This window comes from Phaenicophaeus curvirostris (assembly GCF_032191515.1).
Source record: "Phaenicophaeus curvirostris isolate KB17595 chromosome Z unlocalized genomic scaffold, BPBGC_Pcur_1.0 scaffold_52, whole genome shotgun sequence".
Classification (NCBI taxonomy): Eukaryota; Metazoa; Chordata; class Aves; order Cuculiformes; family Cuculidae; genus Phaenicophaeus; species Phaenicophaeus curvirostris.
Window position 1 is genome coordinate 738,630 of NW_027206665.1, and position 288,358 is coordinate 1,026,987.

Here is a 288,358-nt window from a genome sequence, read left to right on the forward strand (position 1 = left end):
TGATTATTAATGCATAGAACCCTATTTCAAATGTCTACAGGGACAATTTTGGTTTGTTCACTGTCTTTTCATAGCCATGGAGACATCAAGCTATGCATCCATAACTGACCAGCCATTATGACTGGTAATTCCACATCTCAGACGTATGTAGCCCACACAGATTGGGTTTTCCACCTAATTCTTAGAAGTGCCCTCACATCTTAGGTGTGCAGCTCACAGCTAAGTACTTCTCCTGCTGAAGTATTAGGAAGATGCAACATACAGGCTCCGCTATCCCAATGTTTTCCTTCACAGATTAACCATACTTGTACATTATTAGTAAAGTGGCCCATTGCAGATAGTGTCCAAAGAGTCATTCTGAATACCAGTAGGAATAGTCTTAGATACGTTTTTCATGACTTCCCGCGTCTGTCTTTCTATTCAGTGCAATTGCAGGCGAGCCATTTCTAATTGTATAGCAGCTTTAGCTAGCCCCTCAAGGCACTGAGAGGTTAGTTGTCCAACCTGTTGCAGCTGGACTTGGAGGGCTTGGATATGCATGGTGTTTAGGGCAACTTCTCGTGTACCTGATATGTTTCTCTTAGTTCTTCTGTAGATGCCTTGTTCGGGGAACATGGTATGTTGAATACTTATAATAAAAGGCGCACAGGGGTATTGTATCAATTTACATTCCAGTCCCACTTGATGTGGTACTCCTTCTCTTATTGGATTGTTCCAAGTCAAGTTTGCCACTTGCCTATGGTAAACATATCAAAGGGTGGTGTTACAAATTGTGGGGTTCACCATGTTCTTTGGCAAGATAGTACTGAGGTTAATTCACTAGTGTTGGTTTCTGTTTCTTCCATTAGATAGGGTCTCATATTTAAATTTTAATCTTAGATTGTTTTGGGTACATTTATAAATGCTTGTGAAGTTGGTGGTCCAATAAAGTCTTGTCATCATACTGGTGAGAAGTCCTTTGTGTTCACTGATAAAGCCTACATACTAGGCTTCATTTTTACCTGCTCCCCTCTGGCTTCTATTCATAGAATCAAAAAATCATAGAATAGTTAGGGTTGGAAGGGACCTTAAATATCATCCAGTTCCAACCCCCCCTACAATGGGCAGGGGCACGTCCCACCACATCAGGCTGCCCAAGGCCCCATCCAATCTGGCCTTGAACACCTCCAGGGATGGGGTAGCCACAACTTCCCTGGGCAACCTGTGCCAGTGCCTCACCACTCCCATGGTGAAGAAATTCTTCCTAATGTCTAGTCTAAATCTGTCCCTCTCCAGTTTATACCCATTCCCCCTCCCCTATCACTACAAGCCTTTATGAATAGTCCCTCCCCAGCTTTCTTGTCGGCCCCCTTCAGGCACTGGAAGGTCACTATAAGATCTCCTCGGAGCCTTCTCTTCTCCAGGCTGAACAAGCCCAACTCTCTCAGCCTGTCCTCATATGGGAGGTGCTCCAGCCCTCGGATCATCTTTGTAGCCCTCCTCTGGACCCCTTCCAACAGTTCCATACTGTTCTGACAGGCTGTGAGCAAGAGTTCCCGCTGGAATATTAGGCTTCAAAACTAGCTAAGGCCTCTGATGGGAACCAGAGGTGTGATGAAAGCTCTTCAAGGGCAGAAGTATGGTGTGAGCACTAGCTGGGTTATGTCATTGCTCTGGTATGTAAACTGCTTGTGCTTAATTAGGAGTAGGTAGGGGTATCAAGGCTAAAGTAAGATAATTCTGTCCGAAAAGCATACAATGAAAATGAAATATAACCATCATGGACCAGAGTCAGAAGGGAGTTGTTGTGGGTTAACCCCGGTAGGCAGCTAAGCACCACACAACCAACCGCTGGCTCGCTCCTCACCCTCTACCCCCAGTGGGATGGGGGAAGAGGAAAAGAAGAGTGAAAGCAAGAAAACTCATGGGTCGAGATAAAAATTTATAAGCAAAGGAGCAGCGGAAGAAGTGAGGAAGAAAACAAAACAAAGCAAGTGCCCAGGAGAGCAGGCAGAGTAAGAAACAGAGAAGGCCTTGACTTTGTGCAACCACTGTTCAGCAATAGCTAAAACATGTGTGTGTTATCAGCACTGCTTTGGTCACAAATCTAAAACACAGCACCATACAAGCTGTTATGAAGATAATTAACTCCGTCCCAGCCAGACTCAGCACAGGAGTCTTGGGATGCAAGGCCACCTTAATCTAGGTAACTGTATTGGTAATGTCATAATACCATATTAGGCCAAAATTGCCTAGGTGACAGCGTTGGAAGCACCAAATTTGGGTACAGATGTAACAGATTTGGGACCAATGAGGAAAAGATAATTAGGAATGGGTTGTTTGTTTGGAACATGTTTGGGTGGAGAAAAGGAGATTGCAGGGGTGGTTAAAAGGTGTGTTTGGGAAAAGAGAAAATGGGTAATACGGGATAAAACCAGGTGGAGGACAAAGAACTGGAGGATTTTGCAGTGGTAGAAGTGCAGAGGCCTGCAAATGGTGGTGAAGCTGACCTGCAGACCCAAGCTCCCCAGGACACTAGAGGGAACCCCCTTGGACAACCTGCTGGACTCTCCATCAGGCCTTATGTCCAGAAGACTTGGTGTGGGAGGATGAATAAGAAGGAATAAGCTTGTATGGAGGGATAGACTTGTGCCTTACTACTAAGTGAAGGAGAAAAGGCAATAAAATTGCAACTTAATATCACTTATGTGTGTGTTTTATAAGTTTTCTTTATACTAATGCAACTGTGTATCAATAATGATACTACTAATAAGCAATAGAATCGTAACCCAATATTACTTGCAGTGATCTAATTGTGTACTAATATTGCTAATAATAGTGGTGAGTTTGTTAGCCAACTAAGGTATTACTAGTTTTTAAAGTTGTGTCTCTTAATCAGTAAATATAACCATCTCAATCAGCTATTTCTCAAGCCTTCAGTCTAAAAGGGGAGAGTCAGAGAGGTAAAACATGTCTAGCCTGGCCCGGGCCTGGTTGGGATGATGCCTCTCCAGTATTTACAAGCCAAGTGGCTTCTGGCAAATGAACATCCCAGTTTCTCATATCCCCTTTTCTCTGGGCTTGTAGCATTTTTTTCAGGAGTCCATTAAGCCATTCTACATTTCCCGAGGCCTGGGGTTAATAGGGAATACGGTATATCCAGTCAATTCCATGTTCCCAACTTTATAATTTCATTTTTTAAATGACAGCCATTGTCAGACTCAGTTCTTTCAGGTGTACCATGCCTCCACAAAAATTTGTTTTTCAACACTACCGTGCTTTTAGCAGTGACACGTGTCACTGGGTAAGTCGCAAGCCAGCCTGTAGTCATTTCTACCATGGCTAGGACCTATCAATGCCCCTTAGTAGTCCTGCACAAAGGTCTGGTGTAGTCTACTTGCCACGCATCTCCAAATTGGTGGTTTAAATGTCATCTTCCATGCCTCAATGTTTTTTTGCTGTTTAGCTTTTTCACTAATGCACAAATTTCAGCCCTTTGTTATTTGTATAATAGAATTTGTAGACAAGTCCACCCCTCATCTCTTGGCCAGCTATAGGTGACATCTCATCGCATATGTCCTGATGTTTCATGAGCCCATCGAGCTACAAATAGTTCCCCTTTATGTTCCCAGTCCAGGTCTTTGTCGATTGTGGTGATCTGAGCATCTTGGTCCACTTGATGGTTGCTGACTTGTTCTTCAGGGGCACTTCCCTTTGGTACATGGGTACTGTGAAACATGGACTCGAACTCCCTTCATATGCTGCTAGTATCTCTGTTTTGGGCAGGGTGTAGCAGGTTGTTCTTTCAGGCCACTCAATAGAGAGAGATCACAATCTAACTGTAACCTGGCATGTGCATTCCCCAGAAGCCCACAATGCCTGGGAAAGCTTGAGGGCTTTTTTTTTATTATTATTTGGTGGGGGCATAGCTGTTATTTTATTGATCACATCCATTGGGATATGATGATGCCCATCTTGCCATTTTATTCCTAAAAACTGAATCTCCTGTGCAGGTCCTTTGACCTTGCGTTCTTTTATGGCAAAGCCATCTTTCAGAAGGAAACACAAACATTTCCACTGCTGTGTTGCGCCACACGATGATGTCATCGATGTATTGCAGGTGTTGAGGGGCTGCGCCCTGTTCCAGCGCAGTCTGGATCAGTCCATGGCAAATGGTGGGGCTGTGCTTCCACCCCTGGGGCAGTCATTTCCAGGTGTACTGGACACTCCTCCGCCACATAAAAGCAAACTGTGGCCTGCACTCTGCTGCCAAAGGGATCAAGAAAAACACATTGGCAATATCAGTTGAGGCATACCACTTGGCTGCTTTTGACTCCAGTTCATATTGGAGTTCTAGCGTGTTCGATACGGCAGCACTCAACGGCAGCATGACTTTGTTCAGACTGCTGTAGTCCACTGTTGGCCTCCACCCTCCAACAGACGTTTGCACTGGCCATATGGGACTACTAAAGGGTGAGTGAGTCTTGCTGATCACTCCTTGGTTCTCCAGTCAATGGCAAAAAGCCCTCATGGATGGGAACCAGGGAGCCTCGGTTGGTGCGATATTGCTGCCGGTGCGCCATCATGGTAACAGTCGACACCTGCTGTTCCTCGATCCACAGCAAGCCCACGATGGAGGGATCCTCCAAGAGGCTGGGCAAAGTAGACACCGGTTTAATCTTCTCTGTACCCATGGCAGCTACACCAAAGGCCCACTGGTACCATTTTGGGTCTCTGAAGTACCCACTCCTGAGGTAGTCTATGCCAAGGATGCACGGAGACTCCAGACCCATCACAATAGGATACTTCTTATCACAGCCCACTTGAAAAGAGAGTGAGTTCTTTTTTCCCAGCACAGCGCCCGGGTAATTTAAAATCACTCAGAGGTAGAGGTGTACACTATATCTTTTACTAAATAAGATGCATGCCCTTAAAACACTGGATTCAAACGATTACACTGGATTCAAACGATCAAACAACCTGCACGGAACAGAGCACAGACAGGAAAAGCCGCACCCGCAAAAGTGACCGAAACAGCCCATCAGTGGCAACGTTTCACAACACCGTAACAATCTGCTTAACTGAGCCCCAAACAGCACTGAGAGCCCTAATGTTTCCTGGAGTCAAACCTGAAATCAAATCAAAACTGCCCACTACTGCCCACTGCAGCCGCACGCATTGCAAAGAGAAAAGGAGAAAGGCAGAAAAGGAGAAAAGCTAGGAAAGGATAAAAGAGTTACAAGAAGCAAATAGTTGCAAGAGATGAGAGGTAGTCACCACCTTAGGAGCTCCACATGTAGCAGCATGTGTTTCTTTGTCCAGTGGGTCCAGAAGATGGTGGGCGTCCACACACAACACACAAACACGAGACAAGACAAGCAGAGAGGGACAAGCAGACAGAGAGAGAGAGTTGCAGAGAGAGTTGCAGAGAGAGAGAGAGAACAGACAAACAGAGACAACAGACAAACAGAGAGAGACAAGACAAACAGACAAACAGAGATGAAATTACAGAGCGTTGCATAGAGAGTTGCAGGCTTTCGAGGGGTTTTTTGAACTCTCTGTCCCCATCCCTTACCTCGTCAGGTGGGGAGGACAGGTAACAGGCTCAGGCATGTCCCTCCTCCCTAGACAAGTTCAGACATGCTCTCCAGCACTTCCGGCCTTGCCACTGAGGCTGGGGGCATACACCTGCTTAGAGCCATTCAACCCATGCCAGGCCAGGTCCACACGCTTCTGCCACTTGTCCCCTGTTAGGCTCACCCCAGCCTCCAATACAGACAACTGTTGGGATGTCTCCGTCACTCCTGAAATCCAGATGGGTTCTGCTCCCTTGTACCCTGATGGCATTAGGGTATGCTGTGCACAGGTGTCCACCAGAGCCTTATACTCCTGTGGTTCCAATGTGCCACGCCATTGAATCTTGAATCCATATAGGCCAATAAACACAATTGTCCCTTTCTTCCACCTGGCCAGAGGCAGGGCCCTTCTGTTCCTGGTCAGAGTATCCATTATCTTACTCCTGTAACTGCAAACCAGAAGTCCCTTCATTAGGATCAGAAAAAGGATCATCCCTTCTGCTCTGCCTGGGGAATTGCTCAACAGTAACCAGAGCAGTAATCTTCCTGGATGGACCCTTTTTTGGCCACTGTTTTTCCTCGCAAGTCACTTACCTGATCTTCTAGGTTCGTCCCACTTCCTCATGTCCTCCCTGGGGTCACGCAGATAGAACCACAGGGTGGCATGAGGTGTGTGCCCACAGTACCCTTTCCTCTGAGAAGAGAAAGGCAGGCCAGTCTAGCCACAGTTGGTGCCTCGATGTCTGTCCATTCCATTAACACCAGGGTATTGGCATATGACATTGGTGCACTCTGTTCAAACTTCTGCCACGTGGATCACATGCGCTGGACTTCATCTGGGTCTTTGGATCCCTGGTCATTGTCTAGGTTGCTGTAGATCACCTCCACCGCTGCTTATTCCCTCAGATATTGCATACTTCCCTTGGTGGTGGCCCACTTGCCTCAGTAGTTTACAAGGTCTTCCTTGAGAGGCTACCTTGCCTTCACGCTCGTCAGGAGCTGCCTCCAGAGGCTGTGGATTGTTGCCCCTCTTCTGATCCCTTTGTCGATATCCCAGTCCCTAGTGAAGGATCCCAGCTGCTGGGCTTCCTTGCCCTCTAATTCCTGACTGTTGGCTCCAATATCCCAGCATTGGAGCAAACAGGAGATAATTTGCTTGCCTGGATGACAGCCAAAATCTTTCTGCATATCTCGCAGCTCACTCAGGGATAGGTACGGGGTGGTTTCTGTCTCGTTTATGATTTCAGTCTCTTTCCCCTCCTGTTCTTGCAACTGCTCTGCTGCAGAACACACTGTCTTTCTGATTCTCCCTCTCCTGCTCCCTCTTAGGAGAAGCTTCTTCCTCCCTTACTAACTGAGGTGACTTCCATTTCCATTGTTTATTCTCGACTACCAGGTGACTGATATATTTGAGGGTTGAGTCTCTGGTTTAGCCACAATGTCCATTTGTATGTCTTCAGATCCAGAGACCCTCAGAGACCCTCTCGCCCCCTTGAGGGTGCTGAACAGCGGCTCGGTTAGGCATAGGCCAGGCCCCAGCATAGTGTGAGAAGTTGTGTCTCTCTGGAATAGCCAGGGCATCCTTTTTTCAAGTGCTCTGTTGCTTCATCAGGATTCCACACTTGTTTAGAAGTGAAGTCCCAGACCATCGGAGCTGAAAACCGCTCTAGCTACCTGCCCATATTCTCCCATGCACCTTGCCACCCATGATCAGACTGCGTTAGGGCACATCCCTGTGTGATATTCCAAAATAGTCAGTTAACATTGCTTTTTCCAGAAAAGCCAGAAACAGATTCTTAACTGTACTGAATTTAGCTGGGACATTTCTTCATAGTAGCTTGTACGGGGCTACGTTTTGGATTTGTGCTGAAAACAGTCTCGATAATACAGGGATGTTTTAGTTACTGCTGAGCAGCACTTACACAGCATCAAGGCCTTTTCTACTTCCTACTGTATTGGGGTTGCGTGGTAGGGGGGCTACAGGGGTGGCTTCTGTGAGAAGCTGCTAGAAGATTCCCAATAGATTGTCTGATAGAGCTGATGCCAGCCAACTCCAAGATGGACCCGCCACTGGCCAAGGCCATGCCAATTACTGATGGTGGTAGCGCCTCAGTGACAGCATATTTAAGAAGGGAAAAAGAGAATCCAAAACCCACCAGCACAACATCAGCAGCAGACGATTGAGGACCCTGCAGACACCAAGGTCAGTGAAGAAGGAAGGGGAAGAGGTGCTCCAGGCACCTGAGCAGAGATTGCCCTGCAGCCCGTGGTAAAAACCATGGTGAGGCCGGTTGTCCCCCTGCAGGTCATGGAGGTTAACGGTGGAGCAGCTATCCACCTGCAGCCCGTGGAGGACCCTACGCCAGAGCAGGTGGGCATGCCCGAAGGAGGCTATGATCCCATGGAGAGTCCGCGCTGGAGCAGGCTCCAGGCAGGTCCTATGAAACCATGGAGAGAGAGGAGCCCACACTGGAGCAGGTTTGCTGGCAGGACTTGTAACCTTGTGGGCGATCCACAAGGGTCCCCCAGTTTGTGAAGAAATCACAGAATCATAGAATAGTTTGAGTTGGAAGGGACTTTAAAGATCATCCAGTTCCAACTCCCCTGCCATGGGCAGACATCTCCCACCAGATCAGGCTGTCCAAGGCCTCATCCAACCTGGCCTTGAACACTTACTGCTTGCGGTAAGGAGGTAGCAAAAACTGGGAGTGAAGTTGAGCCCGGGAAGATGAGAAGGGTGTGGGGAAGGCATTTTAAAAGTTAGGTTTTATTCCTCATTATCCTACTCTGATTTGACAGGCAATAAATTAAATTAATATCCCCAAGTTGAGCCTGTTTTGCCTGTGATGATAATGGCTGAGTGATCTCTCCCTGTCCTTATCTCGACCCCCAAGCATTTTGTCATCTTTTCTCTCCCATTTCCAGCTGAGGAGGGGAGTGATAGAGTGGCTTTGGTGGATACCTGACGTCCACACTTACACCGCCCCACGAGTGAGTAGGCTGGGGGTATACAAGAAGCTGGGAGGAGACACATCTGGGACAATGGGTTCAAGTAACCACCCCTTGACTTTCAAGCTCTTTGACAAGACTGTATTATGGGACTGAGAAAAATTCCTTTTGGTTCGATATTACTGTCAGTGTACTGTTTGGGTTGCCACTAGCACTGATTGAGGCGATGCCAATAGCAGTCCTACTACTGACTCTCCCCCTGAGAGACCAGTTAGTTGAGGTACCAAAGGTGTGTCTATAGGGATATGTGGAAGGAGCGTGTCTGTTCCTTTAAGGGTATCTGGTCAAAGGAGCCGCAAAGAAGAATATACAGAGACAAACAGTACAGTACTTAAGGGCAAGGGAGCCCATGAGGACAGTACTTAAGGGCAAGGGAGCCCACGAGGGCTGGGAGCTCTACAAAAAGGAAATCCTAGCAGCTCAGGAGAAAGCCATCCCCATGTTCCAGAAAAAGAGCCGGCAGGGGAGAAAAACAGCTTTGTTGAACAGAGAGATCTTGAGTGATATCAAGAAGAAGAGAAATGTTTATGGGCTCTGGAAGAGGGGACAGGCCTCTTGGGTGGACTACAGGAGGGGAGTGAGATTGTGTAGAGAAAAAATCAGAAGGGCTAAGGCTCAACTAGAAATCAGATTGGCAAAGTCTGTGAAAGATAACAAAAAATCCTTCTATGAATATATAAATAATAAAAGGAGGACTAGGGAGACCATACAGTCCCTATTGGACGCAGAAGGAACAACAGTGAGAGGGGATGAGAACAAGGCTGAGGTACTTAATGCCTTCTTTGCCTCAGTCTTTAACAGTAAGGAAAGTCGTTCCGTCTGTGTACAAACCCAGGAGCGAGAGGAGCAAAATGAGGCTCGCATGATCCAAGAGGAGGTGGTCAGAGCCTTGCTAGCCCGACTAGATACCCACAAGTCTATGGGGCCGGATGGGATTCATCCAAGGGTATTGAAGGAGCTGGCGGATGTGCTGGCCAAACCCCTTTCCATCATCTTCCAACAGTCCTGGAAGACTGGGGAAGTCCCACTGGACTGGAGGCTGGCTGATGTTGTGCCCATCTACAAGAAGGGTCGCAGGGAGGATCCAGGGAACTACAGGCCTGTCAGTCTGACCTCAGTGCCAGGGAAAATCATGGAGCAGGTGATCTTGAGTGCCATCATGAAGCACATGCAAGAGAACCGGGTGATCAGGCCCAGTCAATACGGGTTCACAAAAGGCAGGTCTTGCCAAACTAACCTGATCACCTTCCATGACAAAGTGACTCCCCTACTGGATGAGGGAAAGGCAGTGGATGTGGTCTTCCTGGACTTCAGTAAAGCCTTTGACACAGTTTCTCACAGCATTCTGCTTAGGAAAATATCAGCCTCTGGCCTGGACAGGCGCACACTCTCCTGGGTGGAAAACTGGTTGGATGGCCGGGCCCAGAGAGGGGTGGTAAAGGGAGTTGACTCCAGCTGGAGGCCAGTGACAAGTGGGGTTCCCCAGGGCTCAGTGCTGGGTCCAGCCCTGTTCAATGTCTTTATCAATGACCTGGATGAAGGCATTGAGTGCACCCTTAGCAAATTTGCGGATGACGCTAAGCTGGGTGGAAGTGTCGATCTGCTGGAGGGTAGGGAGGCTCTGCAAAGTGATCTGAACAGGCTGGACCGCTGGGCAGAGTCCAATGGCATGAGGATTAACAAGGCCAAATGCCAGGTCCTGCACTTGGGGCACAACAACCCTATGCAGTGCTACAGACTAGGAGAAGTCTGTCTAGAAAGCTGCCTGGAGGAGAGGGACCTGGGGGTGTTGGTTGACAGCCGACTGAACATGAGCCAGCAGTGTGCCCAGGTGGCCAAGAAGGCCAATGGCATCTTGGCTTGTATCAGAAACGGTGTGACCAGCAGGTCCAGGGAGCTTATTCTCCCTCTGTACTCAGCACTGGTGAGACCACTCCTCGAATCCTGTGTTCAGTTCTGGGCCCCTCACCACAAGAAGGATGTTGAGGCTCTGGAGTGAGTCCAGAGAAGAGCAACAAAGCTGGTGAGGGGGCTGAAGAACAAGTCTTACAAGGAGTGGCTGAGAGAGCTGGGGTTGTTTAGCCTGGAGAAGAGGAGGCTGAGGGGAGACCTCATTGCTCTCTATAACTACCTGAAAGAGGTTGTGGAGAAGAGGGTGCTGGCCTCTTCTCCCAAGTGACAGGGGACAGGACGAGAGGGAATGGCCTCAAGCTCCGCCAGGGGAGATTTAGGCTGGACATTAGGAAAAAATTCTTCACAGAAAGGGTGATTGGGCACTGGAACAGACTGCCCAGGGAGGTGGTTGATTCACCTTCCATGGAGGTGTTTAAGGCACGGGTGGACGAGGTGCTAAGGGGCATGGTTTAGTGTTTGATAGGAATGGTTGGACTCAATGATCCAGTGGGTCTCTTCCAACCTGGTTATTCTATGATTCTATGAAACCTGACCAACATATGATAAGGGAGGATCTGATAAGAACAAACCTGTTTAGTCCCCAGGGGGGTTAGACATAAAAGGGTATAAAAGGAGCCAGTTGCATGTAAAACGGGCCGGTCAGTATGCTTGTCTGGCTGAGCCCTGCTCCTGATCACCACAGTCTGTCCTATCTTCTTAATAAATCTTTTCTTAACACTCTGTCTGTGTTATCTCACTCCCTGTGTATGTGTGCTGCAGGGGCTAAGTGCCAGCTACTGGTGAGATCTCTGTGAGTGGATTTACTGGAGTCATTCCAAGGGTGTGGGAGCCCCTGGCCTGTGATGTCAGCTACTGGAGACTGAAGCAAGTGAGGGTCCTAGCATCAGCAATTGGAACAGCCATAGATCTCTGGATCCAGGGAGGGTCCTACTGGCTTTGAGCCTGGAGTGCCAGCATACCGAGTCTGGCTGGGGTGGAGTTAACTTTCTTCATAGAACCCGTATAGTGCTGTGCTTTGCATTTGTGGCTAAAATGGTGTTGATAACACACCAATGCGTTGGCTGTTGCTGAACAGCGCTTGCGCAGCATCAAGGCTGTCTCTCCAAACACACCCCCCCACCCCACCGCCCCAAAGTAGGCTGGAGAGTGGACAAGAGTTTGGGAGTGGACACAGGCAGGACAGCTGACGCCAACTGAACAGAGGGATATTCCATACCATATGATATCATGGCTCAGCAACAGAAGCTGTGTCCCCTCCTAACCTCTTTCTAGCTACGAATACAAAGCGCAGCACTATGAGGGCTGCTACGGAGAAAGATAACTCCGTCCCAGCCAGACCCAATAGTCTCAGAAATAAGCACTAGGTAAAGATAATATGGTTTCAGTTTCTTCCTCTTCTTCCAATGCACCTCCAGAGATGTATGGGCCACCATGATCCCTGACACTGTCATTCCCCCCCACCCCCCCATTTGCATTAATTGTTTTGTTCCCTTCATTTTCCATTGCCTAGTTTGGACTAAGGGGGCAACTCCAGTTAAGTAAGCCATTACCATGCTCCAGAGCGGCTACTTGGCTCTCTGCTTCTCACACCCGCATCTGGCCTTTACAACTCCATTGAAGGAGCTGGCGGATGTGCTGGCCAAACCCCTTTCCATCATCTTCCAACAGTCCTGGAAGACTGGGGAAGTCCCACTGGACTGGAGGCTGGCTGATGTTGTGCCCATCTACAAGAAGGGTCGCAGGGAGGACCCAGGGAACCACAGGCCTGTCAATCTGACCTCAGTGCCAGGGAAAGTCATGGAGCAGGTGATCTTGAGTGCTATCATGAAGCACATGCAAGAGAACCGGGTGATCAGGTCCAGTAAACATGGGTTCATGAAAGGCAGGTCTTGCCAAACTAACCTGATCGCCTTCTATTGCTAGGAAAGTCACACTTAAAGTAGGATAAAACACTGATCATCGACTAATCAGGAACTAAGACTGAATGTAAAATTTCATGATTCTGTTGATTTTTAGCGTATCCTAGCAACAGACCCGAGGTACTTGCTCAAAGGACCTCATGTAACAAATAGGATCCAGGTGTGCTTAGGAAAAGTACGTACTAGCTACCCTACCCAAGTAGAACATACACCTGCAACAGCCAAAAGACCATCATAAATCTTGTGAAGGACAGAAGAATAGGTTTCAAGAGGCAAGAAAGATATACCTGAGCGGTCAAGTGGAGATAAGTGCGGGTCCAGCCAAGAAAAACCGACGAGTTTGCCAAAAGAACAAGAAGTAATAAAGACAATGCGAGGAAGACTACTTACTTCATCTGAGGAAGACTACTTACTTCATCAGGACGACCACCAGAGGGGGCTACGCAGGCGCAATAGAGACTGATGTCGCAATAAGGCGATGAAGTAACCTACCTATGCATATGTATTAGATAATGAAGTAACCTGTTGAATATACAATAGATTGCGAAACTTTTAGAGAATAAAAAGCGGACGCGATGTGACGGTCTTTGGAACCAGATCTGGGTGCGTACCCCTGGTTCCCGGGGCCTCGAAATAAAGCACCACATATAACCTCCTAGTGTGGTTATGTGTTTGTCATTCTGCTAACAGTTTTTGGCGACCCAGATGGGACCTCGCGGGCATTGCTGAGGCGGCTCGCGCATCGATTCTGCTCCAGCCGGCACCGAGTGATTCTCGGGGAGCCATCGACCGCGACCGACCTCCGCTGCTCCCGACGGACCAGGGATATTGGTAAGACACGGTGCTTTATCTGGAATGGTACCATTTGGGGTCTGGTAAAGCCTGCCTGTCAGACGCGGCGAAAGCTGCGCTTGGTTGGGCTCAAGGGTCTGGTAAAGCCTGCCTGTCAGACGCGGCGAAAGCTGCGCTTGGTTGGGCTCAAGGGTCTGGTAAAGCCTGCCTGTCAGACGTGGCGAAAGCTGCGCTTGGTTGGGCTCAGGAGCTCCGACGGGAAGCCTAGGCGCCGTCCGTAAGACAGCGGCGAAAGCTCTGCAGGTTCGGCATCAGTGGTCTGGTCTGGTAATTCCGGAATTCTGGTATTTCTGGTATTTTGTAGTTTTGTTCTGCTCTCAGTAATTTATACTTTCCTGTCTAGTTAATTCATTTTAAGCTGTTTGTGGTAAAAAGAGAAAAAAAGAGAAAAAGGAAGAAAAACTAAAAAAAAAAAAAAAGAGAAAAAAACAAACAAACAAAAAAAAACCAACAAAAACTCAACCACAATGTCAATACCTAAGTCATCTCCATTAGGATGTATTTTGAGTCACTGGAAGGAGGGAGGATTTGGGCAGGATATGCAAAAAGGAAAGTTGATTGAATATTGTAATGTCTGGTGGACACAATATGAATTAGAAGACCAGGTTCATTGGCCAGAAAATGGGACTCTAGATTATAATACGATTTTTCAGTTAATGTTGTTTTGTAGACGAGAGGGAAAATGGGATGAAGTACCATATGTAGAACTGTTTTTTATTTTAAGGCGGAATGATGAATGGAAAAGAGCATGCGGACTAATGGTTGTCAGTGTAAAATCAAATGGGCAATGTGATGGTTGTGTGGCTGAGAAAAAGTGCATAAAATGTTTAGCAGTAGAAAATGCTTCACGACATCAGCAAGATGATGATTTTGATTTATTGATAACCCCCTCAGCCCCAGACCCCAGGGAGGGGGGATCGGGTAATGAGGGGAGGGACAGAAAGGGGGGGGATAGAAAATGTGAATATGAGGAGGAACAGGTTTATCCAGGTACTCCGATCTCTCATCGAACGCGGCAAAGAGAAATCCAGGGGAGGGAGGCTGAACGTCAGCCATCTAAGGCATTACTAGCACCACTGCGTCAGGGGGTCGGAGCGGAGGGTCCGGTATATGTTAAAGTGCCTTTTACGCCAGGAGATTTGATGCTTTGGAAACAGTCTGCTGGAGTTTATCGAGAAAACCCAGATAAGGTAGCAAGGGTAGTAAAAATGATTCTAAAGACTCAGAATCCTGATTGGGATGATATTCAGGTGTTATTGGACACTTTGATGGATTCTACAGAAAAGGAGATGGTGTTGAGAACTGCCCGTGAGCGGGTCAGGGAAGATATTAGACAGGGTGTTGTCACTGGGACGGTTGATCAGAACTTTCCTCTTGAAGATCCCATGTGGGATTATAATATTATGGGAGGAATGAGGAATTTGAGAAGGTACCAGGAATGGGTAGTTGTTGGAATACAGAATGCTATGCCCAAAACAATTAATTGGTCAAAGCTGTATAGTGTTAAACAGGAGAAGACGGAGTCTCCCTCTGCATTTTTAGAGCGGTTGAAAGAAGTGGCTAGGAAATTCACTGATTTGGACGTGGAGACAGAACAGGCTAAAGCCCAGTTAGCTTTGATTTTCTTAGGACAGTCGCAAGATGATATTAGAAAGAAACTGCAAAAATTAAAGGGTGCGGAGTTGCGAGACTTAGATAGATTGCTGGAAGTTGCCTGGAAGGTGTACAACAATCGTGAAAAAGATAGTGCACAAAGGCAGCAACGGCACCTATTGGCGGTGATGCAAAGTAGAGGTCAGAATGAATTTGGGAACCGAGGTAGGGGAAGAGGAATGGTACGCGGACGGGGAAGAGGATTTGGGCTCAATTATCCGGCCAGATTAGGGATCAACCAGTGCGCGTACTGCAAGCAGGAAGGACACTGGAAAAATGAATGTCCACAAAGCATAAGACAGACAGGGAGTTCATTTAGAAATGCAGAGGCAGCAAAAATGATGGTTCTGGGAAATTATGGAAACCAAAGCTGACTAGATTTAGAAAGCAGTGAACCCCTAGTGAAAATAAAATTAGGAGGGGAAGAGGTGCAATTTTTGGTGGATACTGGCGCAACATATTCAGTTTTAAATGATTTATATGGAAAAATAGGAAACAAAACTACTACAATAGTGGGGGCCACAGGGAAAGAGGAAATACGGCCATTCATGCGACCCTTAGAGTTACGATTTGGGGGAAAGGAATTAACACATGAATTCTTATATGTACCCGACTGCCCGGTTCCTCTTCTGGGACGGGACTTGTTATCTAAACTAAATGCAAAAATCAGCTTTGAAAATGGAGAATTGATTATGCAAGTCCCAGAATCGAACGTAGGAAAGATTTTAGTAGTGAAGGAAAATCCCAAACCTCAGATACCCAAGAAGGTAGAAGAGGCAGTAATCCCTACAGTTTGGGAAACAAGTATTCCGGGAAAATCAAAAACTGCTCAACTGGTAATAGTGGAGTTAAAAGAGGGAGCAAGGCCAGTACGAATAAGACAGTATCCCATAAAAATGGAAGCCCGATACGGAATAGTAGAAATCATTGAAAAATTTTTAAAATTTGGAATATTGGAGGAATGTGAGTCAGAATATAATACTCCGATCTTTCCAGTAAAGAAACCAAATGGGGAGTATAGGTTAGTACAAGATCTGAGGGCCATCAACAACATTACGAAAGATATACATCCAGTCGTAGCTAACCCATATACATTGTTGACATCTGTGAAGGAAAAATATAAATGGTTTACAGTAATTGATTTAAAAGATGCCTTCTTCTGCATTCCCCTTGACAAAGATAGTAGGAAACTTTTTGCTTTTGAGTGGGAAAACCCATATAATGGACGAAAAACGCAACTCACGTGGACGAGGCTCCCACAAGGATTCAAGAATAGCCCAACTCTTTTTGGAAACCAACTGGCGAAAGAATTGGAGATCTGGACTACGCAAGGAAAAATTCAGGTACCAAGAACACAGTATCTTTTGTTACAATATGTAGATGACATATTCCTTGCAACAGAACAAGAATCATTATGCATACAAGTGACTATTGAGATTTTAAACCAACTGGGCCTAAATGGATACAAGGTTTCAAGAGAAAAAGCTCAAATTGCATGCACAACTGTATTGTATCTTGGATGTGAGATAACACAGGGACAACGAAGGTTAGGAACGGATCGTGTTAGAGCAATTTGTGCAATTCCAGAACCCCGGAACTTGCATGAACTGAGGACATTCTTGGGAATGGCAGGGTGGTGTAGGCTGTGGATAATGGACTATGGACTTATAGCAAAACCTCTGTATGAGGCACAAAAATTGCCTAATCTCATTTGGGAGGGACCTCAAAAGGAGGCCTTTAGGAAACTAAAAGAGGCCTTGACTAAGGCACCAGCATTGGGCTTACCGGATTTAACAAAGACTTTCCAGTTGTTTGTTCACGAAAGACAACGATTAGCACTGGGTGTCTTAACACAGAAATTAGGAAGCTGGAAACGACCAGTGGGATACTTTTCTAAACAGTTGGACCCCGTTAGTGCAGGTTGGCCATCCTGCCTGAGAGCCGTAGCAGCAACTGTAATTCTGATACAAGAAGCCAGAAAATTGACTCTAGGGAAAAACATTGAAGTTTATATACCTCACATGGTGTTAACAGTCTTAGAACAAAAAGGGGGGCATTGGCTTTCCCCTAGCCGAATGATGAAGTTCCAAGCCATACTTACTGAACAGGATGATGTAAGTTTGAAAACAACTAACCTGTTAAACCCAGCAGCCTTTTTAGGTGCAGCAACAGAAGATGGTCCTTTGGAACATGATTGCATAGAAGTCATAGAACACACATATGCAACGAGAGCGGACTTGAAAGATACTCCAATCGAACAGCCTGATCAAGAGCTCTTCACAGACGGGAGTAGCTTCGTGGAGAATGGGACGCGGTATGCAGGATATGCCGTGACCACACAGAGCATGGTAATAGAAGCACAGGCCCTACCGGTGGGGACCTCAGCACAACGGGCAGAAATAATAGCCCTCACAAAGGCATTAGAATTAGGCAAAGATAAACGAGTAAACATATGGACAGATTCAAAATATGCCTTTGGAGTAGTTCATGTACACGGAGCTTTATGGAAAGAACGAGGATTATTATCCTCGCAGGGAACCAATATAAAATACCAAAAGGAAATTTTAAACTTGATATCTGCTGTGCAATTACCGGAGCAGGTAGCGATCATGCATTGCAAGGCACATCAAGGAGGAGACTCTAAGGTGGCCGAAGGAAACGCATTGGCAGATCGAACAGCTCGGCGGATAGCACGACAGGTACAGACGATGATGGCCTTGATACCTACCAAGGTAAGCCCTTTACAAGATTACCTGACACAGAAACCGAAATACTCGGAAGAGGACAAGAAATTGGCCAATTTAATGAAGGCAAACCTAAATTCTGAAGGATGGTACGTAACTACAACTGGACAAATAATTGTACCTCCTGTCATTATGCGGGCAATTCTACAGGCAGAACATCAAAAGTGCCATTGGGGAGCAGAAGCATTAGTGACTTATCTGAAACGAAGCATAATTTTGGCACAGATGTTAACAATGGCAAAATCTGTAAATTCAAAATGTGAACTTTGCTTGAGGAATAATCCTGTGGTTAGGAGGAGAGTAGAAATGGGACACATCAGAGTAGGCATGGAACCAGGAGATTATTGGCAAATAGACTTTGTAGAATTACCTAAAGCTCAAGGGTACAAATATTTGTTAGTTGGGGTCGACACTTTTTCTGGATGGCCAGAAGCCTTTCCCTGTCGCACCAATCAAGCCAAAGAAACAGTGAAATGGTTGTTGAGGGAAATTATCCCTAGGTTTGGGGTTCCCTTAGGTCTATCGTCTGATAGGGGCCCACACTTTGTAGCCACAATTGTACAAGAAGTAAGTAAGGCATTGGGAATTTCCTGGAGTCTCCATACCCCATGGAGACCACAATCTAGTGGACAAGTAGAAAAGATGAATCAGACGATAAAAAGACAGGTCAGTAAAATATGCCAAGAAGCTAAAATTCAATGGCCCCAGGCATTACCAATAGCCCTTCTAAGAATAAGGATAAAGCCTAGGAGTGGGATGGGGCTGAGTCCTTATGAAATCCTCTTCAGGAAACCATATGAGTCGCCACAACCAAACCCAAACATGCATATTAAAGGACACCAAGATGTGTACAACTATGTGTTATCTCTTGGTAGAACTTTGACACAGCTACGAAGGGCCTTGATCTGGAACCGTCCGGTGTCATTAGAGAATTCAGTACATGAAATTGAACCGGGAGACCAGGTCTACGCCCGCGATTGGAGTGAAGAGCCACTGAAGGAACGGTGGAATGGACCGTACCTGGTGCTGCTAACAACTTTCACTGCGGTAAAGGTAAAAGGAATAGACTCTTGGATCCACTACACACGAGTGAAGAAGGCACCCAAGGACTGGAGAGTCGAAGTAGTCGGACCAACGAGACTGAAGCTGAAAAGCAAGTAAAATGTCATACTTCGAGTACGGGACTTTGATTATAGTTTGGTCCTTGATACCTATAATAGGTGTCACATCTCTAGAAATTCCATGTAAGAGAGAAACAAGCAAGTATACCATTGGACAAAATGCCATTCTGTCTTGCAGGTTTCAAAGTGATGTCCCAATGAAAAGGAAATTAATTCAGATTTTTTGGGAAAAGGTGTCTGGAACTTGTGGAGCACCTGAAACAATCTATGATAGCAAAAATTCGGGGTTAGATGGTTACAAACAAGAACTACAAGGGACATGGAAACTTAAAGGGAAAGTATCGAACAAGTTTTATCCGCGAAATCCCATACGAGGTGAGACAAAACTGGAGCTGACGAATTTAACTTTGACTGACCAAGGAAAATATAGGTGTTTTGTGGGAGCAGGAAGTAATGTAGACTATGGAGAAAGAACACTGATAATAGATCCCCTTCAAGACCATGGAATAAAAGCAGGGCATACACATTATCCGGCTCCTCTGGGTAGTGAGGCACTTATTTACTGCCTCCTAGAGGACCCCCAGCCTGAGGAATTTGGATGGATAAAGGAAGGAAAAGCAGTTCTAAGTGATAAAATACACTCAATAGAATTGAGACTGGGAAGAATATTAGTCCAGATTATTAAAGGGATAAAAAGATCCGACTTGGGAACTTACAGATGCCAGTATCAAAATGCTACTACCTTTGGATATAGCGAAATCAATATTACTGAAGCCAGAGTGAAACAAGCCATAGAACTGACCCAGGCACCCCAGGAGATTTATGTTCAAAAGAAAGATGCTGAAGAAAATTTGATGATTGGGTTAATCAAGGATTTTGCTAGAATGCAAAATACAAGTAAGATTACAGCATGCTTGCCTTTACCAAAAACGGCTGGAGAACCGATAAGCTGGGGAATATTGACTTTCCCACTCCCAGAGGTAAAAGAAAATAAAACCGAATGTAAACAAATAATAACACCCATACAGGAAAAACAGAAAATAAGTATAAGAAGGGAGTGGAGAACTGCAGGAAGTCGAAGCGATTGTGAAAAATTACCAAACTATAAGTTCACACGTATCGGACGATTTAAAGATGTAGGATGGTGTTCATATGATGAAATAAAAGAAATAATGAGGGAAAGAAATACAATGGAATGGGTGTGCCAGAAAAGAAATGATACAGAACAAAATTGGGACACAGTTTGGTCAACAAGTATTTTACAAAAATTCCAATACGGAGGAGAAACATCTTGGTGTTTTAAATGGACAGGAAAACAAAGTAGTGACAAATTACCAGTAAATGGCCCGATCAGTAGAGATCCTATTGATAGCGTTCCATGGTGGAATTGTTCTAAAATTTTAGATTGTGACCTAGACCCTGAAGAGATCACCATACCTCCAGTTAAAATGGCTCTAATAGTAGGGTGTGCCTGTCGGGGATTTAAGGTCAGGGGAAAGGTAATACAAGTACCAGTTAATGGAATAGACTGTAAATATTCGACAGTACGCAGTATGGGTAATTTTGTTTGGGCATCTAATGATGGAACTTGGACTACACATTTATCAATAGAGGGTCCAGTTAAAGAAATAACTCTGGGGTTGCCTACCCTGTGCCCAATTTGGAAGCGATCCCCCTTCAGAGGTAAATTGGAAACTTTACAAATTCGTGCTAAAAGAGACATAGAAAATGATATTAGAGACATAGATGACACTTGGCAGGAGCCTGAGACAGGAGTTAAAGTGGGATGGGCATTAGAATCCCTCTTTGCCCAAATAGCGACGTATCGTAATAAATGATTTACAAACTAATTGGACAAACTGAAAGATTGGCAAAAATAACAAAGAAGGGATTTCGAGATTTAAACTTGCAACTACAGGCGACAACGAAAATGACTTTGCAGAACAGAATGGCATTAGACATGCTCTTGTTAAAAGAACATGGTGTCTGTGGATATCTCAAAGATCAAACTGATCACTGCTGTGTGCATATACCTAATGTCACAGCCGATGTGGAATATGATATCTCGCAATTGGGAAAAATAGAAGAAGAAGCTGAAAAAGAGAAAGAAGAAATTGGTCAAAATTGGGTTGGGGCATTATTTGATAGATTAGGCATCCATCTTACTGGCTGGATACACTCTCTCATTCAAACATTATTCACACTTTTGCTTATATTCCTTACAATCTATCTGGTGTATTTGTGTATCCGGAGAGAAATTACTCGCAAACAAAACTGGACACACAAAATTATTGGAGCAGTGACACGAGAATATCCACAGCACCCAATACCCCCATCAACTTACCAAGAAACAGTTACATAAAATGAAAATACTTGCTAAGGTGAAGTATTTTCAAAGGGGGGAAATGCTAGGAAAGTTACACTTAAAGTAGGATAAAACACTGATCATCGACTAATCAGGAACTAAGACTGAATGTAAAATTTCATGATTCTGTTGATTTTTAACGTATCCTAGCAACAGACCCGAGGTACTTGCTCAAAGGACCTCATGTAACAAATAGGATCCAGGTGTGCTTAGGAAAAGTACGTACTAGCTACCCTACCCAAGTAGAACATACACCTGCAACAGCCAAAAGACCATCATAAATCTTGTGAAGGACAGAAGAATAGGTTTCAAGAGGCAAGAAAGATATACCTGAGCGGTCAAGTGGAGATAAGTGCGGGTCCAGCCAAGAAAAACCGACGAGTTTGCCAAAAGAACAAGAAGTAATAAAGACAATGCGAGGAAGACTACTTACTTCATCTGAGGAAGACTACTTACTTCATCAGGACGACCACCAGAGGGGGCTACGCAGGCGCAATAGAGACTGATGTCGCAATAAGGCGATGAAGTAACCTACCTATGCATATGTATTAGATAATGAAGTAACCTGTTGAACATACAATAGATTGCGAAACTTTTAGAGAATAAAAAGCGGACGCGATGTGACGGTCTTTGGAACCAGATCTGGGTGCGTACCCCTGGTTCCCGGGGCCTCGAAATAAAGCACCACATATAACCTCCTAGTGTGGTTATGTGTTTGTCATTCTGCTAACACTATGACAAAGTGACTCGGCTGCTGGATGAGGGAAAGAATCATAGAATCATAGAATCACCACGTTGGAAAAGACCCACTGGATCATCGAGAAAGGCTGTGGATGTGGTCTTCCTGGACTTGAGTAAAGCCTTTGACACAGTTTCTCACAGCATTCTGCTTGAGAAACTGTCAGCCTCTGGCCTGGACAGGCGCACACTCTCCTGGGTGGAAAACTGGTTGGATGGCCGGGCCCAGAGAGTGGTGGGAAATGGTGTTAAATCCAGCTGGAGGCCAGTGACAAGTGGGGTTCCCCCAGGGCTCAGTGCTGGGTCCAGCCCTGTTCAATGTCTTTATCAATGACCTGGATGAAGGCATCGAGTGCACCCTTAGCAAGTTTGCGGACGATGCTAAGCTGGGTGCAAGTGTTGATCTGCTGGAGGGTAGGGAGGCTTTACAAAGGGATCTGAACAGGCTGGACCGCTGGGCAGAGTCCAATGGCATGAGGTTTAACAAGGCCAAATGCCGGGTCCTGCACTTGGGGCACAACAACCCTATGCAGTGCTACAGACTAGGACAAGTCTGTCTAGAAAGCTGCCTGGAGGAGAGGGACCTGGGTGTGTTGGTTGACAACCGACTGAATATGAGCCAGCAGTGTGCCCAGGTGGCCAAGAAGGCCAATGGCATCCTGGCTTGTATCAGAAATGGTGTGGCCAGCAGGTCCAGGGAGGTTATTCTCCCTCTGTACTCGGCACTGGTGAGACCGCTCCTTGAATCCTGTGTTCACTTCTGGGCCCCTCACCACAAGAAGGACGTTGAGGCTCTGGAACGAGTCCAGAGAAGAGCAACAAAGCTGGTGAGGGGGCTGGAGAACAGGCCTTATGAGGAGCGGCTGAGAGAGCTGAGGGGAGACCTCATTGCTCTCTATAACTCCCTGAAAGGAGGTTGTGGAGAGGAGGGTGCTGGCCTCTTCTCCCAAGTGACAGGGGACAGGACAAGAGGGAATGGCCTCAAGCTCCACCAGGGGAGATTTAGGCTGGACATTAGGAAAAAATTCTTCACAGAAAGGTTCATTGGGCACTGGAACAGGCTGCCCAGGGAGGTGGTTGAGTCACCTTCCATGGAGGTGTTTAAGGCACGGGTGGACGAGGTGCTAAGGGGCATGGTTTAGTGTTTGATAGGAATGGTCGGACTCGATGATCCGCTGGGTCTCTTCCAACCTGGTTATTCTATGATTCTATGATTAGAAGATTGCAGGGGGATAAAAATGGTTATTGACAATTTATTTTTTTTACAATATGGGTTATTAAAAGAATGTGAACCAGAATATAATACTCCAATATTGCCTGTAAAGAAACTACATTAAAAAGCCATAGTTTAGTGCAAGATTTAAGGGCCATAAATAAAATTGTAAGACGAACTACATCCAGTGTTGGCAAATCCCTGTACCTTGTCAACCAATTAAAAGATCATTTGTGGTTTACTGTACTGGATTTGAAGGATGCCTTCTTCTGCTTGATATTGGCTGAAGAAAGCAAAAAGGTGAGTTGCCTTTGAATGGGAAACCCCTGAAACTTGTAGTGAAACACAACTAACCTGAACAGTATTGCCTCAAGATATTAAGAACAGCTGAACTATTTTTGAGAACCAGCTAGCACGAGACCTGGAAACGTGGGACTGGAACCCTGCTGCAGTATGTGACCTCCTGAGAGTTACACAAACAGAAAAAGACTGCGAGCAACAGACCGTAAGTCTATTGAACTTTTGGACTGAGCAGGTATCAGGTCTTTCAGCAGGAAGGCCCAGCCTATGCAGCGACGACTTACTTACCTTGGATTCAAGATCTCCAGAGGACACAGACAGCCTGGAAGGAAGCTATTTGATTCACACTCATGCCAGGAATGGTAAAGGAGCTCAGAACCTTTCTGGGAATGACAGGTTGGTGTCGTTTATGGATATATGACTATGGACTCTTAGTGAAACCATTGTATGAACCATTGAAAGAATATCCCATGGGATCATTGAAATTGATTGGACTGGGAGGGAAGAAGGACATTTGAACAATTAAAGAAGGAATTGATGAAGGCCCCAGCTTTAGGCCTTCCCGACATTTCAAATCCATTCTGGTTATTTTCTCATGAAAGACAGGGGATGGCCCTGGGGGTGCTGACACAGCAGCTGGGCCCCTATAAAAGGGCTGTAGCCTACTTCTTCAAACAATTGGATGATGTAAGCAAGGGATGGCCTGGATGCCTACGGGCAGTTGCAGCTGTAGTTCTGAATATACAAGAAGCCCGAAAATTCACTATGGGCCAAAAGTGACTGTCATGGTGTCACACACAGTCTCAGCGGTGTTGGAGCAGAAAGGTCACTGGCTTTCCCCCTCTAGATTTTGAAGTATCAAGCCATAGTAGAGCAAGATGATGTGAATATAATCACCACTAACACTGTAAATCCAGCATCTTTCCTTAGAACCAGTGATACATGACTGCCTGAAGACAATGGAGACAGTATGCTCCAGCCGCCCGGATCTAAAGGAAAAACCTCTCATGGATGCAGAAGATTCCTGGTACACCGATGGAAGCAGCTTCGTGAAGCAAGGACATCGCAAGGCTGGATAAGCAATGGCTACCACCAGAGAAGTGATCGAGGCCAGACCATTACCCCAGGAACATCAGCCCAGAAAGCCGAAATAATGGCCTTAAGTCAAGCACTGGAATTACCAAAAGGAAGGAAGATAAATATATGGACAGATTCAAAATACGTCTTTGGAGTGGTGCATGCTCATGGTGCTATATGGAAAGAGTAAGGACTCCTTACTGCCCAAGGAAAACACATTAAACATGCAGCAGAAATTCTAAAGCTGCTGGAAGCTGTAAATCTTCCAGAAGAAGTGGCTATCACACACTACAAAGATCACCAGAGAGGTAATACTGGCCGGAAAATAGGTAACAAATTGGCAGGAGATTTTGAGGCCAGGATGGCTGCAGAAAAAGGCAGAAGTAATATCTGCTTTGATTCCAGACGGTAAACTTCAAATCCCTGATTCTGATTTAAAATTGGATAAATATTCAAGGGAAGATAGAAAATTGATTATCAATATGGCAGGAAGAGAAGTAGATGATGGGTGATTTTATGTTCCAGATGGACAAATAATAATGCCATCAGGAGTGCTATGGAAATTGGCCTTAGAAGAGTTACAAATAAAACAAAAAACCCAAAGAAAACCAAACCAAACCCTTTGGGGTGTAAATAATAGCAATGCAAATAGATCTCTCTGAACTCCCAATAAAAAGATGGGGGCACACTGGTATTCATTAGCATTAACAGATACTTTCTCAGGTTGGCCAGAAGCTTTTCCTTGCAGGACAAATAAAGCAGAAGTCACAAGAGTATTGTTGAATGAAATTATGCCTCGTTTGGAGTGCCTGCAGTAATATTGTCAGGTAGAGGTACACATTTGTGTTAAAGTGGTAAAAAGACTAGTGAAATTTTAAGAACTGATTGGCAGTTACATTCTCCATACTGACCACAGGCTAGAGGCCAGGTGGAGAAAATGAATCATTAGATTGTTGCTGATAAAACAGCAATCAGCTAAAATTTGTCAAGAGGCCAATCTATATTGGCCTTGCTTAGGTTTTGAAATAACGAAAGAAAAGTATTAGCCCTGTATACCAATTGCAGTATACAGGAGAAGATCTCACAGAATTAGGTGAGAATTTGTCTAATCAGCTAACAAAACCAGCTGAATACACTTGAGAAACAATGAGGTCACCCCTCAGCCTCCTCTTCTCCAGGCTAAACAACCCCAGCTCTCTCAGCCGCTCCTCATAAGGCCTGTTCTCCAGCCCCTTCACCAGCTTTGTTGCTCTTCTCTGGACTCGTTCCAGAGCCTCAACATCCTTCTTGTGGTGAGGGGCCCAGAACTGAACACAGGATTCAAGGAGCGGTCTCACCAGTGCTGAGTACAGAGGGAGGATAACCTCCCTGGACCTGCTGGTCACGCCGTTTCTGATCCAAGCCAAGATGCCATTGGCCTTCTTGGCCACCTGGGCACACTGCTGGCTCATATTCAGTCGGTTGTCAACCAACACACCCAGGTCCCTCTCCTCCAGGCAGCTTTCTAGACAGACTTCTCCTAGTCTGTAGCACTGCAATTTGACCAATCAGTCTCACACTGTAGGAACTTCTATAAAAATTAGTATGGCCTTCTTAACTCCGCACAAGAGTGGGAGGGTATAGATATTTCTTAGTTAAATTTCTAGCTCCTAAACTTGCCCTGGTTGAAACAATCTTTTCTCAGTGTTATAGCATTGGGACTATCAGTTTTGTTAACCCATATAGTATTTCAATGTGCATTTTGGTGTTGTCAGTGAACAGTAGGAAGTTATTAGACATGGAAAAGAAATCAGATCAGACACGCAGTAGAGTCAGGAAAATATTTTAAGAGAACCTTAAACAATAAGACCTCTTGTGACTCTTTTGCAAAAGAATTTGCAAAGGCCTTGAAAAAGGAGGGATTGAAATGATGATTTGTAACTGGTGGGATGGAACATCAACTGTAATGTGTTAGAAGCAAGATTAACTAAGATAGCCTTAATGATCCTTATCCTTTCTCACCCAGAGTCGTTGAGATTGACCGCTCAGATATGGCCACACTTTAACGACTCTGAGCTGATCTGATTTCATCCCCCCTGGATATGCAGTGAGGTTCCCGGAACAAGTATAATTTTCACTTTGAATTTGAAAACAATTCTGTGTATAAATTTTCTGTGAAATCACTGCTTGGCAGAAGCACTCTGAGGACAAATCCCGAGTCTTCTCCAGCGCTGAATAAAGTGTACCTGCCTTAATGGTTAAATTAAACTGTTAAGCCTAAGTTTCTTTGTTTCATTGTATTACAAGGAAAAAATGAATTTGCTAGGTAGACCTAAGTAGCACTTGAAAAAATATTGTAGAGCTGTCAAACAAAAAATCACAGCGCTGACCAAGCTGGCAGTCTCACAGATGAATCCCACTGAAGATACAGCCCAGAATAAAGAAGATTAAAACAGTGCTGGGATTCACCAGCTCCCTCATTCAGGGTTCCCCACACCCCCAGCACCCTCCATGTTGCTCTTGAAGGGGTCTATTTTAGAGCTCTCCTTCAGCGCATCGCACCAAGGTACCTATTTATCATAGAATCATAGAATAGTTAGGGTTGGAAGGGACCTTAAAGATCATCTACTTCCAACCCCCATGCTATGGGCAGGGACACCTTCCACTAGACCAGGTTGCTCAAAGCCTCATCCAATCTGACCTTGAACACCTCCAGGGATGGGGCTTCCACAACTTTTCTGGACAACCTGGGCCAGTGACTTATCACTCTCATAGTAAAAAATTTCTTCCTAATATCTAATTTAAATCTTTCAGCTTAAAAGCGTTCCCCCTCATCCTATCACTGCACTCCCTGATAAAGAGCCCCTTCCCAGCTTTCCTGTAGGCCCCCTTTAAGTATTGGAAGGCTGCCAGAAAGTCTCCCCGGAGCCTTCTCTTCTCCAGGCTGAACAACCCTAACACTCTCAGCCTGTCCTCATAGGGGAGGTGCTCCAGCCCTTTTCTTGGGCCTCCTCTGGACTTTCTCTAACAGATCCATGTCCTTCCTGTGCTGAGGACTCCAGAACTGGCCACAGTACTCTAGGTGACATCTCACCTGGAGCAGAGTAGAGGGGCAGAATCACCTCCCTCAACCTGCTGGCCACACTTCTTTTGATGCAGCCCAGGATACGGTTGGCTTTCTGGGCTGCAAGCACACGTTGCTGGCTCCTGTTGAGCTTCTCTTCCACCAGCACCCCCAAATCCTTCTCTTCAGTCCGCTCTCCACCCAGCCTGAAATTGTGCGTGGGATTGCCCCAACCCAAGTGCAGGACCTTGCAGTCCTGCACTTCACGAAGGACTTCAGTTTAATAAAAAGTAATCCTAATTTCTGGACTTAAACTATCACATGTTGCTGCCAAACACTATTACTGCTGTCTTCTTCAGAGAGACATCAAGAAGGAAATCCTGGCAGCACAAGAGCAAGGCATCCCCGTGTGTTAAAAAAATTAGCTGGCTGGGAAGAAAAACATCTTGGCTGAGCAGAGAGCTTTGGGTGGATAAAGCTGAGGTACTTAACACTTTCTTCCTCAAGCTTTAACAATAAAGTAAGGTGTTCTCTGAATACTCAGCCTCCTGAGCCAGAAGGCAGGAAGGAAGAGCAGAACAAAGCTCCAGTAACCAAGAGACCTGCTCAGCCGATTAGACATTCACAAGTCTATGGAGCCAGATGGGATCCACCCGAGGGTATTAAGGGAGCTGGAAAACATGGTCACCAAATCCCTTTCCATCATCTACCAGCAGTCCTGGATGACTGGGGAAGTTCCACTTGACTGGAGGCTGGAAAATGTTACACCCAGTTACAAGAAGGGTCATAGGGAGGACCCAGGGAACTACAGGCCTGTCAGTCTGACCTTGGTGCTGGGGAAAGTCATGGAGCAGGTCATCTTGAGTGCTATCACATAGCACACGTGAGACAACGAGGCAATCAGGCCCAGTCAACATGGGTTTATGAAAGGCAGGTCCTGCCAAACTAACCTGATCTCCTCCTATGAGAAGGTGACCTGCTTAATGGATGAGGGAAAGGCTGTGGACTTGGTCTACTTGGACTTCAGTAAAGACTTTGACACAGTTTCTCACAGCATTCTGCTCAGGAAGCTGGCAGCCTCTGGCCTGGACAGGCGCACCCTCTGCTGGGTAAAAACTGGCTGGATGGCCAGGCCCTAAGTGTGGTGGGAAATGGAGTTTAATCCAGCTGGAGACCGGTCACAACTGGTGTCCCCCAGGGCTCAGCACTGGGTCCAGTCCTGTTCAATATCTTTATCAATGACCTTGGTCTTTATCAGTGACCCTTGGCAAGTTCGCAGACGACACTAAGCTGGGAGGAAGTATCAATATGCTTAGGGTAGGGAGGCTCTACAGAAGAATCTGAACAGGCTGGATCGATGGGATGAGACCAACAGGATGAGGTTTAACAAGGGCAAGTACAGAATCCTGCACTTGGGACAAAACAACCCCATGCGGTGCTACAGGCTTGGGGAAGAGTGGCTGGAAAGCTGCCTGGCAGAGAAGGCCCCAGGGCGTTGGTTGACAGCTGACTTGAAGAGGGGCATTATAACATGTTTAACTATGCTTTGCTAGTTTAAGTTTTAAAGTAGCTGTTTCACTTGCATTATAACAATGCTTTGATTGTTTAAGTTTTAAGGTAGCTGTTTCGCTTACAGAAGCATATTTTGCTCTTGATAATGAACATCTGTTGTCTGTGCCTGGCCAATTAAGCCAGATAATAAGGACTAGTGCAATGATCCCACACGGTAGACTGAACATGAGGCAGCAGTGTGCCTTGGTGGCCAAGAAGACCAATAGCATCTTGGCCTTGTATCAGAAACAGTGTGGCCAACAGGGCCAGGGAAGTGATTCTGCCCCTATACTCAGCACTGATGAGGCCACACCATGAATACTGTGTTCACTTTTGGGCCCCTCATTACAAGAAAGACATTGAAGTGCCAGAGCAAGGCAACGAAGCTGGTGAAGGGGCTGGAGAACAAGTTTTATGAGGAACGGCTGACTCTCTACAACTACCTGAAAGGAGATTGTAGGGAGGTGGGTGTTGGTCTCTTCTCCCAAGCAACAAGCGCTAGTACGAGAGGAAATGAACTCAAGGTATGCCAGAGGAGATTCAGATTGGATGTTAGGAAAAAATTCTTCACCGAAAGGGTTATCAGGCACTGGAACAGGCTGCCCAGGAGGTGGTTGAGTCACCATCCCTGGAGGTTTTTAAAAGACAGAAAAAATGCAAAATTTGGGGTTCAGCAGCAATTCAGTTCACCCTTGCAGTCCTATATTTCAACAGTGATTAAACAGTTTTTCATAGCTATAGCAGCTATGACTGATACAGAGATCATAAGTCTATCTTCGCTTTCTTCTTGACAGAAGTCGTGGATTGCCTACACTTGTATTTAGCTCTGGTAATTAATTTTTTGAAGCAATCAATTAATTCTTTGGAATGCAATTAAGTTAAATGTCAGTGTCCCATCTGGTCTTCATGAAGGATAGTACTAACAGCTGATAAACAATCCATTCAAAGTATTTCACACATAACAATAGTCAGAAAAGTGCCAACCATAATTCTTTTTACAGCACCTCAATGTTAGATTAAATAATAGCTAGAAACATCTAGAGAAAGTATGATGACAGCAAGTCTTTGAAAGAGAGCTGTAAGAGGTTAGTCACTGGGCAAGTCTAAAACAATCATATGTTCTTTCACTCTTGGGAAGTCACCTCAGTGTTGTTCCTAATGCAACTGTCAAAATTTCTGTTCTCTTCTCAGAAGTTCTAAAGTTTAGATCATGAGAATTACGATCAACAACAATGCTTTTTCTTTATAATCAAATCAAGGGACTAAATCAATGACCAGAAACTCAGCATAGAGGCATTAAAAAATAGTGCATTGGGCATAATTGGGTAGGGTATGGGTAGCAGGGGACTGCAGGAGTGCTCTTTGTGGGAAGAAGCCATGAACTGCACTGTGCCAATCACAGTTAGTTCCAGCCAGCTCTGAAACGGATGTGAACAGCCTACCTTGTGCCAAAACTATAACCAGTCAGAGAGCACATGGCACCTCTGCTCAAACCTATTTAAGAAAACACAGCAGCCACTAGAGGCAGGAGATGGCATGTGTGGATGCACTAAGGAGACACAAAAGGAAAGATGCAGATGTGAGGAGGCACCAAAAGGAGATATGAGAGGAGACACAGGAGAACACACATAAGGGGACACATGAGGAGAAACGTTGAGACACATTTGGAGAAATGAAACAGAGGAGACATGTGGAAGGGGACGTTGTTGAGGACATGGCTGGAGATGCCTTCTTGGAAGGTGATGCTCCATGCTGAAGGAGGTACCTCTGAGAGGACTGCAGCCCATGGAAAAGCCACACCAGAGCAGGGACACCCCAAAATGGACTGTGGCCTGTAAAATACTCACTCTGGAGCAAAGTAAATGAGTAAGTAAAAAGAAATGAGCAGCAAAAACAAACCAGTATCCACTGACTCCAACTTCCTGTGCTGCCTATTGCCTTGCCAAAAGAATTGGGAGGGACTGAGTGTAATGTGTGGCAAAAAAAGGGGAAGTTACTCAACCAATCCCCCCAAATCCCCCAAATATATCCCTCCACTGGGGATATGAGAGTCCTGCTTTTATATTCTGCTAATATTAACACACACAAGCTATGCTACACTGTATAACACTTAGTCATTAATTGAGTGTGGCAAGATAAGTAGACTGAAGTAGTGATTTGTAAATGGTCAACTGTAATGTGTTAGAAACAAGATTAACAACTAAGATTATGATAACATAACGACCCTTATCTTCTTGTCACCCAGAGTCGTTGAGATTGACCACTCAGATATGGCCACACCTTAACGACTCTGAGCTGATCTGATTTCGTTCCCCCTGGATATGCAATGAGGTTCCAGGAATAAGGTGTACTTGTCATTTTGGGAAAAAATATGAATTTGAAAACAATTCTGTGTATAAATTTTCTGTGAAATCACTGCTTGGCAGAAGCACTCTGAGGACAAATCCTGAGTCTTCTCCAGCGCTGAATAAAGTGTACCTGCCTTAATGGTTAAATTAAACTATTAAGCGTAAGTTTCTTTCTTTCAGATGATACAAATGAAAATATATGCCATTTTGCATATCTGCCAAGTCCAGTGGTGTTGATAAAAAAAGCACCCAAAGATATCTAGATAACAAACAATCTCCAGAGATGGAAGAAAGGAGAAAAGTTATCTATGGCATTTCTGCTAGAAACATCACAAACTGAACATTTTTAGCCAGACAGCCCACTTATCTAATGCATAAGCATTTTGTTTTGTCTCCAATCTTTAAAGTATTGCATTACTTAGAATAATCAACAGTTTTGATGGCATACAGGCATGTTTATTTTACTGCATTTCTTCCCTGTTTTAATCAGAGGGAATGGTAGACTTCACATTTGAAGGTTCAAGTGAAGTCTAGATCATTAGGAATAAAAAAAATATTTCAGCTTCAAAATTAAGGCTGATATTTTCAGGTAAAGTAAACTTCGCACTGAAGAATCCAACTCATTAGTACTTTAACCTGAATTTCAAAGACGATGGTTTTAAAATAAAAAGAAAAAATCGTCCTTCAGGATTTTTATTTAGTGACAACTGTAAAAATGCATTTGCTTTCTTGCATCATGTTTATACCATATTTTATCATGTTCTACACTGGTGAAAAGTTTCTGAAGGTGTCAATAACTCCCTCTAAGTACACTTTTCCACAGTCTTTTTCAGTAGCTTTATTACAGAGAAGTTCTGCTACATGGTTTCATACAGATGGTCCTCATACACTTGGAATAACATCTTATCCTAGGGAAAAAAAAGCAGAACCAGCATACTTTCAGGATCAAAGGAGCACTTGATCCTTCCTATGAAGTTAACACAAGGGATGACTGTTCTATCATCTAATGAGCAAATGATTTTCTTTAACTTCTTTCACTGCCAACAAATCTTATGGTTCTTTCTCTAAACTAAGAAACCCTCTGAAACTGCCCATCACTATAAACTACTGTCCTAGTTTTGTCTTTGTTTCTACAATAACCTGCCATGATAAGCACCTAGTAGACCCTTTCCATGACGTTGAAAATAAAGAAATGGAAAGAACAGGAAATTTAGACTTCTCAACTGACAATTTTCTTGTAATACTAGAAAATTCTATAGAACTATGCCCAGATCACTGGATCAGTGCAAGAAATTAACAAGCCAAACATCCTCAGACTTCTATCCAATGCTTTGCCTGATTTGTGTTCAATAATAACTAAACTCATCCCTTTTTTGGAATTCTAACCGGAGAGATTATTTTGACTTTCTGACTTTCATAAAAACTGATTTAATAGTGTAGTAGCTGGCCCCAGATATCCAAGCACCCACACAGCCACTTGCTCACTCCCCTCCTCTCAGTAGGAGAGGGGAGAGCAAAGGAAGAACAAAAATTAGAAAACTCATGGGTCAAGATAATGACAGTTTCATAGGAGAAGGAAAGAGGGGATAAGAAATAAAACCAGCAAAGAAATCGTAGAATCATAGAATCACCAGGTTGGAAGAGACCCCCCGGATCACTGAGTCCAACCATGCCTATCAATCACTAAATCATGCTCCTCAGCATCTCGTCCACCCGTGCCTTAAACACCTCCAGGGAAGGTGACTCAACCACCTCCCTGGGCAGCCTCTGCCAGTGCCCAATGACCCTTTCTGTGAAAAATTTTTTCCTGATATCCAGTCTGAACCTCCCCTGATGCAGCTTGAGGCCAATCCCCCTTGTCCTGTCCCCTGTCACTTGGAAGAAGAGGCCAGCACCCTCCTCTTCACAACCTCCTTTCAGGTAGTTGTAGAGAACAATAAGGTCTCCCCTCAGCCTCTTCTTCTCAAGGCTAAACAACCCCAGCTCCCTCAGCTGCTCCTCGTAAGACTTCTTCTCCAGCCCCCTCACCAGCTTCATCGCTCTTCTCTGGACTCGCTCCAGAGCCTCAATATCCTTCTTGTACCGAGGGGCACAGAACTGAACACAGTATTCGATGCATGGTCTCACCAGTACCGAGTACAGAGGGAGAATAACCTCCCTGGACCTGCTGGTCAGGCCATTTCTAATACAAGCCAGGATGCCATTGGCCTTCTTGGCCACCTGGGCACACTGCTGGCTCATGTTCAGTCGGCTGTCAACCAACACCCCCAGGTCCCTCTCCTCCAGGCAGCTTTCTAGACAGACTTCTCCTAGTCTGTAGCACTGCATAGGGTTGTTGTGCCCCAAGTGCAGGACCGGGAACCAGGGGTACGCACCCAGATCTGGTTCCCAAGACCGTCACATCGCGTCCGCTTTTTATTCTCTAAAAGTTTCGCAATCTATTGTATATTCAACAGGTTACTTCATTATCTAATACATATGCATAGGTAGGTTGTCTAGCCTGGTCTCATCCCCCTCCCCCTTCACATCTAGTTTAAAGTTCGGTTAATGAGCTTAGCTAGGTTTTTAGCAAGGGCTTTAGCCCCACTAGGAGACACACGTGCCCCACCCCTAGTAAGAAAGCCTGGGGTGCGTGAGCCACCCCATGATCAAAGAACCCAAAGCCCCTCTCCTCACACCAGGCTCGGAGCCAGTCATTAATCATATTCTTCTTCTTGACTTCCTGCTCCTCTGTATTTAGCCTTGGAATGGAGCAAATATATAACAATGTAAATAACAATGTAAAAGGAGTCATCTGCCACCTACTAACACCCTGCCCCTTAACCAACATCGTCAGTATAGGCAGGATGGTGCCCACATTCCATATAAGGAATGATTCTCTCAAATGTCACTGCCATTCGTGGAGCCAAGGAGCGGTGTGACACTCACCTGCATTTAAAAGGCATTTGCTCCATTAGCTATTGCTGCTAGATGACCTGGACAGCAAGTGTCCCTGGCAGTCCACTGGAGCCATGTCATGGCTTATGAACCTGTGTTTGTTATTGGTGATAGGGAGCTGCTGTATGGGTGCGTCATTGCTCCTCTTTCTTACTGCCTCAGAAAAGCTTTGTTTTATAACATGTTGTCAGACTTCATTACAGTTCGTACCACACCTCCCACAAACAGATCGATACCCAGCCAGTGTCTGAGCAACAGCTACTTTAGAAAGACCAAACCCCATTTTTTATTGCTGAAGATAATATTATATAGCATGGAATATATCCTTGGCCACTTCAGGTCATCTGTCACAGCTTTGCGCACCCCTACCCTACTCACAGGGCTGGGGCCGAGTTGGAAAAAGGAAAAGCCTTGACACTCTGCAAACATCGTTCAGCAAAATCCAAAACACTGGTGTACTATCAACATTATTTTAGTCACAAAACCAAAGCACGGCACCATGTGGGCTTCTATAAGGAAAGTTAACTCCATCCCAGCCAGACTCAGTACAATTATGATGAAATTCCTGATGCCCGGTGATGCCCGAATTTGCTTCTTTCCTTTGCCTTAAACACTTTGTTTGAAGACTGACCATTTATGTCCTTGTTTAGTGGTGCTGGCAACAAATAGCAGAGGGGGTGCAGCAGCAGCAGGTGCTCCCCAAGGATGGAGTTTGGGATATCGCCTGAAGGCCTTGTCTGTAGCGCCGGGTTCAATGGAGGGGTGGTGCAGGAGTGAGCACCGCTCCCCTCGCCGGGCCAGGCTTGAGGTCCTGAGTTGGCTGCTACAGGGGGAGGTGATGCAGCGGTGGGTGCTGCCCACTCCTACCCTCTTCCTCCACCTGCCAGACTGCCCGAGCCAGACCCTCCCGAAGACACGCGGCAAGACCACGCCAACACGTGCTGAAGGGGGATGAACGGCCCTTACAAAAGAATTCGCAGAGATGCGGTGTGTTCTCCCCATCACTTCGATCAGACCAGCCTGGACCATGCGGCCTGGAAGAAGCTGCTGCAGCGATCACATGTTCCCGAGGAACTGCTGCTGCCCATCAATGTGGTGATTTCTTTCTTTTCCCTTCTCTCTCTCTTTCTCTCTGTCTCCCTCCCGTGACCTTACGGTGTGCATGTCGGATTGGATCCGAGTGACCTGGGCTGCATTCAGGGATCACATTGTGATCTAAACAGGTTAAGATTTGTTTCCTGTAACTTTGAGAAGTTGCACCCCAGTATCTCAGCTGTGCACCCGAGTATTTTGATCTGTTTATTTTTGTTGGATCCAGAATAAATATGGCTTTTGATTTTCGCACTGAGAGTGATCTTGTCGGCCTCCAGATCGCTGCACAGATAAACGAACTTCCCCCCCCCCCGCCACACACACACACACACACAGAGAGTCAGGACTGGACACGAGCGTGTGGCTTGTGGATCTAGGGGTGTGACACACTGAAAAGTTGTCAGAAATTTCTTCCCCTCCCCAATGCAATTAATGTTATCAGCCTCAATGAACACACATTGGTGGAGAACCTTAAAATGGAGGCAGCTGTAGAGTGACAACCTGCTGCCGCCCCCCCCCACCCCGCCCCAGCAAACTTCAGGAAACATCATTTATAGAAGTAGTAGTCTGCCTTTCTCAGTGGAATAAGAGAAACAGTTTTTAAGTGGATTTTAACTTCAGTGTCCATTCTAAATCTTTCTTTAAGATGCACTTGCTGAAGGGTTGGAACAGTGAGGTGAAAAATCAGTTCTTCACTGAAGATGACACCTGTAAGTCACAGACTACATGGCTATGATTCAGGCTCCATTCCCTTATTTATAGTAATCTATTGCTTTTAGGCCTAATTTATTCTTAACTATTAAGTTTTAATGCATGACTTCTGAATAACTTCTAGCACCCACCTGCCTTACTGTTACGTGATTCTACTTATCTATTAACTTTCTTCTACCTAGTGCTCCTTCTAGGGACAGAGAGGGAGCCAGTGCTGCTGAGACAGAAGAAAACACTGACTCCTCCTTTTATTTGTCTGAACACTCCTACCCTACTTAAGTAAGTATCCTTTCTGTAGTACTTGTTTGAATTGAATTTGCTCATCAGTTGGGGTACGCTTTCATTAACCTTTCTGGTTGACATACCTGCAGAATCCCTTCTTGTTATTCTTTCCATTCCTTGCCAAGTTCACCTCTGGCTGCACCTTGGCCTTCCCGACTCTATCCCTACACAACGGGGCAGAGTCCCTATACACTTCCCAGGTTCCCTGTCCCTGCTTCCACTGCCTGTGCAGTTCCCTCTTGCTCTTCAATTTGACTAGCAGGTCTCAACTCAGCCATGCTGGTCTCTTCCCTTCCTCATTTCCTACATCTGGGGACTGAGAGCTCTTGCGCATTATGGAAAACATCCTTAAATATTTGCCAGCTCTGTTCTGCTCCCTTGTCCCTGAGGACCATGTTCCAGGGAGTCCTACCAACTCTCTCCTTGAAGAGCTGGAAGTCTGCTTTCCTGAAATTTAGGGTCCTGACTATACTCCTTGCCTGTCCCTCAGGACCTTGAACTCCACCAGTGTGTGATCACTGCAGCCCAGTCTGCTTCCAATCTTGACATCACTGATGAGCTCACTTGTATTAGTCACCATCAGGTCCAGCATTGCATCCCCTCAGGTAGAGGGCCCATACCAGCACCCCATCCCTCTAACCACTGTGTGTCCTCCTGCAGCTTGTCACAGGCAAGCCTGATATTATCCCCCTTCCCCTTCACATCTAGTTTAAAGCCCTATCTATGAGCCCTGCAAGCTCCTGAGCAAAGACCCTCCTCCCCCTTTGAGAAAGGTGGCTCCCATCTGATACCTGTAAACCTGGTGCTGTGTAGGCCATCCCATTGTCAAAAACCCCAAAGTTATTACAGTGACACCCGCCACAGAGCCATGTATTAATAGACTAGGCCTGTCTGTTCCTTCTAATGTCACTGCTTGCAACTGGAAGGAGGTGGGGAAAAAAACACCTGGGCACCAGATTCTTTCACTAGCCATCCCAAAGCCCTGAAGTCTCTTTTGATCACCTTTGAGCTCTGTACTGCAGCTTCATCACCTCCCACGTGGAAGAGCAGTAATGGGTAGTAGTCTGAGGGCTCTACCAATCCTGAAGAAAGAAACAGCATTCAATTTCTTATTGGACTTGTAACACTGATAGTCACATTTCAGAAAACTTGAGAATATGCTGTTTTAGATGTTGGATTATAACTACCATTTCTATCTTTTTTCTTCTTTTATGTCAACAGAAAATACTTAATGATTTTTCACTTATTCTAAAGCAGTCAGGACTGCTGATGTTATCTGCAATTGCAAAGATTCCCTTAAAGCAAATTATACAGAGGACAGCATTTATTTTTCATATAAATAATTGATGCTTAACTTTCTTCATGGGAGAAGTTATATGAGAAATCTCCACAAGACTGTATTTGTTCTTACAGTAAAATAACTGTTTCTTCAGAATTTCCATTAAAAAATCCATGATTTTTTTCCACTTCTAAGCTATTGGACTTATGTGGGTTTCCCACAGAAGTTATGTTTCTCTCTTACCTGAAACTTCTTCAAATGAAAGGTTAGAAAAACCTCTCTGAAAACAGGTAGTTCTAGATATACATTAACTACTTATGAACTACTATATTAACTGCAATATATTAACTACTATGCTTATCTATAGTCCCCCAGAAGCCAAAACACTGTGCATGGTGTCAAGGTTAGACAGTTAATACACTTTAACATAAGCATTCCAAAACATTTCATTCTCAAATTCAGATAGTATACAGAATCATGGAATCACCAGGTTGGAAAAGGCCTCTTGGTTCGAGTCCAACCATTCCTGTCTGCCACTAAACCATGTTCCTGAGCACCTCGTCTACCCGTCTTTTAAATACATCCAGGGATGGTGGCTCAACCACCTTGCTGGGCGTCCTATAGTCTAGGATGGTTAACCAATGTACACACTATTTTAATCCTAATTAAATTCAAAGTTTTTAATAAAAATTTATTATTATCCAGCATAATAGTAATTTTCCCTTTGTTTAATTTAAGAATGTAATGTCCTTGCATACCACTAAAATCACGCTATTAAGACAAAGGTGTTCAGCTTATAGAATCTTAGAATAAGTAAGGTGGGAAGAGGCCCCTCAAAATCATGCTCAAAGCAGGGGTAGCTACAGCAAGGGAAGCTCTATAGGCAATCAGTTCCAATGTTCAAATCACCCTCACAGTAAAATAGTATTTTCTAATTTTTAAATGGAATTTCCTGTATTACTATTTCTGTGTTTCGTATTCGTGCCCATTGCCTCCTTTCCTGTCAGTGGGCATCAATGAGAAGTCTGGCTCCCTCTTCTTCATTCCTTCTTGTCTGTGTCTGGAAATGGTTTCCAGGATTAGCTGCTCCAGCACCTTCCCATGGATCAAGGTGAGGCTGATTGGCCTGTAGTCTCTCTTCTTGAAGGCAGGGGTGACATTTGCTTTTCTCCAGTCCTCAGGAACCTCTCCCAATCACCACAACCTTTCAAAGACCAATTGAGAGTAGTCCTGCAATGACATTGGCCATCTCCATTAGCACTCATGGGTGCATCCCATCAGGTCCCATGCACTTGTGCACATTTAAATTGTTTAAATGTTTTTTAACCTAATCCTCTTCCACCAAGGACGAGTCGTCTTTGCTTCAGACTTTCCCTCTGGTTTCAATAGCTGTGGTTCCTGAAGGCTGGTCTTTCCAGGAAAGACTGAGGTGAAGATAGCATTGGATATCTCAGCCTTTTCCATGCCATTTGTCATCAAGTTCCCTGCCCCATTGTCACACCCCGAAGGTAGACAGAGTAGGACCCAGAATTGTATTTAAACATTCAGTTTATTACCTATAATGTTACTATTCTATGTCAAGAATATAAGCTTAAGTCTAGACCAAAATTAGCATCCTATAAGGGTTTGGAAAGGACCATACAACCTGTACAGAGTTCAGCGATAGTCTTTAGATGTTTCCTCGAAGCTGCTGCGAGTGAAGTTTCTGCAAACGCTCCGGGTCGGTGTCCGTGGGTTGCAAACTATGTCGGGGGGGGGGGATGTCTCAGGCCAGCTGAGAGGGAGCTTCAATTTCTGCTTGCTCCTGTCAGTCTTTTATAGTTCATTCTGAACATCTGGGGTCCCAGTTGGCCCAATCTTATCAGTAGTGCCAGTGGTCTGAGAAACAATGGATTGCCGTGCAGCCCCCACCAGTGTGTATGAATACAGACAATTCCAGGGTCGTAGATCAGGATATTCCCATTGCAAGGAACTCATAAATCTTATTAATACTTTTGTTTTTGAGGACCACTTCTGAGTCTTGTTTTTTTTCACAGTTAGGATGTATATCCGCACACCTGTGTTGGTATGTTGGAGAGGGGGGTGACCATGGGCCAGTTTGGTCATTCTGATAGGCAAAATGAGTGGCAGAGACATAATCAATTTGCTCTTGCATCTTTCTGGAGCACCTGAGCCATCACAACCCCATTCTTTAAGTCATCCACAGTCTAGCATGGGGTTTCAATGTTAAATGTCTGAATCTGAAGAAGGGGGAAAAAAGAAGTTATTTTTTCTTTTACTTTTGAAAACCTTTTGGTGCTTATTTTATTTGCAGTTAGAATCATAGAATTACTAGGTTGGAAGAGACCCCCCGGATCATTGAGTCCAACCATTCCTATCAATCACTAAATCATGCTCCTCAGCATCTCGTCCACCCGTGCCTTAAACACCTCCAGGGAAGGTGACTCAACCACCTCCCTGGGCAGCCTCTGCCAGTGCCCAATGACCCTTTCTGTGAAAAATTTTTTCCTGATATCCAGTCTGAACCTCCCCTGATGCAGCTTGAGGCCAATCCCCCTTGTCCTGTCCCCTGTCACTTGGGAGAAGAGGCCAGCACCCTCCTCTCCACAACCTCCTTTCAGGTAGTTGTAGAGAACAATAAGGTCTCCCCTCAGCCTCTTCTTCTCAAGGCTAAACAACCCCAGCTCCCTCAGCTGCTCCTCGTAAGACTTCTTCTCCAGCCCCCTCACCAGCTTCATCGCTCTTCTCTGGACTCGCTCCAGAGCCTCAATATCCTTCTTGTACCGAGGGGCACAGAACTGAACACAGTATTCGATGCATGGTCTCACCAGTACCGAGTACAGAGGGAGAATAACCTCCCTGGACCTGCTGGTCAGGCCATTTCTAATACAAGCCAGGATGCCATTGGCCTTCTTGGCCACCTGGGCACACTGCTGGCTCATGTTCAGTTGGCTGTCAACCAACACCCCCAGGTCCCTCTCCTCCAGGCAGCTTTCTAGACAGACTTCTCCTAGTCTGTAGCACTGCACAGGGTTGTTGTGCCCCAAGTGCAGGACCCAGCATTTGGCCTTGTTAAACCTCATGCCACTGGACTCAGCCCAGCGGTCCAGCCTGTTCAGATGCCTTTGCAGAGCCTCCCTACCCTCCAGCAGATCGACACTTCCACCCAGCTTAGTGTCGTCTGCAAACTTGCTAAGGGCGCACTCAATGCCTTCATCCAGGTCATTGATAAAGACATTGAACAGGGCTGGACCCAGCACTGAGCCCTGGGGGACACCACTTGTGACTGGCCTCCAGCTGGGGTTAACTCCATTTACCACCACGCTTTGGTCCTGGTCATCCTATTTATGCTGTGTGATAGCACTCGAGATGACCTGCTTCCATGACCGTCCCTAGGACCAAGCTCAGACTGACAGGCCTGTAGTCCCCTGGGTACTCCTTCCAACCCTTCTTGTAAATGGGTGGAACATCAGCCAGCCTCCAGTCAAGTGGAACCTCCTCAGTCAGCCAGGACTGTTGCAAGATGATGGAAAGGGATTTGGCAAGCACATCCGCCAGCTCCTTCAATACTCTTGGGTGGATCCCATCCAGCCCCATCAACTTGTGAGTGTCTAATTGGCCAAGCAAGTCTCTAACCATCTCTTCTTGGATCATGGGAGCTTTGTTCTGCTCCTCTAATTCCTGGGGATGTACACACAGGGAACAACTTTCCTTTCTGTTAAAGACTGAAGCAAAGAAGGCATTAAGTACCTCAGCCTTATCCTCATCCTTTGTCACAGTTGTTCCCTTTGCATCCAATAAGGATGGAATACTCTCCCTGGTCCTCCTTTTACTGTTGATGTATTTATAGAAAGATTTTTTATTATCTTTCACTGACTTGGCCAATCTGAGCTCTAGCCGGGCTTTAGACCTCCTGATTTTCTCTCTGCATGTTCTCACTTCTTCCCTGTAGTCCACCCAAGATGCCTGTCCCTTCTTCCAAAGTTCATAGACATTCCTCTTCTTTTTGATGTCCACCCATATCTCTCTGCTCAAATAAGCTGGTTTTTTTCCCTGCTGGCTCATTTTCCGGCACATGGGGATGGCTTGCTCCTGAGCTGCCAGGATTTCCTTCTTGAAGAGCACCCAACCCTCTTGGGCTCCCTTGCCCTTAAGGACTGTCTCCCATGGGACTTTATCAACTAGCCTTCTGAACAGTCAAAAGTCTGCCCTCTGGAAGTCTAAGGTGGCTGTTTTGCTAACCCACCTCCTCACCTCACCTTGAACTGAGAATTCTACCATCTCATGATCGCAATCATAAGAGAAGATCAGGTTTGAGTCCATCTGAGGAACTTGAACATACACAAGTCCATGTGACATACCAAGATGCATTCCAGGGTCCTGAGACAAGTGGCAGATGTAGTTGCCAAGCTACTCTCCATCATATTTGAAAAGTCATGGCAGTCAGGGGAAGTCCTCAGTGACTGGAAGGCCTGTCAGTGGCCTTGTCAGTTGCGGGAAATAAGTCTGAATGCGGGAATAAAATCTAAGTATGGGAATGGGGCTGAATATGGGCAGAAATGGGACTGGGTGCTTCCACCTCACTTCCCCTTCCCCTACCCCCTGCCCACTTGCCATGGGCCGAGTACAAAGCCTTTAACAGAAAGGAATATGTCAAGGGCATCTGCAGTGGGGGATGAAGTGCCTGGGAACAGGCACAGTCAAGTCCTTCTACCAGAGCAAGGCCCCGCCAAGGACAAGAATCTAATTATTTTCTAAGAAGATGGATTGCAGCTGCTGTTCGGACAACTCAGCCTGTGCTCATCATTGTAATATCATTATAATACTAAAACACACCTCCACACCTAAGACTACTCGCCTCTGAGGCAAACCACTCCCATGGCCACAGCTATTGGGCTTGCGCAGTTGAGTTTTGGCATGCAAAACAAGAATTATTTCTCCGCCAGTCAGCAATTAATAGAGTGACCACATTCACTCAAGCTTCTCTGCCCCTAGGTGTAAGCTACTATAAATAATGTAAACAAAGGAAAAGTTTTGGCAGATGGGCAGGCATGAAGAAAAGAAAAATGTCACCGAAACTCTAGGGATCAGCCAACAGGCTGAACTCCATCTTCCCCTTCTCCCCCCTGCCAGGGATTTCATCAGGATAAGCAAGAGATTGGAAGGGAAAATGTGACTGAAATTTTTGGGATCAGCCGACAGGCTGGATCCCATCCCCCTCCATCCCCCCTCCCCAGATTCAATTGGGGTAACCACTTTGTGTATGCACGCTAAATATACATCTTAACATCAAGCTAATAGTTGGCATCTCTCTCTATAATCTAACCCTATCTACATGTTAACTTTACTTGCATCTGATTGGTATTGTTCTGTGTATAACATATTGCTTGTCGCGTGACTGTACATGTTCGAGTGTAGCATCATAAACTGGGTTGTTCAATGCATTTTTGCAAATGTTACCTTCTTTGCAGCTACTATCAAACCTTGTTAAGTTATGAGCTGTTATTATTAATAAAATCAACTTGTTTGTACAAGTCTCTGCAGTTTGTTATAACTGTTTAGAGGGATTAAAAGGGGAATCTCTACTTCAACCAGCTAGGCTAAATTTACTGCCTTTGCAACATTGTTGAATCTAAAGTGATTTGGAATGTGATAGGCTGGGTGATCATCAATTACCCTTGTGTGATTGTTATTGCGTATGTAGCAAACTGGGTGATTATCAATTACCCTTGTGTCATCCCTACAGTTCTGACAGGCTGGGCATCGTACCCTTGTGTCACTGTCAGTTTGGAAGACTCTGGCTAGCAAGCTGAGTGATGATATTTTCCACTCTTGTGATACTGTTAGGCAAAAAGAGAAAGATTGATAAAGTCTCCTCTTGAAGCATGTAAAGAATGTGGAAAAAATGTTAAGGGCATAGACTAGTTGGAATGTTTAAATAAATGGTCTATGGGATACTAGACTTCAGGGATACTGCTTGGTTCATCTCTATGGACCACTCCTACAGGGATAGACAAGGATCCACCTGCACAGATGCAATTTCATGATCAAGGAGTTTACTTACTATTGCTTAAGAATGATCACATGCCCAAGTACAGAATTCCTACAGATGGACAATGCCATAGAGCAGAATTAATATTTCAAGTGAAGGAATAAATCATTATGTTAAGGGAATGAATTAGCTTAAGCAATAATAAGAATAATAAGAATGAGCTTAAGCAAATCTTGGCCAGCTTGCAGTTAGAAAAAATGTGATTGTAACAGATGTTTAGCTTGTTTACTAGTTCAAACAAGCAACAAATCAAGTATTGTGTATCTTAAAGAAATTTATCTCTGACTGACACAATGATGAAGGAGATAGACAAAGACCACCAGAGGCTTCTGAAGACACAGAGAAACTGTGATACGCATACGAGAATAGTTGATAAACTATGATAATGACTTCTCAGAAAAATAATGAATATGTAATGCATTTCCTGGAATCTATATGGATATGTATGTTTAACCAGTATAAAAGTCATGTAACCAGCTTCAATAGTTGGACACATTAGGTGGAATTACCCCCTGTGTACTGTGATGTCACATTAAAAGTATACCTGCTTAATAATCAAAGTGGCATTGATTATTGAGTTTGGCTTTTTCACGGCATCACAAGTTCAAAAGTAACAATAAAGACACTCTGGCACACTAAAACCTGCTTATTCCTGTGCAGGCGTGCAGGGAATAAGCTCCTTTTTTTTCCCCAGCAGAAACAGATTTAAAGCTATGCAGACCTCTAAGTATGGAGGTTACAACTCCCCATCCTGGCCCGCAGCTTTGGTCAGGCATGGCAGGTCCACCAGGCCTCCACCAGTGCCAGAAAGACTCAAACCCATCCAAGAGTGAGGGTGTGTCCTGGGATACAGGAACTGCGGTGAGGGACAGAGACCTCAGAGCCACTGTAGAGTCACGGAGAGGAAGACCAGAAAGGATGGACAGACACGCACCACAACGGGTGCCTGGTGAGGCGGCCTAGTGGGCCCAGGCAGTCAGTGATGTAAGGAGGCTCTCTCCAAGCTCAGCTTCTTCTAGGCTTTCCATGTTGAACATAGCGGAGCACAGTGATCCTGCAGCCACCAAAGTAACTGTTATAGGCTAGATCAGTAGCCAAAGTGGTACTCGTCATCTTTTCACTCCATCTCAAGCCAGGTTGCAGTGCAGATATGTCACTACGACCTACCAAAATCTGCCCGCTGGTTCTGCCTCCGTCACTGCTACTGTGTCATACTAACAAGGGTGGGGCTAAAACTAGCAATTCAGTTATTGCAGTACACCATAGGGAGAGGGTTACTTTAATGCTCTCCTTTTGGGACTTAGGGAGAGGGGAGTTGGTGGCTCGAGATGTGGTATTGTTTGTTCAGAGGGTGAATCTGTGTTTTTTCCTGTTTACTGGGAAACCCTTTCCCTGGGCATGCGCTGTTTTGTTTTTTTTTTCCAGTTTTGGGGATAGATTTGTCTCCTGTTCTGGTCAAACCCTGCTACTGTGGGTGCCTGTTGCATTGCTCTGAGGGGACTCTTGTGGAATTGGTGTCCCAGAGCACCAACATCCTGTCCCCAGGCAGTCTCTGAACACTGGAGGACTTAATGTCTGTGGGGAAATGAAAGGGAAATAATCTCAGGGAAGTCCCTAAAGGTGGATGGAACAGAGCACTCTACTTGCCACACTCTACTAGGATTGCCTGAGCACCCTTGTGTTGACAAGCGTAAAACATGCGCTGTTGTGTCTGTATGCATATTTCAGCTGAGACACTTATTGCATGCATTTATTCTGCATAAGAGACTTTAGGAAGTCAGTAGTGATATTTAACTGATATTAGAGCACATGCCTTAGCAAACATGATGTTACGGTTACTTTTTCTTTTATAGAGTTTGCAATAGCAATTTTTGTTGATTAAAAAGTAAGTTCTTTAAGAGGGCTACAAGTCCTCTGAAGTCCTCCACAGGTTGACTACACTTGCCTTATCTCTCTCCTTTACTGTAGTCCTACAGTCTGAATGCATAAGTAGGGACTGATTAAGTGGGTCTCTGACAAGTTCCTCATAGGGTTAGGAAGGAATTTGTGCTATAATCTGACTTTCAGTAATCTCCAACTCCAACAATGTGTTTTTGTGAGGATATTGCACCCAAAAGAATCAATTACTAGTAAGTAACATAGTTTGACATGTGGAAGGATTAGCCTTAAAAAGCGGGGGGTATGAGGGGTGTTGTGTTGTCTCATCTGAGAAAGGATATTAACTTTCTCTTAGTAAGATTCAGTTTATCCACCATTAGATAATGTTTGCGGGGGGGGGGCGGGAAATTAAGGGTATGATGAACATGAGACCATTTTTTTTCATTAAGGTTATCCAGAAAAGGGACCTTTACAATGCAAAAGCAGATCATAAGTAAAGGGGGAAGAGATAAAGATCACACAGAAACACAAACCTGATAGACAAGGGATAACAGAGATAATGCCAAAGATGAAAAGTCTTCAGTCACTGATGGGATATTCAAGGGGGTCCTGTGGAATCATGCAAAACTTATTAAGGAACTTTTAGGGGAAGGGGGTGTTGTGGATAGAAATATTTTACATGGTTATGATTTATCAGCAATTTAGAACTTATTGATAAGTTAAGGTAGATCAAATAGTTGGGTCTTTAGCAGTACTTAATCATAAACCAGTTTAGTATTTAACAAGGTGATCATATGGAGTCTATTATAATCAAAATAGCAGCTTAATTACATATTTGAAAACGGTGGGATTCAGTCCTATTTAGTATATAAGCAAGCACAGAGATATAGAGATCTATGTGTACACAAAGATATATTGATATTTAAGCATAGAAGGAGTATGAATAGCCATAGTTACAAAGATATATGCATGAATTTAAGTCTAGGAATAGATAGAAAAAGGGATAGGTAGAGGGGCTAGCCTGAAGAGTTCCCTTGAGATGGGTGTGGCACCGAAAGTGTCAGCAAATAAACTCTCTAAAACTCATTTTGGAGAGCATCCTTTATTACAGCACTGGACACAAGGGGGATAATTCCACCAATCGTGAGTAACGAAACGAGAGCTGGTTACAGAATACATTTCCCATCTACATGCATATGTATAACATTTCCCAGAAATCTCATGCATATTCTATTACTTTCCAAAGACTAATTTCAATGTTATTATGAACTTCACAGCAGCCCGATCTCTGCTAATTGGGACAGTACCAGTTCTCTGTCTGACCTTACATTCTTTAGACAGAGACTATAAACAAACAAATTATTACAGAAGAAGATATATCTGTTCAGCACATATCATATGTATCACAAGAAATTATCATTTCTCAAGAGAACAGTGTCTGAAAAAAACTCACTATTTGAAAACAAGTTGTCTGAAAAACTGTCTGCAACTTTCAAAACTACACTTACTTAAATGAGACCTAGATGAAGTTCGAAAACTGATTCTACTTTAGCTCAAACCAGAATACTCCACTTTTGCAATAGTAACTACTTCTTGCATAGTGAGAAAGTGAGCGTACACACTTTCAATGAGATAGTGCAAGGTGCCCCAACTCAGGAGGAGATTGCTGGTCTCAGCCTGCTGCAATCCAGAAGAGCTCAAAGGCCCTTCTACGTAATCGCATACTTACAGGATTTTGAGATAATTTACTTTTGTCAGATATTTAAATATTCATTTTTATGTTTTAATATTAATTTTAGCTGCAAATTGGAAGACATAATTCTGATAACTTTCACCAGTTATATCAGACTACTTCACTTGGGCCATGATCCAGGTACTAGGTGTATCCAGCTGTCGGGATGACTGATGGTCAATCTCTTTCTCAGGTGATGGAGGGGTCTTTTCCCAGGCACACATGACACGTGGAATCAAGACTCTATAACTTATAAAGTAGGTATGTTTATTCAGAGCTGAGACGCACGGGAGAATTATTTCTCCAAAACAACGTGCGTACCCATCGTGGCAACTTGGCTTGGCTTTATACAGTAAACTGTTACATATTCCCAAAACCGCCTATACATATTCATAACCTTTCCCCGCTTCTTATTATAATGAGTTTGAGAAGAGTCTTCTTCCTGTTTTGTGCCTGTGCAGGGTTTTCTCAAGGATGGAGTCAGTTGTCTTAACTTCCTTTAGCTTCAATCTGCATCTGTGTTCTCCGGATCCTTGCCATCTTTATCAGTGTTGTTTTCACTCTTATCACAGGTCCAGATGACTTGTCCTGCTTATCAGAAATCTTCTAGCAACAGACCCCCTTCCTACATAGAGGCTTATAGAAATATATTGCTTTAGCTAAACAACTGTCATCCTGTGTATTCTTTAAGTGTGAGCAGCTTCTATTCTGCTATTCTTTAAGTGTCAGTTGCTTCGGCCAAATTATTACTATTCTGTTTACCCTTAAGTGTTAGTCCTTTCTTTGTGCTTATCTCAAGCGGCTAAACAATGGTTATCCTGTTCATCAATGGTTAATTCACCTAGCCCCATATCAATCCCTCCTTTTCTAGAAAGTTAGTAAATTCTTTTACTTCTTAACATGAAGATCTCTTTTCTTACATCTTATCAAAATATTTATTTGATTCTGACTTCTGGCAAAGTTGATGTTTCTTTCAAGTACTATATGTGTCTCCAGTACTTTGAAGGCACCATAGGGAACATTTGACTAAAATAAGGATCATTATTACCAAAAACCAATATGCCAGCTATCGTTGCCAACAGCTGTCTCAACCAATTTAGATTCAGGACCCAGGATGTAAGTTTTTCCCAAATGTTAGTGAATCCCCATGAGGTGTTATCCTGAGTTATCATATGTAAGTTTCTAATTTTTTCCCAAATTTGGTGTGTCTGTTTCAACCCATTTTTTTCTTGGTTTATATACCATATCCTAGGGTCAAAACCACAGTTTTCCATCTTTACAGTTCACTTTACTTTAGTTAGCCTTAATCTTTAAAAGGTGGCAGCATTCTGTTGTCCACTGGCTGGTAGGTGATTTCTTCACTAGATCTAAGTTCTTTCATCTTGATTGCTGCAAAGGCTGTTAACAATACTTGGTACAGTCTATTCCACTTTTCTTCTAGTAGTTCTCCTGTAAAATCTTTAACATAAAACTCATCCCCAGGTGTAAAATGATGTACAGATTGATCTAAACCTCTAGGCCGTGCAGCTTGATTTTGTTTTATTTTGTTTTGGCTTTTCATTTGTTTGTTTGTTTTCCTTTTTTTTTTCCCTTTTGTTGGATTTTTCTGGTTTTGTTAGCCAATTGGACTAATTCACCCAATTCTGTGAGATCTTCTCCTGTATACTGCAATTATATATACAGGGCTAATGCTTTCCTTGGACCTTGGGTTGGTTCCTAAACAAGGCCAAAGGAAGTGCTTGATATCAATATAAATTGGCTTCTTGCATTTTCTCCCCCTTGGCCACTAGCCTGTGGTCAGTATGGAGGATGTAACTGCCAATCAATTCTTAAAATTTTTACCACTTTAACACAAATAAGTACCCCTACCTGATGACATTACTGCAGGAACTCCAAAATGAGGTATAATTTCATTCAATAATACAACTGTGACTTCTGCTTTATTTGTCCTGCAAGTAAAAGCTTCTGGCCAACCTGAGAAAGTATCTGTTAATACTAATAAATACCAGTACCCCCTCCTTTTTATTGGGAGTTCAGAGAGATCTATTTTCATTCCTATTATTTATACAGAACATCTGTGCCCCAATGGGTTTGTTTTGGTATTCTCTGAGGTTTTTTGTCACTTCATTTTTAGCTCCTCTAAGGCCAATTTCCATAGCACTCCTGATGGCATTATTATTTGTCCATCTGGAACATAAAACCACCCATTAACTACTTCCCTTCCTGCCCTATTGATAATCAAGTTTCTATCTTCCCTTGAATATTTCTCCAGTTTTAAATCAGAATCAGGGATTTGAAGTTTACCATCTGGAATCAAAGCAGATATTACTTCTGTCTTTTTCTGCAGCCCTTCTGGCCGCAGAATTTCCTGCCAATTTGTTACCAGTTTTCCAGTCAGTATGTGTGTGTGATAGCCACCTCTTCTGGAAGGTGTGTGATAGCCACCTCTTCTGGAAGATTTACAGCTTCCAGCACTATTAAGATTTCTGCTGCATGTCTAACGTGTCTTCCTTGGGTGGTAAGGAGTCCATTCCAAAGCTCCAGTTAGGGTGATCATCACTGCTTTCTGGGCTGATGTTCCTGATGGCAACGGTTTTGCCTCGATCACTTCCCTAGTGGTGGTCACAGCATACCCAGTCTTGTGATGTCCTTATTTCATAAAGCTGCTTCCATCAGTGTACTAGGAATCTTCCACATGCATAAGTTGGTCTTCTTTTAGATCTGGACAGCTGTCATTCCCAGAAAGGTTCTGAGCTCCTTTACCATTCCTGGCATGTGCAGCAAATAGGTTCCTTCTGGGCTGTCCCGAACTCTTTCTGTCCTCTGGAGATCTCGAATCTAAGGTAAGTAACTTGTCTTTGCATAGACTGGGCCTTCTGTTAAAAGACCTGATACCCACTCAGACCAAAGGTTCAATAGACTTATGGTGCGTTGCTCACAGTCCTCCAGCCCCATGTTTCCAGGTCTTGAGCCAGCCGGTTCTCAAAAATAGTTCAACTGTTCTTAATACCTTGAGGCAATACTGTTCAGGTTAGTTGTGTTTTTCTACCAGTTTCAGGGTTTTCCTATTCAAAGTCAAATAATTTTTTTTTTTCAATATACTTTCTTCAGCCAATATCAAACAGAAGAAGGCATCCTTTAAATCCTGAATGGTAAACCACAACTGATCTTATAATTGTTTGGCAAAATATAGGGATTTGCCACCACTGGATGTAGTTCTTCTTACAATTTTATTCTTGGCCCTTAAATTTGGCACTAACCTATAACCTTTTATCTAGCTTCTTTACAGGCCTTATATTCTGTTTTAAATTCTTTTAGTAATCCCAGTCGTAAAAATTGTCGCTAATCATTTCTATCCCCTTGCAATCTTCTAATCGTAGAGGGTATTACCTGACATTCACAGGGGCCAATTTTACCTTTGCATGCTCTACATTTCTGGCCTTGCCAGATATCTCAGAAGCCAACATGCCTGGATAAACTTGTTCCAAAATCTCTGCTGTTACCAGTGTTCCTTTTCCACCTGTTTTAAAGACAAACTCAATACTTTGATTAGTTGATGATCTCTCACTTTAAATTTTGTACCTCCTGCTCCAAATATTATTTCTGTCTCTAACCGCTTTAATAAATCTCCTCTCAATAATGGTCTAGGGTCTCCTGACAAAAATCATATATACCTACTTGTTTTCCCAATTCACATTTAGCAGACTGCATAGAGAATGCTTTTTCAGTTTGGCCAGTAGCTCCTATTACAATCACAATATTTTATTTTTATCTGCAGGAATCATTTGCTAGTTTACACAGAGGCTCCTGTATCTATCAAAATATAACCTCTTTACCTGTATTCCCCAGCTTTATTTTAAGCAGTGGATCCTCTAGGGTAACTTCCCCAGGTCCCTGCCATTCAAGCTCAGCTACAGCACCTGGTCCTGATTCCTCTACAGTATGCACATCGATTATTTCTTAATCCCGGACCCCATTCTCTTGCCACGTTCTCTTGCTACTCCAGGTGATTTTGCAAACTGAAAAACAGATCTGCACACATTACTTCACACAATTCTCCTTACACCTCAAGAACAACATTAATTGCAACAAGGTGTTATGGCCACTTTTCCCCATAATCAAGCTTATACCCCAGTCACCACTGATTACCAAAAGTTTTTGTCAGGGTTTTTCTGTACAACCGATCCCCTTATAATCTGAGATCTTAATGATCTAAAATATATCCCAGCTGGCTTTTCTTTAAAGTGCAGCCACTCTGCCAGCCTCCCATCTTATGGGTTCTGTGTTCTGTCTCCCAACTGCAAATCACTTGCACTGTATAGGTGGATCTTTCCTTGTTGTCCCAGTCCTTATGTTCAGGACAACTCAAATCCCAACTATATCTTACCCACAGTTTCTTGTTACACCACATGCATTATGTCAGGATGCGATAAACATCCACCAGTCCTTCGTATACAATCTGGACAAAACTCACCATTATTTCTACAACAAAACAAATACAATTTTATACAAATACCCCGTTTCACTGAATGAGGGAATAAATCATGTTAAGGGTTTCCCACAGCAGGAACACAGGACAGGCCTGAAGATACAAGAAGGAGTGAGATAAGATAAAGACCAACAGAGGCAAACAGAAGACACAAAGAAACTGTGATATGCATCCCGGAAAGCAATGGACATGCAACATATAACTGCTTAACCAGCATTTCCTGAAACCCACACAAACATGCATGTTTAACCAGTATAAAAGTCATGCAGCCAATAGGGAACTCATTAGTGGGACACATTAGGTGGACTAACCCATGTGTGCTCCAGAATTGTTTATTAAAATCATCCCTGCTTAATAATCAAATTGGCATTGATTTGGCTTTAACATCACAGCATCATCACAAAAATAACACACACAACACAACAACATTAACTTGAACAAATCAAATTGGCACATAGAAACCAAATATTCACTCAAGCTTCCACATAACTCCAGTTTCTTTGGTTAATATCACCTGTTATAACCAAGACCTCCTAATCAAACTGACAGAAACCAGATATTCATATAGATCTTCAGTTACTATCAAGATGTCCACAGAGAAACCAAATATTTGCTTTTACACCCAAGACTCCTCACAGTAACTGAATATTCTCCTCTTACAATTAAGACCTAAACAACTTCAATGTATGCCTATAAGACGCTAACAGTCCAGCATACGCTCACCCTGCCTTATATAGTAATGACTTATGAGAAGCCAAACCACACAGACTGGTCCTCAAACCAGAAAAAGAAAAAAAATTTAAAGCATACCTTTTTATCTGATGGTCCTTGTCTACCCCTGCAGAGATCCAGTTGAGAAGAGGAGTCTCTCCGAAGAAATCCTCGGGGGTACCCAAGAGAGTCCTGTTCTCAATGAGTCCTGCAGCCGGGCAGAGAGGGTCCCATCTGGGTCACCAAATCTGAAACAAAGAAACTTACACTTAACAGTTTAATTTAACAATTAAGGCAGGTACACTTTATTCAGCGCTGGAGAAGACTCGGAATTTGTCCTCAGAGTGCTTCTGCCAATCAGTGATTTCAGAACTCTATATACACAAAATTATTTCCGTGTCCATATTTTCCCTGAAATGACAAGCACACTTCTTTCCTGGAACCTCATTGCATATCCAGAGGGAGATGAGATCAAACCCACCCAGAGCCATTAATGTGTGGACATATCCGAGCGGTCAATCTCAGCAACTCTATCTGACAAGACCATAAGGGTCATTATCAGTATTTTAGTTGTTAATCTTGTTTCTAATACATTGCAGTTGACATTCCGCCTCACCATTTACAAATCACCATTTCACAATATTTAGTAAGAGTCTTCTTATTCTCTGTGCCCCCAGTTCCAGCAATATCCCTTCAATGTATCAGTATGCAACCAAGGGGGCTCTTCCTTAAAATTTCTTTATTCTGAATATTACCCATTTCTGACTCCTTAAGCTGTTTCCTACTCTTTATTGCTCTCTTTCTTAGCTTCTACTCAAATCTCCTCTTACACTGTTTTAAGATTCGCTCCCAATCTTCCTCCCAAAAGTCACCAAGTATCCTTTTCCACAGATAAACTTTACTATTTCACATTTTCAAATTTTCCTTTTTACTGCACCAATGCCAATACTGTCTCTTTAACCCTTTTTTTCTCCACACATCAGCTACAGAACTGTAACCCCCCATTCTCTCTATCCCAGTCCCCGATCCTTATGTCAGGCAAACACTTGCTGAAAGCTTTTAACATTTAACTCCTGCAGACCAAAAGGGGAAAATTTCACAATCAAGGAGGAGAAGCCAGGGGAAGGGTTACCAACAGCCGCAGGCTTGGGCTTTTTCCCCGTTTTTAGGGGGGGCTGGTTTTTTTTTGGTTTGGTTTGGGTTTTTTTTTTCCCATGTCTGGCACCAAACACACAAGCAAGGCCATGCCCCTCACAGCAATACTATGTCTCAACACACACACAGTGCATTTAACACAGAATTCTCAGGCTATCACAAAATCAAACACACAAATATCACTCCAGTTAGGATCCCTCCAGCAGCTGCAAATATTACCTAGGTAACTAAGAGGTTGTGCTTACCCTTCTCCTGCTTCTCACAGTCATTAGCAGGTCTGTCCTGGCTCCCAATTGGGATGCAGCAACAACCTAGGTTTGCTCGATCTACCCTCAAGATTGCTAGCGGCTGCTCTATCTGTCAGCAAACCCCTTCAACCGGTTGGCTGCTCTATTGGCTCAGGGTATCTCCTCCAAACTAAGAGATTGTGCTTACCCTTCTCCCGCTTCTCACAGTCATTAGCAGGTCCATCCTGGCTCCCAATTGGGATGCAGCAACAAGCTCGGGTTTGCTCGATCTACCACCAAGATCACTAGCGGCCGTTCTATCGGTCAGCAAACCCCAGGTACCCTCCTTCCAGTATGGGGAACTATGCTGTACGCCAGACGTCTCTGCATGCTTTACCAGCGGCCCCAGCCACGTGTGGGCATCCCCAACGACTTACTGACCTTCCCAAACTTTCCAACCTTCCTGAACTCCTTAACCTTTGTTAAACATACCGTTTGTCTGATGCTACAGACGAGCTTTTTCTGCCCCATAGTGAATGGCTGGGAGAGGAGCTCCTCCGAGGAATAAGCTCGGGGCGCGCCTAGTATGTCCGCTCCACAGTCAGTCCCACAGCTGGCAGAAAAGTCTCCTGCCTGACTCGCCAAAACTGACACGCGGAATCAAGACTCTATAACTTATAAAGTAGGTATGTTTATTCAGAGCTGAGACGCACAGGAGAATTATTTCTCCAAAACAACGTGCATGCCCATCGTGGCAACTTGGCTTGGCTTTACAGAGTAAACTGTTACATATTTCCAAAACCGCCTATACATATTCATAACCTTTCCCCGCTTCTTATTATAATGAGTTTGAGAAGAGTCTTCTTCCTGTTTTGTGCCTGTGCAGGGTTTTCTCAAGGATGGAGTCAGTTGTCTTAACTCCCTTTAGCTTCAATCTGCGTCTGTGTTCTCCGGATCCTTGCCATCTTTATCAGTGTTGTTTTCACTCTTATCACAGGTCCAGATGACTTGTCCTGCTTATCAGAAATCTTCTAGCAACAGACCCCCTTCCTACATAGAGGCTTATAGAAATATATTGCTTTAGCTAAACAACTGTCATCCTGTGTATTCTTTAAGTGTGAGCAGCTTCTATTCTGCTATTCTTTAAGTGTCAGTTGCTTCGGCCAAATTATTACTATTCTGTTTACCCTTAAGTGTTAGTCCTTTCTTTGTGCTTATCTCAAGCGGCTAAACAATGGTTATCCTGTTCATCAATGGTTAATTCACCTAGCCCCATATCACACAGAACCCCAAGAGCACTGAGGGGATGCCCAAGTGAGCTGGATCACTGCATCGTGACAATAGGTATTCTCTCCCCAGTGTGCCTGGTTAAGATGGTCAATTATCAGTCCCCTTCTTCAAGTTATAGCAGTTTCAGGTAGGCCAAAGAAGATGCTCTGGTATACTGAGTAACTGCCTCTATACAATGTGAATTCTTCTCCCTAACAAGCCTACAGAGCCTGGCAAGTGCCCCAGAGAGGAAGGGGAGGATGTTGTTCCAAGTGAGTCAGAAGTTGTGTTGAGCCCATAAAATCTCTGTGTGTGGAGGTTTTTGCAGGCTGAAGGACACAGGGAAATGGAGGCTGTCCTTGGAAGACCTTGGCTGAGAGGAGAAACAAAGTAACAGGAAGAAACATGAAGACAGCCCGTGAACAGTTAATCTTAGCCAACCATATGCCTGGCCTAGGCACAGTGAACAAGTAGCAAAACCCAATCATTGTAAGGAAAACAGTGCTGTGTTCTTACTAGTTAACATATATAAAGGAGCCATTAAGCCTAAATAAAGGTCTTCTGCTCATCCAGCAATAGTCGGTGCCTCAATCTCCTCAAATGGTGACCCCGGTGTGATGAGTCGACATGGCATCTGGATCTGAGGAACCAGCACTGGAGGGGGAGTGGGGAACTTCAGCAGAATGGTCGTCTGGCCAGCTGGACTAAGCCGAAAATCCTACGCCTGGGCAATCATCGAATTGTGAATTCTGGTGAGCGGCTGAAGATGTAATAGTAGAGATGGGGGCCCAGATATCTGCAGAGGATAAAACTATTGTAAAGATGATAATGCATATTTTGGCAAAATGAGGAGTTAGCTATGATAAAAATAGCCTGCACCTATTATTGACATGGCTCAAAGATCATGGAGCTCTGACAGAAGCCTCTCAAGCATTTGATCTCAAAAGCTGGGAACATACAGGGGACTTAATTTGGAAACATGTCTCCCGTGGAGATGATATTGCCATGCATGTAGCAACCATGTGGCACTTAGTATTAGAGACTTTTGAAGCACTAAAAGCAGAAAAGTCCATAGCTGGGGCAGTAAAACAAACATTAGATGGCGAAGGAATGCAAAAGAACAAGAAGGTCAGGAGATTTCTGAAGTAAGCTCCTCAAGTTCGTCGGAAGACGAAGAGGAGAAATTAGCAGCGGAGGTAGAGAAGAAATGTGTAGTGAGACCCAAGAGACCCTCTCCTAAACCTCTGAAAGCTGCTTGTGAAAACATCATTGTGCATCCATCTGCTCCCCATATTTGAGAAAGAGATGGAGTCACAATATCCCTCATCGCAAGATTATAGACACAGGTGGGATGACATGTTTAAAAACATTGCGGCTGAAGGGAAGAGTGTGCCTAAAGCGGCTTGCCCAGTTCATGCACCACCTCAATGGGGAGCTTTTCAATGGGAGCTCATTAAGGAAGTCCAAAAACCAGTACAAACAAATGGTTTAAGAGCTCCATTTACACAATCATTGCTCGAGAATGTGGTTTTAGGACAAGTATTAGTCCCCTTGGATTGTAAACAGCTAGGGACTATGGTCTTAAGCCTGTGAGAATTAATTGATAAGTTTTGCTGCAGCTGGTGTGTATGTTTAATTATCTTGTATCTGTCTTGTATTGAAAGATAATATGCAGACAATCTCCAGACATGATGTTTAGTTGTCTAGCAAGATGTAGTTGTCTTAGGTCAAGTGATAACCTGAAGGGAGTCTCCGGACATGGCTGAATATTCCAAAAATATAGTCATCAATCTTGGAGAGATTTATATGGTTCTTTGTCTGAAACTAGTATATATACCCACTACTTTTGTAAGATGTTATGCCTTTTTTAGAAGGGCATCCAATTCAGTGCTGAATTGTAAAATAAAAATATTATTATTGTAAGGGTCCAGAGTCTAAGAACGACACGGGCACGGCAAGCAGGTACAAAAACAAAGTACAAAATTTATTTTCTTGCGCAAGAGGTTAAAAAACCAGACTGGCCGGCCAGGGCCGCCCTACACAGGAGAGCGACCCCGGTTGCATCTGTAGGGTTACATTTATAGTAAAAGCAGGTACGTACAAAATTATTACTTGCAAGCTCATTGGTTACTCTAGGGGTACATTCAGTGTAGCTACAGTTCGCGTTACGTTCAGATAGATTCCATGCTGCATATGCAGCAATCTCTTATCTGTGCATTGTTTTCACTCCAGGATGTGATTTCTCATCCCAGGGGGTGTCTGGCATGAACAGTTTCTAGTCCCCCACTTCTCTTTATCTACCGTCTGCTTGTTATTTTTTTAACTAGCTCTGCCCAACCCCCCTACATCCTGTCATGATGGCCCTCACAATTATCTTTGCTTCGAAGACTTTGTCCTTTGCAATATTTTACCAGTGAATGAGTGTTTCTCACAAACCCGACCGAAAAGTTGTTATGGGCATCAAAGTGGGAAGAGATCTGTGAAGAAATAATGGTAGAGAATATTAGGTAACTCCAGGTTTGCTGTAACCATGGAACAGCTAACAGGACAATGTCAGTGGTCAGACCCGAATGTGCAAGCACATTTACATCCTGATGTCTTATGGGATTCAGCCGAAGCAGCATACAGAGCCTTGTTGACAATCCCAGAAACAGGGGAGCCTGAGAAATCATTTACTAGCATTTGTCAAGGCACAACTGAACCATATATGACCTTTATTGATCGATTGTGTGATGCTATTAACAAACAGACAGACAATGAAGCTGAAAACAGGCATTAATGATGGAACTTGCGGTGGAAAATGCCAATGAGGACTGTAAAGACCTTTTGCTACGCTTGCTGCGGGGTGTAACCTTAGTGCAAATGATAGAAGCGTGTAATAGAGTGGGCTACATAAAATACCACACGCAAGCCATGGCAGAGGCAATGTCCACAGCTTGGAAGCCTAGAGAAGGGAGCAATCAATGTCCTTGTTATACCTGTGGGGCTTCGGGTCATTTAAGCTATCAGTGCAAAAGTAAAGAGCAAGGGTCAACATTGCTGGCACAGTCACAAGCCCATGATATTTGCCTGAGATGCCATCGAGGACCCCATTATGCAAATCAGTGTCGTTCCCGGTATGGTAAGGATGGGAAACTCTTACTGCCTGGGAAACTCTTACTGCCTAGAAAACAGCAGGGAAACAGACCGCAGAGCCAGTCGGGGCTGACACAAATTCCTCTGGAACAAAGATCAAGGCTCCAGGGTGCCTGGCCTGCCTCCGAGCAAGGACAACTGGAAGTGCCAGAGTGGATATCTCCACAATAGAGACAGTGACTTTGTGGAACAACAGTGTACAATGTGTTCCAGTTGACACCCACGGGCCGTTAGGATTTAGACTGAGTTAGGGTGGTCAAGTACCACATTACAGGGAATTTTTGTATTACCGGGGATGATTGATGCAGATTATGAAGGGTAAATTCAAGCCATGGTGTGGACACCCAGCCCTCCAGTAACTATTGAAAAGAGGAGCCAAATTGCCCAATTAATACCTTTTAAGGCACAAATTTATCAAGCAGAAAATGTTCACAGGGGAGAGGGAGGTTTTGGTTCTACAGGGAATGACAAAACCATTTTTTGGGAGGCACAAATAACTGCTCAAAACCCAACAATGTTAATAACAGTAACACATGTGCAATGACAGCAGCAATTGTTAATGAAAATATTGTTAGATACAGGTGCAGAGGTCACAGTTATTTCTTCACTGTTTTGGCTGAAAACATGGGAAATGACTAACCCCAATGGAGGCCTAATACGAGTTGGGGGTGTATCAGAAAGTATGCAAAGTAAATATCTAATTCAAATAAGTACAGAGGATGGGTTTACCTGTCAAATCAGGCCATACATTGCCCCCCTTCCTATGAATTTAATGGTAAGGGATGTTTTGGGGCAAATGGGATGTACACTGGCTACTAATCAGAAAAATTAGTAGTGGTGGCCACTGAGGGGCGACCAATATTCAGACTGAAGTGGAAAACAGAAAAGCCAGTTTGGGTAGATCAGTGGCCGCTAACAGAAGAGAAGGTCGCCATTTTACAAGAATTAGTCCAAGAACAGTTAGAGAAAAATCGTATCGTACCAACTACTAGTCCATGGAACACTCCAGTTTTTGTTATACCTAAAAAGACTGGAAAATGGAGGCATTTACATGACTTAAGAAAAACTAATGAAGTTACAGAGGATATGGGAGCACTACAACCCAGTCTCCCCTCACTGACAATGATGCCAAAAAAATAGAATATTTTAATCATAGATTTGAAGGATTGTTTTTTCACAATACCTCTACATGATCAAGATGCACAAAGATTTGGCTTTTCCGTGCCAAGTGTTAATAAAAGGGAACCCATGAAAAGATATCATTGGGTTGTTTTGCCACAAGGAATGAAAAACTCGCCAACCATGTGCCAAATATATGTAGATCATGCCCTATGCAGTTTTAGAGATCATCATAAAGAATTGATTGTCTATCATTATATGGATGACATTTTGCTAACTGGAAAGACAGATCTGAATATGGAACTGAAGGAGTTGCAACATTGTTTAGAGCAATATGGATTACAAATTTCTCCTGAAAAAATCCATAGAAAAGTTCCATGGAAATATTTGGGATGGAAAATTTTACAGCACACAATAGAACCTCAAAAGGTCCAACTAAAAGTAAAACTAAATACATTAAATGATGTGCAGATATTGTTGGGTAACATTAATTGGATTCGAAACTTGTTGGGGATTGACAATCAGCTATTGACACCATTACCTGAATTACTGAAAGGAGATGTTGATGTAAAAGCCCCTCGATGGCTGACAAAAGATGCTGAATATGCACTGCAGGAAATCAGTGATCATATTAGTTTAGTACAGTGTCATCGGGTCAGTTATGATTTAGCTATACAATTCATCATTTGTAATCCAAAGGAACAGCCTTTAGGGATAATTGCCCAATGGGACAAGTCAGCAAAAGATCCTTTAATGATGTTAGAATGGATATTTTTAGCCCACCAACCCAAAAAATAATATTTTGACACGAGTTGAAACGTTTGCAGAATTAGTTATTAAGGGACAGCAACGAATGGTAGACCTTCGTGGTCAGGAGCTAGAAAGTATAATTATATCTATGACAGACAATTATTTACAATGGTGTTGCCAAAATAGTCTACCACAGAATCACCGAATCACAGAATCACTAGGTTGGATCCACTGGATCATCGAGTCCAACCATTCCTATTAATCACTAAACCATGCCCCTCAGCACCTCATCCACCCGTCCTTTAAACACCTCCAGGGAAGGTGACTCAACCACCTCCCTGGGCAGCCTGTTCCAGTGCCCAATGACCCTTTCCGTGAAAAATTTTTTCCTGATGTCCAGTCTGAACCTCCCCTGGAAGAGCCTGAGGCCATTTCCTCTTGTCCTGTCCCCCGTCACTTGGGAGAAGAGGCCAGCACCCTCTTCTCCACAACCTCCTTTCAGGTAGTTGTAGAGAGCAATGAGGTCTCCCCTCAGCCTCCTCTTCTCCAGGTTAAACAACCCCAGCTCTCTCAGCCACTCCTCGTAAGACTTGTTCTCCAGCCCCTTCACCAGCTTCATTGCTCTTCTCTGGACACACTCCAGAGCCTCAAAATCCTTCTTGTGGTGAGGGGCCCAGAAGTGAACACAGTATTCAAGGAGCGGTCTCACCAGTGCTGAGTGAGCAGAGGGAGAATAACCTCCCTGGACCTGCTGGTCACGCCGTTTCTGATACAAGCCAAGATGCCATTGGCCTTCTTGGCCACCTGGGCACACTGCTGGCTCATGTTCAGTCACCTGTCAACCAACACCCTCAGGTCCCTCTCCTCCAGGCAGCTTTCTAGACAGACTTCTCCTAGTCTGTAGCACTGCATAGGGTTGTTGTGACCCGGCATTTGGCCTTGTTAAACCTCATGCCATTGGACTCTGCCCAGCGGTCCAGCCTGTTCAGATCCCTTTGCAGAGCCTCCCGACCCTCCAGCAGATCCACACTTCCACCCAGCTTAGTATCATCTGCAAACTTGCTAAGGGTGCACTCAATGCCTTCATCCAGGTCATTGATAAAGACATTGAACAGGGCTGGACCCAGCACTGAGCCCTGGGGAACCCCACTTGTCACTGGCCTCCAGCTGGATTTAACACCATTTCCCACCACTCTCTGGGCCCGGCCATCCAACCAGTTTTCCATCCAGGAGAGTGTGCGCCTGTCCAGGCCAGAGGCTGACAGTTTCTCAAGCAGAATGCTGTGAGAAACTGTTTCAAAGGCTTACCTGGGATCTGGGAATGAGAGCCTGCAGAGAAGTAGAATTTTAAAATACCTAGCAAAAAGGAAAAGGGAGAGAGAAGAAAAAAAAATGGAAAAACCCAGCCTTGAGGCTGTGTGTGTGGGGATGACCCCTTCTCTTCCCTTCCTTCCTGAATGTGAAGTATTTTTTTCCTTTCAGATTCTTCACTGAGTCTGCAAGAGATAACTGTATTATCACTGTGTCACACCCCAAAGGTAGACAGAGTAGGACCCAGAATTGTATTTAAACATTCAGTTTATTACCTATAATGTTACTATTCTATGTCAAGAATATAAGCTTAAGTCTAGACCAAAATTAGCATCCTATAAGGGTTTGGAAAGGACCATACGACCTGTACAGAGTTCAGCGATAGTCTTTAGATGTTTCCTCGAAGCTGCTGCGAGTGAAGTTTCTGCAAACGCTCCGGGTCGGTGTCCGTGGGTTGCAAACTATGTGGGGGGGGGGGGAGAGTAGGGGGGGTCTCAGGCCAGCTGAGAGGGAGCTTCAATTTCTGCTTGCTCCTGTCAGTCTTTTATAGTTCATTCTGAACATCTGGGGTCCCAGTTGGCCCAATCTTATCAGTAGTGCCAGTGGTCTGAGAAACAATGGATTGCCGTGCAGCCCCCACCAGTGTGTATGAATACAGACAATTCCAGGGTCGTAGATCAGGATATTCCCATTGTGAGGAACTCATAAATCTTATTAATACTTTTGTTTTTGAGAACCACTTCTGAGTCTTGTTTTGTTTCACAATTAAGATGTATATCCGCACACCTGTGTTGGTATGTGGGAGAGGGAGGTCTCATGGGCCAGTTTGATCATTTCTGCAGACAGTTTTATTGTGTATAATTGGGGAAAAATACATTCAGGTTTAGTATGTGTGTGCGTATATTATGTTTATCAGCAATGTAAGAAAGGTTGAACTACTGACTAATTGGCAAGGACAAAACTTAATGAAATTTAACAGAAAGTATGATCAGTAATGGAAAAGAAAGTTTGGTCCCAGAAATCTGGGACCTTGAGGGGAAAAGACCGGGAACAGGTTAAAGAACAGCGTAAAGAAAGGTTTCAGTGAAAACTGAGAAAAAAAGAGGGGAAACTAAGGAAAAGGCAAACTAAAGAAACTAAAAATGGAAAACAAAAAGAGCCCTCTGGGGTGTGTATTAACACATTGGAAGGATATTGTTGGAACTGGGGGCACTGAAAACAAAAAGACCCTTATTAAATATTGTAATCAATGGCGGCTGCTTTACGAATTCGATGATGGGGCAAAGTGGCCACTTAATGAGACAATAGATTATAACACCCTCTTACAATTAATATTGTTTTTGAGGAGAGAATGTGTCAGAAGAGATGCTGAGCAGAAAAATGACCATGAGTGCTGCTGAGCCTCTGGAGCAAGAGTGCAGAGAGCTTTGATAACCAGCGAGCCTCCAGCCTGAGAAAATTCAACATCAGTGGCAAAAACAAAAAGGCATGAAAACAATAACAGTAGTCACGAGGAGCTTGGAAGGAGAAGAACAGCTGTGGAAATTTTTATGAAGGACTTGCAGGACTGTTGTTGACATTTCACTAAGGTATAAAGATGAGCTTGTAACAATAAACTTGGTCTTAGCTTGAAATGAAAGCAGAGTCTGTGTGTGTTTAATACGCTACAAATGGCGCCCGTATCGGGTCTGAACGGAGGCTGAGTTAGGAGCACGGTCCGGTGGCGTACATCGGCAGAACATTTGGAGGGGCTGAAACGAAGCCCGGGGTGCAACGTAGGCACCTGCCTGCTGGACGGAAGGTGAGCTGCCGATAAGGGGATGGGGAACACAGTAACCCAGGAAAAGAAAGATGTAATAGAGTTATTTAAATGTATTTTAAAGAAACAAAACCGAACGCTAGATATTAATGATCTTAAAGTGCTTTTGACATGGGCTCGGGATCATGAGCCGTTTTTTGATGTTTGTTCGGCATTCGAGCATGAAACCTGGAATAAGATCAGAGTTCGACTATGGGATAAAGCGACTCGGTCAGATAAAACAGCTACTAAGTTGCTTGGTCCCTGGCGGAAAGTTTTTGAAGTGCTAAAGGCGCATGTCGGCTCTAAAAAACACAGCGATAATTCAGAGCCTAGTGCAGGATCGTCAACAACTGCACTAACCCCCCACCCCCCTAAACTGGCCGCGCTTGCCTCTGCACCCCTCGATGCGGGGGCCGACAATCCCTTTGATCCGGGTCCGATAGTCACCGAGAAGGAGCCTGATCCACCTCCCCCCTGTCCCTCAGACCGAGGGGCACAAGCCAGGAGGGAGGCGCAGCGGCGCGGGGAAGTTGAAATGTTGCAAGCTTTGCCTGTGATCTGTGCGCGGGACGGGTCCGCGCTGGGAACTAATTAGTGACGAAGAGATAAAGGAGATTCCAAAAGCTGTGAAAGAGAACGTACTAACTGCTCCGGAGCCGAGCCGCCAGGCTGAGAGGGGGCCGCCCCCCCGCCTCCCCCCCCGCCAGCTCCCGCGACCCCGACTGGAGCGGCTGGAGCAGCCCCGGGTAATTTACAGCGTCCACAGGATGGTCCTTTGGGACCGAAGGGCTGCAACAATCAGAAAGTTTAACTGCCTTCTAAGAACAGAAACACGACACACCCCTACGGCAATTAAGGGCCCCTTAGGAAGCGGACTTAGTGTACTGTTAATTGGACGATCATCTATCACAAAGCAAGGATTGTTTGTTTTATCGGGACTGATTGATGCTGATTTTACGGGAACGATACAAGTAATGGCTTGGACGCCTCTGCCTCCCTGCTTTATACCAAAGGGCGCTATAATTGCTCAGCCGATCTGGGTGGAACAGTGGCCCCTCAGCACCGAGAAACTGCACCACCTTAAAGCTTTAATGCAAGAACAATTACAAGCTGGACACATCGTACCAACTACCAGCCCGTGGAACACACCAGTGTTTGTAACACAGAAGAAAAGTGGAAAATGGTGTTTATTACAGGACTTGCGAAAAATAAATGCGATTATTTAGCCTATGGGAGCATTGCAACCAGGAATGCCCTCACCGACAATGTTACCACAAAAATGGGACTTAACTGTTATGGATTTGAAAGACAGTTTTTTTACCATTCCGTTACATTCAAAGGATGCAATCCGGTTTGCTTTTTCTATTCCTTCGATTAATAGGGCAGAACCGAGCCAATGGTATCACTGGACTGTATTGCTGCAAGGCATGTGTAACAGTCCAAGAATTTGTCAGTGGTTTGTAGCAAAAGCTTTATCACCAGTTCGTGAATTATATCCTCGAGCCCTGATTTATCATTACATGGATGATATTTTAGTTGCAGCCTCGACACCAGAACAGACGGCTAAGGCTGTAGCAGCTGTAACAGCAGCAGTTACCCAAGTAGGTCTTTGTGTCACACCAGAAAAAAAATCCAAAAAACTTCTTTGTGGAAATATTTGGGGTGGAAAATCCAAGAACAAACTATTCAACCATAGCAAGTTAAATTTTTATATTCTGTAAAGACATTGAACGATTGTTGGGAGCCATGAATTGGGTACGCCCCTTGATAGGCATCACTACAGAAGAATTACATCCTTTGTTTATGTTGTTAAAAGGGGATTCATATTTAACCTCTCCCAGGCAATTAGACAAAGATTCCTTGGTTGCATTAGACAACGTCGCTAAAAAGCTTAGTCAGAAACAAATATTTCGCAAATGGTTAAATACTCCAATTGAATTATATATTATTTCAGCCAAATTCCAACCGTTTGGAGTTTTAGCCCAATGGGTAGAAGGTGTGTCTGCCAAATTTAGACCTTTAGAATGGATATTTTTGCCACATCAGTTTTCTAAGATGATAACAACTCAGCATGAAATGTTAGCTATGTTAATTCAAAAGGGGCGCGATAGTTTATTGGAACTGGATGGAATAGATCCCTCAACCATCTATGTTCCCATGACTCAACAACAAGTAGACTGGCTTTTGCAACATTCTTTTTCTATACAAATTGCATTAGCAGACTTGAAAGGACAAATTCATTATCCTCCAAGTCCCTTTTTGAGTCTCTTTGAGTGTATAAGCTTAATTCCTACCATGAAATTAAGTCATATCCCTCTTAAGGAGGCGTTGACACTTTACAGATGGATCAGGGAAATCTGGGAAACTGGTGATTGTTTGGAGGACCAAACAAGGCATGTGGAAACCAGACATTTGTCAAGTGTCAGGATCACCTCAAATTGTGGAATTGGCTGCAGTTGTTAGATGCTTTAAGCTGTTTTCGCAGCCATAAACATTGTTACCAATTCGGCCTATGTTGTTGGCATTGTTTCATGCTTGGAGAATGCCTATTTAAAGTATGTAGACAATGGACAGCTATACGTTTTTTTAAAGGAATTGAAATATCTGTTAGACAATTGACATGAACCTTAATTTATAATGCATGTATGTTCTCATACAAATTGACACCTTTTCTACCTGCATTGTTGGCTCTGCAAATACGGGGGAACAAGCAAAAGATGTAAAAAAACATTTATTATATGCAATTGCTATTTTGGGAGTGCCAAAACCAGTAAAAGCAGACAATGGCCCAGGATATGTTATATGTTATATTATATATGGATATGTTATATGTTATATTATAAACATATAAACAAAATCGTTTTTTCAACAATGGGGAATCACACATGTCACGGGCATTCCTCACTCACTGACAGGGCAAGCCATAGTTGAACGAGCTCACGGTACATTAAAAAATATATTATTAAAACAAAAAAAGGGGGAGTGTGGGATATGCCCCTCAAGAGAGACTATTAAAAGCTATGCATGTTCTAAATTTTTTAAATCGTTGCCAAGACAATATTCCCCTGATAGAGCGACATTTTATTGCAAAATCAAATGATAACTTGAGTAAAGCTAAAGTAATGATACATGACTTAGAAATGAGACAATGGGAAGGTCCATGGCCATTAATAACATGGGAGTGAGAGTATGCTTGTGTCTCTACAGATCGTGGACCGCAATGGATGCCAGCAAGATGTGTGCGACCTGCATTGCAATAATTGTGGGAATTTCGTGTTGAGCAACCACCATTCCATGGATCTCCGCACAATCCCAAGAAAACATCTAGGTAACCCTAGCCAATGCAGCACAGCAAGATTCATTGTGTTTGTCAGTAGCAACTCCGACCAATCCATTTAACACCTGTTTAGTAAGTTTGCCGATAGATGATGTTCTTTATTAGGTGTGATAAAAGTAGATTTTAGTAAATATTTTAGTTATATAGGCAAAAATGTAACACTTATATAAAATGTTAATTCCTTACTTAGTGTGTGTTGAAATGATTTTATATGATGTAATTTCATATCTGCAGATATATCCAAATCCAACAACATCTCCCTGCAATTACCAGGAGAACTATATTTTAATTGAGGAGATAGAGCATGGGCAGGTATTCCTTCCTGTATTTCAGGAGGCCCATGTACATTAGGCAAATTTGCATTATATACTCCGAATGTTTCTATGATTTTAAACCACACTTTGGCTCACTGTCATCAAACAAATGCCACATTGGCAGCTTTATCTAATGTTTTGACATATTTATCAGACCATTCAAAATTTATACATTAAAGTATTAACACCTTAGAAAATTTAACAGAAAAATCGCAAAATGAATGGAATGCATTTGCAGGACTTTTTGTTGGAATTGGACCTTGGATTATAAAATTGGCCATGATAGGTTTTATGATTTTACTTGATTTTTTCTAGCATATTGATTTGTGTGCCTTGCTTAATCAAATTAGTGCAAAACTTGATTGATAGAGTATTAAGACAAATATTTTAGTAGTTCATGAAAACAAAAAAGGGGGAGGTGTCAGAAGAGATGCTGAGCAAAAAAATGATCATGAATGCTGCTGAGCCTCTGGAGATAAGACTGCAGAGAGCTTTGATAACCAGTGAGCCTCCAGCCTGAGAAAACTCAACATCAGTGGAAAAAACAAGAAGGCATCGAAACAATAACAGTGGTCATGAGGAGCTGGGAAGGAGAACAGCAGCTGTGGAAATTTTTATGAAGGACTTGCAGGACTGTTGTTGACATTTCGCTAAGGTATAAAGATGAGCTTGTAACAATAAATTTGGTCTTAGCTTGAAATGAAAGCAGAGTCCGTGTGTGTCTGTTAATACGCCACAAGTGGAGCCCATGTCTGGCCCTGATGGAGGGTCAATGCTAATCAAGGTACCTTTTCTACTGCCAATTTAGAAGCATGGAAAGGGTTGCCCGAGACTACCGGAATGATCCGGTAAGTGTGGCCAAAACGTTTTCAGTTTATTATAAAACAGCACAACCTGGATGAGGGCGATCTACAATTATTATTGGAGTGTTTGACAGAGACAGAGAAAGAATTAAACAGTCTTAAAGACTGTGGGGGATTTGGCCGAGGATTATTATAAACGAGAAGGGGTGGACGTTAAAGATTATTTCCCTCTTCAAGACCCAAAGTGGGATGCGAACAGGAATGCACATAAAGAAAGGCTGCAAGCATATCAGGGGTGGATTGTGGAAGGGATGGAGAGAGCCATTCCCAAAGCAATAAATTGGTCAGTATTATATGTGAAATGGTGATTTGTAAATGGTGGGATAGAACATCAACTATAATGTGTTAGAAAAAAAATTAACAACTAAGATAACTATACTGACCATTATCTTCTTGTCACCCAGAGTCGTTGAGATTGACCACTCAGATATGGCCGCACCTTAACGACTCTGAGCTGATTTGATTTCATTCCCCCAGGATATGCAATGAGGTTCCGGGAATAAGGTATACTTGTCATTTCAGGGAAAAACATGAATTTGAAAGCAATTCTGTATATAAATTTTCTGTGAAATCACTGCTTGGCAGAAGCACTCTGAGGACAAATTCCGAGTCTTCTCCAGCACTGAATAAAGTGTACCTGCCTTAATGGTTAAATTAAACTGTTAAGCCTAAGTTTCTTTGTTTCATATTTGGCACCCCAGATGGGACCCTCTCTGCCCGGCTGCAGGACCCATTTGAGATTGGGACTCTCTTGGGTACCCCTGGGGATTTCTCCAGAAAGACTCCTCTTCTCAACTGGATCTCTGCGGGGGTAGACAAGGACCATCAGATAAAAAGGTACACTTGAAAATTTTTTTCTGCTTGGGTTTGGGGATCAGTCCATTTGGTTTGGCTCCAGTTACAGTCATTACTGTATAACGCAGGGTGAGCATATGCCAGACTGCTAGCATCTTATAAGCATACATTGAAGTTGCGGAGGTCTTGGTTGTAACAGGAGTATTACTAATACCTGATTTCTGTGTTTTGTCAGTGTGGTCAGGAGGTCTTGGTTGTAGAGTGACATTAACCAAAGAAACTGAAACTATATCGCACTATATGTCGTTTTGAAGTGAATGTGTGGTCGCTATATGTCGCTTTTGAAGTGAATAAGTTAATATTGTTGTGTTGTGTGTGTGTTATTTTTGTGGTGATACTGTGAAAAGCCAAACCCAATTATCAATACCAATTCGATTATTAAGCAGGGATGATTTTAATAAACTATGCCGGGGCACACATACATGTTTGTGTGGGTTCCTGGAAATACTGATTAAACAATTATATGTTACATGTCCATTGTTTTTCGGAACTTATTAGCATACCCACTCTTGTAAGCATATCACAGTTTCGTTGCGTCTTCTGTTTGCCTCTGATGGTCTGTATCTTATCTCACCCTGTTAGCAGAGTGACAAACACATAACCACACTAGGAGGTTATATGTGGTGCTTTATTTCGAGGCCCCGGGAACCAGGGGTACGCACCCAGATCTGGTTCCAAAGACCGTCACATCGCGTCCGCTTTTTATTCTCTAAAAGTTTCGCAATCTATTGTATATTCAACAGGTTACTTCATTATCTAATACATATGCATAGGTAGGTTGCTTCATTGCCTTATTGCGACATCAGTCTCTACTGCGCCTGCGTAGCCCCCTCTGGGGGTCGTCCTGATGAAGTAAGTAGTCTTCCTCAGATGAAGTAAGTAGTCTTCCTCACATTGTCCTTTTCACTTCTTGTTCTTTTGGCAAACTCGTCAATTTTTCTTGGCTGGACCCGCACTTATCTCCACTTGACCGCTCAGGTATATCTTTCTTGCCTCCTGAAACTTATTCTTCTGTCTTTTACAAAATTTATGATGGTCTTTTGGCTGTTGCAGGTGTATGTTCTACTTGGGTAGGGTAGTTAGTACATACTTTTCCTAAGCACACCTGGATCCTATTTATGACATAAGGTCCTTTGAGCAAGTACCTTGGGGTCTGTTGCTAGGATACGTTAAGAATCAACAGAATCATGCAGTTTTTACACTCAGTCTTAGTTCTTGATTAGTCGATGATCAGTGTTTATCCTACTTTAAGTGTAACTTTCCTAACATTTCCCCCCTTTGAAAATACTTCACCTTTGCAAGTATTTTCATTCTATGTAACTGTTTCCTGGTAAGTTGGTGGGGGTATTGGGTGCTGTGGATATTCTCGTGTCACTGCTCCAATAATTTTGTGTGTCCAGTTTTGTTTGCGAGTAATTTCTCTTCGGATACACAGATACACCAGATGGATTGTAAGGAATATAAGCAAAAGTGTGAATAACATTTGAATGAGAGAGTGTATCCAGCCAGTAAGATGGATGCCTAATCCATCAAATAATGCCTTGACCCAATTTTGACCAATTTCTTCTTTCTCTTTTTCAGCCTCTTCTATTTTTCCCAATTGCGAGATATCATATTCCACATCGGCTGTGATATTAGGTATATGCACACAGCAGTGATCAGTTCAATCTTTGAGATATCCACAGACACCATGTTCTTTTAACAAGAGCATATCTAATGCCACTCTGTTCTGCAAAGTCATTTTCGTTGTCGCTTGTAGCTGAAAGTTTAAATCTCAAAATCCCTTCTTTGTTATTTTTGCCAATCTTTCAGTTTGTCCAATTAGTTTGTAAATCATTTCCCTATTACGATGTGCTGCTATTTGGGCAAAAAGGGATTCTAATGCCCACCCCACTTTAACTCCTGTTTCAGGCTCCTGCCAAGTGTCGTCTATGTCTTCAATATCATTTTCTATGTCTCTTTTAGCGTGAATTTGTAAAGTTTCCAATTTACCTCTGAAGGGGGATCGCTTCCAAATTGGGCACAGGGTAGGCAACCCCAGAGTTATTTCTTTAACTGGGCCCTCCATTGATAAATGTGTGGTCCAAGTTCCGTCATTAGTTGCTCAAACAAAATTGCCCATACTGCGTACTGTTGAATATTTACAGTCTATTCCATTAGCTGGTACTTGTATTACCTTTCCCCCGACCTTAAATCCCAGACAGGCACACCCTGCTATTAGAGCTATTTTAACTGGAGGTATGGTGATCTTTTCAGAGTCTAGGTTACAATCTAAAATTTTAGAACAATTCCACCATGGAACGCTGTCAATAGGATCTCTACTGATCGGGCCATTTGCTGGTAATTTGTCACTATTTTGTTTTCCTCTCCATTTAAAACACCAAGATGTTTCTCCTCCGTATTGGAATTTTTGTAAAATGCTTGTTGACCCAACTGTGTCCCAATTTTGTTTTGTATCATTTCTTTTCTGACATACCCATTCCATTTTATTTCTTTCCCTCACTATTTTCTTTACTTCATCATATGAGCACCATCCTACATCTTTGAATCGCCCGATACGTATAAAATTATGATTTGGTAACTTTTCACAATCGCTCCGGCTTCCTGGTGATCTCCACTGCCTTCTTACACTTATTTTCTGTTTTTCTTGTATGGGTGTTATTATTTGCTTACATTCGGTTTTATTCTCTTTTACCTCTGGGAGTGGGAAAGTCAGTATTCCCCAACTTATCGGTTCTCCAGCCATTTTTGGTAAAGGCAAGCATGCTGTAATCCTGCTTGTATTTTGCATTCTAGCAAAATCCTTGATTAACCCAATCATCAAATTTTCCTCAGGATTTCTCTTTTGAATATAAATCTCCTGGGGTGCCTGGGTTAGTTTTATGGCTTGTTTCACTCTGGCCTCAGTAATATTGATTTTGCTATATCCAAAGGTAGTAGCATTTCGATACTGGCATCTGTAAGTTCCCAAGTCGGGTCTTTTTATCCCTTTAATAATCTGGACTAACATTCCTCCCAGTCTCAATTCTATTGAATGTCTTTTATCACTTAGAACTGCTTTTCCTTCCTTTATCCATCCAAATTTCTCAGGTTGGGGGTCCTCTAGGAGGCAGTAAATAAGTGCCTCACTACCCAGAGGAGCCGGATAATGTGTATGCCCTGCTTTTATTCCATGGTCTTGAAGGGGACTTATTATCAGTGTTCTTTCCCCATAGTCTACACTACCTCCTGCTCCCACAAAACACCTATACTTTCCTTGGTCAGCCAAAGTTAAATTCGTCAGCCCCAGTTTTGTTTCACCTCGGACGGGATTTCGTGAATTAAACTTGTTCAATACCTTCCCTTTAAATTTCCATGTCCCTCGTAGTTCTTGTTTGTACCCATCTAACCCCAAACCTTTGCTATCATAGATTGTTTCAGGTGCTCCACAAGTTCAAGACACCTTTTCCCAAAAAAATCTGAATTAATTTCCTTTTCATTGGGACATCACTTTGAAACCTGCAAGACAGAATGGCATTTTGTCTAATGGTATACTTGCTTGTTTCCCTCTTATGTGAAATTTCTAAAGATGTGACACCTATTATAGGTATCAGGGACCAAACTATAATCAAAGTCCCGTACTTGAAGTATGACTTTTTACTTGCTTTTCAACTTCAGTCTCGTTGGTCCGACTACTTCGACTCTCCAGTCCTTGGGTGCCTTCTTTACCCGCGTGTAGTGGATCCAAGAGTCTATTCCTTTTACCTTTACCACAGTGAAAGTTGTTAGCAGCACCAGGTATGGTCCATTCCACCGTTCCTTCAGCGGCTCTTCACTCTAATCGCGGACGTAGACCTGGTCTCCCGGTTCAATTTCATGGACTGAATTCTCTAATGACACCGGACGGTTCCAGATCAAGGCCCTTCGTAGCTGTGTCAAAGTTCTACCAAGAGATAACGTGTAGTTATACACATCTTGGTGTCCTTTAATATGCATGTTTGGGTTTGGTTGTGGCGACTCATATGGTTTCCTGAAGAGGATTTCATAAGGACTCAGCCCCATCCCACTCCTAGGCTTTATCCTTATTCTTAGAAGGGCTATTGGTAATGCCTGGGGCCACTGAATTTTAGCTTCTTGGCATATTTTACTGACCTGTCTTTTTATCGTCTGATTCATCTTTTCTACTTGTCCACTAGATTGTGGTCTCCATGGGGTATGGAGATTCCAAGAAATTCCTAATGCCTTACTTACTTCTTGTACAATTGTGGCTACAAAGTGTGGTCCCTTATCAGACGATAGACCTAAGGGAACCCCAAACCTAGGGATAATTTCCCTCAACAACCATTTCACTGTTTCTTTGGCTTGATTGGTGCGACAGGGAAAGGCTTCTGGCCATCCAGAAAAAGTGTCGACCCCAACTAACAAATATCTGTACCCTTGAGCTTCAGGTAATTCTACAAAGTCTATTTGCCAATAATCTCCTGGTTCCATGCCTACTCTGATGTGTCCCATTTCTACTCTCCTCCTAACCACAGGATTATTCTTTAAACAAAGTTCACATTTTGAATTTACTGACTTTGCCATTGTTAACATCTGTGCCAAAATTATGCTTCGTTTCAGGTAAGTCACTAATGCTTCTGCTCCCCAGTGACACTTTTGATGTTCTGCCTGTAGAATTGCCCGCATAATGACAGGAGGTACAATTATTTGTCCAGTTGTAGTTATGTACCATCCTTCAGAATTTAGGTTAGCCTTCATTAGATTGGCCAATTTCTTGTCCTCTTCCGAGTATTTCGGTTTCTGTGTCAGGTAATCTTGTAAAGGGCTTACCTTGGTAGCTATCAAGGCCATCATAGTCTGTACCTGTCGTGCTATCCGCCGATCCGTTCGATCTGCCAATGCGTTTCCTTCAGCCACCTTAGAGTCTCCTCTTTGATGTGCCTTGCAATGCATGATCACTACCTGCTCAGGCAATTGCACAGCAGATATTAAGCTTAAAATTTCTTTTTGGTATTTTATATTGGTTCCCTGCGAGGATAATAATCCTCGTTCCTTCCATAAAGCTCCGTGTACATGGACTACTCCAAAGGCATATTTTGAATCTGTCCATATGTTTACTCGTTTACCTTTGCTTAATTCCAATGCCTTTGTGAGGGCTATTATTTCTGCCCGTTGTGCTGAGGTCCCCACCGGTAGGGCCTGTGCTTCTATTACCGTGCTCCGTGTGGTTACGGCATATCCTGCATACCGCATCCCATTCTCCATGAAGCTACTCCCGTCTGTGAAGAGCTCTTGATCAGGTTGCTCGATTGGAGTATCTTTCAAGTCCGCTCTCGTTGCATATGTGTGTTCTATAACTTCTATGCAATCATGTTCCAAAGGACCATCTTCTGTTGCTGCACCTAAAAAGGCTGCTGGGTTTAGCAGGTTAGTTGTTTTCAAACTTACATCATCCTGTTCAGTGAGTATGGCTTGGAACTTCATCATTTGGCTAGGGGAAAGCCAATGCCCCCCTTTTTGTTCTAAGACTGTTAACACCATGTGAGGTACATATACTTCAATGTTTTTCCCTAGAGTCAATTTTCTGGCTTCTTGTATTAGAATTACAGTCGCTGCTACGGCTCTCAGGCAGGATGGCCAACCTGCACTAACGGGGTCCAACTGTTTAGAAAAGTATCCCACTGGTCGTTTCCAGCTTCCTAATTTCTGTGTTAAGACCCCCAGTGCTAATCGTTGTCTTTCGTGAACGAACAACTGGAAGGTCTTTGTTAAATCTGGTAAGCCCAATGCTGGTGCCTTGGTCAAGGCCTCTTTTAGTTTCTTAAAGGCCTCCTTTTGAGGTCCCTCCCAAATGAGATTAGACAATTTCTGTGCCTCATACAGAGGTTTTGCTATAAGTCCATAGTCCATTATCCACAGCCTACACCACCCTGCCATTCCCAGGAATGTCCTCAGTTCATGCAAGTTCCGGGGTTCTGGAATAGCACAAATTGCTCTAACGCGATCCATTCCCAACCTTCATTGTCCCTGTGTTATCTCACATCCGAGATACAATACAGTTGTGCATGCAATTTGAGCTTTTTCTCTTGAAACCTTGTATCCATTTAGGCCCAGTTGGTTTAAAATCTCAATAGTCACTTGAATGCATAATGATTCTTGTTCTGTTGCAATGAATATGTCATCTACATATTGTAACAAAAGATACTGTGTTCTCGGTACCTGAATTTTTCCCTGCGTAGTCCAAACCTCCAGTTCTTTCGCCAGTTGGTTTCCAAAAAGTGTTGGGCTATTCTTGAATCCTTGCGGGAGCCTCGTCCACGTGAGTTGCGTTTTTCGTCCATTATATGGGTTTTCCCACTCAAAAGCAAAAAGTTTCCTGCTATCTTTGTCAAGGGGAATGCAGAAGAAGGCATCTTTTAAATCAATTACTGTAAACCATTTATATTTTTCCTTCACAGATGTCAACAATGTATATGGGTTAGCTACGACTGGATGTATATCTTTCGTAATATTGTTGATGGCCCTCAGATCTTGTACTAACCTATACTCCTCGTTCGGTTTCTTTACTGGAAAGATCGGAGTATTATATTCTGACTCACATTCCTCCAATATTACAAATTTTAAAAATTTTTCGATGATTTCTACTATTCCGTATCGGGCTTCCATTTTTATGGGATACTGTCTTATTCGTACTGGCCTTGCTCCCTCTTTTAACTCCACTATTACCAGTTGAGCAGTTTTTTATTTTCCCGGAATACTTGTTTCCCAAACTGTAGGGATTACTGCCTCTTCTACCTTCTTGGGTATTTGAGGTTTGGGATTTTCCTTTACTACTAAGATCTTTCCTACGTTCGATTCTGGGACTTGCGTAATCAATTCTCCGTTTTCAAAGCTAATTTTTGCATCTAGTTTAGATAACAAGTCCCGTCCCAGAAGAGGAACCGGGCAGTCGGGTACATATAAGAATTCATGTGTTAATTCCTTTCCCCCAAATCGTAATTCTAAGGGTCGCATTTCCTCTTTCCCTGTGGCTCCCACTATTGTAGTAGTTTTATTTCCTATTTTTCCATACAAATCATTTAAAACTGAATATGTTGCACCAGTATCCACCAAAAATTGCACCTCTTCCCCTCCTAATCTTATTTTTACTAGAGGTTCACTGCTATCTAGATCTAGTCAGCTTTGGTTTCCGTAATTTCCCAGAACCATCATTTTTGCTGCCTCTGCATTTCCAAATGAACTCCCTGTCTGTCTTATTCTTTGTGGACATTCATTTTTCTAGTGTCCCTCCTGCTTGCAATACGCGCACTGGTTGATCCCTAATCTGGCCGGATAATTGAGCCCAAATCCTCTTCCCCGTCCGCGCACCGTTCGTCTTCCTCTACCTCGGTTTCTAAATTCATTCTGACTTCTACCTTGCATCACCGCCAGCAGGTGCCGCTGCTGCCTTTGCGCACTATCTCTTTCACGATTGTTATAGACTTTCTAAGCTATTTCTAACAATCTGTCCAAGTCTCGCAACTCCGCGCCCTCTAATTTTTGCAACTTCTTTCTAATGTCATCTTGCGACAGTCCTAAGAATATCAGAGCTAACTGGGCTTTAGCTTGTTCTGTCTCCACGTCCAGATCCATGAATTTCCTAGCCACTTCTTACTTTAAGTGTAACTTTAATCATATTTTAAGTGTAACTTTCCTAACAACCCCCTTCTTGTGTCTTCAGGCCTGTCCTTTGTTCCTGCTTTGGGACTGTCCTTGTTTCAATTAGTAAACAAGCTAAACTAGCTAATTCATTTCCTTAACATGATTTATTCCTTCATTCAGTGAAATGGGATATTTGTACAAAATTGTATTTGTTTTGTTGTAGAAACAATGATGAATTTTGTCCAGATTGTATATGGATTACTGACGGGTGTTTATTGCATCCTGACATAATGCATGTGGTGTTGTGGGAGACTGAATCCATGCAGGTACCCTGGACAAGATCACAGACAATCAATATGATTGGAAATCAAGTCGTTCATTAGCAAGCAAGCAAGCCTTTTGTACTTTTCTGCTATCTTGTCTAATGTTTACGTAATGCTTGGCTAAATCCCAAAGTTTCCCTTAGTAGTTTTTGTACAAGTAATCTTGCACGTAGACTGCCTTCTTGTTCTCACGCTGTAGCTGCTTCTCGACCTTGATGTATTCCAAATTTCTCCCTAGCAACCTGATAAGGCCACATCGTTAGACTGTTAGGAAAGTTACACTTAAAGTAGGATAAACACTGATCATCGACTAATCAAGAACTAAGACTGAGTGTAAAAACTGCATGATTCTGTTGATTCTTAACGTATCCTAGCAACAGACCCCAAGGTACTTGCTCAAAGGACCTTATGTCATAAATAGGATCCAGGTGTGCTTAGGAAAAGTATGTACTAGCTACCCTACCCAAGTAGAACATACACCTGCAACAGCCAAAAGACCATCATAAATCTTGTGAAAGACAGAAGAATAGGTTTCAGGAGGCAAGAAAGATATACCTGAGTGGTCAAGTGGAGATAGGAGCAGATCCAGCCAAGAAAAATTGACGAGTTTGCCAAAAGAACAAGAAGTGAAAAGGACAATGTGAGGAAGACTACTTACTTCATCTGAGGAAGACTACTTACTTCATCAGGACGACCCCCAGAGGGGGCTACGCAGGCGCAACAGAGACTGATGTCGCAATAAGGCAATGAAGCAACCTACCTATGCATATGTATTAGATAATGAAGTAACCTGTTGAATATACAATAGATTGCGAAACTTTTAGAGAATAAAAAGCGGACGCGATGTGACGGTCTTTGGAACCAGATCTGGGTGCGTACCCCTGGTTCCCGGGGCCTCGAAATAAAGCACCACATATAACCTCCTAGTGTGGTTATGTGTTTGTCACTCTGCTAACAAGACCAGCATACATTCCCACATGGTGTAACAAGAAATTGTGGCTAACATATGGTGGGGATTTGAGTTGTCCTGAATGTAAGATCTGGGACAAGGAAAAATCCACCTATGCAGTGTAAGTGATTTGTGGTTGGCGAGCCAGAACACAGAACCCCTAAGATGGGAGGCTGGCAGAGTGGCTGCACTTTAAAGAAAAGCCAGCTGGGATATATTTTAGATCACTAAGATCTTAGATCATAAGGGGATCAGTGGTCCACTGAGTGGTGGACAAACAGATAAACCCTGATAAAAGCTTTGGGTAATCAGTGGTGGCTGGTGTATAAGCTTGATTATGGGGAAAAGTGGACATAACACCTTGTTGCAATTAACGTTGTTCTTGAGGTGTGAGGAGAATTGTGTGAAGTAATGTGTGCAGATATGTTTTTCAGTTTGCAAAAAGGGGGGGCACTGATATTCATTAGCATTAACAGATACTTTCTCAGATTGGCCAGAAGCTTTTCCTTGCAGGACAAATAAAGCAGAAGTCACAAGAGTATTGTTGAATGAAATTATGCCTCGTTTGGAGTGCCTGCAGTAATATCATCAGGTAGAGGCACACATTTGTGCTAAAGTGGTAAAAAAGTTAGTGAAATTTTAAGAACTGATTGGCAGTTACATTCTCCATACTGACCACAGGCTAGTGGCCGGGTGGAGAAAATGAATCATCAGACTGTTGCTAATAAACCAGCAATTAGCTAAAATATGTCAAGAAGCCAATATATATTGGCATCAAGCACTTCCTTTGGCCCTGCTTAGGATTTGAACCAACCCAAGGTCCAAGGAAAGCATTAGCCCTGTATACCAATTGCAGTATACAGGAGAAGATCTCACAGAATTAGGTGAGAATTTGTCTAATCAGCTAACAAAACCAGCTGAACTTACTTGAGAAACAAACAAAAAAACCCAACAAAAGGCAAAACAAAAACACCAACCAACCAACAAACAAAATAAACAAGCTGCATGCCTAGAGGTTTAAGATCAGCCTGTACATCCTTTTATACGTGGGGATGAGTTTTCTGTTAAAGATTTTACAGGGAAACCACTGGGAGAACAGTGGAATGGACCATACCAAGTATTGCTAACAGCCTTCACATCAATCAAGATGAAAGAACTTGGATTGAGTGAAGAAATCACCGTCCAGTCAGTGGACAACAGAACACTTAACACCTTTAAAAATTAAGGCTAACTAAAGTGAACTGTAAAGATGGAAAATTGTTAATATTATTGTTAATGTGTCCATTAGGAGAAGCCTTATTTTCCCATAAGTTGGATGCCTCTATAAACATTTGGAAAAACTGGCTTGTATAATATACAATAGTATGACCTTTTGTTTAAATGCTGTGTTTTCAGTACAACATATATTTATTCCATGTATTTTGGGAATCCCCGCAAGCATTCAAACCTTTGGAAACTATACGTGGTTGTCAGAACTGTCATATAAAGCTAAAACTGGCTTCCTTTTGACACCAGGAGTAGCTGTGCCCATGAATTATAATAATTTAAAGAGATTTATTTGTAGGTATGCAAGGAATCTCAATTATACCCCGAGCCTTGGAGGCCTTAAATCGCAATAGATTATCTGTTATTAAGACACCATAAAGGATGCTCTGATTTTGAGGGCATGAATTGTTCCAATTCAACCAATCAATCTCAGACTGTAGGAACTTCTATAAAAAATTAGTATGGCCTTCTTAACTCCATACAAGAGTGGAGGGTATAGATATTTCTTAGTAAAAATCCTAGCTCCTAAACTTGCCCTGGTTGAAACAATCTTTTCTCAGTGTTGTAGCATTGGGACTATCAGTTTTGTTAACCCATGTAGTGTTTCAATGTGCATTTTGGTGTTGACAGATAACAGTAGAAAGGTATGAGACATGGAAAAGAAATCAGATCAGACACACAGTAGAATCAGGAAAATATTTTAAGAGAACTTTTAACAATAAGACCTCTTGTGACTCTTTTGCAAAACAATTTGCAAAGGCCTAGAAAAGGGGGGATTGAAATGGTGATTTGTAAATGGTGGGATGGAACATCAACAAGATTAACAACTAAGATAACTATAACGACCCTTATCTTTTGTCACCCAGAGTCGTTGAGATTGACCACTCAGATATGGCCACACCTTAACGACTCTGAGCTGATTTGATTTCATTCCCCCTGGATATGCAGTGAGGTTCCAGGAATAAGGTGTACTTGTCATTTTGGGGAAAGATATGAATTTGAAAACAATTGTGTGTACAAATTTTCTGTGAAATCACTGCTCGGCAGAAGCACTCTGAGGACAAATCCCGAGTCTTCTCCAGCGCTGAATAAAGTGTACCTGCCTTAATGGTTAAATTAAACTGTTCAGCGTAAGTTTCTTTGTTTCATATGCAGTTAAGCAAGGTCCTTCCGAGTCACCATCTGAATTCCTGTATTGATTAAGGGATGCAATGTACCACAGCACACCGCTGGATCCTGGGTCGGAGGTAGGAATACAACAACTAGTTTCTTTGTTCTTGGGTCACTCAGCAGGGGACATCAGGCATAAATTTCAGAAGCTGCGTTCCACAGAAGATAGGAACCTGGAAGTATTGTTGGATGAGGCGAAAAAGAAATGAAAGAGAGCAGGGTAATCAGAAAGGACAGATAGTGGCCCACGTGAAGGAGGATTGATGGAGATCTGGGAAATCCACCCTAGCAGATCCTCTGGTTATAATGAAACTAGGGAAAGAGCAAGAGAAGGTAGAATTTTTAATTGATGTCAGGGCAACATATTCAGTTTTAAACCAAGCTTTGATACCCCTGGGAAATGACTACATCATGGTAAAGGGAGCAACTGGCCAAAGAGAAAAGGCATATTTTTGCAAACCTCTGTAATACAAATTGGGGAAACAATGGGGTATACACCAACTCCTGTACATGCCCAATTTCCCGAAGCCACACTTGGGGAGAGATTTATTAGAACAATTAGGGGTTGTGATTAAATTTGAAAAAGGAGAAATCACTCTGGAGGGAAATGATCAACAATATATACAAATAATGAGCTTATCTCTAGCTAGTGTGCCCACAGGAGGAAAGGTTGACGAGGAAATTACGAACCAGGTATACCCTGGGGTATGGGCCACTGATGTGCCTGGGAAAGCAAAGAATGCTCCACCTGTTGAGGTCAAATAAAAAAAGAGCAGCAGCCGGTAAGAATTAAATAAGATCCCCTAAAGAGGGAAGACAGGGAAGAAATTCGGCCAATACCTGTCTGTAAAATTCATGGATCATACCAAGTGGTCCAGGACTTATGAGCTGTAAATAAAATAACTGAAGACCTCTATCCGGTGGTGGCAAATCCATATACTCTATTGACTGTATTGACACCTGAACTAACCTAGTTTACCATTTTAGACCTGAAGGATGCCTTCTTTTGCCTCCCTCTCCTTGAGGCCAGCCAGAAAATATTTGCATTTGAAGGGGAGAATCCCAAAATCGGATGCAGAAATCAGCTTACTTGGACTGTATTACCGCAGAATTCAAAACGGCCCTACTATATCTGGCAATCAACTTGCAAAAGATCTTGAGTCCTCAGAAGCCCTGTCTGAGGAAGGAAAACTGTTACAGTACGTGGACGATATCCTGATTGCCACCAGGACAAAGGACGCTTGCATGACCTGGACGGTAATTCTATTGAATTTCCTAGGACTCCAGGGATATTGGGTATCCAAAAAGAAGGCCCTGATAATGCAGTGCGAGATGATTTACCTGGGCTACAAAGTCAGTGCTGGACAGAGTGCTTACGGGCAAGCCCAAAAAGAGGCACTATGCAAACTCCGAGACTGCAAACAGTGAGAGAGGTATGAATTTTCCTGGGAATGACTGGGTGGTACTGACAGTGGATGGACTGCTTGTTATACAGGCCTCTGAGCTACTGGAAAAGGCCCTGATGTTGGCTCCAGCCTTGGGATTCCCAGATGTGAGTAACCCTTTTTTCTCCTCTAATATTGGCACAGGATCTGGGCCTGTATCAACGAGCAGTTGCATACTTTCCCAAGCAATCGGCCGCAACTGCAAAAGGTTGGCCTGGATGCCTGCAAGTGGTTACGGCTGTAATACTAGATATCCAGGAAGCCCCAAAATTCACCCTGGGCCAGAGAATGATTATGTTGGTGTCCCATAAAATATCTGCTGTATTGGAAGTGAAAGGTGGACACTGGCTTTCTCTACAAAGGTTCTTGAAATATCAGACTGCAGTGGTAGAAAATTGTAGTTACTAACATTGTCAATCCAGCCTCTTTTCTTAGCAGAAACACAGGGGAACCAGTACATCATGACTGTCTGGAAACTATTGAGGCAACATACTCGAGTTGTCTGGACTTGAAGCGTAGTCCTATGGAAAGTGTTGAAGGTTGGTTCATGGATGGAAGCAGTTATGTCCTAAGCAGTAAAAGACATGCTGGATATGCGATTATCATCAGTCGAGGCATAACAGAGTTAGGACCTTTACCCATTAATACCTCTGCACAAAAGGCAGAGATAATTGCTATGACTCATGCCTTGGAATTGGCTAAAGGCAAAGCTGGAAATATCTATACAGATGTGAGGTATGCATTAAGAGTTGTACATGTGCATGGAGCAATCTGGAAGGAAAAAGAGTTATTGAACTCACAGGGTAAACACATCAAACATGGAGATCCTGAAACTATTGGAAGCAGGGGCATGGTTTAGTGTTTGATAGGAATGGTTGGACTCGATGATCCAGTGGGTCTCTTCCAACCTGGTTATTCTATGATTCTATATTAAAGCACACCAGAAAGTGAATTCAGAACTTGGAAGAGGAAATGAGCTGGTGGACAGAGGCAAAACAGGCAGCCAAAGGAGAGGTAAAAACAGAAGGGGCTTTGACTCCCGATGGGCGAATCTCCCTGGAAGGAGAGCCCCAATATACCAAAGAAGATCAAAAGCTCACTGCAGATTTGGAAGGGTCATATAATGAGGAGGGATGGGTTCTCACCACACAAGGTAAATTAATCATATGTTTTTTAGTAAGAGAGAAGCATAGAAAAAGGCATTGGGGAGCAGAGGCCCTGTAGAAATGCCTAATTAGAGAAATTGTAGCTAGAAATGTATACATTACTGTGAGACAAGTGACTCAGCAGTGTGATATTTGCCTCCAGACTAATCCCAAAAATACCCCCATGCTGGAAATGGGCCAAATCGGGTAAGGTAATGGGCCTGGATGACAATGGCAAATTGATTATTTTAGAACTTCCAAGAAAAGGCGGGTATTGATATTTGTGAGTACTAACCAATACCTTTTCAGGTTGGCCAGAGGCATTCCCTACCAGAACAGCCAAGGCTCGAGAGGTAACCAGAACGTTAATACAAGAGATAATACACCGTTTTGGGGTTCCAGTGACCCATCTGTCACTTTGAGATCCATCCAGACACTTATCAGTAGACTGTACTTGTATATATTGAACAAGGTTGTGTATGTTTAAGAACTGCTTGTATTTCTCTAGTAATAGACGAGACAATTATAGATAGCAGGAATCATTCTAATTTTTGCATTTGTAATTTTGTTAAGATTGTTGGGTGTGACTTTTCTTACTTAGCACCAGTCGTATCCCACCAGTTGATAAAGTCTAGTTACACTATGTATCATAAATTATCGCCTGTACCTGTTGGAATGAATCTTGCATTGGTAAAACAATTAATGAAACATCAGGATTTGATCAAAATTTTGGACGAGGTCCAAGAAAGTGGGAGAAAGACCCTGATAACAGCCCACCATGACATGGAGGAAATGAACAGGGTCCTGAACAGGGTAAGAGAAGATGTGAACCATCATTGGTGGGACATGCTATTTGGATGGTCCCCTACTGTGACTGGCATTCTAAATAAGCTTTGTCACCCCATTATTATCCTTTTGATGTTAGTTTTAGTTAGCTTTGTTTTCTCTACTGTGTTGTTTGTTTGGAATTGGAGAATGCTACAACGACTAACAATTTAGACTTCTATGTCTAATGCCCATGAAAATGCGTTGAAAAGTAATTTTCAAGCAAAATACTATCCAGTTCCCCTTCAAAAGATGGATCATGTATGAGGCAAACGAATTTGCCAGAGTTTAAAAGACAGGGGGGAATTGATGTGCGGGCATATGATATAGGGGAGAAGTTAGAAAAACTTAGAGGGCTTAGCTCACTGGAATTCGCACTGTTTGCTAGTAAAGGCCTTGAAGACCCCGGGTAAAGAAAATGTGGATGATTTGTTAATAACAACTGAAACAAGACCTGAGGGCATTAAGGAGACTGTGAGTTTGTTTAATTTTCTTGGACTAAATGGATATAGAGTCTCTCAACAGAAAGCCCAAATGGTGCAAGAACGAGTGATAAACTTGGGATATGGACTGTCCAGGGAACAACGAGAACTGGGAACTGAATGAAAGGAAGCCATTCGTCAGACTCCACTCCCACAGACAGTAAAAGAACTCAGAACCTTCTTGGGAATGACAGGTTGGTGCAGCTTATGTATTTATAATTATGGAGTGATAGTAAAGCCATTATCTGAACTTTTAAAACCAACCCTCTCCAACTGGCATGGTCTAAGGGAGTTAAAATACATTTGAGATACTTGAAAAGGCACTTTGGACCAGAAGATGCCGCATCTGGATTTCTAAAATACCAAGCCATCCTGGTCAAGTCAGATGATATCGAAATTGAAGTAACTGACATTGTGAACCCAGCTTCTTTTCTCAGTGGAACAACAACCAAACCACCAACACATGACTGTCTTGAAACATAGAAGCTGTGTATTCCAGCAGACCAGATCTGAAGGAAGAACCTCTGGAGGATGCACAAGATTCCTGATTTTCAAATACCTAGCCTTATCCGGCAAGGTACCAGGAAAGCTGGTTATGCAGTAACTACTAGTGACAAGGTAATTGAATCCCAACCATTACCTGCTGGGACTTCGACTCAAAAGGCTGAAATCATTGCCTTGACCAGAGCCTTAGAACTGGTGAAAAAAAAAATATATATGGACAGATTCTAAATATGCCTTTGGAGTCATTCATGCTCCCGGAGTGATTTGGAAAAGATCGAGGGCTATTGACAGCACAAGGAAAACAGATTAAACATACTGAAGAAACACTTTGCCTGTTGGAGGCAGTACAATTACCAACCAAAGTCGCCATCATGCACCGTTGAGGGCACCTGAGAGATAACACTGACCAGGAAACAGGTAATAGATTGGCTGATTATGAGGCTAAATGGGTGGCAGAAAGAATGCAAGAAGGACAAATTTCAGTTCTAATCCTAGATAACAGAGATGAAAACTTAGAAAATAAGGAAGATATTAGATACTCCAACTCCAATTGGGAATTAATATAAGAACTTGGAGGACAGGTCCCTTCCCAGGGGTGGGCACAACTAAAAGACGGCAGAACTATTATACCTGCCAGCTCGCTCTAGGAACTTGCAACATGATAAAACCCATTGAGAACCAGACCCTTTATATAAATTCCTAATTCAGAAATGGATAGGATTTTGTATACCATGGTTCAGCAAGTGACTCAACAGTGTGAAATATGTTTAATCGAATACAATTAGGAATAATTAGGAAAGGAAATGTGCCCAGAAAGTGTTGGCAAATTTACTTTTCTGAACTCCCAAGAAAAGGGAGGTACTGATACTTGTTAGTATTCACAGACACTTTTTCTGGACGGCCAGAGGCCTTTCCTTACAGGACAAATAAGGCAGGGGAAGTGACAAAGGTTTTGTTTAATGAAATACCCAGTTTCGGGGTACCCATGATTATTTTGTCAGATAGAGGCACTCATTTTTGTGCACAATTAGTACAACAGGTTAGTGGAGCATTAGGGATTGGTTGGCAAATACACACTCCATACTGACCACAGGCTAGTGGCCAGGTGGAGAAAATGAATCATCTGATTGTTGCTGATAAAACAATATATAATGGCATTAGAAAAACAGCTGAAACAAATAGACAACTATATTTTGGGTACCAGGGCAAGAGGCTTGGATTATCTCATCCATTCCTTTAAACCTGGAGATGGGGTATATGTTAAAAATTTTTAAGGTGAGCCACTGGCAGAAAAATGGAAAAGACCTTTACATTGGAAAGTGTAAGTACCACTAAAGGACCACTAAAGCTGTGTTTAAAGTGAACCTAATAATGTTTATATTTTATATGACTGTTTTCAATATTATAAGTGTTTTTGCTTGGAGAGAAAACGTATATCTTAATATAACTCAACAACTGGTTACCATTGCTGACTTATCTTAATGTTGGATATGTATAGAACTCCCTCGAAGAAATACAAAAATTCCTGTGTTTGGAATGGCATCTTCAAATTGGACATGGTGTCCAGAGGTGTGGTTGACCCCAATAGGGAACAAGCAATGTAAATTTGGGAAATAAATAGTGTCTAGAAAAGGGACAAGAGTTGATTTGATAATATTAAATCCCAAACAGACTCCTTTTGTAGAACAAAACAATAGAGGGGAAAATGTAGGATTTAGGAATGTTACTGGAACAGGCTGCAGTTTGGATCTTGATAATCCAGGGAAAATAACTAGCAACATTACTGCATGGGTACAGGGAGAAAGCTGCAGTTCATAAATGCCTAATCGACTTGATGTTGTAGGCGCTAATCCTATTATTGAATGACCCACTGCATTTCACGGCTTTGTAACATGTTTTTTTCCTCAACTAGGAGTAAGTGAAATAGAAAAGGCCCTAGTAAACATATCTGCTTCAATAGAAATGGCATTAAACGCCACAGCAGATGCAATTCAAGCTTTACAACAAGAAACAGGAAAATTAAGACAAATAGAAATACAAAACAGACTCGCTCTAGACTTCTTACATGCTAAAGAGGGAGGAGTATGTATGGTGATAAACAGCAGCTGTTGCACCTATAGAGACCAAAGTAACAGAATATCCAAAGATTTGGAGACAATCTGGTGTCAGACAAAATTATTGTATAAAGTAACACTAGATAATACTTTTTGGTGTTTCAAAGAACTATGGGAAAAACTAAACTCTTGGTTAACCAATTTTGCGTGGCTAAAACAATTTATAGCTTTATTATTATTAATAGTTTTTATAATTTTTACTTGTCTGTTAATCCAGTGCGCTTCTTGGTATTGTAGTGATTCAAAGGACGGAGTTTCCAAGCCCCCTTGCTTGGGGGGCAAAAAAACCCCAAAAGAACATTCCTCAAGACACATACCACTATAAGACATACTAACTTAGACAGTTGCTATTTTCTAATACACAAGCTTAAACATTTGCCGCTTATCAGTAGGAAAAGTATCAATCATTATAATGCATGGAAATCAAATTAAATCCAATACCAGAGACAGGAAAATACTTTCAGAAGGTCTCAAATGGTATCTCATAAAAAGCAAAAGAATTTGCTAAATAAAAGAAAAGGGGAAACTGATAGTTGGCAAATGTTTAAGCTTGTGTATTGATCAATAGCAATTGTCTATGCTATCCTATAGCTGTATGTGCCTTAAGAGGTGTTTTTCTAAAGGGGGACCCATTGTACAAGGAACAGGCATCCCACAAGATAAGATAAGGAAGCATAGAATCCACACTGTGGCACCAGCAGAAAAGGACTGTTTTTTTCAAAGTTTGGGCTGCATTCCCCTTAAGGTTGATAAACAAACATATAAAATATAGGGGAAGAAGCTTAGTTCATTATACGATCCACACCATTAGCAAAGGCCTTGAAAACACTGGGTGCTGATAAGAAGAAGCTGGTATGCAAACATCTGCTGATAAGAAGGAGCTGGAATGTGAACATCAGCAGCATTAAGCAGAAAACTGGCTTTACCCTGCTTTGTGGTTTGAAGTATAACCAGAAAGGGACTGCACCTGCTCACAGATTAAGGTCAGAAAAAGTTCACCCAGAGGAAGAAGAGTTACTTAAATCCCTGAGACCCCAGCCCACGACCACAGGGAGGCATTGCACAGGTGCAAGCCTGAAGAGATCTTTCTAGAACTTATTATAATAGGAAGCAGGGAAAGATCGTAAATATGTAGTAGGCATTTATGAATAGGCATGTCTTTACACTATAACTATCTGCTTGTTAGACCATATGGTGTGCGAGTTAGGTGGATGACCCCCTCACACCTGCTAGCGAATAAACACATACCTACTTTATAACCCTTAATTGAGTTATAGAGTTTGATTCTGCAAAACAATGACAACATATAAACTGTGTAAGATTGGAATAAAGATTGATAACAGAACTATGTATGTCATTCTTGTTTAATTCACGCTGTGTTTGTTTAAGAACATAAAGGTCTAGCTTGCATAATGTAGTGGGGGTGGTGGTGGAACGGAACAACTACCACCAGCAGAATTTCAGTTAGCTTTTTTACTTTTATTAACAAGCATATAATATTATTTAGCAAAACACTGGATACAAGCATCACTATCATAAAATCAAAACATGAAGCAATAATCCCAGAAGGCTTCTTCAGACCAAAACTAGCCACCAGTAGTACAAAAATCACACAGGAAACAGTATAAAAAAGTAATCTCTCAAGTGAAACCAAGACAAAAATGTGATTTTACACTGGGATGGTTTCAGTATCTTTATTATGCCACATATCGAGGATAAAGACTTAGTGACTGTACTGGTTTATTGTTCTTTAACCTTAATTTAATGTTGTTGCAGAAAAAGAATAAACCACTATTGTCCAATGAAATTACTTGGATAAAAACTTTATTAAACCAATGCTTTTTAAGTTAAAAGATACAGAAATATCAGTACGTCCTTCAAAAATTAGGACTCTTATCTTGCAGACACATCTAAGCAATTTTGTCCACATGAATGATTCCACTTCTTTCAGTGGAACCATCTAGGTTAGTTATAAAGTTACCAATGTAAGAGTTTGCAGAACTGGCCTTTTAGCCCTTATCTTGCAATCTGACCTCAGCAGATCATGATTGCCTTAAAAGGTTTCCAAGAAACCTTGAGGATCCACCCAAGTGCCTCAAACAAGAACAGAGTTTTAAATTTATGTATAGGCATATCAGATTCCATTGTAAATATATGACTGTTGGCTTCCCAACAGTGCCTGTACATGATTATAGATTTTGATGAAAGCAGACATTAAAGAGTTTTTCCATGCTGATGTTATGCACCTTAATACTCTCTGCATCTTTAAAAGGGACAGAAGTTAATACTTCTTAATCATAGGTAACTGGGTCTTATGCAAAGATTCTAGTATGCATGACATTTTTTCTTGTTATTAACTTCAGGCAGAAAAACTGAAGCATAGATTATATTAACATCTCTGGTGAAATGTCCGAACTGAATCAATTACCTGAGGAAATATGGAAACTAGATTTTTCTGTAAAATTCAGCCTTATGTACTAAATACATTTCTTAAGTACTGCTGAGAAAATGCATTTATTAAGATTAATGTGTTATTGTACAGACTAGTTGTCTCTTTCCAATTATACTTAACTCAGTGGTAAGATTCATATAATTGAAAAATAGGCTAGCTGTATAGTTCCATTTGCCATCCAGTAGGAATAAAGTGAATCTCCCAAGACTAATTTTGCTGTTCTAACAACAATAGAGCCAGATAAACTTTCAAAGGCTCATAGTCTATTGAAAAAAAATAGTATCATCATAAATGTAGTCTCAGTTTTGCAGTCCCACATTCTCAGAGGTGATAGTGTTGTGTATGTATTATTGCACAACCAATAAAAATAAATATTCTCAGGTTAGATGACAGGCAAAGATACCAGACAACAATGGCAAAACCCAAGCTTGGATAGGCTGCATCTTTTGCATATTACATCCACAATTCATACTGAAGTTTCTTGCTAGATCATCCATTTTAAAATATTGCTTATGGGTAGTTCTTGCACTTAAAGATTTTGGAAGCCCATAAAACTCCAAACTTCATTCTTAGAAAAACATAAAAAAACCCCCAACAAACCACAAATGAAAATCCCAAGCAAAAAACCACTGAATGCATATATGAAAATCCCCATCTACTTTGCTTTTCAGTTTAGAAGTAGATGCTACATTTATAGTTTAAACATATGCCTTATAAATGCATGTTTCTGACCCATTGCATAAAAGAATAAGCAAAGCTCTTTAGCCATACGTACCAAAGACATAAATAAAAGCCATTCAAACCTAATATAATGGGAAGAAGCTGTAAAAACTTTTTAGTTTTATATGCCTGCAAATAAAGCTGTATCCTTGAAACAAAAAAATACTCTAATGATAAAACAGAATGCTTAATATAATAAATAATGTTTATAAAGTTAATTTTTCTAAGCTCCCAATTCTTATTTAAATTCAATATTATATATTTTCTGTGAATTAGCTTTCTTAATGAAAACTATATCTAGTGAGATTCTAAGCCTAGGATAATTTATTCTCATTGTTGCTGAAGATAACACTACAAGCTACCTATTTACTGCAATTATTTATCAGTGTAAGTGGCTGTAAAAATTACTTCACAGTAATGCTATCTTCATTAAGATCAAAATAAATTAATCTCATGACCTCATCAGGATTCAAGAAATATCTATACTGAGCCAAACTTTCAGATTTAAAAGCTAAAAAAGAGAGAGAGAAGTCAGCATTGGTCTAGCTGATATAATCTTGACATTAAATCAATTGTTTGTTAACCTTCAAAGAAGTAAAACAGAACTTTGACCCCAAGGCTTGCCTCTGACTTGAATTTAGTTGTAGTCTAGTCTTTCTATAAAGCCAGAAATCAAACAAATACTGCAGACACCATCCCATCCCTCCCTATGGGAAACAGTTTTTGTAATGAAGATATCTATTGTGACATTATGTGAACAATAGGGTTGTGGCTAGGGGAGTGTTGTTTTGTTTTTAAAAGCACTGCTGAGGTTTCATCAGGTTTACATATTACAAAAGCAGTTACAATTATGAGCAATCATCAGCTATAGGTGTTAAAACTGGCTACAGATGGGTACCTATATAAACACATTTAAATATATTGATAAAGCACCTAACAAATCTGAGTGATTCCAAAGGTAGCTACAAGCTTGAAAACATATTCTATACTACAGACTGTTAGAGCAAGATTTAGAACTGAATGGTAGAGACCTTTCTGAATTTACATGTTTGTAACTGCTAACCTCTTTCGGTTGTAGAGCTACACAGGGAAACACTAAAATTCCAATAAACTTCAACAGCACTGCATCAACATCTGATCTAGCAATTAGCTTCCATAGTATACATATACTGAGGTAGACCAATCACAAATATATTTATTAAACCCTTAGACTGCAGCTGAACAATGAATTAGGCATTTAAATGGTCTACAGGCTTGAGCTCCATGTCTATGTCAGGTACATTAGGAGTGCATGGAGGATGAGTATTTATAACCATATCTGCACTCTCTGGAGGCCTTACTAACTGGAACCAGCCCCTGATTTACACTGGGAAGTATATGATGATAGCCACATTAAGAGCTCCAGAAAGGCCTATTATGTTAACTTATGTACACATCCATATCACCTGCATTCACTATTCTGTGAAAAACTACCAGAACCAGAGACTAATTAGATCTCACCTGTCCTCTTCTGTCACTTCTATTAATACTAAACACAGACAAAAGCCAAATCATGGTTAACTGAGTCCAGAAATAGTACAGCAAAAACAGAGCAAACTTCTAATTCCACTACATGCACATTCTCTAAGCCCTGACATAAAGAAGTCCTGACTAACCCAGGTTTTCAAATGTAATCGTCTTGTATCATCATTTGCAGAGATGGCAGTACTCCACTGGCCTTACTGTGGCTCTCTTGACCATCCCCATAGCTCAGTAGACTATCTCTTTGCATTTCTTTCAGTTTTTTCACTGTTCACCATTTAGGGCCATAAATTAAAACAAGAGCCCCATTTCCAAAAAAGTGAACTTAAAGATTCCCTCTGGCAACAGCAGAACTAGGAAAAGAAGAACTGAAAAGTTCAATTAAGAAAAGCATGGGAGATGTGCAGAGCAATGTGGGTTTTGGAATACTCAAGAAGAGACAGTAGGATTTAGAATACTCGAATAAGCCTCTTATGGAATCAACCTCCTATTATCAAGCAACATTAAGCAATGACTTCTTGCAAAGTAGGGGAGCATAGCTGGATGAAGCAGGACAGCGCTAACAGGCATGCTGATTTTCCTAGCCATTGACATTTTATGAAAGAATAAAGTGTTTGATAACTGCCATTTTCAGCTGGCAGGAAAATTCAGAGTTAATTATTGGCAGCTGGAGACTGCCAATAGTACTGCTTATCTTCTTTTCAGTTACTCAAGACCCCGTGTCAGACACACTCACATCCGTGCTATATAAAATACCATGCAGTGTACAGCTTGCAGAAGTCACTTTCAACTACTACCATACTTTTATGAAGCTGACTATTTTTAAAAGCCTTTCAATCAGTGTAGTCAACACTGCAAAGCACTACTGAAGGTGGATTCTCTAAGGTGCACGCATGTCTATACACACACATACGTATATGGTATTTTGCATCTCTCAGGTCAGACAGTGCCAGTGCGCCCGTAATCTAATCTGACCTCAAAGATAAATAGTAATTGAGCTATTAATAGCTATGGTTTCATATAGAAAACAGTAAAAGAAACACAGAATTGGTTTGCAGTTAACTGAAGAATTTTTAGCTAGTGAAATGGAAACTTGTGCAACATCAACACAAGGTGCCCAACAGCCATAGTTTTAAAAGCTAAAGAAATAGTAAATACTCCATAAAGTAAGATTTTACTTTTGCAAGCCCAAATTATATGACATATTTGCTTTAAAACAGTTTTGCAAGTTCAGCACTTATGAGCATTTGTTATGATTGGATGCAATTTATGCCATGGCAAAATATTAAGGCATATTTTTAAAAACAAGTGAACTAATTTCAAATCAACATGCAAAGGGGGGATATTAAGACATTACTGAAATACAAAATAAAGAACAAACATTGTGCAAAACTAATGAAGTAATTGGATCTCCAGACTTCTAGTAAGTTTTTAAAGCAGCATAATAAATATCACCAGTCACTATAACATTAGGTATGTTCAGTGCTCTATAGAACCGCTTGATTAAAGCTGACGATTGAGCATGCTACGGAAAACAAGAACACTTTGGAAAAACATACTGAAACAAGTCGCAAAGTTTAAAGACAAAAAAAATAACTAAACGTAGTAAATTGATTTTAAAAGCACCATTTTCACTTATTTTTGTGTAACTACAAATCAATTAATCAGGCTGAGCTCCATGGAACTGTGAACTGTTTTCACTACCTGTAAAATCAGTGCTGGTAGAATCCTTTTGAATTGTGATTTATTTCATTTGTACAAAAATAAATATATAATTTTTTTTGTCCAAAAATCCATGCAGCACATCCTTAGAAATATTCAGGACAGTCTGCTATACAAGCACTACAGTCTTCCAAAATGATTCTGCTGGTTTATGTCACGTAGGAGTTAAGTGCTGCACTAAGGTGCCAGATGATAGTCTCTGCAAAAAAAAACTGTCCAGAAGGACAATAAGGTTCTCCTACAGCAAGTCCATTTTGGGTCTGTAATGTAGCAGTAGAGGTGCTTTCTGCAAGACAGAATCATCAGACAGGTTAAGGGGCAAAATCAAGATTAATTCATATGCTTTATAAATTTTTTTTTCATAAATTAAAATTTATATAGACTATTGGAGTAGCCATATTCCAGAATTTCACCAAGATACCCCACCTATGGAGACACCTCCCCAAAGAATCCTACTTCTGTCTCAGTAATCGATCATCCTAAGAGTAGCTAACTAACACTAGCCATCTAGAATAGAACCTGTTCCCAGCAGGAGCCAATTGCAGACCCTTGGGAAAGGGCATAAGAACAGGGAAAGCAAATAGCAGTAATCTCCAGAATGCTCCCCAGTCTCAAAGAAATCAGTAATTTCCTAAGCCTTATTTTAATAGTCCTCACCCAATAATTCTTCTATGAATTTACCCATTGCTTTTTTAAAGCTATGTAAACCTTTAACATCTACAACATCCTGCTGTATAGAGTTCTACAGTTCAAGCTTACATAACATAAAGAACGATCACAAAAGCCTCTTCTGCATGAGTGTATGTTGGCTCTTTACAGAATCACAGAATAACCAGGTTGGAAGAGACCCACCGGATCATCGAGTCCAACCATTCCTATCAAACACTAAACCATATCCCTCAGCACCTCATCCACCCGTGCCTTAAACACCTCCAGGGAAGGTGACTCAACCACCTCCCTGGGCAGCCTGTTAAAGTACTTTAAGTACTTACGTACATGGATGGAGCAACAGTTACCTGAAAAGAGTAGGCCAAAGAGAAGAAAAGTACATGCTAAGAATCACAAGACTATTGAGGTTGGAAGTGACTTCTGGAGGTCATCTGGTCCAACCCCCCTGCTCAAGCACAGTCACCTAGAGCCAGTTGCCCAGGACCATGTCCAGTTGGCTTTTGAATATCTCCAAGGAGAGAGACTCTACAATCTCCCTGGGCAACCCAGTGAAAAAGTGTTTCCTAGTGTTCAGACAGAACCTCCCATGTTTTAGCTTGTGCCCCTTGCCTCTTGTCCTGTCGCTAGGCATCAATGAAAAGAGCCTGGCTCTGTCCTCTTTGCACCCTCCCTTCAGGTATTTACATACATTGATGACACACATAAACACACACACACCCCCCTTCTCTTCTCCAGTCTAAACAGTCCCAGCTCTCTCAGCCTCTCCTCATAGGAGAGATGTTCCAGTCCCTTAATCATCTTTGTGGCCTTTCATTGGATGCTCTCCATTATGTTCATGTCTCTCTTGCACTGAGGAACCCAGAACTGGACACAGGACTCCAGGTATGGCCTCAACAGTGCTGAGTAGATGGGAAGGATCGCCTCCCTTGACCTGCCACCAATGCTTTGCCTCATGCATCCCAGGACACCATTAGCCTTCTTTGCTGCCAGGGCACATTGCTGACTGTTCAACCTGGCATCCACCAAGACCCCCAGGTCCTTTTCTGCCATGTTTTAGCTATTGCTGAACAGCGCTTGCATAACATCGAGGCCTTCTGTTTCTCACACTGTCCCATCAGGAAGTAGGCTGGGGTTGCACAACAAGTTGGGATGGGACTCAATAAAAGCTGTGGGAAAGAAAGAGGAGTGGGGGGATGTTTTGACCATTATGCATGAGAAAGCCCTGCTTTCCCAGAAATGGCTAAACAGCTGCCTGCCTACAGAAAGTAGTGAATGAATTCCTTATTTTGCTCTGCTTGCACACACAGCCTTGCTTTACCCATTAAATTGTCTTTATCTCAACCCACATCTTTTCTTACTTTTACCTTTCCAATTCTCTCCCCCATTCCGCTGGGAGGGAGTGAGCAAGTGTCCGTGTGGTGCCTAGCTGCCTACTGGGGTTTAACCACAATAAACAGAATTCTTCCAAGCAAGTCCCTGGATAGACCAAAGCCTGCTCTCCTGAACTCCAGGGATGTGATCCTGCCATTTACCTTGTTCCTCTCTTTCAACACAGACCCTGGGTCCCCCCTCCATCATCACAGCTGCAGATTCAAACTCTTGTATCTCTAGGGTCTTAGAGAAAATCCTATCAATCTCCTTTACATGAACTTTGATGCCATGCAGTCTGCTGACCTTCTCTCTGCAGCACCTTTACTTCACAACAGAGATTCTCCACCAACACACATCTTCTACAGACAAAGCCATCATCTCCCCCTACTTCAGCCTTAGCAAAATACCCCAGGCATTCCATGCAGCCAAAGGCCCATCGAGATACATCTGCTGGAGCTCAGTCTGAATCAAGACCTCTGATATTCCAGACATAGTTGCTCCAGTTAGTGCTGGGGACCACGCCCCAAAGCACATCATTACTGTTGCTGAGCACACATGAACCACCTTCTGCATAGTTTCTAGCAAATTCCTACACATTCTACCGTAACAAATATAACACCAGCTCACTACTTCTATTAGTACTAAGCCCAGCAGTTATATAGGCCTTTCCCTACCACCTACTAAAAGTGTGATTCCTAATCAGAAGTCAGCTCAAAGCACCCTTTGATCAAAAACACCTGACAGAGCTCATTAGCTGCTGCTAGAACTTGCTAGAATCACATCCTCCTGTGGCTATCTTTTCCCAGCAACATCAGGCACCCTGAAGTTCCTCATAGGGGTTCCTAGGAGTTCCCTGATGATCTCAGAAGTTGTTCCTGTACCCAGAAAATCTATATGATCTAAAAGCAGAGCCCAGAAACCACTGTGCAAATTGTTGCATCTGTTGGATGTTTTTGTTAGCTGCACTAAGCCAGAAGATGGAGAATGTTTTAGGAACAAATGTGGAGTTTCTCAAACATTGGCAGGGCATGATATTTGTTGTCTATTGACCACCCTTTCCTGATGGGGTAGAAGTAGTTCCAGCTCCCCTGGCAGAAATAAGGATTAATCAGGTTCCTTGAATGGTGGATGAATTATGAGAACTAGCTGCCCAAATGCACTCCCACTACTCACAACAACTGTCCATGCAGCAAAATGCAGGGGAACCTACCTGGAATCACACAGTGTGTCATGAGATATTGGGAACTAGGTTCAGGAAAAAAGGGGAAAAATTTCTTACATGGATCAAAAAATCCCAGGGACTTGTAGTAACTGTGAAGATGGGCAATAGAAAAGACGTTGCAGAGGAAATAAGGATAAGAGAAATAGGTGCAGGAAATAGTGACAATAAAGTTAGTAAATCAGAAGAAATGGACCAAAACTGTGTAAGGCTGTGGAAAGTGTTAAAGAATTCAGGAGAAAATATGTCAAAATGCATTAGGAAGAAAAAAGAGTGATACAACAGCTGAAAATAAGAGCAGTAGCAGCAGTATAACTCAGTGTTCAAGCTATGCTGCCCTACCCCCAGTTGATGAAAACCAATAATAGGGAAGTCTGCTTTGAGCCCAGGATTACCCATACAAATTGATGCCTGTGTGCTGAATACATTGGGATCCTAGAGGGGGAACCCAAATATTTTGTATGAAGTAGAGGAAAAAAAAATACAGTATTTTCCTGGACACAGGAGTACGAATCAGCTTGTCTAAAACTTTTCTGACACAGGAAACTTTTCTGACACAGGAAAACTTTCCTGGACACAGGAGCACGAATCAGCTTGTCTAAAACTTTTCTGAACTTTGTTCAACAAGAAAATATGAAGGAAGGCTCTTTCAACAGGAAGGAAGGAAAAAGCCCTAAATATTATATTATGAATCTAATAATAGGGCAGTTAGATGTTGATATCAAGTATGAGGTTGCAAATAACAGCAAAGAACCCCTTATTTTAGGAATTGACTGGATAATGTCACCTAATCACCTCATCTAATCACCTTTTAAACACCTCCAGGGATGGTGACTCAACCACCTCCCTGGGCAGCCTATTCTTGATAACCCTTTCTGTGAAGAAATTTTTCCTAATGTCCAATATAAACTTTCCCTGGCACAGCTTAAGGCAATTCTCTCTTGTCCTATCACATATCACTTGGGAGAAGAGGCCAGCACCCACCTCTCTGCAACCTCCTTTTAGGTAGTTGTAGAGAGCAATAAGGTCTCCCCTCAGCCTCCTCTTCTCCAGGCTAAATAACCCCAGCTCCCTCAGCTGATCCTCATAAGACAGTCCTCATAAGACTTGTTCTCCAGCCCCTTCACCAACTTTATCGCTCTTCTCTGGACATGCTCCAGGACTTCAATGTCTTTCTTGTAATGAGGGGTCCAGAACTGAACACAGTATTTGAGGTGCAGCCTCACCAGTGCAGGGTACAAGGGCAGAATCACTTTCCTGGTCCTGCTGGCCACGCTGTTTCTGATACAAGCCAAGATGCTATTGGCTTTCTTGACCACCTGGGCACACTGCTGGCTCATGTTCGGTTGGCTGTCAATCAACACCCCCAGGTCCCTCTCTGCCAGGCAGCTTTCCAGCCACTCTTCACCAAGCCTGTAGCACTGCACAGGGTTGTTGTGACCCAAGTGCAGGACTCTGCACTTGGCCTTGTTAAATCTCATGCCATTGGCCTCAGCCCATCAATCCAGTCTATTCAGATCCCTCTGTAGAGCCTCCCTACCTTCCAGCAGATCAACACTTCCACCCAGCTTAGTGTCATCTGCAAACTCACTAAGGGTGCATGTGACCCTCTCATCTAAGTTGTTGATAAAGATATTGAACTGGACTAGACCCAGCACTGAGCCCTGGGGAACCCCACTTGTCACTGGCCTCCAGCTGGATTTCACACCATTTACCACCACTCTCTGGGCCCGGCCATCCAACCAGTTTTCCACCCAGTAGAGTGTGCGCCTGTCCAGGCCAGAGGCTGACAGTTTCCTAAGCAGAATGCTATGAGAAACTGTGTCAAAGGCTTTACTGAAGTCCAAGAAGACTACATCCACAGCCTTTCCCTCATCCAGTAGGCGGGTCACTTTGTCATAGATGGCGATCTGGTTAGGTCATTCCTGAATATGTCATAACTGACCACAATCTCCTACTTTCTATTTCCCAATCTGAAATTAATTATTTCTTCATAGACAGATAAAGATTGACTAGCTATTCTCATTCATCATTTCTGTTTATGCATCTGAAGGTATTACATCTTTCTACCACAGTATCTTGGGAGCTTGTGTTATGTTGCATGTCCACTATGAACACTAACCCCTCTTCAAAGTTATTACTTCCAGACTGCACACACCCAAATTCTATGGATGTGAATTGTATCCTAGATGTTCAACTTGACATTTTATGATACTTACAGCCATTTTATTTGAGTGGCCATAAATCACCAGTGATAATTTATGCTCAGTATGAATCCCCTGTCATTTACTATTTAGCTATAAGTTTTGTTGTGAGGGGTTTGGGTTTTGTTTAAAGAAAATAACATTAGTAACCCAGAGATCCATTGAACTGCTTTCCCCAGCCTTGTTTATGCCTATTAAATATTGCTACAAGTGTCTTGAACTGAAGTGGTGAGCAAAGTTACTTCATCCGCCTCCTCTAATGAGTATATTCAGCCTCTCTTCCAAACTACAGAATACGAATGTACTGAATATTTGTCTCTCCTGCATTGTAACCAGTTTCACAATCTACACAGAGTAATATTTAGTTGTATCTGACTGACATGGTTGAGAAAATATGTCCCTCTCAATGGCTTCAGATTTCTTTACCTTATATATTTTTAATTACTATCAAATTGACATGTGCCATCAACTTCCTCTTTTCCTTAAGTGTCACATTTAAATTTTCTCCCATTTTCTCTCTTTTGAATTTAAAAAGATCTATTTTTAAAGATAGTTTATTAGACATTTTAAAATATTTATTTTAACCATTTTTAAGTTATTGCAGTATAGGCCTGCATGATGTATGCTTTATGAACTTTGTTCTTTAGTCATCTAATGGTTTACATGAAAATTTTGATTGAAAGCAGTTGTGTCATACCTTAAATCTCCATCTAGTAACAACTACAAACTTGAGTGTGTGGTCCTTGCCAAGAATCTCTTCATTGCATAATATATCCAGCTGATATAAAAAGAAGAAATAATTAATTCACTGAGAACTGAGACACAGAACATGGCCTTGAAACAATACACTTCAGATAAGGCCCAATAAAAAGATCAAAGAAACAGAATTCAATTCCCATGTAAAGGCAGCTTTATCCTTTGACATGCTGTGAAAATTGTTTACAGATTACCAAGCAAGTAACTTTCTACTTTGAAAATAAATTTTTAAAAGGCTATCCCCTGCTTATGCATCACTGTTTAGGGCTTTTTGGCAGACACTTTCTAGTTGTTTTTAATTTTCTGTGTCAGCTTTGAAAGATCTTAATATTGAAACAGCAAGGGTAGGGACTCATAAGCAAATGTGAGATCATGTGACCAGCCATCAACTGAATTGCAGCAGATGATCATGCATGTGATCTTAGCCTATGTGACTGCAAGGCAACATGTACTGAAAGGATAAGTCACCATGAAAGTGGCATATGCTAATGGTACTTTACCACAACCTGAGAAAGCTAAGAATGTGCATGCAGTCCACTAACATGGCTTAGCTGACAGACAACAACTCAAACTAGGATTTGCCTACATCATTCAGCCAAGTGTTCACATCCTTAGGGCCCTCCTCCTCAAAACATATTTTTTACTAGACCTGAGACCAGGTGGGATGCATCCAAGGGTGCCCACAAGAGTTTGCTGATGTCATTGCAAGGCCACACTATCATCACTGAAAGGTCACAGAGATCAGAGAAGGTACCCAACAACTGGAGATATGTTGTACCCATCTTCAAAAAGGGCAAGAAGGACTATCTAGGGAACTAAAGTCCAGTCAGCCTCACTTTGGTGAACCCTGGGAAAGTCATGAAGTGAGTCCTCTTGAAAGCCATTTCTAGGTACATAAAGGCAAAGGTAAATCCATTCTGACTATTCCAAATCACCAAGGGAAAAAAAATCACGCTTGACCAAACTGATTGCTTTCTTTAATGAAATGGCTAGATCCATGGATGAAGAGAGAACAGTGGACGTTGTCAATCTTGGCTTAAGCAAGGCTTTCAGCATCATCTTGCACAGCAAGATCCTTGTATCCAGATTGGGACATTATGATCTGGATGTGTGGATTACATGATGGATGAAGATCCAGATGGATTGTCAGGCTCAGAGGGTAGTGGTTAATGGGTTGTACTCTATACAGAGGCCACTGACATGTGGAGTATTGCAGAGGCCTATCCTGGGACCTGTGCTGTTGAATGTCTTTATCAGTGAGCTGGAGGTGGAGACAGAATCCACCCCATCAAGGTTGTGGAAGACATCAAACTAGGGGAGTACAGTTGAAACATGTCAGGGTGGGGCTGCCATTCAGGGGGACCTAGACAGGCTAGAAGGATGAGCTGACAAGAACTTCATGAAATTCAACAAGAACAATGGTAGTCATGAGACGTTACAAGCTGGGTAGCAGCTCTGATGAAAAGGACCTGAGGGTCCTGGTTGAAAGCAAGTTGAACATGAATCAGGAGTGTACTCTGGCAGTAATGAAACCTAACAGGATAATGGGGTATATCAACAGAAGCATAGCCAGTAAACTGAAGGAAGTAAATGAAACAATGTCCAAGAAGAAACCAGTAATGAGTGGTGTCACTCAAGGGTCTGTACTGAGACCAATACTATTTAATATCTTCATCAACAACATAGACGATAGGATTGAATGCACCCTCAGCAAGTTTGCAGATTACACCAAGCTGAGTGGTGCAGTTGATATGCTCGAGGGAAGGGATGGTATCCAGAGGGACCTTGACAGGCTTGAGGAGTGGGCGCATGGGAACCTCATGAAGTTCAACAAGATCAAGTGCAGGGTCCTGTACCTGAGTCAGGGCAATCCCTGGTATCAGCACAAACTGGATGATGAGTGGATTGAGAGCAGTCATGCAGAGAAGGACGTGGGGATACAGTGGTAGATGAAAAATTGTACGTGAGCCAGCAATGTGTGTTTGCAGCCCAGAAAGCCAATTGTATCCTGGGCTGCATCAAAAGAAGCATGGCCAGAAGGTTGAGGGAGGTGATTCTCCCCCTCTACTCCACTCTGGTGAGACCCTACCTGGATGGAGTACTGCATCCAGCTCTGGGGTCACCAGTATAAGGAAGACATGGAGCTGTTGGAGCGGGTCCAAAGGAAAGGAGGGCCACAAAAATGACCAGAGGGCTGGAACACCTCTCCTATGAAGAAAGGCTGAGAGTTGGATTTACTCAGCCTGAAGAAGAGAAGGCTCCAGGGAGACCTTACTGCGGCCTTTCGATACTTAAAGGGGGCTTATAAGAAAAATGGGGAGAGACTTTACCAGGGCCTGTAGTGACAGGACAAGAGGCAACAGTTTTAAACTGAAAGAGAGTAGGTTTAGATTGGACATAAGGAAGAAATTCTTTATGATGAGGGTAGTGAGACACTGGAACAGGTTGCACAGATAAGTTGTGAATGCTCCATCCTTGGAAGTATTCGAGGTCAGGCTGGACAGGGCTTTGAGCAACCTGATTTAGTGAAAGGTGTCCCTGCCCGTGACAGGGAAGGTGGAATAGATGATCTTCAAAAGTCCCTTCCAAGCTTCCATTTTATGATTCTATGATTCTACGATTCTAAGTGATTATTTCCCTTTACTCAGCACTCATTAGACCACATCTGGAATGCTGCATCCAGCTTTGTCCCCTACAGTACAAGAAAAATGTTGATAAACTTGAGCAAGTTCAGCAGAGGCTCATCAAGATGGTTATGGTTCTTGGGCACAGGCCCTATAAGGAGAGGTTGAGGGAACTGGGCCTATTTATCTTGGAGAAGAGAAGGTTTAAAGGTGACCTAATTACAGCCTTCCAATACCTAAGAGAAGTCTGTAGAGAAGATAGAGCTAGGCTCTTTACCGTGGTTCATGGTGGGAGAATGAGAGACAGTGGTCACCAATGGAAACAGAAGTTCTGACTGGATATGAGGAGAAAAATAAAACCTCTACAAGGTTAATTAAGCACCAGAACAAGTTGTCCAAAGAGGTCATGGCATCATGAAGTTTTCAAGACAGAGATGGCAGTTTGAGACTCAGACTGGATGGAGGGGGATTGTCACTAATACTAAGAAAGAGAGAACAGAGCCTGTGTTTTCACACAGTTTTGGAATCTGAAATGACAGAACTTGCAGAGGATAGAAAAGCCTCTTTCTTCTCTTATCCTCTACCATACTTTCTTTCCATGAACAGTCCAATTATGTACTCCCTGCCAGGAATATGGTACCAGCTGATACTACACAAGGCTGAGTTTCACTCAGAGTAGAGAAGCAGAAGAAAGTATATGTGTTACTTTCCATTAAATCAATCTTTCAGTAGTGTTCAAGTGTTATAATCCATTCTCTGCACTGAGTAAAATATCTCTGATAAGGCAGTATATCTCTTAATTTAAGGGCACCAAACAAAGCATATTGCAGCAGTCAGTTTTAACACAGGTGGGAAACACATAGCCAAGACTTTTGGTATGTTTTAAAACTGGTCATGGAACAACACACTGAGCTTCACTGCCAACTCTGTATAAAGCCAAGAACCAGTAAGAGCTACATCTTGTATTGGAGGGGAACGAAAAAAGGGAAGATGACCAGTATCCTTAAATTAAAAGGGGGGGAGGTACATTTGGAGAAAACCTCATTTGTCTGCATTCAGCTCCTCAACTTAAATAGCCATTTTCTGTTCCTGTATATTAGGAAATAGTGTGTACTTCAGTTTGTTTTTTTAAATCTGGCTGGAAGGAAAGACACTGTTTTGAAAATAATCCATAAGACTCTCATTTGCAAAATAATTTTTAAACAATAAAACATTACCTCATTAAATGAAGACAGGTTAAGTTTTTTAGCAATGAACTTCTTTAGATGCAAGACTGTTGCTTGTGCTGAGCAGCGGATCCATTTTCGTTTCAATCCACGTAATTTGCTGCTATTGCATTCCAAGCAGATGCTTACCTTCAGGAGAAAAACCAAACACAATCAGGGTTAGTTGACAGAATTTTCTGTAGTCCCCATTATGCATTTCGCATACAATATTTATTAGTCCAACAAAAAGGTAAAAGTGTAGAATATGAGTATTCTTTAAAGCGGAATGTATGCAGCATCATTTAAAAAAGGTTGTCTAGTATTTTGTCAGCTTACTGTTAAGCACCATTCAACTCAGAAGGGATCCGGACAAAAGTTCAAGGCAGAACTTTAGGGCTGCCATGTTCCAGAGCTTTATTCTAACTGCAGAGGTTACAACTAGTTCAGAAGAAGCCTAGGTCACAGCCAAAGCGAGATATCTAATATAAAAACCTGTCAGGACCCTGAGCTCATTCCTCTCCCCCATGGGGATTTATTTGCCTGAGCTCAGGGCCAATTTTGATAAGCAGCTGTATGACCATGAACTGTTGTGAAGAAAGTTGTTTGAGAAAAAGCTTGAAGAACTTCTGTGTGAGCTCACTCTGCTCCACTTAGCAGCATCATTTAAGCTGAAACTCCCTTCCTTGGTTGGTCCCCCTGCATGAGCTATGTTGCAGCCATGCCCATAACTGGCCTAGACCCTGACCCACAGATTAGACTTCCTGGCTTGACCCTGGACCTGTCTCATCACTATGGACTTGGCTTGGTGATTGCTGGACTGTGTTATGACCTCAGTTACTGAGGGAATGGCCTCAAGCTCTGCCAGGGGAGGTTTAGGCTGAACATTAGGAAAAAGTTTTTCACAGAAAGGGTCATTGGGCACTGGAACAGGCTGCCCAGGGAGGTGGTTGAGTCACCTTCCCTGGAGGTGTTTAAGGCACGGGTGGATGAGGTGCTGAGGGGCATGGTTTAGTGTTTGATAGGAATGGTTGGACTCGATGATCCGGTGGGTCTCTTCCAACCTGGTTATTCTGTGATTCTGTAAAGAGCCAACATACACTCATGCAGAAGAGGCTTTTGTGATCGTTCTTTATGTTATGTAAGCTTGAACTGTAGAACTCTATACAGCAGGATGTTGTAGATGTTAAAGGTCTACATAGCTTTAAAAAAGCAATGGGTAAATTCATAGAAGAATTATTGGGTGAGGACTATTAAAATAAGGCTTAGGAAATTACTGATTTCTTTGAGACTGGGGAGCTTCTTCAGCAGCACCTGGGCTTCTTCGGCAGCACCCGGCAGCACGACGGTGAGTTCTGTGGTGGGGTGGACTTTTTGAGGCGGTGGGAGCTTCCCGGAGCCGGGAAAATCCCAGAAAAAACCCAGGCGCGGGTCCTGACAGCCCCCACACGCCGGTCCCGCGCGGTGCCTGACGGGAGGGGGCGGTCCCGGCAGCTACCGCGGGAGATTTAAACTGCGCCCCTGGGAGCATGGCGAAGAGGAGTGTGGCAGTTTGAGCAGCAGTTCGAGAAGGCAGGGTGCAGAGAGGACCTAGGGACTAGACAGAAGACACCAAGGACCATGGTGGCCACCTGGCAGAAGGTTAAAGCTGCTCCGTGTGCTGCAGCAGGCAGGGTGGATGCTGCCACCCAGACAGAGCCACAGTGGGTGCAGGCAGCTACCCAGACCCTGGGCTGCAGGCAGTGCCTCTGGTCCTGGCCCCACTTGTGAAAGCTGCTCTTGAGTGGGGGAACTCCTTCACATGGTGAAGGAGCTAAGAGAGGAGGTGAAGAGGCTGAGGACCATCAGGGAGTGTGAGAGGGAGATTGAACAGTGGAGCAGGGCCCTCTCACTAACTCAGCAGCCTGCTGGGGCTGGTGTGTCGGGAACATCATCCACCTGCAAACTGCATGGTTGGGGGAACAAGAAATGGGGAGTGGCAGCAAGTTCCTGCCAGAGGAAGGAAACCTGCTCCCCTCACCCAGACAGCAAAACCCCAGATCCCCCTGGTGAACAAGTACCAGGTGCTGCAGGTGGAATCCAGCCCTGAGGATGAGGATGATGGCTCCCACAGCCTAGAATCCTTCCCTAGGCTGCACCATCCTCAGAAAAAGATAAAAACATCCTCCATCAAGAAGAAGAGGAGGGTGATTGTTGTAGGGGACTCCCTCCTAAAAGGAACGGAGGGACCCATTTGCAGACCGGACCCGCTCCACAGAGAGGTCTGCTGCTTACCGGGGGCATCAGGGAAGGAGGTAGCTAGAAAACTTCCTTCCGTGGTCCACGAGACAGACTACTATCCTCTGATAGTAGTCCAAACTGGTAACGATGGTCTAGCAAACAAAAAGGCCAAAACCATCAAGAATGACTTCAGGGCCATTGGGAAAGTGATGGAGGGCTCTGGGGCACAAGTAGTATTCTGCTCCATCCCAATGCTAAATAGAGAGGAGCGGGAAGCCAGGATGAAGAATTCGATTAATACCTGGCTCTGAGCCTGGTGCGAGGAGAGGGGCTTTGGCTTTTTTGATCATGGGGTGGCTCACGCACCCCCAGGCTTTGTCGCTAAGGGTGGGACACGTGGGTCTCCTAGGGTAAGTAAAGCCCTTGCTAGAAACCTAGCCAAGCTCATAAATCGAGCTTTAAACTAGATGTGAAGGGGGAGGGGGTTGAGCCCAGGCTAGACATGAACGAGCCTGGACGTAGGGAATTGGTGATTGGGAGAGGGTGCGCGGGCGAGGACCACCAGTACCTCACCACACAAAAAGTGGGGGAGAACACACCTCGGGGTGCTAAGGGAGATGCAGGCACTCTGGTGTTAACTACTCCAGTTACCAGGCAGTTGGGAATGAACCCTGTTCCCTCTAGGAGGGCTGAAGGCTCAGCAGCTCAGCTGAAGTGCATTTACACCAATGCACACAGCATGGGGAATAAGAAGGAAGAGCTGGAAGCTGTCATAGGGCAAGGGGCCTATGATGTCGTTGCCATCACAGAAACGTGGTGGGACGATTCATATAACTGGATTGCGGCTATGGTGGGGTATAAGCTTTTCAGGCGGGACAGGAAGGGTAGGAGAGGAGGCGGGGTAGCCCTCTTTGTAAGGGAGGACTTGGACTCCATTGAGATGGATTGTGGCGATCAGGAGGTTGAGTGCCTGTGGGTCAAAATCAGAGGAGCCCACCAGAAGGTAGATTTTGTGATGGGAGTCTGTTACAGACCACCCAACCAAGGAGAAGCAGCTGATGAGCTCTTCAATAAACAGCTGGGGTTAATCTCTAGATGGATGCCTCTCGTTCTTGTGGGAGACTTCAATCTGCCTGATATCTGCTGGGTGTACAATACAGCAGAAAGGAAGCAGTCTAGGAGGTTCCTGGAGTGCGTGGGAGACAACTTCCTTGCACAGTTGGTGAATGAACCAACAAGGGAGGGTGCCCTCCTAGACCTGCTGTTTGTGAACAGAGAAGGCCTTGTGGGGGATGTGGCAGTAGGTGGACGCCTAGGACTAAGCGACCATGAGATGATAGGGTTTTCTGTTCTAGGTGAAGTGAAGAGGGTGGTTAGCAAGACGGTAGCCTTAAATTTCCAGAGGGCAGACTTTGATCTCTTCGGAAGGCTGGTTGGCGACGTCTCATGGGAGGCAGTACTCAAGGGCAAGGGAGCCCAGGAGGGCTGGGAGCTCTTCAAAAGGGTGGTCCTAGCAGCTCAGGAGAAAGCCATCCCCGTGGTCTGGAAAAAAAGCCGGCAGGGGAGAAAGCCAGCTTGGTTGAATAGAGAGATCTTGAGGGATATCAAGAAGAAGAGAAATGTTTATGGGCTCTGGAAGAAGGGACAGGCCTCTTGGATGGATTACAGGAGGGAAGTGAGATTGTGTAGGGAAAAAATCAGAAGGGCTAAGGCTCAGCTAGAAATTGGATTGGCCAAGTCTGTGAAAGATAACAAAAAATCTTTCTACAAATATATAAATAATAAAAGGAGGACTAGGGAGACCATACAGTCCCAATTGGACACAGAAGGAACAACAGTGACAGGGGATGAGAACAAGGCTGAGGTACTTAATGCCTTCTTTGCCTCAGTCTTTAGTTGTAAGGAGGGTCGTTCCGTCTGTGTACAAACCCAGGAGCTAGAGGAGTAGAATGAGGCTCCCGTGATCCAAGAGGAGGTGGTCAGAGCCTTGCTAGCCCAACTAGACAGCAACAAGTCTATGGGGCTGGACGGGATTCACCCAAGGGTATTGAAGGAGCTGGCGGATGTGCTGGCCAAACCCCTTTCCATCATCTTCCAACAGTCCTGGAAGACTGGGGAAGTCCCACTGGACTGGAGGCTGGCTGATGTTGTACCCATCTACAAGAAGGGTCGCAGGGAGGACCCAGGAAACTACAGGCCTGTCAGTCTGACCTCAATGCCAGGGAAAGTCATGGAGCAGGTGATCTTGAGTGCTACCATGAAGCACATGCAAGAGAACTGGGTGATCAGGCCCAATCAACATGGGTTCACAAAAGGCAGGTCTTGCCAGACTAACCTGATCACCTTCTATGACAAAGTGACTCGGCTGCTGGATGAGGGAAAGGCTGTGGATGGATCTTCCTGGACTTCAGTAAAGCCTTTGACACAGTTTCTCACAGCATTCTGCTTGAGAAACTGTCAGCCTCTGGCCTGGACAGGCCCACACTCTCCTGGGTGGAAAACTGGTTGGATGGCCGGGCCCAGAGAGTGGTGGTAAATGGTGTGAAATCCAGCTGGAGGCCAGTGACAAGTGGGGTTCCCCAGGGCTCAGTGCTGGGTCCAGTCCTGTTCAATGTCTTCATCAATGATCTGGATGAAGGCATCGAGTGCGCCCTTAGCAAGTTTGCGGACGACACTAAGCTGGGTGAAAGTGTCGATCTGCTGGAGGGTAGAGAAGCTCTGCAAAGGGATCTGGACAGGCTGGACCGCTGGGCAGAGTCCAATGGCATGAGGTTTAACAAGGCCAAATGCCGGGTCCTGCACTTGGGGCACAACAACCCTATGCAGTGCTACAGACTAGGAGAAGTCTGTCTAGAAAGCTGCCTGGAGGAGAGGGACCTGGGGGTGTTGGTTGACAACCGACTGAATATGAGCCAGCAGTGTGCCCAGGTGGCCAAGAAGGCCAATGGCATCTTGGCTTGTATCAGAAACGGTGTGACCAGCAGGTCCAGGGAGGTTATCCTCCCTCTGTACTCGGCACTGGTGAGACCGCTCCTCGAATCCTGTGTTCATTTCTGGGCCCCTCACCACAAGAAGGATGTTGAGGCTCTGGAGAGAGTCCAGAGAAGAGCAACAAAGCTGGTGAAGGGGCTGGAGAACAGGCCTTATGAGGAGCGGCTGAGAGAGCTGGGGTTGTTTAGCCTGGAGAAGAGGAGGCTGAGGGGAGACCTCATTGCTCTCTACAACTACCTGAAAGGACGTTGTAGAGAGGAGGGTGCTGGCCTCTTCTCCCAAGTGACAAGGGACAGGACAAGAGGGAATGGCCTCAAGCTCCGCCAGGGGAGGTTTAGGCTAGACGTTAGGAAAAAATTCATTACAGAGAGGGTCATTGGGCACTGGAACAGGCTGCCCAGGGAGGTGGTTGATGCACCTTCCCTGGAGGTGTTTAAGGCACGGGGGGATGAGGTGCTGAGGGATATGGTTTAGTGCTTGATAGGAACGGTTGGACTCGATGATCCAGTGGGTCTCTTCCAACCTGGTTATTCTGTGATTCTGTGTGATTCTGTTATTCTATGATTCTATGATCTCTGGACTCGACTTCAACTTGCAGATTTCACTTTCTGGCTTAACCTTGGACCTGCCTCATCACTAAAGATTTACCTGATGATCACTGGACTGTAGCTGAATCTGGTCACTGTCACCAGAGCTGTTATGCTCTCCTTATTTAGGTATTGTGGGACTGCATTCCTTGTTGGTGTGGTCAGTGCCCTGCCTGCCTTACTGTCACTCTTATCTCCTGGCTCCTGATTGGCCTGCCACTATGGAGCAGCATCCTGCCCTTACTGCTCCCTGACAAAACCATTATCACTTTTTAATGACATTTTCTAATCTAACCTCTGAATCCAGTAACATAGTTTAATATTTAAAGCATGTTTTAAAATAAGATTTTAAACTTTAAAATTTACTGATGCAGATGATGTAACAAATTTTTGAAGTTCAAAAGATTATATAAGAAAAAAATGACCTTTTCATCTCTGTGCTTCAATTCCCTCTTCTTTTCTCAATTATCTATTTTCTTTATTTAGTCTAAGCTCTTTAGGATAAGTTTTATTCTGTGCACTTAAATGATCCAGTAGAAAGCACAATCCATCTGAATACTACCATTGCACTATCATTAAATGGAAAATTAAACCGAATTTAATTTACTTTGGACACATTTAGCAGGGAAACATGAAGGAAATAGTGCATTCCAATAGCAAGTTTCATTTTCAAACAAATTTTGTGTTTAAAACCTGACACTAAATACTAAGTAAGAAAAGACTTTTCATTCTAATTACTGAAACATATTCAGTCCTGATGCACCAGAGTAGAATGGGACTAGACTCTCAGATAAAGGGCCCAAATGACTTGAAATCTAGTTGAGATGAAAGCCAACAGAGTGTTTAGCCAATATTCAGGAAACTCAGAAATAGTTATAAGTATCAAACCTTAATGAACTTCTCAAAACCAAATTTCTCCACAGCTACCTAAATAAAAAACCATGAAGCTCAAGTTTACACAAAAGCAAGGGAGAACACTGTATCTTGTCTCTGTCAGAGCGAAAAAAGTTTATCAAAGAAAAATAATCATTTAAACATAAAGAAGAAATACAAAATAAAACTAAGAAATGCCCTATAACAAAATTAAGCCCACCTGTTCATCACTTCGATGATAGTCATTATCTTCTTCCTGTTTTTCTTCAGAAGTTTCTTTATTTGAATTTTCATCTGGCTTAGTTTCACCTTTCAGAAGAAAGTAAAGCATTGCAATAATTAAATTAGACATATCAGATGACAAATATTCCTGAAACGAAGTCAAGACAATAAGAGCAACTGTGGTTTTTTTGTTTGGGTTTGTTTTTTTAAGTAATTAGGCTTATCAGAGCATGATCAGCTTCTCTTCTAATCAGGAAAAAAGTTGGAAAGAAGCTTTATTCTTGGTAGCAGAGATGTGGACACTAATCCAAAGCTTCCCAAAAAAATCAGTTCAAGAAACCTTGCTACAAATTTGTCAGGGCTCATTCACTATTCTGTAGAACTGATATGCTTTCTTGACAGTCACAAATTTGAAAATTCTTTTGCCCTTGGATAAATGCACACACACATACATTTTAAGTATAAGTACCACACCATTTCTACCACAAAATTACACTTAACATCAGCTTTTTCTGAAGTTAATGTGATTCAGGACTGAGAGAAAAAGTAGAGTTCCCACATAGATACTACTGAAGATCTTCACCAGGAAGACATTACACCAGCTAAAAGAACACATTCTATAAATGTGTGATGCAAAATAATACTGCACTTAGATGGTGAGTTCAAAGTGGTGAATTCTTATATATAGTTCAATATATAAGCACAAGCAAGCCTTTGATTGATCCTTTCAGAGGCCCAATGGCAATCTGCGCCCCCATCCCAAGACAGAATAAACATAAGATAATTTACCATTGCGATGTGAATCTAGGTGTTGCTTTGCAGAGCATGTCTCCCCTTTGATGTCTCCTGGTACTTCCATCCCCAGTTTGTGATAGAATTCTCTCTGCTTTTTAATTTCCGCTGTTTAAAATAGTAAATGTTAGTTATGTAATAATGTTCTAGCACAATATTTTTCAAGGTATTCTAAAACCCTCCTCTGTACTGTAAAAGAAGCTTGTCAGGCATGAAGTGGTATTAGCACTTTTTGCTACTTCTCTACTCTTGCTGCCGCAATCAAGTTACACTAAATCTTATTCTCAAGGGGAAGAATACTAGCAAGTCATTTGCAGAGCTATTATTACAGCATTCTGTTATAATATATAAAATAAATGTAAAATAATATACCATACTTTGTGTATTTCCCCTTCAATATTTCTGTCAAAGTAATTGTTCTGAATATTTATCTGTATTTCTGATTTTCAACATCCTACAAACAATTTTATAATAATCTGTTTACTTAAACTTGCTTATAAATGCCTGCTAATGTCTTCACTTGATAGCTTAATTGGATTGAAATATTCTACTTAAATAAAAGTAGCAACACACCACTGAAAAATAATACTGAACAAGTAATATAAAGTATTCCCTTAGTTCAATATATTCATTATCTAAGTATATAAGAACACAAATGCAAAGGTACCTGCTAGCAAAGGACTTAAGTACATCTTAGGAGAAGAAACATTCACGAAAACTAAACGTTATGCTACCTCAGTATTCTACCTCTAAGAACTCTGCAAAGCTGTCAAAAAGACATGAATATGTATACAGTTTATTAAAGAAGAATTTTTTATTGAATGCCAACGTGAAAAAGTTGTAGTGCTATTTAGATTTACATAATGTTACTTTTCCTTGAAATAACACCAGCATTTTTATTTCTGAAGATTTTTCAGTAACACTGCTATTACAAGTCTAAAACTAAAAAAAGCACTGAAGTATAGAGGAAAAAGAGTGCTAAAACCTGAACAAGTGAAGGTGGCATTTTTCATCCCTCCATGAACATTTTACTCACTTCCTCCATTCGTTAATGTAAAGGAACTATGTTTAAATATAACATTTAGTAAAAATAGGTCATACCTTCTTGGAGGCCTGGCACAAGTTTGTAAACAATATCTTGCATTGTTCTATCATGTCTAGCAGGAAAGAAAAGAAAAATTGAAGGTTTGAATCAGCCATCTTGATTCAAAACATTTATCTTAAAGAGATTCAGTATTAAATCGACTCTACAAACCTCTAAAGTCTGCGTATGTATCAGTAACGTAACTCTCAAAATTCCTTGACAATTTTGACAAAAGTATTTTTTATTTTCTGTTTCCAGACACTAGACACTTTTCTGTTTCTAGAAACTAGACTGTTTCTTATCCCTTTTATCTCTTGCATTACTAGGTTGCTTAGTTATCCATATTGGGCATTTAAAAAAAACCCAAAAAACTAAGAAAAAGCCTACAGGGGCAAAAAATAAGAGAACAAAGGAAAGAAAATTTGTGTTTGCTCTTATAATCCAACATTTTACCCAAGAGCAGCATCACGTAGCTCAGAATCCCATCTAGCTAAAACAGGTGGAACAAAAATACAGACTGATCCAGCATATAAAGAAGGATATGGTGGGGAAGCAGGACTAGTTAAGATCTTAAACATTTATGTTTTTAACCAAGGTTTAACTACAAACTGCCATTTCCTGGATTACTCTAAAACAAGTCATTGCCTGAAAGAACCAGAACATTACCCTGACTTCCAAACTACAAATAAAATCCGATACAAGCTAAAATGTTGGTCTCAGCTGCTACTAAGGCCTTAACTCCACAAGACTCTAACAGGTCCATGACCTTATGTTGGGGGCCCCAGAGCTAAATGTAGTACCTCAGGATGGTGTCTCATGAGAGCATAGTAGAGGGTCAGAAACACCTCCCTTGATATACTAGCCACACTTCTTCTGATGCAGTCCAGGATATGGTTGGCTTTCTGAGCTACAAGCACAAGTTGCCTGCTCATGTCCAATTTTTCATCCACCAACACCTCCAAGTCCTTCTCGGCAAGTTTGCTCTCAATCCACTGTCTGCCCAGCCTGTGTTTGTGCTTGGCATTGCCCCAACCCAGGTGCAAGACCTTGCACTTGGCCTTGTTGAACTTCATGAGGTTCACACAGACCCACCTCTCAAGCCTGTCCTGGTACCCCTGGATGGCATCCCTTCCCTCAAGTGAATCAACTGCACCACTCAGCTTGGTGTCATCTGCAAACTTGCTGAGGGGGCACTCAATCCCACTGTCCATGTCTGTGACAAAGGTGTTAAACACCACCTGTCCCAGTACTGACCCCTGAGGAACGCCACTCGTCTCCACTTGGACATTGACCACAACTCTGTGAATGCAACCATCCAGCCAATTCCTTATCCATCGAGTGGTCCATCCATCAAATCCATGTCTCTTCAAGTTAGAGACAAGGATGTTGTGCAGGACAGTGCTGAATACTTTGCACAAGTCGAGGTAGATGATGTCAGTTACTTTTCCGTTATCCACCAATGCTGTAGCCCCGTCATACAAGGCTACCAAATTTGTCAGGCATGATTTGCCCTTAGTGAAGCCATGTTGGCTGTCACCAATCACCTCCTTATTTTCCATGTGCCTCGGCAGAGTTTCTAGGAGGATCTGCTCCATGATCTTGCCAGGCACAGAGGTGAGACTGACTAGCCTGGAGTTCCCCGTGTCTTCGTATCCCACACCCATATAAACAATTCCCTTCGTGCAGTCGCTACAGTGGAAGGATGGGATGTCATCCAGAGGGACCTGGACAGGCTGGAGAATTGGGCCTGTGAGAACCTCATGAGGCTCAGCAAGGCCAAGTGCAAGGTCCTACATCTGGGTTGAGGCAATCCGCAGTTTCAGTACAGGATGGGGGTTCGTGTGATTGAGAGCAGCCCTATGGAGAAGGACTTGGGGGTCTTGATTGATGAGAAACTCAACATGAGCTGGCAATGTGCAGTCACAGCTCAGAAGGCCAACTGTATCCTGGGCTGCATCAAAAGAAGTGTGAGCAGCAGGTCAAGGGAAGTGATTCTGCCCCTCTAATCCACTCTCCTGAGACCCCACCTGGAGTATTGTGTCCATTTCTGGAATCCTCAACATCAGAAGGATATGGAGCTGTTGGTGATAAATGGGCATACGATATAGGGGAGAAGTCAGAAAGAACTTAGAGAAGGGCTTAGCTCACTGGAATTCGCACTGTTTGCTAGTAAAGGCCTTGAAGACTCTGGGTGTTGATAAGGAAGGAGCTCATTCGCAGACATTCATTGATAAGGGAAAGCTGGAATGTGAGCAACAGCAGAAAGCTGGCTGCATCCTGCTCTGAGGTTCTGGAGCTCGACCAGGATGAGACTGCGCCTGTGCACAGATTGAGTTCAGGGATGATTCATGGGGAAGATCAAGTCTACTTCATCCCTGAAACCCCAGACCATGACTACCAGGAGACACTGCGCCTGCGCCAGTATGGGAGAAGCTTCTCGAATCTAATTATATTAGGAAGTGGGGAAAGGTCATGAATATGTAATAGGCATTTATGAATAGGCATGTCTTTACACTATAACTATCTGCTTGTTAGACCATATGGTCTGTGAGTTAGGAGGATTACCCCCTCGCACCCGCCAACGAATAAACACATACCTACTTTATAACCCCTAATTAAATTATAGAGTTTGATTCTGCAAAACAATTTGGCACCCCAGATGGGACCCCTCTCTCTATCTGGCTGCAGGACTGGTGGGGAGCAGGACGTTCTAGGAGCCGCCAGTTTATTTTTCCAGAGAATCTCCCATCCCCATCCGATCGCTGCAGGGAGAGAGACGGCTCATCAGTGGCCGAACAAGGTATGTGACTTAGGGATACAGATACCTGCAGGGAGGAGGCAGGGGATGAGTCTGTAAGCTGTGTATGGGATGCCACACGCGAAGACGAAGAGCTAGATTGCTCGCACCTGGGAATTGGAATTGTTGGGCCCAAAGGGAAATAGTAGCTTACCAAGAACGCATAGCGAGGTGAGCTGGGGAAGTTCTTCCTGCTCGGATAGATGGAGAACCTTTTGGGGATAGCTATCATTGTATACATTTGTTGGAAGTATTTCGTCCCGGTACCGTGTATATTTTAACATCGCTGAGAGCTCATATTAAGTTCAACCCATGGGACTTTAAGGGGACGTAACGGGATTGGAGTAATAACTGTTGCATGTACATATTTTAAGCGTTGTATGTGCCCGGTACCGTGTGTGGCTTCAATATCCATGGCATCAGAAATTGTGGATCCAATTCGACTGGTCATGACTAATACTGTGTGAGTTGGGCTGGCTCTGAAATGAATGGCTGTGTGTTTGAGATGCAGCATCGCTGTGAAGTGAGTGAGGAGTTCTGATTGTTGTGTGTTGTTAATTTCTTCTGTGCTCCATGAATTGTTTCATGTATGATAGAGTGTTGGAGTTTGACAAGAATTTAAAACTTTAGATACTAGTGGGGAGAGGGGCGGGCGCGCCAGGGTGGGCTCAGGCTGCCGACCTTCGGGTTGGGGGCCGGTGTCCCTGGCCAGTTGTGCCACCAAGGAGTTTCAAGTACTCTGCAGCTAAAAAAACTAGGCAGGACAGATTGCTCATTCTGAAAAGCAAGGGGCACAACCACTAACAAAGCGCTTGAAGCTTCAAATGTTTATGACTTACAGATTAGTTTTGATTAATCTTAGAAATACATCTCTGGGACCTTTCAATCTCAAATGTCCACTAAGCCGGCAAACAGGTAGATTTACCTGGGATCTGGGAATGAGAAGTAAAATTTTAAAATATCTAGCAAAAAGGAAAAGAGAGAGAGAAGAAAAAAAAAATTAAAAACCCAGCCTTGAGGCTGTGTGTGTGTGGGTGCCCCCTTCTCTTCCCTTCCTTCCTGAATGTGAAGGTTTTTTTTCCTTTCAGATTCTTTGCTGAGTCTGCGGGAGATAACCGTATTATCTCTGTAGGGAGATAATGGGTTATGAACAATTCTATTCGAATAAGAATAATGAGCAACCCAGCTATTATAGGGATTCCTAAACAGCCTTTATTAAAAGATGGGAGAAATGATCCTTAACATTTTAAGAGTGCCAACTATTGATTGATCCAAAATTTGTTGTGTGATTATTTCTGCGGACAGTTTTATTGTGTATAATTGGGGAACAATACATTCAGGTTTAGTATGTGTGTGCGCATATTATGTTTATCAGCAATGTAAGAAAGGTTGAACTACTGCCTAATTGGCAAGGACAAAACTTAATGAAATTTAACGGAAAGTATGATCAGTAGTGGAAAAGAAAGTTTGGTCCCAGAAATCTGGGACCTTGAGGGGGAAAGACTGGGAAAGGGTTAAAGAACAGCGTAAAGAAAGGTTTCAGTGAAAACTGAGAAAAAAAGAGGGGAAACTAAGGAAAAGGCAAACTAAAGAAACTAAAAATGGAAAACAAAAAGAGCCCTCTGGGGTGTGTATTAACACATTGGAAGGATATTGTTGGAACTGGGGGCACTGAAAACAAAAAGACCCTTATTAAATATTGTAACCAATGGTGGCCGCTTTACAAATTTGATGATGGGGCAAAGTGGCCACTTAATGAGACAATAGATTATAACACCCTCTTACAATTAATATTGGTTTTGAGGAATGAAGGAAAGTCGGATGATGTGTCTTATGAGGATATGCTTTTAACCCTCCGTAACAATCTGGAGTGGCAAAGGGACTGTGGAATTGTGCCCCCCACAGGACCCTCTGGCACTCGCCCTTGAGTGAGAAAATAACAAGGAATCTGGAGGTAAACTGAGGCGGTGTTGTTCAGCATGAAGCATCGGACAAAAGTGCACAAAGTTAAACAGAATTCACCAGGCACAAAACCAGGATCTAACTGATCTGTTTAAGCCTCCCCCTCAATCACAGGAACAAGATGCCGACACGGAAAGGACCCCCACTCCTCCGGATAGCCCTGCATCCTCCCGCATCAGAAAAGGTCTGCTCCAATGGTCCTGCAGGCAGCTCTCTGGGAGGCAGTAGGACCTGATGGAGGGGCAATGCTAATCAAGGTACCTTTTCCACCGCCAATTTAGAAGCATGGAAAGGGTTGCCCGAGACTACCGGAATGATCCGGTAAGTGTAGCCAAACATTTTCAGTTTATTATAAAACAGCACAACCTGGATGAGGGCGATCTACAATTATTATTGGTGTGTTTGACAGAGACAGAGACAGAGAAACAATTAAACAGTTTGTCTTAAAGACTGTGGGGGATTTGGCCGAGGATTATTATAAACGAGAAGGGGTGGACGTTAAAGATTATTTCCCTCTTCAAGACCCAAAGTGGGATGTGAGCAGGAATGCACATAAAGAAAGGCTGCAAGCATATCAGGGGTGGATTCTGGAAGGGATGGAGAGAGCCATTCCCAAAACAATAAATTGGTCAGTATTATATGCGGTTAAGCAAGGCCCTTCCGAGTCACCATCTGAATTCCTGGATTGATTAAGGGATGCAATGTCCCACAGCACACCGCTGGATCCTGGGTCGGAGGTAGGAATACAACAACTGGTTTCTTTGTTCTTGGGTCACTCAGCAGGGCATATCAGGCATAAATTTCAAAAGCTGCATTCCACAGAAGATAGGAACCTGGAAGTATTGTTGGATGAGGCGAAAAAGAAATGAAAGAGAGCAGGGTAATCAGAAAGGACAGATAGTGGCCCATGTGAAGGAGGATTGATGGAGATCTGGGAAATCCACCCTAGCAGATCCTCTGGTTATAATGAAGCTAGGGAAAGAGCAAAAGGAGGTAGAATTTTTAATTGATGTCAGGGCAACATATTCAGTTTTAAACCAAGCTTTGATACCCCTGGGAAATGACTACATCATGGTAAAGGGAGCAACTGGCCAAAGAGAAAAGGCATATTTTTGCAAACCTCTGAAATACAAATTGGGGAAACAATTCCTGTACATGCCCAATTCCCTGAAGGCACACTTGGGGAGAGATTTGTTAGAACAATTAGGGGCTATGATTAAATTTGAAAAAGGAGAAATTACTCTGGAGGGAAATGATCAACAATACATACAAATAATGAGCTTATCTCTAGCTAGTGTGCCCACAGGAGGAAACGTCGACGAGGAAATTACGAACCAGGTATACCCTGGGGTATGGGCCACTGATGTGCCTGGGAAAGCAAAGAATGCTCCACCTGTTGAGGTCAAATCAAAAAAGAGCGGCAGCCAGTAAGAATTAAATAAGATCCCCTAAAGAGGGAAGACAGGGAAGAAATTCGGCCAATACCTGTCTGTAAAATTCATGGATCATACCAAGTGGTCCAGGACTTATGAGCTGTAAATAAAATAACTGAAGACCTCTATCCGGTGGTGGCAAATCCATATACTCTATTGACTGTATTGACACCTGAACTAACCTAGTTTACCATTTTAGACCTGAAGGATGCCTTCTTTTGCCTCCCTCTCCTTGAGGCCAGCCAGAAAATATTTGCATTTGAAGGGGAGAATCCCAAAATCGGATGCAGAAATCAGCTTACTTGGTCAGTATTACCACAGAGTTCAAAATAAATCTATGTCTCTTTAAGTTGGAGACAAGGATGTTGTGCAGGACAGTGCTGAATGCTTTGCACAAGCCCAGGTAGATGATGTCATCTGCTCTTCCCTTATCCCCCAGTGCTATAGCCCCATTGTAGAAAATGTCAGAGACTGACTTTTTGCTACTCAAATGGTTTGCCTTAAATAATTTGGTTTTGAATGTTAAGACTGCAGCAAAGGCAGTGTCCTTCAGCACTTTATCTCACTCTCACAAGCAGCCTGTCTGTGTTTTGCTGCCCAGAGACGTCATGCTGCAGTCCTTCCGGTAGGGAGAGCAAGGGCAGAACTGTGCCACGGACTCACCTCGGACTCCAGAGCCCCCCAAACTCGGTTCCAGAACCTCCCAGAGCTGAACGTGAAGCTGCATCTATCTGCCTGTAGAGGGACTCATCCACTCATTGTTCCTGGTCAGTGGCCTGTAGGGGACCCCCACTATTACAGAATCACAGAATCACAGAACAACCAGGTTGGAAGAGACCCACCGGATCATCGAGTCCAACCGTTCCCATCAAACACTAAACCATATCCCTCAGTGCCTCATCCACCCGTGCTTTAAACACCTCCAGGGAAGGTGACTTAACCACCTCCCTGGGCAGCCTGTTTCAGTGCCCAATGACCCTTTCTGTAAAGAATTTTTTCCTAACGTCTAGCCTAAACCTCCCCTGGCGGAGCTTGAGGCCATTCCCTCTTGTCCTGTCCCCTGTCACTTGGGAGAAGAGGCCAGCACCCTCCTCTCTACAACCTCCTTTCAGGTAGTTGTAGAGAGCAATGAGGTCTCCCCTCAGCCTCCTCTTCTCCAGGCTAAACAACCCCAGCTCTCTCGGCCGCTCCTCATAAGGCCTGTTCTCCAGCCCTTTCACCAGCTTTGTTGCTCTTCTCTGGACTCTCTCCAGAGCCTCAACATCCTTCTTGTGGTGAGGGGCCCAGAAGTGAACACAGTATTCGAGGAGCGGTCTCACCAGTGCCGAGTACAGAGGGAGGATAACCTCCCTGGACCTGCTGGTCACAATGTTTCTGATACAAGCCAAGATGCCATTGGCCTTCTTGGCCACCTGGGCACACTGCTGGCTCATATTCAGTAGGTTGTCAACCAACACCCCCAGGTCCCTCTCCTCCAGGCAGCTTTCTAGACAGACTTCTCCTTGTCTGTAGCACTGCATAGGGTTGTCGTGCCCCAAGTGCAGGACCCGGCATTTGGCCTTGTTAAACCTCATGCCATTGGACTCTGCCCAGCGGTCCAGCCTGTTCAGATCCCTTTGCAGAACCTCCCTACCCTCCAGCAGATCGACACTTCCACCCAGCTTAGTGTCGTCCGCAAACTTGCTAAGGGTCCACTCAATGCCTTCATCCAGTTCATTGATGAAGACATTGAACAGGACTGGACCCAGCACTGAGCCCTGGGGAACCCCACTTGTCACTGGCCTCCAGCTGGATTTCACACCATTTACCACCACTCTCTGGGCCCGGCCATCCAACCAGTTTTCCACCCAGGAGAGTGTGGGCCTGTCCAGGCCAGAGGCTGACAGTTTCTCAAGCAGAATGCTGTGAGAAACTGTGTCAAAGGCTTTACTGAAGTCCAGGAAGACCACATCCACAGCCTTTCCCTCATCCAGCAGCCGAGTCACTTTGTCATAGAAGGTGATCAGGTTAGTCTGGCAAGACCTGCCTTTTATGAACCCGTGTTGATTGGGCCTGATCACCTGGTTCTCTTGCATGTGCTTCATGATAGCACTCAAGATCACCTGCTCCATGACTTTCCCTGGCACTGAGGTCAGACTGACAGGCCTGTAATTTCCTGGGTCCTCCCTGCGACCCTTCTTGTAGATGGGCACAACATCAGCCAGCCTCCAGTCCAGTGGGACTTCCCCAGTCTTCCAGGACTGTTGGAAGATGATGGAAAGGGGTTTGGCCAGCACATCCGCCAGCTCCTTCAGTACCCTAGGGTGAATCCCGTCCGGCCCCATAGACTTGTGGCTTTCAAGTTGGGCTAGCAAGGCTCTGACCACCTCCTCTTGGATCATGGGAGCCTCATTATGCTCCTCTAGCTCCTGGGTTAGTACACAGACGGAAGGACCCTCCTTACGACTAAAGACTGAGGCAAAGAAGGCATTAAGTACCTCAGCCTTTTCCTCATCCCCTGTCACTGTTGTTCCTTCTGTGTCCAATTGGGACTGTATGGTCTCCCTAGTCCTCCTTTTATTATTTATATATTTGTAGAAAGATTTTTTGTCATCTTTCACTGACTTGGCCAATCCAATTTCTAGCTGAGCCTTAGCCCTTCTGATTTTTTCCCTACACAATCTCACTTCCCTCCTGTAGTCCACCCAAGAGGCCTGTCCCTTCTTCCAGAGGCCATAAACATTTCTCTTCTTCTTGATATCCCTCAAGATCTCTCTATTCAACCAAGCTGGCTTTCTCCCCTGCCGGCTTTTTTTCCGGACCACGGGGATGGCTTCCTCCTGAGCTGCTAGGACCACCCTTTTGAAGAGCTCCCAGCCCTCCTGGGCTCCCTTGCCCTTGAGTACTGTCTCCCATGAGACTTCACCAACCAGCCTGCTGAAGAGATCAAAGTCTGCCCTCTGGAAATTTAAGGCTACCGTCTTGCTAACCACCCTCTTCACTTCACCTAGAACAGAAAATTTTATCATCTCATGGTCGCTTAGTCCTAGGCGTCCACCTACCGCCACATCCCCTACAAGGCCTTCTCTGTTCACAAACAGCAGGTCCAGGAGGGCACCCTCCCTTGTTGGTTCATTCACCAACTGTGCGAGGAAGTTGTCTCCCACGCACTCCAGGAACCTCCTAGACTGCTTCCTTTCTGCTGTGTTGTACACCCAGCAGATATCAGGCAGATTGAAGTCTCCCACAAGAACGAGAGGCATCAATCTAGAGATTGACCGCAGCTGTTTATAGAAGAGCTCATCAGCTGCTTCTCCTTGGTTGGGTGGTCTGTAACAGACTCCCATCACAAAATCTACCTTCTGGTGGGCTCCTCTGATTTTGACCCACAGGCACTCAACCTCCTGATGGCCACAATCCATCTCAATGGAGTCCAAGTCCTCCCTTACAAAGAGGGCTACCCCACCTCCTCTCCTACCCTTCCTGTCCCGCCTGAAAAGCTTATACCCCACCATAGCCGTACTCCAGTTATATGAGTCATCCCACCACGTTTCCGTGATGGCAACGACATCATAGGCCCCTTGCCCTATGACAGCTTCCAGCTCTTCCTTCTTATTCCCCATGCTGCGTGCATTGGTGTAAATGCACTTCAGCTGAGCTGCCGAGCCTTCAGCCCTCCTAGAGGGAACAGGGTTCGTTCCCAACTGCCTGGTACCTGTCACCTGTCCCTGCCCTCCCTTTAATCCTGACCCATAGGCTGTCAGTCAGGTCCTCATCCACCCCCAGGTGGAGCTCCACGTACTCCAGTTGGTCACTGACTTAGAGGACAACACCCCCACCTCCTCTCCTCTCCTGTCCTTCCTGAAGAGCCTGTATTCCTCCATCGCAACACTCCCATCATAGGATCCATCCCACCATGTCTTCATGATGCCAATGAGATCATAGCCTTGCAGGCACATACACCTCTGCAAATCCTCTTGTTTATTCTCCATGCAACATGTGTTTGCATAGAGGTACTGAAGTTGGGCCCCTGCTGAAGCGTCCTTACTGGCTGGAGATCCTTTGTGCTGCTCTTCAGGTGCTCTCCTGCCCACCTGTGTTCCTTCTCCAGCCTCTGGACATCTATTGCTGGCAATGGCATCAAACTGGTAGGAGTCAGATGGATTGAGGTTCCCCTCCAATGGCAACTTCAAAGCCCTCTTCACCAGCTTGGTAAGTCTATGACCAAGGATGCTCTTCTCATTCTCCATCTGACGGACCCCATCGGCCCCCAGTACACCAGGTTTCACAAAGCAAGTCCCATGATCTAAGGAGCTGAACCCCTGGCTATGGCACCAGTCCTGTAGCTATTTCTTGATTCCCCAGACTCGACTGGCCCTTTCAAACCTCATCCCTTTGACCAGGAGGGTTGATAAAAAAACTTCCTGAGCTCCAGAGTCTCCCACAGCTGCTCCCAGGGCTCTGTAACCTGTCTTGATACCCCTCAGACTGTTCCTGGCTATATCACTGGTGCCCACGTGAAACAACAACAGCAGATAGTAGTCAGTGAGCTGTACAAGGCTTGGCAGCCTCTTGGTGAAATCCCTGATACAAGTACTTGGTAGGCAGCACACCTCTAGGGAGTGGGTTGGGTGGGCAAATGGGTGCCTCCCTACCTCTCAGAAGAGAGTCTCCCACTACTATCACTCATTGCCTTTTCTTAGTTGCACTGGTTGTTATCCGAGGAGCAGATCAAGCAGCCTTAGCTTCAGCACTGCTCCTGATGTAACGGGTCTTTCCTCTTCAGTCTGCTGAGCGGTAAAGTGGTTCTGCAAGGGCACCTCAGGCTTCAGGGGAAGCCTCTTCCTCCTGCTGTCTTCACCCTTGCAGGCTTCCATTCTTCTGCGTTATTGCCCATATATATTGCCCGTCTTCCCTTCTGTGTGTGTCGGTGGAGGAGGTTTTGGCTGTTTGGCTGTGGGCTGTGGGTCCACTGCAGACTGTGCTTGGAACCAGGTATCTAATTCCTTCTCAGCCTCCCTGATCCTATGCAACCTTCTCACCACCTCTTGCAGCTCAGCCACCTGCTGTAGGAGATCCTCCAAACAAGTATACCTTTTGCAGGCATCTCTGCAGCCTGTCCCTGCCCTAGGAGAAAGGTCCAGGCACTTCTTGCAGTCTGAGGTCTGCCCCACAGCATCTCCCTTCAGCACGTCTGTACGCATGGAGGCATTGGCCACTGCTGGGGTATATCATAAAATCATAGAATCACCAGGTTGGAAAAGATCTCTGAGATCATCGAGTCCAACCATACCTATATGCCACTAAACCATATCCTTAAGTACCTCATCTACTTGTCTTTTAAATACCTCTGGGGATGGTGACTCACCAGCCCCTTCACCAGCTTTATTGCTCTTCTCTGGACACGCTCCAGAACCTCAATATCCTTCTTGTAGTTAGTGGCCCCGAACTGAACACAGTATTTGAGGTGTGGCCTCACCAGTGCCGACTACAGGGGCAGAATCACTTCCCTGGACCTGTTGATGACGCCATTTCTGATACAAGCCAAGATGCCATTGGCCTTCTTGGCCACCTGGACACACTGCTGGCTCATGTTCAGTCGGCTGTCAACCAACACCCCCAGGTCCTTCTCTGCCAGGCAGCTTTCTAGTCACTCTTCCCCAAGCCTGTAGCACTGCACAGGGTTCTTGTGGACCAAGTGCAGGACCCAGCATTTGGCCTTGTTAAACCTTATCCCATTGGTGTCAGCCTACTGGTCCAGCCTGTCCAGATCCCTCTGTAGAGCCTCCCTACCCTCCAGCAGATCGACACTTCCTCCCAGCTTAGTGCAGTCTGCGAACATGCCAAGGGTACATTCAATGCCTTCATCTGGGTCATTGATAAAGACATGAACAGGGCAGGACCCAGCACCGCGCCCTGGAGGACACCAGTTGTGACCGGCCTCCAGCTGGATTAAACGCCATTTTCCACCACTCTTTGGTCCTGGCTATCCAGCCAGTTTTCCACCCAGGAGAGGGTGCGCCTGTCCAGGCCAGAGGCTGCCAGCTTCCTGAGCAGAATGCTGTGAGAAAATGTGTCAAAGGCTTTACTGAAGTCCAAGTAGACCAAGTCCACAGCCTTTCCCTCATCCAGTATGTGGGTCACTTTATCATAGAAGGCGATCAGGTTAGATTGGCAGGACCTGCCTTTCATGAACTCATGGTGACTGGGCCTGGTTATCTTGCATGTGCTTCATGATGGCACTCAAGATCACCTGCTCCATGATCTTCCCTGGCACTGAGGTCAGACTGACAGGCCTGTAGTTCCCTGGATCCTCCCTCCAACCCTTCTTGTAAATGGGTGTAACATCAGCCAGCCTCCAGTCCAGTGGGACTTCCCTGGTCAGCCAGGACTGCTAGTAGATGATAGAAAGGGGTTTGGCAAGCACATCTGCCAGCTCCCTCAATACCCTTGGGTGGATCCCATCCAGCCCCATAGACTTGTGAATGTCTAATTGGCCGAGCAGGTCTCTAACCAACTCCTCTTGCATCATGGGAGCTTTGTTCTGCTCTCCCTCCCTGTCCTTTTGCTCGTGAGGCTGAATACCCAGGGAACATCTTACCTTACTATTAAAGACTGAGGCAAGGAAGGGATTAAGTACTTCAGCCTTAACCTCATCCTTTGTCATAGTTGTTCCCTTTGCATCCAATAAAGACTGGATATTCTCCCTGGCCCTCCTTTTACTGTTGATGTGTTTGTAGAAAGATTTTTTATTATCTTTCACAAAATTGGCCAGTCTGAGTTCTAGTTGGGCTTAAACCCTTCTGATTTTCTCTCTGCATGATCTTACTTATCCCTGTAGTCCTCCTGAGATGCCTGCCCCTTCTTCCAAATCTCATAGACTTTCCTCTTTTTTTTTGATATCCACCCAGATCTCTCTGCTCAATCAAGCTGTTTTTTTTCCCTGACAGTGGCTCATGTTCTGGTACATGGGGACAGCTTGCTCTTGCACTGCTAGAATTTCCTTCTTGAAGAGCACCCAGCCCTCTTGAGCTCCCTTTTCCTTAAGGACTGTCTCCCTTGGGACTTTATCAACCAGCCTTCTGAACCGTCTGAAGTCTGCCCTCTGGAAGTCCAAGGTGGCCGTTCTACTGACGTCTCCTCCTTACTTCTCCTAGAACTGAAAATTCTACCATCTTGTGATCACTGTGCCTCAGGCATCCTCCAACCATCACACCTCTCACAAGGCCTTCTCTATTCACAAACAGCAGGTCCAGGAGGGCGCCTTCCCTAGTCGGCTCAATCACCAGTCGTGTGAGGAAGTTGTCTTCCACACACTCCAGGAACCTCCTAGACTGCTTCCTCTCTGCTGTACTGGACTTCCAGCAGACATCTGGTAGACTAAAGTCTCCCACAAGGACAAGAGCTAGTGATTGTGAGACTTCTCCCAGTTGTTTGTAAAATAACTCATCAACCTCTCCTTCCTGGCTGAGTGGTCTATAACAGACTCCCACCACGATATCTGCCTTATTGTGGGCTCCTCTGATTTTTACCCACAGACACTCAACCCTATCATCACCATTATCAAGTTCAAGGCAATCAAAACATTCTCTAACATAGAGGACTACCCCACCGCCTCTCTTATGTTTCCTATCCTGCCTGAAGATTTTGTATCCAACCATAGTGGCACTCCAGTTATGTGAGTCATCCCACCAAATTTCTGCAATTATGTCGTAGTCTCCTTGCCCTACAATAGCTTCTAGTTCCTCCTGTTTGTTGCCCATGCCGCATGCATTGCTGCAGACCTCCCAGCCTGAACTGCAGCCTTTGCTGGGAGATAAGTGCCCAACATTCTGCCTTGAGGGTCAGGTAGGATGTGTGCCCTCAACCTGTGCAGGTGGTCATAGAATGGTGCCCAATTGCTGGGTTATATGCACTTCAAGTCTCCCATTCGGCCATTGACATGCCCATCTTCGAAGAGGCGCTCTCCCTGCTGCACAAACTGCCACACCACACCCTCGCTCTGGTCACTAGTGTTCCCTAGGCTGTTCCTCATAAGCATGGAGGTGGTTGCTGTTGCTCTGGCAAGGCCCAGGATTCATCAGTGTCTCTCACGAGAGTTGGCAGCTCCTGGTAGCTCTCTCCATTATCCTGGTGTTTCCCTGCCTCAGGAAAACCCCATTAGATGAGAGCAGGCTAACTCTGGAGTAGCTCCCCATAGAGACTGACCAATACACAGATGTATTACTGTAGCTTTACAGAGGATGACCATGTTGTCTTAAGTGCCATTTGTTTCTTCTTGCCTACTGGCATGGATTTGTCATTACTGTTTTGTCATATTTGGTGGATAAGGAATTGGCTGGATGGTCATACTCAAAGAGTTGTGGTCAATAGCTCAATGTCCAAGTGGAGACTGGTGACAAGTAGTGTTCCTTAGGGGTCAGTGTTGGGACTGGCGTTGTTTAACATCTCGGTTGCAGAAATAGACAGTGGGATTGAATGCACTCTCAACAACTTTGTCGACGGCACCAAGCTGTGTTATGTGGTCAACACGCTGGAGGGAAGGGATGCCATTCAGAGGGACCTTGACAGGCTGGAGAGGTGGGCCTGTGTGAAGTTCTTAAATGACATGCACAATTCTCAGTGAAAGTATCAAAATCATTTTTTATAGCCACTTCTTCAAAAGCTGCACTAGAACTGATACATGCCCCTTTGAAGCAGTGCCACAAATAGAATGAAGCTTTGCATGGAGGTAGACAAGAGTATACACAACATACAGCATCTATTGTGAACACACTGTCAATACATTTCTGTTAATGAAAGTTGCTATGGTACAAATCTCAGGTGGTATAAACATTTGACTGATACCTTTGAAATTTTAAAAATTAGAGGAAACTGTTGAAGAAAAAGAAAGGTAATGTACAAATAAACAGAAAATACAATTAAAAAGAAGGGAATTATGATACAATGCTCTGTTCATTTTAGGTCACACAGTAAGGGAGCCCTGTATGGGAATGGAAAGAAGTAGGCACAATTACTTCAGAAAATGTTCCAATCAAGATGTTGAAGCCATTACTCTAACTTTTCTGCTACCAACTTTCTCATCTGCACCTATGAACTAAACAGTTATTTCAAAGACTAAATCAACAATAATGCTGTGTATTTGAAATGTCTTTGAACACACTCTCACAGTCACTGAAAACCACTGTCCAACTGCCAGTTCTGAATATTTAATAAAAGTGTAATTCATGTAGATGTTTCATATGTGCAACTACTATGATCCAGGCATACCAAACAGGAAGTGACCAAATCTTATTAAAATTCATTCAGGAACAAAACAATAAAGTCTATTGTGTTTGTCAGATTCAAGAGAAAAGGATATGCTTCAAAATAACTGCAGATTCACAGCAGATTTGAGTATCTTACCTCTTTTATATAAATCTTCTATCCCCTAATCAAGCTTATTTATATATATTTAAAATATTGATAAGCAAATAAAAAAATGTAGAGAGGAATTGTGCTGTATTTGAGAGGTTTGTACAGCCCAGAGAGTAGTAGTGTTTTTCCTTTTGTACACTTACCCGATATACTGTAATGGATGGCTCTGGTGTATAACAATCCGACATGTTGGACAGGTGTTGTTTTCCTCTAAATATTTCACCAAGCAGCTTCTACAGACTAATACAAAGAACATTAATAATTAAAAAGATATAAAACAGGACATAGTTTGAAGAAACTTGTGAGGTCGCTGGGGGTATGAGGGGGTTTCTGACACCCTTGGGCAGTGCCTGTGGAGGCACTGGCCGGCAGGAAGAGGCAGGTGACAGATCTCCATAGAAGGGCAGATGAGAGCAGGGTGGCGCTGGCGATCCCCGTGGACAGGTCAAACCGCAGAAAGCCGCATAGAATAGGCCTCTAGGGAGCGCTAACGACCAAGACTATGGCTCAGTTGGGAGTGCTGTCGGCAGTTTGCATTAGAAGGGCAGTGCATCGTTAGTTGTCGGACTGCTGTCTGCTCTGCTCACCTGCAGGCTTAGGCTGCAGCCCTGATGGTTGCTCCAACTAACTGGTGGCCATGCAAGTCTACCCAGAAACTTGAGGTCTCCAGGGAATTAGAATTAGGATGATATCTTTCAAAAAAATTACTATTCTATAAGTAAGTGGGTCGTTATTTTTTCTGAGAATTACAAAGAGATTGGGACCCACTGAAAGAAAATGGTGTCCACCCATCATAACTGCAAGGCTGAGGCTGAAACCTGAACAGAACCAATTCTGATGTCACCACCCAAATAGACCTCTCAAGGACTGAAACAGTTGTCCAAATTCCAGGCTGCATGGAGCTGCAGCTCCTGGAACTCTCCCTAACACCTGAAGGCTGCGGTGGATGTCATAGCTGCAAGTGTGCCCAGCTAGAACTCATCAAAAAAGTAGCTGTTACAAGAACTCAAAAGGCTGTGCAGTATTCAGAAATGTGAGCAGGAGATCAATACACAGTACTGTATGTTGTCCCAGGCTGAGCGACAGCCCAGCATTATAACTTTGCAAGGGGAAGGTATATCTGAATTCAACTTCAAACTGACCGACACTAGTAATTCATGAGATGAAGGAGACTGGACCATTGTCTCTGCTCAGGGCAGAAGGAAGAACCTTCCCCTAAAGTGCCCCTGAATAACAAAGACAATGCTCTGGGGTTGGAGAAAAAAGAGCACATGAGTAATGGACAGAAGTATTAGTAAATGGAGAGTCCTTACTGAGAGGCATGGAAGTGCCCATTTGCCATCCAGATAGTTTCTCTAGAGACATTTTCTGCCTACCATAAGCTCACGCTCATGACATCACTGTGAGTCTGGCAAGTCTGGTAAACTCTACATATTATCATCTGTTCCTGTAATTCCAAGTAGGGACCAATGATACTGTGGCGAGGCAACTTGGAACCATCAAAAGAGACTATATGTCCCTCAGAGCAACGTTAAGAGGATCTGGAGAACAAGTGTGTTCTCCTCTATCCTCCAAGTCAGAAGAAGAGGTTCAGGAAGAAGGAAATGAATTGAACAGGTGAATGCATGATTGCGTGGCTGGTGCCATACTCGAGGTTTTGGCTTCTGTGATCATGGATCTACCTTTGAGAAGCTGGGTCTGTTGGGAGCTGATAGGATTCACCTGACCAAGTGAGGCAAGAGGGTCTTCACCAACAAGCTGGCCAAATTTATACTCACAGAATCATAGAATCACTAGGTTGGAAAAGACCTTTGAGATCATCAACTCCAACTGTACCTGTCCAATACTAAATCATAAGCACTTCATCTACCCACCTTTTAAATACCTCCAGGGATGGTGACTCAACCACCTCCCTGAGCAGCCTGTTCCAGTGTCCAATGACCCTTTCTGTGAAAATTTTTCTTCTGATGTCCAGCCTGAACCTCCCCTGGCGGAGCTTGAGGCCATTCCCCCTTGTCCTGTCACTTGGGAGAAGAGGCCAGCACCCTCTTCTCTACAGCCTCCTTTCAGGTAGTTGTAGAGAGCAATAAGGTCTCCCCTCAGCCTCCTCTTCTCAAGGCTAAACAATCTCAGTTCCCTCAGCCGTTCCTCATAAGACTTGTTCTCCAACTCCTTCACTAGCTTCATTGCTCTTCTCTGGACATGCTTCAGAGCCTCAACATCCTTCTTGGAGTGAGGGGCCCAGAACACAGTATTTGAGGTGCAGTCTTACCAACACCAGGGGCACAATCACTTCCCCGGTCTTGCTGGCCACACTGTTTCTGATACAAGCCAAGATGCTATTGGCCTTCTTGGCCACCTAGGCACACTGCTGACTCATATCCAGACGTCTGTCAACCAACACTCCCAGCTCCTTCTCCACCAGGTAGAAGGAGGAGGAAAGCTTTAAACTAGATTTATTGGGGGAGAGTGTCAGAGCCTGCTCCAGCTGGGACTTTTGTCTCAGACAATTGCAGTGGTGACAGTTATTGGTTACTGAGTGGTGTGGCCCGAAACTGCTTGATGGCACCAGGTGCCTGAAACAGTGTTACAGTTTGGTGTTTCTCATTGACAATCTTCTACTGGAACCGAGGCATAAAAGGATGGTGTGTTTCCAGTGGAAGCAAGGACAGGTAACGTGGGAGGACTACAAAGATCCTGTTTGCTACTGTAGGGCAGAAATTCGTGTGGCCAAAGCTCAATCAGAGTTGAAGCTGGCCAGCACTGTGAAGGCCAATAAAAAGGTATTTTAATGACATTTTAAAGACATTTAATGCTTTTTCTGCCTTTGTCTTCAACACTGATGATGGGCTCGCCCCCTGCTGCAGAGCCCTGGGCTAGAGGACCATGACTGTGTAAATGATAAACTCCTGATCAACCCCAAACTTGTGTGGGATTTGCTGCTCCAGCTGGATCCCTATAAGTCAATATGGCCTGATGGGATTCATATGAGGGTACATAAAGAGCTGGCTGATGTCATAGTGAGGCTGTTAAGAAATGTTATATTTAAAATAGCAATTATAACAGAAACACTGATCATTGATGAATCAATAACTAGGATTGGATGTAGGAACAGTATGATTCTGTTGATTTCTAATGCATTGTTCTGTATCCTAGTAACAAACCCGAAGGTACTTGTTCAAAAGACCTTATATGGTAAATAGGATCAAAGTGTGTTTAGGAAAAGTATGTACTAACTACCCTACCCAAGTAGAACATACACCTGCAATAGCCAAAAGACCATCATAAATTTTGTAGAAGACAGAAGAATAAGTTTCGGGGGGCAAGAAAGATATACCTGAGCGGTCAAGTGGAGATAAGAGCAGATCCAGCCAAGAAAAATCGACAAGTTTGCCAAAAGAACAAAAGGTGAAAAGGACAACGCGAGGAAGACTACTTACTTCATCAGGACGACCACCAGAGGGGGCTACGCAGGCACAATAGAGACTGATGTCACAATAAGGCGATGAAGCAATTTACCTATGCATATGTATTAGAAAGGTTGTAACCTGTTGAATATACATTAGATTGCGAAACTTTTAAAGAATAAAATCCGGACGCGATGTGACGGTCTTTGGAACCAGATCTGGGTGCGTACCCCTGGTTCCCAGGGCCTCGAAATAAAGCACCACATATAACCTCCCAGTGTGGTTATGTTTGTCATTCTGCTAACAAGGCCTCTCAATGAATTTTCAATGCTCTTGGGAATCTGGCGAGGTATAAGTTGACTGGAAGCTGGAAAATGTCCCAGTCTTCAAGAAGGGCAGCAGGGATGACCCCGGTAACTACAGGCCTGTCAGTGTCGCTTCAGTGCCTGGTAAGATTATGGAGAAGATTATTCTGGGAGTTACTGAAAAACACCTAAAAGACAACACAGTCATTGGTCCCAGCTAGCATGGGTTCATAGTGGGAAGGTCCTGCCTGACAAACTTAATTTCCTTCTATGACAAGGTTACCCACCTACTTGACCAAGGAAACCACTTGACGTAATCTTTCTGGATTCCAGTAAGGCCTTGGATACTGTCTCTCACAGTATCCTCCTGAACAAAATGTCCAGCATTCAGTTGGATTAACACATGATTCAGTAGGTGAGCAATTGGCTGATGGGTTAGGGTCAAAGAGTCATGGTGAATGAGGTTACATCAGGCTGACGACCAGTCACTAGCAGGGTTCCGCAGGGATCCATCTTAGGACCAGTACTCTTTAACGTTTTCATAAATGACCTGGATGCAGGACTTGAAGGTTTACTAACCAAGTTTGCAAATGACACAAAACTTGGGGCAGCTGTTGACACTCTTAAGGGCAGAGAGGCCCTGTAGAGGGATCTGGACACATTGGAGATCTGGGCAATTGCCAACCACATGAAGTTTAACAAGGGCAAGTGCCGGATTTTGCATTTGGGCACGGCAACCCTGGATATACGAACAGACTGGGGAGCAAGAGGCTGGTGAGTAGCTCTGCAGAAAGGGATCTGGGGGTTCTGGTCAACAGCAAGTTGAACATGAGCCAAGAGGGCCAATCGTGCCCTGGGGTGCATCAAGCACAGCATTGCCAGCCAGTCGAGGGAGGCGATTGTCCTGCTCTACTCTGCACTGGTGCGGCCCCACCTCGAGTATTGTGTGCAGTTTTGGGTGCGACAGGATAAAAAGGATATCAAGCTACTGAAGGGCCACAGAGTTGGTGAAGGGTCTAGAGGGGAAGTTGTATGAGGAGCAGCTAAAGTCACTTGGTCTGTTCAGCCTGGAGAAGAGGAGACTGAGAGGGGACCTCACAGCAGTTTACTGCTTCCTCACAAGGGAAGGAGGAGGAGCTCATCTCTTCCCTCTGGTGACCAATAATAGGACCTGAGAGAATGGCAGGAAGATGTGCCTGGGGAAGTTTAGTTTGAACATTAGGGAAAGGTTCTTCATTCAAAGGGTGGTGGAGCACTGGAACAGGCTCCCCAGGGAAGTAGTCATGGCACTAAGCCTGACAATATTCAAGAAGCATTTGGACAACGCCCTCAGAAATATGGTGTGAATGTTGGAGTTGTCCTGTTCAGGGATAGGAGTTCGACTCGATGATCCTTGTGGATCCCTTCCAACTCAGGTTATTCTGTGATTCTGTAACTCCTGATTGGTGGAGGATGCCAATGTGTGAGTACCATCCCTCTACAGTGACTCAGAGAAAAGCAGGGGTCTGAGCAACCAAAGGGGCATGCGCAGACCTGGAGGGGTGAAGCTCTGGTCAGCACAAAGTGAAGATTGAGCATTCACGGGACCACCGACCCATTCTAAGTGCCCCCTGCCCAGAGCAACAGGAGAGCCTGTGCAAAAGAGAACTTTCGAGAACAACTAACAATGCATGCACAGGGTACCTTGTCAATGACTGTCCAAGGGGTGGGACAGAGGCGGAGCCCGGGAAGCCAGGAAGATATAAAAGACAGACTGGCCCATATCATGGAGTTAACCTACTAATTTTGAGTGTGTGTATCTATAGATCACAGAATCACAGAATCACAGAATCACAGAACAACCAGGTTGGAAGAGACCCACCGGATCATCGAGTCCAACCGTTCCCATCAAACACTAAACCATATCCCTCAGCACCTCATCCACCCGTGCCTTAAATACCTCCAGGGAAGGGGACTCAACCACCTCCCTGGGCAGCCTGTTCCAGTGCCCAATGACCCTTTCTGTAAAGAATTTTTTCCTAACGTCTAGCCTAAACCTCCCCTGGCGGAGCTTGAGGCCATTCCCTCTCGTCCTGTCCCCTGTCACTTGGGAGAAGAGGCCAGCACCCTCCTCTCTACAACCTCCTTTCAGGTAGTTGTAGAGAGCAATGAGATCGAGAGATCGAGACTTTGTGGACTCCAAGGGAGGTGAAAAAAAAAAAAAAACACCTACCTTTCCTATCTTTTTCCTACTTGCTTCTTTCTTTTATTCTTTCCAAGGGTATTGAAGGAGCTGGCGGATGTGCTGGCCAAACCCCTTTCCATCATCTTCCAGCAGTCCTGGAAGAATGGGGAAGTCCCACTGGACTGGAGGCTGGCTGATGTTGTGCCCATCTACAAAAAGGGCCGCAGGGAGGACCCAGGAAAGTACAGGCCTGTCAGTCTGACCTCAGTGCCAGGGAAAGTCATGGAGCAGGTGATCTTGAGTGCTATCATGAAGCACATGCAAGAGAACCAGGTGATCAGGCCCAGTCAACACGGGTTCACGAAAGGCAGGTCTTGCCAAACTAACCTGATTGCTTTCTATGACAAAGTGATTCGGCTGCTGGATGAGGGAAAGGCTGTGGATGTGGTCTTCCTGGACTTCAGTAAAGCCTTTGACACAGTTTCTCACAGCATTCTGCTTTGGAAACTGTCAGCCTCGGGCCTGGACAGGCGCACACTCTCCTGGGTGGAAAACTGGTTGGATGGTCGGGCCCAGAGAGGGGTGGTAAATGGAGTTAACTCCAGCTGGAGGCCAGTGACAAGTGGTGTCCCCCAGGGCTCAGTGCTGGGTCCAGCCCTGTTCAATGTCTTTATCAATGACCTGGATGAAGGCATTGAGTGCACCCTTAGCAAGTTTGTGGACGACACTAAGCTGGATGGAAGTGTTGATCTGCTGGAGGGTCGGGAGGCTCTGCAAAGGGATCTGAACAGGCTGAACCACTGGGCTGAGTCCAATGGCATGAGGTTTAACAAGGCCAAATGCTGGGTCCTGCACTTGGGGCACAACAACCCTATGCAGTGCTACAGACTAGGAGAAGTCTGGCTAGAAAGCTGCCTGGAGGAGAGGGACCTGGGGGTGTTGGTTGACAGGTGACTGAACATGAGCCAGCAGTGTGCCCAGGTGGCCAAGAAGGCCAATGGCATCCTGGCTTGTATCAGGAACGGTGTGACCAGCAGGTCCAGGGAGGTTATTCTGCCCCTGTAGTCGGCACTGGTGAGACCGCTCCTCGAATACTGTGTTCATTTCTGGGCCCCTCACCACAAGAAGGATGTTGAGGCTCTGGAGCGAGTCCAGAGAAGAGCAACAAAGCTGGTGAAGGGGCTGGAGAACAGGCCTTATGAGGAGCGGCTGAGAGAGCTGGGGTTGTTTAGCCTGGAGAAGAGGAGGCTGAGGGGAGACCTCATTGCCCTCTACAACTACCTGAAAGGAGGTTGTAGAGAGGAGGGTGCTGGCCTCTTCTCCCAAGTGACGGGGGACAGGACAAGAGGGAATGGCCTCAAGCTCCGCCAGGGGAGATTTAGCCTGGACATTAGGAAAAAATTCTTCACAGAAAGGGTCATTGGGCACTGGAACAGGCTGCCCAGGGAGGTGGTTGAGTCACCTTCCCTGGAGGTGTTTAAGGCACGGGTGGACGAGGTGCTAAGGGGCATGGTTTAGTGTTTGATAGGAATGGTTGGACTCGATGATCTGGTGGGTCTCTTCCAACCTGGTTATTCTATGATTCTATGATTCCTTATTTTTCTCTTTCCCACTATTTTCCCTGGTTCAATAATGTACTAGGCGAAACTTCATCTCTGGTCATCTCTACCACATTTCTTGCGGCTCTGAAGTCAGTTAAGTTGTCTCTTTTCTGAGTCGTTTGCAGGTGATTGATGTGATTATTTGTTGGGCTTTTGGTTGCCCAGGGTGAAGTGTTAATAAAGTTATTTTTGCCTAAAGTTCTCTGGGCCCCTCTGTGGTAGCCTTGCTCAGCCCTGGGAGGCACACAGTTCCCTCTAGAGTATTCAGTTTTCCTTTGTCTGTCTTGTTTCCCCAGTCGGCAGCAGAATGCATTTGCCCATTCTCAGGAGCGGGTCGTGACTGAGAGGGATGGAGTTCTGAGCACCAGACAGGAGCCAGGGGCTGATGATTTGGAACCAACAGGGAAACACCTGTGAAATGCCTCAAAGGAATCTGAACATGTTCTTCTAAAAAGGTGGCAAGGAAGATAGCCCAGTTGAAGCTCCTCTGTACCAATGCATGCAGCATGGGTAACAAGCAGGAGGAGTTGGAAGCCACCGTGCAGCTAGAAATGATCTAATTGCTCTTGCTGAAACATAGTGGGATGAATCGCACAACTGGAGTGCTGCAATGGATGGCTATAAACTGTTCAGAAGGAACAAGCAAGGAAGGAGGAGCGAGAGGGTTGCCCTCTATGTAAAAGAATGGACTGGCTGCACAGAGCTGCCTTTGAAAAACAGCAATGAACAGGTTGAGAGCTTATGAGTAAAAATGAGGGGCCAAGCCAACAAAGGAAACCTCATGGCTGGTGTTTACTACAGACTGCCCAACTAAGGGGAGCCTGTGGATGAAGCATTCTTACTTCAACTATGGGAAGCATCACAATCACAGGCCCTGATTCTGCTGAGGGATTTCAATCACCCTGACATCCACTGGAAAAGCAGCACAGTGAGCCATAAGCGGTCCCAAAGACTCCTGGTGTGTGTTGAGGATAATTTCTTAATCCAGGTGATAGACAGCCCGACCAGAGGAGAAGGGTTACTGGACCTCTTGCTCACCAACACAGATGAACTGATTAGAGAGGTCAAGATTGGTGGCAGCCTGGGCTGCAGTGAACATGCCCTGGTGGGATTCACAATCTTGAGGGATATAGCCCAAGTGAAGAATCGTCTTAGGAGAGCAAACATCCAGGCGTTTAAGGAACTAATGGCTGTGACCTACTGGGAAGATACCCTCAGCTGCCAGCTCTGTTAAGCTTCTTTTCCCCTCTTTAAGGATGCTTTTCTTAGAGTGCAATAGCTTTCAATTCCCACATGTAAGAAACTGGGCAAAGAAGGCAGGAGACCAGCATGTCTGAGTAAGGATTGTCTGGCCAAACTAAAGTATAAGAAGGAAACACACAGGCAGTGGAACCAGAGACATGTATCCTGGGAAGAATATAGGGATGCTGCTCACATGTGTAGGCATGGGACCAGGCAGTTGGAGCTGAATTTGACAAGGGATGTGAAGAATAAGAAGGGTTTCTACAGGCACACTGGCCAGAAAAGAAAGATTAAAGAAAACGTCCACCCCCTGATAAATAAGACAGGCAAGCTAGTGACAACTGACATGGAAAAGACTGATTTTTTTTTTGCCTCAGGTTTCAATGGTAATGTCTTTTCCAACATCAAAACTCTGAAGCTCAAGGCAGGGATTAGTGGAATCAAGTCTCTCCCTGCATAGGAGAAGATCAGGTTCGAGATCACCTGAGGAACATGAACATAAGCAAGACCGTTGGACTTGATGAGATGCATCCCAGAGTCCTGAGGGAATTGGCTAATGTAGTTGCCAAGCCACTCTCCATCATATTTGAAAACTCATGGTAGTCAGATAAAGTCCCTGACTGGAAAAAAGGGAAACATCACACTGATTTTTAAAAAGGGTAAAAAAGAGGAGCCTGGAAACTACTAACCAGTCAACCTCACCTCTGTGCCAGGGATGATCATGGAACAGATCCTCCTGGAAGACATGCCATATGGAAGGCAGGGACAACTAACATACCTTCACCAACGGCAAATTGTGGCTGACTAATCTAGTGCCCTTCTACAATGGAGTGACTGCATCAGTGAAAAAGGGAAGTGCTACAGACATCTATCTGGACTACTGTAAGGCCTTTGATATGGTCCTCTGAAGCATTCTTGCCTTGAAATTGGAGAAATATGGGTTTGGTGGATGTACTGTTAGTTAGATAAGGAATTGGCTGGCTGTGCTGGGCTTGCTTAACAAGGTGGGTTTTTTTGGGGTGGGTCGGCAGGGCGGGGCTAAAGGGGCAGCTTCTGTGAGAAGCTGCTAGAAGCTGGGGTGGTCTGGCTTTGGGGTGTACCTGCCTCTGGCCAAGACAATCAATGATGATGGTAATGCCTCTGTGATAACATATTTAAGAAGGGAGAAAAATGGTGAGGGAGCAGCAGTGGAGAGAAGGGGAGAGGTATGGGCTTTCCCCCCACCCCTCCACCTGCCCCTAGTCAGTCTGCTAGGGCTCCTTGGACCTGTCAGGCTGGTCCAGCCTGGAGAGGGAAGTAAGATGTGTGAGAAACAGCTCCAGAGACACTACATATGAGAGAAACAACTATGCAGATATCGGATGTGAGAAAAATAGCACTGCGGAGAACGGTAAGGTTAGTGAAGGAGTGGGAGAAGATGCTCCAAATGCCCAAGCAGAGATTCTCCTGCAGCCCATGGAGGAGACTATGGTCGAGCAGGCTGTATCCCTGCAGCCCATGAGAAGTCCTGATGGATATCCACCTGCATCCCTTGAAGCACCCCACGCTAGAGCAAGTGGAGGTGCCCAAAGGAGACTATGACCCTGTGGAAACCTATGGTGGACCAGGTCATGGAGGACTGCAGCCCATGGGAAGGACTCACATTGGAGAAGTACATGGAGGACTGTCTCCTGTGGGAGGGACCTTGCATTGGAGCAGGGGAAGGGGGTAAGGAGTCCTCCCTCTGAGAAGGAAGGAGCAGCAGAGACAATGCGTGATAGACTGACCAAAACCCCCATTCCCCATCCACAGGCGCTGCTCAGGGAGAGGAGGTAGAGAATATCAGGAGTAAAAGTCAAGCTTGGAAAGAAGGGGAGGGTGTGTAATAAATTGACTGGTAATAAATTAGATTGATTTATTTTATTCACCAAGTCAAATCTGGTTTGCCTGTGATGGTAACTGATGAATGATCCCTCCCTATCCTTATCTCAACCCATGAGTTTTGACTTTGTTTCTTTTGATTCTCCTCCCCAATGGGATTCAGAAGGGGGAGGGGTGACTGAGTAGCTATGTGATTTTTTGTTGCCCTTAGGGCTAGAGGCTACATAGACCTTTGTTAACATCTGGGGCTCAAAACCACAACAGTGGCCACATCCAAAGAGTTAGTCAACAGCTCAATGTCCAAGTGGAAACCAGTAATGAGTGGTGTGCCTCGAGGGTCCATATTGAGACCAATACTGTTTGATATCTTTATCAATGACATAGACAGTGAGATTGAGTGCACCCTCAGCAAGTTTGCAGATGACACCAAGACAAGTGGTGTAGTTGATACATTAGAGAGAAGGGATGGCATCCAGAGGGACCTTGACAGGATTGAGAAGTGGTCTCATGGGAACCTCAGGTAATTCAACAAGATCAAGTACAAGGTCCTGCACATGGATCAGGGCAGTCCCTGGTATTATTACTGGTGAAGTGAAAGGGCCTGATCAACAGGCCTAAAACAATATGTATGACCCATGGATGATTTGTATTGCATTGCTATGTGCACTGTTCAGTCTGTAACTTCTCACATTGCTATTATCAGTAGAATTGGGCCATGCTATTCTTAATACATAAGAGTGCGAGAGAGTGTTTCATTATCAGTGGAACTGTATTCTGTGAGAAAGTATTTTGTGGCTGGCGTTATCGGCAGAATTGGACTGTGCCACCTTAATTGTAGCTTCTCAAGCATATAAGATGAGAAAAGGAAAACTATCAACACCGGGGGTGACCAATCAGCACGAATATGGATGCTGTGTGAAAAAAAGAGAGGAACTGTGCAGGAATGTTGCATCTCTACAGCCCATTAGCTTAAAGATAAGAGAGATCCAGCTGCTTCCTTATCTCCTCTCTTGGGACCTTGGGTATGTTTGGGGAGAAGGGGAGGTGGTAAGCAGCTGGGGCCAGAGACTCTGCATTTTGGGGTGATGTAAGTTGTTTGTTCAATGGTATAAAAGCTAAGCCCCTCGCAGCAATGGTCAGATAGCTCACCTACGAGAGGATACACTGCATATGCCCTCCTAATTGTCCAGGGACAGGCCCTCCAAATCTTTGCTGCAAAAAAGGGGCTCCCCAGCAACTGTGGATCTGGATGATGATAATAAATGGGACAATTGGTGATGTATCTTTCTTAATTACTGTGTGTTCTCTTGTAGTAATGATTAGATGCATTGCCTCTAGAAGATGTTACTGTTAACTTGTTGATCACTACTAATTATTTGTTTTCTTTCTTGCTGTAATGACTTGAGTAAAACTTGATTTCACAGAATATTTGAGAGTTTAGGTTTTTATGCTGATCATGCTTTATGCTAAAAGCCTTGTGGTAAAGCATACAGGCTGGGGGATGAAGGGATTGAGAGCAGCTCTGCAGAGGACTTGGGGATACTGGTGGATGAGAAGCTGAACATGAGCCAACAATGTGTGCTTGCAGCTCAGAAAGCCAACTGTATCCTGGGCTGCATCAAAACAAGTGTGGCCAGCAGGTCGAGGGAGGAGATTCTGCCCCTCTACTCCACTCTGGTGAGACCCCTCCTGGAGTACTGCATCCACCTCTGGGGTCCACAGTACAAAACAGATATGGACCTGTTGGAACGCGTCCAGTGGAGGGCCACAAAAATAGATCAGAGGCCTGGAACAACCCTCTAGGCAAGACCAATTTTAATAGTTAAAGGCAGCATTACAGTATTTGGGACAAAAGAAAGCAAAAGCCTAGATTAAGGTTCTAAATGTTTTACTTGGAACAGCAAGGCACTTGAGATGTGGAACGTGTGGAGAAAGGACTCAAGAATGACCTAAAAAGAAGAATGTGCATTAAAGCTGATGAACAGCATCTAAAAATCAAATATAGTGGAAAAAAATAATATCTATGACAAATCTGAAACATCATATCTCTGTAAAGCATGCCACATTTCTTCTAATATTCAGCAGAAAAACTACAGTCCTAAACATATACATTACCATTTACTATATATGGTTTCAAGTTTGTTTTCCTTACTTGTCTCACAAAACAATATATTTTTTCTGAAAAATAAGTGCATAGCAAAGCTTGCATTATTCTGGATGATATAAAATAAAACTTTAAACTTCAACTAAAACTATTGAAATATCTAGCACATCAAGTAAAAAAAAAACAAACCCCAATTTTAGCTTACAGCATTATATTTCCACTTACAAGTATGTAAGCATTCTGTTACAGTGGTGGCATCAATCAGGTATCCATTGCATAAATGACAGGTTATATGGGCATTGATGTCCCAAAGCTTAATCTTTCTAGCCATCATCTTTGGTATCTGTAAAAAAAAACAAAAACAAATCACCCACACATTACATAGTGACTCTCATGTACTGATGAGGTAAAATTAGTTTTGGAATAAATTAGCAACTATAACACACCTTAAAGATATGCTTATGAAGATAGCTTCAGGTCTTGTATACTTATGCATATTTTGTGAATGAGTACTAAACTTTTAAAAGATAATAAAAATGAATGGTGAAATAATTGAAAGCTTCGCTATTTTACATGTCAAGGTTTCAGTGTGGAAGAGTCCTAGTACATCATTAACACTGATCAAGTGTAGTGGGTTAGCCTTGACTAATTGCCAAACTCCCACTCAGCTGCTTCCTCACTCCCCCTCCTCAGCAGAATGAGGAGAGAAAGTAGGAAGAATGGGAATGAGAAAACTCATGGCTGGAGTTAAAAACAGGGAGGTTGCTTGCCAATTATGGTCACAGGCAAAACAGACTCAACTCAGGGAAAATTAATTTATTGCAAACTAAAATAAAAGTCAACTAAAATAAATCAAGAAGTGGGAAACAAAAAGGCAAATATTAAACCAACACCTTTCCTATTTACTTCTTCACTCCAGACCCTCCTTAAGCTTCACTGAAGGGATGGTGGTGAGGGGTTACAGTCACTACATAATGGTTTCTCTCTGCTGCTGCTTCCTTCTCACACTTTTCCTCTGCTCTGATGTGGTTTCTCCATGGGTAGCAGTTTCTTTAGGAATATTCATGAAGCAGATTTTTTTTTCTGCTGATTTATTCCCTGCAGCCTGTGGAGGATCTGCTCCAGCACCATGAAGCACCTCCTCCTTTCTGATCTTTCTCGCTCTTTCGGAGACATCCAGCAGCAGGACGGTGAATACTGCAGCGGGGTGACAGCTTGTAGCAGAGGGGCGCTTGCCAGAGCCGGGAAAAGCCCACGAAAACCCATGAGAGAGCGGGGCGGGCGGCTCCTGGCTCCAGACACCCAGAAGGGTCAGCTCCCGAGTGGTGCCTGACGTGAAGGGGCGGTCCTGGCAGCTACCGCGGGAGTTTTAAACGGACCCTAAGGGAGCGCCACGACCTGGAGCGTGGCAAACAGGTGCAGGAAGTGTTAGAAAAGTGCAGAGCATGTTGGTAAAACAGGGCAGTTTGAGCAGCAGTTTGAGCGGGCAGGACGAGCAGGGACGGTAAAGACAGGGGTTGGAGGTCGGCCAGAAGGGACCGAGGATCATGGTGGCCACCCTCACCCGGCAGAAAATTAAGGCTGCTCCAGATACTGCACCAGCCAGGACTGATGCAGCAGAGCCTCAATGGGTGCATGCAGCTACCCAGACATCAGGCTGCAGGGAGTGCCCCCATCTCACACTGACTCCAACCACCAGTGGTGACTTCACTTGTGGAAGCTGTGCTCAGGTGGGGGGAAGTCCTCCACTTGGTGTCAGAACTAAGGGAGGAAGTAACCAGGCTAAGGACCATCAGGGAGTGTGAGAGGGAGATAGACCAATGGAACAACACCCTATGCTCCCTCTCACAAACTAAGCAGGCAGACAGAGCTACCACGGTTGAGAACTCCCCATCCACTACCTGTAAGGCTTAGGAGAAGAATGATGGGGAATGGCAGCAAGTTCCTGCCCAGCGCAGCAGGCGCGTTGTCCCCATTCAGACAACAAACTCCCGGGTTCCCTTGCAGAATAGATACGAAGCACTGCAAGTGGAATCAAACTCCACAGAGGAGGAGGATGGCTCCCAGAGCCTAGAAACATTCCCTAGGTTGAGCCATCCACAAATGACCATCAAAACAACCTCTGTGAAGAAGAGAAGAGTCATTATCTTCGGGGATTCCCTTCTGAAGGGAACAGAAGGCCCGATCTGCCGACTGGACCCACTACACAAGGGAGGTCTGCTGCCTGCCTGGGTCCTCTGTGAAAGACATCATAAGAAAGCTTCCAATCCTGGTAAAGTCTACGAATTATTACCCTCTCTTAATATTCCAAGTAGGCAATAATGATATCCAGAGGAAGAAACTCAGGGTAATTAAGAGGGACTTCAGGGCTCTGGGAGGAATGGTGAAGTGCTCCGGGGCACAAGTAGTGTTTACCTCTACCATTCCAATTACAAAGAATGAAAAATAACAAGAAAAATCAGATAATTAATACCTGGCTCCAAACCTGGTGTGAGGAGCAAAACTTTGGGCTCATTAATAGATGTGAAGGGGGAGCAGGATAAAGGCAGCCTTGACAGAAAAGAGCCTGTGAATGGCACTCCAGTGCCTGAGAAATGGTGTACTGGTGAGGACCTCCAGTATGTAACCTCAGAGTGAGTGGGGGGAGAGTACATCTAGTGACAGAAAAGATGTAAACGGCACTTATGGGTTAGATAATTTAAGGACCAGTCATTTTGGAATGAACACTATTCCCTTTAGGAGTGCTGTGGGATTAACAGCCCAACTGAAGTGCATCTACACCAATGCACGCAGCATGGGCAATAAACAGGAGGAATTAGAAGCTATTGTAGGGCAAGGAGGCTATGACGTATTTGCCATTACAGAAATGTAGTGGGAGGACTCGTATAACTGGAGTGCTGCTATGGTGGGATATAAATTCTTCAAGCAGGATATGAAAGGTAGGAGAGGTGGTGGGGAAGCCCTCCATGTCAGAGAGTGCTTTGACACCCTCGAGCTCGATAATGGTGATTACAGGATTGAGTGTCTCTGGGTAAAAAATCAGAGGAGCCCACAATAAGGCAGATATCATGATGGGAGTCTGTTATAGACCACTCAGCCAGGAAGGAGAGGCTGATGATCTTTTTTACAAACAACTGGGAGAAGTCTCAAGATCGCTAACTCTTGTCCTTGTGGGAGACTTTAGTCTACCAGATATCTGCTGGAAGTCCAGTACAGCAGAGAGGAAGCAGTCTAGAAGGTTCCTGGAGTGTGTGGAAGACAACTTCCTCACACAACTGGTGAGTGAACCAACAAGGAAAGGCACCCTCCTAGACCTGCTGTTTCTGAACAGAGAAGGACTTGTGGGAGATGTGATGGTTGGAGGACACCTGGAGCACAGCGATCATGGGATGGTAGAATTTTCAGTTCTAGGTGAGGTGAGGAAGGTGGTCAGCAGAGCAGCCACCTTGGACTTCCAGAGGGCAGACTTTGGACTGCTCAGAAGGCTAGTTGATAAAGCCCCATGGGAGACAGTCCTTAAGGGCAAGGGCCCAAGAGGGGTCAGTGCTCCTCAAGAAGGAAATCCTGGCAGCACAGGAGCAAGCTGTCCTCATGTGCTGGAAAATGAGCCATTGGGGAAGAAAACCAGCTTAGTTGAGCAGAAAGATCTGGGTGGATATCAAAAAATGCAGTAAAGTACATGACCTTTGGAAGAAGGGGCAGGCATCTCAGGAGTACTACAGGGATAAAGTGAGATCATGCAGAGAGAAAATCAGGAGGGCTAAAGCCCAACTAGAACTCTTTCTGTGAAAGATAATAAAAAAAATCTTTCTACAAATACATCAACAGTAAAAGGAGGAACAGGGAGAATATCTAGTCTTTATTGCATGCAAAGGGAACAACAGTGACAAAGGATGAGGATAAGGCTGAGGTACTTAATGCCTTTTTTGCCTCAGTCTTTAACAGTAAGGAAAGATGTTCCCTGTGTATAAACCCTAACAAGCTAGAGGAGCAGAACAAAGCTCCCATGATCCAAGAGGAGGTGATTGGAGTCCTGCTCAGCCAATTAGACATTCACAAGTCTATGGGGCTGGATGGGATCCACTCAAGGGTATTGAGGGAGCTGGCAGATGTGCTGCCATACCCCTTTCTACCATCTACCAGCAGTCCTGGCTGACTGGGGAAATCCCACTGGACTGGAGGCTGGCTGATGTTACACCCATTTACAAGAATGGTTGGAGGGAGGATCCAGGAAACTATAGGCCTGTCAGTCTGACCTCAGTGCCAGGGAAGGTCATGGAAGCAGGTCATCTTGAGTGCTATCATACAGGACATGCAAGAGAACCGGGTGATCAGGCCCAGTCAACACGGGTTCACGAAAGGCAGGTCCTGCCAAACTAACCTGATTGCCTTCTATGACAAGGTGACCCGCTTACTGGATGAGGGAAAGGCTGTGGATGTGGTCTTCTTGGACTTCAGTAAAGCCTTTGACACATTTTCTCACAGCATTCTGCTTAGGAAACTGGCTGCCTCTGGCCTGGACAGGCCCACACTCTCCTGGGTGGAAAACTGGTTGGATGGCCAGGCCCAGAGAGTTGGAATTAATTCTCGCTGGAGGCCAGTCACAAATGGTGTCCCCCAGGGCTCGGTGCTGGGTCCAGTCCTGTTCAATATCTTTATCAATGACCTGGATGAAGGCATTGAGTGCACCCTTAGCAAGTCTGCGGACAACACCAAGCTGGGTGGAAGTGTTGATCTGCTGGAGGGTTGGGAGGCTCTGCAAAGGGATCTGAACAGGCTGGGCCGCTGGGCTGAGTCCAACGGGATGAGGTTTAACAAGGCCAAATGCCGGGTCCTGCACTTGGGGCACAAGAACCCTGTGCAGTGCTACAGACTAGGGGAAGAGTGGCTAGAAAGCTGCCTGGAGGAGAAGGACCTGGGGGTGTTGGTTGACAGCCGACTGAACATGAGCCAGCAGTGTGCCCAGGTGGCCAAGAAGGCCAATGGCATCTTGGCTTGTATCAGAAACGGCGTGACCAGCAGGTCCAGGGAGGTTATTCTGCCCCTGTAGTTGGCACTGGTGAGACCACTCCTCGAATCCTGTGTTCATTTCTGGGCCCCTCACCACAAGAAGGATGTTGAGGCTCTGGAACGTGGCCAGACAAGGGTGACGAAGGTGGTGAAGGGGCTGGAGAACAAGTCTTAAGAAGAGCGGCTGAGGGAACTGGGGTTGTTTAGCCTTGAGAAGAGGGGTCTGAGGGGAGCACTGTAACGGGCTGCCCAGGGAGATGGTTGAGTCACCATCCCTGGAGGTATTTAAAAGACAGTTAGACGAGGTGCGCAGGAACGTGGTTTAGTGGCAGATAGGAATGGTTGGACTTGATGATCTAAGAGGTCTTTTCCAACCTAGTGATTCTATGGTTCTATGATCTTGGTGTTGCCTCTATTTTTCTCATTCTCTTTGTTCTCTCCTTCTCTTTCTGTCCAGTGTTTTCTGCCCTTTATTAAATGTTTTCACAGAGGTGCCAAAAACTTTGCTGTTGAGCTCAACTTTGGCCTGTGGTCCATTGCCAAGCTACCTTTGTCCAGCACAGTCCCTGACCTCTTCCCATATGGCCACCCCTGCAGTCCCCCCCTCCTCATCACTTACATCAAATACACCCAGGGATGCAGATTTCACATCCAATACTATTTTACTCATCTAAGTAATTTCAGTCAAGCTATTAATTAAGACATCTGAAAGTGAAGAGAGGCAATGCTCCTGTAATTGGCAAATTGCAAAACCAAAAGGAATAGGTCTGATAACCACACTGTCAGTCTCAGACCTCATTATGGTTACAGCACAATTTTGAGTCCATATCTGAAAAAAGGGAGCTGAAAAGTGCAATAAACCAGGTTTCTTAAACATTAAAAATCAAATTAAATAAAGAAAACATGACAAACTAAACTTCTTGTCCCATCAGTACACGCTGTTGCACTAAGAAATGTGAAATACAGAGCTTTCCCCTCTCCTTTCCAAATTAAAGGATGCTACAACCACCATTAAAAGGAAGGTATTCAGAATTTAAATATTACATAGCTTTTTTTTTGTTTGCAACATTGCCCATCGATGGCAGAGGAAACAGATTACAGAATACACATTTTAAATAACAAATATACTGCTGCCTTTAAAAATATATTATATTTCTGCCTATGTTATCTCAAAAAGAAGAGTAACAAAAATATAAAAAAATTTTAAAAAGTCACTTCAAACTGTGCTAGGAAACTAAGTAGCCTTTAACTCTCACACATATAATTCTCATAAAGCCAAGGTTTAAATTTCAAGCTTCCTAAACTTTCCCTCTCCCTAACTGCAATTGAGTACTTAGATTTGTCCTGACTATCCTCAGAACATATACAACATTTTTCATTCCTTTTTAAAACAATTACAAGGACAATTTACCTGGGAAGCAAATACATTCTGATCCCCAAAGACCCCTTATGTGAACAGTTTTAAATATATAAAGAAATCACCTGCTTATACATGTATATTGAAATAAAAATTGCAGTGGTAGCATAAGATGACACTGGTTTACAATCTGTTACATTTGGTTCCCACACTGCAGATTATCAGATTACACTTTGTTACCAGATAACCTTGCTCTCCAGTAAACTGAGTAGGCACAAATACTTGTTTTAACTGAGTTGGTTTGGTATACATTTCAGAATTTGAATAGTGAAACTTTTTTCACAGTATGCAGAGCTTCCGACAGGAATATGACAAGATGGTAGAAAAGGATTAAGGTAAATAAACTAAATGCTAAACTAAGCATAAAGAACTATCAGAATCTAAACTTTCAAACTAATGTGAAAGGAATCAACATTGAAAAAGGTAATTGCATTCCATTATAAACTACTGAAGTGCATTTTCTCTCAAGCACTGTAAGATCTGCACTGCATGATATATGAGTAACTAAAGACTTCTAGGACAAGGGCTAAGTAATAAAATATACAGAATCCAAATTTGTTTCATGGTGTTTAAGATTTCATTAACTTAGTAACTAAATATCAAAGAAGAATGAAAATATGATTTGTTTGCACAGTATATCGTACAGAACAGAACCTATACCAGGGAACTCCATTACTTCTTTTCTAAACCTTATTTTATAGCTAGCTTTCCATGCAACTGAAGAGCAGGCACATATTTAGCAGTTTCAATATAGCAAATGCGATCTCCATTTTAAAAAACTATGTGAACTACACAGATTTTTATAGCACATGAGAACAGCTGTATATAGCCATCCTTCAGAAATATTTAGGAGATGGCTTCAACTGTCATTAGAACCACTAGCCAAATAGGAAGTGAACCCTTCTGAAGGCAATGGAAAGCATAATTTTTAATATGTAAAAATAGATAGGAAGGCTAGAAGTATACCTAAAATGGCAAACACCCAGGCACAAAAATTAAATATAACTCTAGTTATTTGACTAGGCAAGAATTCAGCCAAAACTATGGGTGTGTATGTATTATCAAGGAGTAAATCCAACCATTAATCAGGATGAGAGGCTAAAGGTATTATGGTAAAGACTGAAATAAAGAAATAATTTCCCCTGAAGAACACTGGATATTCCACCCCCAATATAGTGTAGTCAAACAGTGCCAAATGAGGCATCAACGAGTAAGAGCTCAGGTAGGACAAAATATAACATGATGTGAAATAACTATAGAATAAAGGAAAAAAGATATGCTACAAAATAGGTAGCCTAATTAAAGCCATTTTTGTCAGATAAACAGAGGATAGCAAAGATAATACACACATCTAGACAAACATCCATTTAACAAATGGGAAATAAAAATCAGGTATTTTTTGATAAAGGAAAAATATGCATCTAGTACAATGCACTGATTATACCTAAGCAGCAAATAAACCTGGTGACAGATTTATAGAACTTGCACACCAGAAAATTCAGCAGTTGTTTAAAGAACAGGCACTGGAATCTATTAGCAGGAAGTTGAGGTACAGAGGCAATTTTTTCTAGGGCATTAGTCACTTCAACTTCCAAATAAGATGCAAGCTGCAATAAGAGGTTTCTCAAGAAGGCCTGACTCATACTGCCAATATGCAGCTGTTAAAACAAGAGAACAGACTCACTACACATGCAGAGGTCCTGACATACAAGTTCCAGTGCAAGATCAATCTCTGACAGGCAAGGAAATTCTGAAGGTTCATAAGTTCTCAATATCAGATTTCAGCGTTGTCTTGTGTCTTGTGGGCTTGAGCCATGCACAACTCAAGCAACATGTTGTCCTTTGCTCACAGAAGGGTCAAAGAATTGGGATAGATCAGTATTTTTAAAGACAGCTAAGCCATAATAGTGAAATGCCTTAAAATACTATATTAGAAGAAACAATGCCAGATATACTTGTAACTATTTAGAAAGACAAAATGAAACTAGCAGCAAAATGGTACATTATCATAGAATCATAGAATCATAGAATAGTTAGGGTTGGAAGGGACCTTAAAGATCATCTAGTTCCAACCCCCTGCCATGGGCAGGGACATCCCACTAGATCAGGTTACCCAAGGCCCCATCAAACCTGTCCTTGAACACCTCCAGGGATGAGGCATCCACAACTTCCCTTGGCAACCTCTTCCAGTGTCTCCCCACTCTCATGGTGAAGAAATTCTTCCTAATGTCTAGTCTACATCTGCCCTTCTCCAGTTTATATCCATTCCCCCTTGTCCTATCACCACAAGCATTTATGAATAGACCCTCTCCAGCTTTCTTGTAGGCTCCTTTCAGGTACTGGAAGGTCGCTATAAGATCTCCTCGGAGCCTTCTCTTCACCAGGCTGAACAACCCCAACTCTCTCAGCCTGTCCTCATAGGGAAGGTGCTCCAGCTCTCGGATCATCCTTGTAGCCCTCCTCTGGACCCATTCCAACAGCTCCATATCCTTCTTGCATTGAGGATTCCAGAAATGGACACAATACTCCAGGTGGGGTCTCAGGAGAGTGGATTAGAGGGGCAGAATCACTTCCCTTGACCTGCTGCTCACACTTCTTTTGATGCAGCCCAGGATACAGTTGGCCTTCTGAGCTGTGATTGCACATTGCCAGCTCATGTTGAGTTTCTCATCAATCAAGACCCCCAAGTCCTTCTCCATAGGGCTGCTCTCAATCACACGAATCCCCATCCTGTACTGAAACTGCGGATTGCCTCAACCCAGATGTAGGACCTTGCACTTGGCCTTGTTGAACCTCATGAGGTTCTCACAGGCCCAATTCTCCAGCCTGTCTAGGTCCCTCTGGATGACAACCCGTCCTTCCACTGTGGCAGCTGCACCACTCAGCTTGGTGTCATCTGCAAACTTGCTGAGGGTGCACTCAATCTTGCTGTCTATATCACTGATGAAGATATTAAACAGCACTGGTCCCAGTACAGACCCCTGAGGGACACCACTTGTCACAGATCTCCATCTGGACTTCGAGCCGTTGGCCACTACTCTCTGAATACGACCATCCAACCAGTTTCTTATCCACCGAAACATCCACCCATCAAATCCATATCTCTCCAATTTAGAGAAAAGGATGTTGTGGGGGACCATGTCAAAGGCTTTACAGAAGTCCAGATAGATCACATCCGTTGGTGTACCCTTGTCCACTGCTGCGGCTACCTCACACAGAAAGCCACTAAGTTAGTCATACAGGATTTGCCCCTGGTGAAGCTATGCTGACTGCAGTTAATCACCTCCCTGTCCTCCATGTGCTTTAGCATAGCTTCTAGGAGGATCTGTTCCATGATTTTCCCAGGCACAGAGGTGAGGCTGACAGGTCGGTAGTTCCCAGGGTCATCTTTTCTACCCTTTTTAAAAATGGGCACAAGGCCCCTTTCAACCTAAAGCATTCAATGATTCTATGAATTTGCCAACCCTGATTCAACCCATGTAATTTTGTCAATGTGGCATTCCGAGGGGTGAAAAAGAAATTCAAAAGACTATCTCCACTTTACAGCAAGGTGGAATTGTGCAGATGGCATTGAGCATATTTAATAGTCCGATCTGACCAGTGAAGAAGAAAGATGGAACATGGCATATGACAGTTGATTACTGTGCTCTGAACTGGGTAACCCCAGAACTCACAGCAGTGGTTCTGGATATGTTAACATTGCTAGAGTGTATAACCACTGCTGCTCAGCTGTGGCATGCTCCAATCAATCTGGCAAACATGTTCTTTTCTATTGATATTCACCCTGACAGTTAGAAACAATTTGGTTTTACTTGGCAGGCATGGCAATATAAATTTACCATGTTGCTACATTCTCCAACCATTTGCCATTTATTGGTGCAGGCAGATTTAGAGCTGTTCTGTGTTGAGCTGAAGCATAACCAATTCTCAAACCTTTCAGCTAAGTCTCTTCTCAGTAACTTCAGTTTCTGAAAGTTAACATATTTTTCAGACAGTGTCTGCCTCCAGAAGTGATAATGCCTGATACTTATCACCAAGGTAACAGAGCATTGGTATGCAGAGGTTATTGCTCATACTTATTCCTATGTAAATCGAGACCATCCTAGAGTTGGTGGGATGCCCTAAGTCAAAGGGAAAAAAAAGGGTCACACTTGCAGGAAGGAGTGGACAGGACAGGTGACCCAAAACAGACCAAGAGAGTATTCCATTCCATATACATCAAACTCAGTATAAAGCTTATGGATCATGAAGGTCAAGCCCTCTTCTTTGATGGCCAACATCCAGTGATGACCTCATCTGTCCATCTGATCCTGATCCATGTGTTCTTGAATCCAGCTCCCATCTGCTGCCGGACCTTTCCTGTGCCTTCCCTGTAGTGTCAATTGTGACATATAGTCATCAGGGGAGTTCGATTTTGTATATTTGTATATATTTTAGCATTTTCTTATTATTTTCCTTATTATTATTATTATTGTTTCATTAAGCAGTTTTAGTTTCCAACCCACAAGTCTCTCTTCCTCATTTCCCTTTCCCCTTTCCTTGTTGAGGGGAAACTGGGAAACAGCTGCTGACTATGCTGGGGTCAAGGCTAAAGCAGAACAAGTGCAAATCCCACTTCCTCATCGAGTCTAATGCTACCATTATATCAATGACATAATGGTGTTGGGACCAGATCAAAAGGTAGTTCAAGAAGTGCTGGATATTACACTGGTTGCGCCACAGGAGCAAGGATGGGCAGTGAATCTGAAGAAAATTCTAGGGCCCACAGAAAGTGTTGTATACCTTGGTGTGCTCTTGGTAGGTGCCAAAAGGTGAATTCCACCAAAAGTACATCATACCACACAAGCATTTTCCATACTAGCAGCTAAGGCACAGCTACAGAGGTTCAGAGGTTTCTTAGGTTTGTTTTTTAGGGTTCTGGCAAGTCTTTATCCTGCACTTGGCATTCTTCATGAGACCCTTGCAGGAATTGGTACAAACAGCAGCACCATGGCAGTGGTGCCCTCACCATCAACAAGCTTTTGATCTATGTAAGGCTATGGTGGAGCATGCATGTTTGGTATTTGGTTTCACCTCAGAAAGAGTGACCTTTTGAATTAGAGGTTATTGCTGTTAGAGATGTCAATTTTGGGGCCTGTGACAACAGGTGGCACTGCAATAGAAGAGTCTATAGGGTTCTGGCTGCAGACATTGCAAGGAGCAGAAGGTGGTTATACACCACTGGAAAAACAGATTCAAGCAGTAGTTTAGGCACTGCAAAACACTGAGCGTATCACGGGGCCCTTGCCTGTGTTCAAATGCTGGCTGGGCTGCAGATGAATCAGATCAAGTTCATACAGGGATGGCATAGGTGGCTACTCATTTTAAATGGAAACACTATGTGCAACAATGCCTGTGTATGGACAGTCCAACCACTTCAACCCCCAGCACACTTTTGTTAGAAGCTATGACCTTTCAACATGAGCCATCTTTATCAGACAATCTGCTGCAATCGGGCCGCTGACTGCCCCATGCACCATGGCAGAAGCATCACCAGTTGATGATATTCTGACAGAACGCCAGCATGCAGTTTGGTTTACTGATGAGTCAGCAACCTATACCTCTACAGGATGTCATTAATAGTGCGCAATAGTGTATGCCCTATATAAGGATGAAGTTGCATATGCATGGAGAGGGGATATTCTAGTCAATGGGCTGAATTGTGTGCAGCAACTCTCAGAATAGAAGAGGCCAATGGAGAAGTTTTCTTATATACTGATAGCTGGATGACCTATAAAGGTCTATAAACTTGGATAACATCCTAGGAAGTGGCTAACTGGCAAGTAGCAGGGCGTCCCTTGTGGGGTGCTGACCTATGGCAGCCGCTACTTGAGTTTGTGAGACACTTACTCTTGTCAATCCAACATGTAGATGCACACATGTAAAATAATACACTGGAAATTCAGTTAAACACAGTGGCTAATACCACGGTGAGTGCCCATATAAGCAGGTGGCCATTTTACATGAGGCTGTAGGCCATCGTGATGCCTGTGCTACATGGCTTAAGCAAAGGTATAGATATTCCTTTGATGGCTTATCACGCTGCATGAGCTAATTGTGCGATTTGTACTCACCTTACTCTGGTTGCATTTTCAACCACATCAGCCCCATGTCAAGACTGGCAAATTGACTACATTGGTCCTCTCTCACCTTTCAGATTTTTATCTCTTGACTGCAGTAGATACATATAGAGGAATACTGGTAGCTTGTCCTAGTACAAAGGCAGATGCAGTTGACACTATTGCTGCCCTCACCCAACTATGTATGCATTATGGCATACCAGTGAGTATCCAAAGTTATCAAGGAATCCATTTTACTGCACAGCGAGTCCAAGATTGGGCCAATGATGTGGGTATATGATGGTTATATCACCTACCATATACCCCAACATCAAACAGTCTGATAAAGCGTATGAAACGCCTCTTAAAGGACCAAATACGAAAATTGACAGCTACCCACACACTGAAGGGGTAGGGGGAGGTGCTGCAACAGGCAATGTTCTTCCTGAATAATCATCATGTTGGGAGAATGACACCCTATAAGCGTTTGTGTGATGTACCTGATCACACCATAACTTTCTATACAGCAAGAAGACCTGACATGATGACTGCGGATGGATGGCACATCACTTCAGCTGCTCATGAGGCAAGCAGGAAATCTTGCCCCTGCCACTACTGCTATCCTATGGGCAACAGGTGGGAAGCTACATAGCACACCAAATACTGTTTTTGCACGGACATCACCGATTGTGGACCTGCAGTGGAATCCAACTTCATGGCAACTGGAAGAGCTACCATTAGCAGCCCTCTGTTGCCACAGTTGTCATCATGAAATATCTTGGGCAGCAGGTCAACATTTATTAACCGTTTCTGCTTTGTTACCCAAACCAAGTCAAGTTAACCTTACCAAACCACAATCTGCTGGTGTACCACTCATCAGCACTTGGTATCACAAGAAACCTGGAACACAAGTAGTCCTTCTAACTGCCCTCAAGGATGGGCAAGGGATTACTGCTATTCTCCCTGATAAAGGAGAAAACGTGTTGTGTGTGTCTACCAACAAGTTAACTCAGAGAGCACTGTGAATGGCAAAGTTTTGTTCCTTGTTCTGTTGGGAAGCACCGTTGCAGATTGGTGGGTACCACATGGCGAAGACACTACAAACGTATGCGTATTGTTAGCATACACCAGTTAAAGTCCATCAACCTTTTATTTACCTCACACTGTAGCTGGGGGGATGTGATGGAGACATATTTTTTTAGGAATCAGTACACCACTGAATGTTTTGTAGTAATTCTGCACTCTATTGAAAAGTTTCCAAATATGCATAACTTTTGCTAACCTATATGATTTGGGTACTGTCATTTCCCAGTTAGATTATTGCACTTATGCTTTTCGCATTGCTAATTTTAGCCCCACAGAAGCTTGTGCAATCTTTGTTAACGCCACTAAATCCCAAGTCATTTAAACAATGCTGCCACAAAGGTGTTCTCCAAAACTGCATGGCTGTGGTTTACCTATTACTTAGACGTGGCCAGCGCTGTAGTGAGCTTGATGAGTTTTCACTTGCTGTGTGTTGTGTCTCATCTCTGAGGGATCCGCACCTGCTTTTCACTCGTAACAGAGATGCTGTCTGATCTTGCAGGGATGGGGTTAAAAAAGCCATGGCCAACTTGGAGCTGAATTTGGCAAGCAGTGTGAAGGGTAACAAGAAAGGATTCTACAAGTACATAAACAGCAAAAGGAAGACTAGGGAAAACACAGGCCAGCTGTTGAGTAGAGCAGAGAAACTGGTGACAAAGGACATGGAAAAGGCCAAGGTACTCAATGCATTCTTTGCCTCAGTCTTTACTGACAAGACTGGCCTTCAGGAATCCCAAGCCCCTGAGACCAGATGGAAAGTGTGGAGTAAGGAAGATTTAACCTCAGTGGAGAAGGACCAGTTTATGGAGCACTTAAATAAACTAGACATACATAAATCCATGCGGCTTGATGGGTTGCACCCACAAGTGCTAAAGGAGCTGACTGATATCATGGTGAGGCCACTCTTGATTATCTTTGAATGGTCATGTGTCAAGGGCTGTGTTTCAAACTGCAGATGAACTGTTTCTTTTATTTTGTCTTAAATGCTGGTTTTGAGACATGTTTTGAGATGAAGTGGTTGAAACTAGTCCTCCTAAAGGAACATCCAGTGGGCGTAAATGGGCATGATCAGCCAGCATCAACAGCATAAAGGGGAAAGCCTCCATATTTTTAATGGACATTTCCATCTTTTCAGAAGTTCAGCATCATATTTCATCGTAGGATCCTCTGGAAAGGTGAACTATATTTTTCCACTAATTCTCTATTTCCTCTTTTAATCTGCCTTTATTCTCTTTTCTCCAATCTCTCTCTCTCTCTCTCTCTGCATTTCCATTTCTGGAGTGGCACGTTATTGCTTTATACGGTTTACATATGTATACATCTCTGCCTTTGCCATGAATTGATAGTTACTTTAATAGACACCGAATGTTTGCAAACTGCCTTAGAATTAATAAATTAGTACAAATTAACCAAAATTAAACATATAGTGTTGTTAGCACTTTAATTCACTTCCCAGAACTCCATTTTAACAAACCACATTCCCCTTCTTCTTTGGGGGGGTGGGGGGAGTGTTGGCATATGACATCATGGTGATTGGGAGAGGTTCCTGAACACTGGAAGAAAGTAAATGTCACTCCTATCATCAAAAAGGGAAAGAAGGAAGATCTGGGGAACTACAAGCCAGTCAGCTTCACCTCAGTCCCTGTGAAGGTGATGAGGTGATGCAGAAAATCTGTTTGGAAACTGTTTCCAGCCAAGGTGGTGATCAGGAGTAGTCAGCACAGATTTACAAAGGTGAAATCATACTTAACCAACTTGATAGCCTTCTACAATGAGGTGACTAGCTTGGTAGATGAGAGGAGAGTAGTGGATGTTGTTTACCTTGACTTTAGTAAGGCTTCTGACACACTTTTACATAATATCATCATAGACAAGCTGACAAAGTACAGATTAGATAAGTGGACAGTGAGGTGGACTGAAAATTGGCTGAATGGCCAGGGTTGGGAATAGTGAAGGTTGTGAGCAGTGGCACAAAGTTCATTTGGAAGCAAGTCAGAAGTGGTGTATGCCAGGAGTCAATACAGGAGTAAATACTGTTTAACATCTTCTTTAATGACCTAGATGTTGGGACACACTCAGTAAGTTCACAGACAATACAAAACTGGGAGCGGCTGATATGCCAGAGGGTCGGGCCCTTCAGCGGGTCCTTAACAGGTTGGAGAATTGGGCAGAGAGGAACCTCATGAAGTTCAGCAAGTGGAGATATCAAGTCCTGCCCCGGGAAAGAATTGCCCCAGGCACTAGTACACGCTGGGGACCAACTGGCTAGAAAGTAGCTTTGCAGAGAAGGACCCTGGGGTTCTGGTGGACAATAAATTGACCATGAGCCAACAATGAACTCTTGTGGGAAAGAAGGCCAACAGTTTACTGGGCTGCATAAGGAGGAGTGTTGCCAGCATATTGAGGAAGGTGATCCTCTCTATTCAGCACTGGTGAGGCCACACTTGGAGTACTGCGTCCAGTTCTGAGCTCCTCAGTACAAAAAAAGATATGGACGTACTGGAGCAAGTTCAGTGCTGGGCTACTAAGATGATTAAGGGACTGGAGCATCTGTCATATGAGGACAGGCCAAGAGAGCAGGGACTCTTCAGCCTGGAGAAGAGAAGGCTCAGAGGGGATCTTGTCAATGTGTGTTAATACACTGTTGGGAGAGAAAGAAGATCAGGGAGCCAGGATCTTCTCAGTAGTACCCAGTGACAACACAAGAAGCAATTGACACAAATTTAAACATGTGAAATTCTGATGGAACAGAAAAAAATACTTTTTTTACTTAGAGGGCAGTCAAACATCGGCAGAAGTTGCCCAGAGAGGCTGTAGAGTCTCCATCCTTGGAGATATTCAAAACTCAACTGGACATAGTCCTGGGCAACCTTCTCTAGCTAACCCTGCTTGAGGACTAGATGATTTCACGAGATCCCTTCCAACGTACATGACACTGCGAAAAGCATGTTTACCAGCAGCTAACTTTCTCTGGACAGTTTCACTTGAAGCAACATTCTTCTGCTCAGACTACTGACATTTTCTGCACAGGTATTTAACCTGATATGTGTCAGATAAGGACCAGCACTAACATAGCTAATACAAGGTCCAAAAAAAGCTTAAATTGGGAAGACTGAGATTAGCCATCTTCCTTCAACTAACCCTGTTCTCTAGGAAAATCCAAGTTTTCATGTTAATTCCTTCTACAATATTATCTTTCAAAAAACGGTATGAAACAGAAGGTAATACTCCCCATCCACATTTTGGAATGCAGGCAACAGGCTCTGTAAAAATCCTATCTTCCTACTTCATGGGTTGGCCTGCACAGCACCAGGCTTGCTGTCCAAGGATGGGGTACACCTGTCCCCAAGGGGCAAAAGGATGCTTACCAAGAAGCTATCAGGGCTCATCAAGAGAGCTTTAAACTAGATGTGAAGGGGAAGGAGGACAAAATCAGGCTTGATAGAAAAAATCCTGGAAATGGCATTCTGGTGTCTGAGGGACAGTGTGCTGGCAAGGACCCTTGGTCTGCCACCTCAGAGGAAGTGGGGCACTTCAAATGGCACCACAGATATAAATCATAGAATCATAGAATAACCAGGTTGGAAGAGACCCACCGGAGCATCGAGTCCAACCATTCCTATCAAACACTAAACCATGCCCCTCAGCACCTCGTCCACCCGTGCCTTAAGAACCTCCAGGCAAGGTGACTCAACCACCTCCCTGGGCAGCCTGTTCCAAGCTCCTTTCAGGTAGTTGTAGAGAGCAATGAGGTCTCCCCTCAGCCTCCTCTTCTCCAGGCTAAACAACCCCAGCTCTCTCAGCCGCTCTTCTTAAGACTTGTTCTCCAGCCCCCTCACCAGCTTCGTTGCTCTTCTCTGGACACACTCCAGAGCCTCAACATCCTTCTTGTGGTGAGAGGCCCAGAAGTGAACACAGTATTCGAGGAGCGGTCTCACCAGTGCCGACTACAGGGGCAGAATAACCTCCCTGGACCTGCTGGTCACGCCGTTTCTGATACAAGCCAAGATGCCATTGGCCTTCTTGGCCACCTGGACACACTGCTGGCTCATATTCAGTCGGCTGTCAACCAACACACTCAGGTCCCTCTCCTCCAGGCAGCTTTCTAGACACACTTCTCCTAGTCTGTAGCACTGCATAGGGTTGTTGTGCCCCAAGTGCAGGACCCAGCATTTGGCCTTGTTAAACCTCATGCCATTGGACTCAGCCCAGCGGCCCAGCCTGTTCAGATCCCTTTGCAGAGCCTCCCTACCCTCCAGCAGATCGACACTTCCACCCAGCTTAGTGTCGTCCACAAACTTGCTAAGGGTGCACTCGATGCCTTCATCCAGGTCATTGATAAAGACATTGAACAGGGCTGGACCCAGCACTGAGCCCTGGGGAACCCCACTTGTCACTGGCCTCCAGCTGGATTTCACACCATTTACCACCACTCTCTGGGCCCGGCCATCCAACCAGTTTTCCACCCAGGAGAGTGTGCGCCTGTCCAGGCCAGAGGCTGACAGTTTCTCAAGCAGAACGCTGTGAGAAACTGTGTCAAAGGCTTTACTGAAGTCCAGGAAGACCACATCCACAGCCTTTCCCTCATCCAGCAGCTGAGTCACTTTGTCATAGAAGGCGATCAGGTTAGTTTGGCAAGACCTGCCTTTTGTGAACCCATGTTGACTGGGCCTGATCACCCAGTTCTCTTGCATGTGCTTCATGATAGCACTCAAGATCACCTGCTCCATGACTTTCCCTGGCACTGAGGTCAGACTGACGGGCCTGTAGTTTCCTGGACCCTTCTTGTAGATGGGTACAACATCAGCCAGCCTCCAGTCCAGTGGGACTTCCCCAGTCTTCCAGGACTGTTGGAAGATGATGGAAAGGGGTTTGGCCAGCACATCCGCCAGCTCCTTCAATACCCTTGGGTGAATCCCGTCCGGCCCCATAGACTTGTTGCTGTCTAGTTGGGCTAGCAAGGCTCTGACCACCTCCTCTTGGATCACGGGAGCCTCATTATGCTCCTCTAGCTCCTGGGTTAGTACACAGACGGAACGACCCTCCTTACAATTAAAGACTGAGGCAAAGAAGGCATTAAGTACCTCAGCCTTTTCCTCATCCCCTGTCACTGTTGTTCTTTCTGCGTCCAATAGGGACTGTATGGTCTCCCTAGTCCTCCTTTTATTATTTATATATTTGTAGAAAGATTTTTTGTTATCTTTCACAGACTTTGCCAATCTCATTTCTAGCTGAGCCTTAGCCCTTCTGATTTTTTCCCTACACAATCCACTTCCCTCCTGTAGTCCATCCAAGAGGCCTGTCCCCTCTTCCAGAGCCCATAAACATTTCTCTTCTTCTTGATATCACTCAAGATCTCTCTATTCAACCAAGCTGGCTTTCTCCCCTGCCGCCTTTTTTTCTGGAACACGGGGATGGCTTTCTCCTGAGCTGCTAGGATTTCCTTTTTGAAGAGCTCCCAGCCCTCATGGGCTCCCTTGCCCTTGAGTACTGTCTCCCATGAGATTTTGCCAACCAGCCTTCTGAAGAGTTCAAAGTCTGCCCTCTGGAAATTTAATGCTACTGTCTTACTAACCACCCTCTTCACTTCACCTAGAACAGAAAACCCTATGATCTCATGGTCACTTAGTACTAGGCGTCCACCTACTGCCACATCCCCCACAAGGCCTTCTTTGTTCACAAACAGCAGGTCCAGGAGGGCACCCTCCCTTGTTGGTTCATTCACCAGCTGTGCAAGGAAGTTGTCTTCCACACACTCCAGGAACCTCCTAGACTGCTTCCTTTCTGCCCTATTGTACTTCCAGCAGGTATCAGGAAGATTGAAGTCTCCCACAAGAACGAGAGGCATTGATCTAGAGATTAACCCCAGCTGTTTATAGAAGAGCTCATCAGCTGCTTCTCCTTGGCTGGGTGGTCTGTAACAGACTCCCATCACAAAATCTACCTTCTGGTGGGCTCCTCTGATTTTAACCCACAGGCACTCAACCTCCTCATCGCCACAATCCATCTCAACAGAGTCCAAGTCCTCCCTTACAAAGAGGGCTACCCCACCTCCTCTCCTACCCTTCCTGTCCCGCCTGAAGAGCTTGTACCCCACCATAGCTGCACTCCAGTTATATGAGTCATCCCACCACATTTCCATGATGGCAATGACATCATAGGCTCCTTGCCCTATGACAGCTTCCAGCTCTTCCTTCTTATTCCCCATGCTGTGTGCATTGGTGTAAATGCACTTCAGCTGAGCTGCTGAGCCTTCAGCCCTCTTAGAGGGAACAGAGTTCATTCCCAATTGCCTGGTAACTAGCTAGCACCAGAGTGCCTGCATCTCCCTTAGCACCCCGAGGTGTGTTCTCCCCCACTTTTTGTGTGGTGAGGTACTGGTGGTCCTCACCAGCACACCCTCTCCCAATCACCATTGCCCCAAGTCCAGGCTTGTTCCTGTCTAGCCTGGGCTCAACCCCCTCCCCCTTCACATCTAGTTTAAAGCTCTATTTATGAGCTTAGCTAGGTTTCTAGCAAGGGCTTTAGTCCCCCTAGGAGACCTACGTGTCCCGTCCTTAGCGAGAAAGCCTGGGGGTGCGTGAACCATCCCATGATCAAAGAAGCCAAAGCCCCTCTCCTCGCACCAGGCTCGGAGCCAGGCATTAATCGAATTCTTCTTCCTGGCTTCCCGCTCCTCTCTATTTAGCCATGGGATGGAGCAGAATACTACTTGTGCCCCAGAGCCCTCCATCACTTTCCCAATGGCCCTGAAGTCATTCTTGATGGTTTTGGCCTTTTTGTTTACTAGACCATCGTTACCAGTTTGGACTACTATCAGAGGACAGTAGTCTGTCTCATGGACCAGGGAAGGAAGTTTTCTAGCTACCTCCTTCCCTGATGCCCCCGGTAAGCAGCAGACCTCTCTGTGGAGCGGGTCCGGTCTGCAAATGGGTCCCTCCGTTCCTTTTAGGAGGGAGTCCCCTACAACAATCACCCTCCTCTTCTTCTTGATGGAGGATGTTTTTATCTTTTTCTGAGAATGGTGCAGCCTAGGGAAGATTCTAGGCTGTGGGAACCATCATCCTCATCCTCAGGGTTAGATTCCACCTGGAGCACCTGGTACTTGTTCACCAGGGGGATCTGGGGCTTTGCTGTCTGGGTGAGGGGAGCAGGTTTCCTTCATCTGGCAGGAACTTGCTGCCACTCCCCGTTTCTTGTTCCCCCAACCTTGCAGTTTGCAGGTGGATGGTGTTTGGACACACCAGCCCCAGCAGGCTGCTGAGTTAGTGAGAGGGCCCTGCTCCACTGGTCTATCTCCCTCTCACACTCCCTGATGGTCCTCAGCCTCTTCACCTCCTCCCTTAGCTCCTCCACCATGTGAAGGAGTTCCCCCACTCAAGAGCAGCTTTCACAAGTGGGGCCAGGACCAGAGGCACTGCCTGCAGCCCAGGGTCTGGGTAGCTGCCTGCACCCACTGTGGCTCTGTCTGGGTGGCAGCATCCATCCTGCCTGCTGCAGCACACGGAGCAGCTTTAACCTTCTGCCGGGTGGCCACCATCGTACTCAGTGTCTTCTGTCTAGTCCCTAGGTCCTCTCTGCGCCCTGCCTTCTCGCCCTGCCCACTCAAACTGCCGCTCAAACTGCCCCGCACCTCTTTGCCCCGCTCCTCTTCGCGGTGCTCCCAGGGGCACTGTTTAAATCTCCCGCGGTAGCCGCCGGGACAGCCCCCTCCCGTCAGGCACCGCGCGGGATTAAGATTAATGATGTGTTAGAAAATTCAGTGAGTAGTCACTTAGGAATTAAGACTGTTCCCCTGAGGTGTATAGCAGGAACAATAGCCAAGCTGGAGTGCATCTACACCAATGCACACAGTATGGGCAATAAACAAGAGGAACCAGAAGTTGTGAGGCAAGAAGACTACGATATAATTGCCATCATGGAAATGTGGTGGGATGACTCACAAAACTTGAGTGCTGCTATGGCTGGCTATGAACTCTTCAGGTGGGATAGGTGAGGCAGGAGAGGTGGTGGGGTAGCCCTCTATGTTAGAGAGTGTTTTGATTGCCTTGAGCTCAATGATAGCGATGATAGGGTTGAGTGACTATGGGTAAATACCAGCAGAGCACCTAATAAGGCAGATATTGTGGTGGAAGTCTGCTATAGACTATCCAGCCAAGAAGAAGAGGCTGACAAGTTATTCTACAAGCAACTGGGAGAAGTCTCATGATAGCTAGCTCTTGTCCTTGTGGGAGACTTTAACTTAGCAGATGTCTGCTGGAAGTCCAGTACAGCAGAGAGGAAGCAGTCTAGGAGGTTTCTGGAGTGTGTGGAAGACAACTTCCTCACACGACTGGTGATTGAGCCGACTAGGGAAGGCGCCCTCCTGGACCTGCTGTTTGTGAACAGAGAAGGCCTTGTGGGGGATGTAATGGTTGGAGGACGCCTGGAGCACAGTGATCATGAGATGGTAGAATTCTCAGTTCTAGGAGAAGAAAGGAGGGGGGTTAACAGAATGGCCACCTTGGACTTCCAGAGGGCAGACTTTGGACTATTCAGAAGACTGGTTGATAAAGTTCCATGGAAGACAGTCCTTAAGGGCAAAGGAGCCCAAGAGGGCCGGATGCTCTTTCAGCAGGAAATCCTGGCAGCGCAAGAGCAGGCCGTACCCGTGTGCTGGAAAATGAGCCGGTGGGGGAGAAAATCATCCTGGCTGAGCAGAGAGCTTTGGGTGGATCTCAGAAAAAGAGTAAAGTATATGACCTTTGGAAGAAAGGGCAGGCATGTCAGGAGGACTACAGGAATGATGTGAGGTCATGTAGAGAGAAAATTGGGAGGGCTAAAGCCCAACTAGGACTTAAATTGGCCAGTTCTGTGAAAGATAATAAAATATATCAACAACAGAAGGAGGGCCAAGGAGAATCTCCATCCTTTACTGGATGCAGAGGGGACATTAGTGACAAAGCATGAGGACAAGCCTGAGGTACTTAATGCCTTCTTTGCCTCAGTCATTCATAGTAAGGCCAGATGTTCTCTGGGTACTCAGCCTTCTCAGCCAGAAGACAGGGAGGGAGAGCAGAACATCGCTCCCATGATCCATGAGGAGGTGGTTGGAGACCTGCTTGGCCAATTAGACATTCACAAGTCTATGGGGCTAGATGGGATCCACCCAAGAGTATTGAAGGAGCTGGCGGATGTACTTGCCAAACTCCTTTCCATCATCTTCCAGCGATCCTGGCTGACTGGGGAAGTTCCACTTGACTGGAGGCTGGAAAATGTTACACCCAGTTACAAGAAGGGTCATAGGGAGGATCCAGGGAACTACAGGCCTGTCAGTCTGACCTTGGTGCTGGGGAAAGTCATGGAGCAGGTCATCTTGAGTGCTATCACACAGCACACGTGAGACAACCAGGTGATCAGTCCCAGTCAGCATGGGTTTATGAAAGGCAGGTCCTGCCAAACTAGCCTGATCGCCTTCTATGACAAGGTGACCTGCTTGATGGATGAGGGAAGGCTGTGGATGTAGTGTACCTGGACTTCAATAAAGCTTTTGACACTGTTTCTCACAGTACTCTGCTAGAGAAATTGGCTGCCTCTGGCCTGGACAGGCGCACCCTCTGCTTGGTTAAAAACTGTCTGGATGGCCAGGCCCAAAGAATGGTGGTAAATGGAGTTAAATCCAGTTCGAGACCAGTCACAAGTGGTGTCCCCAGGGCATGGTGCAGGGTCCAGTTCTGTTCAATATCTTTATCATTGACTTGGATGAAAGGATCGAGTGCAGCCTTAGTAAGTTCGCAGATGACACTAAGTAGGGAGGAAGTGTCGATCTGCTTGAGGGTAGGGAGGCTCTGCAAAGCGATCTGAACAGGCTGGATCAATGGGCTGAGGCCAACGGGATGAGGTTTAACAAGGCCAAGTGCTGAATCTTGCACTTGGGTCATGTGGGAATATATGCTGGTCTAACGATGTGGCCTTATCAGGTTGCTAGGGAGAAAGTTTGGAACGCATCAAGGTCGAGAAGCGGCTACAGCATGAGAACAAGAAGGCAGTCTACGTGCAAAATTACTTGTAGAAAAACTACTAAGGGGAACTTTGGGCTTTAGCTAAGCATTACGTAAACGTAAGACAAGATAGCAGAAAAGTATAAAAAGCTTGCTTGCTTGCAAATAAACAACTTGATTTCCAATCATATTGACTATCTGTGATCTTTTCCAGGGCACTTGCATGGGTTCAGTCTCCCACAGGGTCACAACAACCCCGTGCATCACTACAGGCTTGGGGAAGAGTGGCTGGAAAGCTGCCTGGCAGAGAAGGACCTGGGGGCATTGGTCGAAAGCCAACTGAACATGAGCCAGCAGTGTGCCCAGGTGGCCAAGAAGGCCAATGGCATCTTGGCTTGTATCAGAAACAGTGTTGCCAGCAGGACCAGGGAAGTGATTCTACCCCTGTACTCAGCACTGGTGAGTCCGTACCTCAAGTACTGTGTTCGATTTTGGGCCCCTCACTACAAGAAAGATAATGAGGTGCTGGAGTGTGTGCAGAGAAGAGCGACGAAGGTGGTGAAGGAGCTGGAGAACAAGTCTTACGAGGATCAGCAGAGGGAGCTGGGATTGTTTAGCCTGGAGAAGCGGAGGCTGAGGGGAAACCTTATCACTGTCTACAACTATCTGAAAGGAGGTTGTAGTGAGGTGGGTGTTGGTCTCTTTGCCCAAGTGATAGGTGACAGGACAAGGAGGAATGACCTCAGTCTGTGCCAGGGGAGATTCAGATTGGATATTAGGAAAAATTTCTGCATGGAAAGGGTTCTCAGGCACTGGAACAGGCTGCCCAGGGAGATGGTTGTGTCACCATCCCTGGAGGTATTTAAAAGACGGGTAGATGAAGTACTTAGGGATATGGTTTAGAAGTGGACAGGTATGGTTGGGCTTGATGATTTCAAAGGTCTTTTCCAACCTAGTGATTCTATTCTATGATTCTTAATCAGCAAGTGCCTTATCCAAAAGGAAGACAAAATTTAATTTGAAAACTTTTCCAGAGCAAGTAATCCAACCTAATTTTGAATGTTAAAAGGAAAAATAAATACTTGTGAATAGTAAATACATATTTCCAGTATACGTAAATTCTAAGGTGGCGTGTAACATTCAAACACAACTTACTATGCTTTCCATTAGTTCAAACAATAATTGTAACTGAGGAAATTCCTAGGGCCATTGTTAAACAAGAGATGGATTTGGAATGTCTGTTTTTCACAACTGAACACAGCAAACCTTCAACTGCCACCAAACTTGAATCCAATATATTTTTTTCAGCAATTAGTGGAGAGTTACAGAAAAATATTAGCATAACTTGTTTAAAAAGTCCATCACAGCTAGTCAAGACAAATCTGTAGGATATAAAGCTTCAATAGCTCTGCTACTCAGTTACTTGTTTAAACAATCTGCTACAACAGAAAGTCTTAAACAAACTGAGAAGTACTGTAAAAAACTGTCTGAAAATCTTTAACAATATAATGGCATTTGATCAGAAACATCTTACACTTAACTCAAACAGTAAATGAGAACCAGCTTCATAACATGATCTCCTACCCTCAAATCCATTAGTGGAACAGAGGAAGCTAGTCTCCACTCTAATAAAACAGTTTTTAAATGATAAAACTCTTCTCAGACAGAGGATACATCTTTAAAATTAATTTGTGTTCCAGTTAATACAAAAGAACGCAGGAAACATGAAATGTGATAAATCAGCCCTCTATAGGTTAGATCACTCTTTAGGACCCTTGCAAACAGAGCTTAGAAGCCAGTCAAACAAGCAGAGATGGTTTTAATCCCCGAAAAGAAGTGCTTTTCACTAGGAACCATTCTTCAGATAGAACCAAAACATACACATTGTGACTACCTTAAAGAAACAGGAGACCGAAACTTTCAGAGATCTGATTCAATCCTAAAGAAAAGAAAAAAGTTTTCTTTTGAAAAATTAGAAAAACTGAGAGTAAATTAGAATAAAACAATAGTACTAAAAAGAGTGAATGAGACCTAGCTTTCTGTGAGAATAAGAAAAAGGCTATTTTTCTAAAATTTGTTCCAAATTGTAAGAAAGGGAACAGATTCCCTACAATTTCTTGGACGAATCCTGAAATTGATAAGGGAAAAACTAGCAAATTTAGAATCACAGAATCATAGAATCCATAGGTTGGAAAGGACCCACAGGATCATCAAGTCCAGCCATTCCTATCAATCACTAAACCATGCCCCTCAGCACCTCGTCCATCCGTCTTCTAAACACCTCCAGGGAAGGTGACTCCTCCACCTCCCTGGGCAGCCTGTTCCAGTGCCCAATGACCCTTTCCGTGAAATATTTTTTTCTGATGTCAAGCCTGAACCTCCCCTGGCGGAGCTTGAGGCCATTCCCTCTTGTCCTCTCCCCTGTCACTTGGAAGAAGAGGCCAGCTCCCTCCTCTCTACAACCTCCTTTCAGGTAGTTGTAGGGAGCAATAAGGTCTCCCCTCAGTCTCCTCTTCTCAAGGCTAAAAAACCCCAGCTCTCTCAGCGGCTCCTCGTAAGACCCTTCATCAGCTTTGTCGCCCTTCTCTGGACACACTCCAGAGCCTCAACATCCTTCTTGTGGTGAGGGGCCCAGAAGTGAACACAGGATTCAAGAAGCGGTCTCACCAGTGCCGAGTACAGAGGGAGAATAACCTCCCTGGACCTGCTGGTCACGCCGTTTCTGATACAAGCCAAGATGCCATTGGCCTTCTTGGCCACCTGGGCACACTGCTGGCTCACATTCAGTCGGCTGTCAACCAACACCCCTAAATCCTTCTCCGCCAGGCAGCTTTCTAGACACACTTCTCCTAGTCTGTAGCACTGCATAGGGTTGTTGTGCCCCAAGTGCAGGACCCAGCATTTGGCCTTGTTAAACCTCATGCCATTGGACTCTGCCCAGCGGTCCAGCCTGTTCAGATGCCTTTGCAGAGCCTCCCTACCCTCCAGCAGATCCACATTTCCAACCAGCTTAGTGTCACTCACAAACTTGCTAAGGGTGCACTCAATGCCTTCATCCAGGTCATTGATAAAGACATTTAACAGGACTGGACCCAGCACTGAGCCCTGGGGAAAACCACTTGTAACGGGCCTCCAGCTGGAGGCCACCATTCTCTGGGCCCACCCATCCAACCAGTTTTCCACCCAGGAGAGTGTGCGCCTGTCCAGGCCAGAGGCAGCCAGTTTCCTAAGCAGAATGCTGTGAGAAACTGTGTCAAAGGCTTTACTGAAGTCCAAGAAGACTACATCTACAGCCTTTCCCTCATCCAGTAGTCGAGTCAGTTTGTCATAGAAGGCAATCAGGATAGTTTGGCAAGACCTGCCTTTCGTGAACCCGTGTTGACTGGGCCTGATCACCCAGTTCTCTTGCATGTGCTTCATGATAGCACTCAAGATCACCTGTTCCGTGACCTTCCCTGGCACTGAGGTCAGACTGACAGGCCTGGAGTTCCCTGGATTCTCCCTGCAACCCTTCTTGTAGATGGGCACGACATCAGCCAGCCTCCAGTCAAGTGCAACTTCCTCAGTCAGCCAGGACTGATGATGGAAAGGGGTGTGACAAGCACATCCTCCAGCTCCTTCAATACTCTTGGGTGGATCCCATCTGGCCCCATAGACTTGTGTGTGTCTAGCTGGGCAAGCAAGTCTCTAACCATATCCTCTTGGACCATGGGAGACTCATTCTGCTCCTCTGACTCCTGGGGTTGTACACAGAGGGAACAACTTTCCTTACTATTAAAGACTGAGGCAAAAAATGCATTAAGTACCTCAGCCTGGTCCTCATCCCCTGTCACTGTTGTTCCTTCTGCATCCAATAGGGACTGAATATTCTCCCTAGTCCTCCTTTTATTGCTAATGCATGTATAGAAAGATTTTTTTATTATCTTTCACAGACTTGGCCAATCTGATTTCTAGTTGGGCATTAGCCCTCCTGATTTTTTCCCTGCACAATCTCACTTCCTCCCTGTAGTCCACCCAAGACGCCTGTCCCTTCTTCCAAAGCTCATAGACATTCCTCTTCTTTTTGATGCCTCTCAAGATCTCCCTACTCAACCAAGCTGTTTTTTTCCCCTGACGGCTCTTTTTCCGGAACATGGGGATGGCTTTCTCCTGAGCTGCTAGGATTTCTTTTTTGAAGAGCGTCCAGCCCTCGTGTGCTTCCTTGCCCTTAAGGACTGTCTCCCATGGGACTTTGCCAACCAGCCTTCTGAATAGTCCAAAGTCTGCCCTCTGGAAGTTTAATGTGACTGTTCTGCTAAACCCCCTCCTCACCTCACCTAGAACTGAGAAACTTATCATCTTGTGATCTCTTTGTCCTAGGCGTCCTCCAACTATCACATCCCCCACAAGGCCTTCTCTGTTCACAAACAGCAGGTCCAGGAGGGCACTCTCCCTTGTTGGTTCATTTACCAGCTGTGCAAGCAAGTTGTCTTCCACACACTCCAGGATCCTCCTAGACTGCTTCCTTTCTGCTGTATTGTACTTCCAGCAGATATCCGGAAGATTGAAGTCTCCCATGAGGACAAGAGATAGCGATCTTGAGACTTCTCCCAGTTATTTATAGAAGAGCTCATCAGCTGCTGCTTCTTGGCTGGGTGTTATATAAGACTCTCATCACAATATCTACCTTCTTGTGGGCTCCTCTGATTTTAACCCACAGGCACTCAATCCCATCATCACCATAATCGATCTCAAGGGTATCAAAGCACTCTCTAACACAGAGGGCTACCCCACCTGCTCTCCTACCCTTCCTGTCCCACCTGAAGAGTTTATACCCCACCATAGATGCAGTCCAGTTATACAAGTCATCCCACCACGTTTCCGTGATGGCAATGACATCGTAGTCTCCTTGCCCTACAACATCTTCCAACTCCTCCTGCTTATTGCCCATGCTGCATGCATTGGTGTAAATGCACTTCAGCTGGGCTGGTGAACCTTTAGCCCTCATAAAGGGAATAGAGTTCATTCCCAATTGACTGGTCCTTGGAATATCTAACCCCTCAGTGCCAGTTTCATTCTTACCATCACCAGATGTAGTCGCCCCCACTAGCTCTGTGGTGACATACTGGCGGTCCTTGCCATCACATCATCTCTCAGGCACTGGAGTTCCACTTCCAGGCTCACTCCCAACTAGCCTGGTCTCGTCCCCCTCCTGCTTCACATCTAGTTTAAAGCTCTATTTATGAGCCTAGCTAGATTTTTAGTAAGGACTTTAGTCCTGCTAGGAGACAAGAGTGCCCCATCCCTAGTAAGGAAGCCTAGGGGTGTGTGGGCCACCCCACGATCAAAGAACCTAAAGCCTCTCTCCTCACACCAGGCTTGGAGCCAGGTATTAATCAAGTGCTTCTTTTTGACCTCTTGCTCCTCATTCCTTAGTGTTGGAATGGAGCTAAACACTATTTGTGCCCCAGAGCCCTCCATCATTCTCCCTAGAGCCCTGAAGTCTCTCTTAATGTCTTTCCGCTTTCTGCGCTGTGTGTCATCATTGCCTATTTGAAATACTACCAGAGGGTAATAATCTGTTTCTTTGACCAAGGACGGAAGTTTTCTAGTGACATCCTTAACTGATGCCCCAGGTAAGCAGCAGACCTCCCTGTGGAGCAGGTCCGGTCTGCAGATGGGTCCCTCTGTTCCTTTTAGAAGGGAATCCCCTAGGACAATCACTCTCCTCTTCTTCTTTACGGTGAGGAGAACTATTAGACATTCTGGGGGCCTGAAAGGGTCAAAGACAGAATAATGAAAGCCAAGAGCCTGGAGAGCAATATTCTGTCTGGCCTGAAAGGGTCAGGAACAGAGTATCATGCCAACAACAAAGCTGCTCCTCCTGACAGGGAGGATGTGGACTATCAGGGCTCTTGGCAACATGCTTAGTTTCTCATCATTCCAGGGCCCGAGTTAAATATATTTCAAGAACACCTGCAGGTCTAAGATAAGACCACCACAAACAGAATAATGTGTGAATCCTTGAACAGACACGTAGTCCCTCACTTGTAGAACTTGCAGAACTTGTATTCTCACTGTAAGAATAGCCGTAATGTAAACAGTGCACTCAAGCTTGGTAGAAACTGACAAGCTCTCCCAGGAGAGTATAAAAACTCTGGTTGAGGAATAAAGAATTGCTACTTGCCACCAGAGCAGTGGTCCGTCTAGTCTCTCTAAGACGCCCCTGTGAGCTGGTCTCCGTCATTACGGAGGATGTTTTTATGGTTGTTTGAGGATGATGCAGCCTAGGGAATGTTTCTAGGCTGTGGGAGTCATCCTCTTCATCCTTGGGGATGGATTCAACTTGCAGCACTTCCTGTTTCTTCTTCAGGGGAATCTGGGGGTTTGTTGTCTGAGTGGGGACAGCAGGTTTCCTGCGCTGGGCAGGAATTTCCTGCCATTCCCCATCTCTTGTTCCCCCAACCTTGCAGTTTACAGGTGGGTGGTGCTGAGCCACACTAGCTCCAGCAGCCTGCTGAGTTTACTAGCTCTGGCAGCCTGCTGAGTTTGAGAGAGGGCACTGCTCCACTGCTCTATCTCCCTCTCACACTCCCTCATGGTCCTTAGTCTATTTACCTCCTCCCTCAGCTCTGCCACCAAGCGGAGGAGTTCCCCAACGCGAGCACAGCTTCCACAAGTGAAGCCAGTACCGTGAGGTGAGATGGTGTGGGAGGGGGGCACTGCCTTCAGCCCAGGGTCTGGGTAGCTGCATGTGCCCACTGAGGCTCTGTCTGGGTGGCAACATTCATCAGTTTAATTTCTAGGAGAGTGCTTTTGCTACCATCTGTAAAGCACTGAATTATTCAGACACAGCATATCAGCAGTGGAGAGGCTGAATAGATGGAAAATGAAAACCAAAACCAAATCAATCAGATGCAAATATCCAGCCAACATGCCCAAATAACTGTTTGAACAGAGACTAGTATTTCTTCTTTTTGGTGTTACGTTATGTTACATTACGTTATAGCACACTGAGGCTAGCAACAGTATTGGTGCCTAATATCCCAAATATTCAACCAAGGGATGGAGTAGAGGAAACTACAAAAGTATCTGGAGTATACTCCTGATTTAAAGAAAATCCACAACAGGAGAGGGTGGGAGGGGGTAGACGTGTCAGTCAAGTATCCTCATTTATACTATACTTTCTCTACTAAGGTAACGTCTTATTAAAATTATCAACCAGAAGGGTAAGCAGTATATTACAGACCTCTTTTGTAAAGTTGAAGAAGCAGCCTTCAGAGATTCCAGTAAAAAAAAATTATTAGATTCACCAAAACAGGACAGGCAAAGAGACTCCTCCTCAAATGGGTGGCTTTGTCATTAGCACATATGCTAGTCAGGAGTATTTTGGGCTAGATGAGGCATACCTCTTAAAACTGCATTTCTTTTCAGTCTGCCATCCAGAGACCTGAAAAGACAGAAAAATCTGAAAGTCAGCATCCAAACCTCTTTAAAATCCAGCCACCACATAGAAATCTTAACCTACTAAGCTCACCTAACACTACCTTCATTCAAAACAACTCAAAGGAAAAAGAAATATTCCTTTTAATTAAAAAAAAAAAAAAGGAAATACTGCCAGAATTAGTAGAAAAATGAACTTCAGGAAACAACCATGTAACACCCTCTATGAAAGGACAAGCTTAACACAGAAAAGTAAAACCAGCCCAAAACTCAAGCATTCCTGATACCATGCAGTGGCAAAAAAGACAAAAAATAATCACTTATCTGCTGTACTGGGTCTGGCTGGGATGGAGTTCATTTTCTTCATAGCAGCCTGTATGGTGCTAACCACCAGCACAAAGAGGATTGATTGCCCAGGACTTCAGCTGGCTGGCACCTGCAATCTCTCCAAAGCTGCCTCACAATCACAGCATGCACAGTGTCATCCACAGACAGCTTGGAGCCCATCATGGGTAGCAAAGCTCATTCAAGAAGAGAGCAGAGCTGTTTTGGATTTGTGACCAAAACAGTGTTGATAACGCACCAATGTTTTAGCTGTTGCTGAACAGTGCTTATGCAATGTCAAGGCCTTCTCCATTTTTCACTTTGCTCTGCAGTGCAAGAAGTTGGGAGGGGATACAGTCAAGACAGGTGACCTGAACTAACCAAAGTGATATTTTTTCTTCTTCCTATTTCCTTAGCTTATTATATTATCTTTATCTCAATGGATGAGTTTTCTTGCTTTTGCTCTTCTATTCTCTCCCCTGTCCCACTGGTGGGGGGAAGCAACTAAGAAGCTGTGTGGTGCTTAGCTGCTAGATTGGGTAAACCCACTACATTTACACAAATGAGAATGACAGAAGAAAATGATTGGTCTGTTAAAAAGAAGATTTGAGTTTGAAGATCCACAGCAAGCAGTATTATTCTCAAAATCTATTTAAAAGTATGTTCTCTGTTTCACTGAATTTTCAAAAAATTTTCAGATGGCAATCTGTCATATCTCAAAAATCTTCATATATTTTCCAACATAAAAGGAAAACTTTTTTCCATCACTTTCCAAACAGAGGATAATCACATGAACATTTTAGCTTGACAAAAGAAGGCAATTTTTTTTCAAGTTAATTCACACAGGAAATGTCCAGATGTTATAAAGACAACGAATACTCCTTCTTATCTTCCTCCAACAAAATCAAAGGCATTGCCTGCAATTACTAATTTTGCCTTTATATTGCTTAAGGAAATTATAAACACTATGGTACAATGCAACTTCATGACAGCAACAGGTGAAAAACAGAATGCAATGCAACTGAACAACCTCTCAGCACCTCCTTTGGGTACTTCCTTTTACCATATTCAGGGAAAATGTTAAACATTGTCACACTGAAAGCAAAGTAGAGCGGCATGAAATGCCTTTGTGTTGGTACCAACAACAAAAAACTTCACACAAAGAATAGAAAATCCCTTGGCCATAGAGGAGAACGGGCTTCATGCGTCTGCTGCAACAGAATCCATTCCTTCAGGAAAAAAAAGGCCCCATTTATCACAGAATCACACAGAATCACTAGGTTGGAAAAGACCCCCAGGATCACAGAGTCCAACCATTCCTATCAAACACTAAACCATGCCCCTTAGCACCTTGTCCACCCGTCCCTTAAATACCTCCAGGGAAGGTGAATCAACCATCTCCCTGGGTAGCCTGTTCCAGTGCCCAATGACCCTTTCCGTGAAATATTTTTTTCTGATGTCCAGCCTGAACCTCCCCTGGCGGAGCTTGAGGCCATTCCCCTTTGTCCTGTCCCCTGACACTTGGGAGAAGAGGCCAGCACCCTCCTCTCTACAACCTCCTTTCAGGTAGTTGTAGAGAGCAATGAGGTCTCCCCTCAGCCTCCTCTTCTCCAGGCTAAACAACCCCAGCTCCCTCAGCCACTCCTCTTAAGGACTTGTTCTCCAGCCCCTTCACCAGCTTCGTTGCCCTTCTCTGGACACACTCCAGAGCCTCAACATCCTTCTTGTGGTGAGGGGCCCAGAAATGAACACAGGATTCGAGGAGCGGTCTCACCAGTGCTGAGTACAGAGGGAGAATAACCTATCTGGACCTGCTGGTCACACCGTTTCTGATACAAGCCAAGATGTCATTGGCCTTCTTGGCCACCTGGGCACACTGCTGGCTCATGTTCAGTCGGCTGTCAACCAACACCCACAGGTCCTTCTCCTCTGGACAGCTTTCTTAGCCACTCTTCCCCTAGTCTGTTGCAATGCACAGGGTTGTTGTGCCCCAAGTGCAGGACCCGGCATTTGGCCTTGTTAAACCTCATGCCATTGGACTCTGCCCAGCGGTCCAGACTGTTCAGATCCCTTTGAAGAGCCTCCCTACCCTCCAGCAGATCCACACTTCCACCCAGCTTAGTGTCATCTGCAAACTTGCTAAGGGTGCGCTCAATGCCTTATATTGCAGTTGAAGAAACTGAATTACAAGTTTATTGACGGATGAAAATACGGGACAACACATAACGATCAATGTGATCCAAGTGAAGCCATTTTATTTAGGGTTCGTTCTGTTTTTATAAACTTGTTTAACTTTAGCCCGCCTTCAACAGTTACCTTCCTAATTTGCATAACAGAACACAGTCGTTGTAACCTTTTATAACCTTGAGGACCCTGGCTATGGCTTCCCAGCTCCTCCCAGCCACAGTGCTTGGGCTGCTCATTGTATGTTGCTACCCAACAGTTTATCACTAGAGCATTCTGAAAACATATCACAACACAAGCTTATGATCAATGAAGATTTTTTTTAAAAGGAGTTATCAAATATCTCCCCTTACTCGGAGAGAACATAGCAATGCTGTAGTTCAGATGGAAGGACAGAGTGCCACTTATCTTCTTGATAGGGGAAAATAAAAAAGCCAAACTGGTCCTATATCACCATATGTTACATGCTCTGAATGCAAGATGACAGTGATGCATTATGAAAGCTAAGAATGAGGTACACTTCATTGTTTTATTTAGACCAGCTATTGGTGACTGGGCAAAGATACTTACTAACCCTTAATACAAACAAGTTCAGGGCCAAGTGAGTGCTAGCATTTTAACATGCATTTTATTTTATTTACAGGAGTATCCATACTGCTAGGACTGCTCTTAGTAACTTCATATATTGGCAAATATATTAATGCAAGATAATAAGTTAGCGTTTTCTCATGAGAGTCCAGAACAGGGGTATTAAGGGATGTTATATGGCTGCTACCTTTGGCAGAGTCCAGGATTCCTCCTGCCTGCCTTTTGAAGACAAGCCATGGGGTCTCTCTTTCCCAAGCCAATGGATGTGGCTGCTGCTTTCCTGTTTGTGGATTTAACCAGTAACAAGACTGAGTGTGTATCTTAGAGGTGCGCACACTCTCACAGAGGACACTAACATGTCCAGCTACACAAAGTGCCACAGACAGGGTGCTGCCCTTAACAACACCCGCATATAACACTACCAGAACCCACGTAAGTACATAAGTACAGCTAGCAAAGTTTCCCTCCTCCTCTCTGGCTGATCAGGAATGAAGTTCACTAGTGGAAACGCATGTACCCTCACTCTCTAGATTCACAAGCACACATGCATTCAGAAATCCCTCAAATATCAGCATAGCCCCTCCATCTATATAATATTCATATCCAGATCCTGAGACCTCTTACCCATTATATAGTCCTCCTACTTGCAGCTAGTCTAGTTTGATACACGCTAGCAAACAGGTGCATGCACTCACACATTTGTCTCACAGCATACACCCCCACCACCATCACTCTCGGATCCCTCCAATATCAGTGCTGGCCCTTTGCCAGTCTGATACCCCTGCCGAGATCCCAGGCCTCCTATTTAATGGCTGGTCCAGCTTGAAGTTTACTAACAAATTACAGACATGCACACACACATGCACAACAAGTTAGGGTAAAATACAAATATTTCAACACCCCTAGTAACTGGCACCTCGACAAATGAGCCCTGCAACCTGCCATCCCCACTACAGCTGCTGATACTGTAATCCTCACTCACTTCATTCACCCTGGTCTCCCCAGTAGCTGGCACCTAGGACACAAACAGACCCTATGAGCTATGGTCCTAGCCCAGTGGCTGATACCAAGACCCTCACCCACTTCTGTTGCTGGCACTGAGACTCCCACTCACTCTAGTTGCTGGCAGAACTGGCCTCAACACTGAGCCCTGGGGATCACGCCTTGTGACTGGCCGCCAAACGGATTTAACTCCATTCATCACAACTCTTTGGGCCCGGCCATCCAGTCAATTTTTTACCCAGCGAAGAGTACGCCCGTCCAAGCCATGAGCAGCCAGTTTCTCCAGCAGAATGCTGTGGAAAACAGTGTCAAAGGCTTTACTAATGCCTAAATAGACAACATCTACAGCCTTTCCCTTATCCACTAAGCGGGTCACCTTACCATAGAAGGAGATTAGGTTAGTCAAGTAGGACCTGCCTTTCCTAAACCCATACTGACTGGGCCTGATCACCTGGTTGTCTCGTGTGTGCTGTGTAATAGCACTCAAGATGATCTGCTCCATGACCTTCCCTGGCACCAAGGTCAGGCTGACAGGCCCGTAGTTCCCCAGATCCTACCTCTGGCCCTTCTTGTAGATGGGTGCAACATTTGCTAATCTCGAGTCGACTGGGATCTCCTCAGTTAACCAGAACTGCTGATAAATGATGGAAAGTGGCTTGGTGAGTGCTTCCGCCAGTTCCTTCAGTACCTTTGGGTGGATCTCATCCGGCCCCGTAGATCTGTGTGTGTCTAAGTGGTGCAACAGGTCGCTAACCATTTCCTCTTGGATTATGGGGGCTCCATTCTGCTCCTCATCCCTGTCTTCCAGCTCAGGGGGCTGGGTAACCAGAGAACAATTGGTCTGACTATTAAAGACTGAGGCAAAAAAGGCATTAAGTACCTCAGCCTTTTCCTCATCCTTTGTCACTATGTTTTCCCCCATATCTTATAAAGGCTGGAGATTCTCCTTGGCCCTCCTTTTGCTGCTGATGTATTTATAGAAATATTTTTATTGTCCTTTACTGCAGTAGCCAGATTAAGTTCTAGTTGGGCTTTGGACCTTCTAATTTTCTCCCTGCATAACATCACAACATCTTTGTAGTCCTCCTGAGTTGCCTGCCCCTTCTTCCAAAGGTCATAAACGCTCCCTTTTTTCTGAGTTCCACTCAAAGCTCTCTGTTAGGCCAGGCTGGTTTTTTTCCCCAACAGTTCACCTTTCAGCACATGGGGACAGACTGCTCTTGCACCTTTAAGACTTCCTCCTTTAAGAATGTCCAGCCCTCCTAGACTCCTTTGCCCTTCAGGACTGCCTCCCAAGGGACTCTGTCAACCAGTCTCCTAAACAGGCCAAAGTCCACCCTCCAGAAGTCCAAGGTGGCAGTTCTGCTGACCCCTCTCCTCACTTCTCCAAGAATCAAAAACTCTATAATTTCATTATAGCTATGCCCAAGATGGCCTCCAACTTTCACATCACCCACAAGTCCTTCTTTGTTCATGAACAACAGGTCCAGCGGGGCACCTTCCCTAGTTGGCTCACTCACCAGTTGTGTCAGGAAGTTGTCTACCACACACTCCAGGAACCTCCTAGGCTGTTGCCTCTCCGCTGTAATGTATTTCCAGCAGACATCTGGTAAGTTGAAGTCCCCCACGAGGACAAGGGCTAGTGATCGTGAGGCTTCTCCCAGCTGCTTATAGAATATTTCACCTGTCTCTTCATCCTGCTTGAATGGTCTGTAACCATGGTATCTGTCTTGTTGGCCTTCCCTGATTCTTACCCATAAACACTCAAACCTATTGTCACTATCATTAAGCTCCAGACAATCAAAACACTCCCTAACATACAGAGCTACCCCACCACCACTCCTTCCCTGCCTATCCCTTCTAAAAGAGTTTGTAGCCATCCATTGCAGCACTCCAGTTTTGTGAGTCATCCCACCATGTTTCAGTGATGGCAACTATATCATAGTTTTCCTGCTGCACAACAGCTTCCAGCTTCTTCTGTTTGTTGCCTGTGTTGTGTGCATTGGTGTAGAAGCACTTCAGCTGGGCTGTTGGTCGTATCACCTTCTTAGAGGAACACCCCTTATTTTCTTTGAGGTGTTTTACTAGTGTTTCCCTCTTGGCTCCCATTATCTCAGCAGCGCCTGGCTCATCTCCATACAACTTCAACTGTGCTCCAATGTACCCAGCACATCTTAGAGACACAGGCTGAGGGTACTCACTAGCACTCCATCCCTCTAACGTTGCCATGTCATCCCTCTGCTTCTCTCCCACTTCAAGTCTAGTTTAAAGATCTGTCAATGAACCCTGCAAGCAATGAGGTAACAGTCCAAGTCCTGTACGAGGCTAGGAAGTTTCCTACCAATGTACTTAACCTCGTCCCCAGAGAGGCAGCAGACTTCCCTAAGAGGAAGATCTATCCGGCATATTGGACCTCCTATTCCCCTCAGAAGGGAGTCAACTACAACTATAACCCATCTTTTCTTCCTTGTTAAGGTGGTTGTGATACAGGGGGAAGGACTTGCTGACCATAGTGACGCTTCTAGTGTAGATGAACCTGATGAGACCTGATGAGATGCATCCCAGAGTCCTGAGGGAATTAGCCAATGTGGTTGCCAAGACACTCCATGATATTTCAAAAGTCATGGCAATCAGGAGAAGTCCCTGGTGACAGGAAGAATCATAGAATAACCAGGTTGGAAGAGACCCACCGGATCATCGAGTCCAACCATTCCTATCAAACACTAAACCATGCCCCTCAGCACCTCGTCCACCTGTGCCTTGAACACCTCCAGGGAAGGGGACTCAACCACCTCCCTGGGCAGCCTGTTCCAGTGCCCAATGACCCTTTCTGTAAAGAATTTTTTCCTAACGTCTAGCCTAAACCTCCCCTGTCGGAGCTTGAGGCCATTCCCTCTTGTCCTGTCCCCTGTCACTTGGGAGAAGAGGCCAGCACCCTCCTCTCTACAACCTCCTTTCAGGTAGTTGTAGAGAGCAATGAGGTCTCCCCTCAGCCTCCTCTTCTCCAGGCTAAACAACCCCAGCTCTCTCAGCCGCTCCTCATAAGGCCTGTTCTCCAGCCCTTTCACCAGCTTCGTTGCTCTTCTCTGGACACACTCCAGAGCCTCAACATCCTTCTTGTGGTGAGGAGCCCAGAAGTGAACACAGGATTCAAGGAGCGGTCTCACCAGTGCCAAGTACAGAGGGAGAATAACCTCCCTGGACCTGCTGGTCATGCCGTTTCTGATACAAGCCAAGATGCCATTGGCCTTCTTGGCCACCTGGGCACACTGCTGGCTCATATTCAGTCAGCTGTCAACCAACACCCCTCAGGTCCCTCTCCTCCAGGCAGCTTTCTAGACACACTTCTCCTAGTCTGTAGCACTGCATAGGGTTGCTGTGCCCCAAGTGCAGGACCCGGCATTTGGCCTTGTTAAACCTCATGCCATTGGACTCAGCCCAGCGGACCAGCCTGTTCAGATCCCTTTGCAGAGCCTCCCTACCCTCCAGCAGATCAACACTTCCACCCAGCTTAGTGTCGTCCGCAAACTTGCTAAGGGTGCACTCGATGCCTTCATCCAGGTCATTGATAAAGACATTGAACAGGGCTGGACCCAGCACTGAGCCCTGGGGAAAACCACTTGTAACGGGCCTTCAGCTGGATTTAACGCCATTTAGCACTACTCTCTGGGCCCGCCCATCCATCCAGTTTTCCACCCAGGAGAGTGTGCGCCTGTCCAGGCCAGAGGCTGACAGTTTCTCAAGCAGAATGCTATGTGTCAAAGGCTTTACTGAAGTCCAAGAAGACTACATCCACAGCCTTTCCCTCATCCAGCAGCCGAGTCACTTTGTCATAGAAGGCGATCAGGTTAGTCTGGCAAGACCTGCCTTTTGTGAACCCATGTTGATTGGGCCTGATCACCCGGTTCTCTTGCATGTGCTTCATGATAGCACTCAAGATCACCTGTTCCATGACTTTCCCTGGCACTGATGTCAGACTGCCAGGCCTGTAGTTCCCTGGATCCTCCCTGCGACCCTTCTTGTAGATGGGAAGAAGGGTAACGTTGTCCCCATTTTTAAAAAGGGTTGAAAAGATGACCCTGGGAACTACCAACCTGTCAGCCTCACCTCTGTGCCTGGGGAGATCATGGAACAGATCCTCCTAGAAGCTATGCTAAAGCACATGGAGGACAGGGAGGTGATTAATGGCAGCCAGCACAGCAACACCAGGGTCAAATCCTGTATGACCAACTTTGTGGGTTTCTGTCATGGGGGAACCACAGCAGTGGACACAGGTAAACCGACGGATGTGATCTATCTGGACTTCTGTAAAGCCTTTGACATGGTCCCCCACAACATCCTTTTCTCTAAATTGGAGAGATATGGATTTGATGGGTGGATGGTATGGTGGATAAGAAACTGGTTGGAGGGTCGTATTCAGAGAGTAGTGGCCAACGGCTCAAAGTCCAGATGGAGATCCGTGACAAGTGGTATCCCTCAGGGGTCCGTACTGAGACCAGTGCTGTTTAATATCATCATCAATGATATTGACAGAGAAACTGAATGCACCCTCAGCAAGTTTGCAGATGACACCAAGCTGAGTGGTGTAGTTGCCACACTGGATGGATGGGATGTCATCCAGAGGGACTTGGACAGACTGGAGAAGTAGGCCTGTGAGAACTTCATGAGGTTCAACAAGGCCAAGTGCAAGGTCCTACACCTGGGTTGGGGCAATCCCCGATTTCAATACAGCATGGGGGATGATGTGATTGAGAGCAGCCCTGCAGAGAAGGACTTGGGGGTGCTGGTAGATGAGAAGCTCATTATGAACCATTGACGTGCACTTGCAGCCCAGAAGGCCAACTGTATCCCGGGCTTCAATAAAAGAAGTGTGGCCAGCAGGTCGAGGGAGGTGATTCTGCCCCTCTATTCCTCTCTTGTGAGACCTCATCTGGAGTAGTGTCCAGTTCTGGAATCCTCAATGCAAGAAGGATATGGAACTATTGGAATGAGTGCAGATAATCAGAGGGCTGGAGCACCTTCCCTATGAGGATATGCTCAGAGAGTTGGGCTTGTTCAGCTTGGAGAAGAGAAGGCTCCGAGGAGATCTTATAGCGACCTTCCAGTACCTGAAAGGAGCCTACAAGAAAGCTGGGGAGGGACTATGCTTGTGGCGATAAGACGAGGGGGAATGGGTATAAACTGGAGAGGGGCAGACTCAGACTAGACATAAGGAAGAATTTCTTCATTATGAGAGTGGTGAGACTGGAATAGGTTGCCAAGAGAAGTTGTGGATGCCCCATCCCTGGAAGTGTTCAAGCCCAGATTTGATGGGGCCTTGGGTAACCTGATCTAGTGGGATATCCCTGCCCATGGCAGGGGGGTTGGAACTAGATGATCTTTAAGGTCCCTTCCAACCTTAACTATTCTATGATTCTATATTTACTAGGAAGCCTTCAAAAATTCACATGTTCAGCCATCTGACTCCACCTATAAGAATAGGCACAACAGAATCATAGAATACTGGTGAGACCGCTCCTCGAATACTGTGTTCAGTTCTGGGCCCCTCACCACAAGAAGGATGTTGAGGCTCTGGAGAGAGTACAGAGAAGAGCAACAAAGCTGGTGAAAGGGCTGGAGAACAGGCCTTATGAGGAACAGCTGAGAGAGCTGGGGTTGTTTAGCCTGGAGAAGAGGAGGCTGAGGGGTGACCTCATTGCTCTCTACAACTACCTGAAAGGACGTTGTAGAGAGGAGGGTGCTGGCCTCTTCTCCCAAGTGACAGGGGACAGGACAAGAGGGAATGGCCTCAAGCTCCGACAGGGGAGGTTTAGGCTAGACGTTAGGAAAAAATTCTTTACAGAAAGGGTCATTGGGCACTGGAACAGGCTGCCCAGGGAGGTGGTTGAGTCACCTTCCCTGGAGGTGTTTAAGGCACGGGTGGACGAGGTGCTGAGGGATATGGTTTAGTGTTTGGTAGGAACGGTTGGACTCGGTGATCCGGTGGGTCTCTTCCAACCTGGTTATTCTGTGATTCTGTAATTGTTTAGGTTAGAAAAGACCTCTAGGACCATCAAGTCCACCCCTTAACCTAACACTGCCAACTCCACCACTAAACCACATCTCTAAGCACCACAACTACAAGTCTTTTAAATACCTCCAGGGACAGTGACTCAATCACTTCCCTGGGCAGCCTGTTCCAATGCTCGACAGCCCTTTTGGTGAAGTAATTTTTCCTAATATCTAATCTAAATCTCCCCTGGCACAACTTGAGTCCATTTCCTCTTATTCTATGGCCTGTTACTTGGGAGAAGAGACAGTGATAGATGAGCAAAGCACTGACTGCTAGAAAGCAAGTCTGTCATGAGAAATCAGGAGCCACCAGCTGCCAAAAAGTTAAGGAAGGTGCTGAAATGTAACAGATTGGAAGTCTGCAATTTTTTAAAACATTCTAGTAAAATTTAACAAAGCCTAGATTATAGTCAGCCATCTATATTCAAACTTGAACCCTTAATTGAAAGAGAGAAAAAAGTATATTTTTGCCTCCAGTTAAGATTTCAGCAACCAACAATTTCAATTTATTTTTTCTTACAATCCTGCCCCAGCTGCTCCAAAAGAAGATGAGTGAATGAAATTACTAGAATTGCTCCTAAACCTTGTAAATGCATAACAGCTCTGGAGATCATCTGGTCCAACCTTATGTTGAAAGTATGGCCTTAGACTAGGTTATTCAGAGCCCCATCAAACTAAGTCTTGAATATTTCCAGCAAGGGAGAGTCCACCAGTTCTCTGGGCAACTTATTCCAGTGTTTAATTGTTCTCACAGTGAATAATTTTTCTGTTATATCTGGACAGAATTTCCTCTGAAACAATTTGTGTCTGTTCCCTCTTGTCCCATCACCATGTTTTCTTGTGAAAAGAGTATCTCCACCTTCTATAACAACTTTTTAGGTACTGGAAGACTGTGATTAGATCCCCCACAAACCTTCTCTTTTCTAGGCTGAAAATCAAGTCCTCCAGTACAGTAATTAATAATGCCTGAGCTAAGACAACTGTAGCTTTTTTGGCTGGTGGCTTATTTTGATATGTTGAGCAAACCCAAAATAACTGCATTAAACCAAATATGCAAAAAGAAGAGCCTGATATTCTAGATCCAGCCACCTTAGCATGAACTTCTCACTATATCAGTGCAATAAACTCTATCAACAACATTTAGCAAACAGCACAAAGTGAAGAAATTAATTTTTTTTCCCCATTACATTTCATTAGTCATGTTTCTTGCAGGTCATATGTTCTGAACTCATCTTATGAAATCAATATTTTTGATCAGTCACACTGGCTAAAAGAATGATTCTATCTCTCACTTTTGCGAGGCTTAATGAAATCATTACAGGAACACATCCCTCTGAAATCTCTTTCAGATGTTGCATATGCCTCATGTAAAATGAATACTACACTTTGTTGGTATACTCCTTCACAAAGTAAAAATTCCAATATTATGTAATAGCTCAATAACTGAAAATAGTTTATTTATTTTATTTATTTATAAGAAGTGGAACATTCATCCTTTACCAAGCCATAACATCAACTGTGAAGAATTCTCCAGCTTCCACAGTGTGGGTTCAGAAAGGGATACTATATTCTCAACATTTAAATGTTTCACTCAATAACTTACAGGAAAAAAATGAGGTAAAAAAAAAAGTCAACAATTAAGGCATTTCTTCATTACATAATCTAATAATGAATCAATGTTCAAGCATACCTTAAGGAACATTTGGAACATACTTTGATTGTTCCAGTGCAGTCTTTTGTCTGTATTCTAAGGCCATTAGCACCAGTTACATTGCCCTAACTATGACAGACAAAATCTTAAGATAGAATGAAACCTCAACTATAGAAATGAAAGCAGTATCATCACAACAGTAACAATACAACATTACACTGGTCTAAGGGACGTGTCTTGGAGAGAAGAGCTCAGTGGAAAATGACAACAGCGTTCCGGGTTGTTTTGTCAAAACATGGAGAAAGCCTGCATCTCCACAAAGCTAATCTTGAACAAAACCTGAAAGGTCTAGATTATCACAGCCACAGAAAAATCTCAGTGATCATCACAAAAGTGTTTCATTGATGTAAGAGCTGATAGACTCATTCCTGTGGTTTGAGAAATTACTGCCTGAAAGTGTCCACCTCTTGCTAGTCATGGCCACCTTGAAGCAAAAACATATATTTGCACTTCAGATGCTCAACAGTATGTTAGTATTAGCACAAAGCAGTGATGAAGGCAGGTTTTGCTAATATAGCCTGAAGATGGCAAAAAGGGCAAGAGGAAATTCTATAGAAAAGGGGCAGGTGTAGTGAGAACTAGATTCACCAACTTGCCTGTCAGCCAGAATTCTGTTTTGTTCTCCTACTCCAGAAATTTCAATTAAGTATTTGACCTCAAAGGTCTCAAAAAATATTATCTTTATTTTCCCTTACTGCTTAATGCTCAACTGAGTTTGCACTTAAATGAACAGAAGTAGTGGAAAAATGTTTCTTAAATTGCCTATTACTAACCACTTAATTCAACCTTGGAGGAAGTAAGCAATTATCAATTACCCTTAATCAGCATCAGCTGCAGCATTAACCACCAGCTTTGCTTATTCAACCTAGCATCGGAATTTATTACTTTGTGAAGTTACCCATCTCAGGTCTACATATAATCTTTTCACCACGTGTTAAAAATTTGACTTTGTAGAAATAGCTGAACAGAACAAAATATATAACCTTACAGAATAGATCAGTCAAACCATCATTCCTTAAACAATGATAGCAGCTGTACTCTCCAGCCTCTAAATAGTTTATTTTCAATTAAATTGTGAAACTATGTTCTGTATCTAAATTATTCTACCAAACTACCCAAAATCCCTTAAAACAAGGCATGGATATCATTTTATGCACAATGGAAATTAGTGCTGGAGAAGACTGAGGAAAAAGTTGATGGAGAAAACAGTGGTTTGAGACAAAATAATATACTGAGGTGGCATAAATGAAATTAGTAGAAAAGTGAATCATGAGACCAATATTTTAGTAAGAAACTATGTGGAAAAGTAATATGGAATTAAACAAATAATTGCCACATTGCTGTTATGATAGTTGTGACTAAAGCACCCACAAAAGCACAGACAGGAATACTGCAATGCATTACATTCGGAAGTACTGTATAACTGTTTCACAATAACAGAAGCAGACTATGTATATAGTGTCCCCCAATAACAAGCAATAAAATAGAGAATTAAGAGAGCAAGATCAATAAAGTTTAGCTTGTAGATATCACATTAAATTTCTTCTACATTTTATATAAAAAACCATATATTATTTTAAAAATTACAGAACTTTCTGAATTATTACAGTTTTGCTGATTAGCACACAGTCATGGCTAGTATCAAGGTTATACATGCACACATTCCCACGTGTTTAAAAATTTTTGGAAGATAATTTCCTCCACTCTGGTGAAGTTCATCTTTAAAGATGATCTGATATTCCATGCAAGGAATAATATACTAAACTCACTCAATCAAATTTCACAGAATCACAGAATAGTCGGGGTTGGAAGGGACCTCTGGAGGTCATTGAGTCTAACCCCACTGCTAAAGCAGGTTCACCTAGAGCAGGTTCCACAGGAACGTGTCCAGGCAGGTTTTTAATATCTCCAGAGAAGGAGATTCTACAACCTCTCTGGGCAGCCTATTCCAGTGCTCCATCACCCTCACAGTAAAGTTGTTTTTCCTCATGTTCAAGTGGAACTTCCTGTGCTCCAGTTTGTGCCCGTTGCCCCTTGTCCTGTTGCTGAGCACCACTGAAAAGAGTCTGGCCCCATACTCTTTGACACCTACCCTTTAGATATTTCTAAGCATTGATAAGGTCCCTTCTCTTCTCCAGGCTAAACAAACTCAGGTCTCTCAGCCTTTCCTCATAAGAGATAGATGTTCCAGTCCCCTAATAATCCTTGTGGCCCTCTGTTGAACTTCTCCAGTAGTTTCTTGTCTTCCTTGAGCTGGGGAGCCCAGAACTGGACACAGTATTCCAGATGTGGTCTCACTAGGGCAGAGCAGAGGGGGAGGATAATCTCCCTCAACCTGCTGGCCACACTCTTCTTGATTCACCCCAGGTTACCATTGGCCTTCTTGGCCACGAGGGCACATTGCTGGCTCATGGTTAGTTTGTTGTCCACCAGGACTGCCAGGTCCTTCTCCACAGAGTTGCTTTCCAGCTGGTCAACCCCTAACCTGTATTAGTGCATGGGGTTATTCTTCCCGAGGTGCAGGACTCTGCAGTTGCCTTGGTTGAACTTCATTAGGTTCCCCTCCACCCAGCTCTCCAGCCTGTCCAATTCTCGCTGAATGGCAGCACAGCCTTCTGGTGTATCAGCCACTCCTCCCAGTTTTGTATCATCAGCCACTGTGCTGAGGGTACACTCTGTCCCCTCATCCAGGTGATTGATGAAGATGTTGAACAAGACTGGGCCCAGTGCCAACTCCTGGGAAACACCACTGGCCACAGGCTTCCAACTAGACTCTGCACTGCTGATCACAACCCTCTGAGCTCTGCCATCCAGCCAGTTCTCAATCCACCTCCCTGGCCACTCATCTAACCCACACTTCCTAAGCTTACCTATGAGGATGTTATGGGAGACAGCATCAAAAGCCTTGCTGAATTCGAGGTAGACAACATCCACTGTTCTCCTTTCATGTACGCAGCTAGTCATGCCATCATAGAAGGCCATCAGATTGGTCAAGGATGATTTCCCCTTGGTGAATCCATGTTGACCACTCCTGATAACTTCCTTTTCTTCCAGATGCTTAGAGATGACAACCAGGATGAGCTTTTCCATCACCTTTCCAGGGATGGAGGTGGGGCTGACTGGACTGGAGTTACCCGGGTCCTCTGTCTTGCTTTTTTTGAAGACTGGAGTGACATTGGATTTTCTTCAGTCCTCAAGCATCTCTCCATGATCTTTCAGTGATAATGGAGAGTGGCTGTTGTGGTTTGAGCTGAAGTAGAATCAGTTTTCTAACTTTTCAGCTAAGCCTCGTCTAACTTTATTTTCTGAAAGTTAACTGCATTTTTTTCATAAAACTGAAGCAAAGGCAGCATTCAGTAACTCTGCCTTCTCTGTATCCTCCATCACCAGAGCACCTACCTCATTCAGCAGTGGGCCCTAGTCTTCCTTTTAATATTGATGTACTTGAAGAAGCCCTTCTTGTTGTCCTTGACTCCCTTTGCCAAATTTAATCCCAAGCGATCCTTAGCCTTCCTCGTTGCATCCCTGCATATTCTGACAGCATTCCTATATGCCTCCCAAATGGCCAATCCCTTTTTCCATCCTCTGTAAACTTCCTTCTTCCAGTTGAGTTTTTCCAGAAGCTCCTTGCTCATCCTTTGCCTCCTGCCTCCTTTGCTTTATTTCTTACTCATAGGGATGCACTAATCATGAGCTTATAAGAAGCGGTGCTTGAATATTAACCAGCTTTCCGGGATCCCCATACCTTCTAGAGACGTAATCCATGGGATTCCTCCAAGTAGGTCTGTGAAGAGGCCAAAGATAGCTCTCCTTAAATCCAGTTTTCTAATCCTACTTATTGCCCTGCTTCTTACATGCTGGATCCTGAACTCCACCATCTCATGGTCACTGCAGCCAAGGCTGCCCCCAACTTTCACATCCCCAACCAGATCTTCTTTGTTTGTTAATAAAAGGTCCAGCAGCACACCCCTCCTCATTGGCTCTTCCACCACCTGTCAGAAAGTTATCATCTATGCTTTGCAGGAACCTCCTGTGTGCGCCTGGCTGTGTTGTCTTTCCAGAAAACATCCAGGTGTTAGATGTCCCCCATGAGAGCCAGGACCTGCGATCATGAGCCTACTTCCAGCTGCCTGTAGAAAGCCTCATCCACTTCCTCTTCCTGATCAGGTGGCCTGTAGTAAACACCCACAATAGCATGACCCTTATTAGCCTGCCTCTTAATTCTTACCCATAAGCTCTCCACTCATTCTTCATCCACCCCTAGGCAGAGGTCAATACATTCCAGTTGCTCCCTCACATAAAGAGCAACTCCACCATCTCGCCTTGCTGGCCTGTCTTTTCTAAAAAGTACGTAGCCATCCACAACAGCATTCCAGTCACATGAGCTATCCCACCATGTCTCTGTAATTGCAATGCGATCATAGCCCTGTGACCACATACAGATCTCTAGTTCTTCCTGTTTCACAAATTCCAAAAAGCTCTCTGTCTTTCTCTGCCCTGTAATTGGCTGGAAAGACCAGACATGCCTTCCAGTTTGCCCAGAAGCACGTCAGAACAGGAAGTCTCTTCCCTCTACATACACATGGGACACCTATTTCTTTCAACCACCATTTTATGGCAGGGAGCTGCCTTTTTGTAAAACATGATAACCCACATTTTTTCATACTGCTCTTTTGCTGGCTGCCATGTTTTGACACTGTCATACCCCACATGTTCTCAGGCAGCCCTGTCATTGGCTGACAGGACCAGACAACCCTTCCTGTTTATCCTGGAAGGATATTAGATAAGTGTTCTGGAAATTACACATGCCAGCTAATATAATGGGGTCTGACTTTAGGTTTCCACCGAATCAATAAGCCAAAAAGAGATTCTTCTATGGCGTCCTTTTTATTAACAGCACTACAGCTCAAGCTGGGTGCCTCCTGACATATCACTCCCCTTGAAGCTGCTGAAGAGGGCTCTTTGCTGAGTCACGGGTTGGGGGGTGGGGGTGGTGGAGAGGAGCTAGACGGAGGTCTGGAGGTCTGGTGGCCACTCCACATCAGCAGCCTCATCAAAGCCCACATGTGCAGCAAGGATGAGTGGGGAAGAATGAGCTAGCCATTATGTCTCTGCCACTCATTTGCTTATCAGGATGACCAAACTGGCCCCTGGTCACCCCCTCCCACAGGTATGCAGAGTTACACCATAGCCACAGAAGAAAGAATCAGAGGTAACCCTGAAATCAGAAGTATTAATAAGGTTTATGAATAGAAACCAATATATGTTGTACTTGGATGACTTATGGATGTGGAAATCGTGGGTTTTGTGTGCTGGAAATGGCCTGATGTGTGACCCTGGAGTTTTTCAGATCCCTACACGTTGGTGGAGGTCGCACTGGCAGGGGGGCCGAAGCAACCCACCGTGTCCCTTACCAGCAGCACCACTGGCCAAAGGTAAAGAAGATAAGGAGCTGGGCCAACTGATACCCCAGATGTTATCACTTCAGAAGGTACTATGAGAGAATGGGAGGAGTGGGTCATAATTGGAGCTCCCTCTCAGCTGGTCTGAGATCCCTACTGAAGTCAACATAACATCATGGATCCAATCCCTCTGAGCACCAAAGCGTCTGCAAAACCTTCACCTGCAGCAACCTCGTGTAAACATCTAAAAAGATTTTATCACTGAATTCCAGACAGGTCGTATAGTCCCTCACAAACCCTTATAGGATGCTAATATTGGTCTAGACTTAAGCTTATACTCTTGACTTAGAACTGTAACATTATAGGTAATAAACTAAATGTTTAAGTGCAGTTCTAGGTCCTACTCTGTCTTCCTCGGTGTGTGACAGAGACCTCAAACAAATAAATCTCTGGGCAATTATACCCTTACAATCAAAATTCCCCACCCCTCATACAACAGTTGGACCAGTAGTAATATTAGAGTCTTGGGTCTTTCTGTTCTTCATTGCATCCCTTCATTGTCTCTAGGTGGGTTTCTTTTCTTATCTCTAAGGCTGTAGCCTTAATAAATAATAAATAATAAATTAATAATAATAAATAATAATAAATAAATTAATAAATGTAGTTTCCTTATCTTCTGGCTTGAACCGGCTATAGGACCTTCTTTTACTTGACTAGGTAAAAGTTCAATGTATCTAGGTGAAAGTTCACAGCTTGTGGCCTAGCTTCAGCAAAATTAGCTACTAACGCTATGCAAGTTATGCTAAGCCCGTTCTATATAAGTAGCACACCAAATCACACAACAGCAGGAAGTCCCTTCCCACTAAATACACAGGGGCTGCCATGTTCTTTCAGCTACCATTTTATGGCAGGTAGCCACCATTTTTGAACAACAACATTCCCCATGTGTTTTCATACTGCCCTGTGATTGGCTGGCAGGAAAGTTTACCTAGAAGCATGTCAGAACAGGAAGCTCCCTTCCACTACATACAGGGAAGCTACCATTTTTGTGAGGCCACCATTTTTGTGCTCTGTGATTGGCTGGCTGCCATTTTTTGATACCATCATACCTATGTAATCTCAGAACACTCTCTGATAGGCTGCCCACTTCCTTTGGATCATGTATAAAAACCCTATATAGATAGATATATAAAGGATGTATAAATATAAGTGCTGTTCATTCATAGATAGATATTTATAAATGTGAATAGAAAGAAATAAAATAAAAGTAAAAAGATGAGGTCATCACCCCACCCCCCCCCCACGTTACAAGTGTGCTTAACAAGCCCTAACATGTTTGGGATGGTGGGTACAAACAAGTCAGAACATGCCTGAGGACTACAGACCCCTCCTAGGAGGCCGACCAAGGGGCCTCTGTGCAATCTCCACCCCATGCAAAGAAATTGATCCTGTGAGCCAGACTGAGAGAGCCCCACACTTGGTTGCAGTCCAACAAGGATGGCAATGCAGTATTATTGGGGCAGCCTTCGGACTTTACACTGTGCTTCAAGATGCAGGCAACACCGTACACTAAAGTGGAAAACCAAGACAAAACACCAACTTCAGAAGAATGAGGGGGGGGACAGGACACACAATAAGGAAAAGCTCCCAAGGGATTCCCTCAAAAGACCACGTAAACCAGAAGAACTAGCCAACAGGCCCATGAATGGGAAACTGTTTTGAGGCAAGCCTCACATAGAGGAGGCAGGTGGTGGTAGGTGGTGGGAGCCCCTTTGCCCACAGCTGTGAGAGAGCTTACAGCTACCTGTGAGGCTATTATGGGGTGCAGGCTTGTGCTGCATGTATTTTCTTATTCTTTGGCCAATGAAGACCTTATAGAACATTTTAAACAGCTCCAGCTGACTGAGGAGGGAGAAGACAGAAATGTGCCAGGAACTGTTTAAGTTCCTGTGATTGTAGACCATGAATACTTTGGAAGCAACAAGACTCATGTTTTGAGTACACAGCCTGGCAACCTATGGACCAAAGCTACTGCAAAAAGAGCAAGGGGAGCAGAAAGACCAACGTGAGGTGTTGCAAAGCTGAATGATCATGATTATTATTGGGTACAGAGAAGTAGCAGCCAAGAAGGAGAGCATTAAGGGGCTGGTGGTGCTGTTAATTCTGGGATATTGGCTCACAGGCTAGCCAAACAGAAAAAACTGTTACAACAAAGAATGCTAATCAGAAAAGTTAAATTAATTTTGCATTACTACGTCTTGTTGGCAAGGGCTTATGACATGATCAAGTGTGATCCAGAGGTTCAGGGCTAGGTGATGTGTAGAAGAATACAAATTTGTTAATTTAGACCAGGTATGATTACATGAAGCTTATGAAACATTTGTTTGGGAGGTAGAGCAAAATTTTGACCACATAGGACACCTGTTTGAACCTGATGATCGTGCACAACTCTTTATACTTTCCTACTGTCAATTTAAGGAATATGAATGCTGTGAAATTTTTAGACTGGGTCAGTACTCTCCTGCAAAATAAGAGCGAACTGTGTTTTGATCAGACTTTCTGCCTAGCTATCATTGTAAATGCCGTTGGGGGCTGGGGTGTGCAGATCCCTTCACAGCAATATCAACAAACAACTTCTTAATATTCCTTCAATTAACTATTCAAATGCTTATTTTATTTCTGTATTCCATAGGTGACATTAGCACCATTAACTTTGTCTGTCATGCCAACAATACAAGGGGGGCCAAGTAGATCCCTCACATTATTCCAATGACTTCTACTTTTCACACTTTAAGAAACTTTTTTGTCCACTAAGAACACAAGTGACCTGTGTTTTCTGTCTTTGGTCATTTTTCATAGTGTAGCATTTTTAGGCATTAATCTCATGTCAGAGAATATGGATTATCTGTTCCTCTGTAATTTAGATACAGGTGCACAAGAAAAGGCGTGAAGTGTGTTAGAGGAAAATATATCATGTCAGATCCAATAGCTCAAGAGAGACAAGGCTGCTACAGCTCCACATCCCCAGGTCCAACCAGTAATGAGGCTGAAGATTTATTCCCATCAGGCAGACACAAACACTATACATACACATATATATGGTTAGCCACAGAGATCACAGACTTGGGAGCACTCACAGGAACACAGACAGAAACAACAGCTTCATCCTTCTCCCCTCTCAGGCTGGACAGGATGGAAGTTCAATAATGAGAATATATGTACACGTGTGTACAAGGTGGATCCCTCCAGCAGCTGAGCTCAGACACTTAGTCTGCCCAGTAGCTGGCTCCTGGACGTAAGAGTCCCCGAGACTGCAGACCCGCTCCAATTGCTGGTACAGACTGTCACATGCACACACACACAGAGCAGGCCAGGACTTTCCACTGCCCAGCAGCTAACCCTCTTGTGGTGGGTTGAACCCACCAGCAGCTAAGCCACCAGCCAGTCACCTGCTCACTCTGCCCACAGTGGGATGGAGGAGAGAATTGTAAGGGTAAAAGTGAGAAAACCTAATCAGTCAAGATAAAGACAGTTTAATAAGTGAAGCAAAACCGTGTGTGCAAGCAAAGCAAAATAAGGGATTAATTCACTACTTCCCATCAGCAGGCAGATGTTTAGCCTGGTTGGACTCGATGATCCGGTGGGTCTCTTCCAACCTGGTTGTTCTATGATTCTATGATTCCTGGAAAGCAGGGCTTTATTACACGTAAGAGTTATTTGGGAAGACAAATGACAAAACCCCAAATGTCCCCCCTTCCTCATCCTTTCCTTGAGCTTTTATTACTGAGCATGACTGCATATGATATGGAATATCACTTTGGTCAATAGGGACCAGCTGTCCTGGTTGTTTCCCTTCCTAACTTCTTGTGCACTCCCAGTCTACTCAGCGGATAGGGGGGCAGACTAAGAAACAGAAAAAGCCTTGACCCCTGCAAACACTGTTCAGCAATAACTAAAACATTTATGTGTTATCAACACTGTATTAGTCACAAATCCACAGCACAGCACCATACAGTTTGCTATGAAGAAAATTAACTCCATCCCAGCCAGACCCAGTACACTCACATACTGGGAGCCTTGCAGAAGACATCGTATTCAAGGAGTTAGCAATCTTGAACAGGCCACGTCTGCTCTATTGGGCCTCACACACAGAGCTTGAGAAGGCTATATGTTATTAATATAATCTGTAAATTATATCTTTGGAAAGATAAACCGCATGTTGATCAAGGGGTGGAATGTAGCGATCCTGAGTGTACCATTGTACATCAAGGAGTTAGTGATTCATAATACAGTTAAGCTGAGTAGGCACAGGCCTGTGCTGTGCTATGCCACACATACAGCGTGGCCTTCAGGCTGCATTGAGTTGCATATAACCCTCCATCACAGGATAAACTCAGACAACTCCCGCCTGGTACCAGCAATTGTACCACCTGTCTGGCCTTGGCTTTGTCTAACAGTGCAGCAAGAAGTTCTCAAGAGAACATCCTTTACAAACAGAAATGTTTTCTTATATGAAAATTATTATAATAGATTGAATGATTTTTCTAAGGGGGACCCATTGTGCAAGGAACAGGCATCCGATAAGATAAGATAAGATAAGATAAGATAAGATAAGATAAGATAAGATAAGATAAGATAAGAAAAGAAGGCAGGGAAGACACATTGCTGCACCAGCAGAAAAGTTTTTTTAAAGTTTGGGCTGCACTCCCTCTAAGATCAAAAGTTTATAAACGAGGAAGATTTCGAGCCTTTACCTTTGGACCCTAGGAGGGGTCTTCACAACCACTCAATGGAACAACTGTGCATGAAAACGAGGTGTGGAGATAAATTAATGATTTCTCAAAAAAGAATAAATATGTAATACATTTTCAGGAGATGAAATGAATATGCATAGATATGTAACATAAAAGATGCATGGTTTTCTTGCTTGTTGTGTGTGTTTTTGGAGGAGCAATCCCCCACCCACCCAACGCTGCAAATAAAGAGAATACCTGCTTAATAACGACATTGAGTTGTTATTGAGTTATTATCTCGGAATCCTTGCCTAGCCACACCTAGCCTCCCACTTCAGTGAGGACTGTTAGAAAGCAAGGGGGTTTGGAAACTCCATTCTTTGAATCAATTTGGCGACTCTGATGGGACAATCTCTGCTTGGCTGCAGGACCCAGGACTCCCTAGAGTACCCCCAGGACTTTCCAGAGGGACTCCTTACCTCATCTGGATCACTGTGGGATCAGACAAGGACCATTTGGGATTGTAAAGGTATTCTTTAACTGAATTGTGTTTGGGGCTAGCCATTTAGAAAGACTCATAAGTCATAGGAGACATCCTGTGGAGGACTGGTATACTGGATACCGGAACTCAGAGTATGCCTTTGGAAACTTTGAATTTGCAATGCCATAGGGACTCTTTGAGAATCATTCAAAGAGCCTTACTGATTGAAACCACACAGTTTCTTCGTTTTGGTGAGAGGGGTTAAAGTTCCCACTGTCTTGGCTTTGGTACAGGGGTTCTGAGTCCCCACTAATAACTGGTATAAGAATTGTGTGACGTTTTGGTTTTGAACTCAGAATGTATAATAAGGAACTGAATATGGATAACTGATTTTAACTTTGGTATATTTCCTAATTGTGTGTGTCTTGAACTCAGAAAGTATAAAGAGAAATCGAATATGGATAAATGATTTTATCTTTGGTATATTTCATAACTGTGTATGTGTGTGCCTGAGACATAGCACAGCTACAAAGCGAGTGCGGAGTCATGATTCGTGTTTCAGATATCCTGCAAGGGGTATGGCTGGAGATGGATGAAGCAAGTGTAGTTTCAAACTGAAGTTGATGGGAGGACATGAATGAAGTGAGTATAAGTTTTGCCTTAGAATTTTTATGACTTTGTTGTTAACCTAATAGCTGTTGCATGGACAGTATGTAAAGAACAGAAACTGGTAAATTATGTCAAGAAGTTTGGCTATTCTGACAAAAGACTGTGGCGACCACAAATACTTTTAATCTCAAGCAAGAAGAAGAAAAAAAGCAATCGAAAAATTGCAGCTGTGTGTGTGAATGCCCCCTTCCTTCTCCCTGAATGTGAAGTTTTTTTTTCCTCTGAGTCCCCAGGAATTAACCCTGTTATCTCTGTAGCGGCATGCCAAGTTATGAGCAGTTTTACTTAGATAAAAATAATGAACACCCCAGTGATTACTGGGGAATTCTCAAACAGGCTTTATTAAAATATTTTATTAGAGCGCACACAATCAATTTATTCAAAATGTTTTGTGTGGTTATTTCTGCAGGCACTTTTACTGTCATGTGTGTGTAATTGGGGAACAATACACACAGGTCGTGTGTGTGTGTGTTATGTGTATCAATAATGTAAGAAATGTTGAACATCTGCCTAATTGGCAGAGACAAAACTTAATGTAATTTAATAGAATGTGCGATCAGTGGTGGAAAATGTATGTAAAGAGAAGGAGAGAAAAGAAAGATTTAAAATGTATGTGAAGAGAAGGAGAAAGAAAAAGGATTTAAAGTTAATATGTTTGTACCAAGTGTATAAGAAGCAGTGGTCATTGGATGTGTGTAAAAGGTTTAAGAAATAAAGGCATGTGCCTATGATTGGTAAACTTTTAAAACTCTAATCATCATATCAGAATGTTGCTGAAACGCAATAGAATAGTCTCCAGCTGCAATAAATGTGGTAGTTGGTCCTCCATTAATGTAATTGCTTTGATTATTTATTTTCTAGCTTGAACCATCCAAGCATTGATATGAAAACTATAGGATTAACACCTGGTTTATTTTTCAAGAGATTCAAGGAAGATTGTTCATTGTTCAACAGTTTGTGTGTGTGTTTGGTCCACTTTAACCTGGGGGAAAATATCTGAATATTTTTGAGGATGTTGCTTAAAATAGATGTGTGATTTTACAAAAAGAGGGGTTTGGTTTTTTCCTTTCACAATAAATTGATTCTAGTAACACTGCATTCCAGTGTCCCTTATCAGATCACCAACTGCTGGGCTCTGGCACAGACAATAGGGAATGGGATTTTTAGCAGATACTAATGAAAGCAAAGTTTAAGGGCCCAAAGGAGCTAACCCAGTATCCCTGAGACAATAGTCTTTGACATTAAAAGACTGCAAAGGAATAGAAAGCCCAATTGAAAATTCTTTACAGCATGGAACTATTAGTGGAATGCAAATCTCACTAGTGAAAAAGCTGCGTGGAACTCACCAAGTAGTACAGGACCTGAGAAAAATAAAAAGATTGTCAAAGATTTGCATCCTATAGTGAATCAAATTAAGAATACCCAGATATGGCTTACAGTGCTATATTTTAAAAAATGCATTATTTTGTCTGCCACTAGCCAAAGAAAGTCAAAAGCATTTGAAGGGGAGAGTCCTACCTCTGGTAGGAAACCCCATCTTGCTTCAACAGTGTTACACCAAGGTTTTAAGAATAGCCCAACAAATCTTGGAAATTAATTAGCACAAGAAACTGAAGCAGGGGATTCCCCCTTTAGAGATGGAATCCTTCTACAGTATATGGATGATTCGTTGATAGCAACTGAAAAAAGACCTGACTGCATTAAGCAGGCTGTAAGTTTGTTTAATTTTTTTTGATTTATTGGATATCGAGTTTCTCAACAGAAAGCCCAAATGGCACAAGAATGAGTGAGAAGCTTGAGATATAGACTGTCCAGGGAACAACGAGAACTGGGAACTGAATGGATGGAAGTCGTCTGTCAGACTCCACTCCCACAGATGGCAAAAGAACACAGAACCTTCTTGGGAATCACAGAATCATAGAATAGATTGAGTTGGAAGGGACCTGTGCCAGTGCCTTACCACTGTCATTCTGAAGAAATTCCTCCTTACGTCTAGTCTAAATCTGCCCCTTTCCAATTTATATCCATTCCCCCTAGTCCTATCACTACATGCCCTTATGAAAAAAAAACCCTTTCCAGATTTCTTGTAGGCTCCTTTCAGATTGCTATAAGATCTCCTCAGAGCCTTCTCTTCTTCAGGTTGAACAAGCCCAACTTTCTACGCCTCTCCTCATATGGGAGGTGCTCCAGCCCTCTAATCATCCTTGTAGCCTCCTCTAGACCCATTCCAACCGCTCCATATCCTTCTTATGTTGAGGATTCCAAAAAGGCACAGAAGTCGTTCTCTAAGGTAAGCTCTCAATCACGTCATCCCCCATCGTGTACTGAAATCGGGGATTGCCCCAACCCAGGTGCAGGACCTTGCACTTGGCCTTGTTGAACCTCATGAGGTTCTCACAGGCCCACTTCTCCAGCCTGTCCAGGTCCCTCTGGATGACAACCCGGCCTTCCACTGTGGCAGCTGCACCACTCAGCTTGGTGTCATCTGCAAACTTGCTGAGGGTGCATTCAGTCTCTCTGTCAATTTCATTGATGATGATATTAAACAGCACTGGTCTCAGTACGGACCCCTGAGGGACACCACTTGTCACGGATCTCCATCTGGACTTCGAGCTGTTGGCCACTACTCTCTGAATACAACCCTCCAACCAGTTTCTTATCCACCGAAACATCCACCCATCAAATCCATATCTCTCCAGGGCGTCACAAACCTGATCCTCCTCTACAGTGGGAGGGGCTTTACACTCCAGGTCATCATCTTGCTGTCCCATGATCAAGGAGGGGTGAGGAGAGCAGTTGTTAGTGAAGACTGAGGCAAAAAAGTTGTTGAGTACCTCAGCCTTCTCCTTGACTGTTGATACAAGGTCACCATTCCCAACCATCAGTGGGGGTTAACCTTCCTCTTCTGGGTGACACAGCTGTAGAAGCCCTTCTTGTTGGTCTTAACTTCCCTTGCCAAGTTTAGCTCCAGCTGCGCCTCAGCCTTCCTGATCTCATCCCTACACAACCAGGCAGTGTCCCTATACTCTTCCCAGGTTCCCTGTCCCTGCTTGCACTACCTGTGCACTGCCTCTTCTTCTTGAGTTTGACCAGCAGGTCTCAACTCAGCCACGCTGGTCTCTTACCTTTCCTGCCTGATTTCCTACATCTGGGGTCTGAGCAGTGTTGCGCTTTATGGAAAGCATCCTTAAATATTTGCCAGCACTGTTCTGCTCCCCTGTCCCTGAGGACCATGTCCCAGAGGGTCCTACCGAGTAACTCCTGGAAGAGCTGGAAGTCTGCTTTCCTGAAATTTAGGGCCCTGACTATACTCCTCACCTGTCCTATCCCTCAGGACCTTGAACTCCACCAGTGCATGATCACTGCAGCCCAGGCTGCCTCCAATCCTAATGTCACTGATGAGCTCACTTGTATTAGTGACCATCAGGCCCAGTATTGCATCTCCTCAGGTGGGGGTCTCTATTAGCTGGATTAAGAAATTATCTTCAATGCACTCCAGGAGTGTCCTGGATTGCCTACAGCTTGCTGTGCTACTTTTCCAGCATATGTCAGGGTGGTTGAAGTCCCCGAGTAGGATGAGAGCTTGGGAGTGTGAAGCCTCCTGTAGCTGGAGGAAGAAGGGTTCATCGGTTGGCTCTCCTTGATCAGGTGGGCCTGCAGTACACACCAGCCACATTGGTTCCTCCATCTTTTATTCTGACCCACAAGCTTTCAACCTGTTCGTCGCTACTCTTGAACAACAGCTCTTCACATTCTATTCCTTTTCTGAGATAGAGGGAAATACCTCCACCCCTCCTTCCCAGTCCATCCCTTCTGAACAGCCTGTAGCCATCAATATAGCCACACTCCAGTCATGGGATTCATCCCACCAAGTTTCCGTGATGGCAACTAGATCATATCTTTCTAGTAGCACGATAGCTTCCAGCTCCTCCTGCTTGTTACCCAAGCTTCATGTGTTTGTATAGAGTCAATTCAGCTGGGCTGTGGGTCGCATCACCTTCCTAGTGGACGCTTTATTACCTATAATGTGTTTTGGAGAAGTATCCTCCCTGACACCTGTCCTCCCAATGCTTGCCACAGGCTAGCTGATGTTATCCCCCTTCCCCTTCACATCTAGTTTAAAGCCCTGTTCATGAGCCCTGCAAGCACCTGGGCAAAAACCCTCCTCCCCCTCTGAGAAAGGTGGCTCCCATCCAATACTTGTCATCCTGGTGCTGTGTAGACCATCCCATTGTTAAAAACACCGAAGTTGTTGCACTGACACTAGCCATGGAGCCATGTATTAATTGACTGGACCCATTTGAGCTTTGCAATGTCACTACCCGTAACTGGAAGGAGGGAAGAAAAAATCACTTGGGCCCCAGATTCCCTCACTAGCCATCCCAAGGCCCTAAAATCTCTTTGAATCACCCTTGGGCTTCATACTGCAGCTTCATCCCCTCCCACATGGAGCAGCAGTAACAGGTAATAGTCTATAGTCCTCATCAGGTTGGGAAGTTCCCTGGCAACATCCCTTACTCAGGCTCCTGGGGGGCAGCAGGATTACCTGTGAGTGGGGACTGTTTGACATATTGAGCCCTCTGTCCACCTCTGTACAGAGCCTCCTACAACTATGACTCTCCTATGTGTCCTCGTAGCAGCTGTGGTAATATGGCATGTGTGCCATTGCGGTTTGTGCCCTTGCTCAGACCATAGAATCACAGAATCACTAGGTTGGAAAAGACCCACTGGATCATCGAGTCCAACCATTCCTATCAGCTACTAAACCATGCCCCTCAGCACCTCATCCACCTGTCCCTTAAACACCTCCAGGGAAGGTGACTCAACCACCTCCCTGGGCAGCCTGTTCCAGTGCCTAATGACCGTTTCCATGAAAAATTTTTTCTTAATGTCCAGCCTGAACCTCCCCTGGCAGAGCTTGAGTCCATTCCCTCTTGTCCTGTCCCCTGTCACTTGGGAGAAGAGGCCAGCTCCCTCCTCTCTACAACCTCCTCAAGAGAGACTGCACTAAAAAAAAATTAAAGAAAAGCATGCAATTGTGGAATTAAAGAAAAAGGCACCTTAGAAAGTCAGGCTGATAAGTCATATCCCAATTTATTGGATGATTGTAGGTGCATTATTCTCCACATTTTCTTCCAGTCCATGCTCCACATTGAGAGACTCAAATCTGTTCTGGAGAGACACCTGGGGAGGTGTGGGCAAGGAGGGGTTCATTTTCTGCCCCGTCAGTGGACTTGCTTCCACTCACTACTTCCTTTTGAGCCCTTGCCTACAACCTGATGAGGGGAAGATACCAGATCCCTTTGATCCCGGGCTTTTTCCTGTGGCTGAGTCTGCTCCTGTATCCTGGAGTGCAGGGTGTGGTTCCACCAGTCTATATCTAGCTCACTCTCCTTGATGCTCCTCAGTCTCTCTACTTCCTCTTTCAGCTCTGCCAACTGGCTGAGGTGGTAGTCCACCTGATCACACCTTATGCAGCCACTGCCCTTGATGCTCTCTGTTTCCAGTGCAAGCTGGTGGCGCTCCATGCAGCCTGAGACCTGGACGGCTACGTGCTTTCCTGGGAGCTCAGTCTGGACTGACACGTCCCTTCCGGCAGGTGCGGAGAATGCAGCCCTTGCCGGGAGGACACCATGGCTGGGCTCCCTTTCACCAACCAAACTTAACTCCTGAGCATGGAGAGTGTGCCCTCCCTGTGCGCCCTGCCTTGCACAAACCAATCTCGCAAACTGACTGTTCGAGCCTGCCCCTCTGACGAGGCCCGCCCCTGTTTGTGCACTCCTGTTCGCGGGTCTCCCTGGAGACTGTTTAAATCTCCCGTGGTCTGACCGCTTCTGTGACCACCCCACCCCGCGTCAGCGCCACATGGGAGCCTGTGCTTCTGTGAGTCTGCAGCCACCCACTGGGCTCCCTTCGGTGTTCCTGGGCTTCCCTCGCTCTGGCAAGCCCCTCTTTGCCTCGATCTCGTGCCCGGCTGCAGCACTTACCGTGTCTGCCGCCAAACTGCGTTGATAAACCATGACAGGTTGGTGCCGCTTATGGCCATTATTTGAACTTTTAAAACCAACCCTCTCCAACTGGCATGGTCTAAGGGAGTTAAAATACATTTGAGATACTTGAAAAGGCACTTTGGACCAAAAGATGCCTCATCTGGATTTCTAAAATACCAAGCCATCCTGGTCAAGTCAGATGATATCGAAATTGAAGTAACTGACATTGTGAACCCAGCTTCTTTTCTCAGTGGAACAACAACCAAACCACCAACACATGACTGTCTTGAAACATAGAAGCTGTGTATTCCAGCAGACCAGATCTGAAGGAAGAACCTCTGGAGGATGCACAAGATTCCTGATTTTCAAACGGAAGTAGCCTTATCCAGCAAGGTACCAGGAAAGCTGGTTATGCAGTAACTACTAGTGACAAGGTAATTGAATCCCAACCATTACCTGCTGGGACTTCGACTCAAAAGGCTGAAATCATTGCCTTGACCAGAGCCTTAGAACTGGTGAAAAAAAAAATATATACGGACAGATTCTAAATATGCCTTTGGAGTCATTCATGCTCCCGGAGTGATTCGGAAAAGATCGAGGGCTATTGACAGCACAAGGAAAACAGATTAAACATACTGAAGAAACACTTTGCCTGTTGGAGGCAGTACAATTACCAACCAAAGTCACCATCATGCACCGTTGAGGGCACCTGAGAGATAACACTGACCAGGAAACAGGTAATAGATTGGCTGATTATGAGGCTAAACGGGTGGCAGAAAGAATGCAAGAAGGACAAATTTCAGCTCTAATCCTAGATAACAGAGATGAAAACTTAGAAAATAAGGAAGATATTAGATACTCCAACTCCAATTGGGAATTAATATAAGAACTTGGAGGACAGGTCCCTTCCCAGGGGTGGGCACAATTAAAGTAAATTAATACATGGCTCCGTTACTGGTGTCACCGCAACAACTTTGGGTCTTTTGATAATGGGATGGCCATTTGCTCTTCAAGGTGTTACTCAGTAGGACACCCTGGGACATGGTCCTCTGGGACAAGAGAGCGGAACAGACCTGGCAAATATTTAAGGATGCTTTCCATAAAGTGCAAGACTGCTCAGTCTCCAGATGTAGAAAATCAGGCAGGAAAAGGAAGAGACCAGCGTGGCTGAGTCAAGACCTTCTGGTCAAACTCAAGAAGAAGAGGGAACTGCACAGGCAGTACAAGCAGGGACAGGGAACCTGGGAAGTGTATAGAGACATAGGGATGAGGTCAGGAAGGCCAAGGTGCAGCTGGAGCTGAACTTGGCAAGGGAAGTGAACACTAACAAGAATGACTTCTACTGGTACGTCAATCAAAAGAGGACGGTTAAAGAGAACATACCCCCGCTGATGGTTGGGAATGGTGACCTTGTATCAACAGTCAAGGAGAAGGCTGAGGTACTCAACAACTTTTTTGCCTCAGTCTTCACTAACAACTGCTCTCCTCACCCCTCCTGGGTCATAGGACAGCAGGATGGTGGCCAGGGGTATAAAGCCCCTCCCACTGTAGAGGGGGATCGTGTTCGTGACCACCTGAGGAACCTGAACATATGGTCTATGGGACCTGATGAGATGCATCCCGGAGTCCTGAGGGAATTGGCCGATGTGGTTGCCAAGTCACTCTCCATGATATTTGAAAAGTCATGGCAATCAGAAGTCCCTGGTGACTGGAAGAAGGACAACATTGTGCCCATTTTTAAAAAGGGTAGAAAAGATGACCCTGGGAACTACCGACCTGTCAGCCTCACCTCTGTGCCTGGGAAGATCATGGAACAGATCCTCCTAGAAGCTATGCTAAAGCACATGGAGGACAGGGAGGTGATTAGTGGCAGCCAGCATGGCTTCACCAGGGGCAAGTCCTGTATGAACAACCTAGTAGCTTTCTATGATAGGGTAACCATCTATGATGGGACACAGGAAAACCAACGGATGTGATTCATCTGGATTTCTGTAAAGCCTTTGATACAGTCCCCCACAAAATCCTTCTCTCTAAATTGGAGAGATATGGATTTGATGGGTGGATGGTTCAGTGGATAAGAAACTGGTTGGATAGTCGTATTCAGGGAGTAGTGGTCAACGGCTCGAAGTCCAGATGGAGATCCATGACAAGTGGTGTCTCTCAGGGGTCTATACTGGGGCAAGTGCTGTTTAATACCTTCATCAGTGATATAGACAGTAAAATCTAGTGCACCGTCAGCAAGTTTGCAGATAACACTGAGTGGTGCAGTTGTCACCCCAGAAGGATGGGATCTAATCCAGAGGTACCTAGACAAGCTGGAGAAGTGGGCCTGTGTGAACCTCATGAGGTTCAACAAGGCCAAGTGCAAGGTCCTACACCTGGGTTGGGGCAACCCACAGTTATAATACAGGACGGGGAATTACATGATTGAGAGCTGCCCTGCAGAGAAGGACTTGGACGTGTTGGCTGATGAGAAGCTTGAGATGAGCCCGCAACGTGCACTCACAGCCCAGAAGGCCAACCGTATCCTGGGGTGCAACAAAAGAAGCATGACCACCAGTTCAAGGGAGGTGATTCTGCCCCTCTATTCCTCTCTTGTGAAACCTCACCTGGAGTATTGTGCCCAGTTCTGGAATCCTCAGCATCAGAAGGATATGGAGTTGTTGGAACGGGTCCAGAGGAGGGCTACAAAGATGGAGCACCTCCCATACGAGGACAGGCTGAGAGAGTTGGGCTTGTTCAGCCTGGAGAAGAGAAGGCTCCGAGGAGACCTTATAGCGACCATCTAGTACCTGAAGGGGGCCTACAAGAAAGCTGGGGAGGGTCTGTTCACAAAGGCTTGTAGTGATAGGTCTAGGGGCTATGCCTATGTATTGGAGGGGCAGATTCAGACTAGACATAAGGAGGAATTTCTTCACAGTGAGGGTGGTGATGCACTGAAATAGACTGCCCGAGGAAGTTATGGCTGCCCCATCCCTGGAGGTGTTTAAGGCCAGGTTGGATGGGGCCTTGGGCAGCCTCATCTAGTGGGAGGCGTCCTTGCCCATGGCAGGAGAGGTGGAATTAGATGATCTTCAAGATCCCTTCCAACTCAAACTATTCTATGATTCTATAATATCCTGGGATTTGCATATACCTTAGAAGCCTCAGTCTAGTGGGAAAGTGGAGAGAATGAATTATACTTTGAAGTTGTAGTTGAGTAAAATGTCAGGAATCCTGGGTAAAAGCTCTACCTTTAGCATTATTAAGAATTTGAATTCAACCTTGACCAGGAGGCCTTAGCCCATATGAGATATTGTATGGGAGGTCTTAGCAGATGCCATATGTCCCAGGAGATATCACAGTTAAAGGGAATTTGGACATTAATAAGTATTTGATATCTTCAAGAAAGACTCTCCAGGAACTACAGAAATTCGTGACTATTAACAAATCCCTAGAGCTTGATGCACCAACGCATCTGGAGAACAGGCCTTATGAGGAACGGCTGAGAGAGGTGGGGTTGTTCAGCCTGGAGAAGAGGAGGCTGAGGGAAGACCTCATTGCTCTCTACAACTACCTGAAAGGAGGTTGTGGAGAGGAGGGTGCTGGCCTCTTCTCCCAAGTGACAGGGGACAGGACAAGAGGGAATGGCCTCAAGCTCTGCCAGGGGAGGTTCAGGCTGGACATTAGGAAAAAAATTTTCACAGAAAGGGTCATTGGGCACTGGAACAGGCTGCCCAGGGAGGTGGTTGAGTCACCTTCCCTGGAGGTGTTTAAGGGACAGGTGGATGAGGTGCTAAGGGGCATGGTTTAGTGTTTGATAGGAATGGTTGGACTCGATGATCCGGTGGGTCTCTTCCAACCTGGTTATTCTATGATTCTAGGATCTGTTCCAGCCTGGAGACTGGGCATATATCAAGTCCTGGGACATGGAACCATTAACTCCTAGGTGGAAAGGACCATTCCAAGTACTTTTAACTACATTCACAACCGTGAAGCTAGCTGGAAAAGGACCCTCGATTCATCATTCACGGATTAAGAGGGTTCCTGCTTTATGGACTGTGGAACAATGATCCCCAACTGCTCACCATATGGGAATCAAGCAGGTACCGAAGCCTGAGTGGAAAATCCAACTGGACTCAGGGAACCCACTAAGGATAAGGATTCAAATAATTAGATAACGATGAATTTTAGGGTTATGTTTCAAATGACTGTCATTACAATGATAACTGTGGGTAAAGGGAGAGATTGGAATGACAACAGCATATCAAAAACTGATAAAAGATATTGATAAAATGAATAGACTCTCTAGCATGATAGCCTGCTTCACGTGCCACATTCCACCTCAGATCCCATATCCTGGGGAATTATTCCATTAAATTTTACAGATCTTCAAAAATTGGATAATGTCACCAAAGCGCTAAAAGAGGCGAACGCAAGCTATTATTTAGATAGCGAGAACCAGTGCAGACAAAGAGGGAGGGGCGTACTGCAGGTTACAACACCTTGGAGGCTGAGAAGTAACAGGATTGGTTTGGCGCATCATGCTAACACTCCTTGCCCAAAGGGGTCCACCCCATTAGACCATCATTTCTTCGACTGGGTTGCAGGGTACAGTGAGACACAAGTTGCTGCTGCATTAATGACCCTGTGTGTTACCAACCGCAGCAGTGATGTGACTGAAGTATCAGAATGTAATATCTTGAGAAAAATCTCTGGAACTTGGGATAAAAAGTTACAAGGAGATTGGAGATACATTTCTCCCCTGAACTGGTGCTTTGGATGGGGAAAGAAAGATAAATTTAATTACAGCAAGTTGTCATGGAACTGTACCCAGAAAATCACATGTAACCTTGTCAGGGGCAGATGTGATAATAACAGCCTTCCTTTGATTATAAAATGAGCATTAGGATTACAAGCCTGGATCAACACTTCCAGCTGCTCACAGGTTGAAGTGCCAGCCCCTGGGTACAGTGTATGGGTATTGGGAAATGAGCCTTGGACTACCAGATTATTGTTTACTGAAGAAAACATGCCTGTAAACTTAGGCCTCCTGACACTGTAACTGCAAGGGCTTCCTTGTCACAAACTTTAGTGTTATTGTCATAATAGGGATCACCTTCTCAGTATTATTGTGCAAATGCATAGTTTTGAAAAGGATCATAGTTCTAGAACACATATAGATAAACAATGTTGGTGTTATTCTGCCTTGCTTGTTATCCAGTGGGAAGAAGGGCGATGTGGACCTTTAGATGAGAATCAAAGGTCCAAAAAGAAAAGGAGGGATTTGATACAAGAAGTAGTTACTATTACAAAAGTGGAATATTTTTGATTTAAGCTAAAGTAGAGTTAAGTTTCATCTAAGCAACTGTATTTTTTTTTTTGAAAATTAGACAGAATGTCCCTCTGATAGCATGTTTTCTTTAAAATGGTGTTGCATCTTCTTCTGTAATCACCTCTATTTGGAGCTTTCTTCTTATCTCAAAGCCAAGGTCAGGCAGAGAGCTGGAGCCAGCTCCAAATCAGCAGGAGTTTTGACTGTTGCAAAGTTCATAACATTAAAATTAGACCTTGGAAAGTAATAGAACATGCATAAGATTTCTGGGAAAATTTATACATAAGCACGTAAGTGGGAAATATAGCCTGTAACCATCTTTCGTCTCATTGCACATGATTGATGGAGATCACTCCTGCATGTTGCCCAGGTCTGAGAAAGGATGCTTGCTTTCTATAACTCCAAAATGAGTCTTAGAGTGTTTTACCTGCCAGCATTTTCGGTATCAGGATAACCTTTGCATCCTGCAATTCTCAATGCCCAGGGAAGGCTACTTCATTTAACGGGTAAAAACATTAAAGTGTCTATTAAACTTGGACTGGGTACTTCTATGTACATGAGTTTACCACCTTGGATGATTAATTACACATTCATTTTTCTTTTCAAAATCTGACTAATAACAAATTAGCCATCATAGCCTTTGGCATTATGTGCTAGGAAAGTGTAGCCCCAAAACTCTGTGTCTATAAACAACTGCATAAAGTCCACAGGACTTGTCCCCTTTAAACTCCTGTTCTCCTTCAGTTTTCTTTCCACCCCTTCTTCATCCCAAAGGGCACCTGGAGCTGACTCCATGGCAAAAGAATAGGAATGGTTGGACTCGATGATCCGGTGGGTCTCTTCCAACCTGGTTGTTCTATGAAAAAAATAGTTTGGGATGTGTCCCAGTTTCTTGTATGCATTCCATGTTGTAGATGATGTAGTCCTGCCCTGCTTCTACAGTTTTGATCTCATGCACTGGTCCATTATAGATCTGTTCATAGCACATTGTACCCTTCTAGCCTTTATATTCACGATGCTTTTCTACATAAGCCTTGCACTTCTCACAGAAAATCATAGCCAAACAATTAGTTTGTTCTTTAATAGACAGGGCTGTGAATGGATAGTACTCAGTGAAAGGACAGCTGTGTTGCATCCAAAGCAGCATCATTTAGTTTTTAGGATGTCACCTACATACTACTGTAGCATGGGCCCTCAGATGTCTTTGCTTTCAGCAACATCAATCATGCAGTTTGTTTGTAAATTATCTTGACAGCTAATTTTACTCAACAACATTCAAGCACTGCATGTGCCATTATCTCTATGGATATTGCATAGTCTAATTGTTAAAATCTATCTTGGTTAGCATATTCATAATGAATTGAGCATCTTTATTTTCTTTTTGTGAGTTAACAATTATTTGGATTTTCCAAGGTAGGTTTATACAATTGCTGCCCGTGGGCTACAGCTTCCTCCAGGATACATATATCTGCTCCACCATGGACCTCCATAGGCTGCAGACAGAAAACCTGCATTACACCATGGTCTTCTCACTGGGCTGCAGGGCAATCTCTGCTCTGGCTCCTAGAGCACCTCCTCATCCTCTTCTTCACTGACCTTGGTGTCTGCATTGTTTGTCTATGTCTACATAAACATTGTTGGGTTTATGTTTATATTAGACATGGAAATTCCACTCCTACTACATAGGTGATCCAACACAAAAATACCCCAAGACTAACCCTATAGCTTGGGAACCAAGAATGGGAGGAGAGATACAAAGATTGTTAAAGAACATGTTCTAACTCATCACAGCAAGACAAGGCTCAGCTCGATCACTTCACACAGTACTAGTGGACATGTGTTCAAATACAGATGTTTTTTTACCCTTGGTCACAATATCTCAGCATATATCAACCCACATTACTTCCTCTGGGGAGCAATCTTTAGCTAATAACATCTCTGTGCTTGAGCACTCACCCTATTTGCCAGATCTGGCCCCCTCCTATCAAAGATCAAGTTGGTGGTCAAAGGAATCCATTTTTTTTTTGGTAGAAGATGTAAAAGCAAAAACAATGGAGATCCTCAACAGCCTTTCAGACAATGATCTGCAGAATTGCTTTGAACATTGGCAGCATCATACACAGCTGTATGTCGATGCAGAACGGAACTATTTTGAAAATTATTGTAGTTGATTTTCTTAACTTGTTAAATAGTTACAGGTACAGTCTCAGGTTTTTCTGTGTTGGACCTCGTGTGCTGAGGCCACTGTTTTGGACAATGTCATGAATCCAAGTTTTTCATATTGCCCTGTGATTGGCTGGCTGCCATTTTTGACACCTGTATACCCATGTGTTCTCAGAGCATCCTCTGACTGACTGTTCGTTTCTTTTGGGCCATGAAGTGCTCATGTTTGAAAACATACATATCTATGCATCCTGTTTATTTGCACTTTATATATATTATTTATACATAGATGTAGAACATTTTTTCTATCTATATACACACACAGGTAGATAGATGCTCTATATACAAGTACATATACACATAAAGATTACTAAAAAATAAAAGTTTAAATGTGAATAGAAAGTAATTAAACTAAGTCAACACACACATCTCCTTTTAAAGGTCTTCTGAACAAGCTTTAACATGTTTGGGATTGGGGGAAATGCCAAAAGGAGGGGATAGGGGGTGGGGCACAAACAAGTCAGAGCATGCCTGAGGGCTACAGACACCCTCCTAGGAGGTCAACCAAGGGGCCCCTTTGCAATCCCCACCCCATGCAAAGAACAGACCAATCCTGTGAGCCAGATTGAGAGGCCTCCTACATCCAGCCCCAGCCCAACAGAATGAGAATGCACTATTATTGGGGCAGATTCTGAACAGTGTATCTGCTACAAGATGCAGGCAAAACCATTGAAAAAGGAAAACCAGGACAAAACACCAACTTCAGAAGAATGTGTGCATGGGGACAATAAGAAAAAGCAGCCAAGGGATTCCCCACAAAAGACCACATAAACCAGAAGAACTAGCCCATAGGCCCATGAATGGGAAACTGTCTTGAGGCAAGTCTCACACAGAGAAGGTAGGTGGTGGCAGGATCTCCCTTTGCCCATGGCTGTGGGAAAAAAAGTATTTGGGTTATATGGCAAGGTTAGAGGGTTTTTTTGTTCGTTTGTTTATTGGGGGGTGGGGGGGTGGGGTGGGTACTACAGGGGTGGCTTCTCTGAAAAAACACTAGGGGCTGCCCCCATGTCAGACAGCTCCAAGATGGAGCTGCTACTGGCCAAAGCTTAGCCAAATCTGTGAAGCTGGTGGCACCTCTGTGATAATATTTTTTTAAAGGGTAAACAAAAAACCTATACAGCAGCTATGAGGGAGAGGAGTAAGAAAAATGTAAGAGAAACAACTATGCAGAAACCAAGGTCACTGAAGGATGGGGAAGGAGGTGCTACAGGTGCTGGAGCAGAGATTCCCTTGCAACCTGTAGAAAAGATAATGGTGATGGAGGTTGTGATCACGCAGCCCACAGAGCACCACATTGGAGCAAACATCTACACTGCAGCCCATGGAAAACGTCAAGCTGGAGCAAGCTCCTGGCAGGAAATGCAGCCCATGGAGAGAAGCCTAAGCAGGAGCAGGTCATCTGCCAGAAACTGCAGCCTGTGGAGGACCCACGCTGGAGTGGTCTGTTCCTGAAGGACTGTACCCCATGGAAAGGGCACATGCTGGAACAATTCTTGAAGGACTGTATTATGTGAAAGAGACCCCATGCTGGAGCAGGGGAACAGCATGAAGAGGAAGGAGCAGCAAAGGTGAAGTGTTATGAACTGACTGCAACCCCCACCCCGCCGTGCCACTCGCAGGAGGAGGAGGTAGAAATTCAGGAGCGAAGGTAAGCCTGCGAATAAGGAGGGGTGTGTGTGTGGGGGTGTGTGTTTATTTTTGTTTTGCACTACCCTACTCTATTATTAATTGGCAATAAGTTAACCTTCCCCAAGTTGACTGTTTTGCCCGTGATGGTAATTGGCAAGTGATCTCCCTGTCCTTATCCAGATCAAAATGAGCTTTTCATCTTGTTTTCTCCCCCCTCCTGCTGAGGAGTGAGAGCATGGCTTGGGAGAGGCACTTCCAGCCAGCCAAGGTTAACTCACCACAGCTATATACCTCATTCACCAAAGACGGCATCCGCACTTATGCTTCCAAAACAACAAATATTTTAGCTTTACACCAGACAGGTATTATTTGCAATGTATAATTTAACCACCCAGTCCCCTCATGGACACAGTAAGATTTTTCGTCAAGTGCAGGATCTCAGGGAGTGGGGCAGCAGCAGACACCTGCATTTGGGGACAATATGTTCTAGGATTGCTGAGCGCTTCACAGGTTTAATGAGTAGCAAGGTTATACACTCCAACTAATGAACATTTGTAGCTAGCCAGTTGGCTCATACTTTTTACAAACTCAACCATTTTTCACATGTGCAAACAAGTTGTTCCATGAGCAACAGAACCAAAAGAGCATGGTTTCCTTTGCATTTTTACCTTTACTTTCCTCAATTGTAGTAACACTATCATACCCACTCTTGATATCTCCAGTTCTCACCCAAATCTCGACACTTTCCCTAGCTGAGTCCACATGACCTAACTACAAGCTGGGCAAGAGGCAGTCATTGCTTACATAACTGGTTGCCAAAAGCTAACCAGAACAGGTTAGTCTTGAGCTCATCATACCATCTCACATACTTATTTAGGTCCCTTCTCTACCTTCATTCGGTCTTCTAAAAAAAAAAAAAAAAAAAATTAAAGAAAGCACATAAGAATTCCATTTCTCTATAGAATTCCATTAGCTCATAGCTAATTAACATTTTTCCAACTAGCCTGTACCTAGAGACAGCACCTGAGAATTACATTTGTGACTATAAAGAATAATCTCTAAAAAGAATTTGTCAAGTGCAAAAACCAAGTACAATTTAATCAAGTTCTCTGAAGCAGACATATCCCTACAGACTCTTGAACTCAATGAAAGGAGATATTTTAGAGTTTACATGAAGAAAACAAGCTTGCATTGGGAGGGGAAGTGTTTTTGTTTGGGGTTTTTTTCCTCCCCTTCACCCCTCACAGGACCAACTCAACTTTCACTTTAAATGAAGTTTTCTTTCTGATAGAAAAAGGAGAATGACATTGCTTAACCAAGTCACTGCTCTTTTATTCTCTTCTGCAACATGCCTGTAAGACTTTCAGGCCATGTAATGACAAATTTAATTCAAATCTTCAATAACAAATAAACATTTCCATCTCCTAAATTCTCACCACAGGGAATATTTTATATGCTAGCAATTTAAACACAGAAGTATTCATTCAGAAGATTAACAGAAACTACTGCATACAGTATCTGTTTCAATAAACAATAAAACACAATAGTGCCTATCACAATAGCAAGGGCTAGTTTTAATGCAATGCAAACCCATCCTCTCCACCCTTTGACTGCATTAACTACTTCAACATAGCAAGTATATTTAGAACAAAGCCTGTGAGCCTTGACTTTTAGCTTCCCAAGAATCTCTCTTTTGGTAAAATTATTTACCCTAGAGACAAGACTCCAATACAAGTCCTGTAACAAGTAATAGATTCTGGAATTAGGCAGTATCTTTCTAACTGATAACTTATTTAAATCAGACATTCTCATCTAACATTACTAAGTCAGTTTTCTCTGGCCTCCCTTCAAACCTAATAGAGTAACTATCCCAGCACAAGGAGGTAGTCTGAACTCTTACTCAACCATTTTTCCTAGTAATATCAAAAAGGAAACCATTTAAACCACAGGACATTCAAGAATATCAATATTCTGAAATCCATTGCATCACCAAATACTGCTGATGCTGGCTTCCATTTAGTATCTCTGTCTCAAACTATGTACCAGTTGGACCACTATCCCAATATGAAAGGATAGAGTTATATATACACACATATAAAAGAACTGGAATATTCTACACCCACATTCTTGCAAGATCTCATTACATTTGCAGTGTTTTTCAAAATGTACATCCACTTTACAGATCATATCTAGCTTGAAGTTTCCATGCAAATATTTTTAATGTATTTCTGAAGTAGCTTCCTGGAGAGTATAACATTTTGGTCTAAAATGACTTAAGCCCAGAAGGATCATTATGCACATGAGATGTCAAAATTAAAATGAATGTTATGTTTAAACAGCATCTGATTATTTTTTTTATTTTAACTTTCTCATGCACAATTTTAATTTTAAGAAACATATGTAGATATATGTTAAGAAACATATATAGGACTCCTGAAAAATACCAAAGCAAAACACTTCCAAAGGAACATTCTAGAGCACACGTGGGTAATGAAACAGAACTTCTAGATTTAGGTTTCTCAGTCACCCATATTTCACACCCAGAGGGCAAAAAAAACAACTAAACTGATTTGAGAATATGCATACAAATAATTAGAGTATACAACATTTCCCAAAACAAAAATATGTGAACTAGCAAAGAACATGCAAGTATTATACAACCATAGTATTAAAGTATCAAGTTTTCTGCAGTTTCTCCATAGGAGATTCTGAAACAAAATCAATTACTTTTCAGCAATAAACTGATTGCCACGTTATTCCATAACAGGCTGCCCAGGGAGGTGGTTGAGTCACCTTCCCTGGAGGTGTTTAAAAGACGGGTGGATGAGGTACTGAGGGGCATGGTTTAGCGACTGATGGGAATGGTTGGACTCGATGATCCAGTGGGTCCTTTCCAACCTAGTGATTCTATGATAACACCACATCTCACTAACAAATCCAGCATTTGTAGAAAACAAACAGAACTTGGTAGTAGAAAACCAGGCTGTTCAATAAATACTCGAGGGGAAGTGCAACACAAACCACAAACATTCTTTTTTTTATTTACCAGTACTATTTCAATTCCTGCTTCTCACAGGACTTGAAAAACCTAAGCCATACACAGCATCAAACCCCCATATCTGTATAATTCAGGTCATTTAGCAAAGAATACACCCACTCCATTCTAACTAGAGACAGATTCTTTCCCTTTCCCAACAGTAAAGGCTTAATCAATACAAAGCCGTTAATAGGTCTCTCCCAAACCTCACCACCACATCTCCACAAACGTTCCTTATCACCCTGCTGAGCTACACACCCACAGTAATGCAAGGTCTCCGTGCAAACCTGAGTACAAATCCGTTGGTAGAAGGCAAGAGCACACAAACCAGGCACTCAGAAAGAAAAAAAGCGCTACCGCTCCTCCAGAAACCAGGAAGCGTAATAGATCGAATAGGAAAGGGAGGGGAAAACAGAAGAGGGGGTGGGAGGGAAGTTGTTTGTGTGGCTTTTTTTAAAGGAAAAGACAGCTGACACCTTTCCCCTTGACGGGCAGAAGCTACCCTTGAGCACGAAAAAGGAAGGTAGGGATAAGGAGGAAAGAAAAACAAAAAAACTCCTCCTATTAAAATACTGTCGAACCCACCAAGACAATAACGTGCATTTTCTGCATCAGAAAATGTTCAAGCACAGCCTGCCCACACCTGATGCGGTGTCGTGTCGTGTCGTGTCCGGTCCGGTCCGGTCCGCCCCCCCCCTCCCCCCCAACACCGGAGGGTGGCAGACTGACCTGTTTATAAATAGCAGCGACGGCAATGAAGAGAAGATGAGCAACGCTGTACCCGGCTGTTAAGAGAAAGAGGAGCAGGAATCTTTTATCTTCGGGGGTTGATTCCCGTCCCCTTTTACTTTTTCCCTACCCCTGCCAAAAAAAAAAAAAAAGAGAGAGACAGAGAGAGAGAAAAGAAAAATATACTTTCTGGCTTTCGTCTCTCCCCCCCCCCCCCCCCCCCGTCTTCCGACTGAGTTTAAAACAAAGGGACGGAAACAGCCGAGTGCGGACCGAATAAACCCGAGTGAGTGTGTCATGCATATAGCGCATGCGCACTGTGCGTACACATACACTCAAATCTATATCCTTGCCTCTCTCGAGATATGGGATTAGTTTCGCGTCATCCGTTCCTCCTGTCCCACTCTGTTATGCGTATGCTGAAAGGGGAGCAGTGTCTTTCTGGTTCCCCCCCTAAGCTCGGGTTGGAGAATACCTCTCTGCAGTACTCTGCATTTCTCCCTAGGGTGGCCCCTGTGGGATCCCAGCCCAGTATTGCTCCTTCATGCATGCACCCTTTTTTTTAGGTAACATCCTTGTATGCTATCTTTTTGTCAAGATGGGAATGATTGGGTGAGGGGTGAATTTACCCAGAAATAGCCCTTATGCAACGCATGCTTTTCCACTGCCCCATTTAGCTTTCTCAACATACAGACATGCACCCCTGGCACTGCTTCGTCCGAACCTGCACCTTCTGCACATGCAAAGACAAGCACCCCAGAACATTCCTCACCAAACCTGCACATTTCCACATACAGGGACACATCACTATCACAAATTATGTGATAAACAGGGACAGACATTTTATGCATGACCCTTCTAACATCTTCCTCACATACAAGGGATTAATCCCTCATATTCTTAAAAATTTATGGGATGTATGTACCTAATGATCCTCCCCCTGATTTTAATTTCAGTCACAGAAATATTAGCTGCTCTTAAAAATAGTCAGGTTTAGCTTAGAATATTGCAATTACTAAATATATGAAAAACTTCAAATTAAAATACACTTCTTGCAAATTATAAATATGCTTATGTAAGCATGGGAGTTGCCCTCAGCTAAAGATGCAAAACTAAAGTAAACATTCCTTCTATAGAAGCTAGTTCCTTTCTTAGTTTCTATATTGGGAGCTTTGCTGAATAAGAAGTTAAAAATAATATTTTGGTTTCTGGCATATACCTCCTTTCTAGGGTCCCTAATAACATAGCTGCAATCACTGACATTTTCTTTATAGAATTATTTAGGTTATAGAGCTGTCTGTAACTGTCCTGAAGTGGTATCATAATATTTTGTTAAATATATAAGACATTTTTCAAGTGAGAAGCATAGAGACATGGAATAAAAAATTAACAGAGTAGCAGAAAGGAGAATGATGATGGAGCATAACATCAAATATTGACACTCTTCTTTCGATCTGACTAATCCTTGCAATCTTTTGATATCATTAACCCATATATATATTAAAACCACACAGGTGTTCAAAGTGCCTCTTAAATCTCCCTGGGGAACACATAAAATGTTTGTTGTTTCCTCCACCCCCACTACCTGCAAGGGTGATGCGGCATATTTCCTCATCTGAAGTGGCTAGCTCTGGGCTCAGAATGTGAGAGAGTCAAGTAGAATCATGCCTCTTCTCACTGTCTATCACAGAATCACAGAATGGTTGAGACTGGAAGGGAACTCTGGAGATCATCTTGTCTACCTCCGCAGCTCAAGCAGGGCCACCCAGTACAATGCCCACATGACTTTTGATTAACTCCAAGGATGGATGTAGCGATTAAGGCACAGACCCCACCCATGAGGCGACAAACAAGATCACTTTATTAAGTGGACACAAACCTTATATAGTGTTTCTGTACCCAGTCAGCAGCTACCCCAGTGAATTCCCACCTATGAGAATCCCGCAGTTACAGTGATAGAGTGAAACCCAGTATTTACCACAGATGTGCCCCTTATCTTCATGTTTTCCGTCTAATACATTCTTTTCTTATGAACTCACAGATCTTGGTAAAGATTCCAAGGTCTCAACAAGCGAGCAAGCATAAGAACACCAGCCGTTTGCTCTGCGCTTGCTGCTAATAACACGGGTATGCCAAGGCATCGGCCGCTTGTCCCAGCATACACGCAACAGTGGAATCCTTTATGCCTGCAGATGGAGACTCCATGATGTCCCTGGACAATCCCTTTGAGTGCTCAGTCACATTCACTGGCACCATCTTCTTTGCACCTTCCCTTCAGGTATTTATATACATTGATGAGTTCCCCCTGAGGCTTCTCTTTTTCTTCTCTAAGCTAAACAGTCCCTACTCTCTCAGTCTCTCCTCATAGGAAAGATACTCCAGTTCCTTAACCATCTTCATGGCCCTTTATTGGACTTCCTAGTATGTCCGTGTCTCTCTTGTACCAGGGAGTCCAGAACTGGACACAGGACTCCAGGTGTGGCTTCACAACTGCTGAGTAGAGGGGAAGGATCACATCCCTCGACCTGCTGGCAGAAGTCCACCTGATGCAGCCATTAGCTGTGACTACCATTAGCCTTCTTTGCAGGCTCCTGTTCAAATTGCTCTCTATTTGGACCCCCAGTTCCTTTTCTGTGACCCTGTTCCCTCTGGATGGCAGCACAACCCTCTGCTATATCAACTAATCCTCCCAGTTTTCATAGAATCACCACATTGGAAAAGACCCACCGGATCATCGAGTCCAACCATTCCTATCAAACACTAAACCATGCCCCTCAGCGCCTCATCCACCCGTGCCTTAAACACCTCCAGGGAAGGGGACTCAACCACCTCCCTGGGCAGCCTGTTCCAGTGCCCAATGACCCTTTCTGTGAAGAATTTTTTCCTAATGTCCAGGCTAAATCTCCCCTGGTGGAGCTTGAGGCCATTCCTCTTATCCTGTCCCCTGTCACTTGGGAGAAGAGGCCAGCACCCTCCTCTCTACAAACTCCTTTCAGGGAGTTATAGAGAGCAATGAGGTCACCCCTCAGCCTCCTCTTCTCCAGGCTAAACAAGCCCAGCTCTCTCAGCTGTTCCTCATAAGGCCTGTTCTCCAGCCCTCTCACCAGCTTTGTTGCTCTTTGGACTCGTTCCAGAGCCTCAACATCCTTCTTGTGGTGAGGGGCCCAGAAATGAACACAGTACTCGAGGAGCGGTCTCACCAGTGCCGAGTACAGAGGGAGAATAACCTCCCTGGACCTGCTGGTCACACCGTTTCTGATACAAGCCAAGATGCCATTGGCCTTCTTGGCCACCTGGGCCACTGCTGGCTCATGTTCAGTTGGCTGTCAACCAACACCCCCAGGTCCCTCTCCTCCAGGCAGCTTTCTAGCCAGATTTCTCCTAGTCTGTAGCACTGCATAGGGTTGTTGTGCCCCAAGTGCAGGACCCGGCATTTGGCCTTGTTAAACCTCATGCCATTGGACTCAGCCCATTGGTCCAGCCTGTTCAGATCCCTTTGAAGAGCCTCCCTACCCTCCAGCAGATCCACACTTCCACCCAGCTTAGAGTCATCCGCAAACTTGCTAAGGGTGCACTCAGTGCCTTCATCCAGGTCATTGATAAAGACATTGAACAGGGCTGGACCCAGCACTGAGCCCTGGGGAACCCCACTTGTCACTGGCCTCCAGCTGGATTTCACACCATTTACCACCGCTCTCTGGGCCCGGCCATCCAACCAGTTTTCCACCCAGGAAAGTGTGCCATATTAAACAGACACGGACTCTGCTTTCATTTCAAGCTGAGACCAAGTTTATTGTTACAACCTCATCTTTATACCTTAGTGAAATGTCAACAACAGTCCTGCAAGTCCTTCATAAAAATTTCCACAGCAGTTCTTCTCCTTCCCAGCTCCTCGTGACCACTGTTATTGTTTCCATGCCTTCTTGGTTTTGCCACTGATGTTGAATTTTCTCAGGCTGGAGGCTAGCTGGTTATCAAAGCTCTCTGCAGTTTTATCTCCAGAGGCTCAGCAGCATTCATGGTCATTCTTGCTCAGCATCTCTTCTGACAGGAGAGTGTGCGCCTGTCCAGGCCAGAGGCTGAAGCAGAATGCTGTGAGAAACTATGTCAAAGGCTTTACTGAAATCAAAAAAGACTACATTCACAGCCTTTCCCTTGTCCAGTAGGCGGGTCACTTTGTCATAGAAGGCAATCAGGTTCGTTTGGCAAGACCTGCCTTTCATGAACCCATGTTGACTGGGCCTGATCACCCAGTTCTCTTGCATGTGCTGCATGATAGCACTCAAGATCACCTGTTCCATGACTTTCCCTGGCACTGAGGTCAGAGTGACAGGCCTGGAGTTTCCTGGATCCTCCCTCTGACCCTTCTTGTAGATGGGCACAACATCAGCCAGCCTCCAGTCCAGTGGGACTTCCCCAGTCTTCCAGGACTGCTGGAAGATGATGGAAAGGGATTTGGCAAGCACATTTGCCAGCTCCCTCAATACTCTTGTGTGGATCCTATCCGGCCCCATAGACTTGTGTGTGTCTAGTTGGGCAAGCAAGTCTCTAACCATATCCTCATTCTGCTCATCTAACTCCTGGGGATGCACACACAGGGAACAACTTTCTTTACAACTAAAGACTGAGGCAAAGAAGGCATTAAGTACCTCAGCCTTTTCCTCATCCCCTGTCACTGTTGTTCCTTCTGCATCTAATAGGGACTGAATATTCTTCCTGGTCCTCCTTTTATTGTTAATGTATTTATAGAAAGATTTTTTTATCTTTCACAGACTTGGCCAATCTTAGCTCTAGTTGGGCTCTCCTGATTTTTTCTCTGCACGATCTCACTTCCTCCCTGTAGCCCACCCAAGACGCCTGTCCCTTCCTCCAAAGCTCATAGACATTCCACTTCTTTTTGATGTCTCTCAAGATCTCCCTACTCAACCAAGCTGTTTTTTTCCCCTGCCGGCTCCTTTTCCGGAACATTGGGATGGCTTTCTCCTGCGCTGCTAGGATTTCTATTTTGAAGAGCTCCCAGCCCTTGTGGGCTCCCTTGCCCTTAAGGACTGTCTCCCATGGGACTTTGCCAACCAGCCTTCTGAACAGTCCAAAGTCTGCCCTCTGGAAGTTTAATGTGACTGTTCTGCTAAACCCCCTCCTCACCTAGAACTGAAAAACCTATATTCTCATGATCACTTTGTCCCTGACATCCTCCAACTGTCACATCTTTCCCTTGTTGGCCCGCTCACCAGTTGTGTGAGTTGTCTTCCACGCACTCCAGGAACCTCCTAGACTGCTTCCTTTCTGCTGTATTGTACTTCCAGCAGACATCCGGAAGATTGAAATCTTCCACAAGGAGAAGAGGTAGAGATCTTGAGACTTCTCCCAGTTTATAGAAGAGCTTGTCAGATTCTTCTTCTTGGCTGGGTGGTCTATAGCAGACTCCCATCACTACATCACTTCTTGTGGGCTTGTCTGATTTTAACCCACAGGCACTCAATCCCGTCATCATGATAATCGAGCTTGAGGGTATCAAAGCACTCTCTAACATAGAGGGCTACCCCACCACCTCTCCTACCCTTCCTGTCTCGTCTGAAGAGTTAATACCCCACCATAGCTGCACTCCAGTTATATCAGTCGTTCTGTACAACTAAAAGCATTTTTCTTCCTGAGAAGCTATTTGGGGAGAGGTAGGGAATCATTAAGTTTAACTTTGATGCACAGTATTATATAACTTGCTATCATACATAAACCATGAACACCAAGATATGAAATATGTTAGTTTATGTTTTTTTCTTTTTCTCAAGTATCAGGAGAGAGTATAATGGGGAAAGACTCTGCCTTTGAAATAATTTGCATAAAGCATTAGTCATAGTAAAATCAGGGTGTCTGTAAAATATTTGTGTAGATATAAAAGTACTCCTGTCAAACAGAGGAGTTTTACTCTTGTTTTATCAGTAGTGAATTGAGGCCCAGCAAGACTGAGCTATCCGTAACCCAAGGTCACTAAGATCTTATAACAGACAAAGAATCAATCAAACCTCAGTTTCCTCAGTTTCCACTGCTTTAACTACAGACCATGCTTCCTTGCAAAAATAGACAGGGTCCAAACTGTAAAGAGCTTTATAGATTGCTTTTACTCTCTTTAATGAAATATGGAAATAATTCAGAAGTGAGTAAAGAATATGAAACAGTATTGCTTTCTTCCCCTACAAAATAAAAATGAGTGATGTCAGCCATTTTGTACACTAGCTCACTAAATGTCTAGGTATAATCCCATGCAATAATAAACCTTTGCTATGGGTAATTTGGATAAAGCTGAAATCATTTAGAATATCATAGCTGGGGAAAAGAAACTAAAACAAATGAAATAGTGGTTCCATCTGTTACTGGATGATCTGTAAGTTGATGAAAATCAAATAGGAGACATGAATAGAACAATTTGTTTAACAAAACAGCCAGAAAGGGATGAAGGCCAGTTTTACCCTGTTTTTTCAGCATTTTTACCAACTGATCCTGTATTTATTGGTCTCTGTTGCTTACAAGGCACTTGGCAGAATAACAGCCCGTTATCCAGATCTGATCAGAAGGGGATATAGAATGTGTTTTTGTCCATGTACCACTAATACTGTAAATAAATATATTATATTCTCTGTAGTACCAGTAGCTAAAACCTTCCTTTCTTTAAGAGGGGCAACAACATTTTTCACTGAGAGCTGACCCCCTGATTCATTAAATTGGATATAAGGAACATAGTTTCAAGTTGCAGTTTCCTCAGCTTTTTGATAGCACTTCCAGAATTTCTTTGACTGACACCGTCCAAAACTTGCTAATAAGAAATGTCACAGTCTGTCTTTTACTGACATGAAAATGACTTCCCAGAGGTTGACTTGCTGAATCCAAATCTAATTGTCATGTTAATAAATACTCAGATATATACCTAAAAGTGACAACTCTGATTTCATTGGGCTGTCAAACAAAAGGAGCTGTTCTGGTGAAAAGGATTTCACAGATGCTGTGCTGGTAGAGAAGAACTAAAACATTTTTCTTCCCGAGAAGCTATTTGGAGAGAGGTAGTGAATCATTAAGTTTAACGTTGATGCACATTAGGGTAACACAACAAATTCAATTCTTGGGGTCAAATGTAACATGTAAACTAAGTTGCCTGGAGGTAATAGTCCTGGTGATGATAGGATACAGAGGAGAAACATACTCAGAACAACATAGTGGCTCAGGCCCACTAATAATCAGAATTCTCACACTGTCTAGGCATGGCAGGATTGAGTTCATTCTCTTTCTCATTATCCCTTACCTTTCTTCTGTTTGTTCCACTCTCTGTTACTACATCTAGCAGTACCTCACATCTAACCTCACTATTGCAGGAATATTCTTCCTGCATAAAACTGTAGCTGAATTGTAGATTGCCATAATTATTCTTTAAGAATTATGTTATCTTGAGATATTTGGGACAAACTCATGTTTTTCTTAAGGCTGTTATTTTAGGGTTGTTTTGCAGGCTCAGAAAAAATATATTAATTTATACTGTTCAGAGAGAGAAGTGTTAATAAGCAAAGAAAAATTACTTTTTTATCTGTTAGTTTGTTTGGTTTTAAGCTAACTCTTGGCATCTAGTTTATAGGCTAGAAAATAATCTCTGATAAGTTTCATAATGAAGATGCATGACAAGCTTTTAAAAATAATTCCAGTATGCTTCCAAAAATACATTCTCTATTAAGGAAAAAAGCAATGTATTTAATTTTTATATATGTGGTAGTCAAAAGCTCTGAGACTCCAAACTGACTAGGTCCAAGCATCACTTACTAAGTGATGTTAGCAGAATTTGCTACTTTGAGATGGTTTCAAAATGACCACAATTACTTTCTAAACAACATTTTATACACACAATGGAATGGGATTATGCTTGTAAACTCCTTTGCCTCCAGATGATCACAATTGGGGACCATAACCTGGATCTGACTGTAGTGCTGATAGTATTTGGTTTTTATTTCAGAACATCCATTTAATCAATAGCTCAGTTTTTAATTAATAATGAAACATTTTTTTGCAATATTTAGACTACATTTGGATGATCAAGGATGATTATCATAGCTTGTAGAGATAATAGTTTAAAACCAATACAGCACCAATAAAAAAGAAAGATGGGGCAATTTCAGTACCAAGTGGCATTCACTTGTCAAAGTCTAGAGTCCAAATTCAACTTGCTGTTTATGACCTCAAACCAGCTTCTCATTGGCAGGTGTTTGCCTTCTACATTGGTGACGCATATAGGAATGTATCATAACTGGCAGCTCCCCCTCAGGACCAGCTACTTTTTTCATATTAGGTTTGAGGTCATTAGCAGAAGTTTTTGAGGAGGCTGCTTGTTCTCTGACCCAGAGTAAATGCACATTAATAGGAGCCATCTATTACAGAGATCAGATCACAGCAAGAGAGTCGAGCTTCAGTGGCTAACAGGGAGACATCACAGGAGTGCAGCAGAAGGGAAGTAGCAAAGAGGAAAATGAAAAGTGAGATTCAGGCATGTGTAAGAAGGTAATCATATATGTGGAACCTATGTTTTTCCTATAAGAAAGATGTTTACAGGTTCTGTGAAAGAGAAGAGGGCATGATGAGAACAGAGTTCTTTTCTTTATTATTTTTTAGAATTAAAAAAAATGTTTTCTGTTTGCAAAACCAGAAGTTTTTCTTCAGAGTAAAAAGAAAAACAACCAGCCCTCCTCTCCATCGCCCTAACCCCACCCATCTCCTACATTCTGATCCTGAACTTAATGTTACTCTAAAAAGTTGCAACTTCTTTGCTTGGAGAAAAAAGCACAGTACACAGGAATGCTTGAAGAGACTTGCAATCTACATAAGCACTGAAGTTTTTGTGCTCCAAAGGCCTCTTTATATAAATAACCTCAGTGCTGCTTTGAATGAGAAACCTTTTCTTCAACCAAAAAATGAGTGTATGAAGGCATACAGGAGTCAGTCATTTTACTTCAAACTTTGTTCAGTTGCTCCCCTGGACTTTTACAGAGTGCAGAAGTTCCTTCTCTGCTGGTACCTCCCCACTAAAGATAAAACATAGAAATCCCTTTTGCTCCTATGTTAAAATTTGCTAGTGCTTTGAACACCAGAAGTTTCAACTATTATTTCAGTTTCTGCTTTGACTTTTTCATTCTCCAGAGCCCTTGAAACTATGTTTAATATAAGCTCCATATGATTTGACAAGTCAGTGAGAAATGGCAAGGTTGGAAATTGCTAAATATGCTGGTATAAATGACCCATTTGCTGATTCTTAACATTTGTGACAATGCTGAAAATTTGTTACACGTTATTGATATTATGGCAGCATTACAAAATAGCATTCAGCAGTCATATAAATATGAACATATTATAAAATATTTTGCATGTACATCGTATCTTTCATACCGATGTGTTGCACAGGTGAAACTACACATTGCAAAGCCTAGTGCAATAAGAAGGAAGCATTTTAACCTTTTGAAAAAATGCCTCCTTGTCACTGAAAACGTGAGACAGACAAAAAGTTACTTCAAAAAAAAATTATCTGAAGCAACAAAAGCCTTCAAATTTGCTTTTTCTAGATCAGAAGTGGAAAATTAGAGTAATCATAGCTGATTGCTAAATAAATTCTTGCAAGATAAAGTAAGTATGCTGAAACAAGTTTTTACATTAGCAAACTGACCTTACATTTGAAAAGTACACAGTAGAAGGCTGCTGATAGAAGACACATCTCACCTTAAAATCCAGATTAAAGATCTGTGTGCAGCTGCAAGACTATAATCCTGTTGGAATCACAGAGGTGTGGTGGTGTGAGAATTAATTGATAAGTTTTGCTGCAGCTGGTTTGTATGCTTTTGTGATATAAATCTGTCTTGTATCAAGAGATAATATACAATCTCCAGACATAACTGGATAACCTAAATAAATATTCTTTAAGGACTTACACTGTTCTTTGTCTAAAACTAGTATGTATACTGAAGGCAAATCCTGGCCAGCTTGCAGTAACAAAGGATGTGATTGTAACAGGAGTTTAGCTTGTTTACTTGTTTTCTAGTCGAAACAAGGACAGTCCCCCAGCAGGAACAAGGAGCAGACCTGAGCTCACTAAGGGGAGACAATGAGGAAGGAGATAAGATAAAGAGCATCAGAGGATTCTGAAGACACAAAGGAACTGTGATGTACATTTGAGAGTGGGTGATATGAGTTCTGTGTATGGTTAACCAATATTCCTTGAATATGTAACCAGCATTTCTCGGAATCTGTATGAATACACATGTTTAACCAGTATAAAACTCCTGTAACCAGCCTTTGCATTATGCCTTTTTAGAAGGGCATCCAATTCAGTGCTGAATTGTAACATAAAAATATTATTGCCTTTGCTTCAAAGACTGTCCTTTTTAATATTTTACCAGTGAATGTGTGTTTCTCACAGGTGGGATGGCTGGAGTCTTGCAATGGACAGATACAGACTCTTCAGGAAGGACAAATTGGGAGGATGAGGAGATGGAGTTGCCCTTTATGTGAAAGCACCTGGAGTGCATGGAGATCTGCCTGGGGATGGATGAGGAGCCAAATGAGAGCTCCTGGGTAAGGATTAAAGAGAGGACAAATAAAAGTGGCATTATAGTGGGTGTCTGCTACAGGCCGCCTGATCAGGAAAAACAAGTGGATGAGGCCCTCTACAAACAGATAGGAGAAGCAGGCCCGGAGGTTCCTGGAGTGCATCTGTGACAACTTCCTGACCCAAGAGATAGAGGAGCCAACAAGGAGAGGTGGACCACATACTCACCAACAAGGAAGAGCTCATTGGGGTTGTGAAGGTCAAAGGCAGCCTTGGCTGCAGTGACCATGAGATGTTGTAGTTCAGGGTCCTGAGCGCAGGACAAGTGTTGAAAGCAAGATCAAAAGCCTGGACTTCAGGAGAGCAGAGTTTGGCCTCTTTAGGGACCTGCTTGGAAAAGTCCTGTGGGATAAGGTCCCAGAGGGAAAAGGAGCCCAAGAGAGCTGCTTAATATTAAAGGGCTACCTCACCTTTCTCAAAAACTTCCTCTGCTGTGTTATTCCATATGGTGATTTCATAGATGTATTGCAGGTTTTCTGGAGCTCCACCCTTCTCCAGTGTTTTCTGGATCTGTCCATGGCAAATGGTATGGCCGTGTTTCCACCCCTGGGGCAGTCGATTCCAGGTGTACTGGACACTCCTCCAGGAAAAAGCAAACTGCAGCCTGCACTCTTCTGTAAAGGAATGGAGAAAAATGCATTAGCAAGATAGATTGTAGTATACCACCTGTCTATCTTTAACTTCAATTTGTACTGAAGATCTAGCATGTCTGGCACGGCAACACTCAGAGGTGGCATAACTTCCTTCGGACCATGACAGTCCACAGTTAAACTCCATTCGTCATTAGATTTCCACACTGGCCATATAGAATTGTGAGAAACACTCATTCACTGGCAAAATATTGAAAAGGACAAAGTCTTCAAAGCAAAGGCAATAATATTTTTATTTTACAATTCAGCACTGAATTGGATGCCCTTCTAAAAAAGGCATAACATCTTACAGAAGCAGTGGGTATATATACTAGTTTTAGACAAAGAACCATATAAATCTTCAAAGAATGCTCATTATTTTTTGGATTATCCAACCATGTCTGGAGATTCCCTTCAGGTTATCTCTTGACCTAAGACAACTGCATCTTCCTGGACAACTAAGCATATCAATAAATTCTTGCAACTCTAAGAGAGTATTTATTCTTTCAGGTTATTTATCCATGTCTGGAGATTGTCTGCATATTATCTCTTCAGATTTATATGACAAGATAATGAAACATACAAACCAGCTGCAGCAAAACATATCAATTAATTCTCACAGAACTGTTAAAGGGTGTGCGAATTGTGCTGATCAGTCCTCTGTCCTCCAGATGATGGATCATCTTATGGATGGGAATCATGGTGACACGCAGAATCATGACTCTATAACTTATGAAGTTATAAAGTAGGTATGTTTATTCAGCGGTGAGACACATGGGAGAATCATTTCTCAAAAAAAAAGGTGTGTGCCCACTATGACAACTTGTCTCGGCTTTATACAGAAAAGTGTACAAAAAATCTTTCTACAAATATATAAAAAATAAACGGAGGACTAGGGAGACCATACAGTCCCTATTGGACACAGAAGGAACAACAGTGACAGGGGATGAGGAAAAGGCTGAGGTACTTAATGCCTTCTTTGCCTCAGTCTTTAGTTGTAAGGAGGGTCGTTCCGTCTGTGTACAAACCCAGGAGCTAGAGGAGCATAATGAGGCTCCCGTGATCCAAGAGGAGGTGGTCAGAGCCTTGCTAGCCCAACTAGACAGCAACAAGTCTATGGGGCTGGACGGGATTCACCCTAGGGTACTGAAGGAGCTGGCAGATGTGCTGGCCATACCCCTTTCCATCATCTTCCAACAGTCCTGGAAGACTGGGGAAGTCCCACTGGACTGGAGGCTGGCTGATGTTGTGCCCATCTACAAAAAGGGCCGCAGGGAGGACCCAGGGAACTACAGGCCTGTCAGTCTGACCTCAGTGCCAGGGAAAGTCATGGAGCAGGTGATCTGAAGTGCTATCATGAAGCACATGCAAGAGAACTGGGTGATCAGGCCCAGTCAACATGGGTTCACAAAAGGCAGGTCTTGCCAGACTAACCTGATTGCCTTCTATGACAAAGTGACTCGGCTGCTGGATGAGGGAAAGGCTGTGGATGTGGTCTTCCTGGACTTCAGTAAAGCCTTTGACACAGTTTCTCACAGCATTCTGCTTGAGAAACTGTCAGCCTCTGGCCTGGACAGGTGCACACTCTCCTGGGTGGAAAGCTGGTTGGATGGCCGGGCCCAGAGAGGGGTGGTAAATGGTGTGAAATCCAGCTGGAGGCCAGTGACAAGTGGGGTTCTCCAGGGCTCAGTGCTGGGTCCAGCCCTGTTCAATGTCTTTATCAATGAACTGGATGAAGGCATTGAGTGGACCCTTAGCAAGTTTGCGGACGACACTAAGCTGGGTGGAAGTGTCGATCTGCTGGAGGGTAGGAAAGCTCTGCAAAGGGATCTGGACAGGCTGGACCGCTGGGCAGAGTCCAATGGCATGAGGTTTAACAAGGCCAAATGCCGGGTCCTGCACTTGGGGCACAACAACCCTATGCAGTGCTACAGACTAGGAGAAGTCTGTCTAGAAAGCTGCCTGGAGGAGAGGGACCTGGGGGCGTTGGTTGACAACCGACTGAATATGAGCCAACAGTGTGCCCAGGTGGCCAAGAAGGCCAATGGCATCTTGGCTTGTGTCAGAAACGGTGTGACCAGCAGGTCCAGGGAGGTTATTCTCCCTCTGTACTCGGCACTGGTGAGACCGCTCCTCGAATCCTGTGTTCACTTCTGGGCCCCTCACCACAAGAAGGATGTTGGGGCTCTGGAACGAGTCCAGAGAAGAGCAACAAAGCTGGTGAGGGGGCTGGAGAACAGGCCTTATGAGGAACGGCTAAGAGAGCTGGGGTTGTTTAGCCTGGAGAAGAGGAGGCTGAGGGGTGACCTCATTGCTCTCTACAACTACCTGAAAGGAGGTTGTAGAGAGGAGGGTGCTGGCCTCTTCTCCCCAGTGACAGGGGACAGGACAAGAGGGAATGGCCTCAAGCTCCGCCAGGGGAGGTTTAGGCTAGACGTTAGGAAAAAATTCTTTACAGAAAGGGTCATTGGGCACTGGAACAGGCTGCCCAGGGAGGTGGTTGAGTCACCTTCCCTGGAGGTGTTTAAGGCACAGGGGGCTGAGGTGCTGAGGGATATGGTTTAGTGTTTGATAGGAACGGTTGGACTCGATGATCCGGTGGGTCTCTTCCAACCTGGTTATTCTGTGATTCTCTGATTCTCTGATTCTGTGATTCTGTGTTACATATTCATAAAATTAAAAAAAAAACGCCTATACATATTCGTAACCTTTCCCCACTTCTTATTATAATGAGTTCGAGAAGAGTCTCTTCCTATTTGTGCCTGTGCAGTGTCTTCTTAGGGATAAAGCCAATTGTCTTAACTTCCTTTAACTTCAATCTGTGCCCATGTTCTCTGGATTCTTGGCATCCTTGTCAGTGTTAGTTTCCGCTCTTATCACAGGTCCAGATGACTTGTCCTGCTTATCAGAAATCTTCTAGCAACAGATCCCCTTCCTACAGAAAGGCTTATAGAAATATGTTGCTTTAGCTAAACAACTGTCATGTGTATTCTTTAAGTGCGAGCAGCTTCTATTCTGCTATTCTTTAAGTGTCGGTTGCTTCGGCTAAATTATTGCTATTCTGTTCACCCCTTAAGTGTTAGTCCTTTCTTTGTGCTTATCTCGAGCTGAATAATTGCTAAAAACTTAAAGCTAAACAATTGTTATCCTGTTAGACCTAAATGTCATCAATTGTTAGTCCACCTAGCCCCATATCAATCCTCCCTTTTCTAGAAAGTTAGTAAATTCTTTTACTTCTTAACATGAAGATTCTTTATCTAACATCGTCTCAAAATATTTATTTGACTCTAACTTCTGGCGAAGTTGATGTTTCTTCCAAGTACTGTATGTGTCTCCAGTACTTTGAAGGCACCAAAGGGAACATTTAACCAGAATAAGGATCATTATTGCCAAAACCAATATGCCAGTTATCATTGCAAACAATTGTCTCAACCAATTTAGATTTGGGAGCCAGGATGTAAGTTTTTCCCAAATGTTAGTGAATCCCCATGGGGTGTTATCCTGAGTTATCATATGTAAGATTCTATTTTTTTCCAAATTTGGTGTATATCTGTTTCAACCTGTTTTTCCTGGTTTATATACCATATCCTAGGGTCGAAAACACGAACAATTTTCCATCTTTACAGTTCATTTTACTTTAGTTAGCCTTAATTTTTTAAAGGTGTTAAGAGTTCTGTTGTCCACTGGCTGGTAGGTGATTTCTTCACTCGATCCAAGTTCTTTCATCTTGATTGATGTGAAGGCTGTTAGCAATACTTGACATGGTCCATTCCACTTTTCTCTGAGCGGTTTTCCTGTAAAATCTTTAACATAAAACACATCCCCAGGTGTAAAAGGATGTACAGGTTGATCTAAACCTCTAGCCTGTGCAGCTTGGTTTTGGGTTCTTTTTGGTTTTAGTTTTTTTTTTGTTGGTTTTTTTGTTTGTTTCTCAAGCAAGTTCACCTGGTTTTGTTAGCCAATTAGACAAATTCTCACCTATTTCTGTGAGATCTCCTCCTGTATACTGCAATTGGTATACAGGGCGAATGCTTTCCTTGGACCTTGGGTTGGTTTGAATCCTAAGCAAGGCCAAAGGGAGTGCTTGATACCAATATAAATTGGCTTCTTGACAAATTTTAGCTAATTGCTGTTTTATAAGTAACAATCTGATAATTAATTTTCTCCACCCGGCCATTAGCCTGTGGTCAGTATGGAGGATGTAACTGCCAATCAATGCTTAAAATTTCACTGACCTTTTTACCACTTTAGCACAAATGTGTACCTCTACCTGATGATATTACTGCAGGCACTCCAAAATGTGGTATAATTTCATTCAACAATACAAAGCTAAACAATTGTTATCCTGTTAGACATAAATGTCATCAATTGTTAGTCCACCTAGCCCCATATAAATAGGTTTTATTGTTGTCAACACACCATGGTGTTACCAATTGACACCTGTTGATCTTCACCATTCAGAAATCCCACAGCAGAAGTGTGGGCATAGAAGATTCCACCACCACACATGCAGGATAATACAGCCGATGCCCTCGCATATGCACAGTATCATCAGCAAGCACAGAGCAAGCGGCCGATGGTCTCATGCTCACTCGCTTGAGACCTTGGAATCGTTACCAAGACCCGTGGGATAGTAAGAAAAGAATGCATAAGAGAAACAAGCCAAGAAGGAAAACATGAAGATAAGGGGCACATCGGTAGCAAGTAGTCATTGCACTTTATCACTGTAGCTGTGGGATCTTTAGAAGTGGAAATTCACTGGGGTAGCTCCTAGCTAGGTAGAGAAACACTATATAAGGCTTCACCTTTACACAATAAAGTGATTTCGCTCTGACCTCGGCGGAGTCCTTGCCTCAGTCGCTACACAGAAGGGTTCTCTGTGAGACCAGGCAAGGTAGACAGCTATTTAATGTTCTCAGTCTCTACAGCTGCCATACCAAGGGCCCACTTATACCCTTTTGTATCTTTAAAGTACCCTCTTTTAAGATAGGCAATGCCAAGGATGCACGGAGCATCTGGGCCAGTAACAATAGGGTGCTTTCCCCTTTTATTCTGGGTTAGGTTCACTTTGGCCTCCACTACAGTCATACTCCTATCACTTCATAAACGGTGATGGATTCTCTCTCTTTATGATTCAATGGCAATAGGGTACACTATGCACCAGTATCTACAAGAACTTTATACTTTTGGGATTCTCTTGTGCCAGGCCACAGAATCCACACAGTCCAATAAATTCGGTCGTCCTTCTCTTCCACCTGACTGGAAGCACAGACTCTCTAATTCTGAGTACAATACCCACTACAATAACATGTGAATTGCATAGATGACACTTTTTTTTTCCCCTACTCGCATTTGGATCTTAGGCCCATCTATTTGGAATGGAGAACCTCTTGATGGAGACTGGAGGAGCCATCCTGGAAAAAACTCTATTTGCTTTGTATTGCAACTCATGTGTTCGTGCCTGTAGGGCAACAGTAGATTTTTCATCCCATTTCCTCATATGCTCTCCATGACCACACAGGAAAAAACACACAGCACCTTGTGGCATGTGTTGTTTCCCTTGTTTCCCATTCTAATAGAAGGATGTCTTCTAGCTGTAATGCAAGTCCATAAATTATAGAATCACAGAATAGTTAGGGTTGGAAGGGACCTTAAAGACCCAGGGATGATCCAGGGAACTACAGGCCTGTCAGTCTGACCTCAGTGCCAGGGAAAGTCATGGAGCAGGTGATCTTGAGTGCTATCATGAAGCACATGCAAGAGAACTGGGTGATCAGGCTCAGTCAACATGGGTTCATGAAAGGCAGCTCTTGCCAAACAAACCTGATTGCCTTCTATGATAAAGTGACTCGATTACTGGACGAGGGAAAGGCTGTGGATGTAGTCTTCCTGGACTTCAGTAAAGCCTTTGACACAGTTTCTCACAGCATTCTGCTTAGGAAACTGTCAGCCTCTGGCCTGGACAGGCACACACTCTCCTGGGTGGAAAACTGGTTGAATGGCCAGGCCCAGAGAGTAGTGCTAAATGGTGTTAACTCCAGCTGGAGGCCAGTGACAAGTGGGGTTCCCCAGGGCTCAGTGCTGGGTCCAGCCCTGTTCAATGTCTTTATCAATGAGCTGGATGAAGGCATTGAGTGCACCCTTAGCAAGTTTGCGGACAACACTAAGCTGCAAAGGGATCTGAACAGGCTGGACCACTGGGCTGAGACCAATGGCATGAGGTTTAACAAGGCCAAATGCCTGGTCCTGCACTTGGGGCACAACAAACCTATGCAGTGCTACAGACTAGGAGAAGTCTGTCTAGAAAGCTGCCTGGAGGAGAAGGACCTGGGTGTGTTGGTTGACAGCCGACTGAACATGAGCCAGCAGTGTGCCCAGGTGGCCAAGAAAGCCAATGGCATCTTGGCTTATATCAGAAACGGCGTGACCAGCAGGTCCAGGGAGGTTATTCTCCCTCTGTACTCGGCACTGGTGAGACCGCTCCTTGAATCCTGTGTTCATTTCTGGGCCCCTCACCACAAGAAGGATGTTGAGGCTCTGGAGCGAGTCCAGAGAAGAGCAACAAAGCTGGTGAGAGGGCTGGAGAACAGGCCTTATGAGGAACAGCTGAGAGAGCTGGGGTTGTTTAGCCTGGAGAAGAGGAGGCTGGGGGGAGACCTCATTGCTCTCTATAACTCCCTGAAAGGAGGTTGTGGAGAGGAGGGTGCTGGCCTCTTCTCCCAAGTGACAGGGGACAGTGTTATAATTGAGTTAACAACACAAAGTCCAAACATGGATCAATTTACTATTTATTTAGATAGGAAAGCAAAAGCAGCACTGGGCGGCCGGGGAGTTGCAGCTCCACCAAGGCTCACAAAGTTAGGTAAGCTGAGCAACCCCTTTTATCCACCCTCAAGTTCGTTCGGCATCTTTGTAGATGCCCCCCCTTCCTCTAGGGTACATGCAATCTCCATATGGCCAGATAATAAATCAGCTAAGTTTAGAGAGTTGTCTTATCTCTGGGCCATTTGTTCCTTAATTGCACAAGGCCGCATTCTTTGAGCTGGCTAATCAACGTCTGCTGGGGCCCGAGGTGATCTGTTGCTCTTAACTCTTGCTTCAGGAGGTTTCAAAAGGCTTGGTTGTAAATTCAGTTGATACTTAACTTCTAGCATTTAGTTAAGATAGCATTGTGGCTTTGTCTTTCTTACAAAAAAGATGTTCCTGTGCTTTGAAACAGAAAGATCGCTGATCCTAGTTGGCTTGATCAGCAAATTACTTTCTGTTACTCATTACAACAGGACGAGAGAGAATGGCCTTAAGCTCTGCCAGGGGAGTTTTAGGCTGAACATTAGGAAAAAATATTTCACAGAAAGGGTCATTGGGCACTGGAACAGGCTGCCCAGGGAGGTGGTTGAGTCACCATCCCTGTAAGTGTTTAAGGGACGGGTGTATGAGGCGCTGAGGGGCATGGTTTAGTGATTGATAGGAATGGTTGGACTCGATGATCCGGTGGGTCACTTCCAACCTGGTGATTCTATGATCATCTAGTTCTAAACCCCCTTGCCATGGGCAGAGACATCCCACTAGATCAGGTTACCCAAGGCCCCATCCAACCTTGCCGGAGTTGAGATGCCGGAGTTGAGATGCCAGAGTGGGAGGCAAACCCGGAGTAAGGACGGAATCTCAATGTGAGTATAATCGTTCTTTATTCACACACACAAAACTCCTTATATACTTATTCTAGCAGAGCACGTGCTAATAAACAACTTACAATTGGTTCTACTGTGCTCTCCATAGCCTTAAACAGTTACAAGATTGGTTAAAAAGTGCTAAGCACTCGAAGGGGGCTGATACAATGATCTTGATGTCTTAGGGACTTTCCAGCGCTGAGTTCCGTGCTTTTGTTATGCACTTCCTTCTGTCAACATACCAAGGTCAGCTTAAAGGGGAACACCAGGCCTAATCACAAGTGTTGAACCCTGGATTGTTCATTGCTATCAAATCATGTCCTCGGTCGTCGAGCCATTCTTCCGCAACTCCCCCTTTTTGTTTTTGAACAAGCCAGGCTTCATTTGTTATGCACAACAGCATTTTTCTTACACATGATATTGCACAACTAAAAAGTGCTATCCCTATAACTACAATTATCAACAACATTAGTCCTGTCTTTAACACGCTTCTTAACCAAACTGTTAATCCTAGCCAATTTGACAATCCATCTAAACCAAAAATGCCTAAATTTTGCTGAATTTTTTCTGTGTGACCCATTAGGTCTTGTATGTCTCAATGTATAGAACGGGAATGATCATTTAAGTCCATACAACACATACTGTCAAAATCTTCACAACCATGACCATGTGCTAACAACAACAACAAAAAATCTTTTGCTGCTCTATTTTGCAACACAGCATGTTGCACTGTAGACAAATCGTCAGCCAATTCAGATAAAATTCGGCTTGTCATATTGGCCTGTTTCACTATCAGGCAGGCCCGTTGTCAGTTTTTATGGTTTCAGGCACTCCCATTACAGCAAAACAAGATAACAAGTGTTTACAAACGTGTTGTGCTTTTTCACCAGGCAATGCAGTTGCCCAAACAAATTTTGAAAAGGTATCAACTGTTACATGAACACATTTCAACCTTCCAAATTCCCCAATATGTGTAACATCCATTTGTCAAAGTTCTAAAGATTTTAAACCTTTAGGGTTGACTCCTATCCCTATTCCTGGGCTGTGATTCCCACATTTTGGACAAGCCTGTACAATACTGTGGGCTTCATTCTCCGTTAAATCATATTGTCATCTTAATCCTTTGGCATTCTGGTGAAATTGCTCATGACTCTGTCTTGCTTGACAAAGCTTATCCATAGGTGGCATATGTTGAGCTGGACTAACCAAACTATCAGCTATTTGATTTCCTTTTCCCAGCCCCACATCAAGTTGGTGACTACGGACATGAATGATACAACAAGGCTCAACACTTTGTTGAAGTGTTGATTGCAACTGAATAAATAATGCCCCCAACCTGGGATTGTTTGTTTCCCTTATAAGAGCATCTTCTAACCTAGGCACTACTCCTGCCACATATAGTGAGTCTGTTACAACATTGAGAGGAACATTCAACCAGTTTAACAAGGCCCAGGCAACGGCAGTTAATTCTAAAGTTTGGAGGGAATCCTGAGGTTGTCCCTCTATAATGTGCTTTTGCCATGTATTACCTTTGTTCCATACACAAACGGCATGATGTAACCGTTTGCCGGCATCAGTATACACAGTAAGGCCGCCCGTCAGTGTCTGCGTACTGACTTTCATTCTTTCTAACCATTGATTTTGGCACAATATTTACCATTTTTTACCTTGCGGTTGCTGTGAATGTATTTTCCCTTCAAATCCTAATAGGGCTTCTTGTATTGTCGTTACATTTTGTAACCACCATTCCAGGTCTATGGCATTAACTGGAATGCTAATATCTGCAGGCTCTTGTCCACTGAGCTCAATGATTCGAGATCTACCTTTTCGTACCAGTTCTGCTACAGCGTCAGGTCGGGTTTGAGTACTTGTTTTTGGTTGTACTCTTCAGAAATAGCCATTCCAAGATGATAAATCCATCAAGCTCATCTTTGTCAGTGGCATTACTGTCTAGTAAGTGCGATGATTCTATAGGTAAAGTAGAGAGTGTCTCCCCCTTTTTGTTTTGCCACTGACAAATGACGGCATACGGTGATTCTAAACCGTTACAAACCACAAGCGAAATAGGTATATCCACCATTCGCCGAGATGACCAAGACGTTTGCAACTTGTAAACAATTTTTTGTAACAGTTTATGGTGTTCTGTAGTAAGTTCGATCTCATGAGCTGGAACCGCACTGCGTAATAATGCGGTCAGCGGGGCAATTTCGGTGTTTGAAATCCCCACACAGTTGAATCCATTGAATGTCACCTAAGAATGTCTGTACATCTTTTACTGTTTTTAAACAAGTTTTGAGCTCTATCTTTTGAGGCCGAATTTGAGCATCAGTGATATGCCAACCCAAATATTTCCAAGGGCTTGATCTTTGCACTTTGTCAGGTGCAGCAACAAGTCCTTTTGCAGTTAACATATCCATTAACGTTTTTAATGCTATATCATCCATATAGTGATAAATGATTGTTTTTGACCATTGTTGACGAATTGGTCGCAAGGCCCATGCAACGTATACTTGACACAAGGTGGGTGAATTTTTCATACCCTGCAGTAAGACCACCCATAGGATTAAGAGCATCCATAATGTTAACGTCCTCCTCATTCTTGTCGACTGCTTTCGTGGTTGGGGCTTAACAGTTGTCACACAGCAACGTGGGCTTGATCCACCTTGCAGGTGTCCAAACTGGTCCTTTATCTGTTAAAACACAAGCATAACCTCGTCCCCATGTTAGTAACTTATACAAACCTGTCCATTGCCCATAATAACTGTTTTTTCAATAGCACTTTCACGTTGTCTTGTACTTGCTCTGATTTTGATGACATGGTTTGTACATGCTTCAACTTTAGCACAATTTGATCATCTCCTGCTAATCGCAAAAAATTCATTACATATTGCTCCTTGGTGTCTCTCCTGATTCCCCCCTTTTCTGTTTTGCTAACAATGTTTTTACTACTTGATGGGTATGTTCAATAATAACATGACTTGGTAAATGGATATCAATACTTCCTGGATAAACTGTTAGATCTACTTGTAAATTCAAAATACTTGCCATGCAGCACTTAGCATATGCTTTTGTCATTGGGATATAAATGATTGTCGAGCCTTGGCCTAATAACTGAACACTTCTTTTTCTTCCCTCGGTAATTATCATTGTAATAATTTCAAATTTAGTGACTATGCTTTTTGGGGTTAGTGTGGCAAAATATCCACTCAATAATTCGTAATGAAGCTTTTGAATTCTCCTCTATCATTGCCTCAATTATCCCTAAAGGTTGTCTGCACTAGGACTCAGAAGTTGCTGACGAGTGAGACTGGAATGCACAGTGTTCTCACAAATTGGCATTCCCCTAGAGAGATAACACCGTTAACTCCTCTGGACTTCTTCAAGGCTGAAAGAAAAAACTTAGAAAGGAAGGAGAAGGGTGGGAGGGCAGGGGGTGGGGTAGGGGCACTCACACACATACAGCTGCATGTTTTGCTAGGTATTTTACAACTTTTCCTTCTGAAGCCTTTCATTCCAAAGATCCCCAGGTAAATCTACCTGTTTGCCGGCTTAGCGGGCATTTGAGATTGAAAGGTCCCAGAGATGTATTTTCAAGATTAATCAAAACCAATTTGTAAGTCTTACAAACGTTTGAAGCGCTTCAAACACACACACACATGCACACGACCACTCATTTCAAAGATAACTGAATACATTCATACAATGTTGGTTATCACTATTGGATCCACAATTTTTCCACGCTACGGATATTTAAACTACACACGGTACTGGGAACATACAACACTTAAAATACGTAGATGCATTATCTAATAAGGCTTATATCGATTGTCTAACAAATACTTCACTTATGGTAGTCTTTTGTAGTTTCTGTATTTATAGAATCACGGACTGGTCAGTTGAACCACAGCCTCTGTCTCTTCATGGGGTACAGTTGCTGAAAAACAAATCAGTTGAATGATTCTATGGCAGTCTCTTTTAAAGTGTCTCTCCTTGCCGCATCTCTAACAGAATGTATTGCTGTCCCAGATTAGAGTCAGGGCAGCAGCTACCAGCTGTGCTTTATAGGTAAATGATCCCAGCTGTTGTTGTAGGAGTTTTCAGACCGCACCATATCTTTCCATATTCGTCATTAGGATTTTTTTGTCACTGATTGCAAAATTAAGACTTCTTTAACTGCTCGGTTGTCTTACTTGCTTGTCAAGCACATCCTTTGATCTATCTATAAACACCATATATGGGTCATGCCTGTTTCAACTTTCCAACATCTGCTATTTTTATAAGTGTTTGATAAACCAAAAAGCTGCATCTGTTGTAAAATTGCATTTTTTAAACTGTCTTGATTCTTGAACTGCTACCAACGTTGTTTGATCAAGCCATTTCTTATCGTATCTGTTAACAGTCCCTTCTGTAATGCTGAAACTGCTTGGGTTTCGCGGCAGCAGCAGGCAGCCCCCCCTCAGCGCAGGGCAGAGGCCCCCTCGCGGCCAGCCGCTCTGCGGGAGCTGGAGGGGTGGGGGAGCGGCCCTCAGCCGGACGGCTTGGTTCTCTTTTTACAGTTTTTGGAATCTCCTTTATTGCTTTGTCACTAATTAGTTCCCAGTGTATACCGCCGTGCCACGCACATATCAAAGCTTGCAATATTTCAACTTCTCCCTGCTGCTGTGCCTCCCTCCTGGCTCACGCCCGTTGGTCTGAGGGATGGGGGGGGAGAGGGGGGTGGATCAGGCTCCTTGTCAGTGTCTATCGGATCCAGATCAAAGGGATTGTCAGCCCTCCCATTGGGGGGTGCAGAGGCAAGTGCAGCCAGTTTAGGGGGGTGGGGGGTTAGTGCAGTTGTTGACAATCCTGCACTCGGCTTGGAATTATCGCTCTGCTTTTTAGAGCCGACATTTTTACAGACAGTTCCTTTCATGCCCTTCACTGCAGGCAGTCCAAATAATCGGGAAATTGGACCCAGTTTGACCGGGACCTTTTCAACGTTAGGTATAGGTCCCAGCATCTGAGCTGCCACACAAGGCACCTCCCTTTCCGCCTTCATCTCTTTTAATGTCTCTAAAATGAGACGCCAATCTCCACGGACGGCTTTAACCTCTTTTTCTTCCTTTTCGGATCCCAAAATAGTTTTTTACCATAACGTCTCTCTGTAGTTGCGGCAGTCCGCGACCGAAAATACCATATGTAGGTCTTAAAAATGACCCCATCTTTGACCTCACTGTATCAACCTTATCAGATGTTTTGCGGGTATATCATGCCCTCTCCTAGAGAGGATTCCCACAAGTAGCATGTCCGCAACTTCTATTTCCATAGCTCTGCCTAAGGAATGAGGAGCGACCTCACACCGGCGTCTACCCTATATATGCCCAGGCAGTGCCTCCCTTAGCCGCAGTTTCCCACTCCCCTCTTCTAGCTGCTTACCGCAGTCTCGGAGAAGTTAAAGACCGTTTGCAATCCTCTGCTACCAGATGCCGGAGTTGAGATGCCGGAGTGGGAGGCAAACCCGGAGTAAGGACGGAATCTCAATGTGAGTATAATCGTTCTCCTTTATTCACACACACAAAACTCCTTATATACTTATTCTAGCAGAGCACGTGCTAATAAACAACTTACAATTGGTCCTACTGTGCTGTCCATACGCCTTAAACAGTTACAAGATTGGTTAAAAAGTGCTAAGCACTCGAAGGGGGCTGATACAATGGTCTTGATGTCTTAGGGACTTTCCAGCGCTGAGTTCCGTGCTTTTGTTATGCACTTCCTTCTGTCAACATACCAAGGTCAGCTTAAAGGGGAACGCCAGGTCTAATAACAAGTGTTGAACCCTGGACTGTTCATTGCTATCAAATCATGTCCTCGGTCGTCGAGCCATTCTTCCACACAACCTGGCCTTAAACACCTCCAGGGATTGGGCATCCACAACCTCCCTGGGTAACCTGTTCCAGTGCCTCACCACTCTCATGGTGAAGAAATTCTTCCTAATATCTAGTCTAAATCTGCCCCTCTCCAGTTTATACACGTTCCCCCTCATCCTAGCACCACAAGCCTTTATGAATAGTCCCTCTCCAGCTTTCTTGTAGGCCCCTTTCAGGTACTGGAAGGTCGCTATAAGATCTCCTCTGAACCTTCTGTTCTCCAGGCTGAACAAGCCCAACTCTCTCAGCCTGTTGCCATAGGGAAGGTGCTCCAGCTCTTGGATCATCTTTGTAGCCCTCCTCTGGACCTGCTGCAACAATTCCATATCCTTCTTATGTTGAGGATTCCAGAACTGGACACAATACTCCAGATGAGGTCTCACAACATAGAAACAGAGGGGCAGAATCACTTCCCTCGACCTGATGGCCACGCTTCTTTTGATGCAGCCCAGGATACGGTTGGCCTTCTGGTCTACGAGCACACACTGCCGGCTCATGTTGAGTTTCTCATCGACCAGCATGGGAGAAGATTCCACCGCCACACAAATGCAGGGTAACACAGACAATGCCCTTGCATATGCATGGTATCAGCCGCAAGTACAGAGCAACACCGCCGATGCTCTCATGCTTGCTACCTTATAGCACAAAATCCATGAGAGGAGAGAAGGTAAACACAAAGATAAGAGGCACATCTGTAGCAAGTAGTTGTTGTGCTTTAATCACTGTAGCTGTGAGATTCTTAGAAGTGGAAATTCACTGGGGTAGCTGCTAATGAGGTAACTGACAGTACATAAGGCCTTGCCTCTGCCCAAGAAAGTGATTTCTTTTCACCTCGCTGCTACAGACCAGCACCCCCAAGTCCTTCTCTGCAGGGAAGCTCACAATCATGTCATCCCCCATCATGTACTGACAACGGGTATTGCCCCAACCCAGGTTTAGGACCTTGCTCTTGGCCCTGTTGAACCTCATAAGGTTCTCACAGGCCCACTTCTGCGGCCTGTCCAGGTCCCTCTGGATGACATCCTGTCCTTCTGGTGTGGTAACTACACCACTCAGCTTTGTGTCAACTGCAAACTTGCTGAGGGTGCATTCAATCTCACTGTCAATATCAATGATGAAGATATTAAACAGCACCAATTCCAGTACGGACCCTTGAGGGACACCACTAGTCACAGATCTCCATCTGGGCTTTGAAACATTGACCACTACTCTGAATACGACCCTCCAAACAGTTTCTTATCCTCCTTACCATCCATCCATCAAATCCATATCTCTCCAGTTTAGAGAGAAGGATGTTGTGGGGGACCATGTCAAAGGCTTTACAGAAGTCCAGATAGATCACATCCGTCAGTTTACCTGTGTCCACTGCTGCGGTTTCCCCATCACAGAAAGCCACTAAGTTAGTCATACAGGATTTGCCCCTGGTGAACCATACTGGCTGCCATTAATCACCTCCCTGTCCTCCATGTGCTTTATCATGTCTTCTAGGAGGATCTGTTCCATGATCTTCCCAGGCACAGAGGTGAGGCTGACAGATCTGTAGTTCTCAGGGTTGTCTTTTCTGCCCTTTTTAAATATGGGCAAAATATTACCCTTCTTCCAGTCACCAGGGACTTCTCCTGATTGCCATGACTTTTCAAATATCATGGAGAGTGGCTTGGCAACCCCATCAGCCAATTCCCTCAGGACTCTGGGATGCATCTCATCAGGTCCCATAGACGTATATGTTCAGGTTCCTCAGGTCATCACAAACCTGATCCTCCTCTACAATGGGAGGGGGTTTATCCCCCTGGTCACCATCTTGCTGTCCCATAACCCAGGAGGGGTGAGGAGAGCAGTTATCGGTGAAGAATGAGGCAAAAAAAGTTGTTGAGTACCTCAGCCTTCTCCTTGTCTGTTGATATGAAGGCATCATTCCCAGCCATCAGTGGGGATACATTCTCTAAAAGGTGGGGAGCAGGATCTGTCCTCCATCTGGGAAAGTTTATCAGTTTTTCAAATATGTTTTTGGGTTTTTCTGGCAGTTTTTCCAAAGCCAAAATGCAGGCCTGTAGGGCACGAGACAGACTGTTTTCATATTGCTGTACTGTGCTAGCCACTTCACTCACAGTTGATGTCTCTATACTGACTCCCCAGATCATTGTTGACTCTGTGTGGGAATAGATTGATGATGCATTCAGCATAAACTTTTGCAACATAGGTTGATGGCATGGCATTTTATTAGCATCTACAATCACACGTTAGTCAGTATAAATCACCTCTCTCACAGCCAGTTCTCTCAGGTCCTTAATACCTTTCTCCATGGTGTTCCATTTGCTTAAGCAGCATTTGATATCATCCTTAAAGGGATACCTGCCCTTTATGCGTGATGAGTCACTTCCAGAGACTGAGAGTGTTTGTCTTTCTCCCAAGCACCTTGTCAATGCCTCTGTCTTTGGCCAAGGATCACAGCTGGCTGGCTTCTCTACCCTCCAAGTCTATGGCTTCAACCCCATTACCCCAGCATCATAGCAAACAGGAAATAAGTGGCTCACCTTCATGACAGTTAAATTATTTTCTTATATTTCACAGTTCCTTTAGAGATAAAGATTGGACAATTAACTCTGGTTCTGATTCCCCCTTCTATGAGGGCCCTGTTTGAAGACACTCTCCTTGAGAAGGAGACTCCTGAGTCTTCATCTTTCTCCACTGTGTGAACTTACCTTTTTTGTATATTTCTTCATGGTCAGACAGGCAACTGATACTGGTATGGATTGAGTGTGAGTGTCCATAGTGGGTGTCAGTGTAGCTGCAGTGCTTATTTTCAAAGGTGGGGAAGTAGCAGTGGCTGCAGCACATGATCCCAAGGCAACACACGCTGTGGGAGTTGAGGTGGTTGCACTGGAACAGGCTGCCCAGGGAGGTGGTTGAGTCACCATCCCTGGAGGTGTTTAAAAGGTGGGTAGATGAGGTGTTTGGGGACATGATTTAGTAGTGGACAGGTATGGTTGGAGTTGATGATGTCTAAGGTCTTTTCCAAACTAATGATTTTATGATAATGCCTACACCAATATTTTAGTAATTTAATTCAACACTCCTCCTGAAACATTAAGTAGATTCAGTAATAAATTCAGAAAAATCAGTTTTTAAAATAGTGCTATTTTGATCAAAATCTAGTGGAATAAACTTGAAATAAAAGGAAAAAGAATACTTTCCCAATGCAATCCCGAAAGTGTAATGACTAAAAAGTTCGTTAGGTGGCGCCCGAAGATCACAGATAAAGTCACTGCCTATTGTATCGCAATATAGATCAGTATTAAACACCATATCACAACGATGACTCTCGCTTAGCGCTTAGAATCGATAACCTACAAAAGAATACTACCAAAGTAAACAATAATATAATGCATATGCCCCCCAATGTTAGACAGCATTGCAGCAACTGACTTGAAACAAAACTCTAAAAAAACTCATGATATAATATTGTGCTCAGTAGCGACATGAAATTAAATTAGCTGTCTGTTTTAATTTCCAACCCCTCAAGGCTCTCAAAGGAACAAATCCAGTACTCTCTGGATTGAGCTGCCTGAGCCTCCTTGTGCCTCAGCTGGAACTTGAGCCATGGACCTTCAGTCTGAAGCTCTCCCAATTGAGCTATCTCTCAGGGCTGTCCAGGTCATAGAATCATAGAATCATAGAATAACCAGGTTGGAAGAGACCCACCGGATCATCAAGTCCAACCATTCCTATCAAACACTAAACCATATCCCTCAGCACCTCGTCCACCCGTGCCTTAAACACCTCCAGGGAAGGTGACTCAACCACCTCCCTGGGCAGCCTGTTCCAGTGCCCAATGACCCTTTCTGTGAAAAATTTTTTCCTTATGTCGAGCCTAAACCTCCCCTGGCAGAGCTTGAGGCCATTTCCTCTTGTCCTGTCCCCTATCACTTGGGAGAAGAGGCCAGCACCCTCCTCTCTACAACCTCCTTTCAGGTCCCTTCTAGTTTGCACTGAGACTTGAACTTTAGAGCTTAAAACTGAAAGTCCAGCACTCTCCTGGCTGAGCTATTTGAGCAAATCCTGTAGGCAAGTGGTCCAGACGCTTGACTCCATCCCATGTTGGACATCAATAAATCACAAGTCACAGTTTCAAGGCTGGGCTGGCCACTAACTGAATGACACGTGCTCTCTGGTAACCATTCTCCCTTCTCAGAAGAGTAAGTGAAAAAGAATAAGGGAGAAAGACTTATGGGCTGGAAACTAAAACAATTTTAATGAAACAATGACAATAACAAGGAAATAAAATAATATTAATAAGAATATAATGAAATATATACAAATATTTACAAACCCAAAATCGAACTCCCCTGATGATGACTACAATACCACTGATGTTGTAGGGCAAACACTGGGAAAGTCCCAGACTGAACTCAGCGGCAGACAAGAGTGGGAATGAAGCTAAATGTGGGGAGAAATGGGAACCCTAAAGTTTTCTGAATACTCAGCAGTTTTTCTTTAAAAGTGAAGACAGTGGAGATGTAACATGCACAGGTGCAGCACATATCTCATCAGAAAGGAATGCAGTAAGAACGTTTTTCCCTGTGAAGTGGGGGATGGGAAATTTGGAGACAGACCCTGCTGTCAGCAAGGAGCATGGTGCAACTGCCCAATTATTTTCAAAAAAGATGAATTGCAGCTGCTTCTCTGGCAATCCTGCAGTTGACCTGTACTCATTATAACATCATTGTCATATGACCAACCTAGTGGCTTTCTGTGATGGGGTAACTACAGCAGTGGACATAGGAAAACTAATGGATGTGATCTATCTGGACTTCTGTAAAGCCTTTGACGCAGTCCACCAAAACATCCTTCTCTCTAAATTAGAGAGATATGGATTTGATGGGTGGTCTGCTCAGTGCATAAGGAATTCGTTGGATGGTCACATCCAGAGAGTAGTGGTCAATGGCTCAAAGTCTAGATGGAGATCCGTGATGAGTGGTATCCCTCAGGGGTCCGTATTGGGACCAGTGCTCATTAATATCTTCATCAATGATATTGACAGTGATATCGAGTGCACCCTCAGCAAGTTTGCAGATGACACCAAGCTGAGTGGTGTAGTTGCCACACCGGAAGGATGGGATGTCATCCAGAGGGACCTGGACAAGCTGGAGAAGTGAGCCTCTGAGAACCTCATGAGGTTCAACAAGGCCAAGTGCAAGGTCCTACATCTGGGTTGAGGCAATCCGCAGTTTCAATACAGCATGGGGGATGATGTGATTGAGAGCAGCCCTGCAGAGAAGGACTTGAGGGTGTTGATTGATGAGAAGCTCAACATGAGCTGGCAATGCGCGCTTACAGCCTAAAAGGCCTACTGTATCCTCAGCTGCATCAAAAGAATCGTGAGCCAGCAGGTTGAGGGAGGTGATTCTGCCCCTCTATTCCACTCTTGTGAGTCTCCACCTGGAGTATTGTGTCCCTTTCTGGAATCCTCAACATAAGAAGGATATGGAACTGTTGCAGCAGGTCCAGAGGAGGGCTACAAGGATGATCAGAGTGCTGGAGCACCTTCCATATGAGGACAGGCTGAGAGAGTTGGGCTTGTTAAGCCTGAAGAAGAGAAGGCTCCAAGGAGACTTTATAACAACATCTCAGTATCTGAAGGGGCCACAGGGAGGTCTGCTGCTTACCTGGGGCATCAGTGAAGGATGTAACTAGAAAACTTCCATCCTTGGTAAACGAGACAGATTATTACCCTCTGGCAGTATTTCAAATAGGCAATGATGACACACAGTGCAGAAAGCTGGAAGCCATTAAGAGAGACTTCAGGGCTCTGGGGAGAACAATGGAGGGCTCTGGGGCACAGGTAGTGTTTAGCTCCAACAAGAGGGAATGGCCTCAAGCTCCGCCAGGGGAGGTTTAGGCTAGACGTTAGGAAAAAATTCTTTACAGAAAGGGTCATTGGGCATTGGAACAGGCTGCCCAGGGAGGTGGTTGAGTCACCTTCCCTGGAGGTGTTTAAGGCATGGGTGGATGAGGTGCTGAGGGATATGGTTTAGTGTTTGATAGGAACGGTTGGTCTCGATGATCCGGTGGGTCTCTTCCAACCTGGTTATTCTGTGATTCTTATTCTGTGATTCTGAATGAGGAGTAAGGGGTCAAAAAGAATCAAATGATTAATACCTGGCTCTGAGCCTGGTGTGAGGAGAGAGGTTTTGGGTTCTTTGATCATGGGGTGGCCCACGCATGGGATGGGGCACGCTTGTCTCCTAGGGGGACTGAAGTCCTTACTAAAAATCTAGCCAGGATCATAAATAGAGCTTTAAACTAGATGTGAAGGGGGAGGGGGAAGAGACCAGGAGTGAGCCTGGAAGTGGAACTCCAGTGCCTGAGAGATGATGTGATGGCAAGGACCGCCAGTATGTCACCAAGGAGCGAGTGGGAGCGAGGACATCTGGTGACGGAAAGGATGAAACTGGCACTGAGGTGTCAATTATTCCAAGGACCGGTCAATTGGGAATGAACCCTATTCCCTTTATGAGGGCTGAAGTTTCACCAGCCCAGCTGAAGTGCATTTACACCAATACACGCAGCATGGGCAATAAGCAGGAGGAGTTGGAAGCTGTTGTAGGGCAAGGAGGCTATGATGTAGTTGCCATCACGGAAACGTGGTGGGATGACTCATATAACTGGAGTGCAGCTATAGAATCATAGAATCATAGAATCATAGAATCACTAGGTTGGAAAGGACCCACTGGATCATCTAGTCCAACCATTCCCATCAAACACTAAACCATGTCCCTGAGCACCTCATCCACCCATCCCTTAAACACCTCCAGGGAAGGTGACTCAACCACCTCCCTGGGCAGCCTGTTCCAGTGCCCAATGACCCTTTCCGTGAAAAATTTTTTCCTAATGTCCAGCCTGAATCTCTCCTGGTGGAGCTTGAGGCCATTCCTTCTTGTCCTGTCCCCTGTCACTTGGGAGAAGAGGCCAGCACCCTCCTCTCTACAACCTCCTTTCAGGTAGTTGTAGAGAGCAATAAGGTCTCCCCTCAGCCTCCTCTTCTCCAGGCTAAACAACCCCAGCTCTCTCAGCCGCTCCTCATAAGAATTGTTCTCCAGCCCCTTCACTTAGTATCGTCCCCCCAATGCAACCTCCAGCAACATGTAGGGATCTGAAAAACTTCAGGATCATACATCAGGCCATTTCCAGCGCACAAAACTTATAGTTTCTACATTTATAAGTCATCCAAGTACAATATATTGATCTCTATTCACAAATCTTATTAATACTTCTGCTTTGAGGATCACTCCCAAGTCTTTGTTCTATAGCTATGGTGTATCTCTGATGCGAAAGGGCGTGACCGGGGGCCAGTTTGGTCATCCTGATAGGCAAACAAGTGGCAGAGACATAATGGCTAGCTCATTCTCCCCCACTCATCCTTGCTGCACACATGGGCTTTGATGTGGCTGCTGATGTGGAGTGGCCACCAGATCTCCATCTCTCTCCCCTCCACCTCGCGACTCAGCAAAGCAGTAGCCCTTCTTCAGCAGCTTCAAGGGGGAGTCACCCCCAAACACGAGTCCATCTCTATGTTGCATTTCTCCCTAAATGTCCCAATGTTTCATGGGTCCATCAAGCTCCAAAGAGTCCACTCATATACTCTCAGTCTGGTACTACCTGAGCCACTTCAAATCTGGCAGCTTGGTCTACCTGTTCATTGTTTCAATCATCTTCGGTGATGCGGTTTATGGACATGTGAACATTTACCTTTAGAGCAATGGTTTTTACCCAGGCAGCAATGCCTTACCATAATGCAGAAGCCCAGATGGGTTTACCTCTGTGCTTCCAATTAGTCTGCTTCCATTGCTGTAGAATCACAGAATCGTTTAGGTTGGAAAAGATCTTTAAGATCATCAAGTGACTCTATCACTTCCTGGGCAGCCTGTTCCCATGCCTGACAACCCTTTCAGAGAAGACATTTTTTCCTAATATTCAATCTAAACCTCCCTGGCACAACTTGAGGCCATTTCCTCTCATCCTATTACTTGTCACTTAGTAGAAAAGACTGACAGCCTCCTTTTCTCAGGAATAAACAACTCCAGTTTCCTCATCCGCTTCTCAAAGGAGTTGTCGTCCAGACCCTTCACCAGCTTTGTTGCCCTTCTCTGGACATGCTCAGCACCTCAATGTCCTTTTTGTAGTGAGAGGCCCAAAACTGAACACGGTATTCAAGATGTAGCCTCACCAGCGCCGAGTACAGGGGCACAATCACTTCCCTGGTCCTGCTGACCTCACTATTTCTGATATAAGCCAGGATGCTGCTGGCCTTCTTGGCCACCTGGGCACACTATCAGCTCATATTCAGCTGACTGTTGACCAACATCCCCAGATCCTTTTTTGCCAGGCAGCTTTCCAGCCACTCTTCCCCAGGTCTGCAGTGTTGCATAGGGTTGCAGCGTCTCAAGTACAGGACCCGACACTTAGCTGTTGGGTAGCAACACACAATGAGCAACCCAAGCACTGTGGCTGGGAGGAGCTGGGAAGCCATAGCCAGGGTCCTCAAGGTTATAAAAGGTTACAACGACTCTGTTGTGTTATGCAAATTAGGAAGGTAACTGTTGAAGGCGGGCTAAAGTTAAACAAGTTTATAAAAGCAGAACGAACCCTAAATAAAACGGCTTCACTTGGATCACATTGATCGGTGTGTGTTGTCCCGTATTTTCTTCCGTCAAATGGCGCCCGAACAGGGACCCTCAGGTGGCCTGCCGAAGTTGCCTTGAACGACTGAAGACGCAGAGCAGGGGGTACGGAAAAGCCGACCGTAGGTGAGTGCTGTCCCCGGCACTCGGGAAAAAATTTGGCAGAGCTGCGCAGCTTAAGGAATTGAGGAAACTCGCCACTGGCCAGGCGAGCGGTCGGGGAGGAGATGGGGCAGGCGCTTTCTTCCGAGGACAAGGCTCGGATAGAATCTGCGCAGAAGCTCCTCCAACATATGCTCTCAATGAGAGGAATTACTTACGAAAAAGCTGCGATGCAGTCTATGTTAACATGGGCTTATAAAAGCGGCGTTGTAACAACGACCACTGCCCTATTCGAAGAAGAAACTTGGGAGAGAATGGGACAAAGACTGTTTGATGAATGCTCGAAAGGAAATAAGAGCCTTTGGCAGTATCTTACTCTTTGGCGGTTAGTTAAAGAGACATTGTGTGATATGAAAGTCGAGCGAGAAGTTGTGGCATCGGCTTATGCTGCTATGCATAGGAATCAAGAGAACAGTGGTGGTTCATTTGCATCTGCCTTATCGTTCCGTGAGAGTAATTTACCCACACAGGCACCACCGCCACCACCTTTCAAAGATTGGCCTTCTCCTCCATTTCCCCCAGTGGAAGAACATGAGGAGGTTCAGGCTACCGAAGATGAAGATCTTCCTTGGCGTCCTCCTCCAGAAAGTCCTTCAATTAATTCCTTAGAGGATTCGTTTAGTGAGGACTCTGAACGTCTGGTGTCCCCCTCTCGTGAGTGCTCCAATTTCAGACAAGAATTTGATAAATTGATGGCAAAGCTGGAAGAAATTCGACTTCGCCAGGAAAAGGAGAGCCCTCCACCCGAACCACCTCCACCCGACTACCCAGGAATGCAGCCACGGCCTGAACCGACTGCACCGGCTCTACCATCGATGGGGTTTGATACCGGGACTGGGGGGACCAGGTGGCGGGGACCGGGAGCGCGTTGGCAGGGGGTAATTAGGGACGCGGTTCTAGAAGGGGTAACTGTGGAAGCGTATCCTGTATTGTTAAATACACAGACAGGAGCGAGTGAATGGGAACCATTCGATTGGAAATTACTAAAAGAAGTCAAGGCTGCTTGTACACAATATGGTTTGCAATCACCATTTACACAGGGTTTATTAGATTTTATATTTACGGGTCATACCCTTTGTCCTGCAGATATTCGGCAATTAGTTATGTTACTATTATCCCCATCTCAGCGCCTTGCCTTTTATCAAGCTTGGGAACATTTGTGTGATCAGGAAGCGGCGAAAGTACGCCAGCAAGGGGATCCACTTTATGGTGTTCAATCTCAAATGTTAATGGGTGCGGGACCTTTTAGTAGAACTGATTGGCAAGCTAATTTGAGTAAGGAAATTTTGGAGCTTGTTGCAGTTTTGGCCCAGAGAGCACTTTACAGTGTAAAAGGGGAGAAGCCGAGTCCACCCTTCACGTTAATTCGGCAAGGACCGGCTGAACCATTTGCGCAATTTGTGGACCGATTGCATATTGCTATAGATAGAAATCCGGAATTGTCAGGGGAAATGAAACCAAAAATGTTAGACATGTTGGCTTTTGATAATGCTAATGAAAAAACTAAGCGAATTTTGGCTACCCTGCCGAAACAGGCAACTACTGCACAATATTTAGAGGCTATGGAAAGAGTGGCTGTGCAAGATCAGGCTATGGTTATGGCTGCAGCTATTAAAACTTCACTAAAAGAAAAAAATGAGAAATATGATAAACGGGACAAAACATGTTTTAATTGTGGTAAAGCTGGCCATTTTTACAGCCAATGTCGTGCTCCGCGCCGACAATTAAAATTCAACAGAAAATGGTGCAGTAATTGTCTGAGTTCCCTCCACAATACTGCAGCTTGTAGAAATTCGGGAAACCAATTAATGAGCGCGGGACGATCCCCCCGCGCGCCGACACAAATGCAAGGGACACCTCAGGGTGTTTGGACCCCTGCGCCGCCGCAACAACCGGCAGTGCAGGAGTGGACCTGGCAACAGCAATAGATACGGTGCTGACCACTTCAGGTGTGGTATTGATAGATTCAACAGAAAAGGGACCATTGGGGCATGGACTGAGTGCTTTATTAATTGGGCGATCTTCTGTATCTCGGAGGGGAATTTTTGTCGTTCCTGGATTGATTGACTCAGATTATACTGGAGTCATAAAAATTATGGTATACACCTTAACCCCACCAGTAACTATTTTGAAAGGTACAAAGATAGCTCAATTAGTTCCGTTTCAAGCTCAGGTACCGAATGTTATGCCTAATCAGAGAGAGGATAAGGGATTTGGTTCTACAGGGCTTCCTCAAGTTTTATTGGCAATAGATATTTCAAAAGGAAAACCAGAAGAAGAAGTGTTGTTAAAACATCCTAATGGTTCTTCGGTTTCTCTGATTTTTTTAGTGGATACTGGAGCTGATGTTACTTTAGTTCCCTTGCATTTGTGGCCTCAACAATGGCATTTGGTTCCTGCTGCGACTAATATAGCGGGTGTGGGGGGAATGCAAACTACAATGATAGCTCGGGATACAATTGCATTTTATTTTAAAGATGGGACGTCAGTCTCAACACGACCATATGTAATCAACTTGCCGGTAGCATTATTAGGTCGAGATGTGTTATCTCAAATGGGAGCCCGATTGGTATCAAATTTTGGGGAGCGACCACTGATGAGCAGCCGGACAAGCCCATATTAAAGCTCACATGGCTCCTTAAGTCCCCTGTGTGGGTAGATCAGTGGCCGCTATCTCATGATAGGCTGCAAATAGTGAAACAGTTAGTTGATGAGCAATTAAAGGCAGGGCACATAGTGCCTTCAACCAGCCCATGGAATACTCCAATTTTTACTATTCCAAAAAAGTCCGGAAAATGGCGTCTGTTACATGATCTTAGAGCCATTAATGCTGTTATGCAGGATATGGGAGCGTTACAACCTGGTTTGCCATCTCCAGTAATGATACCCAAAGACTGGGATTTGTTTATAGTGGACTTGAAAGATTGTTTTTTCACAATCCCATTACATCCAGAAGATTCAGAAAAATTTGCTTTCTCGGTTCCGGTTATTAACAAGCAGGAGCCTGCAAAACGTTTTCAATGGGTAGTATTGCCCCAAGGTATGAAAAATTCTCCAACGATATGTCAAAATTTTGTTGCTTGGGCTTTGCAACCTTTTAGGCAGAAATATCCCTTTTCATTAGTGTATCATTATATGGATGATATACTAGTAGCTGGGGAGCAATTGGAAATAGAGCAAGTATTAACAGATTTGGTATATATGTTGGAGCAAAAGGGTTTGAAAATAGCTCCGGAAAAAATACAAAAATCATCTCCATGGAATTACTTGGGGTGGCAGATAACCAGTAATGTAGTGAGACCCCAGAAAGTGACCATACATACTAACATAAAAACATTAACTGATGTCCAAAAATTAATGGGAGATATCCAATGGGTTCGATCACTGACAGGGATTACAAATGATGATCTTCAACCATTAATGGATTTACTGGGAACCACTTGTTCAACAAATGATAAAAGGCATTTAAATGGTAATCAGAAAATAGCATTGGATAAAATAGTGGAAAAAATCTTAACAGCTAATGTTGTCCGTTATATAGCAGATAAACCTTTAGAATTAATTTTAATTAATTCTGGCCAGGAACGGAAACACCCATTATGTCTTTTGGGACAGACAGAACAAAAGTTTAAAATCATAGAATGGATATTTTTACCGTATCAACCGAAAAATACTATAACCACTAGACTTGAGCTGTTTGGTCAATTGATTATGAAAGGCAGGAAAAGATCTTTGGAATTGTCTGGGACTGAACCTTCACGAATTTACCTGCCAATTAATAAGGGATATTTGGATTGGCTTATGGAACATTCAGAACCTATTGGAATTGCATTAGCAGATTTTATGGGAGAGGTTAGCAACACATATCCAATTAGCAGATTGATTCCTTTGATACAAAACCAAACCTTTGAACAGATACCGATGCGATCTGAAACGCCAGTGAAAGGCATTACATTTTTTACAGATGCAGGAAAGAAATCTGGTAGGGCTGCTATCACCTGGCAAAAGCGAGGGCAATGGAACCAGAAGTTAATATTTACACATCCAGGTGATTCACTACAAACTATGGAGCTACGAGCAGTGGTTTGGGTATTTCAACAATATACATCACAGCCTATTAATATAGTTTCTGATTCATTATATGTTGTAGGTACTGTTTGTAGAATAGAAAGGGCTATGATAAAAGAAGTTAAAAATGCAGTTTTGTATGCCTTACTGTTACAATTGCTGTACCTGTTGGAACAACGAGAGCATAAGTATTTTATTACTCATATACGAAGCCATCAACCTAATTTTGGCCTGGCAATCGGGAATAATCGTGCCGATCGCCTTGTTGCTGCAGTTTGGAATGATCCTCGAACAAATCTCTTTTTACAAGCTAAAGCCTCACACGAATTTTTTCACCAAAGTGCTAAAGTACTTAAACGCCAATTTAATATTCCCCTGTCTGATGCACAAGGTATAATCAATTCTTGTCCAGATTGTCAAAAACAAGGTATGGGATTAGGATTTGGAATAAACCCCAGAGGGCTTCAAGCCTTACAATTATGGCAAATGGATGTGACCCATATTCCAGAGTTTGGGCGATTGAAATATGTGCATGTCTCAGTAGATACTTTTTCTATGGCCATATGGGCCACGGCACAGACTGGGGAATCTGCAAAACATGTAATTAAACACATGTATGCTGCCATAATGGCACTAGGGATACCTCAAATGATAAAAACAGACAATGGGCCAGCTTATGTCTCTCAAAAATTTAAACATTTTTGTGTTCAATGGGGAATCCGTCATAACACGGGTATCCCACATTCTCCAACGGGTCAGGCAATCATTGAGCGTTCTCATGCAACCTTGAAGTCCCTTTTGCAAAAACAAAAAGGGGGAGGAGATGTACTGCCCCCTAGTGAAAGAATTGCAAAAGCGACTTATGTGTTAAATTTTTTGCGCCTTACTGGGACTAGGAATAGCCCTCCAATTGTAATTCATCATCGATCACTAGAATCAGGATTGAATAACCAGGACCAGCAAGGTATCAAGGTACAATACAAAGACTGGGACTCAGGTGAATGGAAAGGACCTGTTGAACTGAAAATGACAGGAAGAGGTTATGCTTGTGTCCTAACAGATACTGGACCTCGCTGGGTGCCACAAAAGTGGATCAAGCCCTGGAAAGAAAGGAAGACGACTGAGCAAGAGGACCTCACATCGGAAGAAGAAACTGGGGTGGTCTTTTGACAGAAAAGGGAATTTGGAATAACGGTTCTGAAAAGGCTCTTCCACCCGGATATTTTCTAATCTGTGGTGACAGAGCATGGGGGCGGAATACCTAGCAAACCAGTTGGTGGACCTTGTTATTTGGGAAAGTTAACCTTGTTTACACCAAGGTTACAATATGTTTTTGGAGTTTTGAGGAAAAATTTTTCGGTTTTGGAGTTTTGAGGAAAAAGTTTTTGCCGGTTTATTAGCCCCAGGAGTTGCAGCTCTTGAAGCTGTGTCACAAGTCAAGGAAGTGGCTTGTTGGAGCCTTAAAGCAAGGATTGTTTATCTTGATTGCCAGTATTGTAGTGCTTGGTTGCTCAAAAAGAAAACGGGGGAATTGTTGGGTAGCAACACACAATGAGCAACCCAAGCACTGTGGCTGGGAGGAGCTGGGAAGCCATAGCCAGGGTCCTCAAGGTTATAAAAGGTTACAACGACTCTGTTGTGTTATGCAAATTAGGAAGGTAACTGTTGAAGGCGGGCTAAAGTTAAACAAGTTTATAAAAGCAGAACGAACCCTAAATAAAACGGCTTCACTTGGATCACATTGATCGGTGTGTGTTGTCCCGTATTTTCTTCCGTCACTTAGCCTTATTGAACCTCATACAATTAGCTTCAGTCCATTGATCTAGCCTGTCCCGATCCCTCTGTAGGGCCTCCCTATCCTCAAGCAGGTCAACACTCGCAGCCAACTTAGTGTCGTCTGCAAACTTACTGAGGGTGCACTCAATCCCCTTGTCCAGATCATTGATAAAGTTATTAAACAGAACTGGCCGCAATACTCAGCCCTGGGGGACACCACTTGCAACCAAATGCCAACTGGGTTTAGCTCCATTCACCATACCTGTCTGGGCCCTTATATCCAGCCAGTTTTATATTCAGTGAAGAATACAACCATCTAAGCCATGAGCAGTCATTTTCTCCAGAAGAATGTTGTGGGACATAGTGTCAAAGTCTTTCCTAAAGTCTAGGCAGACAACATCCACAGCCTTTCCCTCATCCACTAAGCTGGTCACCTTGTCATAGTAACCTTGTCAGGTTACTCAGGCAGGACCTGCCATTCTTAAACCCATGCTGACTGGGCCTGATCACATGGTTGTCTTGTACATGCCGTGTGATGGCACTCAAGATGACCTGTTCCATAACCTTCCCCAGCACCAAAGTCAGGCTGACAGGCCCGTAGTTCCCCAGATCCTCATTCTGGCCCTTCTTGTAGATGGGCATCACATTGGCAAGCCTCCAGTCATCTGGGGCCTCCCTACTTAGTCAGGACTGCTGATAAATGATGGAAAGTGGCTCAGTGAGCACTTCTGCCAACTCCCTCAATACTCTTGGGTGGATCCCATCTGGCCCCACAGACTTGCGTGTCTAAGTGGTGCAGCATGTCGCTAACCATTTCCTCTTGGATTATGGGGGCTCCGTTCTGTTCCCCATCCCCATTTTCCATCTCAAGGGTCTGGGTACCCAGAGAACAATTCGTCTGACTATTAAAGACTAAGGCAAAGAAAGCATTAAGTATTTCAGTCTTTTCCTTATCCTTTGTCACTATTTTTCCCCCTGCATCCAATAAAGGATGGAGATTGTCCTACCCCTCTTTTTGCTAATGTATTTATAGAAACATTTTTGTTGTCTTTTACCATAGTTGCCAAATTCAGCTAATCTCAAATGCTCCTATCTTGCAGAGGCAAAGAACTGGTAAACAAGTATCAAGATCTAACCACGTAACTGTTTATAGCCTAAAAACCAGTACTTTTAATTACAAATAGAAATCAAGTGAAACCAGTATAGATCACGCTGTCACTTACTTGAAGCCAAAACTGTAAGAGGAATTACCAAACAGATTAATAAACATGGTCTACGCAATCTGTACGTAGAATAGTCTTTAAAAGCACAGGTGCATTTCAAAAGGCCAGCATTCAACGAAACAATATCTGGCATCAATACATACAGGTATTTTCTCAGGTTTGATATTCCCCTGCTTGGTGCACACAGATGTCTTGATAGCTGCCCTACTGGGTCATACCACAGGCTAGTGCTCTGTTTCCAACCATAGCAACAGGATATGGTGTTTCAATTTACTGAACAAGCCTGGCTGTTACTTATGGCTTTTTTATTCTTGTGCTTCCCCACATTCAATTACTGGATTAGGGCAGAAATTATAGTAGTCCCATATTTTGCTTTGCCATACATTATAATGGTAGCACTGAACACACAAGACAGATTTTATAACCACAGAGAAGTGGTAAAATTGATAAGTCTAAAGTAAAATCTAAATCCAGAAAAGATTTACTGTGAAACCAGTACAAGATATGGGAAGTTTGAGACACAAATATAATTTCTACTCCAGTGCAGAAAATACAAAAAGAAAGTGTGCCACAGGAAAAAACAAAAAACCCAACCAAACAAAAAAAAGAGGCAGCATATTTTACCTTAAAAGGAAGGGAAAAAAAAGCAGAAATATCATCTTGCTTTGAAGTAGCTAGATCAAGAAATGACTTAATTTGTCATTTGACTTTGTACAGAAAGACCTTAAAAAATTGCTTACCCCTACTGTGAAGGCATCTTTCCTACATCTGGACAATATCCATGGGTTTTCTCTCTTTTTCCATATAACAATGCTTGCATAATTTAACATGTGAAATCTGAAACTGAAGTCTAGTGTGTTTTGTAAGGTTAATAAAATTCCAGTGGCACCAAATAGAAAATATGAGCTTCAACTAGTTTAATCTTTATTTTAAGATCGGATCTATCTCTCATTATCAAAATTACTGGGTATGCAAATTAGCCAATTAATATTTGATATGTATTAACAGCTGGAATATGTCCCCAAATCAATTTTTTTTTAGAATCACTCCCAAAATAACTAATCCATGATAAATAAATTCTCAATGTGCATTTAATAATACATTGTGAATTCCTTGAACAGTTATGAATATCAGTATAGTTTCACAAACTATGTTTGGTCTTGTCTCAATTACTACCACCAAGAACAACCATGCTGTAAGTTTCCAAACTAAGCAATGATAAATTTTGTCTGTACATCAACAAAAAAAACATCAATGACAGCCACATAATTCTTCAGTAGTATAACATTGTCTCCAGCAAGTAAAGCTAATATTTCAGCAAGAGCTTGGAAAACAGTACTTTTCACATCCAACCTACATCTTGAATTAAGGAATGAGGGTGGATATGTTTTGAAGCTTCTTTAATATAACTAGGCTGCTCTTAGCATAAGTATGAGTTTTTGCTTTATAATCTGAGTTAGCAAATACTACAAGTTTTCGCTTTGTAACACAAGTCAGCAACTTAGAGGGCTACCCCTCTGCAGGGGTATGATATGTAGCAAAACAGTTGCCTTTAGGCACATACACATCGCTATCTAGGAAACCACAAAATCAGTTATAATAGACAAAATAGAGAACTAAAGTTACATAAACAAACTGTTTGCTTATCGAGATTAACCACAAGATGTATGGAGGGTTTGATAAAATCACTATATAAGCTGACTGAAATTTCACTATGGCGGAGGTGCATTTTGTAGGGTACAGACCCTATGCTCTCCCTGCTAGCAAAAATAAAAGTGCTTACAGTCCATCTGCGAGTCGATTCCTTTGACTCAATCTAAACTTGCAATCTTTCCATAACACATGATAATGTCCATACTGGTTCAGATCAAAGGTCCATGCAGTCCACGGTCCTGTATCTTGTGTCTCATTTGCTTTTCGTCATTGACAGCATAGGGAAGAACAAAGCACGTATAAACAATACTTTCCCAGGAAACTCTCCTACCCTTAAAATAACTTCTGGCCTGGGAATTTTATTATATATTGCCACGAAATATATCTGGGAATGTGACTGTTAATCCTAAAATAATGATGAACCCATAACCACCAGTTAAAACTCGTGATTTATAATGTGAATGACAGCCCACATTTAGAACTTCCCGGGTCAAGACAGGCAACTGATAAACCACAAACCAGAAGCAAGTCTGGCTTCCAGTTAAATTCAGAACAGGGAAGCACAGTACATATGTAGACCCTCATGAAGGCAGCACATGGAATGGGAATCACATGTCAAGAGACTCATACATACTCTTGATCTGCTATCAATTCCCATGCCACATGGGCTCCAAATTGCTTTGCATGGCACATATTGCAGCCCTACTCTAAAAATTAAGAATGCTGCAAAAATAGAAAAGGAAGACGACTTGGATACAGGAGAAAAAAAATACGCAAATTTAAGGCTTTAGTAAATTGATCACCTGTTGTAAAATGGTCTTAAAATCATTACTGGACAGTTCATCTCAATTTTTGAATGTGAGATGTATAATAGTCATATTCCATTAAAATAAGGAAATCATTCTTACTTGTCCATCCACACCCCAAATAAAAATAAGACTATTAAATAAATGAAATTTCTCTTAGTATAAGATCTCCTCCTGGAATGTACAAAAGAAGACAGTGAAACATAAAATGCATGCTTTACCTATCATTTGTTTACACTAATCGTATTCAGAATATTATCTATACATGCATTTGAGACTAATTGTACGGAATATAAATTAGCCTTCACTGACAATGTTTCCATAGAGCTATTGCTATTAATAGACATCCATAGTGGTAATCTAAAGCTAGCCTGATCATTTCAGATCTGGTCTGAAATATCAGTCTACCCAGGAAAACATCATCAGCTTATTTTCAGGAAGGTTTTCCTAAAAGATGTAGCCTATACAACTTTCCCCAAGAAATTATTCTTAGCATACTTCTATTTGTACATCATCATAAAAAATAAATTTGGATAAGTTACTTTGAATTTTCAGTTTATAACCAGAAGATAAATTAAAAAAAAACAAAAAAAACCAACAGAAATTTGAAGGAACTGGAAAGAGCAAAGATTTCTCAATTACTGCAAGTAATATTATGCTATGACTTCATACACAAAATTTAGTGAAGATATAATTGTCTATAGACATGCAACCAAAGATAAAAAAAAAAGTTATGTTCTTAGAATTTCTTTTCTTATGAAACTACATTACAACAGGAAAATTAGATAAAGGAATTTATTTGTGAAATTTACGCTTGATATAACAAAAAGGAAGCCCATTATTAAGGAAAGGAGAAGAATAGAAGAACAAAAGATATTATATGGGAAAGAAACTTAATAACAGTATTTTCAATAGACTGTAAGGAAACAAGTAGCAACTTGAGTAAAGTGATTGACAGACACTGAAGTTTCTCAAAACATTCAAAATTCAAGCTGCAACTCTGACTATGGTCTAGGTAAAGTAAATTGAGAAAGAAGACTTGAGCTTTGAAGTTGTCTGGGTTTTGTTATGGGGCTGCTTTTTTAATATATACTTTTTCACATACACGCGTGTATGAGAAAAGTAGGCTTTGCATACAGCTTGTAATCACAAGCTAATTTACGTAAGCTACATTCAGACCAATATAAGCATTGACATACAGTCTTATACCAGTTCAAAATTACATCTTCATCTTTAGAAAAGGCATCCTATATTTGTTTGGTCACATGCCCTTGCAAAAAAAAAAAAAAAAAAAAGACAAATTAAAGAGAGATAGACAGACTATGTAAGGGTAAAGGAAACAACTGTTTTGCAGATCCCCATTATTTAAAACAAAGCATTTATAATGGTATAGTCATAACATTTTTTAAAATCTTATGATGGGATAATTTTAGTTCGTATTCAAGCAGACATTTAGTATTCCCTTCTGGGTACTTAGTGACAGTCTGAGTGCTGCTTAATACAAATACAAAATTTCCACTCTTTATAACCAATAATAGGAAAGAATAAACAACGCTTACATTCACTCACTGTAAAGAAACAGCAGATATGCAAGCAAACACAAAAGGAACACAAAAATGCAGCAGGTTAGAAGCATTACATAAATAATTTTTTAATAGCAGATACAAAAAAAATATATCTTAACTGAGATTTCATCTTTGGAAATTCTGATATGTAAGAGAAAGTCAAAAACAGCAAAAAAAATTACAAGAGGAACACTTTACGGTAAATTTGGCTCCAGTCCTCCTATCACAAATATAAACCAGGCAAACGCTAGAATGCCACTGGACAGGAAACACTCTTCCCCCTTTTCAAGTTCAGACTCATGAAAGTGAAAGTCATGTTTAAGTTTAAGCAAATTGAAAGAATTGCATGTGGTAAGATGCCCCTATCTGAAAATTCCATTTAATAAATCAAATTATTGACTGAAGCCACTTAACAGACAAACTGTATCTTCTGCACTCTGCATGTAGACAACAAACACACCATTCTTCACTAAAAACTACACTATCACATATGTGAGAACGGTCAGCTTTTGTTTGTCAATGTCTCCCATTTCCTCAACAGGCAATTTTGGGGAAAAACAGGACTTATTATTAATGCAGTTTAATACTATTCCAAACTGTATTTCTCCTTCTGCCAAAGATCTCTTATATAATGCTAAACAAATCACAAACTTTTCACAGGTTCTTAATTTCTTAACATTTCAGCTTCTCACGTTAACATAAAGAGCTTCCAAAACAGTAATATGAAAAAAATTTTGAAATCACACCCTCAAATATTACAATGAGACATGACAAGAATACAAATTCCCCATCACACTAAGTCAATTATAAAAAAAAAAAATAAAGACATTTTACTGCTTTCTAGAGAACTGCTTCCAAAACTTTCTATACACCATGTACCATAACATACATGATGCTCTTAAAAAGAGAGTTAACTATCTTTTCTCAAACCCTGGAAACAAAGCTAAGAATTCCATTGCTTCACTATTAAAAAAAGTTTCAAAAAAATCTTTCTGCAGAAATACCACAGTGACCCAATGCAAATGCTAGAGCAGAAACTTGCAGCATATTTACATGCACAGTATTTTAGATCTTTTTAATCGTCAACAAAATTGTGAATGCTCAACAATTCCCATGTCTCTCCTGCATAACAATCCTCGCTTCTTAAGTTTTCTAAAGACCATTTTTTATAACATAAATAAATTAACACTATAATGAAGACATAATTAAGTGGAAAATCTTTTCTCTTAAGATAAAATCACATAGCATTTTACTTTCTGCTGGAACCAGCATAAACTCTCTTCTCTTACTTCTGCTGCCCTGCCCTTCCTCCCCCACACCACCTTCCTTTTCCTAGCCCCACTTCCCACACACTCCTCCCTATGAAGGGATGGCCTCATGCAGCTAAATCCATCCTTGTATGAAGCAACTCCAGGCTTGCTGCCTTTTCTCTGCCTTCAGAGAAAGCAGCATACCTTCCTTCACCCTGCTCAAAAGATATCAATAAGTGTTAGCTGATCACTTTATACATTGACAATCAAAATATCAACTGAAGAACCACAGTCTTTTGAAAGCTTCAGTTGTGACAAATTATAGTTGTAAGAAAGCAGGGAAGGATGTTGGTGATAATTAACAATGCCTTTGTTCAGTTTAAAAGTAACCTTGTATTAGTAACCTTGTAAGACAATCTTTTCCTTCAAAGAAGTATCACAGAATCACAGAATCACAGAATAACCAGGTTGGAAGAGACCCACCGGATCATCGAGTCCAACCGTTCCTATCAAACACTAAACCATATCCCTCAGCACCTCGTCAACCCGTGCCTTAAACACCTCCAGGGAAGGTGACTCAACCACCTCCCTGGGCAGCCTGTTCCAGTGCCCAATGACCCTTTCTGTGAAGAATTTTTTCCTAACGTCCAGCCTAAACCTCCCCTGGCAGAGCTTGAGGCCATTCCCTCTTGTCCTGTCCCCTGTCACTTGGAAGAAGAGGCCAGCACCCTCCTCTCTACAACGTCCTTTCAGGTAGTTGTAGAGAGCAATGAGGTCACCCCTCAGCCTCCTCCTTATTGTTGCAAGCTCAACTCTTTTGGAGTTAACATTCCACAGAAGTAGAGAGAAAACTTTTCACAGGACTGATAATCTGCTACGAAACACATTTCAAAGGAATTTTGAAAAGGAGAAATGCACAACATGCACATCTCGCCAACGGTATTCATTATGGTATCTCAGTCTATGGTATATCCATTAATTAGAATTTGCTTTGACTGCGAGCTGTTTAGATGTATGAACTTTCCAACTTCTTGAGTCTTCCGAGGCTAACATATAGCAAAAGATATCAGTCATTTCTTCTCTGGATAATATACATTTACTATATAAAACTTAATGATTTTTTTTTTTACATTAAATCGAAAAGTTTCAGATGTTGCCCAGGTTTTTCTTACATTGCAACTTGTTAAAAGAAACTACATTATGATATAGCAGAATATCCAAGTCACTTTACATACTGTTGTTATAAAGCAGGGAAAAGTTATGTCAAGTATTTGGAAGATATTCTTTCTCGCTGCTTTTAGAAAGTCAGAAAACAAGCTAACTTATTTCAAAATAAGATTTAAAAAACAACAGAAACCTCCCACATGCAGATCTTCACATGGGATGTGTCCCTTCCAAGTGTGTATATTCACATAAGTTTAAACAAAACAGAAACATATTCTAACACAAAAAGGTATCTTTAATGCTTCTCTATATATTTTACCCTCACGTACCAAATGTATGATCATTTGGTATTCTTAAATACCAAACCCCTGAACAGAAAAAAACCGCTTACTTATAGCAGATTCCAGAAAGGCACACGAGTAAGAAATTGAACACAGTATCATCAAAAGGTCCCTATCTACACAGCCTCCTAAACTATACTTGAAATTTTAAAAGTCTAAGCTGTACAGCATTGTGAGTGAAAAAAACAGGGGCTTTTTTCCCCATTTATTTGGGAGGAGCCACACATAACAAAGTTTCAAGTAGTGACTGGGGTGCTTCTTCCCCTCCCGCAGCAGTTATAGCCCAACCAGCATGCCTTAGTACACCAGGAGCAAAGCAATGGAGCTGCAGCTCTGAGGTCAGGCACTTTGGGTACTGGCAGGGGCAGGCCCAGTGGGAACCGATCTGACTTGGCCCTTTCCCTTCAATCCCAAGAATTCTGCCAAGCCTGGGCCTCCCATGCCCGGGGATCCACTCGACTTAATGCCGGGGCCTGGGCCTGGGCCCGGGCCCAACGGCAGCACCTTGGACGGATGCAGGACTCTACACCCACCACACAACCAGCTACGCCATGGCAGAGCCATCACCACGCAAGAAGCATCTGCGACTATTCCCTCCACCGCCACCGCCAAACCCTCAGAAGAAAGCGCGAGCTGCATCAAATGCACCAGACCTGCGGGTAAATCAGCTCGCAGGACAGGCTGGCCTGCCGCCGCCGCCACCGCCACCTCTCCAGCTCCCTCGCAGAACGTAGCAATATCCCAACCCAACGACAACACTCCTAAGACAGTCACCACCAATTGCACTGCACCATACACAGAACTTACCTGACAAACCAAGCTCCTCCACCACAGCGGGATAATGACCCCACCAGCATCACATGAGCAGAGCCAGCGAATCAACGCCAAACTCACTTCTCCCCATCAAGCAATCTGGGCCTTCACCGTCCCTTAGTGACGCTCTGTGACTGGTGACTAGTCAGGGAGAGGTCTTGCTGCTCCAGTTCCCCGTCTAGGAGGGTGGATGCGATTAGCTTCCGGGGCAGAGGGTGTTGTGGGGCCCTGCAGGAGGCTAAGACTTTTGAGGGGAGGTGAGGACTGACACTCCCCTGGCGCCTGTGGACTGTGTCCTCAGGGCTACTGCCCTGTTCTTGGCTTCTGACACTGAACTCCAGTGCCTTTTGCTCTTGTTTGTTAAAGAGTTAGAATAACCAAAGGGCAACAATGATGCTGGTGGTTGGGGGCCCAGCCCTTTAGGCCCTCCAGAAGTCAGGCAGAGCAGCACAGGCGCTTTGCCCACTCAAAGTGCATCCCCTCGGCCAGGGCGCTAACAGGACAGTGTGGTCAGGCTACAGATGGTGTAGCAAAGCCACCAGTGGTATTGCTATAGATAAATTGTAAGGAAGAAAGACCCTTATACCCATTCACAGCTGTTTCTAGCATAATTTACTATGCATAATCAAACTGTCGTGACTTTCCATGCCCATCAAAGCACTAACAAGAGGTAGATATTGGAATTACATATATGTAATACCTATTACGTCAGAACCTGTGGTAGACCACTAACTGATAGCCTGTGACTGGCTTGGAAATATAGTGAAAACTGTTGATGTTGCTAGTTTGCCCTGGCAGCACAAGGTAACCTGCTTGTATACTAGTCCCTCCCATAAAGCTGCAATGAGAAGTAAACAGTGCCACCGAAAAAAGGCCTTCTTTTCAAGAGGTTTAATAAAATCCAAGTGCATTAGTTTCCACCACCAAATTTTTCCACGCCTTTTTGTTTTAATAGATGTAACTAGAAATGTCTTAGACTTCAAAAAAGAAAAGAAAACAAAATACAAAAAACACCAGTCCTTCCTAGAATCATTAGTTTGGAAAAGACATTAGAGATCATCAACTCCAACTGTACCTGTCTGCTACTAACTCATGTCCCCAAGCACCTCATCTACCTGCTTCTTAACCATCTCCAGAGATGGTGACTCAACCACCTCCCTGGGCAGCCTGTTCCAGTGTTTGATAACCCTTTATGTGAAGAAATTTTTCCTAATGTCCAATCTAAACTTCCCCTGACGCAGCTCAGTCAGTCCAGTCTCTCTTGTCCTATCACCTATCACTTGGGAGAAGAGATCAACACCCACCTCTCTGCAACCTCCTTTTAGGTAGTTATAGAGAGCAATAAGGTCTCCACTCAACCTCCTCTTCTCCAGGCTAAACAACCCCAGCTCCCTCAGCCATTCCTCATAAGACTTGTTCTCCATCCCCTTCACCAACTTTGTCGCTCTTCTTTGGACACACTCAAGGACCTCAATGTCTTCCTTATAGTGAGGAGCCCAAAACTGATCACAGTATTCGAGGTGCGGCCTCTCCAGTGCTGAGTACAGGGGCAGAATCACTTTCCTGGTCCTGCTGGCCACACTGTTTCTCATACAAGCCAAGATACTGTTGGCCTTCTTTGCTACCTGGGCACACTGCTGGCTCACGTTCAGTTGGCTGTCAACCAACATCCCCAGGTCTTTCTCTGCCAGGCAGCTTTCTAGCTACTCTTTCAAGTGCTGCACAGGGTTGTTGTGTCCCAAGTGCAGGACCCAGCATTTGGCCTTGTTAAACCTCATGCCATTGGCCTCAGTCCATCGATCCAGCCTGTCCAGATCCCTCTGTAGAGCCTCCCTACCCTCCAACAGATCGACACTTCCTCCCAGTTTAGTGTCATCCATAAACTTGCTAAGAGTGCATTTGATCCCCTCATCCAGGTTGTTGATAAAGATATTGAACAGAACTGGACCCAGCACTGAGCCCTGGGGAACAACCCTTGTGACCGGCCTCCAACTGGATTTAACTCCATTTACCACCATTCTTTGGGCCTGGCCATCCAGACAGATTTTAACCCAGCAGAGGGTGGAACTGTCCAGGCTAGTGGCAGCCAATTTCTCAAACAGAATACTGTGAGAAACTGTGTCAAAGGCTTTACTGAAGTCCAGGTACACTACATCCACAGCCTTTCCCTCATCCATCAAGCAGGTTACCTTATCATAGAAGGCAATCAGGTTAGTTTGGTAGGACCTGCCTTTCATAAACCCATGCTGAGTGGGCCTGATCATCTGGTTGTGCTGTGAGATGGCACCCAAGATGACCTGCTCCATAATCTTCCGTGGCACTGAGGTCAGACTGACAGGCCTGTAGTTTCCTGGATCCTCTCTCCGGCCCTTCTTGTAAATGGGTGTAACATCTGCCAGCCTCCAGTTCAATGGAACTTCCCTAGTCAGCCAGGACTGCTGGTAGAAAGGGATTTGGCAAGCACCTCCACCAGCTCCCTTAATACCCTTGGATGAACTCCATCCAGCCCCATAGACTTATGAATATCTCATTTTCCTAGCAGGTCTCTAACCATTTCCTCTTGGATAAAGGGAGCTTTGTTCTGCTATTCCTCCCTCTCTACCAGCTTGTGATGTTGAGTATCCAGGGAACATCTCACATTACTATTAAAGACTGAGGCAAAGAAGGCATTAAGCACCTCAGCCTTATCCTTTTCCTTTGTCACTATTGTTCCCCCTGCGTCCAGTAAAGGATGGAGATTCTCCTTGGTCCTCCTTTTGTTGTTGATATATTTGTAGAAGGATTTTTTATCTTTCACAGAATGAGCCAATCTAAGTTCGAATTGGTCTTTAGCCCTTCTGATTTTCTCTCTACAAGATCTCACTTCGTCTTTGTAGTCCACGTGAGTTGCCTGCCCCTTCTTCCAGAGTTCGTACATTTTCCTCTTTTTCCTGATTTCCATCCAGAGCTCTTTACTCAGCCAAGCTGGTTTTCTTCCCAGACAGCTCATTTTCCGGCACATGGGGACAGCTTGTTCTACTGTTGCCAGGAATTCCTTCTTGAAGAGCATCCAGCCCTCAAGAGCTCCTTTGCCCTTAAGGACTCTCTCCCATGGAACTTGATCAAGCAGCCTTCTGAACAGTCCAAAGTCTACCCTCTGAAAGTCAAAGGTGGCCGTTCTACTGACCCCACACCTTGCTTCTCCTAGAACTGAGAATTCTGTCCTCTCATGATCGCTATGCTCCAGGTATCCTCCAACTGTCACATCTCCTACAAGTCCTTCTCTGTTGAGAGAACAGCCTGTTTTCTTCTGCTTTTATATTCAGCAGCTCGTGCTGACAAGAGTCCAGATGTACAAGTGTAACACAGAAGCTTTTGAATTATATATAGTTAAAACATTTTATTCACTAAGTAGATTGGAATCGTATACATACTGCACTGATGCAATCATATGAAGATTTCAAACAGAAAACACTATTTTCCATTATAATAAAATTGGTTTGTGGTCTTCTGTATTCTGTGAGGCTATCCTTCCTGACCTTATAAGCCACATAAGAAAATCTTCATAAAGCCAAGAACCACAAAACACCACATACCTCAGACTGCTGCAAAAAAGGGGAAACTTTTGGAGCAGTTTGTAGGACTAGTGATGACAGTACCTCCCAACACTGCAGTGTCAGATGAGAATGAATATGTAGTTGGGTGCCAGGGTGACCTGACAATGTCAGCCACTCCTGGTTTCTCTTCTTTCTTCCTTTGAGGATTCTTTGTTTCTTTTTGTAATTAGTTGTTTTCAAACTCTTTGTATATTTCTTAAATGAAGGAGGGGCAAAAAAGGGTAGGCCTATACTGTAGTCACTAGTGTCATGCAGAAATATGCAAGCTAGTCTGAAATTTAAATTACTTTCATTTAGAAATTGCAACCAATAATTGAATAGGAAAAACATTAAAACTGTATTAGCACTTGCAATTAAAATCCTCAAGTAATAACTTTATTCCTGACAGGTTGCTGATGCTAGTCCTCCTCTCTTCCCCACCCTAGTCTTCTTGCTCTGAACACATTCCTTTCCCACTCAGATCCATACATGTTTTCCTCTGCCCCAGTCCTACCTGGTCTGAGACAGGGTCCATAAGCTCATTAACATCAGCACCTTAAATCAGCTAATTTGGACAACTGTAGCAGTCAAGCATTGCTTCAGACATCATTGCAAAATATAGAATCTGCCTGAGAAACTCAGTAGGCATATGAACACATGCTGAGTTCTGGGGTTCAACGCCTACCAGGCAGAATGTTTCATGGCTGAACTAGTTGAAATAATCGCAACTGTCTAGTAGAAATACCAGAAGAATTACATTTATTATTCTGGTTCTGTCTTCTCACATGACTCATCTTCTGTAAACTTTCATGCTTTCATTTTTTGCAAGCTTCCTACCTACTGAAGAATCTTCAGTCTTTCTATCATATTCTATTCTTCCACCACTGCGACCCTAGAAATCCCAAGGGATTTGGTCCTTACATCGCAAGAGTCTTTTCCTATTTGGTTAAGCTCTAGGTTTCAAGAATCCTTTTTTTTTTTTTTTTTTTTTTGCCAGTCAGCACATTTTCATGATTTTGAATGTTTTTTTTCATGTCTTCATCTAATTTATTTTGGTTTAGAGTTCATTGCCTTAGATACCTGAATGCAAGTATCTGTTTTATACTGCCAATACTCATGTTGAAAAACCTTAAAGTTATTCTTAGAGGACAGACACTTTAACATTATATTACTTGAAGAATGCTAACAAATTTAAATGAAATTGCATGCATGGAAGGGAAGTAAAAATGTGTTCCTCATGATCACTCCTTCAAATTGCTAAAGTAAAAGGCAAGTCACTGCAAAAATTTAACCTTAAAAAATCTTTTTGATACACTGAAGTGAGGGAAACAAATAAGGAAATAAATTCCTTAATAATTTCAAGCTTTTTTAACCAACAATGAGATTCCTTGATCACCAACAAGGGCATATCAACTCTTTCCTGTTGTGTTAGATTTGCTGCAATTCCTTGTAGAGTTAGGCATGAATTAATATTTCTAAACTATTGCATAACTTGGAAAAAAATGCAGTTAACTGTTTTAATCATTCTTTGCCTTTCTACCATGTCTTCTATTTGCTATTACTATTGCTATTAAGAAATACAGTTAAAAGGTTTAAATGACTACACAAAAGTTTTACACAAAGTATGTATAAAAGCATTGGAGCTTTTGTGGCAGATATAGAATACAATTAGTATCATTATTATTATGTAGGAAAATTAATCTGATACTTCTATTACATATCTAGAAAATAACATCATAAAACCAAGGCACGTTGAAGCAATAAAGCCAAGAACATATGAACAGGGAGCAGAGCAAACACCTGAAGTTTTTCTGTGGCATATTGAGGCACGGACTCCGAGTGTTGATCGAAGACCTTTATTAAGCAAAAGCAATCCCTTTTATACCCCTGCCTCGTTGAGGCACTGTGGAAGGATGGCTCAACAACCGAGGACATGATTTGATAGCAATGAACAATCCAGGGTTAACACTTGTGACTAGGCCTGGCATTCGTCCTTAAAACTGACCTTGGTATGTTGATAGAAGAAGTGCATAACAAAAGCACAGAACTCAGTGCTGGAAAGTCCCTAAAACGTCAAGACCATTGTACCAGCCCCCTTCTCATGCTTAACATCTTTTAACCAATCTTGTAACTACTTAAGGTGCAGGGACAGTACAGTAGGACCAATTGTAAGTTGTTTTATTAGCTTGTGCTCTGCTAGAATAAGTATATAAGGAGTGTTGTGTTTATGAATAAAGGAGAACGACTATACTCACATTGAGATTTCATCGTTACTCGGGGTCCGACTCCCACTCCCACATCTGGTAGCAGAGGATGGTTTACGGCTTTTTTAATTTCTCCGAGACTGCGGTAAGCAGCGAGAGGAGGGGCAAGTGGGAAACAACGGCTAAGGGAAGCACTGCCTGGGCAAAAGCAGGGTAGACGCTGGTGTGAGGTCGCTCCTCACCCCTTAGGCGCAACTATGGAAACAGAAGCTGCGGCCACATTGCTTGCGGGAATCCTCTCTAAGAGAGGGCATGGTATACCCGCAAAGCAGGTAATAAGGTTGATACAGTTAGGTCAAAGATGGGGTCATTTTGAAGACCTGCATATGGTATTTTCAGTCTCGGACTGGCGAAACTGCGGAGAGACGTTATGGCAAAAAACTATTTCGGGATCAAAAAAGGAAGAAAAAGAGGTTAAAGCCATCCGTGGAGACTGGCGTCTCGTTTTAGAGACATTAAAAGAGATGAAGGGCATGAAAGGAACTGTCTGTAAAAATGTCGGCTCTAAAAAGCAGAGCAATCATTCTGAGCCGAGTGCAGGATCGTCAACAACTGCACTAACTCCCCACCCCCCTAAACTGGCTGCGCTTGCCTGTGCACCCTCCGACGGGAGGGCCGACAATCCCTTTGATCCGGGTCCGGTAGACACCGACGAGGAGCCCAATCCACCCCCTCCCTCCCCGCATCGTCCCTCAGACCAACGGGGGCAAGCCAGGGGGGAGGCACAGGAGCAGGGAGAAGTTGAAATATTGCAAGATTTGATCTGTGCGCGGCACGGCGGTCTGCGCTGGGAACCAATTAGTGACGAAGCGATAAAGGAGATTCCAAAAACTGTAAAAAGAGAACCAAGCCGCCCAGCCGAGGGCAGTACCCCCACCCCCCCACCCCTCCAGCTCCCGCGGAGCGGTTCGCCGCGGGGGGGCCTCTGCCCTGGGCTGAGTGGGGGCCCGCTCGCCACCACCACTGCCGCCACGAAAACCAAGCAGTTTCAGCGTTACAGAAGGGCCTGTTAACAGATACAATAAGAAATGGCTCAATTACCTACAACAACAGCTGGGATCATTTACCTATCAAGCACAGCTGGTAGCTGCTGCCCTGACTGTAATCTGGGACAGAAATACGTTTTGTTAGAGATGCGGCAAGGCGAGACATTTTAAAAGAGACTGCCACACGCAACGCCAGGAGAGAGGGCCTAAAATCTGCCCTTGGTGTGGAAAGCGCAAACATTTTACTAGCTGGTGTAAATCAAAATGGGATAAGAACGGGTCAGTATTGTCAGAAAACCAGGAGCAAAGCATGGTTAAGAGGCACGTACCAAGGCAGCTGTGTTCCAAGCTGACTCTGTAGAGCATGGCTCACAAGGATTTGAGTCCATAAGAATTCCTGAAATACATTTGGCTTAGTCCCTACAAACTCAGCCTCTTATCTTGAAGTGTAGTGTAACCCTTAGTTGTGCACATTCCACTAATCTAGTGGGGGAGACATGTGCTAAATGCAATGGGAATAGGCATTGGAATTATGAACAAGTGAAAAATTGGGTACATTGAAAAATTTAGTGGAAGACAAATAGATCACGGGCATACAGCCTTATTTAATAGTCCTTGGAACACACCTGTATTTGTGATAAAAAAGAAATCTGGAAAATGGCGTTATTCATGTGACTTTTCTAGACAATGCATCTACGTATTTTAAGCGTTGTATGTTCCCGGTACCGTGTGTAGTTTAAATATCTGTAGCATGGAAAAATTGTGGATCCAATAGTGATAACGAACATCTTATGAATGTATTCGGCTAGCTGAGAAATGAGTGGTCGTGTGTGTGTGTGTTTGAAGCGCTTCAAACATTTGTAAGACTTAAAAATTGGATTTGATTAATCTTGAAAATATATCTCTGGGACCTTTCAATCTCAAATGTCCACTAAGCCGGCAAACAGGTAGATTTACCTGGGGATCTTTGGAATGAAAGGCTTCAGAAGGAAAAGTTTTAAAATACCTAGTAAAAGAAAAAAGTTTTAAAATGCCTAGCAAAACATGCAGCTGTATGTGTGTGAGTGCCCCCCCACCCCCCGCCCTCCCACCCTTCTCTTTCCTTTCTAAGTTTTTTTTTTTCTTTCAGCCTTGAAGAAGTCCAGAGGAGTTAACGGTGTTATCTCTCTAGGGGAATGCCAATTTGTGAGAACACTGTGCATTCCAGTCTCACTGGAACTAGTCAGTGGCTGCTGGGTCCTTGTGCAGACAACCTTTAGGGATAATTGAGGCAATGATAGAGGAAAATTTAAGTGATTCATTATGAATTATCGAGTGGATATTTTGCCACACTAACCCCCAAAAAAGCATAGTCACTAGATTTGAAATGATTACAATGATAATCACCGAGGGAAGAAAAAAGTAGTGTTCAGTTATTAGGCCAAGGCTCAACAATCATTTATATCCCAATGACAAAAGCATATGCTAGGTGCTGCACGGCAAATATTTTGAATTTACAAGTAGATCTAATAGATTATCCAGGAAGTATTGATATCCATTTACCAAGTCATGTTATTATTGAACATACCCATCAAGTAGTAAAAACATTGTTAGCAAAAAAAAAAAAAAAAAAGGGGGGGGGAATCAGGAGGGACACTGCAAAACAGACAAAACAGACTGATAAAGGTGCAATATGTAATGAATTTTTTGCGATTGGTGGGAGGTGGTCAGATTGTGCCAAAGTTGAAGCATATACAAACCATGTCATCAAAATTAGAGCAAGTATAAGACAATTTGAAAGTGCTATTGAAAAACAGTTATTATGGGCAATGGACAGGTCTGTATAAGCTACTAACATGGGGACGAGGTTCTGCTTGTGTTTTAACAGATAAAGGACCAGTTTGGGCACCTGCAAGGTGGATCAAGCCCATGTTGCTGTGTGACAACTGTTAAGCCCCAACCACGAAAGCAGTCGACAAGAATGAGGAGGACGTTAACATTATGGATGCTCTTAATCCTATGGGTGGTCTTACTGCAGGGTATGAAAAATTCACCCACCTATTGTCAACTATACGTTGCATGGGCCTTGCGACCAATTCGTCAACAATGGTCAAAACCAATCATTTATCATTATATGGATGATATGCTTTGTTGTCAGGAGGCCCCTTTTGATGATATAGCATTAAAAACGTTAATGAATATGTTAACAGCAAAAGGACTTGTTATTGCACCTGACAAAGTGCAAAGATCAAGCCCTTGCAAGTATTTGGGTTGGCATATCACTGATGCTCAAATTTGGCCTCAAAAGATAGAGCTCAAAATTTGTTTAAAAACACTAAAAGATGTACAGACATTGTTAAGTGACATTCAATGGATATGTAACTGTATGGGGATTTCAAACACCGAAATTGCCTCACTGACCGCATTATTACGCAATGCGGATCCAGCTCATGAGATCGAACTTACTACAGAACACCATAACCTGTTACAAAAGATTGTTTGCAATTTGCAAATGTCTTGGTCGTCCCAGCGAATCGTGGATATACGTATTTCGCTTGTGGTGTGTAACGGTTTAGAATCACCGTATGCCGTCATTTGTCAGTGGCAAAACAAAAAGGGGGAGATACTATCTACTTTATCTATAGAATCATCGCACTTACTAGATAGCAATGCCACTGACAAAGACGAGCTTGATGGATTTATCATCTTGGAATGGGTATTTCTAAGAGTGCAACCAAAAACGAGTACTCAAACCTGACCTGACGCTGTAGCAGAATTGGTACGAAAAGGTAGATCTCGAATCATTGAGCTCAGTGGACAAGAGCCTGCAGATATCAGCATCCCAGTTAATGCTATAGACCTGGAATGGTGGTTATGAAATGCAACGACAATACAGGAAGCCCTATTAGGATTTGAAGGGAAAATACATTCACAGCATCCGCAAGAGGGTGGTCCTAAATGGATACCAGCTAGAAGTATTCGACCCTATCAAGAATCATCTTTGGCACGTGACCGATTGTCAACACAAGAAGACAATGCAAGTGAATAAATGAAGAGATCAGAAGCTTGTTGTTTCGATTGCGGTAACTACGACCCATGGGTTTTGTGTATTTGTAGTAGTTCTAGCGAGGAGTATCATTAGTGAAATACTAATCTGTTAATTATTTTATAAAAAAAAAAAAAGGTGTGTGTGTGAAGGTAATAGGGTATAACAGAAATAATATAACTGGAAGCAACAACAAAAAATGAGGCAATTTTGGCTGTATTTGGGATTTTTAAACTTGGTCATTGCAGTTTATCACCCTAGTTTATTCGATCTATGACAAAATGTTTGGGTTACTCTTGTACGAGCGTTAAATACCACTAGCCTTTGTGCTAGCTTGGCACCATTTGTGACCTGTCTCATAGGAGTCCCCATGAGAAATATTTTACACTTTAATCAATCGATGCAAATGTTAAAATCACAATCTAACATTACTAGCACAATTCCTTTTAGGTGTAATAACACGAGTCACGTATTTAACTCATGTGACCTGTGGGATGATAAACTTCCAATTGGACCTGAGCCACAAGAACTTGAGCTTGTGGACTCTTTAAACGCTAAATATTGCCTCTTTATAGGTCTTGTAAGAAGCGTGTTAAAGATAGGACTAATGTTGTTGATAATGGTAGTTATAGGGATCGCACTTTTTAGTTGTGTATGTCATGTATAAGAAAAATGCTGTTGCGCATAACAAATGAAGCCTGGCTTGTTCAAAAACAAAAAGGGGGAACTGTGGAAGGATGGCTCAACGACCGAGGACATGATTTGATAGCAATGAACAATCCAGGGTTAACACTTGTGACTAGGCCTGGCGTTCCTCCTTAAAACTGACCTTGGTATGTTGATAGAAGAAGCGCATAACAAAAGCCCGGAACTCAGCGCCTGAAAGTCCCTGAAATGTCCGGAGTATTGTACCAGCCCCCTTCTCATGCTTAACATCTTTTAACCAATCTTGTAACTACTTAAGGTGCATGGACAGTACAGTAGGACCAATTGCAAGTTGTTTTATTAGCTTGTGCTCTGCTAGAAAAATATATAAGGAGTGTTGTGTTTATGAATAAAGGAGAACGACTATACTCACATTGAGATTTCATCGTTACTCGGGGTCCGACTCCCACTCCCACAAACTTCCTCTAAATGTCAAGGTTATTCTGAGACTGAGGCGCTGCCACAATATCAAGCCTTAAAGAGCCAGCGTCCTGATGCCCTTTCCTTCTTAACCAATCCTCTACAATTCCTCCTTTTTGTTTTTGCACTATCAACACTTGGTTTAACCACTTTCCTGTTACCCTTTGACAACAATGTAACAAGCAAGGTACAATTAACAATGTTACAATAACAATTATCACAATCAGAGTCATTCCCTTAACTGTTTCTTTGAACCATCCAAAAAGTCCCAGGCCTCTAAGCCATTTATCCAATCCCAGGTTATCACTAACTTGTAATTTTCCGACCAGTTCTTGCAATTTGCTTTATTGGCGATATATTGACTTCAAATGATCAGACAAATTCAAACAACACATGCTGTCAAATTCTTCACAACCATGACCTTGTGCTAACAACAAAAAATCTATAGCTGCCCGGTTCTGTAACGTGGCATGTCGTACGGAGTCTACGTCAAGCAACAATTCAGACAGCGCTTTGGATGTAGCATTTGTTTGCTTAGAGAGCCAACATCCCAATTGATTCAGTTGGGCCAAAGCTCCGGCGGCTGCCACTCCCGGAGCTTAAAATGAGGCTGCTATGATAGTTTCTGGGTTCCAAAACTTGACCGTATCTTTGCAGCTACTAGAAAACGCATAGGTCATTCTTTTTGTCCTCGCCCATTTATAATGATGTTGTGACACATTCAAAATCATACTTGTGTTTGGTGTTAGTAAAGTTAACCTCCCTAGACTGCAGGGACCTCCCCTTAAACGGGTTGGGATACCTGGCCAGGCTCGATCTCCACAAATCAAGAAAATACCTGGCGGTAACTGTATTGGGTTATTAGACGATATTGAAAGATTGCTGGTAACGTACTGACACCAAACAGTTCTATCTCCTGAGATTCTGTTCGAGTGATTGGAAAATACAGCATCTATTGGTCCTAGTTGTCAACTGTGCTATTAACATTAGTTGCATTACAAGTGGGGATGTTGCTCGGACATGGCCAGGTATCCACCGGAACACCCACCAAACAAGTAGAAAATGGGTTTCCGGGAGATGACAAGGCCAGAAAAATAGCTTCTTGTCTGGTCAGGTTGGCCAATGTCACCCAGACGTTGGTCTTTGGCTGCGATGGGATCCACGCAGCTATACCATAGATAACTGTTAATATCAAAACTCCTCTAATCATGCTCATTGTTTTCATTCTCTTCCTGATTTATAGCAGAGCTAGTCTGTTCCGCTGTACTAACGCGGGTCCATTTGCTGGGTACCCATAAGGGTCCTGTTTCTGCGTTGAGTATCTGGTGAGACCAATGTCCATTATGTTCCCAAGTGATTGCTGCTTGGCGAGATCGTTTACCGGCATCAGTAAAGACAGTCAATGCCCCTTGTATGGGTCTTTCCTTACAGTGAGGAATAGAAATCCATTGATAATTCCTTAGAAGGTGTCCAATCTTTTCCACCGGCATGTCCGTGGATACATGTCCACTATATCCGAGTAACGCAAGCTGTAAAGGAATAGAATGTCGCATGCACCATTCCCAATCGGCCACTGTCATTGGAATATGGATGCTGTCAGGCTCATTCCCATTCAATACCAGTGTTCGTGATCATCCTTTTCTGATTACTTCTCTGACAGCCACAAGTCGCGGTTGGATACTTGTCTTTGGTTGACTGGGCAGGAATAAACAAAGCTAAAGCAGTAAAAGCTGAAGTAGACCAAAACTGTATTTCATGTACGCAGGAAGCATCAAATTCTTTAAGCTCCCTTTTTGGTTTTCGACTAAAGCGTTCAGGTGAAACATATGATTGACTTGATGTTGTATACACTGTAACACACAGGATAATTGTCAAAGCAATTAACACCATTAAAAATAACATTCCTCCTTTGACCAACAGTTCTCATACCCATCTTGTTATCCACCCATTCTTTTGAGAATCGATCACCCAGGGACATCCTTTAACTACCACCCATAAGATTAAGAGCACCCATAATGTTAACGTCCTCCTCATTCTTGTCGACTGCTTTCGTGGTTGGGGCTTAACAGTTGTCACACAGCAACGTGGGCTTGATCCACCTCGCAGGTGCCCAAAGTGGTCCTGTATCTGTTAAAACACAAGCCTAACCTCGTCCCCATGTTAGTAGCTTATACAGACCTGTCCATTGCCCATAATAACTGTTTTTCATTAGCACTTTCGCGTTGTCTTGTACTTGCTCTGATTTTGACGACATGGTTTGTACATGCTTCAACTTTAGCACAATTTGATCATCTCCTGCTAATCGCAAAATAAACATTACATATTGCTCCTTGGTGCCTCTCCTGATTCCCCCCTTTTCTGTTTTGCTAACAATGTTTTTCTACTTGATGGGTACGTTCAATAATGGCATGACTTGGTAAATGGATATCAATACTTCCTGGATAATCTATTAGATCTACTTGTAAATTCAAAATATTTGCCATGCAGCACTTAGCATATGCTTTTGTCATTGGGATATAAATGATTGTTGAGTCTTGGCCTAATAACTGAACACTTCTTTTTCTTCCCTCGATGATTATCATTGTAATAATTTCAAATCTAGTGACTATGTCTTTTTGGGGTTAGTGTGGCAAAATATCCACTCAATAATTCGCAATGAATCCTTTGAATTTTCCTCTATCATTGCCTCAATTATCCCTAAAGGTTGTCTGCACTAGGACCCAGCAGTTGCTGATGAGTGACACTGGAATGCACAGTGTTCTCACAAATTGGCATTCCCCTAGAGAGATAACACCCTTAACTCCTCTGGACTTCTTCAAGGCTGAAAGAAAAAAAAAACTTAGAAAGGAAGGAGAAGGGTGGGAGGGCGGAGGGGCATTCACACACTTACAGCTGCATGTTTTGCTAGGTATTTTAAAACTTTTTCTTCTGAAGCCTTTCATTCCAAAGATCCCCAGGTAAATCTACCTGTTTGCCGGCTTAGTGGACATTTGAGATTGAAAGGTCCCAGAGATGTATTTTCAAGATTAATCAAAACCAATTTGTAAGTCTTACAAACGTTTGAAGCGCTTCAAACACACACATATGCACACGACCACTCATTTCGAAGATAACTGAATACATTCATACAATGTTGGTTATCACTATTGGATCCACAATTTTTCCACGCTACGGATATTTAAACTACACACGGTACTGGGAACATACAACACTTAAAATATGTAGATGCATTATCTAATAAGGCTTATATCAATTGTCTAACAAATACTTCACTTATGGTAGTCTTTTGTAGTTTCTGTATTGATAGAATCACGGACTGGTCAGTTGAACCACAGCCTCTGTCTCTTCATGGGGTACAATTGCTGAAAAACAAATCAGCTGAATGATTCTAGTGCCCTTTGATACAAAGTCAGGAGGCATAGGCATCTAAGCTATTACTTGCATCGCTCTCGTAAAGTCGGCATCAGTCAATTCTGGTAAAACAAGCAATCTTTGTAACAGGTGATGATGCAATTAACAGTGCACTAAAAAGTGCACTTAAAGTGCACTTAAAGTCCATCTTTGCATTCTTTAAGGCTAATTGTTTAAGCAACACTTATCTAGCAGCAATATTGCCTGCCTGCTTATTTAAGGCCTCTTGTAGTTTGTCTAGAAAAGTCATGTGAATAATGCCATTTTCCAGATTTCTTTTTTATCACAAATACAGGTGTGTTCCAAGGACTATTAAATGGGACTGTATGCCTGTGATCTATTTGCTCTTCCACTAAATTTTGCAATGCACCCAATTTTTCAGTCATTCTGGCTTTCCTCTTTTTTTTTTTTTTTTTTTATAAGAGGTTGAGTTTGTAGGGACAAAGCCAAATGTATTTCAGGGATTCCTATGGACTCAAATCCTTGTGAGCCATGCTCTACAGAGTCAGCTTGGAACACAGCTGCCTTGAATAAAATTAAATACACTATCCGGCTATCTGTTGGTATTTATACTAGTGGAAATGGTGTTCATAACACTAGTGGAGACAGCATCCATACCCTTGCTTGAATCATTCCAGTACAGCCTGCATCAATGACCCCAGGTAAAACAAAGATTCCCAATCGAATTATTGACAATCATTCTAATTACAAGTTAGTAAAGCCACCCTCCAATGGTCCTTTTACATTCCATGGTATTGTGTGAAGTGCTGATGATTGCAGCACTACTGCGATGGTGGTGATCACATCCATCTCGGTGCTGCCTCTGGTTCTTGCTCTGAGGTGAGAGCTGCTGCTCGCTGCGGAGGCATCTGTGTAGGTACGTGCCTCTTAACCATGCTTTGCTCCTGGTTTTCTGACAATACTGTCCCGTTCTTATCCCATTTTGATTTACACCAACTGGTAAAATGTTTGCCCTTTCCACACCGAGGGCAGATTTTAGGCCCTCTATCCTGGCGTTGTGTGTGGCAGTCTCTTTTAAAATGTCTCTCCTTGCCGCATCTCTAACAGAACGTATTTCTGTCCCAGATTACAGTCAGGGCAGCAGCTACCAGCTCTGCTTGATAGGCAAATGATCCCAGCTGTTATTGTAGGAGTTTTCAGACTGCATCATATCTTTCTACATTCCTCATTAGGATTTTTTGTCGCAGATTGCAAAATTAAGGCTTCTGTAACTGCTCAGTTGTCTACCTGCTTGTCGAGCACATCCTTTGATGTATCTATAAACACCATATATGGGTCATGCCTGTTTCAACTTTCCAACATTCGGTATATTTATAAGTGTTTGATAAACCAAAAAGCCGCATCTGTTGTAAAATTGCATTATTTAAACTGTCTTTAATGCCCTTTCCTTCTTAACCAATCCTCTACACCTTCTCAGTTGTAACTTCATAACTGGGTGATTCCACTGGCAGACTGGAAGCTTCCTTATCTTGTTTACTTGGCTCTTCTTGGTACCTTCCAGCTTCTCCAAGGATACACGGGCATCTATTCAAGGCCAATATTAAGCTCACACGCTCTGACTCCCCAAACTAGCCGAGGTTTCCCACAGTAGATAGAATAACAGAATCACAGAATCACTAGGTTGGAAAAGACCACCAGGATCATTGAGTCCAACCATTCCTATCAATCACTAAGCCATGCCCCTCAGCACCTCATCCACCCATCCCTTAAACACCTCCAGGGAAGGCGACTCAACCACCTCCCTGGGCAGCCTCTGCCAGTGCCCAATGACTCTTTCTGTGAAATATTTTTTCCTAATGTCCAGCCTGAATCTCCCCTGGTGGAGCTTGAGGCCATTCCCTCTTGTCCTGTCCCCTGTCACTTGGGAGAAGAGGTCAGCACCCTCCTCTCCACAATCTCCTTTCAGGTAGTTGTAGAGAGCAATGAGGTCTCTCCTCAGCCTCCTCTTCTCCAGGCTAAACAACCCCAGCTCTCTCAGCCGCTCCTCATAAGGCTTGTTCTCCAGCCCCCTCACCAGCTTCGTTGCTCTTCTCTGGACATGCTCCAGAGCCTCAACATCCTTCTTGAAGTGAGAGGCCCAGAACTGAACACAGTATTCAAGGAGTGGTCTCACCAGTGCCGAGTATAGAGGGAGAATAACCTCCCTGGACCTGCTGGCCACGCTGTTTCTGCAACAAGTCAAGATGTACCTGGGCACACTGAGATCTTGAGAGACATCAAAAAGAAGAGGAGGGTCTATGAGCTTTGGAAGAAGGGACAGGCGTCTTGGGTGGACTACAGGAGGGAAGTGAGATCATGCAGAGAAAAAATCAGGAGAGCTAAGGCCCAACTAGAAATCAGATTGGCTAAGTCTGTGAAAGATAATAAAAAATCTTGCTATAAATACATTAACAATAAAAGGAGGACTAGGGAGAATATACAGTCCCTATTGGATGCAGAAGGAACAACAGTGACAGGGGATGAGGACCAGGCTGAGGTACTTAATGCCTTCTTTGCCTCAGTCTTTAATAGTAAGGAAGGTTGTTCCCTCTGTGTACAAACCCAGGAGTTAGAGTGTGGGAAACCTTGGCTAGTTTGGGGAGTCATAGCATGTGAGCTTAACATTGGCCTTGAATAGATGCCCGTGTATGCTTGGAGAAGCTGGAAGGTACCAAGAAGAGCCGAGTAAACAAGATTAGGAAGCTGCCAGGCCGCAGGTGCAATCACCCAATTATGAAGTTACAGCTGAGAAGGAGTCATCCAATTATGAATTGTTGGTCTTTAGCTAAACCAATCGTGCATGGCTGCGCAGCTCGAGAAGGGGTATAAAAAGTCTTGTACAATCAATAAAGATGTCCTTTTGCCCACAACTTCTACATGTCGTGGCTTACCCCAGCCGTGACATCTGGCGACCCTCGACTGCAGCAACTGGACCGTAGACGGTGGACCGGAGGGCCATGAGGAATTGTACGGTGGACCGGAGAGCTGTGAGGAATTGGACGGCGGATCTGGAGAGCCATAAGATTTCCCAGCGAAGCTGAGAGGTGGAGGAGAGAAGAGAGAGTCTCCAGAGATGCCAGCTGAACAGTGGAGGAGTAGGGCTCCAGAGCCGTTATTAGAAGCTGGCTAAATTTTTTGAAAAAGCACCTGGAAAAAGAAGGTGAGCCGCTGGGAAATATGGGTACTTCCTTAAGTAAGGAAGAGACAATGATCGTTTCCATGTGGAAAACGATCTTGCAAAAAAGGGGAGTTAAGTTAGAAGAGTCAGTACTGTGAAAAATGCTCCTATAGAGTAAAGAACAGGGATATGAAGCAACTACTGTAACTTCTTTTAGCGTTTCTGTTTGGAAAGACGCGAGCAATAAACTGGTTGACTCTGCTACACGGCAGGATAAAGGCGCTGCAGTACTTTTACTGACATGGTGTCTGCTTTATGAGACTCTGAATGATTTTAAGCTGTAGCAAGACCAGGCGGAGGGCATGGCCTCTGCTTCTAGTACCATGCAGTGTCTTGCACCTCCTGTGCTGCTCCTTTCAGAGGAACAGACTCCGGGGAGTAAACAAGATATGAACGTGAAGGGAACAACCAGGAAAGTAAAGCTAGAAGGCGAAAAGAAAATAGATTGCAGAATATGCCCTAAAATTCATGAACATTTTGATGTTTGCTCAGCATTCGAGCAAGAAACCTGGGATAGAATCGGAGTTCGAGTATGGGATCAAGTGACTTGGTCAGATAACATGGCTATTAAGTTGCTCGGTCCCTGGAGGAATGTTTTTGAAGCGCTAAAGGCATATGTCGGCTCTAAAGAGCACAGCGATAATTCAGAGCCGAGTGCAGGATCGTATACAACTGCACTAACCCCCCACCCACCTGAACTGGCTGCGCTTGGCCCTGCACCCTCCGATGGGGGGGGCCAACAACCCCTTTGATCCAGGTCCGATAGACCCCAAGAAGGAGCCTGATCCATCTCACTCCTGCCCCTCAGACCGATGGGCACAAGCCAGGAGGGAGGCGCAGCGGCGGGGGGACCTTGAACTGTTGCAAGCTTTGTCTGTGATCTGTGTATTGGACGTCGGTCCTCACTGGGAGCCAGTTGGTTGCAAAGTTATAGAGGAGATCCTAAAAGCTGCAAAAGAGAAAGTACTAACTGCTCCGCAGCCAAGCCGCCTGGCCGAGTGGGGTCTGCTGCCCCGGGCCGTGGCGGGGCCGAGGGGGAACCATTTTCCCCCACCTCCTGTGGTCCCACCCGTAGTGGCTGGAGCAGCCCCGGATCATTTACAGTGTCCACAGGATTGTCCTTTGGGACTGAAGGGACTGCAACAGATCAAAATAAGAAATGAATCTGTAATGTACAGTACTCACAGAGCAATGAAAAAAAAAATAATTGTGTTGCGTGTGCCCGGTACCATGTGTAGTTTAAATATCCATAGCATTGAAAAAATTGTGGATCCAATAGTGATAACCAACATTGTATGAATGTGTTCAGCTAGGTGAGAAATGAGTGGTCGTGTGTGTGTGTGTTTGAAGTGCTTCGAACATTTGTAAGACTTGCAAATTAATTTTTATTAATCTTGGAAATGCATCTCTGGGACCTTTCAATCTCAAATGTCCACTAAGCCGGCAAACAGGTAGATTTACCTGGGGATCTTTGGAATGAAAGGCTTCAGAAGGAAAAATTTTAAAATACCTAACAAAACAAAAAAGAAAAAAAAAACCAAAGAAAAAACCAAAACCAAAACCAAAACCACCCCAACCTTGCAGCTGTATGTGTGAGTGTGCCACCCCCACCCCCCACCCCACTACTTCCTTTCTCCCTGGATATGAAGTTTTGTTTTTTTTTCTTTTCAGCTCTTTCGCCAAGTGGTCCAGAGGAGTTAATGGTGTTAATTCTCTAGGGAAATGCCTATTTCTGAGAACACTCTTCATTCCAGCGTCCCTTATCAGATCAGCAACTGCTGGGCCCTGGTGCAGACAACAGTGAATGGGGTTTTAGCAAAGGAATACAAAGCCCGATTAATAACTTTTTACAGGTCAAAACTAAGAGTGGAATTATATGCAGTGCTAAAAACCTTTCTCACACAGGGAAAAACAATGGGCGAGGATGTATAAGTGACCAACTCAAGAATTTTTTTCAAACCTCAGGAATACCATACATCACAGGCAATAGTAGAGCGAGCCTATCAGACACTGAAGAATATGTTGTCAAATACAAAAAGGGGGGATGAAGGGTAAAACACCACAGAACAGATTAGGGAAGGCACTGTATGTATTGAATTACTTAAATGTGGGAGAAAATCAGGGAATAGAGCAATCACCTACAGTAAGGCATTTTTGTCTTTACGAACAGAGGGTCAGCAGCTCAACAGGGAAGGAGTCTAGGTATTATTAAAATCTTTGGAAACAGGCCGATGGGAGAGACCATATCATTTAATAAAATGGGGTCAAGGATATTCTTGTCTGTCTAGAAAGCTGCCTGGAGGAGAAGGACATGGGGGTGTTGGCTGATAGCCGACTGAATATGAGCCAGCAGTGTGCCCAGGTGGCCAAGAAGGCCAATGGCATCTTGGCTTGTATCAGAAACGGCATGACCAGCAGGTCCAGGGAGGTTATTCTCCCTCTGTACTCGGCGCTGGTGAGACCGCACCTCGAGTACTGTGTTCATTTCTGGGCCCCTCATCACAAGAAGGATGTTGAGGCTCTGGAGCGAGTCCAGAGAAGAGCAACAAAGCTGGTGAAGGGGCTGGAGAACAGGCCTTATGAGGAGCAGCTGAGAGAGCTGGGGTTGTTTAGCCTGGAGAAGAGGAGGCTGAGGGGAGACCTCATTGCTCTCTATAACTGCCTGAAAGGAGGTTGTAGAGAGGAGGGTGCTGGCCTCTTCTCCCAAGTGATGGGGGACAGGACAAGAGGGAATGGCCTCAAGCTCCACCAGGGGAGATTCAGGCTGGACATTAGGAAAAAATATTTCACAGAAAGAGTCATTGGGCACTGGCAGAGGCTGCCCAGGGAGGTGGTTGAGTCACCTTCCCTGGAGATGTTTAAAAGACAGATGGGTGGACGAGGTGCTGAGGGGCATGGTTTAGTGATTGATAGGAATGGTTGGACTCAGTGATCCAGTGGGTCCTTTCCAGCCTAGTGATTCTATGATTCTGTGGTTCTATACTTTAGTGTAAGTAGTTGAATATCATCATGTCCCAACAACGGACCACGTGGTGTCATGTATCAGTGATAATAAATAATGGTCTGTTGTGGGACATGATATATATAGCCAAATGCTATATATATTGTTGAAGTATTGTACACTTGAATGTTATGTTAGATAAGTTTAGAGTAAAGTAATGAATTAGCTTAAGCAATAACTCTTATCCAGGTTGCGGTGAGATAGTATGTGACTGTACTTAACTAATCAGATAATAGGCAGGAAATTGGATAAAAAAAGGTAGATAAACAGTTGGAACTGCCTGGTATTTACAAGACCTTGAAGCAGAGCCCAAGGAGCATGCGCAGCCAGGAAAAGTGAAAAGTTATGAATACTTTTGTCATCTTGTGGTCACTGTGCCTCAGGCATCATCCAACTGTCACATCTCCCACAAGGCCTTCTCTATTCACAAACAGCAGATCCAGTGGGGCACCTTCCCTAGTCAGTTCACTCACCAGTTGTGTCAGGAAGTTGTCTTCCACGCACTCCAGGAACATCCTAGACTGTTTTCTCTCTGCTGTATACTTCCAACAGACATCTGGTAAGTTGAAGTCTCCCACAAGAACAAGGGCTAGAAATTGTGAGACTTCTCCCAGTTGCTTCTAAAGTATCTCATCAGCCTTTTCTTCCTGGCTGGATGGTCTATAGCAGACTCCCACAACAATATCTGCCTTATTGGATGCTCCACTGATTTTTACCCATAGACACTCAACCCTATCATCACCATCATTAAGCTCAAGGCAATCAAAACTCTCCCTAACATAGAGGGCTACCCCACTGCCTCTCCCTCCTCACCTATCCTGCCTGGAGAGTTTATAGCTAACCATGGCAGCACTCAAGTTTTGCGAGTCATCCCACCACGTTTCTGTGTTGACAATTGTATTGTAGTCTTCTTGCCTCACAATGACTTCTAATTCCTCCTGTTTGTTGCCCATGCTGTGTGCATTGGTGTAGATGCACTTCAGCTGGGCTGTTGATCCCACTACACTCCTGAGGAGAATAGTCTTAATTCCTAAGTGACAATTTGTTGTCATTTCTAACCCATCAATAACCTTTGCATCTTTGCTGCCACTTGGAGTTCTGTCCTCCGCTTCCTCTGAGATGGCAGACCCAAGGTCCTCACCAGCACACCATCCCTCAGACACTGGATTGCTGTTCCCAGGCTTTTTTCTATCAAGCCTTTTTTTGTCCCCCTCCCCCTTCACATCTAGTTTAAAGTTCTTTTGATGAGCCCTGATAGCTTCTTGGTAAGCATCCTTTTGTCCCTTGGGGATAGGTGTACCCCAACCTTGGTCAGCAAGCCTGGTGCTGTACAGGTCAACCCATGCTAAAAAAACCCAAAGTTTTGCTCCTCACACCAAGTTCAGAGCCAGATTTTTATTTCCTGGCTCTTCCTACTCCTTCCCTCATCATTTCCTGTAGTTGGAATGACAGAGGAGAACACTGCCTGTGCCCCTGATTCCTTCACCATTCATCTCAAGGCTCTGAAGTCCCTTTTAATAGCCCTCATATTTCTTGTTTGGATTTCGTTATTACCTACTTGGAAAATCAATAGAGGATAATAATCTGTGGGCTTGTGCAAGGGAACCTGGGAGGCTGAGGTTGTCACAGGGGAGACCCACCTGCTGTGCTGAGCAGGAACCTGCTGCCACTTCCCTCCGTCTCCTAAATTTCTCTCATCAGCTGAATGGAGAGATGGGGCGTCATTTGTCATACAAGGCATGCCTGTCTGTTGGGTCTGAGACAGGGAGCATAGGGTATTATTCCAGTGGTCATACTCCCTCTCACACTCCCTGATGGTCCTCAGCCTGCTCACCTCCTCCCTGAGTTCCATCACAAAGCAGAGGAGTTCATCCACCTGGGCGCATCTCTCACAGGTGAATTCCCTACTGGTGTCCAATTCTGGTGCAAGAGGGGGACATGCCCTGCAGCCCAGTGTCTGAGTGGCAGCATACACCCATCGGGGCTCTGTCTGGGAGGCTGCATCAGTCACGGCTGGTGCAGAGCTTGAAGAGTCCTTAATTTTCTGCTGAGTGGACGTCATGGTTCCCTGGTACTTCTGGTGGAGGTCCAGCGCCCTGCCCATGCCTTTGCCTGCTCACCCTGCCTATGCAAACTGTCATGCCCTGCCCTTATGATGTTCTTGCTCCCTCCTGGGCTTCCCTCGCTCCAAGGAGCATGTTTCTGCCTTGATCTAGCACCCAGCTGCAGAACTTACTATCTCTGCTGCCGATTCTCACCGATTGAGACAGATACTTTTGAAAGCTGGTTTTGACATAAAAAAGAGCAAGGTCAAAGGACCTGCATAGGAGATCCAATCCTTTGGAATAACGTTGCAGGATGGGCATCATCACACCCCTATGAATGTGATCAATAAGATAGCAACTGTGTCCACACCAGCTAACAAGAAATATAAGCTTGCTTAGGCCTTGTGAGTTTCTGGAGGAGACATATTCCAGGTTATAGTCAGATTGTGAGCCCTCTCTATTAAGTGACCCAAAAGAAGATCTATTTTGAATGGGGTCCTGAGCAACAGTAAGCTTTTGAGCACATCAAAGAGGAGATAGCTTGTACAGTAGCTCTTGGGCACCAACTGTGCAAAATGTGCTCTGCACTGCAGACAGTGAGCATGACCTCACCTGGAGCCTCTGGCAGAAAACACCAGAATAAACCTCTAGGGGGTATTGAGGCTGGGGGTATTGAAAATCAGAAGCCAACTACATACACCCCAACTGAAAAAGAGATACTAGCAGCATATGAGGATGTGCTGGTTTTGGCTGGGATAGTTAATTTTCTTCATAGTAGCTAGTATGGTGCTATGTTTTAGATTTGTGCTGGAAACAGTGTTGATAAAACAGGGATGTTTTAGTTATTGCTGAGTAGTGCTTACAGAATCAAGGACTCTTCTGATTCTCACAATGCCCTGCGAGGGAGAACGTTTGTGGTGCACCAAAAGTTCAAAGGGGACTGTCGGGTCCCACTTAAATTGAGCTCTTTGGAATCACCGGCACGGGGTCAGACTGACACAAAACACTCAGGAGGAGAGTGTAAACAATATTTTACTAAAAACAGTGCATGTTCTGAAACACTGGATACAAACAATCAAACGACCCGTGCAGGACAGAGCACTGACAAGAAACCACAAAGGCTGATGTTACTGTATCAATCCACAACTTAGAAACACTGGTAACACTGTATAACAATCTACTTAGCAGAACTGAAAAACATTAAAAGGTCCGATGTTGCCAGAGTCAAAACCAAAAACGCCTGCTGCAGCCACACTTGTTACAAGGAAGAAAAGAAAAGAGAACGAGGAGAGAGAGAAAAAGAGGGAAAAGAGAGATCTGATAAGAGAGAGATGAAAGATAGTCACCACCTTCAAGGCTCCACGTTTTGTAACACGTATTTTCTTTGTCCTGCAGGTCTGAGATGGTAGTGAGTGTCCATGAGGCTACAGGTGTGCGTGTGGTTTTTTAAACTCTGTGTCCCCACCTCTCACCTGGGTCAGGTGGCAGATCGGGTAATAGGCTGAGACATGCCCTTCAGCACGTCTGCTCCTGTAACACTGCTCACTGTCCACTGGGTGGTGGGGCACAGGGTCACATTTCAGAATCACCTGCTTTGAGATATTTTAATCCACACCATGCAGAGTCCATACAGGGACACATTTGGTACAACTGACCAAAGGGATATTCCATACCATATGATATCATGCTCACCAATTAAACTAGGGGAGATGTTTGGTGGGGAGGCTGCTGAGTAGTTCGCAGAAGTAAAAGCTATCCAGATGACTGCGGGAATGAAACGACGAGACAGACTCCAGATAGATGTAAAAGCGGAGACCTTTATTGTTGGAACTTACAGGTTTATATACCTTTGCTCATCTGTCCACGCACTTCTCATAGCAACCTGATTGGCCCAGGCCTATTGTCCACACGCTCGCAATCACCAGCAGCAACATTTGGTTGGTTAACCTCCAAAACCCCACATGCTGCCCCTAAATGCTGTCTCCACCCTGATTTGCATCTCTGATGTTCACCTCTTTGTTCAGTTTCCCGCTCTTACAAGCCAAGGTCAGTTCAAGGACCCCAAGTCAAAAGTATCCAACAGGTCTACCTTGCTATCACTGATTCCTACAGATGGCCCCTGAAGACTACTGAATGAGAAAAGTGGCTGGTAATTTATATTGACGTAAAAGACACTTTAAAAAGTTTCTATAAATGCATTAGCAGCAAAAGGACAGCTAAGGACAATCTCCATCCTTTATTGGATGCAGGGGAAAAATAGTGACAAAGGATAAGGAAAAGACTGAAATACTTAATGCTTTCTTTGCCTTAGTCTTTAATAGTCAGACGAATTGTTCTCTGGGTACCCAGACCCTTGAGATGGAAAATGGGGATGGGGAACAGAACGGAGCCCCCATAATCCAAGAGGAAATGGTTAGCGACATGCTGCACCACTTAGACACGCAAGTCTGTGGGGCCAGATGGGATCCACCCAAGAGTATTGAGGGAGTTGGCAGAAGTGCTCACTGAGCCACTTTCCATCATTTATCAGCAGTCCTGACTAAGTAGGGAGGCCCCAGATGACTGGAGGCTTGCCAATGTGATGCCCATCTACAAGAAGGGCCAGAATGAGGATCTGGGGAACTACGGGCCTGTCAGCCTGACTTTGGTGCTGGGGAAGGTTATGGAACAGGTCATCTTGAGTGCCATCACACGGCATGTACAAGACAACCATGTGATCAGGCCCAGTCAGCATGGGTTTAAGAATGGCAGGTCCTGCCTGAGTAACCTGACAAGGTTACTATGACAAGGTGACCAGCTTAGTGGATGAGGGAAAGGCTGTGGATGTTGTCTGCCTAGACTTTAGGAAAGACTTTGACACTATGTCCCACAACATTCTTCTGGAGAAAATGACTGCTCATGGCTTAGATGGTTGTATTCTTCACTGAATATAAAACTGGCTGGATATAAGGGCCCAGACAGGTATGGTGAATGGAGCTAAACCCAGTTGGCATTTGGTTGCAAGTGGTGTCCCCCAGGGCTGAGTATTGCAGCCAGTTCTGTTTAATAACTTTATCAATGATCTGGACAAGGGGATTGAGTGCACCCTCAGTAAGTTTGCAGACAACACTAAGTTGGCTGCGAGTGTTGACCTGCTTGAGGATAGGGAGGCCCTACAGAGGGATCAAGACAGGCTAGATCAATGGACTGAGGCCAATAGTAAGAGTCTCAATGAGGTCCTCCACTTGGGTCCCAACAACCCTATGCAACACTGCAGACCTGGGGAAGAGTGGCTGGAAAGTTGCCTGGTGGAAAAGGACCTGGAGGTATTGGTCAACAGCAGGCTGTATGTGAGCCAGCAGTGTGCCCAGGTGGCCAGGAAGGCCAACAGCTTCCTCACTTATATCAGAAACAGCATAACCAACAGGACCAGGGAAGTGATTGTGCCCCTGTACTCGGCGCTGGTGGGGCCACACCTCAAATACTGTGTTCAGTTTTAGGCTTCTCACTAAAAGAAGGCCATTGAGGTGGTGGAGTGTGTCCAGAGAAGAGCAACAAAGCTGGTGAATGGTCTAGAGAGCAAGTTTTATGAGAAGTGGCTGAAGGAACTAGGGTTGTTCAGCCTAGAGAAAAGGAGGCTGAGTGGAGGCCTTATCGCTCTCTTACAACTACCTGAAAGGAGGCTGTAGTGAGATGGATGTTGGTCTATTTTTCCAAGTAACAAGTGATAGGATGAGAAGAAATGGCCTCACATTGCAGCAGAGGAAGTTTAGATTGGAGATTAGGAAATATTTCTTCACTGAAATGGTTGTCAAGCACTGGAACAGGCTGACCAGGGAAGTGATTGATCACCATCCCTGGATGTATTTAAAAGACGGATAGATATGGTGCTTAGGGACATGATTTAGTGGTGAACTTGGCAGTGTTAGGTTAACAGCTGGACTCCATCTTAAATGTCTTTTCCAACCTAAGTGTTTCTATGACTCCAGTTCCTGTATTGAACACTTCTAATTAACATAGGAAGAGTACTAAGTCTGGCTTTCCCAGCTGATAATCGTCTGCTCTGAAACTTTATCCTTGTTAGCCTTCAAGAATCAGCAGTTAGTCTCTTGCAAACCAAATTTTGGTTATGCTGCTTCTGTTGTGGTGAATGGAATGATATAAAATAAAGGTCAGAGTCTAGTATGTATACGATTTTGTCATTGTGTCCAGGCATTTAATAGTGAAACAATCTGAAAACAATCTAATTGTTGCTTAACGAAGGGAGACTTAGCAGACTGAAGCGAGATAGCATTGGAAATCTCTTTGTTC

General features: G+C 44.0%; 3 protein-coding genes across 6 annotated transcripts; 1 reads left to right on the plus strand and 2 right to left on the minus strand.

The window, feature by feature from the left end:
• The first annotated feature begins 7,833 nt into the window (after positions 1-7,833).
• On the plus strand, positions 7,834-24,462 carry LOC138733860 (uncharacterized). Its single transcript, XM_069881366.1, has 7 exons — positions 7,834-8,033; positions 13,103-13,228; positions 13,974-15,067; positions 15,281-18,803; positions 18,946-19,903; positions 23,493-23,588; positions 24,301-24,462. The coding sequence occupies exons 1-7, from the start codon at positions 7,834-7,836 to the stop codon at positions 24,460-24,462; spliced, it is 6,159 nt and encodes a 2,052-aa protein (XP_069737467.1).
• A 37,457-nt stretch (positions 24,463-61,919) lies between these two features.
• On the minus strand, positions 61,920-74,689 carry LOC138733861 (uncharacterized). Its single transcript, XM_069881367.1, has 5 exons — positions 73,511-74,689; positions 72,342-72,445; positions 63,975-64,121; positions 63,200-63,337; positions 61,920-61,992 (listed from the first exon to the last, which is right to left on the minus strand). Exons 1-5 carry the CDS (start codon positions 74,687-74,689, stop codon positions 61,920-61,922), a joined length of 1,641 nt encoding a protein of 546 aa, XP_069737468.1.
• Positions 74,690-91,865: 17,176 nt separating this feature from the next.
• On the minus strand, positions 91,866-213,473 carry LOC138733857 (polycomb group RING finger protein 3-like). 4 transcript variants are annotated; one of them, XM_069881361.1, is made up of 11 exons: positions 213,455-213,473; positions 213,122-213,253; positions 171,021-171,061; positions 140,270-140,387; positions 127,505-127,601; positions 111,791-111,846; positions 110,687-110,797; positions 109,896-109,984; positions 103,020-103,157; positions 99,120-99,200; positions 91,866-93,245 (listed from the first exon to the last, which is right to left on the minus strand). In XM_069881361.1, exons 4-11 carry the CDS (start codon positions 140,376-140,378, stop codon positions 93,198-93,200), a joined length of 729 nt encoding a protein of 242 aa, XP_069737462.1. In that variant the 5' UTR covers positions 140,379-140,387; positions 171,021-171,061; positions 213,122-213,253; positions 213,455-213,473; the 3' UTR covers positions 91,866-93,197. The 4 variants fall into 4 exon arrangements, with proteins under 4 accessions (XP_069737462.1, XP_069737461.1, XP_069737464.1 ...); XM_069881360.1 differs by having other exon boundaries at positions 170,861-171,061; XM_069881363.1 differs by lacking the exons at positions 213,122-213,253; positions 213,455-213,473 and adding exons at positions 170,861-170,886; positions 212,680-212,759.
• Positions 213,474-288,358: the final 74,885 nt, after the last annotated feature.

Excerpts from the sequence above, each read along its gene's own strand:
- LOC138733860 (XM_069881366.1), top strand. The coding sequence starts at position 7,834 with ATGGTGAGGCCGGTTGTCCCCCTGCAGGTCATGGAGGTTAACGGTGGA. Across the intron at positions 15,068-15,280 it reads GAATGAATTTGGGAACCGAG|ATTTAGAAAGCAGTGAACCC; the intron begins GTAGGGGAAGAG and ends AAAGCTGACTAG. Across the intron at positions 23,589-24,300 it reads AAGACTGCGAGCAACAGACC|CATCTTTCCTTAGAACCAGT; the intron begins GTAAGTCTATTG and ends CTGTAAATCCAG.
- LOC138733861 (XM_069881367.1), bottom strand. The coding sequence starts at position 74,689 with ATGGATCGCGTTAGAGCAATTTGTGCTATTCCAGAACCCCGGAACTTG. Across the intron at positions 72,446-73,510 it reads TGGCCTTGATAGCTACCAAG|GTAAAAGGAATAGACTCTTG; the intron begins GTAAGCCCTTTA and ends ACTGTGGTAAAG. Across the intron at positions 61,993-63,199 it reads ACCCGATACGGGCGCCATTT|TTTGCAACCCACGGACACCG; the intron begins GTAGCGTATTAA and ends CCCCCCACATAG.
- LOC138733857 (XM_069881361.1), bottom strand. The coding sequence starts at position 140,378 with ATGATGGCTAGAAAGATTAAGCTTTGGGACATCAATGCCCATATAACC. Across the intron at positions 127,602-140,269 it reads AACAGAATGCTTACATACTT|TCTGTAGAAGCTGCTTGGTG; the intron begins GTAAGTGGAAAT and ends TCTTTGTATTAG. Across the intron at positions 103,158-109,895 it reads ATCATCGAAGTGATGAACAG|GTAAGCATCTGCTTGGAATG; the intron begins GTGGGCTTAATT and ends TTTCTCCTGAAG.